This window comes from Anomalospiza imberbis, chromosome 22, assembly GCF_031753505.1.
Source record: "Anomalospiza imberbis isolate Cuckoo-Finch-1a 21T00152 chromosome 22, ASM3175350v1, whole genome shotgun sequence".
NCBI lineage: Eukaryota > Metazoa > Chordata > Aves > Passeriformes > Viduidae > Anomalospiza > Anomalospiza imberbis.
In genome coordinates this window covers 8,491,901-8,765,834 of record NC_089702.1, presented here as the reverse complement: position 1 = coordinate 8,765,834, position 273,934 = coordinate 8,491,901, and the positions used below count along the sequence as shown (strand labels likewise).

The window sequence follows — 273,934 nt, the reverse complement described above, 5'->3', positions numbered from 1 at the left end:
GGGAAGGGACCTCAAACCCCACCCAGTCCCACCCCTGCCGTGGGCTGGGACACCTCCCACTGTCCCATGCTACTCCAAGCCCCGTCCGACTTGGCCTTGAGCACTTCCACACATCCAGGGACAGCCACAGCTGCTCTGGGAATTCCATTCCAGGGCCTCCCCAACCTCACAGGGATGAATTCCTTCTCATCTCCATCACTTGCTTCTCACATCCCTTTCTCGTGGCTGCATCACTCCAGACCCTCCAAACCCCTCCCCCTCTGCCCTCTCAGGACCTGGTCATGGTCCTCAGCCTGGCCAAGGAATTTGGGTTGGTCTTTGGGTGAACTTTGCCCTTTCAGCCATTGATTTAACCCCATTTCACTTGCTCTGCCCCAAGTTCTCCATTCCCAGAGTGAATCCCAGCAGTGTTTCCAGCATTGCCCCACCAGTGTCAGCCCCAGCAGGATTTCCCTGGAAAGGCTGTTGTGGGAATATTCAATGAGATTGGGCCCAATTCCAAACCATAAGGGATGATTTATGGATCATTCTGGATCATTTCCAGAATGGAAATTTCCATTCCCCTGTTCTGACAGGACACCCCCCACCAAAGGATGCTCTTCACTCTGCTCCACTGGCACCATCCCCTTCTCCCATCAGATCCATCCTTTCCTTCCTCCCCGTGCTCTTCCTCAGATGCTGCAGTGGCTGTTGCTGGAGGGGTGAGGAGGGAGCCCAGCTTTGATCTGGCCCAGACCAGGTGTTTACCCACAGCCAACCCATGCAAATACCCCCAGAGGGCTTTGCCAAGGCACTTCCAGACCTGGTTTGATCCTCCCAAAAACAGGGATTCTGCTTCCCTTTGCTCCTTGATGGTGAATTTGAATTTTAGCTCAGAAGAGGCTTCTCAAAAATTCCCTCTGTTCTCAGCAATGGCAATAAAATAATGTTTTAAATCAATCCCACTGTCAAAATTGTATTTCTGTTAGCGAATCTCACTTTTAAAAATCATATGGGGTGCTTGATGCTTTTTAAAGGAAAATTAATCCATGTTTGTGTGCAGGAAAATCCCAGCAGATTTTTACAGAATTCACCCTGGGCATGTTCTGCGGTAGAAAAAGCCACAGCTGAATTCAGTTATTTATTTAAATTAATGTTGGTGTGTTCAATGTCTCTTCTCCAGATCGAAGCATTTCATTTATTATTTACCCTGACAATGTTTAAGTCTCACAGGGCCTGAACCTGAGGTTTAATGTCTGATAATGCCTCTCCTCTTTCCCATGAAGTGCTTTAAATTCCTTTTTTCCGCCTGAATTCAGACACAGGGATCAAATACTGACATATTTATGGAAAACACTGACACATTTATGGTAAATAATAGATATAAAGTCACCTCCCAGAGCCCAGACTCCTCAGGCAGGTGGCTGAAGCAGCCCCAGTCTTCCCAGGAGTACAAATTCACCTTCCCCGTGGAGCTGTGTCACTTCCCAAACTTGCCCTGTCAGGAAAACACCCAGACATTCCAGACTGCACCAGGGGAGCTGGAATTGGAGGGCAGGATCAGGAGCCTGGAGCTGCCACGGACCGACCATAATCCTCCCTAAACTGGCAACGCTTGGGATGTCAGAGCCAGGATTTGAAGCATTCCCGTGTCCTTCCACCCACAAGATCACTAGGTTTTCCCCTTCTCCCACCTTGGGGTCAGGGGTGCCTCAGCTTTGGGCTGATCCTTCTGCAGAGCTGTAAAAATGCCAGAGCATTTTGCACACACCCACGTCCCCTTCCTTGTCCTTGCTGCTTGGCTGCCACTTTCCTGGAACCATGGAGTTGTTTAGGCCTTGAAGACCATTCAGCCCAAGCGTCTCCCCACCCCTGACCATGTCCCCAAGTGCCACAGCTCTGAAATCCCCCCAGGGATGGGACCCCACCCCTGCCCTGAGCAGCTGTCCCTGGTCTGGAAAACCCCTTCCATTGAGGAAATTTCCCCAAAATCCAACTAAACCTCCCCTGGCACAGCCTGAGGCCGTTTCCCTTGTCCTGTTGTTCCCTGGGAGCAGAGCCCAACACCCCCCGGCTGTCCCCTCCTGTCAGGGAGCTGTGCAGAGCCACAAGGTCCCCCCTGAGCCTCCTGTTCTCCAGGCTCAGCCCCCCAGGTCCCTCAGGAGTTCTCCAGACCCTTCCCTGGTGCTCCAGACCTTTCCCAGCTCCATTCCCATCCCTGGACATGCTCCAGCCCCTCAGGGTCCCTCTTGGCAGGGGGGCCCAAGGGGGCCCCAGGATTTGAGGGGCCTCAGCAGAGCCCAGCCCAGGGGCCGTGCCCTGGTCCTGCTCCTCACAACTTCTGACACTATTTGCAGTTAATCCCAAGGAATTCCCTCTTTGCTCATTCCAGCTCCAGGATGGATCTTTGCCACACCCACCCACTGATCCCTTACCTCTTGTAGGGACCTGGGAGCATCCAAATCCCTGCTCAAGGAATCTGGGAGAACCTGGGAGCACCAACCTTGATCCCAGTGCCTGAAGGTAAGTGGGGAAATGACTGGGAGAACATGGAAGTAAAATCATGGCCTGGAGAAGCCCAAACCCAGCTGTACCTTGGAAATCCCAGCACAGGACAAACCCCTTCAGCCTCTGGTCACACCTGTGGGACAGGGAGGACAGAGATCAGCCCAGGGTTACCTCGGGGGAGCAGGGGCAGAGCTGAGTTCTCTGCTTGGGATTTCTTGGCCTGACCTTTCCAAATCTTCCCAGTCCCAATCCCAGAGGCTGCATGAGCCTCCAGCAGTCACTTCCCTGCAAGGCCGTGACCTACCTGGGATCAGGTATATCATTATTTTACATCATTATTTTTATGGATCTGTTTGTAGATGGAGAAATATTTCCGGAGTGTCTTTTCCTTGAGGAGCCAGGAGGGCAAGAGGAGGAGGCAGGGCCAGGTGTAGGAAATGACCACAGAGCATCCCAGAAGGCGCTGGTGCTCCAGGGGGAAGACAAACATCCCAACATTCTTCTATTCCCAGGGCTCTGCCAAAGGATCTGCTGGAGAGAATGGGGACTCTGCTTCAATTTTTATCCAAACTTCCCAGGAATCAAAACAATCAAAAGAAAAAGCCCACATTTCCAGACACCCCTCAGTGCAGGAACCTTCAGCTTCAGATCTGATGGCACAAGGAATTTTCCCAGTATGGGTCTCTTTAACTCCCCAGTGAAGATTTTTAAAGCTGAGAAATTCCTTGGTGTATTTGCTCTGAGTTTCAGAGGCAGAACGGGGTGAAAATGGATTTTCCCATTTCCTGGCTATCCATGTGTTGTCCCCAATGTTCTCTGTGAAACCCTGGGCACTTGGAGCCAGGGGACTGTGTGAAAATCTTGGCTTTTCATAGAACCATGGGAGGGTTTGAGTGGGAAGGAACCTTAAAGCTCATCCTATCCCACCACTGCCATGGGCAGGGATATCTCCCACTGTCCCAGGTTCCTCCAAGCCCTGTCTAGCCTGGCCTTGGGCACTGCCAGGGACCCAGGGCAGCCACAGCTGCTCTGGGCAATCCATTCCAGGGCTTCACCACCCTCACAGGGAGAATTCTCTCCCAATCTCCCATCCATCCCTGCCCTCTGCAGTGGGAAGCCATTCCCTGTGTCCTGGCACTCCAGACCCTTGGAAATTGTCTCCTTTCATCTTTTCTGCTCCTTCCTTTGGGCACTGGAAGGCCACAATGAGGTCACCCCAGAGCCTTCTCTTCTCCAGGCTAGATAATTCTAATTGTCCTGGCCTTTCCTCCCAGCAGAGCTGCTCCATCCCTCTGCTCATCCTGGTGCCTCCTCTGGGCTCTCTCCAGCAGCTCCAGGTCCTGCCTGTGCTGGGCCCCAGGGCTGGAGCAGCTCTGCAGGTGGGGTCTCACCTGAGCACAGGGGCTCGGGGGGGCTCAGCCCAGGCTCGGGGGTCTCTGGGTCCTGTCCAGCTCTCACTCCTCAGAATGTTTTTAGGAGTTTCCAGATTCCCACAATGATATCAAGACCTCATTAATTTCTTTATGATGTTTTTCGGGCAATTCAGAGCCTGGTTGTGATTTCAGCCCCCTCTGCCTTGGTGCAGCTGAAGCTCCTCCAGGCCAGGTAGGACAGCAGTGCCAAGGGGAGGGGGAAAATCACCTTCCATGGGACATTTCCCACCCCAGATCCTTTCCATTTATTCCCAAGTGTGCTCCTTGTAAACCAAGGAAGGACTGCACAGGTGAAGACTTTCCACGGCAAACACCTTTCCAGAGGAAAAACACCACTGGCCCCAACTCTGAATCCCGAGGAAACAACAAACGGCCCATAAGAATTCCAAGTGAGCAGAAAGGGGGCCTTGGGATGTCCCTGGTGCTGGTGGCTTTGCTGGAAAGGGTTGGACTTGAAAATCAGGACACCGGGGGTTCATCCCACCTTTCCCACTGTGTGATTTGGTTTTCCAGCCGGGCTTTGCTTTCCCTGACACTCATTATCCCATGGGACAATTTCAATGCAAATGAACTCCTGAGGGGGCAGAGCAGCCCCAGAGCTGCCTCGAGACCAGCAGGAGTTACTGAGCAAAGAGCAGCGCTGTCATTAAGCTTTGTCACCAGTCAGCACTGAAGAGCGTTCAGGTGGCATCTGAGCTTCCAGAGCACAGGTTACCAGGTCACGGTTTCCCCCGGCGGCCACGGTGGGCTGCAGCAGCAGGGACAGCAGCAGGGGATGTGAGGACAGCCCCAAAACTAAATGTCACAGCGTTCTGGCTCTGAAGCCAGCACTAAAGGAAGCCAAAGCCTCGTTGCTGCAGGGCAAGAGAAAGTGGAAACGCCACCAGCCCCAGGCCAGCAGCGTCATCCCTCAGCTTCAAAGAGAGGGCAGCAGATGGGGGTCAGATAAGAGGGATCCTTGAAATCCCCATCTGAAACACCTGCACAGGGGCATCCCAAAGCAGCAGCAAACCCTTCCCTGCAGCCCTCGAACTGAGGATCACGAGGGCAAAGTTTGCTGCTTCTGCTCTGTGATATTTCAGTTTTTCCTTATCAATCATTCATTGCAAAATCCTGGAGCTGAGCCAGCAAGAAACACCTTTTCTCTTGAAAAACTGAACCAAACTTTCTCCTCTGATGTCATCCCAGCCAAGGTCTTTGGGTCATCTAATCCCAGCTCATGACTTTAGGTCGTGGGTTGGATTTGAAGATCTCAGAGGTCTCTTCCAGCTCAATTAATTGTGTGTTTCTGACCCCAGTTCCAGCAGAATTGGCATCTCCTGTTCAGGACATCTTGTCACTGTTATTATTCCTGCCTCTATTACTGGGCCAGTTTTAAGGTCCTTGGCTGAGGTACGGAGCCAGGTGAGGAGGAAATCCCAAACCCTGGCTCAGCAGTATTTGTAACCTGAATTTGGAGCAGCCTCTGCCAGGCCCCGAGGTGCAGCACAGAGCTGAACTCACCAGAAAAAGCAAAGAAATGCAAATTAACAACAGCAAATTAATGACAGCAAATGCACAAGAGCCCTGCACAGGCTCCAACAACAAGCTGGGTGACAGCAGGGACTGCCAGGGGCTGGCACAGGGTGGCCTCAATGACACACAGCCTCCCTGGGCGAGGCAGAGCCCGGGGCAGCCCCAGGTGAGGATGAGGCTGCAGTTGCCTCCCTCCCACCCCCTCCCCACTTTGGGGTCCCTCTCCTGAGTGGTAGACTGGGGCAGGTTTTGGTTGTGTTGTTTGTCTGCCGATGCTAGCGAGGAGGAGGAGGAGAATGAGGAGGAGGAGGATGAGGAGGAGGAGGAAGGAGGCAGCCAAACCTGCCCTTGCTGCCAAAAGCCTCCTTGTGTTGTCTCCTGCAGGGTGGGTGAGGCGAGGCATGTGTGACCCCTCCACGTGGGTGTCTGTCTGTCAGCACCGGCCTGCCCCAGGCCTGCAGCACCTTGCCCAATTCCATTAAACCTGACTTATCAAAGCACTTTCAGTTCAGCCAAGCTCCTTGGGTGGCACGGAGCCACGGAGAGGACAGGGAGCCTTCCAAATGCCAGGGCTGGCGTCGGAGGAGCCAAGCAGGAATGCCCGGGTGAGAAAAGGTTCCCAAAGTGCCTCAGGAACAAAGGCTTTGCACGGTGTGTTTTCCGGAAGTTTCCCTGTCATTCCCAGCCCTATTTGATTATATCTCCTAGTCAGCTGCAGGATTTTGCTTGTTATTATCCACACTTGGGAGGCTAGAAGAGCATATTTTTTCTTTTCAGCTGAAGCAAGGAGTGTGCTGGAGGACAGCAAAATGCAGCTGCCACCAAGGGAGATCCAGGATGGGGACATCGAGGGAGGGTTCGAAGGATGGGAACGGGGAGCATTTTATCCAGCTGGAGCCACAGACAGGGCTGAAGGGAAGTGGCAAGTAATTACAGCAGCTGGAATCCGGCCAGGGTGTCATGAAATACCAGCTTGCAAAACTTTCACCAAAACACGCCAACGGACCAGGTGTTTCGAGGATAACAGATCTGGGCTTTGACTCTGCAATCAGCCCCAGGATCAGCAGATCCAGGAGAAAACCATTATCAGGAATTAAGGCTGTAATAGATCCTCAATCCCTCGAGGCCCTCCAGGTCTGTTTTGCACAGGATTTTGGGTACAAAGGAAGAGAAAAGCTCATTTATTTCCAGTTCTGGACAAGAAGTCCCCTCTCCGTGCTCTGGACAGGAGTCCTCCAGGTGTTTGACCCCCCCCAGGTCTGTCAGCCTCCTCAGAAGGCAGCAGTGAATCCAACGTTTTTGGATTTAGGGAAGATTTTACCAATGTCCTGCCTGCAGAGCTTTGCTCCCTGAGTGCTGCAGCATGGCTGCCCCTGCAGAGGGACCTGGCCAGGGATAAAACCAGCCTGGGCATCATTTGGGAAAGGAAAAGGGGATCAACCGAGCAAGGAGAGCAGGTCTGGCACCCAAACCCATCTGAAAAAATATCCTGGCACAAGGCTGCAAGGGCTATAAGAGAACCAAGAATTCTTTGTTAAGTGTCACCCGAGACCTTTTCCGCCCCAAAGCCTCCGTCCCCACCAGCTCCATGTGCACAGCCCCAAGAGCCTGCCCTGCCCCTCCCTGCCAGCCAAGCATCTGCCAGTGGATGGGTTTGGGATGGAGGGCAGCGCCCCAGAAACATGAAAGGAGATGTGTAAACAGCCTGTGTCCATGTGGCTTGGTGCTGGCATTGCCAGGAGCAAAATCACTGCTCATTGAGCAAGAGGTGGAAAGGCAGAAAGAAAAGGAAAGGGCACAGGGTGACAGGGAGGAGACACCATTCCCAGCTGCACACCCCAATTCCAGCAATTGCTCCAGTGCTCTGGAAGGAGCAGCAGAACGGAAAGGAAGCAGGGGTTCCCAGCCAGGCTCTGCACCAGGAGCCCTCTCCATGCCATTACTCTATCCACGCACCTCAGGGAAGCTCCAGCTCATCTACAGCTCCCCAGATGGACAAAGTTTCCCCAAAACTCTCCCCTGCTCCCTGGACAACCACAAACCACTTGTTTCGTGGAGCTGAGCTCTCTTGACAGCCTGGGAGAAGCTCCAGGTGTTTGATTTTCCTTTCCATTTCAAGGTTCCATGGAAATCAAACGCACCCAGAGCCCAGCCCCAGCAGAGCTCCTCCAGCCCAACAAGGGTTTTCCAGCAGGAGGAGTATGCAAGCACAGGGAAGGAAGGGAGGGAGCAAATATTAACTACACCTGTGCTAGTGAAACACCCAGGACCTGGCCTGGCGAGAGGCAGTAAAAGCAGAAAGCAGAGGAGGGAGCTCAGCCTCGTTATGCAACCTCGTTATTTAACGACCACAGAGACACCCTATAGGGGCTCTTTGTTTGCAGAGGGAAAGGAGAGAAATACCACCAGTATCTGAGTCACAGGTTCACCAAGAGGCTCCAAACACATTTTCAGGTGGAAACTTTTGCAGGTTCACATGGTAATTGGGGAGGACTGGCTAATCCCCTGGCTCCACCCACCACCCTGTAACACAGCTCCTGCTGCTCTTGCATATATAGATAGGCATGGCCCTACACCCGGCTGCACACATCAGAGACCGGACACAGAGCAATCCTAAACTTTCTTCCTCCCTGCCTGCTCTCCACCTGCTCCCACCATGAAGAAGGAAATACTAACCCTGGCCTTTGCTCGAGCCGTCTTTGTGGAGTTCCTCTGCACGCTCATCTTCGTCTTCATTGGGCTGGGCTCGGCACTGAAGTGGCCGTCGGCGCTGCCCAGCATCCTGCAGATCGCGCTGGCCTTCGGGCTGGCCATCGGCACCTTGGTGCAGGCCTTCGGCCACATCAGTGGCGCCCACATCAACCCCGCTGTGACCATCGCTTTCTTCGTCGGCAACCAGATCTCCCTGCTCCGCACGCTGCTCTACGTCGTGGCCCAGCTGGTCGGGGCCATCGCCGGCGCTGGGATCCTCTACGGCGTCACCCCTGCCAACACCCGCGGCAACCTGGCCATCAACGCGGTGAGTCCCTGCCCGGGGGTGCTCCCCTCTTCCTTTGCCTTTCCTTTGGCATGGACACGGGGAGGAGGATCCGTGAGGAGGGATCCTCAGCGCTCTGTCCTGCACGCACAGCGGGCTGGGAATGGGATGGGAGTGCAGCCGAGCTCTGACATGACGGCTTTATTGTACGAGTGACGAGTGGGATGTTTTTCCCTCCTTTAATGAGAGCTTCCTCTGTCCTGAGGGCCCCGTGAGTCACCCGCACCATTGAGATGTTCCCGAGCGCAGCCTCTCCACCTGGAGATTAGCGCGGGACAGGAGCCGTGCCAGCAGCAGGAGGAAGGGAGGGAGCAGAGCCCAGTCAGACCAGTACGGGCAGGGGGAGCGGGAGCCCACTGGAACCAGTGCGCTGGGGGAGCTGGGAACAAAGGCGGATGGGGAGAGTGGTGGGGAAGAGCTGGAGAAGGAGCGAGGGGCAGGACAGTGTCAAGGGGCTGCGAGCAGCCAGGGCTGCTCCCAGGGGAGGAGGGAGGACAGCGGGACCCTCTGAGATAAGCAGGAATGAAGCACGGCCTGAAACCCTCGGGGCAGTGCGGGAGGACATCTGAAATGAGAGCAGTGGAGCTGCCGCTCCAGCCACGGACAGCCTGGACCCCTGGGGGCAGCACAGACGTTGCAGAGGGATCGGTCACTGGGATGAGGAGCTCCAATGCCTCTCATTCCATAGGTTCCACATCCCAAACAAGCCAGATTTAGATAAAAAATGAGCTGTGATGCATTAGGTCATGTTGTCCTTTCCATGTCCAGCGGGGTCGAGTTCCCCTGAGAGTCCCCAGGGCTTTGTGCAGCGTCACTGGGACACAACAGCCCATCCCAGCCCATGACCTTCATGCCAGCCCTCTCCCTCCACCCCATCTCAGATGCTCCTCATCCTGCTGGGCAGGTGCTCCACAAAGTACAGGGCACAAGTCAGGGCACAAGAGCCTGCAAGGATCAAAGGAATGCAGGAAAAAAGGGATTTGGTAGGAAAGCACTCACTGTTGTGGAGACAGGGATGTGGAGAGAGATGTGGAGAGCCCGGGAAAGGGACAGGCTCAGGGGAGACACAGATTTTGGAGAATTGCAAAGAAAGATTGAACATTTCTTTCCTTTCAGAGAAGGAGTAGGGAGATCAAGAAGGGGCTGGGCAGGGGCCCTGGGGGGCTTCTTCTCCAACTTCACCCTCCCAAACCTACCAGCAAAGCACCTGGGAGCCCTCCCGGCAATGCCAAGCCCCTGGGAGGGTTAATTATTGTCACTCTCGTGGTTCCAGCTCAACAACAACATAACCCCAGGCCAGGCCCTGGTGGTGGAGATCATCCTCACCTTCCAGCTGGCCGCCTGCATCTTCGCATCCACAGACAACCGGCGCAGCGGCGTCGGCTCCCCCGCACTGTCCATCGGCCTCTCCGTCACCGTGGGCCACCTGGTGGGGGTGAGTCCAGGGGGAGGGTCCTGTGAGCACAGAGCTTCCCAAAATGCCCTCATGCAGTCAGTCCTGAGGGAGCTGCTCAGGACGAGCAAACACAGGAGATCTTGGGGTCTTCCGTGGTGAGGAGTCGTCTCCAGCTCTCTGGAACAGAGACACTGTTCCAGGAACAGGGGCCACTTCAGTCCCTGCTCCCAAAGGGTGGCTCCGATCTGCTCCTTAACCCAGGGTTCTTTCCACACCTCCAGATTTACTTCACCGGCTGCTCCATGAACCCTGCACGCTCCTTCGGGCCCGCCGTCGTCACCAGGAGGTTCAGCCCCGTGCACTGGGTGGGTGTTGGTGGCACTGGGGACAGGGACAGGTGGGGGCCACGTGGGGACAGGGCATGGGAATGGCAGGGCTGGGGGGTTTCAGAGCCCACCACAGGCAGGAAGGATTAAAAGGGGCTGGAGAACAAGGGAGGTTTTGCCCAGGGACTGCCATGGGAATGGCAGGGCTGGGGGGGGTTCAGAGCCCACCACAGGCAGGAAGGATTAAAAGGGGCTGGAGAACAAGGGAGGTTTTGCCCCTTGATGCATCGGGAGCAGTTAATGCCCTGGCACAGAGCCAGCCAGGGACAGAAATTAACCCATCCCAGGGTAGGTTGGGTGGGAACAGCTTAAAAACTCATCCAGTTCCACCCCATGCCATGGGCAGGGATACTTTCCACCGGCCCAGCTTGCTCCAAGCCCCATCCAACTTGGCCTTGGACACTTCCAGGCACAGAAATCAGCCGTGGTGCCCTCTGAGCACCATTGGTGCATCATCTGAGGGGAAGGAAGCCCATGGAGGAGCCCAGCTTGGTCTTTCCCTCACCCAGCACTTCCAGCAAGCTCAGCTCCAGGCTTACAGAGCAGGTTTGGCCCTCAGTGAGCGCAGGCTGAGGGGGTTTCAGCCCAGGAAGTCTCTTGAATAGGTATTTTCCTCTCTCCGCGTGGCAGGAGATGTGGATCAGGGATGGATGGTGGTGCCATCAGTGGAGCTGGAGCAGCAGCCCAGGGAGCTGCTCTCACCACATCCCTGTTGCTTTCCAGGTGTTCTGGGTCGGGCCCATCCTCGGGGCTTGCTTGGCCTCCCTGCTCTACTTCTACATCCTGGTGCCCTACTGCATGAACATGTCTGACAGGGTGGCCATCATCAAGGGCACCTACGAGTCCGAGGAGGAGTGGGAGGAGCAGCGGGAGGAGAGGAAGAAGTCCATGGAGCTGACCCCGCCGTAAGAGCAGCTGACAAAGCCAAGCCGAGGGAGGGGAGGAAGGCCCACACGTGGGCTCATGTGTGCCCCAAAGCCAGGCAACCACCACACCCAGCTGCAGCTGCTGATTCTTCATCCACAGCCTTCCCATCCAGGCCCCCGTGGGGTGCCGGAAGGCCGGGGGCTCTGTGTCTGTGTAAAGAACCCCTGCATGAGCTCTAGAACCTCTCCAGCTTCCCCCCAGCCACAAAGCCCCTCGGCCAGGCCCTGGCACGCTCGGCTCCATCCCTGCCCTCCCCGTGCAGCTCTGCACCGTGGCAGGGGCCCACACCCCACACTGGGGCACCTGCAGGACCTCACCTGGCCCAGGTATGGGAACACCTGGGGGCCCCTGGGGGAAGGGGAACAACTGCTTAGGGCAGGGGGGTGCAGCTACCCCCAGCCCAGGGGCTGCTCGTAGATGCTCTTTCACCTTTCCTGGTGCTGGGAGTCCTTTTTATTCCCAAAGAATGAGACTTTTTGGATTCTGTGTTGAGATCTTTGTATTATAGTTTATTATTTATTGCAAATAAAGGAAAGTTAAAAAAAAAAATCCTGGGTGCAAATCAGCTCAAGTCTCAAAGTTTAGGAGGGAGAACGGATCGAGCTGGACACAAACTCATCCCAAAGGGTGAGGGAAATAGAAAGGGCTCAGACCCCGAATCCTGTGGGAACTGGTGGGTTGTGAGGGGAAAACATCAATCCTGAGACAGATAAGTGGGCACTTGTGCTGGGGCGGGGAGAAGCAGCAGGTGCAGCTGGGAGTCCATCCCAGGGCTGGAAGGAGCAGGAGCGATCCTTCCAATGCTTCCAACCCTTCCCACACGGCCAGTTTCACTCCGGCCGTACCAGTTCTCCCAGACAGCTCCACGGGTGCCCTCAAAAAGTGACCCACAACTCCCCAGCCCCTCACCTGTGCCAAACCCACACCTTCACCTGACCTTCTGCTCTGGCCCTGCTCTTCCAGTTCTACCACAACCCTCTGCCAGAGCAGCTCCCGGCCAAGGCACAGGCACAGGGACACCGGCACAGGGACATTGGGGCACAGGGACACCCACCCTGGCCCCACTCCCCAGATCCAGCCCCTGCTCTGCTGCCAAGGGAGGTCCCCACCACGGACCCCCAGGGAGGTGGGAGACTCTTCCCTGGGAGTTCCCCCATCCCAGCCCGGAGGGTCCTGCAGCCTTGGCCAGGGGGGATGGGCAGCCTCACCTGCATTTTGGCCCTCCTTGACCTGCAGTCCCGGCTGAGCCTGGGGAGCAGCACCTTCACTCCCCCAGCTGTCCCCAGAAGGGGTTGGGGACATGTAGGAGGACAAAGGGAGGTAGAAGACCCCCTTGGGTCAGCAGCAAGGCCAGGAAATTAAACCCTGCAACCCACCCCCAACTGTCTTCAGGGATGGGCTGAGGACCCCCCACACCTCAGTTTCCCCTGCTGAGGGATATTGGGCCACCTTCCCATGGGGGATGGGAAAAACACCGGCCCTGGGGAGATGAAAGCAGATCCCAGAGACCCCCTCTCAGGGGCTGGGGCAGGGCAGCCCCACCAAAACCTGCACCCCACAGTGGGCTTCCCCTGTGCCCCAGGACCCTGAGGATGCACCCAAAGGGTGCATTCAGCCCCCCCAGATTGGGAATCTTGGCCATCCCCCTGATTCTGGAGCTCTGAACCCCGACCATCCCCACACCAGAGCAGGGATGGGGGAGCCCCAGTGGGAACTGGGGACCACCACAGCCTCCCCCAGATGTGCCCAGCCCCCCCAGTCCCTCCAGGTGATCAACAGCAGGGGAAGGAGCCCGGGCTGGGTGTGAGCCCTCCCAGGATGAATCAGAGGCTCCTCCAGCTCCAGCTCTGTGTCAGCACAAAAACCACCCAGGGCCCAGCCCTGAGCCCAGCTTGGACACTGCCAGGGGGATTTGGGGTGAGTGGGACCCCAAGGCAGGGCATGTGCAGCTGAGCCCAGCAGGACCCCTCAGGAACAGAGCCCAGAGCTCCTTCCCTACCCAGCTTCCCTGGGCCTGAGGATTTGATCCAAGCAGGGAGGTGAATTTAATCCAGACTGAATTTTGACATCCAGCAAACCCCGTGACCTCACCTGGCCAAGGCAGGGCCCAGGGCAGGGCTGGGAAAGGACTGAGGGCCTCCCACCTGTCCTCACCTGTCCAGGAATGGCAACAGCAGCACTTGAAAACCAATGGAGAACTTATTATTATTGTTTCTTTAACATTCCAGCTTCTTCAGACTAATTTTAATTAGATTGGAAGGCTGGGAGGCAGCAGTGCCCCACTCACTCCCTGAGCAGAAATTGACTTTTCACGGAAAAATCCACCTTTATTTCAGCAGAAACAGCAAGGCCAGGTACAAACCCGTGTGTTCACACTGACTTGCCTGCAGTGCTGCGCTGGTTTTCCTGCTTCTCCCTAAAACAGGAGTTCCCATCCCATCCCACACCCTTCCCTAAGCCACACAGCTCCACCATCGTTTGGGGTATAAAAAGGTGAATTACACTTTATTACCAGCTTTTTTTACCCTAATTTAAATGTTTCTCGCTAGGTGAAACCACTCCAAAGGCACCTCATTACCGTTCCTGGGTGGTTTTGCTCTAATTAAGGGTTATTCCCTGAACATGCCCACGAGCAGCTGCTCTGCTCTAAGAAGATTTCACAGATAATTCCTCTCTCCTGAGTACCTTTTCCATCCTCAGGTAATCACTGCTCAGCTTTAAAAATTGGATTTTTTTTTTTCTGGAGGGAGGGCAAGCCCAATGATTTTCACAGGTTGAAACAGTCTGGAAACTTCACATCTTTTATAGATCTAAGGGCTTTCAGGTCTATTTAAGTCTAATTAAGAAAGATCTCCACCAGATAATTTAAATTTCCTGAATTCCAGGTTTTCTGGACAGGGAAAGGAACCAGGGCCATGAGAAGATGCAAAATTCAGTGGAAATGGCCCAGTTAAGGATTCTTCTGTGGGATGCAGGAGCTTCTTTGGTTTTGCTTCTTGCAGAGGGTGAGGAGGCTCAGTTCAGGAGGGAGCAGGGACAGAGCTCCACATCTGAGGCACATCCCTTCCACCCTGCTCCCTGCTCCCAACTATTTTGCATCCCTGAATGCTTTGCTTGAATCCTTGGGTCCTGGAGAACAGAGCCTGGTTTCACCTGGGAGCTCAGCCCACCTTGCTGGAAAGATGAGGAGAAAACAACCCGGGAAATCGCAGAGAGGGAGAAAAGCATCGCAGAGGGGCTTGAATCCCAGCTGGGAAATCCCAGCAGCCCAGGAAGCACCTCCCTGCTCCAGGAGGAATTCCAGGACTGCTCTGGAGAGCCCCGAGCAAGCAGAGAGAAGCTCAGGAGCACCACGAAGGAGCTGAGCCAGAGGAGAGAACTGACGACACGGAACAGAGAACGAAACCCAGAATACGGAACAGAACCCAGAACAAAGAACCCAGAACAGAGCTCGAGGCTCCACACCAGGAAATTTTATGCCTGCAAATACTGACATTTCCAGAGCATTTCCAGAGCATTTCCAGGGTTGAAATGCCCCCAGAGAGGAGCAAGCTGTGCCCCAGGAGGAGAGCCCAGCCTGGGTGTTGGCATTAGTCATGGCACAGGCTGTGCCAGCACCCACCTCCTCCAGAGCCTTCCTCCTCCTACTCAGCCTCTACCCAGCCTGTTGTGCCATGAGATCCCTTGTTAGGAGCCAGGAAACAGCTCCCAGGCCACCAAGGGACAACAGCCACCCTTCCTGTTGTCACCCCAGCCAGGAACGCTGCCTCTGCCTGAGCAGCACCTCCTGGAATTTGTGTTTGGCTCCCTGGCTCAGTTCACAGGGATTTGGGGGTCAGGTTGGGCACTCCCCCAGTGCTGCCAGTGCCACCAGTGCCCTGCCTGGTCCCCACAGTGCACTGAGACCCCAGTGTGTGCATGGCAGCACCATAATTCATGGAAATGTGAGAGTTGCCCAAAAAACACCCAGGACATTGAGGAGGCGAAGGGCCGGAGATGTCCAGAGAGCAGGGAGGGCAAGAGGAGACCCAAAGGTGCTTCTGTTCCCACTAAACACCTCTCACAGCCCCCCAAATGTCTCTTTAATAACTCCCAACTTTAATAAGTCCCAACTCTTACAGCCCAAAAACTGCCTCTTTAATAAATCCCAACAACTTTAATGACTCCCAACTTAGCTTTTAATAAGTCCCAACTCAACTCTAGTAAGTTCTAACTCCTTCAGCCTCAAAACAACCTATTTCAAGCCAGAACAGCTGGGAGTTTTTAGCAGATGTCCCAAGGTGGGGACCAGGAGGGGACAGGTGTCCCCCTGCCCTGGTCCAAGCCCTGGCTCCTCTGGAGCAGCACCCCTGGGGAGCGAAGGGTGCCGAGGGCATCTCCTGCTGCCCTCTGCTGGGATTGTCCACGGGTGGCCAGGAAAACCGTCCCCAAAACAGCTCCACCTGAGGGAAAACCCCTCTCCCGTTTCCATCCACCCTCCCCAAAGCTCAGGCTCAGCACCCCATGGAAATGGAGGTTCCTCCCTGCTTCCCTGGCCTCTGGGGACTCCAGTTCAGCGCTGGCGGCGTCGCGGCTCTTCCCGCTGCCAAGTTTCCTCTTGCTCAAGGTTTTGCCTTGGCTTTCCAGGATCTGTTTGTTCTTAATCACCCTCCAAACAAAGTCCAGGCGGCTCCTCTGAGGGCTGCTGGTGATGGCATCAATAAAAATCAAGAGTAATAAGAAGGGAAGATAAAGGTGCCCTGCAGGCCTGAGCTTGGCCTAACAAAGGGGCTTTGTTGGGAAAGGTCAGCTCCAGAGCTGTGAGGATTTCCCAGGCTGGAGAAAGCAAGAACCCAGCAGGCAAGGAGGGGATTAAACTCAGCTTTGTTAAACCGCAGCCCTGGGGTGAGGAGTCGGAGCTGCCCCAGCTCCTCCAGCCAAGCTTTGGGCTGAGTTCCTCCAAAACAAGAGCTCTTCAAGCTCGGTGCCTCCATCCAGCCCCAGGATGTGCAGGAAAAGGAGAACAACACCTCAAGGGCCCTCTCCATGCACAGAACCACTCAGGAGAACTGGGACCTGATCCATGGCAGAAAAAACCCCTGAAAAATCACCACAAACCAGCAAAATAAACCAAATAAATCCCCTGGCACGAGGCCTCCAGGATCCAGGCCCGGCTCTGCCACTTGACATTAATCCTGCTTGGCAAAGGCCACGGGAGCTCCTGTGCCCAAGAGCAAGGTGCAGCTGCAGGTTGGGATAAAGCCCTCTTGTGCAGCCAGGATTAAAAATGGAGATGAAAACAAACTTAAATGTCTGGCACAGTCAGCCTTTTCTAAAAAGTCAGAAAGAAAAAAAAAAAAAATCAATTCCTCTTTCCCAACAAATCTTTCAGCTTTTACCAGAGGGGATTTTTCCCTCCTTCCCAGGAGCTGGTTTCTCTGGGGAAAGGGCAGTTGGTTTCCTGCCATGCAGCCAAAGAAAATGAGCCCTTTCTCCATTCTTTTTTTTTTTTAATTCCTTATTTTTTAAGCTACTTATCCCAACAGCCAATTGTTTCCTCACCCCCCATTTGGAGACCAGAGTCCACAGGAATTCTGAATTTCTGTTATCACCCTCACAGGGAAGGGATATAAAACTGAGCTTGTTTTCTTATCTCTTGGAACAGAAAGCACTCGTGTGTTTCGCAAAGGAGCCCTGTAGGAGCAGTTAATCAGTGGATAAAAGCGTGTTGGGTGTGCAAACACAACCTTATCCCACTGCTGACATCAGGGCTCGCATCTCCACAGCTTTGTCCTGGATTTCTGCCACATTGTGTTTGGATTTTGAGCTCAACTCCCTCTCTGCAGCAGCAGAGCCCTGCTGTGGTTTGCTCATCCCTCCTGCACCATCCAACCCCCAAATGCTCCTTTCTTTCCATGGAAACAGCCGTGTACCTGAGAACTCTCCTCTGTGCAGCAGCCACCCTGATCTCCCAGGCTTTGCAGCAGAACAAGGGCTTGGTGTGGTTAACCAGAGCCTTGCCAGGGCAGGGAACACCCCCCAACCCCGGGCACGACCCCAGACCATCCCTGCATGAGCCAGCCTGCAGCACCAGGATCAGCAGGAGCAAAATCCGGCAGCAAATCCAGCACTGGGCTCCTTCAGCTGGGGCCGATGCTATTTAGGACCAGTTCTAGGCTAACCAGCCCAGATGGCACAAATCAGGCACTGCCAGGGGTGTGTCTGGTGGAGGCAGCTCCTGCCCCAGCTGGGGGTCCCAAATCCTCCTGCCCGATGTCTGAGGATGGTCAGGATAAATCCTGCAGCCTGTGCTGGGCCAGGGCCACATCTGAAATCTGGGCTCAGACTGGGGCCAGAAGAAAGACCCCGAGGGGGTGGAACGAGTCTAGAGCCAGGAATGGAGCCGGGGAAGGGCTGGAGCACCAGGGGAGGGCCTGGAGAACTCCTGAGGGACCTAGGAAGCTGAGCCTGGAGAAGAGCAGGCTCAGGAGGGACCCTGTGGCTCTGCACAACTCCCTGACAGGAGGGGACAGCCAGGGCAGGCTGAGGCTCTGCTCCCAGGGAACGGGGACAAGAATAAAGTGCCTGGGGAAGTTTAGGTTGGATACTGGGAAATTTCCTCAGTGGAAAAAGTTGTCCAGCCCTGGCGCCGGGGCAGCGGTGGAGTCATCACCCCTGGAAGTGTCCATAAACCACGGGAATGTGGCCCTTGGGGACCTGGGTTAATGCTGCTGATGCTCTTGGAGGTTTTCTCCCAGCCTGGATGATTTCTATGACTGGGAAAAGGAGGGCTCAGACAATCCAAGGCAGCCAAAGAGCTGAACTTCCCAGCTCCAGGCAAAGGAGCCGAGGCCGAAGGCTCCTCACAGTGCAGCTGCAGCTCCCGGGGTTCATCGCACTGTCCCGGGGAAGAGCAGGAGCCGCAGCTAAGCCTCGGCGGCTGAGCAAACACGGGCGGCTTCTGTCCAAGCAGGCAAGTGAATCTGGAGGCTCAATTTGTCATCTAATTGCAGCCACACCCCCCAGGATTAATTGCTGCATTTGAATTCAAAGCAGGGCAGATTTATGGCCCCATCGGGTTTCATCAGCCGTTACTGGTGATTGATGTCCAACTAAAAGCACTGCAAACAGCCAAAAAAGGGCCCTAATTGGGTTTTTTTTCAGACTTAGGAGTATTTGGGTTGTTTAATCATCCCCAAGCCTGCAGGAGGGGGAAATTAAAACCTTGGCCACATTTGTTCCAGACTCCACTGCAGGTTTTTGGCTCATGCACGAGTGGAAGTTGCCTTGGGAGGGTATCTAAAATTTCCACAGAATTATGGGCAGGAAGAAGAATTAGGGAAACAAAACCCTGATGTTTTGCCACATTCAAAGCCAGAGGGACATTTTGCAGAAATAAACCTTTAACCAGGATAAACCATTAACTATCATCTGCCTCTGTCTCAGATAAAGAGGGGAAATTAACCCCACCCTGCCCCAAGATCAGCGGTTGTGAGGCTGCAGGTGTGTAACCACCGAGGTGCTGGGTCAAAACCATCCCCCAGCTTCCCAAACCATCCCCCAGCCTCCCGAAACCATCCCACAGCCTCCCGAAACCATCCCACAGCCTCCCAAAAACATCCCCCAGCCTCCCAAACCACCCCACAGCCCTCCAAAACCATCCCCCAGCCCTCCAAAACCAGTGCTCACAGCTGGTGATGCCCAGAGCTGCCCCAGTTCAGCTCCTGTGGGGTCCCAGTATGAACCAGCAATCACTGGTGCTGGGCCCTGAGGGTCTGAGGCTGCTCAGAGCACCCAAGGATTCCCCAAAAACATCTGATAGTACCCAAGAAAATCTTTCCTCCATAAAGGAAATGGAAACCACCTTTCAATGTAGGGAATTGTGCTGGGAGCACACGGAGAGTGAAGTAGCACCCCGGAGAGTCAGGGAGCAGGAGGGACCACCAAGGAGGATGGGAAGAACAGTCAGGGAGGGCCAGGGAGAAGCAGGGGTCACTGAGGAGCTCCAGGGAGCAGGAGGGAACACCAAGGAGGGCCAGGGATCAGAAGGAGCAGCCAAGGCTCGGACCCCAGGTGTTTTAGGCTCAGCCGGGTGTGTCCCATGGCCTGCTCCACCCACCAAGGCCAAGGAGTGGGTTCAGCCAGAAGAGGTGAAATGCACCAGTTCACCCAGGTGAGAAGACTGAGCCTCCAGCCTGACCTCCAGGTGACCCCAAAGACCAGCTCCCAGCAATGAGGAGGAGCAGGGACACCACCAGAGGTGTCTCCATGGCTGGGGACCCACAGGTGTCCAGATCCCAGGGGTGAGAGCCCTGTGCTCAACCCCAAAGAGTTTCACCTGCAAATCCCATTTTCTCAGCCATCTCCCAACAGGCTCAAACTGGTTTCTGCTCCAACCCCCACTGATGAAACCACTTCCACTCTCCAGGCTCACATCCAAGTTTCCCATGGGCAAAGCCTGTCCTTGGCCCCCAGTGGCTCCGTGTCCAGTGCCCAGGGATCATGGACATTGAGAGCTCAGGGAAGGTGCCTGGGGACAGAAGAGTGCTGGCAGCTGGGGACGAGAGGGACCTCACCCAGTTTGTCACCAGCAATGTGAGAAGAGTCATAAATCCATCAGAAATGGGGATCCACCACAGGGATCAGCCTGAGCTGGGTTTTGGGAAGGGCCCAATTTTTGACTTCTCACAGCTCAACCCATCAAGTCCCACTCTTGGCACCAGCTCAGCTTCCCACCCCACTGCTCCTCCCTAGCACCAAGCCTGTGGGACATCAACTCCGAGATGTTTCCTGCCAAAACACCAGGCACAAAGGGGAGAGGAAATAATCCCCAGCCCTTCAGAGCTGTGAAAATACCTGGTGAGAACACAGAGTTTCGCTCTGCAGTGGCCCCTCCCTTGGCTCTTCAACACCTGCAAAGCAAAACAGAAAAAACGAGCCCAAAAAATGCTGAGACCAAGCCCAGGCATTCAGCGTCACTGGGGAGGTTCCAGGTGGAACCAGTGACCTAAAGAGGTTTTTCTTCACCAGATTTGCCTTGGCCACTGTGGCACCTCCAGCTGTGGTGGGGAGGAGGAGGCCACAAACTCCTTCACGAGGAAAACAGGAGTGAAAAGCGCTGATTCCCAGGGCCCCGAGCACAGAACCACAGCTGGGGGACAGATGGGGACGTTCTCTGGTCCCTGCCCTGGGTTAGAGCCTGGGCTGGGCTCTGTGGGCAGCAAAGGCCTCTCAGAGGAGCAAGGTGAGCCTTCATTCTTCCCTATTAGCCGTAAATCCCCTCAAAATGAAGCATCCCCTGGTTTGACCCCACTTCAGCAATCTGGGTTAAATTTAAGAGCAGGTTTAAACATAAACTTCCCTGCCCATGGCAGGGACGTGGAACTGGATTTATGGTCCCTTCTAACCCAAATAATCTGTGATTCCATGACAAACTCATCATGTTCCCAGCCTGATTCTAGGCAGTCCCAGCAGGACCATGTCCCACCATCCCCATGGGAGCAGCCTTGGCTCCTCCTGCCTCTCCCCATTCCTGGAGATCAGTTCATCCTCATGAGAGCTCCTGCAGAAAAATAGGAAAAGGGCTGGATGGGGAATGGATGAGCTTCTCCAGAGTCGATGGATGTGGAGTCTGGACATGCTCCAGTTCTCCCTCCAGCTTTTTTGGTTCCTGTTCCATCAGAGCAGGATGCTCTGGTAGCCTCAAAGCTGCTTCTCCAGGGACGCTCCCAGAGCCAGAGTTTGACCCCAAACCATCCCAATTCGGCTGTGATGCCACTCTGATGGCACTGTGATGTCACCGACAGCATCCCCAGCCTGGGGCCTCCCACCCTCAAAAAGAGGGACTCACCACAGTCCTTGGAGGGGAGTTCTGGGAGCCTCGGACAAGGGAGGAGGAGGGGGCAAGGATGATGAAGGGCAGGGGAGGAAGGATGGGGAGAGGAAGGATGGGCAGGGAAGGACAGACAGACAAACGCTGCCACCTGCTGTCCATAAAAACCTCTCAAAGTCCTGAACTGGGATGAATTCAGCTCTGCAGGATGCCAAAGTTCAGGATCCTGCCTGTTGGGCTCCTCCAGCCCGGGAGAGCCACCGGCAACTCCATCCAGCTGGGAAAGGGAGCATGACCGGGTGTGCTTGGAATGGGGAAGCACCACGTCCCAAAGGGCTGCAGAAAATCACCCGGGGGCTGTGGGGAAAGGGCCCCAAGGGACATTTCCAGCACTGGGAGCCACACGAGGAAACCGAGGAGCCACACGAGGAGCATCAGCTGAGCTGAATCTCCCCTCCCTGAGCTGCCACCTCCGCAGGCAGCACCGTGGCCTCCCGGGCCGGAGGGACATTGCAAACGGTGACATCGTGAGCTAATTTGGTGGCATTAATAACAAACATCCTGCCCGAGTGATGGGCAGGAGAGTTGGCTCTCTCCTCCCGAGATTCAGTTAATTAATGTCCCCCTCCCTCGGGTGATGTCAGGCTCCCTTGAAAGGCCATGAGTGGCCCTCATTAAAGGCTCCTCAGGATGAGTGTCCCCCGAACACCGACCTTATTTTGACAGTGGCAGTAATTACAGAATTCTCTGTGGTGGAATGACAATAATTACCCAGGCACGAGCAGAAAGGCCCCGGGGAGAGAGCACAGAAAGCAGCAGAGAAATCTGCACCTGGAGCCCCCGTCTCTCCTGGTGGGAGAGACAAGGCCCAGCTCCCCAAGACTGGCTCTTGCCTGGGAGAAAAGGCACATTCAGACCCCCCAAACACCAAACCCTAGATGTTCTTCCTTGGCTGGAAATGCCCCAGAGATCTCAAACCTGCCCTGGAAACACCTCCTGCCATCCTCACTGGGAATGCAGAGCCCCAGGAGCCCACCTGACCCCCAGGTGGGGAGAAGCTCTTCAGGGAGCTGAGGGCTCTGCCCTGGACCCACCTAGGAGCCCCCACCCTCCTCCAGGCCCAGATCCAGCTCTTTGGGGTTGCCCTCAGTTTTCCTCTTCTCCCTTTTCCTTTTTCCTTCGCGGGATTCAAGGAATTGAAACAAACAAGCCCCGTTCTTATGGGGCACCCTGGAAAACTCTGAACAATGAGTTCCAGGTGTTGCCAGGGCTCCTGGGCCGAGCCTAGATGTCTCACGGGGATCCAGAACTGCAGCCCCTCATGGGGCCTCATTTCACCCCCAAATCCCATAAATCACAGGGAACATCCCCAGTTTCAGGTCTGGACTCGGGGAACCACACCAGGCTGGGATCACAAGTGGATCTGCCTGGCTGAGGAGCTGCAGCAGGAATTTCACACAGCAGGAAGTGTTTGGAGACACAAATCACTGGTTTATGCCTTTGCTCTTTTTCCTTCTTGTTTCTTATCCCCAGTGAAGGTGCTGGAAAGGGGAGCCCGTGGGCAGAGCAATCCATATGCAGGACACACTGTGCCAGCAAAGAGGCCACCTCACCTGAGAGGAGGAAACCCACAGGTCACTGCTTTGGTCCAAAAAGTAGGGGGGGGGGGGGGGGGGGAAGGGAAGCAAATATAAGAAAAACAGCAACAACAATTAAAAAAAAAAACCTTCATTGAAGGCGTCAACTGGAAAATCCACCAGTAACAATATTGTCTGCAGCAGCCCCACTCCAGAAAAGCTGTAATGATTCACAGTGACCCATCCAAGGAAAAGCAGGATACCTGTGACCCACCTGTCAGCTCTGGGCATCCTCCAGACGAGCTTAAAAGCACCAGAGAAGAGAAGAGTTCAGCCAGAACCGGCTCGAAGGAGGAAAATCAGATCTGGTGTGGAGGGAGCAGCTCAATCCCCAAGGTAGGTGACTCTTCCTCCCTTCATTCTCTCAATCTCCGAAGGAATCTAACCAGGTGAAGAAAGCATTTGGTGATGGGCAACAGAAGTCTGATTTTTGGCAAATAAAGGGTGAGAGGTGGCATTTTATTCCTGCAGAATTTCTGAGGTGTCCAGCAAAAATAAAGAATGTAAAATATGAATAAACCTGCTCATCTGGAAGGTGCTTTTCTGAGCAGTGGGAAAGTTCTCCAGCACTGTGGTGATATTTCCAGGATAGAAATGTCACCCCCAGATAGAAAAGGGAGGTTTGGGATAAAGTTCATTGCAATTTTATCTTTGGGTGTCATTCTGCATGCCTGCACTGGAAATGTGCCCACAGGGAAGGGTGAGGATGGGGTTTGCCACACGCACCCATCCCAATCCTGCCCACACCCCTGGAAGGGGCTGTTCCATGTGGAGCAGCCCCGGGCTGTGCTGCCAGGGCATCCTGCAGGGCTTGGGGGCTCGGTGGGAATTGCAGCCAGGAAATTCCCTGGATTTCTGCCTCCCCAGGAGCTCAGATGGTGTGGTGGCTGTACCTGTCGGGGCTGGTGTTCGCCATGCTCATCCCGGCCGGATGGCAGGTGGCTCCCAAGGACTTGGAGGACTTGTCCAGGTACGGGGCTGGGTGGAGCAGGGCTGTGGGAGCAGCTTATCCCTCCCCATTCCTGTGGCTGTCCCAGCTCTCCCTATTCCAGTGTTCCCATTTATTTTGTATGGATCCAAACAAACTCCCTCCTGGCTCCCCACAGCCCAGGAAGGGACATTCCCTGTAGGGAATCCTGGGATTTCCTGCCTGGGCCAGAGCAGAGACACCCTGCCCCAGGTCAGCCAGGCTGGGGCTGAGCCCCATCTGGGCTGGTGCTCCCATGGCACAAAGTCCTTTGTGGTGAATCCCAAAATCACCCTGGAGCTGCAGGAGGATGATCCAAACCTCGGATCAGTGCCGCGTTCCTGCTCTGATGTGGTTAGCAGGGACCAGGGTGGAGGTTGGGATCCACTGAGCAGGAAAGAGGGAAATTATTTGGGACAGGACACTGGATTTATTGAATGCCAGGAAAACCCAGGCCAGGCTTGGCAAATCTCCAGAAACTGAAACAAAAATTGTGTGTTTGATTTGTAGGAATCATATTAAATATTCCAGATTTATTCCTCTGTACTATTCCATCTTTTCTGGGGGATGATCCGCACAGGGACAGAGTTTGGAGGGCACAGCCCTGCCCTGGGCATCACCTGAGGGAGGATCCTGCTGGGGTGTCCATTAAACCCCATTTTCCTCCCTTCTCCTCCCATCCCAAGCAGATGGAAGTTGTTCGGACCCCAGAACTCCCAGAGCTTCCTGTCCCACATCAAGCGACACTCGGAGGGGACCTTCACAAGCGACTTCACGCGGTACCTGGACAGGATGAAGGCCAAGGACTTCGTGCACTGGCTCATCAACACAAAGAGGTGCCGGGAGCAGGGAGAGGGGCGGGATTGTGCTGGGAAACAACTGCCCACCACCCCAGTTCCGATCCTGATGGAGAGCTGGAGAGGGACCTGGAACAGTGCCAGGACACAGGGAATGGCTCCCACTGCAGAGGGCAGGGATGGATGGGGTATTGGGAAGGAATTCATCCCTGTGAGGGTGGGGAGGCCCTGGAATGGATTTCCCAGAGCAGCTGGAGCTGCCCCATCTCTCGAAGTGTCGAGGGCCAGGTTGGAGAACCCTGGGATGTGGAAGGTGTCCTCCCTTGGCAATGGGTGGAATGAGATGAGCTTTGAGGTCCCTCCCAACCCAAACCATGAAATCCATGGATCTGGTGCCAAGGCAGGGTTGGACTCCCTTTTCCTGATGCCCAGCAGCTCCTGGGGATTCTCTGGTCTCTTGTAATAAGGTCAGGAGAATGGAGGCATTTATGGTGGGATTGGAACTCTGGGATGGGGAGGGGCTGTTTTGTCCTCCTCGTGATTTGTCCCCACATTTTCCTCCTCATTCCAGCCTTACCCTCCTGGGATCGCTGGCATTTCTGTTCCAGCCATTCCCAAGGGGTGGCTCCTCCCTGAGCAAGGGAACCCTCCCTGCCCTTTCCCACCTCCTGATTTTAGCAGGAGTTTCCATCCCCTGAAGCTCTTTGGCGTTTGTTTTTAAGGTACAATTAACAGCAAATCCAAGCAGCAGCTTTCCAGCTGCGGCCACGCGGGAAGGTTGGGCCTCTCCTCCCCCGCTGGGATCGGAGCTCCACGGGAAGGATTCACCTATCACCCGCAGCTCCCGGACCCAGCCCGTGGTCCCTGGGAGCTCCACGGGAAGGATCCACAGCTCCCGGACCCAGCCCGTGGTCCCTGGGAGCTCCATGGGAAGGATCCACAGCTCCCAGACCCAGCCCGTGGTCCCTGGGAGCTCCACGGGAAGGATTCACCTATCACCCGCAGCTCCCGGACCCAGCCCGTGGTCCCTGGGAGCTCCACGGGAAGGATCCACAGCTCCCGGACCCAGCCCGTGGTCCCTGGGAGCTCCACGGGAAGGATCCACAGCTCCCGGACCCAGCCCGTGGTCCCTGGGAGCTCCTCCTGAAATCTGCCCCCATGCATCAGCCGTCCTTCCAACCTGGATTTCTCTCTGGCTTCCTTCTCCCCGCAGTTTTCCCTAAATGCCAATAAAACCTTTGCTCAATCCTGCAGCTGGTTCCTGACATCTCCAACCTTTCCAAGCGTCCCACTGGGATCCCACAAAGATCCTGGGGATTTTGAGCCTCTGACTCCCCACTTGGTGCCTCATTTTTCCCTCAATGCCTCAAGTTTTGGATAAAAGATAACCAGGATGTGCCCACCTAACCCCACAGACCAGGGCCAAAAGAAATTGGAGAGAAATTGAGGTAAACCCCTGCAGTAATACCCTTCTTGGTGTTAAATTATTCCAATTTAACCTGGATCCACAGAACCTCTTTGGAGTTAATTTAATTCTAATTAATTACAGGGCAAGTGGGCCCAGAAAAAGCTCAGAAAGGCAGCAGAGACAACAGCTCTGGATGGGGAATTTCACCTCTCCAGGGCATTCCTGGAGTCCCAGCACAGCCAGGGCTGGCACAGGGGACACATGTGACACAGCTACTCCCACTGAGAAATAAATTAAATTAAATTTTTAAATATAGAATTAAAAAACAATTTTTTAATTTAATCTTTTTAAGATAAAATAATTTGGAAGAAATATAATAATATTAGAAAATAATTTTAAAATAGAGTAGTTTAAAAATTAATAATTTTAAATAATGCAAAAAGTAAAATAATTTTAAAATAAAATAGTTTTTAAATTAAAGATATATTAATTTTAGAATAATTCTAAAAATAAAATAATTTTTTTTAAATTTAAAATTCCCCCCTTGTTTTTTTTACCAGCCCAGAGCGTTCCCAAACTCCCTTGGGATAAAATAAATAAAATTATTTCCACCTCTTAGAAAGAGAAACAACTCCCGAATTTTCACAGAGAGCACAAAAACAACACAAAGAAAGTGTCAGTACCTCGTTTATTCCCTGTTTGATTTATTCCCTGTTTACAGCCTTTGTCGTCCCCATTCCCATGGATTTCCTTTTGGGAATAGTCTGGAAGGCCCTGGGGGAAGTGGGAGGGGATTGATGTCAGATTTCACTTTCTGGGTCATTCCAAAAATATTTTAGGTTTATCCCTAAAGCAGCTCCAGGAACCATTCCTGGAAGGTTTTCTCTCCATGTTATTTTCTCCTGCACAAGGAAATATTAAATCCTCCCAAAATATGGAGCCCTCCCTTCCTCCCTTCCTTCCCTCCCTTCCTCCCTCCCTTCCCTGGAAGCTGAGCCCAGCCCTGTCTCTCTACTTCCAGAGAGAAAAAGAAAACAGGAAAACCAAGCTTTTCCAAGTGTAGGATCCCACCCATCCCAACTTGCCCTTTCTCCAGAATTTACTTAATTTTTCAGCCTCCTCTCCTTCCTGAAGGCCCAAGGCAGCTTTTCCTGCTTTGCCACTGCCCATCCCAGGCTGGCAGGAGTGAAACTCCACTTCCCAAATCCCCATCCATCAAATCTGATGGAGTTTTCCCCTGCCTGGGGAGGTGGCACCTCCATCCTTACAGAGCAATTCCACATCTTCTTTTCCCCAACCTTTGTCCTTTTGGGGTGGTTCCATGCTGGAAAAGGCTCCCGGATGGATGGGATGAGCTGATGGCAGGAGTTGTCATGCTCCTGTCCCATTCCAAGAGGCTGGAGCATGTTCCAAGCCTCCTGAGGGCTGTGGGAGCACCTTTTTCTCTGTAATGTCCTCCCTTCCCAGCTCCACGGCCCCAAGCCTCAGCCACACATTCCAGGGGGACACCAGAGCCCCCACAAGCCCCCAAAATGTGGAGAGAGCTTCAGGAGCTTCGCTGCTTCCCAGCCTCTCCCTGTGAAACGGCAGGGAAAAGGAAAAGGCACTTCCCAGTTCCCCGCCGGCCCAGAAGAGGCACTCCGGCCCAGAAGAGGCACTTTGGGGGCACAAGCCCCCAAAATGTGGAGAGAGCTTCAGGAGCTTCGCTGCTTCCCAGCCTCTCCCTGTGAAACAGCAGGGAAAAGGAAAAGGCACTTCCCAGTTCCCCGCCGGCTCTGCAAGGACAGGGGTGAAGGAAACACCAGAGTCCAGGGAGGTGACAGGAAGAGAAGTGGAGGAACAAGGGCCAGGATTCTGGGGGTGCAGAGCTCCACATCTCACCTGGCTGCTCCCACCATCAAAATCCAGGGATTTTATTTTTAAGCTTCCCTTATGGTCATTTTAGAGCTGACTAAAAAGGGACACTTCTGGATTTTACTGCTTTCAGGCTGGTGGCAGAGCCCAAAAAGAACCCTCAAAAAAGATGGGAAAATGGAGCATAGGGAGCAAATGTTTTTCCTTTGTGTTATCCCGCGTGCTCAGGAGTGGTTCATCCCAATTTCTGAGATACTCCCAATGCTGTGCCACCATGGAGAGCATTCCTCTTGTACCAGTAAGAGACAGAAGTTATCCAAAGGAGGATCCCAATCCAGACCAAAACCCCAGCTGTGAGGAAGGAGAAGGCGCCAGATCGAGCAGGGAATGGTTTTGTACATTCAGAGTTTATATTTGGGAAAAAAAAAAAAAAAAAAAAAAAAAAAAAAAAAAAAAAAAAAAAAAAAAAAAAAAAAAAGAGGAAGGAGAGGAGGAATTCGAGATTAAAAAAATAGAACTGATGGGAAGCGGTAGCGGTGCCTCCACCACTGCACAACACACGCACACGAGGACACACGAGGCTGGACAACACGGATCCCCGGGACGCAGCAGCCCAGGGAACAGGAAACTCTGCATGGCTTTATGGGACCCCTCGGGTGGGAAACGAGCCGCTCCTCCGTGTCTGCCTTGGCACATCCCTGAGTCACATTCCTGCTCCTCGACGGCGGCGTCGAGGCGCCTAAACGTGGGGGTGGGGGGAAAAGAGGGAAGGGGGGAGTAATCATCAGTGGAAGACCCAGAATCAGAGATCCGTGGAATTGTTCAGGTTGGAAAAGGTGTTTAAGATCATCAAATCCAACCGTCGACCACCATGTTCATGTCCCCAGGTGCCACATCCAAGTTTACGAAACTCTTCCAGGGATGACGGCTCCCCCCCTGCCCCGGGCAGCTGTGCCAGGGCTTGGACAACCTTTCCATGAAGGAATTTTCCCCAGTATCCAACCTGAACCTTCCCTGGTCAACCTGAGGCCGTTCCTTCCCCTCCTGTCCCTGTTCTGGGAGCAGATCCCGAACCCCCCAGCTGTCCCCTCCTCTCAGGGAGTTGGGAAGAGCCACATGGTGCCCCCTGAGCCTCCTTCTCTCCAGGCTGAGCCCCTTTCCAGCTACCTCAGGAGCTCTCCAGACCCTTCCCCTGCTGCTCCAGCCCTTCTCCAGCTCCACTCCTAGCTCTGGAGATGCCCCCAGCCCCTCAAAGCCTCTCTGAGTGTAGGGTCCCAGTCTGATCCCAGGATTCCAGGTGTAGCTCCCACACTTCCCTGCAGAGAGGAGCCGGTGGCCGTGGTCCTGCTGCCTGTTCCAGGAACGTGCCCCTTGCTCAGCAGCACTGGCCAGAGCGCAGGGAGGCCGTGGGCACGTGCTGTCCCCCACAAGGCCACGCCACAGCTGAGCCTTTACCTCCTTCCTCCCAACTTCAGAGCGTTTCTGTGTTCATGGTCAGAGCCTTCCACACCGTGGTCTTGGACATCTCATCCGAAATGTTGATCTCAGAAGGATCAGCCCTGCAAGGAATATTCCACACGGTTTTCCATGAGGATGGGTCTGATCCCACCAGGAGCATTGGCAGCAGCCAGAGGAACAGGAGGGCCTGGAAAACCAGAGCTCAGCTGCTGAGGATGGTTTGGCTGGATGATGAATTTTGGGAATCAAGCCCCGGAGCTGCAGACCCACAGCTGGTGTTTCCCCCTGTGACCTCTCAGGTGGGAGCAGGAAGGTCTCCAGATCCCAGAAAGCCACTGGTGAGGTAGTTTTGGGATAAAACAGGAATTATGCAGCCACTGTGTGGGGTCAGAGCTCTGCCATTATCTCCTAAATTGCCAGTAAATTGGGATTTTCCCACTTAGATGACTGGGGATAAATCTGCAAGTGGAGAAACCTGAGCCAAACACTTCCCATTGATCCTGCCAGGGGTCCTGACCTGGTGGATCTTTACCTGTCACTGCTGGGCTTTGGGGTGTCCACCCTGCTGGTCTTGCCCAGCTTTAGCTGAACAGAATTCGCAGCAGCTGCTTCCATCATTTTCTGGGACTCCTGAAAAAGAGATGAGTCGAGTTCTCTCTCCTTGATCCAAGAGGGGATAAATGAAATTCCAGTAAAAACCTGGCATGCTGCCCGCTCCTCTGAGCAGCCCTCTCCCCTGTGGGTGTGTTTGGGGTTAGTAACACTGCTGGGAGCAAACTCTCACAGAAATATAATAATTATTTTTATTATAAGGGTCATTTAAAAATGATAACGATGTCTCTGTTCCAGTGTGAAACTCTCAAAATTTAGGGAAAAAAGTTCAGAATGTGGGATCCGGGCTATGAGATCTGTTTGATTCAGTTCTGATGTTCCCCAACAGCTGCTGCCCAGAGGAGATGTGGATTCCCCATCCCTTCCCCAGCCTGGCAGTGCCCAAGGCCAGGCTGGACAAGCTTGAAGCATCCTGGGACAGTGGGAGATGTCCATGCCCACAGCAGGGGTGGCACTGGGTGGACTTTAATGCCTATTCTCACCCAACCCATTCCATTGTGCCACATATCCATGATCTAAGGATGAGCTGTGACAGGAACAGGGAATCTCACAGCCCAGAGGAGATTCCCAGCCCCTGGCATTACCTCTTCTTCTTTGGCTTCATTTTTGGCATCGTCCAACTTCTTCTTCTTGCTTTCTGGCATGAGGTCATCCAGGAAGCTGAGCTCCCGCTTGGAGAAGCAGAAATCCATCACTTTCCGGACAAAAACGAGAGCCAAAACCTTCAGGAAGGAAAGGGAAGATGAGTGAGGCTGGAGATGGTGCTTGCCATCCCTCCAGAGCTGCAAGCACAGGGAGCACCAAGGGGTGCTGGGAGCACCAGGAATACTGGGAACGCCGGGAATACTGGGAACACAGTGTCCTGGATTGCAAGTGTGTGTTCTATTTGCCATCTGTTAGAGGTGTGGCAGTTATCTCCCGTTAATTGGGCAGTTATCTTCTGTTAATTGGGGAGTTTTTCTTTATCTCTTCCCCAATCAATCCTCCCTCCAGGAGATATCTCCTGTTATTGGGCCATTAATTATTAATTATCTTCTGCTCATGGCCAGTGAGTGTCCCTGCATGGCTGAGAAAATTCCATCATCCCACTGGGAGATGCTCTGCCCAGGGGAGGAGCCGAGCATTCCTACCTGGATACAATCTGACTTTTTGGGACACCACAGCAGCCTTTGCCCACTGCATTCCCAGAGGAGCAGCTTTCTTCCCCACTGCATTCCCAGAGCGAGCCCAGGCCCATCCCCACCAGCCCTGGAGCTTCAGAGGAAAACTCCCCCCTTGTGCAGGATCCCTGCTCCAGCAGAAGCACAGCTGGCACTGCAGGAGGGCTGGGCCACCACGGGATGGGACTGCTGCCACCACCCTGACCCACAGCGGGTCACGGCTGCTCTGACTCTGGCAGAATGTATTGTTTTGCTTTTTAAAATTTTATTATTATTTTCCTCCCTAATAAAGAACTGTTATTCTGGGAGCCTGAGAGCCCCTTAATTTCAAAATTATAACAAATCAGAGGGAGGGGGTTTGCATTTTCCATTTCAGGGGAGGCTCCTGCCTTCCTCAGCAGACACCTGGCTTTCCAAACCCAGACAACCAGAAATACTGGGAACACCGGGGATACTGAGAACACTGTCTCCACCGTCTCTCACCATCATGGGGAAGATGATGGCAGCACGGGAAGCTTTGATGGCCCAGAGCAGCACGAGGCAGAGCAGCTGGATGAGGGTGAAGAGGTGCACCTTGCGCAGGGGCACATGGCGCAGGTAGATGAAATCGGGCTGGTGTTTGGCCGGCATCCAGAACAGCTTCAGGCGGTCAAAGAACTGCAGGGGAAAGGGAGCACTGCCACAGCTCCTGCAGCTGCTGAGATGTGGAGATTTTAGGAGCAAGGAGAAATCCGGGATCCCCTTCTGTTCCTCCTGGGAGCAGCACCTGTTTTCCCTTCGCTCCATGCAAAAAACCACGTGGCTCCTGGCTTTGCCCACCAAATTCAGAATTATTCCAGGGTTTTCTCTTGTCAGCATCTCCTGGCCCTGGGAATCCCCCAGCAAGGATTCCCAGTGGAATTTCCTTCCCTTCACACTGAATTCTGCCAATTTCCCATCACCAAACACCAACCTGTCCTAAAGCCTGAAACAGAGAGCACTGAACTGGCCCCTCCCAGTGCTGAACTGGCCCCTCCCAGCCCTAAAATCTTCCTGAGCCTCTGTCCACCAGTCCCTCACAAAAATCATTTGAATTTCCTGCTCTCAGAGACATTTTTTCCCATCCCAAGGCCTTCAGGGAGAGGACATTCCCTGGAGCAGCCGTACCTGGATTCCTCGGAGTGACGAGACTCCCATGTACAGAAAGACCCCGTAAAGCACTGGCATCGGGATAAACTGGGAGGAAAAATGCAATCGTTAATGGCTTTAAATTTCATTAGCAGTATTGCTACTCTCTCTCACCACTTCTTTCTCAGGTACTGCCTGAAGATTCCCAGCTTTCCCACGCTGGATTTTATCCAGCACGGATTTTGTTCTCTGTGTCAAGCTGATCTTTTGAATCATTTCATCAGCATAATCTCCTTTTCTAGAGAGGGTGGAGACAAGGAGGGGATTTCATCCATCAGGACCACATTTCATCTATCTGAGACCTCCTGTGGGGGTAAAAATGATCTCGAAAAATTCTTGTGGGAATGCATGGAAGTGACGTCTGCTTTGAGCCTGGAGATGGCTCAGAGATGGGTCTGCTTTGAGCCTGGAGCTGGGATTGAGTGTCTCCTTTGAGCCTGGAGCTGGGATTGTTTGGCGGAAAGAACAGGCAGGAAAGCCTGTGGGGGGAACTCTGAGGGTTCAGCTCCTGGGAATGGCTCTTAAGAGGCTCTTGGGGGAGTGAATTGCAGCCAATAAAGTCCTGCTTGTCTGAAAATGCTAAATTCTAACCCAAAGCGAGGGTGGATGTGTAGAGTTTGCGTGGCCATGTTTGGGGAGGAGGGATGGCCTCCGTGAGAAGCTGCTGGAAGTTTCTTCCATGTCTGGCAGAGCCAGCTCCAGCTGGCTCCAGGATGCACCTGCTGCTGGCCAAGGTCGGAGCCAGGGCCCACGCTGGAGCAGTTTGTGGAGAGCTGTCTCCTATGGGATGGACTCAGGGTGGAGAAATTCTGGAGAAGATTGGAGAAGTTCCTGGAGAACTGTCTCCCCTGGGAGGGACCGATGCGAAAGGGCTTTGGCTCCTCTCCCTGAGGAGCAGCCAGAACAACCTGGGATGACCTGACTGAAACCCCCATTCCTGTCTCCCTATGCAGAAGGGAAGGTAAGTTTTTGTGATTTTGTCAGTAATAAATTCAATTAATAGCCCTAATTCCAGCCTGTTTTCCCGTTATCATGATTGATGAGGGATCTGTCCCTGTCCTTATCTCAAGCCATGAACCTTTGGTCTATTCTCTCTCCAATCCACCTGGGAAGGGCGGGGATGGACCAGCTTTGGTGGAATCCAGCCAGGATCCCTCTCATTTCAGAGGTTCTGGAGGACACCTGAGAATTAAGGGATTTGTCTTGTTTGCTTGGCTTGAGCACCCAAGCTGGGTCTGAAGGGCTGGAAAGTCACTGAGGCTGGTTCCCACCCTGCCTTTGGCATCACCTCCTTGGGGAGAGAGGCTCGAATTTTACATCCCCTCCCAAACTCCTGTGGGTCACCAGGGGCTTTCCATCCCGCTCTCACCTTGAGCACGGAGGTGAAGAAAACGGAGCAGCCCATGAGCACAAAGATCATCAGGCCAGTGACTCTCTGCTCCCGGATCCCCAGGAACTTGGGCTGCTCGCCCGGCGCGGAGCAGTCGGACTCCACTTTGAGGCTGTTGACGTGGGTGATGGAAAGGACCGTGGCGGCCACGAACCAGGGCAGCCCCATCACCGAGCACACCCCGAGCATCACGGCCACCATGAACAGGTCCAGGTGATACCCGCAGCCTTTCTGGGGAGCAAAAATGGAACAGGAGCACCCCTCAGGGACCAGGACAACACCACGGGTGGGGCTCAAACCCTGCTCAAGCACAAGTCAGCTTCTGGAAAATTTAAATAAGGTTTGAAATAAGAACTAGAACCAAACGTGGATTTGACGTCTTGCACAAAAATCCAGCAAGATCAGATAAAGTGGGTCTGGAGGGTTTGTACCATCTCTGCTTCTCAGAAATAATTTTAAAATTATTTTTTCATTCATAAAGATATTCCCACCACTTGCAGATAGGACATAGCTCTGAGTGATCCCTGGAGCTCATTGAGATCCCTTCTCAGCTGCCACTGATATTTGAAAAAAAACACCTTTCTATATCCAATATTCACTTGCTGCTCCCAAAAGTTGCCATCCCCTCCCTGTGTCGAGGAGAGCTCCTGCCACACAGCCTGGTGTTATCCCAAACCTTCACAAAGCGTTTGGGACAGGAGCTTGTCCCAGCCCCACAGCCCGAGCGGGGTGAGGAGGGGGTGACGCCCTGCAGCCCCTCACCTTGAGCCTGTGCTCCTTCCTGTTGACGATGACGGCCGTGATCTGCTGGTCCATGAAGATGAGGATGGTGCAGAGCAGGGCCGGGATGAGTGCGGCCAACACCGTCCACCACGGGTTGGGCCCAATGGGGTTGATGAGCCACCCACGGTCATCCCTGGTGGGCTGAAACACAGGGGGGATCAGCTCCCAGCCCAAACCCTTGCCTGGCCTCCGTTCCCCTCCATCCCTGTGTGCAAGCATTTCCCAGCCCTGGCTTCGTCTCCCAGGGCACTTTGCAGTGCCAGTGTTGTCTGTCCCAGAGTCCCCTCTCCCCTGTTTTTGGGGCTGTCTTCCCAAAAGACAAGAAGGAATTGATGCATTTGGATGTGGCAGAGGAGATGCTCACATCACCAGCAACTCCTCCAGCCCAGCCCTGTCCTCTCCAGTGTCTGGTTTTGGGGCTGTACCCTGATTTCCATGGGGAATCTAGAGATGGTTCCACCACCAGCAGCTCCTCCAGCCCTGCCCTGACCTGCCCGGACATCACCTGGTGGCAGCTGAGGTGCCAAAAGCCTTCTCCACCAATCCCCAACCCCGTTACCTTGAACATATGGGGGACGTGGAGCTTGGGGGACGGGATCCCGATCCCAAGGTCGATGAGCACCATGATGACAATGGTGAGGAACACAGCAAAGTCGCTCACTGTGGATCGGACCTGGGGCAAGAAACCAGGGCTGAGAGGGGCCAGGAAACCTGGGGATATCCACAGTGTTTGGACTGGTTAATCCCTAAAATCCCTCCACTCCGAGGACATGCAGCCAACTCCCTTGGGTGGATGTTGCTGCCATGTTGGAGATCTGAGGATCTGGTGTGGGACAGTAGAAAGAGTTCAATTAGGGGGAAAATTCACATTTTAATTCAGACATTAACAAAAGTACTAAAAATAAGGAAAGGTACCACACTTCTGGGTAAAATGGGAATAAGTCACAGAGGCATCATTGATTCCTGTTTTTCCAAGGCAACACCTCATTCGAATGCCCCTCCAGAAAATGATGCTCAGAAGGGGAAAAGAAATAAATAACTTTGGAAGAGCTGATTTCCAACTGCCTGAGCCAAAAAACATCACTCTGAAACAGGTTGTGAGGCAGGAGGGGAATGCTACAACCTCTCTGCACTCATGGAAACGAGGGAGGGACATCCAAGGTCAGCATTTCCCAGCCTGACTGAGAAGTGGCCAACCCTTCAGTGCTCCAGGAACAGCATTTTGGGAAAGGAGCATGGAATCTGTCCCGGGCCACCACCTTCTACCTACTCTGGTTGGGAAGTAACGGCTGGTTTTGAACTTCTTCAACAAACTCGACAGGACAAAGGTGGAGAAGAAGAGGATGCAGCACCAGAAGAGGACATTGGGTGCGTAGGGGCCGTTGCGTCCACAGGCAGGTCCGTGGAACTCCCCATGCAAAGAGCGACATTCCTGGAGAAACAGAGCATCAGGACATGGAGGAAAACCAGGATAAAGGGGGGGTTGAGGGTCTTGGTGCAAGATCTGTGACCCTGCAGCTGCCATAGAAGTTATAAATATGAATATATCAATAGACTATAAATATATCCATCTATTATAAATATGTAAATATTTATATATATAAATAAATAGAAATAAATAAATATATTACTGTATTATAATATATTAATATAAATGTGTGGGTGTTTTATATATAAATATAAATATTCATATATTTATATAATGTAAATATGGGCAGCAGCAGCTGAACAAGTGACACATGGAGCTGGAATTACACAGAGGGGAGCAGAAGCAGGATGTGGTGGGACACCACGGACCTACAGCACGTCCTCCGCTCCACCAGGGCTGAGGAAAACACTGGAGGGGAAGGAAAAGCTGGAAATTTGAGGATAAAGAGGGACCAGGGAAGGAGGGCTGGGACAACTATGGGGGAAAAAGAGACAAATCATCCCTTTACAGTCGGGGCTCTCAGGACAAGGCCAAAAGGGGCTGGAGATGTCCCAGAGAGCTCCAGTCCCACACCTGGGCTCTGCTTCCAGGGACAATCCCTGTTGGGGCTGCTCTGACATGCAGATTTATACAAGACCCTACAGACAGCAGGGCCTGGAGTCATCAGGAACCAATTAAGGGAGCCAATCATTGCCTTCAGGCAGGACGCGCCGTCCTTCAAATGCTCCAGGAATCAAAGCACTCCCTTAACCTTGATCGAGGTCCCACAGCCTGGCTGAGGGCGACAGTTCTTATCCCCGAGGTGGGGACAAAGTGAGCTGGAGCAGGTGAGCTGGACCGGGGTGGGGCTGGGCACCCCTGGACTCTCCTTCCCAGGTCCAAACAGTTTAAAAGTACTCATGAGATTTAAGCAGGGACTTCTCAGAGCTCTTTGAAGCCCTAAGTCACCTGAAGATGGTGGCTTTGGCACCTGTGAACACCCCCAGCCTCCCTGAGGAAGTGGTGGCCCAGGGCACTTACGGTCACTGTGAGGTTTCCCCAGGTGATTCCCGACACATTGATCCCATTGCTCCGCCAGAACCGCAGGGTCTCATTGCTGGGATGAGCCGGGGGCTCACACTTACAGCTGGAGGAGGGAAACCAGGACAGGGCTGAAGGAACAGTGCCGGGACAAGCCCGGAGGCACCTGCTGGGGGGGGAGGAGGAGAACACCCACTAATAGATGGTGAGGAGGTCCAGCTTGCTGTGCATGTGCACGGGGAAAGTCTCCCGCAGGTGGCTCAGCTTCTCCAGGGCCTCGTAGATGAAGATGATGCAGATGAGGGAGGCGAAGGCCTCCTCAGTGAAGCGGGTGATGTAGCACACCAGGCAGCTGGCGTCCGTAGCCACCAGCACCACGCAGAAGAACGCGGTCCAGAGCCCAATGCACGTCCGCAGGGAGAGATAGGAGAGCGTGTATTCCCTGGCAAACCACAAAAATTCCTGGGGGAAAGGCCAGCACAGGCCTCTGAGCCGAGCCTTTCTCCAGAGAAAATTAGGAGCCATGGTGGAGGGTGTGGAGGTTGCAGGTGGTATTTGAGGTTTCCATCTCCTTGAGGTTGCAGGATGTGGGTGGAGAAGCCAAGTGTTTAATTAGCATTAATTAATGTTGTCTTAATGCCTTGAAGGCTGATTGAGGTTGTGGAAAGTTCTCCCATGTCCCTGAGAGCCCTGACACCAAAACCAGCTGGGTTTGCCCCGGTCACCTACAGTCAGCTTGGGGGTGAATGAGAAGTTTAATTCTGGTGAGAGGGGTTCATCCCACACCAAAGTCACCAAGATGAAAGGACTGTCATAGAAAAGAGCTATTTCCCAGGAAAAGTTCACATTTGTTCAATAAAACCCCCAAAACTCAAAATATTCCAATTGAACTACATGGATATTTGGGCAAAATCTCTTTCTTCTTCCAGCAAAAACCAGGTTTAAAAGTTTTGTACTCAGTGGAAAACAAACCCTCTGTCATTCCCAAACCAGAGTCATTTGTCTCACCTTCCTTGGGCATCCATCCAGAGCCTCTGTTCCTCCTCCTCCCACTGCTTCATTTTAACCCTAAAATCCCGAAATTACCCCAAGCCAAAAACCCCAAACGACCCGCAAGCCCAAGGACTCTCACCCTTCCTGCACGACAGCAGCAGCAGGAGACCTCTGTGACCCAGCAAACAGCTTAAATCTGACAATTCCCACCAAGAAAATGAGAAGAGAAACATCTTCTCTCTGCCCAAAAAAAGAAAAAAAAATTTTCCCCAAAAGAATAGAAGACAAACATCTCACTTGCAGAATTTGTAGAGAATCTTCTCAAAGACCAGGACGGGTCCAGTGCTGCCGAGGATGGTGAGGGGTTGGCCAGCAAAGAGAGAATAAACTACGCCTGTCATGGATGCTCCCAGCAGTGACTCCATGGCACTCTGGCAGGGAAGAGAGGGAGCAGGGAGTAAATAAATCATTAGGGATAAAAGCCCCCCAAAAAACCCAAAGGAAGTTCACAGCAGCAAAGAGATTTCAAAGGTCATGGAGCGGATTGGGTTGGAAGGGACCAATGGGTTGGGTTGGTAGGGGCTGGTTTGGGCTCCAAACACTCCCCACGAGCAGGGACACTTCCCACCAGTCCAGGGGGGTTCATTTGGAGTGCTTCCCCCTCCCCACTCTCCCTGCAGAGAGCGGAGCTCACAATGTGGCCGTGGGTTGCCTCCCCCAGCAGTCCCCCGAAGGTGATGACGGGGGACATGCAGGCACAGTAAAGGAACAGGAAGGACGCCAGGCACTGCAGGCTCAGACCGTCCCGGAAGTCACTCCAGAACCACGGCGCCTTGCGCTTCACGTCCAGGACCAGACCTCCAAAGAGCCTGCAGGGAGGGAGGGAAAACCAGGCTGTTCTCTTGGGAGAGCACGTTTGGTTTCCTTTGGGCAGAAAGTGCTTCCGCCTGGAGGTGTTTCCAGACCTGCCCTGCCCCAAAGGGAGGAAACCCGAGTGTGTTGATGCTGGGGCACGGCCCACCTGCCCAGGTGTTCCCCCTGCCCAGATGTCTCCCCTGCCCAGCCCAGGGGACCAAGGTGGCAACATGCAGCCCTTTCAGTGAACCAGGTGACCCCAAAAGCTGCTGGAAGAGAAGGTCCCTGCTCAGATTTTGGGGGCAAATCAGAAGAAGGCCCCAAACCAGGAAAGCTCCCACCTCCCAGTCCGCTCCAGTTCAGGACCACTGTGTTTCTCCGGTTTGCTGTGGGAAGAACTCTCATCCAGAGCTCCCGGCATCTTCCTCTTTTCCTGTGAACACGGAATTCAGCTCAAAACAGGTATTTTTCAGGTATTTTATCAACCACCTGCTTGTTGTGCTCCTGGCCTGGGTGTGACTCTGCCAAACTGGGAATTCCAAGTTTACCAGAATTTGGGGTGTTGTGCTGCCCATCCCCCATGCAGCACCCACCTGGGAGGGGACGTTTTTGGGGGGCTCGATTCGGATGGATGGGTCCCACTCTCCTGGCGGCAACACCGTGACCTGATCCAGGAACTCGTCTATGCCAGCCACGAGGTCAGCCCGGTCCTTGGCTTTGTAGGCAACATCGTGGAAAACCTGCCCAGAGGAGACCCCCAGGTGAGAGCACAACCCACCCCAGGTGTCCTCACCTGGGCAGCTCCCCTTTGGCTATGGCAGGATCATCTTTCCCAAATCTCCTGCTGGAAATGGCAGCTGGAAATGTTCCCCCAACAGGAAAAATCTGGGCATTGTGGTGCTTGTAATCATCTCCTCCATGAGGTCACTGTCCCTCATGGCTTTGAGGAGAAGTTTTACCACCCTGGCAATGCCACCCCTGGGATGGTGCCAGCCCTGGATGTGGGGAGGATGAGGTACAGGATGAATCCCGGGTGGGATTTCAGCCCTGCCCCTCTTGGCCACACTGGAGGTGTTGGCATAAAGGGGAGAAGTTCTTCTGGCCCAGGCGATGCCACCACTGGGGACAATGTCCTGGGTACCCCGTAGGGAAGGATGAGGTGTAGGATGTACCCAGAGGGGATTTCATCCCCCAGGATTTGGGGTGATGTAAATCTGCCTGGTTTGGGGTGTGAATAAAGGGCTGGGAGAGAAAATCATCTTCCTCACTGCTCGAGGGACAGGGAATGGTCAAGAACCCCAAAAGTGACCCAGAGGTCCCCCTTATCTCATCACACCTCATCTGTCATGGTGGTGGCCATGGACCTGCCAATCTCGTGGTACTGATGGGCTTTTCCTCCTGGCCCCAGCAGAACAAAAAGGAACCTGGACAAGGAAAACCAAACTGAGAGAGTGGAACGTGGCTTCACTCCAAGAGCACCCAGGGAAATCCCTGGGTCCTCAAGGGGAAACATGTTGGTTCCCCACCTCCACTATGGGTTGAATTGCTCACCAAAACCAATCACAAATCTCATTTTGGGGCCAATTCCATTGAAATTAATTCGTAGGTTTCAAAGATCCAGCAGGGAAGGGAGGAAGGTGAGGAGCAGTGTGGGAGAAACACACAGCTCCCACTTGCTCCCTTGGGCCCCAAACTGTGGGGCAATTTCAGGTGGGTTTGGGGTTTTTTAAATAAAAACTTTGTGCTTCTCCTCCATACCTTGTTGGGATGGGAACTTCTGTCATTCCCGACAGGAGCACGGCCGGGGTCAGGCGGACAAAGGCCACGAGGGGCTGGTGGAGGAAATCCAGCTCTCCCACCAGCACATTGGACGCCTCCGCTCCACTGGGAATCTTCTTCATGAAGTGTAGCTCCGCCTGGGCAGGACCAGCCATCCTCAGGCAACCCCCCAAAAACGAAGCCCTCAGGGGCCCCCAGAGTCTCTCTCATCCCCCTGGAGGAGTGGGAGAGGTGCAGGGGTCTCACCTTGCTCAGGTCCATGGCACTGGTCTCAGGGGTCACCCCATTTTTAGCTTCTGCAGTGGTGGGAGATGGGTGAGGGGTGAGGGTTTGGGCTGGGAGGAAAGAGAAAGAAACTCAGAAAGGGAGGAAAGGAGGAGTTGGGGTGTTTGTTATTTGCCAGAACAAGTCTAATGGGGACAAAGTCACCCAGGAACCCCCATCTGGTGCCAAAGCCTGGAGAAACCCTCACCTGCTGTCAAATCCCTGGAGAAACCTTCATCTCAGGCCAAAGACAGGCAGAAGACCTCACCTGGTGCTAAAGCCCTGGGAGAAAACTTCACCCAGTGCAAATTCCTGGAGAAAACATCATTTGGTACCAAATCCTGATAGAAACCTTCAGCTGGTGCCAAATCTGACAGAAACCTTCACCCAGTGACAATCTCCTCCAGAAACCCTCACCTGGTGCTGAAAACTGGCAGGAACCCTCAGCTGGTGGCAAATCCCTGGAGAAACCTTCACCTTGTGGTGAATCCTGGCAGAAACCTCCAGCTGGTGCTAAAACCTGGCAAAAACCTCATCAGGCCCTAAGCCCTGAAGGACCCTTACCTGGCTCCAAACCACACAGAGCCTCACCTGGTTCCATACCTCGCACATTCTCACCTGGTTCCATACCTCGCACAATCTCACCTGGCCCCAAAACACACAGAACCTCACCTGGCCCCAAAACACACAGAACCTCACCTGGTTCCATACCTCGCACAATGTTACCTGGCTCCAAACCACACAGAGCCTCACCTGGATCCAAACCACACAGAGTCTCACCTGGCTCCAAACCACACAGAACCTCACCTGGATCCGTACCCTCTGGAACCTCACCTGGATCCAAACCCCACAGAACCTCACCTGGCTCCAAACCACACAGAGCCTCACCTGGATCCAAACCACACAGAACCTCACCTGGATCCATACCCTCTGGAACCTCACCTGGCTCCAAACTCCACAGACCCTCACCTGGATCCAAACTCCACAGAACCTCACCTGGATCCAAACCACACAGAACCTCACCTGGATCCGTACCCTCTCAAACCTCACCTGGCTCCAAACCCCACAGACCCTCACCTGAGTCCAAGCCCTGCAGCACCTCACCTGGTTCCATACCTCGCAGAACCTCACCTGGTTCCATGCCCACAGAACCTCACCTGGCCCCAAATCACACAGAACTTCACCTGGATCCATACCCTCTGGAACCTCACCTGGCCCCAAACCCCACAGAGCCTCACCTGGCTTCTCAAGCAGGTGCAGGTCCTGTTTCTTGCTGACATCAGCAAAGGAGCGCACGATGGGCAGGAGGTTGTTCCTTTTCCTCTCGTTCTGGTGGTGGTGCTTCTTCAGCAGCACCTCCCGAACCTTGGCCCGCGTGCGCTCGTCGAACTCCGGTGATGGCTCCTGCTGGGCCAGGATCAGGTCTGGGTGGGACAGGGACACGAGGTCAGAGCATGGACCTGCCCTGCCAGGGCCACTCTGCCTTCAAAGTCCTGAACCCCGGCATGTGGAGGGAAAATGAAACCAATGTAATGTGATGAATGGCTTGGAATGAGTCGTTATTGAACGAGGGTCAGCTCTTAGAGAGAGCCGAAGAGCCAGGTCCTGAAATACTCAAAAACATGCAGGACGTTTTCCTTCTTTGCTGCAGAACATTCTCCCTTTTACTGCAGAATATTCTCCTTTTTACTGCAGAATATTCTCCTTTTTATTGCAGAATATTTTCCCTTTTACTGCACGATATTCTCCCTTTTACTGCAGAACATTTGTTTTGCTGCAGAATATTTTCCTTTTTGCTGCAGAATATTCTCTTTTTTGCTGTAGAATATTCTCCCTGCCAAATATTCTCTTTTTTTGCTGCAGAACTTTGCTCCAGTCGCTCTCGAACCCAAAAATCACTTTCCAAAGGACCACACATTGCCAGCAAGAGCTGCACACCTGAACCCCACTGACATCCCAGAACCGCCACCAGGACAGCTGGGAACCCCGATCCCTAGGGCAGGATTTCCCGGGAGCGAGCGCCCACGGTACCGGCGATGTCCTCGATGCTGGTGGCGCGCACGTCCAGCAGCACCGTCCCGTTGATGATGCAGCTGCGCAGCTCGAAGAGGCTGTGCAGGGACAGCGTGGCCACGTAGGGTTTGCTCCAGCGCTCGCCCCCATCCTCCACGTCCTCCTCAAACTTCAGCCACCTGTGGATTTGGGGTGGGATCAGCCAGAGAAAAAACGGCTCCAGCCTTGCAGCCCCTCGGATGAAACCACAGAGCAGCTGGAGGAGGTTCCTGCTGCTGGGAAAGTTCCGTATCCCAGGGAACAGGGACTCCTCTGCCACCGCAGCTGGCAGCAGGGATCACAGAATCCTGGAATATCCTCAGCTGGAAGGGACCCACAAGGATCGCAGAGTGCAACCCCTGGCCCTGTGCAGGACACCCCAACAATCCCACTTAGAGCTGTCCCTGACCTCTGGAAACATGGAACCATGGAATATCCAGAGGTGGAAGGGACCTATGAGGATCACAGGACCATGGAAACTCTGGAATTAGAAGGGACCCACAGGGACCATCAAGTCCAACTTCTGGCCCAGGATAACCCCAAAAATCCCACTAATCCCCAAACCCTAATGTTCCAGCATTCCCTGACCTCTAGAACCATGGAATCTCCTAAGTGGGAAGAGACCCACAAAGATAATCAAGTCCAATCCCTGGCCCTGCCCAGGCACCCCAAAATCTCACCCTGTCCCAGAGAGCTTTGCCCAAACACTCCTGGAGCTCTGGCAGCCTTGGGGCTGTGACCATTCCCTGGGGAGCTGTTCCAGTAGGGGAAGATCCTTTTCCCAGTATCCAACCTAAACTCCTCCTGCCACAGCTTCCGGCCATTCCCAAATCCCAGGGATTTATTTACCGGGCCGTCTCCTTCCACTCGGCATCTTCCCCCTCCTTCACACAGATCTCGTCCAGCTCCGTGAACAAGTCATGGGGGACGTGCTGCTCATCCTCCTCCGTGCCCAGGATGAACTGGACCCGCTGGGATGGTGTGTCTGGGGACAGGAGGAGATTCCCCATCCCATCAGTGAGCCTGGATCCATCCTGGCATGCTCACATTCCAGTGGCATCACACTGGGACCAGTCCAGCCATAAATGCTGGGCTGGCCCCTCTCCCACGGCTCTCTCTGGGCTCTCACAGAACCACAGAGAAGGTGGAGCCCCCATCCCATGCTCCATAAGGATGGGCTGCTTTCCTTCCTTCCCCACACCTCCAGTTTTACACCAGAATCCCTAAATCCATTATGGATTTAACTCCAAAACCAGAGAAAAGTTTGGGAAAAGGGGAATCTTGCTAAAAAAAAAAAAAAAGCCACTTTTCCCCAGTAAAACAGCCACACAAAGCATCCACAGGGACCTGGCTGGGAAGTGCCGTGGTGGCCACCCCAGCAGGACTTACAGTGGTATCCCTGCTCCGCTGGGACCGGCTCCTTCTCCCGCTCCCGTTTCCGGTGTTTCTGGCTGTGGGCGCGGTGGTGCCGGTGGCTCTGGCGCACCAGCGGCATCCGCACGCCCACGTACAGGGTCCGGTGGCCTGGGAAAACGGGGATGGTGGCAATGATTGGTGGCTCAGCCAGTGCAGCCACCTCAGGAGGAAGCCACAGAGTCAGGGATGCTCCTCAGTGGGAAGGGACCTGCAAGATTCATCAAGGCCCCACACAGGACACCCCAAAAATCCCACAGCGACTTCCCTTCATGTAAATTTCAGTGGATCCCTGACTTTCCCAGACTTGTCCTTTTTTCCAAGCCCGTTTTACTCAAGCTTCACACAAAGGGATGGTTTGGGGGTCACCGAAATGTGCCCTGAAAGCACCAAAACCCTTCTCAAATTCCAGCTGCCAACACCACCAACACTCAGATTTGCTCATTAAGCAGGAGATAATACAATAGTTATAGATTTTAAATCTTTTTATGGCAGAGGGTGACAAGGAAAGATCAAAGGAGCCCCATGACAATGAACTCCAGGAGGAAAAGAGGGAATCTGCACCACATCAGATGATTCTCCTGCCCTCTCCAAGCCGGGAGCAGCTGCTGTGGGAAAAGCAGATGGGAATTATCCAACCCTATGAACACATTTCACAGCAGGGCCTCCACCAGGGCTTTAAAAGCCATCACATTAAAAAAGAAATCAATAATTTGTTGTTTAATCAAGAACCACAACAAGTTTTGCTGCTCTTGGTGTGACACCAGGCAAGGGACATTGCAGGGACTTTTGCCCAGGGCCTGGTGGCCCCTCCAGCAGGATCCCAGCAGGATCTCACCTTCCAGCTCCTCCTTCTCATAGTGGATGTTGACCACATTGCTCGTCCTGCCCTGGTCAATCACGGCCTCCTCGTCGTGTCTCTAATGAGGAGGAGAAGTGAAAATTCGGGGATGGGTCTGTGGAGCTCCCTCCACCCTCCCTGTCCCTCCACCATTCCATGAGGATCACAACTTCTCCTCCAGGCACAGCCCAAAAAACCAGGACTTGTGGAAGGTTCTTTTCCCAATCCCAAATAAACCCATCCGTGTTGTACACGATGGGAGTCTGGAAGGGTTACTGTGGGGGGAGAGGGACTTCAGACCCAAATTTGGGCATTTCAGACCTAAAAAATACTCAACCACCTGCTTTGGTTTTGTGGTTCATTTCTTAAAAAAGAAAAAATACACAGGGATTTCCAAGCTGGGGGAAAAGAGCCGCTCTTGGTCTCAGGGTGGTTCCTGCAGGACTCCCTGGGTGGCTCTTGGCCACAAGACATGGCCACCAATGACCTCCAAAAGCCTTCAAGGTCCTGCAGAGGCCCAGGCTCCCCTTGGTGCGAGTTCTCCATGGAAAACAGCATTTCCCATCTTTTAATTGAGATTTCTGAGCAGCCTGGGCTTCTGGGAAGTATCCCTGTCCATGGAAGAGGGGTGGAGCAGGATAGTCCAATGATTTTCCAACCCAAAAAATTCCATGATTCTTTTATGCGTCAAATACTAAAGGAACATCACCAGTGCTCACCTTCCCCTTCCCTGTGCCCCCAGACAATCCAAGAAAACCAAAATCCCATCATCTGTGCAAAAAAAGACCCTGCAATGCCCAACAACCCATATTTTCTATCAGTTTCCCAATTATTCCTCATTTAAAGGCTCAAGGGGAAGGTTTGGGATGATTGAGTGGATGAGGTTCATCCTCGCCTTGATGCCATCCTGGCGACCAAAAACGATTCAAACAACAAAAACCACACCCAAATTTTGATTCCCGAAACTGAGGGTGGAAAAGGAGCAAAATCCTGAGGGAACTGAGGGAACTGGTGGGGCTGCGGGATGAAATTCCAGGAGCAAGAGCTCCCCTTGCCTGGGGAACCAGCTCAGAGCAACCACAGCTGGAATTTGTAAGGAAAGTTCCCAACGCCATCGGGCAGACGCTGCCCTTGTATTGCTAATGATGCCATGAGGTTATTGGAAAATGGAGAATAAAGAATGAATTATGATTTCAGCTGGGACTACTCTCAGGGAATCTGCTCCCCCAAATTCCCGCTTTAACCAGCGGATGGGAAACCTTTGGGTCCCAGGCACTGGTGAGTGTGATGAGGAAGAGGAACAAACATTCCTGCTGGGGATGAGTTGCTGGTCCCTGAGCTCCAATTCCAGAGTTCACTGTCGCTCCCTCTGCCTGCTCCTGGACTTGCCCACGTTGCCCAGCAGCCAGATTTTCCTGCACCAGTGGCTCTTCTGTCCTCGCTCCAGTGACATCCATCACCACCCTCCTGCCCTTCCCAGCACCCTGCTCCCTCCAGAGCTGCCAAAAGGGACTAAACCCCAACCCTGCAAAAGGCACAGGGTGAAAGGGCTCAATGAATCGCAATTTAAAATGGGAATTTTAATAAAATGGCAAATTTGAGCACACCTGTGGCAGTGGGAGTGAACAGGGATTTGGGAGTGGCAGATTCAAACCTCTCGTTGGCGACACAGGCAGCCTCTTTCTCCCCAAAAACACATTTTGTCAAACCTCCCCTCCTGCAATCCAGGGAAGCTCCAGCAGGATCTGGGGGAGTTTTCCCTCCATCGGGGGGATGCACAGCCCCCAGCAGAACCCCGGGATTCTCTCAGAAAGGGTCACGTTGTCACTGCTGTGACCTTGTGGGTCCCTTCCCATTCAGGCTGTTCCTTCATCCTCGTGTCAGTCCCCAGTTTTGGGGGACACCAGATGGATCAGGGGGTCAGATTCCCTCAGGACAAGGTGGCACCTTGTGTCCCTCAGCTCCAGAGACAAAAAGGGATGGGATCAGAATCCAGAGTGCCAACCCAGGGATTATTTATACTCCCCAGAACTCTGCCCACCTTGGAAAACACAGTGGAGGGGAAGAATCCAGCTCTGGTTTATGGAAAATTCTGTGGAATGGGGTGAAAAACACCACATCCTGCCAGGGGAAGGACATCAGCATTCGGGTGGATTTTAAACCCAAATTCCCAAAGAACAAGTGAGGTACAAACTGTCAGGAAAAGAAACATCATGGGCAGGGCTGATTTCCATCCAAATTTCCTGCAGAAAGTCAGGGAATTCCTGGAAGGTCTTGCTTTGGCACAAGCCCCATCCCTTGGGAATCTTCATCAGCCAGAGCCAGTCCTGCCATGGGACAAAGGCTCCGGACAAGCCCCATTTTTCCTCTCCTCCCTCTCCAGCTCTGCCTGACTTCCCGAGCTGAGCTAATCGGGCTTCTCCATCCTCCAGACTCGTTTGCTTTAATGAGCTCCCTCCCCGGCGCCGCCGGACTCAAAGGTCACCTGCCCGGAAAGGTGACCCGGCTGTAAAATGACCCGGCCGGGGAAGGTGACACCGAGGGCTGGGCAGGGAAAATCCCGCCGGTACCCAAGCTCGGAGCCCCACTGTGGGTTATTAACCAGGATTGAGGCTCCAGGAGCTTTAGGAGGGGCAGGTGGTCACCTGGGGTCCGAGGATGCTCTGACATCCCATCGCCCTTCCCTGGACACGTGCCCAAAATCACACCGAGGGGAATGCTCTCCCTCCAAACTGCCCCAGTCCCCGCCCGGCCACCCAGATGGGCTGGGAGGGGTTGTTCCCCCGAGGACATTCGGGGGGATTTAAGGACTTTGTGGCCGTGGAGCCGTGGGTTTGGGATGGGATGGGATGGAGCAGGAAGGGGGAGAGCTCCAAAGCACGAGTTATCCCAGGATACCTGGATGGATACCAGCCTTCCCTCTCCAACCTCCTCCACTGCCAACAGCCTGGGAACCATTAAATCATCCAAACTGGGCTGGAAAGGGGATGCCGAGCTTGGCATCACTCACCCTGGAGTTTCAGAGCAGCCAGAGTTGTTTCAATTTGCTGTTTTCTAAGGAAAAGGCTCAATTTGGCTGCCTGGAAGTTGTTTTCTGGGGAGACTGAAAGGAATTATTGCTGCTAGGAATGAAATCGGGAATGGCTGGAGCAAGGCAGGAAAACCCATTTCCATCCCCCTTCATGTTACGAGCTCAGTGTGTCCTGTCCCCCTCTCCAAATTCATATTTTGTTGGGATTTTGTGTCCCCCAGAGAGATCTTTGGGGTTTCTGCCTCAGTTTCCCTGACTCCCTGCAACTCCTGAGGTTAGGAAAGAAAAGCTCCTGCTCTGGGGATGTTTTGGGGTAACTGAGGATGAGGAAAAGCCCCAAGCAGAGACTCAGGACCAGCCCTGAGCCCCCTTGGTCCCCAGCCCAGGGCACACCAGGAACGGCCACCAGCAGCACTGGGAGGATTGATGTCACACACCTCACCCGAGGTGTGATTAATAATTAATTAATAACTGACCCACTGTTCTGATGGGATGAGGGTAGCAGGGGGCACCCGGGGGCTGCTGAGGTGGCAGAGAGACCCCCCCACACACCCCTCTCCATCTCCCTCCTGCTGGACAAAGCCCTGGGGTCCCTTGGGCTGTGTGACCCCCAGGGACCCCTCTGGCTCCTGGGCCGGGATCTGAGCTGGGACTGGGGGAGGGGACAAAATGGGACCCCCAAAATGGGGCTGGGGAGGGACCCGCTGGTCACAGCCGAGCGTCCCCAGGACACGATGGTCACCAGTGCCGGGGGAACAGAATCTCCGTTCACACTGTAATTGCCGGGCAGATTAATTAATTAATTCCCAACCTCTCATTAATTAATTCCCCGCCTGTCGTGGTCACCCAGAGCAGCTCCGGCCGGTCCTGTGGGTGCGGGGCAGGGGAGGACAGGGACAAGGAGACGCTGAAAGGGAGGAACAACCCAGGTGCCCCCTGCCCCGCTCCTGCTCGGGCACGGGGCAAGCCCTGAGCCCCAGACGGCAGAGCTGTGGTGGGGGGACGGTGAGGGGGGGACAGCGACGGGGGGACCTGGGGCCCTGCGGGGACAGTGGCCTTTGTCTCCTCTCCAAAGGGCCGATCGGGGGAGGAGGGGGCAGGAGGGAGGGGAGGCACATCCAGATGCAGAGGAGGAGCCGGGGGCCCCGGTGAGGACCCCCCCAGCAGGCCCCATGCAGGTGCCCTTTCCCCCTCTTCCCCTCCCTCCTGCGCCCACCTTGAGCGCCTCTCACCCCCCCCTTTCAGAGGTCGGGCTCCCACGCCCCCGGCACCCCAATTCACAGACACCTCCCCCCCCGCCGATGTCCTCCAGCCCCTTCCGCACGCCCCTTGCCCCCCTCCCTTGCAGATTCCTCCCCTCCCGCCCCCCCCGCTCCCCTTCCCCCCCCCTCGGTCGGAAATGCCGCAGTGAAGCAGCCACGGAGCATCCTCCGGCCGCCCCGGGGGCACCGGGCATCCCCCCACGGCCCCACCTGGTAACTGAGGATCCCATCGGGCTCATTGCTGCCGGCGGGCATGGCTGGGCCCGGGCACCCCCCCGGGGTGGGGGCCAGGGGGGGCCGCCGCCGGCTGCAGCGCCGGTGCCGCTCACACCGGCTCCAGCATCGCCCGGTGCCGGGGCCAAACCCCGCCCAGGCCGGCGGAGGGTGGGGGGAGGAGGAGGAGGAGGAGGAGGAGGAGGAGGAGGAGGAGGCGGCAGGGCCGGGAGGGGCGATGCCCGGCGGGTTTCCTGCGGCCGCGCTTCGGCAGCCCCCCCGGCCCCCAGCCCCGATTCCCTCCAGCATCGCTCTGAGCCCTCCGCCTTCGAAACGTCCCCAGCATCACCCCCGTCTTCCCTCCCGCACCTGCCCTCGGCTGACCCCCAGCCCCCCCGGCCACCCCCAATCCACCCCCCAATCCCTTCAGCATTCAGTGCCCCCCTCCGGAACTGCCCCCTCCCAGGATCCTCCTGATCGCCCCCGGTGTCACCCCGATTCCCCTCTCACCCAAGCATCACCCCGGGCCCTCTGGCATTTTAGTGTACCCCCCCTACAGAGCCATCGCCCACCCTCGGTGCCCCCCGGCACCGTCCTGATCCCCTCAGCACTGTCCTGACCCCCCAGACACCATCCTGACCCCCCCCCAAGACCATTCTGGTACCCCCCCAGCATCACCCCACCTCTGCTTCTCACTGTCCCTTGATCCCCTCAAGCTTCCCCCTCAGATCCTCTCCAGCGTCACCCCCAAATCCCCTCAGACCCCCCAACCCCTCCCCCCCAACTCCCCTCCATCATCCCTCCCACGCATCACCTTCAACACCATCCTGACCCCCCCAGGATCATCCTGACCCCCCCAGACCCATCTTGTTCCTCCCCAGCACCATCCTGCTCCCTCCAGCTCACTCCCATCCCCTCGGGAATCTTCCAGACCCCATCACCTCCCCCTCAGCCCCCCATGTCTCTCCTGGCCTCCTCCAGCATCTCCCACCTCCCTCTCCCCCCAGCTGAGGCCAAACCCGGCCCTTTGCTCCCCAAAAATCCTCTTATCCCAGCAGGAAAGGTTCAGAAATTTGGAAGGGTTGAGCTGTCACCTACAACTCTTCCAAAAACACCCCTTGGAAGTCTCTGACTTCCTTGGAAATGCACTTTTTAAATCTCATTTTCCAGACTCTGCCTCCTCCAGCTCGTGTCCAAACACAGCAGGATCACGGAACATTTCCCTTCCCTTAATGAGGGATGAAAATCGAGGGGCAGTTATTAATTAACAGAGGCATTAATGACTTCCCATCCTTGCTGGTGGCACAGATGAGCTCCTGCTGCAGACGGGGGGAGAGATGATCCCCCCATCCCTCATTTCCAGGGGCAGCTCCCAGAAGATTTGGGACAACCGCAGCAGTCAGAAAGTTTTTCCTTAGAGAAATGCTGTTCCTGGGCAGGAAATTTCCCTTTTTCCTCACTCTCCCATTAGAGGGATGAAATCCCAGTCTGCCTCACCCTCATTTCTTTTATCCCCTCTAAAAATGTGGCCCCAGAGGAGTTGGATGTTGGAATTTGGGGGTGTTTGGGCACAGATTAGTGCCCAGGGCTCGGTGTCAGGACATCCCCAGCACCTGGGCAGCCCCTTCCCCCTTCCACAGCCCAGACCCTGAATTAGAAACCCTCAAAAATGAGTATTTTCCACCCAAAATCCCATTTCCAGCTGCATTTTTGCTGCCGTGGTTTCCCCAGGAGCACCATCACCATCTCCATCCCTGCTTGGAGAACAAGAGTGGGGCACCCTCAGCCCCAGTTCTCCTGGCCAGGCTTCACCCACTCCTGATTTTCCAACTTCTCCTGACGGGAATCTGCCCTCACCCAGCTCCTGCCTTTCCCAAAACAACTCCCACCCACCTGGAGCCCAGCCTGGCCCCAACACCACAGCCCACCCACGGGCCCCACCAGCACCCTGCAATTAAAGTTATTTCGGAGCCACAGCCACCTTCCTGCCCTGGAGAGGGCTGGATCCAAAAGGGAAGCTCCGGCTCCCTGGGGACCATCTGGGGGGGATGAATCACCCCCACACTAAAAATGTCCTCGAGAGAGGCCGGGTTGGAGGAGCTTCCACCTCTGTCCCTCCCGGCTCACCGGGCATGGAGGAGCAGCTCAAAATTCCCTCGTGGCTCGCCCCGAAGGCTCCCAGAGGGATTTTCCACGGCATTTTGGGCATTGCAGAGCTGCACCAGCCCCACACCAGGGGGTTTGACTCTGATAAAAACCATCTGTGCTCCTGCTTTGGGAATTCCGTTTCCCAGGCAAGGAGAGCCCAGATGGATCCCTCCCCCTGGCCAGCCCCAGTCATTTGGGGCCAATCCATGGGAATAAATTGATGGGGTCCTTGCTCCAGCTTTGGGGCTGCAGCTTCCAGGAATTCGCCTGGGAAATGAAGGGTTTTCCCCTAAGAAGAGCATAAAACCCTCAAATAATTATCAAATAATCCAAATTAATTTGAGGAGCCACAGGATGAAACTTGGAGCAGGAGATGGTGGTGGGAAAGTTCATTGTGGTGTGGAGAAAAGCTGGAGAAAATCCCAAGAAAACCCTGAGAAAATCCTGAGAAAACCCCAAGAAAACTCATTTTCAGTGAAATAAAGACCCTACCCAGGGCTGGAAGCAGATCCAACATCCACATGGATGGAGAATCCAAGGTCAAAGATGCTGAAGCAAAGAAAGAAATTGTGGGATTTGTCTTGGGAAATGGTTCCAGGGACCCTGGGGACACACAGACATTTGTCATGAGTAAATCCATTAACGTGGCTCTGTTCTGGGGAAGAAACTTCACTCCTGACTTTTCCGTGCTGCCAAAGAGGAGACGTTGGAGCTGGAGATCCCAATTCTTCCTGATCCCTGGAATTAGAGAACTTGGCTCTTCATTTCAACACAAGTTTCCTCAAACAGGAGATGCCAAATCCACTCTGGGAGAAACTCGCAAAATAGAAAAGCCTGAGACGAGATTTTTCCAAAAGAAAAGAAAGATTTGGAGCTGATGCTTTGTGCCTCAGTTTCCCCACTTCGGGAAACACATTGGATACCACTGATGGAAATGCTGCAAACACTCGAATTACTGTTAATGAATTAAAACAATTCTTAGTGACCCCAAAAACCTTGAGATTCTCCCACCCAACCTTCCAAACTCCCAGAAAAGGCCGACGTGCCTTCCCAAACATCCCTAACTGTTTATGGAAGATTCATTTCCACTCAGTCAAAGGCAAATTTTGAGGAATTCCCTTTTCCCAGGAGCTGCAGCTCCCCCTCTCTCTCCTCCAGACCCCAGGATGGGATCAACTTCAATATCCACAGGGATCAGTAACCCAAAACACACCTGGGGTGATCCAAAGCTGGGACCACATTCCCAGGAGAATGGAGAAGGACGAGGAATGTGGAAACTGCTCCCACTCCAAACCGGCAGCAGGATCCCAGAATCCTCATCAGCCACAGATCCCCAGGGCTGGAGGAACCCCCTGAGGCCATCGAGACCAACTCAGGAATGTCCAGAGTCTGTCCCGTGGGTCAAGGTGCAAATCCATGGGTTTACCATTGGGAAGACGAGTCCTACTCCAGATGGAGCAAAACGTGGTTCAGATATTCCGCGTGTCCCGCTGCGTCCGAGGGGAGAATCTCCTGGCACAGCTCACAGGCCGGAGCAGCCTCACCGCTGGCGCCGCTCCCCTCCTCCAGCACCCAGCCCGGAGTCCAGCAGGTCTGCGAGGAAAAGAGGGGTTTGGGGACAGAGAGACCCCAAGGAGTGCCCTGGGCCAGCCCCGAAACCCTGGCCCTGTGCTAATCACATTTCCTCTGAACAGAGGGAGAGATGGCTTTCCCAGGATTTCCCTGGGAAGCTGTGAGAAAGCTCAGAGAAAAGAAGGAGAAACAATTCTTATCTTCACTTGCTGCGCCTGGTGCTGTGCACATGTGGAATGTGCCATGGAGATTCGTTTACCAAAGGGCGATTCCTTAATTGGCCAAGGGTGATGGTGTTTGGATTTCAATTAACGCAGCTGGTCTGACTGTATGGGACTGTCCATGAGGGTGAGGTGGGGTATAGTACAGCACAGTATGAGACAATGAAGCGATGGATCAGCCTTCTGCAATCATGGAGTCGATGCTAATTATAACCCGGCGGGCAGCCCTGCTACGATATGCCCCCACCCAAAAAGGGCTGGGCTGGAGCCTGGGGGAGCTCGAGCTGCCCCTCACCCCAACCTCCATAAATCCCACTGGACAATCCCATGTCCCTGTGGCTCCTGAGCCTCCCCCAGCGTCTCCCGTGGGCCAAATCAGGAGGAAAAATGGCTTTGAGCAGCAAACTGGAGCACATTTGTCACCTGTCCCTGTACAATTGTCATTTGAGTGCTGATAGGGCCCCCTGGGGCCTCCCCTGACAGACACAGCCCCACTTCCCCCTTGTCCTTTAAAAACTCCCTCCCAAATACAGCCCAAAATCAGGAGTTGTCCCCAGGAATACCCAGGCCCTGAAGCCATTAAATAATTTTTAAGGGTTTCCTTTAGGAAAAGGAATGAAAGGAAATAGGTTTGGTATCCCAGGGACCCTGGGTGGGAAGGGCAGGACTGGGGTGAAGGTTCACCAGGAGGCCTGAGGGGCCAGAGCTCAGGGAGGTCTGTAAAAATCCTTTCAGAATGACAGGAACCATTTGGAATTATTTGGAAATGTGTTTTGGGGTGTGGAGATCAGAGAGAATGAAGGAAATACTTTAGAGCAGTTTAACTGGAAGGTTCAAAGGAGGTTGAGAGAACTTTTTCCCCAGCTGACTCCTCCAAGGGATCCTCAAAGCCTCCTTGAGGATCACAGGAGGGATGTCCTGGCTGGGCAGCTGGACCTCAGGGGCTTGCCCGTACCCAATTCCCCTGGGAACCAGAAAATTGGCTGCCCAGAGACTTTTTAAGGAAATAACCCCACTCTGCCACACTTCCCATGTGTCCAGGGCTGATGGAGAGGAGGGTGAAGCATCCCTGATGCCATGGACCGAATTCCCCACCAGCCTCCCCAGTTACCTTCACAGGCCCTCGGATGTCCACCAGCGCCACATCCCCAGGAGCATCTTCCCTCTCAAGCGCTTCTGGGGCTTCGTAGAGATCCTGAAGATTTGGGAAGGAGCCCCCAGCCCCTGGATTTCGTGTCTCCAGCTCCCGAGGGCTGCAGGGAGATCTCCTTCCTTCCCAGGGGATGGGGAGGATCCAGGCTCTCCTCCGGGTGGGCACTTCCCCCTTCTCCCCCTCGGTGCTGCCAAAAGCCGCGGCTCCTGCGGCCCCGGCGCCGTGCCCAGGGCTCGGGGGGAAGCTGTTGGTGGCCCGGGGCTGTCCCATGGGATAAGCAGAGCCCTCCAGGTGGGATGTGGAGGATATCAGAGCTCCTGGCTGGTTTTGGTGGCTCTCAGGTGACCTTTGCCCGTCCCCTGTCACCACATCCTCCGTGCACTGGACAGGCAGCGACACCGGGATGTCTTTGGGAGAGAGGGAGGCAGAGGGGTCACTCCCGGGAATTCAAAGGGGTTTTCCTCTTTCCACTGCTCCGTTTCCCTGTTGGGCTTGGGGAAGCCCTGGGCTGGCAGAGCTCACTGTCCCCTCTGGAGCCTGGGCCACCAGAGAAAGGACACTGGGGACAGCCAGGTAGGGCTGAGGGATGGGGGACCATCAGCTCCCTCAGGAGACCGGGACATCCCCGTGTCCCCAAACTCCAGGTTATTCCCAGGAAAGGCTTTGGTTTGAGTCCTGAAAGGACACAGGTGGGAAGGAGGGAGCCCCAGGGAAGGGAGGCTGCAGTTTCCCAGCCCAGCTTTGTCCAAACCGATCCCTCCTGGCCACAAAATTCCTGCTTTAGGGTTGGGAAAATGGTGGCAGACCCCATGGGGGTGCTGTGAGTGTTTGGGGCAGAGAGGAGAGTACGGAGAGGGGGAATCCTTGGAAAACCAGAGGGTTCCTGGGTGTTTTCTGGGCTGTAGGTCCTCCCCCACCCTCTCCAGGTGATGGTCCCAGGACCAGGAGTGTCCCTGAGCAGTGACACCCAAAGCCACGATGGGCTCAGGGCACTTTCCTGCTCGAAGCCCCTCCACCCCACCAGAGGAACTTCCTGGGGATAAAAGTGGGAATGACCCTGCCAGGACCGAGGTGGGAATGACCCAAATGTGCAGCCTGGGGACCCCGCAGGTCCCACTCACCCAGGACCGCTCCTTTCCTGGCCCTCAGCCTCTGGAGGAGCCTCCCCTGCTCCGAGCACAGCTCCTGCAGCCTGGCCACCTCCTCCCAGAGCTGCAGGAAAACCTCCTCCATCTCCATCACACCTGGGCAGGGGACAGGAGAGGGAACAACCACCTGGTAATAGCAATAATAATCACGTTCATATTCCTCCACTGGTAACTGGTGTTATCCAAGGGCAGGACGAGCTGCCAGGGTCATCCCGAGCTGGTGGGGTGGGGAGGATCAGGTGCTGCAGATACCTCAAGATGCCGGGTGCTGCAAAGAGAAGCTTTCCCTGTTCTCTCATAGTTTAGAGAAAAAAAAAGAAAAGGGAAGAGGTTCTTCCTAAGAGGAGCCGAGCTGGGCTTTTCCATCTCTCCCCCACAGCTTCCACGAGCTCCAAACAGCACAAAAAATCCCATGTAGTAAAAAAAATCTACCTGGAAAAAGTTGTGTTTCCAACTCAGTATCAAAGGATCAATTTTTTTGGACATGAGAGCAAAAAAACGCCCAACAAAGCCATCCAAGGAATGGTGTCCATGGGTGGGGACACAATTCCCTTTTTTGTGCTGCTCAGCCCCTTCTCCTCCCAAAAATACCCCAGGAAGCAGCACCCAGCATCAATTAACCAGATATTGGCATTATGGAGGAAAATTGCGTTCCCCACATTTGTCCCCTCTTCAACAGCTGTATTATGGATTAAACTTCCCAGTTTTCCCATCTTGCGCCAATTATTACCGGGCGAAAAGATAATAAATAAACCCAAAGCTGGGCACAAATCTGCAAACCATCTGCAAAGGGGATCTGAAAGGTTCGTGCGATCGTAATTAGCATAAATATGCAAATCGGCCTGGCTTCCTGTCAGCTCCTCCAGGTTTGCTGCCGCTCAGCGCTACAAGTTTCAGCTCGGCGTTAAATTTAAGCTGTGGCTCAAATTAGGGGCTTGGTTGGAGGGTTGGATGGAGCCGCCTCCGACGCTGTGCATTCCCCGGGAGGGATGAAGGGCAGAAATCCCGAAGGAAATGCACTTGGAGCGAGGAAAACCTCAGAGGCAATGGTAAGGTTTGCTCCCAGCGCAGGGAATTGCGGTGCTCACCCCACACCGAGAGGTAACTTCACCCCAGTTTTGGCTCTTTGGGTTCTTCTGCTCCTGAAAACCTTAAAAGTAAACATTTTTCGCTCCTCAAGGCAGCCAACTCCACCTCTAATTCAAGTTTTGTTTTGCCTGAGAGTTGTCTATGAAGACGCCAATTAATTATTAATTGGAGTGTGACACCGAGCCGCCACTCCCTAACAAGCCTGGGAAGATTTTTTTTTATGGATTTCATTCCATCTCTGCAAGGGTTCTTCGGGTCTCGACTCCTTCTCATTTCCCCCAGACTGGTGCCACCAGGACGAAGCTGCAGGAGAGTTTTTATGTCCCAAAAAAGCCTCTCCCTTACTGCAATTAAAGGCAGCAGTTTGGGAGCACGAGGCTCCCGTTTGCGGGGTTGGCAGAGCCCGGCGGGGCGGGTTCAGGACACCCAAAATCCCATCCCCACCATCCAGCCCGGCGCGGACCCCAAAACCCTTCTCTTTCCCCCAGAAGTGACTTACCGTGGTGGGGCCCGTCCTGGCCCTGCCCGGTGGCCGCGGTGACGCCGAGCTGAGAGCGGCGGGTCCTGGAAGTCGAGCAGCAGCAAATTTGGGGGTGGGAATTTCCCCTTCGGGCTTTGAGCGAAGAGCGAAACCTCCGAAGCAGGAAACGAAAGGGGCGAGAGCGACGGCTTCGAAGCGAACTCGGAAAAGCCCCGGGGAGGGCGATGGAGGCCCCGGGGGGGCTCGTGGGGACCGAGGGTTGGCTCCAACCGGTGCCTCAGTTTCCCCTCACACCTTAATCCAGCTTATTAGCTCTTTAATTTGGGGCTAAAGGGGTGTTTGTGCCCCGGAGACCTCATCCCCTGTAAACCAGTTAATATTCCAGCTAATATCCCAGTAATCCCGATTAATCCTCGCTCTACTCCAGCTCAAATCTCCCAAATCCTTCACTCAGCGCCGGAGCCAAAGGAAAATTCTGGGCTGGGTGAAGGATCCCGCCCGGGCCCGTCCCCCCGGGGCTTTCCCCGTGGCCATCCTGCTTCTCCCAGCACGCCCAGTGCCAAGCGCTTACTGGTCCCAGCACACCTGGAGCCATGACCATAAATCCCTGCGGTCCCCAGCATGCCCAGTGCCAGTCCCTTACTGGTCCCCAGTACACGCGGGGTCCTACCCATGCAGCTCCCAGTGTCCCCAGTGCCAGTCCCTTACTGGTCCCAGCACAGCACCCCATTTCAGGCGCGGGGCCGGCCGGTATCTCCAGGGACGGGGGGGCTTTAGGACCCAGCGTTTTTCCCGGGCCGGGCGGCTTTAGGACCGCGGCGGCCCCGCCCGTGCACCTGCCCGGCAGGCGGGGACAGGTAGCGCAGGTGGCCCCGCCCCACCCGGACGCACCTGCGGCCCCGCAGCCGCTGTGGAGCCGGTGAGAAGGGAGGGGACGAGACGAGACGGGACGGGGGTCCCGCTGCTGAGCTCCCCTCTGCTGTAAGGGGGTCCCAGTGCCGGGCTCCTGCCGGGGGAAAGGGGTCCCTGGGTCCCCGTGGGCAGCCCTCGCCCCAGGGAAAGGAGGTCCGGTGGTCCCGGGGGTCGTGGTGCGGCGCCCCTCTCTGCGGTAAGGGGGTCTGGGGTCCTGCTGTGAAGTCGTTGCCCCGGGGGAAGAGGTCTGGGGATCCCGGTGGTCTCGGTGCGGAGCCCCCCACCACGGCAAGGGAGACAGGAGGTTCTCGGTGAGGAGGAGCTCTCGGCCCGGGGGAAGCGAGAGCAGGGTGGTCCTGGTGAGGGGCGCTCCTGGGGGTTGGGTGCTCGGGGGTCCCGGCGCAGAGGCCCCTCCGTGCAAGGGGGCTCAGGTGGTCCTGGAATGGAGCCCCCCGGCGCGGGGAGTCCGGATAGAGCCCCCGGAGCAGCCCAGCGGCTCCAGGGGCTGTGGCAGTTCTGGGCAGGGCACTGGGAGGATCCGGCCCCTATCACCCCCACGGGGCACCCCAGGGCCCCCGGCGGGGCAGAGACCCTCACACAGCCCCCATCTCCCGGCGCTCCCATCCCACACCCCGGGAGCGGCTCCAGGACCCCCTGGGCTCATCCCGAGGGATGGGGGCAGCTCGACAGGACCGTGCTTCCTGTGAGCTCCCAGCCCTCGCACTCCCCAGCACATCCAGTTCCTCACACTGGAACTGAATCCCTCCGGGAGCAATCCTGCTGCACCCCACTTCCCGCTCTTGACTGTTCCCCGTCCCTGCCCCTCCCGATGTCATCGTGGCTCGCTGCCACGTGGAGCTGGTGGCCACCTCACCTGCGGCAGTGTCGGTGTCAATTCACTTGTATTTTATTTATTTTCCTTCTTTTCCTCCACGAGAATATCTCCGTTTCCGCCTCTTCCCACCATCCCTCCCTCCCACATCACGGGGCATGCTCCTGGAATTCCCACCGAACCCCTTTTCCCCCATTTCTGACCCCAGTAGGCTCCACTGGGTGATTTTGATGTTGTTTTTCCAGGGTGCAGGGCCAGCCCCGTGGCAACACGGGATTTTCGGGATGGGTTGGATGGGATGGAGCAGAATCCACCTGGGAGTTTGCAGGGCAGGTAGCGGAGGGTGCAGGTACACCAGGAGCTCACGTGGAGCTCTATGCCAAATCCATCCCAGTCTTTTGAAGGGGAAATTTTTGTTTGTATTTGGCTTTTTGGCCCTTTTTGGGAAGGGACTGAGGAGGGGGTTGGGGTTAGGGCCCCCCCGGGAGCGGCAGCTCTTGTTGGGCACAACCTGTGCCCCTCCCCCTGCACGCCTGAGTGTCCCTCTGGGGTTAATTAGCACCGACACCTAACGAGCTTCATTAGCAACGTGGCAGGAAGGAAGCTGAGAGAGTTGTGGGGTTGATGGAAACAGAGTTTTTTCCCCCAAATCCGCTGCTTTTCCCTCCCCCTTGTTGTACGGCAGCGCCGTGCGATGAAAACCTCGGAGCTCGGGGGCACGAGCAGAGTGGGGGCACCTTCGCTCAGCTTCGGGCAGAAATTCCGAGGAAATGGCAGGGAACACGAGGGGATTGATGGTTTTCCCCCAGTTCTACTTTTCCGCGCTGGATGGGGCCGGGTGCTCTTGGCAGTGAAGCGTGGTCCAGCTTTGATCCCGCGGCGCTCAAAGCGGGGACCCCGGGACCTTCCTCCTCCTCCTTCTCCCCAGCCCAAACTTCCTCGCCCTTGAAGTTGTGGCAGGTGCCCTTCCCCGCCCCATTCCCAAGAGAATGAAAAGAAAAGGGGAAAAAGGAATCAAGGGAAAGGGGGGGGACCCCGAAGTGGAGGAGGAGGAGATGGCGGTGAATGGATCCCGCCGGGCTCGTCCATGCTCCGGCGGCCGCGGCTCACAAAGAGGAGCCGCGGGAAGTTTGGGGGTGGTGGAAAGCTCAGAGGCTCCGACGGATGCCGGGGCAAATTCGGGAGCTGGCGCCGAGCTCCCGGTGGCCGTGGCACCGGACACGGCACCGGACACCGAACCTGCTGCTCCAACTCCGCCGAACCCGGAGCACTGCATGGTCTGCTCGAGTTTCCCTTCGCAGGCAGGAAAATGCCCAGGGAAAGGCTTTTTCTCAGCGGCCAAAAAAATTATGGCAATTTTTGCCTCTATTTTAACTTCGGCGTGCGAGGGGCGGTGGCGGGGGGAGGCTGCAGCCTCTGGATCAGGCCCAGAACAAACTTTTTTTGGGGGGGGAGGGAGGGGTGGTGGCACATACTCCGGCCTTTAATAACCCGCACTTTTCCTGGTGTTTTAATTTCGGGATGGATTTAGGGGCTGGAAGTCTTGGGGGGGAATGCATTTTACAGGTGCCACTTGTGCCAAACCTTATATTAACATATTGCTAATATAATATTGCCATATTAATATATTACTAACATTGTATTGTAATATTGATATGTTAATATGTTACTAATGTTATAATTCTATGCCAATATATTAGTGTATTATGTTGCTATTGTGTTATTATGTTATTTGTTATTAACCTGGTCTAGCGGGAGGTTCTCTGCCCGTGGCAGGTGGTTGGACTGGATGATGTTTAAGGTCCTTAACAAAACTATTGCATGAGTTGATCATATTTATAGATTCTATTTTAGGTACACTATAACCTATATTGAATACAGTGTATTAAATCTTTATTTTGACATCAAGGGGATGCCCCCGGGGCACATCCTGCCCGGGAATTCACCGCAGGTGTTTCTCCTTCCCCCAGGTCGCTGGAGCAAAGCAGGACACCGTGATGCGCCCCGAGCCCCCACACTCCTGAATCCCCCAGCCCAGCCCGGACAACCCTCCAAAAACGCCCCAAAACCCCAAAATGAGGCTGTTCCGCCGCCGCTACAGCACCTTGAAGGTGGCCTTGGCGGGCGCCGTCTTCGTCCTCTTCCTCTTCATCCTCCAGAAGGACGTGGGGAGCAAGGACCCGGGCGAGGAGCCGTGGCTGCGGAACATCGTGCAGGGCAAGGACCAGGTGCTGGACTTGATGCTGGGCGCCGTGCGGGACCTGCGGGACTCGATGCCGCGGCTGCAGATCGGGGCCCCGGAGCCGCCGCCGGAGCCGCTGCCCAGCGCCCGCTCCTGCCTGCCCGGCGTCTACACCGCGGCCGAGCTGCGGCCGCTCATGGAGAGGCCCCCCCAGGACCCCGCCAGCCCCGGGGCCGACGGAAAAGCCTTCAAGAAGGATCGCTGGACGCCCGAGGAGACGAAGGAGAAGGAGCGGGGCTACGAGAAGCATTGCTTCAACGCCTTCGCCAGCGACCGCATCTCCCTGCAGCGTGCGCTGGGCCCCGACAGCCGCCCCCCCGAGTGAGCGCCGGGCCCAAACCCCCCTGGGGCCGCTTACTCGCTTTCAAATGGCCACTTACTCCCTTAAATTGTAGAGGAAATTAAAGCAGATTGTGGCCAAGATGTCACCCAGCACTGGCAGAGGACTGAGTGGAGACAGAGCTTTAAAAAAAAGGATTTATGTATTATTATTTCTCCCTATTTTTGGCCCCTTGGGGGCGGGTTTAATGGCAACAAGCTCTTTGTGTCTCCCTGTACCTGCTTGGTGGCTCCGGCACCTCCCCGCCTTTCCCTCCTCTCCCTCCTTTATTCCAGCGGCTCCAGCGGTCAGACTTTTTCTTTTCTTAGCCGAGTGGAACAGCCCCGGACCCCGCTGGGGTGGGGGGGGAGGGAAACTGGGAAACTCCAGAGATTTCCCCGCCTAGCCTCGGCCAGGGGCTGCCGGATTAAAGCGGGGCCCGCGGGGAGGGGTGGGATGGGGGAGACATGGGGGGAATTTGGGATGGAAAAAGCCTTGAAAGGGATGGAGGAATCCAGCCCCCCCACGCCGGCAGGCGATTATCCGTGCTTAGCAGGTGTAGCGGTGACAAAGGGGGGACACGGAGGCCGGGAATGGGACTCACTCAACCAAAATCAATGGGAATCAAAGCAGGGACGAGTCCAGAGGGGCCAGAGCTGGTCCCCTGCAGCTGTGGGGTTTAGTGGGGGGGGTGGATATCGGGGGGTCACTCCAGTCATGCCTCCCTCTTCATCACCCCCATTCTATCCCCCAGGTGCATCGACCAGAAGTTCAAGCGCTGCCCTCCCCTCCCCACCACCAGCGTGGTCATCGTGTTCCACAACGAGGCCTGGTCCACCCTGCTCCGGACAGTCTACAGCGTCCTGCACTCGTCCCCGGCTCGGCTGCTCCGGGAGGTCATCCTGGTGGACGATGCCAGCACCGACGGTGGGTGGGGACCACGGGGACACAGGGGCCAGAGGGGTGCAGAGAGCATGGGGAGGATGTGGGGCCAGAGGGGTGCAGGGAACATGGGAGGATGTGGGGCCAGAGGGGTGCAGGGAGCATGGGAGGATGTGGGGCCAGAGGGGTGCAGGGAGCATGGGAGGATGTGGGGCCAGAGGGGTGCAGGAGTTGTGATGGGATGTGGGATCAAGAGGGATGCTGGAGCCACGTGGGATGTGGATGCCAGAGGGAGGTAGGACAAGCTGTGGTGGGATGGGGGAGTGACAGGGATGCAGGAGCCACAGGGAGCTGTGAGGGAGCAGTGGGGGGATTCGGGGGCCAGAGGGAGGCAGGATCCATGGCAGGATGTGGGATCAGCAGGATGCAGGGGATGCCAAGCCCCTTGCCAAGCCTGGAAGCAGCAGCTCTGAGCCTCTCGGAGCAGCGGCTCACGCTCCCAGCATCCCGGGATCTCCCAGCAGGTGCTCCCTGTTTCACATCCACCCTGGAGCGGCCCTGGGATTTTCCCTTCCCCAGCACTACTGTTAACCCTGCCCTGGGGACAAACCAGGTGCCCCACAAACCTCCATCTTCAGCCAGCTGTAATCCTCGTTAATTAGCACGCAGAGCTCATTAACGCGAGGTTCAGTGTCAGGGCGCAGGGAGGAGCGGACTCTGCCCTTGTTCCAGATAAATTTTCCCTTTCCACCCACGGGCTCCCGAGGAGCAGGAACCTCACAGTGCCTCAGGTCCAGAGCTCGACTCCCACTGTGGCTAGACGTGGGTTGGACTCGGGTCCCCTTCCCAGGACGCTTTTTCTCGGGGTCCCAGCTCCCACTTGGCCGTTTCCAGGTCCTGGCTTGGCTGCATCTGCCAAGAAATCCCGGGTTCCTCTGGTGACCCCGCATCCGCTGTCCCTTCCCTCAGTAACAGCTCGGTCCTGGTGACACTTCAAACGCAGGGATGTGACCTCCTCACCCTGTCAACCCCCAGTCCCTCTCCAGAGAGGGATTAGACAGGAGGGGGGATTAGACCCTTATAAAACTCATTTTCTTTAGCCAAAAATACACTTGGGACTGGGGCAAAGGCTCAGGTGTTCCTGAACCCAAACCCAGCTGCAGGGTCTGATGGGATGGGATGGGATGGGATGGGATGGGATGGGATGGGATGGGATGGGATGGGATGGGATGGGATGGGGCGGGGAAGCAGGATGGGCTGGTGGGATGCAGGGACTGACACCTTCCTCTCTGATGGGTCCGGATGCTCTTCCCACCCGCAGAGTACCTGAAGGAGGAGCTGGATCGCTACGTGGAGCAGCTGCAGATCGTGCGCGTGGTGCGGCAGCGGGAGCGCAAGGGGCTCATCACGGCGCGGCTGCTGGGGGCCAGCGTGGCCAGCGGGGAGGTGCTGACCTTCCTGGATGCCCACTGTGAGTGTCCGCCCCGTGACACCCTGTGACACTGTGAGTGTCCAGCCTCCGGGCGCTGTGAGTGGCGCTGTCCCCGCTCCAGCCCTGCCCCGTGTCCCAGGCGAGTGTTTCCACGGGTGGCTGGAGCCGCTCCTGTCCCGCATCGCCGAGGAGCCCACGGCCGTCGTGAGCCCCGACATCGCCACCATTGACCTCAACACCTTCGAGTTCTCCAAGCCCGTCCAGAACGGGAAGCAGCACAGCCGGGGCAATTTCGACTGGAGCCTGACTTTCGGCTGGGAGGTCGTTCCCGCGCGGGAGAGGCAGCGCAGGAAGGATGAGACATTCCCCATCAAGTAAGCCCAGCACGGGACTTTTTATCCAGCTGGATTTGCTCTGTTTTCCAACAAATTGGTGTTTTCCTTGGTTTTGGTGCCTCCGGACGGGCGGTGCTGCCCCTTCCCAGCGGGGTTCTCCCGTGGGATTTTGGCGTGGGAGATGGCAGGGAGTTCGTGTCAGAGCTGGGGGGGATGGTGGAGGACAAACCTCCCTTGGGGCTTGGGGAACGCGGGGCCAAAACGGACCTTGGAATCTCCTCCAGCCGCCTCTCGCTCCGGCAGAGCCGCCCATTGAGGATTTAATTGCTGTCTGTACCTTCTCGCCCTCGGATGCCCAGGTGCCCCCGCACAGAACCGGTCCCCTGTGGATCGGGCTGCACCAAAACCCCTCTTCTTATCCCTCTGTTTTACATGCAGACAGAGCCGGAGTGGTTTTCCCTGGTGCCCCCACTGGGAGACACCGGACACCCCGCCCGGGCCCGGCCCCACCCCGGCCGCGGGGCTGGCTTAGTGCACGGGTCACCTGGGCGACGCTCCTGTCCCAATAAAGGCCCCTTTCACCTCCAGCCGGGCACCTGGCTCCCGGCGGTGCCTCGTCTCCAGCAGCTCAGCGAATCCTTGGGGTTTATTATTTTTCCTGAATAAAAGCGAGGTTCTGTTCCAGCCTCAGATGGAAAAGATTAGAGAAGCGGGAGGAGGGGTTGGGGCACCAAGCTCTGACCTCCTCCTCTTTTTGGCGACAGGGTTTTGATAACAATATCCTCTTTTCACTTTGAATCCAGCTGGCAGCGAGGCCCCTTCGTGTCACGCTGTCACCTCTGTCCCCTCCCAGCAGCCAGGCCCAGCCTGTCCACCAAAGCCACCACAGCTGGATGGAGGGGGACTCTGATTTTGGGGCTGTGATGTCCCAAAACTCAGATTTCTGCTCTTTTATTTGTGTTTTACCCCTTCTTTTCCCCTTGCAGGTCCCCGACCTTTGCAGGTGGCCTCTTTGCCATCTCCAGGTCCTACTTCGAGCACATTGGCTCCTACGATGACCAGATGGAGATTTGGGGGGGTGAGAACGTGGAAATGTCCTTCAGGGTAAGGACGGGGGCTCACCTTCCAGGGGCACCTCCAGGGAGCTCCCTGTTGGGGGGCCCGGGGGCTGGACCCCCCCACCTCAGGTGTGGCTTCCCCGCAGGTGTGGCAGTGCGGGGGACAGGTGGAGATCATCCCCTGCTCCGTCGTGGGCCACGTGTTCCGCTCCAAGAGCCCCCACACCTTCCCCAAGGGCACCCAGGTGATCTCCCGGAACCAGGTGCGCCTGGCCGAGGTCTGGATGGACGACTACAAGGAGATCTTCTACCGCCGGAACCAGCAGGCCTCCCAGATGGCCAGAGAGGTACTGGACACACTGGGGGCTGCGGCTTCTACTGGGAGGGCTGGTCCTGCTGGGAGCTCTGCCTGAGCAGCAGGAGCGGGCGGGAAACCAGACAGGTGGACAAAAGTAGCCAAAAGCCTTTTTTTTTTTTTTTTTTTTTTTTTTCCTTTCTCCCTCTGGCCAGAATGTTCCGTAGTAGGAAAACATTGGTGTTTATGAATTTTTTGTTTAATTAATTTTTTTTTCAACACCAAAACTTCTTATTCTTCACCAAAATATCTCCGAGCTCTTGGGGGAGCCTGTGGGTACCTGCCAGGTGACCCCCCCTAACTTGTCTTGGTGCTGGTCACACCATGAGGGATGATGGCAAAGCTGGGGTGACTCCCAGCTCTGAGCCCCAACCTGGAAAGGGTTTTTTTGGGGGATTTTCCCTACTGTTTTCTGAAGTGAATTTAATTTTCGCCTGTGACTTTGTCGACAGAAGACGTTTGGCGACATCACAGAGCGGCGCAGGCTGCGGGAGCGGCTGCACTGCAGGAACTTCACCTGGTACCTGCAGAACGTGTACCCCGAGATGTTCGTGCCCGACCTGACCCCGACGTTCTACGGAGCAGTGAGTGCCGGGATGGCCGGAGCACGCCGGGGCTCGGCCCTGCGCTGGGAACCGCCGGGGGGACTGCCCGAGGGTTGGGTTTGGGGCCATTGCGTTAAACCGGGGAGGGGGAGCTGGTGCTGCCACATCTGTCACCGCTCACTGCGTCTGTCCCCGTGTCTGTCACCGCTCGCTGTGTTTGTCACCTCATCTGTCACCGCCTGGCGGGGCCGGTTTGGACTCCGGCTAAGCTGGAATCCGGCAGAGCTGGTTTGGGCTGAGTCCCAGGGTGGGGAACCCGTGGGGATGTGGATTTGGGTTGAACTCGGGGGAAGAGCTGAAAACTTCCTTGAGCCCCAGACACCATCCTGGCACAGGGAGGGCTGGAAAAACTGAGCTGGGGATGGGATGTGGAACTCCATCTCCATCCCGAGGGAATCTGGGGACGGGTGGGAGGCAGGACCCCACCTCCAGCCACCCATCCACAGGGAAGTGGAGGCAGGCAGGATGTGGAGGGTTGGCTCCGTCCCTGAGGGAGCTGGGGACAGCAGGACACGGAGCTCTGGCTGCATCCCCAAGGAACTGAGGACAGGCAGGATGAGGGGTTCCAGCTCCACCCCTGACGATGGGATTCCCCTGAGGCTGGAAAAGCCCTTTCCCTCAAGCTGGGTGTTGGATCCTGAGTCTGTCCCTCCTCAGCCAGGGCGATGTGACAGCAGCCGGCCCAGTGACAGCCGGGTGCTGGGTGCTGGCTCTCATCCAGCTTTTAATTCACCTTTATTTCCTGAAACCTCAGCCCGGGTGCCTTTCCCTTTGCTCCGTGTGCCGGAGGCGTTGGCTCGGGCGTTCCTCATGTCCTGGAAAGGACACGGGACCCGGAGTGTGCCGGGATCGTGTTTGCACGGCGATAACCCAGAGCCCTGCACAGCCAAACCCGAGCCGGTCCTACCCCGGCTCCTCTGAGCCCTTCGTTCCTCCACTCTCCCGGCGTCTTTTTCCTCACTCCTGCCCCTTTTTCCGCCTACCCCGTCTTTTTTTCTCTCTTTCCCCCCTTTCCTCCCCTCCTCACCCCCGTTCCCATCGCCTTTCCCCGCCCTTTTTCTCCCATCTTTTTCCCCCTCTTTCCCTCTCTCTCCCTCGTTTTTCTCCCCGCTCTTTTCCCCACAACCACCTCTTTTCCCCTCCCAACTCCTCTCTTTCCCCTCACGCCACAGATAAAAAACGAGGGCACCAAGAGCTGCCTGGACGTTGGGGAGAACAACCACGGTGGGAAACCTCTCATCATGTACCCTTGCCACGGGCTGGGGGGCAACCAGGTGGGCCCCCCAAAGCATCCCCATCATTTCCCCCTCTGCCGCCCCCCCGTTTTCCCCCGGGGGTCAGCTCCCGGGGCGCGGCAGTGACGGCCCCGTTGGCTCTTCCTGCAGTACTTTGAGTACACGAGCCAGCGGGAGCTGCGCCACAACATCGGCAAGGAGCTGTGCCTGCGCGGGGGCGCGGGCACGGCCGAGCTGGGCGAGTGCCAGTTCCGAGGGAAGCCCGGCCGGGTGCCCGCCAGCGAGGAGTGGGACCTGGCGCAGGTGAGGAGACCCCCTCCGTCCCGGGAATCGCCCCTGGGCACGGCGGCACCGTGCCCGCCACGGCGCTGCTCCTCCGGGGCTGTTTCCCCTCGCTCACATCCCGTGCTCGCCCCGTGGTCGCTCACTGATCGCTTGGGTTGTTTCTCGGCAGAACCGGCTGATCAAGAACTTGGCCTCGGGGATGTGTCTGACGGCGCGGGGGAAGCACCCGGCGCTGGTTCCCTGCGACCTCACGGACCCGCACCAGCTCTGGTCCTTCACCTAAAAGGGAGCGGAGCCCCCGGCCGCGCCGGCCACGCTCAGGAAACCAGGATCCAAAAAACTTCCTTGTTTGCTTTAATTTAAGACGTGAAAGCCTTAAATATGCTGCATTTCGTGGTTGCCTTGAACTGAATCCCGTGCTTTTGGGAGCCGGGCTCTGCCGGGGGCGCCCCACGGACCCCGAAACGCAGCGGGCGTGGCGGGGACGCTCCTGCGGATGCTCCTCGGAAGCCGCCGCTCGTCCTCCCCACCCCGGCTGCAGCCAGAGACTCTTCAGTTCAGATCCGGCATTAAAAACGCGGATGCGCCTCCCCAGATGTGGAATCTGGGCGGGAAAATCCGGCGAGGAGGACGATGGTGACCGTGGGGCTCCTCCAGTCGAGGGAGGGGATCGGGGCTTGCGGTGGCTCCTGGCGGGCAATGGGAGAAGCTGGGATCTGTGCCTTAGGAATCACGTTGGATTTCGAGGAAGGAGGCGGGGGGGGGGGGAGGGAAGTTCGATTTTTAGTTTTATTACTGTTGTTATTAAATGATGATGATTCCTGGGTGCGATTCTCCTTGGGCTGAGGAGGAGGAGTTTTCTCTGAATGGCACTACAGAGTCCTTCTAAACAGGATTCCGAGTGCCACATCTCCTCTGTTCCAAATTTTTTTTGTCTATCCCAACTTCTGTAGCTGCCACTTTTGTTGCCATTTCATTATAGTGGGGGAAAAATCCTCCTGAACAAGGCAGGAGGGGGAAGAACCTGTCCTAGACACTCAGCCTCAAATAAAGAGATGATTTATTTTACACAAATCCTGTCTCCAGCCATTCTGAGCTCCCCACACTCGTCTGGCCTTATATCCTCCAGTCTTCCTGTTCTAGAAACTCCCTGTTTAGCCCAAAAATGAGTTTACAGCCCTTTGTGCCACAGCTGGGGGATCAGCTTTGCATTGGGGTGTCCCTGTGTGGGGCAGAGCCGTTGTTGCTGTCCCTCGCCGCGTGCCCTTGGTGCTGATAGAACAAACATGGGGTTACGTGGAAATGGTGTTCCTGGGAAATCTTGTGTTTTCCTTGGAGATAAAGGCAGAACTGCAGCAGGTGCTTTTTATTGCCTTCACTTTTTCTGACCTGGCGGACCCCACGACCCCCGTGATCCCAAATGCCAGTGCCTGTGCCTCCAGGGCCAACGTTCCCCCCAAAACAATCTCAGTTTGGAGTTCAAGGGGGAAAAATGGCACCGTTTTGGCCCAAACTCCAGGGTTTATTTCAAACCACATCGCTGCTTCGTTCTGCCCCAACCTCAGGCCCCAGGGAGGCCGAGCCCCGGCCCTGCTCAGCGCTGGCTGTGCTGGGGGCTTGGGGAGGGGCTGACGGTCGTGCTCTGGTTGTGCCTCGATTTCCCCATCCCGGCGCCGATGCGGCTCCATTCAGGTGTTGGATCAACCCCTGGGAACCATCCCCCAAAGCCAGGCCGCGGAGAGCTGCAGCCAAGGCCCCCGTCGGGCTGAGAGCGGGCCACCGCGGTGACAGCGCTCCGGGCCACGGGGACAGGAGGCGGCAGCGCAGGGCAGCGTCTCCCTGCGACCCAGCGCCGAGGGGCGCTCGGGCTGGCCCTGGGGTGCCCGGGCGCCGTGTCAGCTTTGGCAGAGGGGCCAAGGCCGCTCGGGGGGGCCGCGGGCACCTGCTTCCCTTCCCGCGCCTCCTCCCGCGGCCCCGTTAAAGCGCCCGCGGGGCAGCCCCTCGGAGCCGCCGCGGACGCCGCTCCACGATGATGCTGCAGCTCGTGCTCCTCGCCGCGCTCGCCCTGTGCGGTGAGTCCCGCCCGGAGCCTTCGGCCTCGGCACCTCCCGAAGGCCCCCTTGACCCACCCCCCCGGGGGGGACTCACGCCGTCCCTCCGTCCCCAGGGCGCTGCTCCGAGCTGGATCTCGATGGCATGCAGCGGGTGGTCGGCGGCACCGAGGCGCGCTCGCACGCCTGGCCCTACCAGGTGGGTCCTGCCGGCGTCCCGCGGCCAGGCCCGGGGCTCTCCCCGCGCCGGGACCCCGCGCTGAGCCCCGGCCCGTGTCTCGCCCCTCCCCAGATCTCCCTGCAGTATTACTCCGGCGGCGGCTGGTACCACACCTGCGGAGGCTCCCTCATCCAGAGGAACTGGGTGATGACCGCCGCCCACTGCGTCAACAAGTGAGCGGGCCGGGGACCCCTCCTTCCTCTCGCCAAAGCTCCTTTCCCCCGAAAACCTTTCCAAGGAGAAATTCTGGCTGCCCCAAGCACCAGAGCAGCCGCCCTTGGAGGCTTTTGGGCTCCTCAGGCAGGGGCTCCACGGGGCTCCTCTGGCAGCGTCCTCTTCCCGCTCCGAGCCTCCCGGATCAGCTCACGCTCGGGATGAGCGGAGCTCGGGGCTGACGGAGTGGTTTTGCACCTTGCCGGCAGAAACTTGAACTATCGTGTGGTGGCCGGCGAGCACAACCTCAACGTCAACGAGGGCAGCGAGCAGGTCTTCAGCGTCAGCAAGATCGTCGTCCACCCCTACTGGAACAGCAACAACGTGGGGCGCGGGGTAAGGCCGGCGGGAGGGGGACTTGGGCGGAGCGCGGCAGGGATTTGGGGAGGGTCCTCGTAACCTCCTCTCCCTTTCCCCCGGCAGCTACGACATCGCCCTGTTTCCGCCTGAGCAGCTACGCCACCCTGAACAGCGCCGTGCAGCTGGCGGTGCTGCCCCAGGAGGGCACCATCCTGCCCAACAACTACCCCTGCTACATCACGGGCTGGGGCATGACCCGCAGTGAGTGACCGGCTCCCCCCGCGCCCAATTCCCCCGGCACCGGGCAACGCCGGCAGCCGCGGCAGCGCTCGGAGCCCTCGACGGCCCCAGGAGGCTCCGCTCGGGGCTTTGCTCGGGGCACGCCGGTGCCCGGCGCCGGGTGGGGCCGTGCCGAGCCCTGGGGGGACGGGCGGGGCCGGAGGGGCTCGGCGGGGGGCGCGGGCTCTGCTTTGCTTGCGGCGTCCGGCGGCTCCGAGGCGGCGCTGACCGGCGCCGGCTCCGCGCAGGCAACGGGCAGCTGTCCAGCGTCCTGCTCCAGGCCTACCTGCCCGTCGTGGACTACCAGATCTGCTCCAGCCCGTCCTACTGGGGCTCCATGGTCAAGAACACCATGGTGTGCGCCGGCGGCGACGGCGTGCGCTCCGGCTGCCAGGTCCGGCCGCGGCCCCCGCGCTGCCCCCGCGCTGCCCCCCGCCACCCCCGGCGCCCCCCGCAGCCCCGGCTCACGCCGCTCCTCGCTCCGCAGGGCGATTCCGGCGGTCCCCTGCACTGCGCCGTCAACGGGCAGTACCAGGTGCACGGCGTCACCAGCTTCGTGTCCAGCCAGGGCTGCAACGTCGTCCGCAAACCCACCGTGTTCACCCGCGTCTCCGCCTACATCTCCTGGATCAACAGCGTAAGGCGGCCGGGCCGGCCGGGGCTCAGCCCCAGCGCTCTCGGGGCACCGCTGCGCCGGCCCCGGCCCCGGCCCCGCGCGGCTCAGCCCGGCCCTTCCTCCCTTCCAGGTGATCGCCCAGAACTGAGCCGAGCCGGACAAGCGCTCGCCGCCCCTCGCCCACGGCCATCCCCTGACTGCCCCGCGCTGCGCTCCGGGCTTCTCGCACACGAGCCGGCCTCAATAAAATCTCTCCTCCCGTCTCTGTGCCTCCGCGCTGCCTTGTCCGCGCCCGCCCATCCTTCCTCCTCCGGCCCGCCATCCTCGTCCCCGCCCAGCTCCCGCACCAGCCCTTCCCCGCCTCCTCCTCCTCCTCCTCCTCCTCCTCACTCCTCAGGAAGAGCCTTGGGGAGCAGGAGCTGACTCCGAGCTCTCGGGGCAGCCGAACGTCTGTGGGATGCTGGGAAAGGGCGAAATGCTGCTGCAAAGCCCCTTCCGGGGCAGCGAGGCCATTGCCCCTTGGCAGTACGGGGGCAGGCAGAGGATTCGGGGCCATCCCATCGGATTTCCCCTGCCGCTTGCTCCATTTGCCTTCCCAAAATTTCCTCCTTGGCCACGAGAGGTGTCGGATTCGGGGACTGCCACCTCCTCGTCCCTCAGCTGCATCCTGGCCCTGTGCCACCACCCCCCAGCCTGGGGACAAAGCACCAGCACCAACGTGCCCCAAACAGCCAGTTTACACCCAACCCAGACACTGCTGGGTGGATCCAGCGCCCTGCTGCGAGTTCCTCTCACCCCTTGGCCGTGTCCTGCTGAACAAACACCCAAGAACGACAAGATGGCTCTGCCAGCCCTGGGGTGGCCACGGGAGCAGTGGCTGTGCCTGGCACTGCTGAAGCCCCCGAGGGCTGTGTCCAGTTCTGCCCCTCCCAACAAGAAAAACACCGAGGCGCTGGAGCATGTTCAGAGAAGGGAACGGAGCTGGGGAAGGGGCTGGAGCAGCTGAGGGAGCTGGGGAGGCTCAGCCTGGAGAAAAGGAGGCTCAGGGGGGACCTTCTGGCTCTCCACGACTCCCTGACAGGAGGGGACACATGGCGGGGGGGGGGGGTCGGGTCAGGTTCTGCTCCCAGGGAAATGGGAGGAGAGGGAGGGGAGGGCAGAGTCTCAGGCTGTGCCAGGAGAGGCTCAGGTTGGACATCCGGAGGAATTTCTTTATCGTGCCTTGGTTTGAAAAGCCAGGTGTCTGCTAAAGAAGGCAGGGGCATCTCTGAAATAGAAAATGTAAACTCCCTCCTTCCAAATTATTATAATTTCGAAATTAAGGGGCCTCTCAGGCAAAGATATTGAAGTAGCAATAACAGTTCTTTATTAGGAAATTAAAAAAAAAAAAAAAAAAAAACTAATACAATACAGCTCTGCCAGAGCCAGAGCAGCCCTGACCCGCTGTGGGTCAGGGTGGTGGCAGCAGTCCCATCCCATGGTGGCTCAGCCCTCCTGCAGTGCCAGCTGTGCTTCTGCTGGAGCAGGGATCCTGCACAAGGGGGGAGTTTTCCTCTGAAGCTCCAGGGCTGGTGTGGATGGGCCTGGGCTCGCTCTGGAATGCAGTGGGGAAGAAAGCTGCTCCCCTGGGAATGCAGTGGGCAAAGGTGCTGCTGTGGTGTCCCAAAAAGTCAGATTGTATCCAGGTAGGAATGCTCGGCTCCTCCCCTGGGCAGAGCATCTCCAGTGGGATGATGGAATTTTCTCAGCCATGCAGGGACACTCACTGGCCATGAACAGAAGATAATGAATAATTAATGGCCCATGAACAGAAGAGATCTGGAGGGAGATTGGTTGTGGAAGAGCTAAAGAAAAACTGCCCAAAGAGCAGATGATAACTGCCCCACCCCTAACAGATGGCAGCAGAATACACCCCCCAGCCACATCTTGCAACCTAAGACACATGGGCAGGGTGGGTGCCCATTGGCGGGGGCTGCCCAGCGAGGAGGTGGAGTCCCTCTCCATGGAGGTGTCCAAGGAAGGACTGGATGTGGCACTCAGTGCTCTGGGCTGGTGATAAGGTGGGGATTGGGCACAGCTGGGTCTCGATGGTCTGGCAGGGCTTTTCTCACCTCAGGGAGTCTGGGATTCTGTGCTTGGTGTGCTGAGGAATGCAGCGGGTGAGAGAGCTCAGTCTGTGGTTGAGATGAAGGTTGTGCTCTGGGTGGTACAAGAGGCCGTGAACTGCTGACCTTTGCTGACCCTTTGTAGAGCAGTGGCACAGCCAAGTGGGTGGACACTGGGAGAGACGGGAGGAGCCAAAGATTTGTTAGGAAGAGCGGAACTTGCACTCTTGGACTGTGAGGGATAAACCCGAGGAGTTTCTCCTCAGAGGCACCAGCTGGGGCTGTGCCGGCGTCACTGCACCGTGAATCAATGGCTTTGTGGAACAGGACATTTTGGACTGGCGTGGGAAACCAAGGCTGGAGCCGCAGCTGGCCAAGGAGGGGATTGTGCCGATCTCCTGATGTCCATCCAACCTGAGCCTCTCCTGGCACAGCCTGAGACTCTGCCCTCCCCTCCTGTCCCGTTTCCCTGGGAGCAGAACCTGACCCGACCCCCCCCCCCCGCCATGTGTCCCCTCCTGTCAGGGAGTCGTGGAGAGCCAGAAGGTCCCCCCTGAGCCTCCTTTTCTCCAGGCTGAGCCTCCCCAGCTCCCTCAGCTGCTCAGCCCCTTCCCCAGCTCCGTTCCCTTCTCTGAACATGCTCCAGCGCCTCGTGTTTTTCTTGTTGGGAGGGGCAGAACTGGACACAGCCCTCGGGGCTTCAGCAGTGCCAGGCACAGCCACTGCTCCCGTGGCCACCCCAGGGCTGGCAGAGCCATCTTGTCGTTCTTGGGTGTTTTGTTCAGCAGGACACGGCCAAGGGGTGAGAGGAACTCGCAGCGGGCGCTGGATCCACCCAGCAGTGTCTGGGTTGGGTGTAAACTGGCTGTTTGGGGCACGTGGTGCTGGTGCTTTGTCCCCAGGCTTGGGGGGTGGTGGCACAGGGCCAGGATGCAGCTGAGGACGAGGAGGTGGCAGTCGTGGCCAAGGAGGAAATTTTGGGAAGGCAAATGGAGCAAGCGGCAGGGGAAATCCCGATGGGATGGCCCCGAATCCTCTGCGTGCCCCCGTACTGCCAAGGGGCAATGGCCTCGCTGCCCCGGAAGGGGCTTTGCAGCAGCATTTCGCCCTTTCCCAGCATCCCACAGACGTTCGGGCTGCCCCGAGAGCTCGGAGCCAGCTCCTGCTCCCCAGGGCTCTTCCCTGAGGAGTGAGGAGGAGGAGGAGGAGGAGGAGGAGGCGGGGAAGGGCTGGTGCGGGAGCTGGGCGGGGACGAGGATGGCGGGCCGGAGGAGGAAGGATGGGCGGGCGCGGGACAAGGCAGCGCGGAGGCACAGAGACGGGAGGAGAGATTTTATTGAGGCCGGCTCGTGTGCGAGAAGCCCGGAGCGCGGCGCGGGGCAGTCAGGGGATGGCCGTGGGCGAGGGGCGGCGAGCGCTTGTCCGGCTCGGCTCAGTTCTGGGCGATCACCTGGAAGGGAGGAAGGGCCGGGCTGAGCCGCGCGGGGCCGGGGCCGGGGCCGGCGCAGCGGTGCCCCGAGAGCGCTGGGGCTGAGCCCCGGCCGGCCCGGCCGCCTTACGCTGTTGATCCAGGAGATGTAGGCGGAGACGCGGGTGAACACGGTGGGTTTGCGGACGACGTTGCAGCCCTGGCTGGACACGAAGCTGGTGACGCCGTGCACCTGGTACTGCCCGTTGACGGCGCAGTGCAGGGGACCGCCGGAATCGCCCTGCGGAGCGAGGAGCGGCGTGAGCCGGGGCTGCGGGGGGCGCCGGGGGTGGCGGGGGCAGCGCGGGGGCAGCGCGGGGGCCGCGGCCGGACCTGGCAGCCGGAGCGCACGCCGTCGCCGCCGGCGCACACCATGGTGTTCTTGACCATGGAGCCCCAGTAGGACGGGCTGGAGCAGATCTGGTAGTCCACGACGGGCAGGTAGGCCTGGAGCAGGACGCTGGACAGCTGCCCGTTGCCTGCGCGGAGCCGGCGCCGGTCAGCGCCGCCTCGGAGCCGCCGGACGCCGCAAGCAAAGCAGAGCCCGCGCCCCCCGCCGAGCCCCTCCGGCCCCGCCCGTCCCCCCAGGGCTCGGCACGGCCCCACCCGGCGCCGGGCACCGGCGTGCCCCGAGCAAAGCCCCGAGCGGAGCCTCCTGGGGCCGTCGAGGGCTCCGAGCGCTGCCGCGGCTGCCGGCGTTGCCCGGTGCCGGGGGAATTGGGCGCGGGGGGAGCCGGTCACTCACTGCGGGTCATGCCCCAGCCCGTGATGTAGCAGGGGTAGTTGTTGGGCAGGATGGTGCCCTCCTGGGGCAGCACCGCCAGCTGCACGGCGCTGTTCAGGGTGGCGTAGCTGCTCAGGCGGAACAGGGCGATGTCGTAGCTGCCGGGGGAAAGGGAGAGGAGGTTACGAGGACCCTCCCCAAATCCCTGCCGCGCTCCGCCCAAGTCCCCCTCCCGCCGGCCTTACCCCGCGCCCACGTTGTTGCTGTTCCAGTAGGGGTGGACGACGATCTTGCTGACGCTGAAGACCTGCTCGCTGCCCTCGTTGACGTTGAGGTTGTGCTCGCCGGCCACCACACGGTAGTTCAAGTTTCTGCCGGCAAGGTGCAAAACCACTCCGTCAGCCCCGAGCTCCGCTCATCCCGAGCGTGAGCTGATCCGGGAGGCTCCGAGCGGGAAGAGGACGCTGCCAGAGGAGCCCCGTGGAGCCCCTGCCTGAGGAGCCCAAAAGCCTCCAAGGGCGGCTGCTCTGGTGCTTGGGGCAGCCAGAATTTCTCCTTGGAAAGGTTTTCGGGGGAAAGGAGCTTTGGCGAGAGGAAGGAGGGGTCCCCGGCCCGCTCACTTGTTGACGCAGTGGGCGGCGGTCATCACCCAGTTCCTCTGGATGAGGGAGCCTCCGCAGGTGTGGTACCAGCCGCCGCCGGAGTAATACTGCAGGGAGATCTGGGGAGGGGCGAGACACGGGCCGGGGCTCAGCGCGGGGTCCCGGCGCGGGGAGAGCCCCGGGCCTGGCCGCGGGACGCCGGCAGGACCCACCTGGTAGGGCCAGGCGTGCGAGCGCGCCTCGGTGCCGCCGACCACCCGCTGCATGCCATCGAGATCCAGCTCGGAGCAGCGCCCTGGGGACGGAGGGACGGCGTGAGTCCCCCCCGGGGGGGTGGGTCAAGGGGGCCTTCGGGAGGTGCCGAGGCCGAAGGCTCCGGGCGGGACTCACCGCACAGGGCGAGCGCGGCGAGGAGCACGAGCTGCAGCATCATCGTGGAGCGGCGTCCGCGGCGGGCTCCGAGGGGCTGCCCCGCGGGCGCTTTAACGGGGCCGCGGGAGGAGGCGCGGGAAGGGAAGCAGGTGCCGCGGCCCCCCCGAGCGGCCTTGGCCCCTCTGCCAAAGCTGACACGGCGCCCGGGCACCCCAGGGCCAGCCCGAGCGCCCCTCGGCGCTGGGTCGCAGGGAGACGCTGCCCTGCGCTGCCGCCTCCTGTCCCCGTGGCCCGGAGCGCTGTCACCGCGGTGGCCCGCTCTCAGCCCGACGGGGCCTTGGCTGCAGCTCTCCGCGGCCTGGCTTTGGGGGATGGTTCCCAGGGGTTGATCCAACACCTGAATGGAGCCGCATCGGCGCCGGGATGGGGAAATCGAGGCACAACCAGGGCACGACCGTCAGCCCCTCCCCAAGCCCCCAGCACAGCCAGCGCTGGAGCAGGGCCGGGGCTCGGCCTCCCTGGGGCCTGAGGTTGGGGCAGAACGAAGCAGCGATGTGGTTTGAAATAAACCCTGGAGTTTGGGCCAAAACGGTGCCATTTTTCCCCCTTGAACTCCAAACTGAGATTGTTTACGGGGGAACGTTGGCCCTGGAGGCACAGGCACTGGCATTTGGGATCACGGGGGTCGTGGGGTCTGCCAGGTCAGAAAAAGTGAAGGCAATAAAAAGCACCTGCTGCAGTTCTGCCTTTATCTCCAAGGAAAACACAAGATTTCCCAGGAACACCATTTCCACGTAACCCCATGTTTGTTCTATCAGCACCAAGGGCACGCGGCGAGGGACAGCAACAACGGCTCTGCCCCACACAGGGACACCCCAATGCAAAGCTGATCCCCCAGCTGTGGCACAAAGGGCTGTAAACTCATTTTTGGGCTAAACAGGGAGTTTCTAGAACAGGAAGCCTGGAGGATATAAGGCCAGACGAGTGTGGGGAGCTCAGAATGGCTGGAGACAGGATTTGTGTAAAATAAATCATCTCTTTATTTGAGGCTGAGTGTCTAGGACAGGTTCTTCCCCCTCCTGCCTTGTCCAGGAGGATTTTTCCCCCACTGTAATGAAATGGCAACAAAAGTGGCAGCTACAGAAGTTGGGATAGACAAAAAAAATTGGAACAGAGGAGATGTGGCACTCGGAATCCTGTTTAGAAGGACTCTGTAGTGCCATCCAGAGAAAACTCCTCCTCCTCAGCCCAAGGAGAATCGCACCCAGGAATCATCATCATTTAATAACAACAGTAATAAAACATCGGATTTCTGCATTACTGAGGTTTTTGGGATTGTCCTGTGCAGGGACAAGCATTGGACACACAACTTGTGTCCTATCCAACTTAGGATGTTCCACAATTTTTTGTTCCCAGTGTGTCTCTTCCAAATCAGGATGTCCATGATTCCTCGAGTCTGGACATCAGGGAACACTCAGACAACACTCTTGGATTTTGGGGGTCTTTGGTATTGTCCTTTGCAGAACCAACAGGTGACTTTTGTGGGTCCCTTCCTCTTCTGGCTTTTCCACGATCCGAGAGGTCAGGGACCTTTTTGACAACAGCCAGTCCATTGGGGTTTTGTCTGTGCAGGGCCAGGAGCTGCCTCGATGATCCTTGAGGGTCGCTCCCAGCGCTGGCTCCTCCATGGCCCCCCAGCCCTGTGGCCTGGCCCTGTTCCAGGAGAGCCTTTTGGGGGTTCCGGGGTGCGCAGCGGATGCTGCCTGGCCTCGCCTCCAACTTCCTCCATCAAAACCCTCCAACGGCAGCTGCAGGGCCACGGGCGGGGCCGGGCCGGGGCCATGGCCGAGGGCAGGAGCGGCAGCGCCGGGCTCTTCGCCAGGCAGGTCCAGAAGCACTTCAGCCGCGCCCAGGAGAAGGTACGGAGGTGCCACCCACCCCCAAATCCCAGCTTTGACTGGATTTGTCCTTCCTTCCCACCACAGTGCTCCCAGGGCGGCCCAAACGGCACCTTTGGGTGCTCCCAGGGTGGGAGTTTGGGGGTTTCTGGGTCAATGTCACCGTTGCTCCAAGGCTCTGAAGGATGGCATCGCCCAGAGCTCCCCGAGATACTTTGGCTTCTCTAATGGTTGGGGGTTTTCCACCCAAAACGCCTTGCAGAGGTTATGGGGGGCTGTGGGATGGTGGCACAGGGTCCCTGGGCTGGCTGATGCTGAGGGTGCCCAGCAGGACCCAGCGTGGCCGGTGGTCCCAAGAATGCTGGTGAGATCGGCAGGGGCCCACAGGAAGCGAGGGGGAAGGGCTGCGGAAGTGGCACGAGCGGGGCAATTCTCAGCAGCTTTGGGGCACTTTGGGGGGCCTCTTTCCATTCCTCCCCCCAAAAAAGTAGCTGTGACTCCAGTTTATGGGGTGACACAAAAACCCCTCTCAAACCCTCACCCTCCCGGGCTTCCTGGCCGGGGCTTGGTGCTAAATTTGGCTTTCCCACGGCTCAATCGTCCCGGGCCAGGCTCTGGCTGCTTCCTGCACACAGCAAATCTCCCTCCCAGCCGGTCCTGGCCTCTTCCCAGGGGGCCCAACCTCTTCCTGGATGTCCCAAATCTCCCTCTGACCCAGCCCCAACCTCTTCCTGGACACTCCAAAGCTCCCTGCTCCCAGCCCTGGCCTCTTCCTGTGGGGGTCAAGCTGTTTGGGGACACCTGAAAAGTCCCAGCCTCTTCCTGGGGGATTCAGCCTCTTCCTGGACACCTTGAATTTCCTCCCATCTGGCTTCAGTCATTTTCCAGAGGGTCACCCTCTTCCTGGGCACCCCAAAACTCCTTCATGCCTGGCCCCAGCCTCTTCCCAGGGGAGCTCCATCTCTTCCTGGACACGCCAAAGCTGCCCCAGTCCAGACTCAGCCTCTTCCCAGGAGGAAGGAGCCTGGACACCCCAAATCTCCCCCACCCAGCACAGCCGCTCAGCTCTCCTTCAGCCTCAGACCCTCCTCATCCTCCTCGTGGTGTCCCCTGTGCCCCACAGTTGGAGCTCAGGGTGTTTTGGGGTGCACAGGACTGCACCCGCAGGGTTTAGGGTGGGAGGTATATTGGCACCCAAAAATTCACCATTTTCCTGGGAAAAAAAAAAAGCACCGAGTGGGTGCAGTGAAATTTTGCATTTCCACGCAAAGCCTGCCCTGCCGGATCCTCGGCAGCCCCTCAGGGGGGTCTGGGGGGCCCGGGGGGCACAGCCCGGTGACCTCGGGGTGTGGCGGGGGGCTCTTCCCCTCTCTCTCCATCACAGGTTTTGCAAAAATTGGGCAAAACGGTGGAAACCAAAGACGAGCGGTTCGAGCAGAGCGCCTACAACTTCCAGCTGCAGCAGGTGACAGGGGGACACTGGGGACACCCCGACCCACCCCCGGGGGTCCCTGTCCTCCCCCCCCCAGCCCCGCGGACAGCCCTGACCCCCCCTCGCCGCCGTGTTTTGCAGAACGAGGGTCACAAACTCTACAAGGAGCTCAAGGGGTTCGTGGGAGCCGTGAGAGGTGCGGAACCGGCCCGGAATGTCTCAGGGAAACCCGGGAACAGGGAGGGACTCGGAGCAGAGCCAGGATAATAAATAAGGAATAGCAGAGGAAATAAATCGTGCTTATAAGAAATAGATCGTTAATAAAAAAATAGGTATTAAATAAAAAAAAAAGAATAAATAGAAACAAAAAATGAGAATAAATAGATTGTAAGCTACGAATGGATAGTACAGAGAAAATAATAATAATAATAACAATAATAATAATTTTAATCGTGGGATAATATATAATATATATGAGATATATATTATATATCTTACATATATAACATATGCAATATTTATTTTTATATCACACTATGTATTAAATACATATGGGATAATAAAGAGATAAAAATAATAGATGATGAAGATATAAAAATAATAGATATTAAATATATATTAGAGATAAAATAATAATATAAATACTGTATGTGGGATAATAGATAATAAATACATATAGGATATATATAATATATAATAAATAGAAAAACAGATAATACATGTTATCTATCGGATATATACGCCATATATGGGATAATAGAGACAATAAATAATTTAAAATAACACACCTGGGCCAATAAACAACAACAGACAGCAGTGAATAAATTAATAACGATCAGGAATAAATGACAATGACAATGACAATGACAATGACAATGACCACGCCGCATGTCTGTGCCCCCAGTGATGCACGAGAGCTCCCGCAGAGTGGCCGAGACGCTGCAGGAGATTTACAGCCCTGAGTGGGACGGGCACGAGGAGCTCCGGGCCATCGCCGACGTGAGCCCTGGGTGTCCCCAAGGGTCCCCTTGAAGCCTGGGGGGGTTGAGGGTCCCGGGTGTCACTGCTGTCCCTGTCCCTGTCCCCCCCAGAGCAATGACCTCCTGTGGGATGACTACGAGGCGAAGTTGGCCGACCAAGCCCTGCGGCTCGTGGAGAATTACCTGGCTCAGTTCGGGGATTTTAAGGTGCCCCCTGCGCGGTCTGGCGGGGTTGGGGGCAGGGGGAGCACGGGGGGGTCCTGGCTCACCTGTCCCCCTCCGCAGGAGCGCATCGCCAAGCGGGGCCGAAAGCTCGTGGACTACGACAGCGCCCGGCACCACCTGGAGGCTCTGCAGAGCGCCAAGAAAAAGGACGAGGCCAAAATCGCCAAGGTTGGGACTCCCAGGGACGCCTCGGCACAGGGCCCGTGTGGGGACAGTCCCCCGGCCGTGGGGACAAAGCCACGGACCCCCCATCCCTCCCCGCAGGCCGAGGAGGAGTTCAATAAAGCCCAGGCGGTGTTTGAGGACCTGAACAGGGAGCTGCGGGAGGAGCTGCCGGTCCTGTACGGCAGGTACGGGGCTGTCACAGGCCTGGGGACATCGCGGGGGCTCGGGGACATGCAGGGGGCTGAGGGACACTGCAGGGATTTGGGGACATCATGGGGCTGGAAGTCGCCGTGGGGGTTGTCAGGCTGGGGATGTCATCGGGCTGGGAGACACCACAAGGGCTTGGGGACATCAAGGACCAGGGGCGTGGGGGACATAGTGATGCTGGGGGACATCGTGGGACTGGGGGACATGGCAGGGACAGAGGGACACCGTGGGGCTGGGGGACATGGCAGGGACAGAGGGACACCGTGGGGCTGGGGGACATGGGTGCCATCGGGTGGGTGAGGTCCCCCCATGCAGGGAAGAACTTGCGTGGGTCTCTCCTAGTCAAAGTCCACTCTAGGGACACATCGGGGGTCCTGGGGGCCATCAGCCACGGGGGCCTGTGACGGTGGGAGGTGGCAGCTCCGCGGCATCCATGGGGTGGCCCTGAGGGGGACATTCCCCTTCCGTGCGGGGCCCACGGAGCTGGGGACTCAGCGGGTGGGAGGTGGCTGAGCACCCCCAAACACCTCCGGTGTCCCCTCCATGGGACATCGTGGGGCACGCCCAGACCCCTCTGGTGTCCCCTCCGTGGGACATCGTGGGGCACGCCCAGATCCCTCCCTGTCCCCCGCAGCCGCATCGCCTGTTACATCACCGTGTTCCAGAACATCTCCAACCTCCGCGACGTCTTCTACAAGGAGATGAGCAAGGTGGGGAAGGCACCCCAAAACACCTCCCCCACCCCCCGGTAGTACCAGGTGTCCCCAGGTGTCCCCAGGTGTCCTCAGGCATCCCCAGGTGTCTACACTGGTGCTGCTCCCCGCCCCTCCAGAGTCCTTGCTCTTCATTTCGCTCATTCATTCAGAGCAGCCCGAGGGTGTTCGGGCTGTCCCCAAGTGTTGGGGGCCCTGCTGAACCCCCGGGTGGATGGGGGTACCTGGGGGGCCCCCTGAAGTGTTTCTGTGTCCCCTCTCCCCAGCTCAACCGGGACCTGTACGAGGTGATGAGCAAACTGGAGAAGCAGCACTCGAGCAAGGTGTTCATCATCAAAGGTGTCCCCAGGTAACAGCCGGGGGAGATGAGGGGACAGCGGAGGTAGAGGGGACAGTTCGCCCCCCCAGCCCCCACAGATGTGATGGAGACTCCGGTCCCAAAGTCCTGGGGCGGGCGGGCGTCTGCCAAAGATGGGCTGAAGGTGCTTTTGGTGGACTGGGGAGTTATCGGGATCCTGCTGGATGGGGAAGCGTCACCTGCGGGTTGGGACGGTGACACCCCAAGGATGCTCGGGGACACCCCGAGCTGAACCCCCCTGTCTCCCACTCCCAGCAACCGCCGCTCTCTGGTCATCTCCGCGCCCGTGAGCCCCCCGGCCGTGTTCCCCTGCCCGGACAAGGCGCCCGTGGTGGACGCGGAGGTGACACCGGAGTCCCCCGGCGGGCGCAGCGCCGCCACCAACGCGGAGCTGGGCGCTGTTTCCCCCCGGGCCCCCCCCGGCTTCGCCCGCCAGCGGGGCCTCCCTGGACACGGAGTCGGTGTCCAGCGAGGAGACCCCGGAGCCCGGCCCCGGCCACGACAACGAGCCCCCGGAGCAGGCGACATCGGTGACAGGGTCGGTGTCCAGCGAGGAGACCCCGGAGCCCGGCCCCAACCCCGACTCTCTGTGCCCTGGTCAGGAGCCATCGGCGACAGCCGCGGAGCCGGGGGGTGACAGCGGGGCGCGGGGGGGGGCCGAGGGCATCGCCACCTCCCTGGCCTCACTGATTTTATCCGAGGCCATTGCCCAGGCCGCTGGCACCTTGGCGCCAGAGCCGGGGAAAGCCGCGGACACGGCAGGGGACAGCACGGCCACCAGCGCTGAGGGCCGGGCACGGCCCGCGGTGCCGCCGTCCCCCGCCGCCGCTGTCCCCTGCCGTGTCCTCGGTCCCGCGGCGGCGGCACCGGCGTGTCCCCGGGAGCCGTGCCAGCTCGGCGGTGAGCGGGGACAGCGCGGTGACACCGAGGACAGCGCGGAGGCGGCGGATGTCGAGCCAGAGGTGCGCAAAACTCAGGTGGGAAAGTTCTGGGAGACGCAGGGGTGGCAGCGAGGAACGCACACAGGGGGATTCCTGGCTGGGGGACACCCGGGCGGGATGTGGGGACACGGGGCCGGCCCGGGGGACAAAGCCAGCCCGTGGGACACCCTCTGCCGCAGGCGGGGCCGGGCCTGCCCCTCCCCGCGGCGCCAGGCCGGTGCCCCCCTGGATCCCCAGCCCAGGCGGGTGCAACGGGCAGGGGGCTCGGTCCCTTTTGGTGGGATTTAACGGAATCACGAGGTGCCAGTGTCACCCCCGTGTCTCTCCCAGGGCTGTCCCGGGACACCGGAGCAGGACACGAGCCAGCACACGAGCCGGGACCCCTCGGGTGCTGCAGACCCCCCCCAGGATCCCCCCGAGTCTCTCAGCACCCTGTGATCCCACGGGAAATGCGGCGTCTTCCCCAAATTCGTTTCCCAGAAAGTATTTCCCAGCCCCCGTCCCGTCCGAAATAAAGATGGTAAAGGGGGCAAAATCCCAAATCTCCATCTGGGATTGTAGAGGGGTCCGGGGAAGTTCCCCACCGGTGGATTTGGGGTGGCTGAAGAGTGTGAGAGAGGGAGGTTGGGGGTTGTCACTCTCTCCCCCCGCTCCAAAACCCATGACTCAGGGCAAAGGCGTCGAGCCTGTTCCACCAGCTCCCGGAAAATGCGCTGTCATGCAAAAAAAACCCCAAAACACCCCAATTTTCCCCTCTCGTGATCCAGAATTCCCCCATTCCCGCACAAAGCCCCATTCCCAGTCTCCGGGATGATGGGTTTGCCCTGCAGCCAGCGAGGGGTTAACGGGGGAGGGATCCGGGGGGGTTGATCCTCATTCCAGCCGAACTGGAAAGGTGAGGTAGGAAAAGGGCAACGCCCTCACCTGGGCAACGCCTTCACCTGGAGCCGCACATGGTGCCGGCAGGTAAGAGCTGCAGGAGTGGGACCTGGATCCCGGGATGCCCCCCCGAAATTCCCGATCCTTGGGGGGCTTCAGGGGGTGTCTACGCAAAACCCCCAGGCACGTGGATCTGGACACGGCGGCACCGGAGCCCTGCAATGAGGGACGGGGGGCGCGGCTGGTCTGGGGTGAAGCCGGAATGTCGGGGCTCGGCCGGGCATTTTCCAGCTGGATTTGGGGTGGGAGGGGAGGAAAAGGCCGGATCCTGCCACAGGGAGAGGCTGAAAGCAGGAAATCCGGCAGGAAAGCTGAGGGGGAAACAGGGGGAGCAAAGTGCTGGTCCCAGGGGATCATCCCAAGGTGAAGATACCAGGGCGAGCAGCAAATCCCGCCCTCCACCCGCTGATGAGGGGAAGGAGAGGCTCTAAAGGGGCTGCGGAGCACCCCCAAAGAAGCCTGGGGGGATGGTTTGGTGATGCCATCCTCCACCGGCCGGGAATGGGAATGGAAGTAGGATGAGAATGGAGGGGCTGTAAAGGCACTGCCCAGCACCCCTAACAAATCGCTGTAGGGTTGGTTTGCTCCTCCAGGCACCGGGAACGGGCACGGGAATGGGGATGGGAATGCAGGGGCTGCATCCCCGGTGCTCCTGGAAGGAGTTTTTGGGATCAGAGCAGCCGAGCTGGGCAGGGTTTCCCTTGGGAAGGGCTCTGGAGCCACTCGGCCGGAGCGCAGGAATGAGGAAGATGAGGGTTTTTCACAACCCCGCTTTAAAAACACACGGCAATCCATCAGGATGCAGCGGGCTGGGAATGATTCACTCCCGCTGCCAGCCCCCCTCTTCCGGCCTGGATCCCGGCCTGGCACTGCCAGAAATCCCGAGGGTTTCCATGTTGGGAAGCACCGGAGCCTTCCCGCTGGCTTTGGGTGAGTTCCTTCCCACGATGGGAGGGGATCCATGGGAGCATCCCTGCCCCGGGAGAGAGCAGGAGGAGCTGCCCTTCCATGACCACGGGTGGCTTGATGGAAATCAAACCTTCCCCTCCGATAAAACTCGGGTTAAAGCTTTGGTGAGTGCCAGCATTCCAATTCTCAGGCGCTGTGGGTCCCAGCATTGCGGGTTTTTGGTGCTGGCGCACAGAACTGGTGTGTGTTTCTCACTGGCAATGCCAGACTCTTCCCAAGAAACCCTCCCCAAGGCTTGGACCAGCTCCCGTTCCACCCAGCAGCGCCTTTTCATCTTCTTCTCTTAAATCCCAGTCTCTTTTGGGGAAATCCGACCTAGTTTTCGCTCTGAAGCCACCCGGGAGCAGCAGCTGCTCCATGGGAAGGTCGTGGTTGGCTTTGGGAAAGGCCCAGAGCCCGGAGAGCGCTGCTGGGGGAACTTCACAGCAAAGCTGGGTTCAATGAAGGGCTGGATTAAAGAAAAACTGGATTTAAAACAAAACTGTTTAAAGCAAAACTTGGTTTAATTCAAAGTTAGCTTTAAAGCAAAACCGAGTTTAAAACAAAGCTGGGATTAAAGCAACTCCGGATGTAATGCAAATCTGTGTTTAAAGCAAAATCATGTCTAAAGCAAACTCGGTTTAAAGGAAAGCTGGTTTTAAGGCAAAATCAGGTTTAATTCAAAACTGGGTTTAATGAAAAGCTGGACTTAAAGTGAAGTTGTGTTTAAAGCAAAACTAAGTTTAAAGAAAAGCTGGGTTTAACATAGAACTGGACTAAAGTAAAATCAGGCTTAAAGCAAAATTGTGCTGGAAATAAAATTGGGTCTAATGCAAAGCTGGGTTTAAAGCAAAATCGGGTTTAAAACTAAGTTGGGATTAAAGCAGAGTTTGGTTTCAAGCAAAGCTGAGTTTAAAGCAAAACAAAGTTTAAAGTGAAACAGACTTAAAGCAAGCTTTCATGCAGGACTAATTTTAAAGCAGAACTCGTCTTACAGCAAAACCAGGTTTAAAGCAAAGCTGGGTTTAAAGTACAACTGGGTTTAAAGCAGAGCTGATTTTAAGTAAAACTGAGTTTAACGAGCGGGTGGCTGCTGCCGGCCCGAGCCAGGCATTGCCTGCTCGGGGTCCCTGTCCCCCCTGTGGGGAGGGGAACATTCCCAGCCCCAATTCCCGGGGCTCCCCCAGCCCCAATTCCCGGCTCCCCTCCCTTGCCCCAATTCCCGGCTCCCCCCCACCCCAAATTCCCGGTTTTCCCCCATCCCCAATTCCCACCTCTCCCTCCAGCCCCAATTCCTACCTCTCCCCCGGCCCCAATTCCCGGGGCTCCCCCAGCCCCAATTCCCACCTCTCCCCCAGCCCCAATTCCCGGGGCTCCCCCAGCCCCAATTCCTACCTCTCCCCCGGCCCCAATTCCCGGGGCTCCCCCAGCCCCAATTCCTACCTCTCCCTGCAGCCCCAATTCCCGGGGCTCCCCCAGCCCCAATTCCCGGAGCTCCCCCAGCCCCAATTCCCACCTCTCCCCCAGCCCCAATTCCCACCTCTCCCTCCAGCCCCCATTCCCGGGGCTCCCTCCAGCCCCAATTCCTACCTCTCCCCCCAGCCCCAATTCCCGGGGCTCCCCCAGCCCCAATTCCCGCTCGGGCCCGGCCATGGCCCCGCCCCGCTCCTGCCCCGCTCCCGCCGCTCGATTTCCTCTTTTTTTAAAAACCCCAAACAAATGGGATTTGATTCGCTCCCGGCCGCGCTGAGTCACGGAATCCCCGCGCCCCGGAGCCACCCGGCCCCGAGCGCCGGAGCCACCGCCGGGGACACTTTGGGGACCCCGGGGGTCCCCATCGGGCACAGCCAAGGTGGGTCGGGCAATTCCGCGTCCCGGCTGCGACACCGACCTCCGGCCCCGGATTTGGGGCATTTTCCAGGACTTTCAGGCACTTTGAAGCTCTCCAAATCTGGGAGTGAATCCAATCAGGCGCTGGTTCTTCCCCGCCCCGGCTCCGACCCCCAGCCTCAGGAATACCAGTGCGTTACTGGTGCTGCACCCCCCACCTGGTGCGGAGCCTTTCGGGGCGGTTTGTGGGAAATCGCTACTTTTATCCCTATTTTTGGCAGCTCCGAAGGAACCCGGAGCCTCACCTGGAAGGAGCCACAGGAAGGAGGGATCTCAGCCCCACCTGAGCACAGGTGATGGGGCATTGAGTGGGAATTCACCGCTTTCACCGCTGTTTTTGGCAGCTCTGAAGGACCCCAAACCTTTCCCTGGAAGGAGCCGATGAGATGGAGGGAGATCAGCCCCACCTGAGCTCAGGTGAGCACCGGGAGCCGCTTCTCTGGCCTCTTCCCACGTTCTCCACCGGGCTCAGGCCCTCCCTGACCTCCCTCTCTCCCTGTCCCGAGGAAGACCTGACGACCCCGTACCTGAGGAAGGCTCCCACCCCCCCTGGCCATGAGGACGCCGACACCGCCGTCATCGCAGGTGAGGCCGCGGCTCCGCTGGGCGCCGGGGCCGCTGCCGGCGCTCCGGGCTGACCCCTGTGCTATCCCCGCAGTGGTGATCACCCTGGTGTTCCTCACCTTGCTGACGGTGCTGGTGGTGATCGGGATTTACCTGTACCGGAACCAGGGCTCCTACCGCACCTACGAGCAGCCGGAGCCGGACACGGCCCCGCGGGAGGAGCCTCCGGCCAAGGAGAAGGAGGAATATTTTATCTAAGGACGAGCCTGGGATCCACACGGGTCCCGAAATTCCCTGGAGTTGGGGGTCTACATAAGTTTTCAGGAGTTAGGACGCTGCCTGAATTCCCTGGCGTCAGGGATCTGCCCAATTTTCCTGGAGTTGGGGATCCACGGAAATATCCCGGAGCTGAGGATCTGCTGAAATTTCTTGGAGGTGGGGGATCTTCCTAAGTTGGGAATCTGCCTAAATCCCCTGGAGCTGGGGCTCTACCTGAATTTCCTGGCTTTGGGGCTCTAAATTCCCTGGATTCAGGGATCCACCTAAATTGGAAACCTGCCTAAATTCCCTGGGGTTGAGGTTGTGCCGAAATATCCTGGAGCTGGGATCTGCCTGAATCTCCTGGAGCTTGTGATCTCCATAAATTCCCTGGAGCTAGGGTTCTGCCTAAAGCTGAGGATCTACAGGCTGATTTTGGTTTTGTTTCGGTTTTTTTTTCCTTAATTTATGAAGCCAACCATGGCAGGAATATGTGGGTGCCCGAGGGTAGGAAAAACCCCAAATACCCCCCAAAAAACAGTAAGAGGAAGTTTCCAATGCAGCAGGAAAAAGGAAAGAAGGGAGGAAACCCCTGGCTGGCAGCAGCCGAAGGGGTTTTCAGAGGCCCAGAGAAATTTGTTACTTCATTTAAATTTTCAAAATAATCTTTATTTTATTTTTGGTTTTTAGTATAAAAACTCCACAAGTTCAGTGCAGCACAGAGAGTCCGAGAGCTGAGCTCGGGAACAGTCAGGGATGGTCACACACACACAGAGAACACAGATTCCGATTAAAGTGAAATATTAAGATAAAGTAGAGTCGAATCTGAGCTCTTTCTTCATCAAGTAACAACCGAAAAGAAGAAAAACACCCGGTTGAGGATCCCTGAAGCGTTCCTGCCAAGCTTGTGGAGGTTTGGTTATCAATGCAGGCATGAGTCACTGATAAACACACCGATAAACCCATTTACACCCCATTTCCAACCCATTTACAAGCACCCCATTCATAAAAATCCACCTACAAACATCCCATTCACGAAACTCCTGCTAAACCCACCAATGAACCCCTCACTGATAACCCCCCAAACCATCCCGAGCCTCAAGAGGGAATCCAAGGGATTTTTGTGTTCACTGACAGTTCCCACACCCGGACAGATGGAAACAGCCTCTCGGATTTAAGGAATTCGGGTGCAAAAACACCAGGTTTGAGTTAAAATCAAGCGTCTGCTAATTAAGCATCAATTAAACCTGGTTCTAGCTGGAATGGGAGGATCCCACAGGAGCTGCAGCACGGCCCTGGCACCGGTCATGGCTTTGATTAGAGCTGAAGTGCAAACAATCCAAGATTACTCGGAGTGGGTTAAAAAAAATCCCAGGACAGAGGTTTCTGGAGAAGAAACGGGGGAGAGGGTGAGGGGGCGCCTCGAGTGAGGCCAGGAAGGGCTCAGGTGTCCTTCCCACTGCTGGGAAGCAGATTTTTGCCCCTGGGAAGGGAATTTTGCCTCTGGGGAGGAGACTTTTGTCTGTTTTCTACCCAAAATCCACCTTTCCCAAAAAGAGGGGAAACCCGGATGGGTCCAGCAGAGGGATGAGGGCGGCTGAAGGGGAAACCCCTCCCCAGGGCATAATTAGGCCATTAATTAATTAGAGCTGCGTGTAAATGAGGAAGGGGCGGGGCTGAGCTCACCTCCATTTGTGAACGACCCCCCCCCCAGCTGACCAAACCCCTCCCCTGTCACCACTCGTGTCACCTGCGGGGGTGGGTGTCCCTCCCCGGCCTTTGGGGCTCCCCAGGCCCGGGGCAGGTACCTGGGGGGAGGTGCTGACGGGCGGGGGTCCCCCCAAACCCGGCCCCCCCCCCCTCACCAGAGGCTGAAGCCGCCCCCAGCCCCCCCCGGGAAGCCCCCCTTGCGCGGGGGCAGCAGGACGGCGGCTCCGGGCAGGACGGGCACCGGAGGGGCAGCCGGGGGGCACCCGGCGGGCGGCGGCTGCAAGACACAAACGGAGGGACGGGTCACTGTCACGACAGGGGACAGCCGAGGTCACTGTCACGACAGGGGACAGCCGAGGTCACTGTCACGACAGGAGCGGGGACAAGGCCGTGTGACAGGGGAGACACGAGGTCACTGTCACAGGAGGGGACAGCCGAGGGCGGTGTCACACCCAGAGCGGGCGTGAAGCCCCCGCGGGCTGTGGGGACACAGCAGTGTCCCCAACCCCTGCTGAGGCACAGCGGCTGGGACACGGGTCCTCAGCCCTGACCCACCCCTGAGGCCTGTGGCACCTGGGCCAGGTGGGGGACACCTGTCCCCTGTGCTGCCACCTGGGGGACACGCTCTCCGGCTGTCCCCAAGCTACAGGTGGGAATTCCAGGGGAGCAGGAACCTCTCAGGCTCCGGGAAAGGCGAGCCAAGGGGGCCTGGGGAAGCAGGGCCCAGGTGAGCCGAGCCTCCCCCAGCTCGCAGGCAGTGCCAGGCCCAGCTGTGGGGACAGGTAAGGTCAGGTGGCCAGAGCCCCCCTTGCCCTGCTCCCCCCAGGCCAGATTTGGGCAGCGGCAGCCACGCCCAGCCCGGCTGTGAACCAGAAACACCTGTGACCCCTGATCCCACCTGGAAGCGCCCGAGGCCGGGCGGGATGGGGCTGGGACTCCCCTGGGCCAGGGCCAGGTGATTTTCTGGTCCCTCCCCACCCAAATCCCCCAGTTCTGTGGATCCACCTGCGCTGGCTGCTGGCAGTGCCACCTGTCCCAAACCTCCCCATCCCAAAAGTCACAGATCCCCCTGCACTCACGGGGAGGCTGGCAGTGCCACCTGCCCCAAACCTCCCCACCCCATCCCAAAAGCCACAGATCCCCCTGCACTCACCGGGAGGCTGGCAGTGCCACCTGTCCCAAACCTCCCCACCCCATCCCAAAAGCCACAGATCCCCCTGCACTCACCGGGAGGCTGGCAGTGCCACCGGTCCCCAGCCTGGCTGCGGTGTCAAAGCCCCCTTCCAGCAGCACGGTGGAGCCCGGGGGGTACACCTGTCCCAGGGGGAAATAGGCCACGGGGGAGCCCAGAGCCCCCACGGGCGGCGGCGGGGCCAGGGGCAGGTACAGGGACGCACCGGGGTACGCTGGGGACACGGGGGGGATGCCAGCAGCGCCCAGGGGGACGAAGCTGAGACGGTAGAGCTGGAAAAACACGGAGTCGGCGAGGTCAGACAGGGGTCATCCCCCACCCAGGTGTGCATCCAGCACCCGGGGGACTCTCACCTGCCTGCGGGAGCAGGGAGCCACCTGGAGTTCACCCCTGGGCTTTAAAGGGGCTTTGGGAAGGAGGGTCCCTGTCCAAGGGAAGCAGGTGAGCTCCAGGGCGCCCCTGGGCCACGGACAGGAGGGGTCCCAGGGAAATGCCCCCACCTACCTCGGGGTACGCAGGTGCAGGCTCAAGGTAGGGGGGCGGCTGCAGCAGGGGCAGAGTCTGGGGGTACCCGGGGGGGGCCGGGCCGGGCAACAAGGGCTGGCCTGGAAACGGCCCTGGGGGAGAGAAACGGGTCAGGAGAGCCGGGAGCCAGGGCTGCGGGACCGCCAGGAAACGGCATCGCCCCTGTGCCCCCCAGGGCATCAGCCCCATCACCGCCCCCCCCGGGGGAGCTCCCCCAGTGCCCCCATGGCACCAGCCCGGCCTCAGTGTCCCCCCAGCGCTGGCACCCCCCTGCCCCCCCCAACAGCATCGCCCCCCACTCCCCCTAAAGGCTCCAGACCCCCCCCACCACGGTATCTCCCCCCAAAGCCTCACCCCCTCCCGTGCCCCCCCAATGGTATCTCCCCCCAAAGCCTCACCCCCCCGTGCCCCCCCAATGGTATCTCCCCCCAAAGCCTCACCCCTCCCCCCCCGTGCCCCCCCAATGGTATCTCCCCCCAAAGCCTCACCCCTCCCCCCCCGTGCCCCCCAATGATATCTCCCCCCAAATCCTCACCCCCCCCCCCCGTGCCCCCCCAATGGTATCTCCCCCCAAAGCCTCACCCCCCCCGTGCCCCCCAATGGTATCTCCCCCAAAGCCTCACCCCTCCCCCCCCGTGCCCCCCCAATGGTATCTCCCCCCAAAGTCTCACCCCCCTCCATGCCCCCCCCAATGGTATCTCCCCCCAAAGCCTCACCCCTCCCCCCCCGTGCCCCCCAATGGTATCTCCCCCCAAAGTCTCACCCCCCCCGTGCCCCCCCCAATGGTATCTCCCCCCAAAGCCTCACCCCTCCCCCCCCGTGCCCCCCAATGGTATCTCCCCCCAAAGCCTCACCCCCCCCCGTGCCCCCCCAATGGTATCTCCTCCCCCCCCGTGCCCCCCAATGGTATCTCCCCCAAATTCTCACCCCCCTCCATGCCCCCCCCATGGTATCTCCCCCCACCCCCGGCCCCAGCCCCGCCTCCCGGGTCAAAGCGAGGCTGAGCACGCGTCTCCATGGCAACCCTGGCCCCGCCCCCCGCCCCGCCCCCTCGGCCTCGCCCGGCCCGCGCCCTCACGCGCCCTTAAAGGCGCCGCGCGCCCGGGGCGGCGCTCCCGGCTGGGGGCGGGGGCTCCGGTAAAAGGCACCGAGGGCCCCGCCCCGGCCTTGCCTTTGCCGTTCATGGCGGCGGCGGCTCCCGCGGTCACGGCGGGGGCAGGAGGAGGAGGAGGAGGAGGAGGAGGAGGCGGGGGCGACCCGCGGGGGAGGGTGAGGGACGGGGCAGGAAGCGGGACGGGAAGCGAACGGCGTGACGTCATCGCGCTGGGGGCGGGGCCACGCGCTCTTAAAGGGGCCGCGGGAAACGGTGGGGGGGGGGGGTGAGGGAGGGTCGCGATGGGGGCGGGGTCACGGGGGGGGCCCTAAATGGGGTCTGGGGTCCCTAAATGGGGTCTGGGGTCCCTAAGTGGGGTCGGGGGGTCCCTAAATGGGGTCTGGGGGCCCTAAATGGGGTCTGGGGGCCCTAAGTGGGGTCTGGGGTCCCTAAATGGGGTCGGGGGGTCCCTAAGTGGGGTCTGGGGGCCCTAAATGGGGTCTGGGGGCCCTAAATGGGGTCTGGGGTCACTAAGTGGGGTCTGGGGTCCCTAAATGGGATCTGGGGTCCCTAAATGGGATCTGGGGGCCCTAAATGGGGTCTGGGGTCCCTAAGTGGGGTCTGGGGGCCCTAAGTGGGGTCGGGGGGTCACTTAATGGGGTCTGGGGCCCCTAAATGGAGTCTGGGGGCCCTAAGTGGGGTCTGGGGTCCCTAAATGGGGTCTGGGGGCCCTAAATGGGGTCTGGGGTCCCTAAGTGGGGTCTGGGGGCCCTAAATGGGGTCGGGGGGTCCCTAAGTGGGGTCTGGGGGCCCTAAATGGGGTCTGGGGGCCCTAAGTGGGGTCTGGGGGCCCTAAATGGGGTCGGGGGGTCCCTAAATGGGGTCTGGGGGCCCTAAATGGGGTCTGGGGTCCCTAAGTGGGGTCTGGGGTCCCTAAATGGGGTCTGGGGTCCCTAAATGGGGTCTGGGGCCCCTAAATGGGGTCTGGGGTCCCTAAGTGGGGTCTGGGGGCCCTAAATGGGGTCTGGGGGCCCTAAATGGGGTCTGGGGTCCCTAAGTGGGGTCTGGGGGCCCTAAATGGGGTCTGGGGTCCCTAAGTGGGGTCTGGGGTCCCTAAGTGGGGTCTGGGGTCCCTAAGTGGGCTCTGGGGGCTGTGAGGGACTCACCTGGTCCAGGTGCAGGGGGAGGCGGGGCTGGGCACGGAGCGCGGGGCGAAAATATAGTTTAAAAACGAAATAGATCTCAAATATCGACAGTAATCGGAGATCCTGGTGATGAAATAACGGCGTTCTGTGTTTGCGCATTAAGAAGAATGGGAATTTAATAAGAATTTATCATAAGTCATATATTTGCTAATATATATTTTATATAGTATATTAATATAATATATACTTTATATATTACATTAATATAATGCATATATACTATATTTTATCAATATAATAATTTATATATTATATTAATATATATTAATATTTTATATTAATTATATATTATATTAATATATAATAATATATTAATTATATGTATATATAATATATAATATAAATATATAATATAAATATATAATATAAATATATAATATAAATATATAATATATATAATATATATTATATATATTATAATATATAATAATATATAATAATATATAATAATTTTATTAATATATAATATTAATGAAATTATTATATATTACATTAATATATGATATCTATTACATCATATATTAATTTAATATATATATATATTATATTTTAAATTATATATTTAATCTAAAGAACATAACATTAGAATTTAATATACAGTACAGTTAAAATTAATATTTATTAAGTATTTATAAAATAGCTATAAAATCTTTTGAGGTATATAATACATAGTAGAATAATACATACATCTAATCGATAATATTAAAAATATTGGTACAGCAGTGTTGTGTATAATACATAGGAATAAATAAAGGATTAATAAATAAAACATTATATTAATTAATAGAATATATTAGTACAAAAATAATATAATTTTGCATTAATATATAAATATATAGTATAACATGAATGTACGCCGATAAATATTTCTATAAAGGCACAATATCTAGCACAATAGTATAATATATTTTTAAAAAACCAACAAATACTGATAAACCAAGAGCATAAAATATTATATAACGAGTGTCACATATATAAAGTTATATATAAACCGTCCATACATCTCTAGATCATCCAAGGTTGTAAAACGCCCCCTGAAAGTCTAAAATTCCCGGTTTTGGGGTGCTTTTCCCGCTCCCTGTCCCTTCATTTCGCCCACATTTTCCTTTTCCCCCGCGGTTTTCCTCCGGCGCCGTCCCAAATGCGAGCGCGCCGCTCATGAATAATGCAGCGAGTGCTCATGAATATGCAAATGAGCCTCCCGGCCGCGCGGGGGGTGTGCTCATGAATAATTCATGAGGGGCGATGTGCCTCGCTTGCAGAACGCGCAGAGAAGGGAAAAAAAAATCGCTTTATCCTTCGCGGTGGGACCAGCCCGGCCCGGGGGGCCCGGAGCTGCCCCCGGGGCTCCGGCCGTGCCCTCAGGGCTGGCCGCGACCCCCGGGACCCCCGGGACCCCCGGGACCCCCGGGACCCCCTCTGCTCTGCTCTGCAGACCCCCGGGACCCCCGGGACCCCCCGGGACCCCCTCTGCTCTGCTCTGCTCTGCTCTGCAGACCCCCGGGACCCCCGGGACCCCCGGGACCCCCTCTGCTCTGCTCTGCTCTGCTCTGCAGACCCCCGGGACCCCCGGGACCCCCCGGGACCCCCCGGGACCCCCTCTGCTCTGCTCTGCAGACCCCCGGGACCCCCGGGACCCCCCGGGACCCCCTCTGCTCTGCTCTGCAGACCCCGGGACCCCCCGGGACCCCCCGGGACCCCCGCTGCTCTGCTCTGCAGACCCCCGGGACCCCCGGGACCCCCCGGGACCCCCCGGGACCCCCTCTGCTCTGCTCTGCTCTGCTCTGCAGACCCCCGGGACCCCCGGGACCCCCCGGGACCCCCTCTGCTCTGCTCTGCTCTGCTCTGCAGACCCCCGGGACCCCCCGGGACCCCCTCTGCTCTGCTCTGCTCTGCAGACCCCCGGGACCCCCCCGGGACCCCCGGGACCCCCTCTGCTCTGCTCTGCTCTGCTCTGCTCTGCAGACCCCCGGGACCCCCGGGACCCCCCGGGACCCCCCGGGACCCCCTCTGCTCTGCTCTGCAGACCCCCGGGACCCCCGGGACCCCCCGGGACCCCCTCTGCTCTGCTCTGCAGACCCCGGGACCCCCCGGGACCCCCCGGGACCCCCGCTGCTCTGCTCTGCAGACCCCCGGGACCCCCGGGACCCCCCGGGACCCCCCGGGACCCCCTCTGCTCTGCTCTGCTCTGCTCTGCAGACCCCCGGGACCCCCGGGACCCCCCGGGACCCCCTCTGCTCTGCTCTGCTCTGCTCTGCAGACCCCCGGGACCCCCCGGGACCCCCTCTGCTCTGCTCTGCTCTGCAGACCCCCGGGACCCCCCCGGGACCCCCGGGACCCCCTCTGCTCTGCTCTGCTCTGCTCTGCAGACCCCCGGGACCCCCGGGACCCCCCCGGACCCCCTCTGCTCTGCTCTGCTCTGCTCTGCAGACCCCCGGGACCCCCCGGGACCCCCCCGGACCCCCTCTGCTCTGCTCTGCTCTGCTCTGCTCTGCAGACCCCCGGGACCCTCGGGCCCTTTAGGGACCCCGCCCAGGGACCCCAGACCCCGCTTAGGGACCCCCGACCCCGCTTAGGGACCCCCGACCCTGCTTAGGGACCCCCGACCCCGCTTAGGGACCCCAGACTCTGCTTAGGGACCCCCGATCCCGCTTAGGGACCTCCAGACCCCACTTTGGGACCCAAGACCCCGCCCAGGGACCCCCGCTTAGGGACCCCCCGACCCCACTTAGGGACTCCAGACTCCCCTTAGGGACCCCCAGACCCCGATTAGCGACCCCCAGACCCCGCTTAGGGACCCCCAGACTCCTCTTAGGGACCCCAGACCCCACTTTGGGACCCCCAGACCCCGCCCAGGGACCCCCGCTTAGGGACCCCCTGACCCCACTTAGGGACTTCAGACTTCGCTTAGAGAACCCCCGACCCCGCTTAGGGACCCCCTGACCCCACTTAGGGACTCCCAGACCCCACTTAGGGACCCCAGACCCCGCCCAGGGACCCCCAGACTCCTCTTAGGGACCCCAGACCCCAATTAGGGACCTCCAGACCCCACTTTGGGACCCAAGACCCCGCCGAGGGACCCCCGCTTAGGGACCCCCAGACCCCACTTAGGGACTCCAGACCCCAATTAGGGACCCCAGACTCCACTTAGGGACCCCCCGACCCCACTTAGGGACCCCAGACTCCTCTTAGGGACCCCCAGACCCCGATTAGGGACCCCCCGACCCTACTTAGGGACCCCCAGACCCACTTAACGACCTCCCTCTATCCCCAGACCCCGCTTAGGGACCCCTCTCGCCCCCCCCAGACCCGTTTAGGGACCCTCAGACCCACTTAGGGACCCCCCAGACCCATTTATGGACCCCCAGACCCACTTAGGGACCCCCAGACCCATTCAGGGACGCCCCTCCCTCCACCCCCCCCGCCCCCCACGGCCCCCCTCAGCCGAGTCTTTGTTAATTAAAATCCGCCCCCCCACCCGAGCTGTTTTCCTTTCCCCGTATGTAAACTATTAGCTCTATGCAAATGTATGCAAATGAGCATGGGATTTAACTAGCTGTAGGTATTTAACGATTTGTATTAAATATTCATAATCACGGCAGCGCGTATGCAAATGAAGCCGGCAGAACTGGGCCGCGGCTGCCAATAACAGGTGCACCTGGGCTAATTAGAATATTAATGAATATTAATGATTATTAATGAGGAGGCTCTGGGGTCATTAATATTTGGTCCTGTCCCCCCCCCTTGTCCTCTTTGTCCCCTCTCGTCTGGGGGGGTCCTGACACTCCGGGGGGTTGGGGGTCCAGGGTTTTGGGGGGGTCCTGGATGGGGGATCCGGGGTTTTGGGGGTCCTGGATGGGGGATCCGGGGTTTTGGGGGTCCTGGCACTCCGGGGTCTGGGGGGTCCTGGATGGGGGATCCGGGATTTTGGGGGTCCTGGCACCCCGGGGTCCGGGGTTTTGGGGGTCCTGGATGGGGGATCCGGGGTTTTGGGGGTCCTGGCACTCCGGGGTCTGGGGCTGGAGGTGGTTCTAGTGCCGGGGAGGGTCTCTGGTTTTGGGGTTCCAGGGCTGAGGAGGCCTCTGCAGCTCGGGGGGTCTCTGGTTTCGGGGGGGTTCTGGTTCTGGGGATGTCCCTGGTGCCTTAGACCCCGGGGGGCTCTGGGGTGTCCCTCTGTTGTGGGGGGCTCTCTGGCTCTGCGGGTCTTTTGCCCCCACCTGGGGCATCTCGGGACCCTCTGGCTTTTAGGGGGTTCCCGGAGGGGGTCTCTGGTCCCCGGGGTGTCTGGCTGGGGGGTTTCCAGGGCGTGTCCCGGGGGGTCCCGGGGTTCTCTGTCCCAGCGGGGGGGTCTCTGGATGGTCTCGGGGGTCTCTCTCCCAGGGGTCCCGGCCTCTCTATCCCGGGAGTCTCCGTCTCGGGGACCCTGTCCCGGGGGGCTCCCTGGGTTCCTCTCCCGGGGTCTCTCTCCTGGGGTCCATCTCCCGGGGTTCCCGGGGTCTCTCTCCCGGGCTCTGTGTCCCGGGGTTCCTCTCCCGGGGGTCCCTGGGCTCTGTGTCCCGGGGTCTCTCTCTCCCGGGGTTCCCGGGGTCTCTCTCTCACGGGGTCTCTCTCTCCCGGGGTTCCCGAGTCTCTCTCTGTCCAGGGGTCTCTCTGTCTCGGGGTTCCTGGAGTCTCTCGGTCCCGGGGTCTCTCGGTCCCGGGGTCTCTCTCTCCCGGGGTCTCCCTCTCCCGGGGTCTCTCTCTCCCGGGGTTCCCGGGGTCTCTCTCTCCCGGGGTTCCCGGGGTCTCGCTCTCCCGGGGTCTCTCTCTCCCGGGGTCTCTCTCTCCCGGGGGTCCCGGGGTCTCTCTCTCACGGGGTCCCGGGGTCTCTCTCTCTGTCCCGGGGTCTCTCTCTCCCGGGGTTCCCGGGGTCTCTCTCTCCCGGGGTTCCCGGGGTCTCTCTCTCCCGGGGTCCCGGGGTCTCTCTCTCTGTCCCGGGGTCTCTCTCTCCCGGGGTCTCTCTCTCCCGGGGTTCCCGGGGTCTCTCTCTCCCGGGGGTCCCGGGGGTCGCGGGCTCTCTGCGGCGGCGCTCGCAGCGCCCCCAGCGGCGGCGGGCGGGATCGCCCCTGCGGCAGCGGCCTGCGCATAAATTATGTTCATGACGCAGCAGCCCCGAAACCCCGGGAAGCGCCGAAAATCCCCTCCCGGGACCCCCGCGGCACCGAGCCCCCCGTGACCGCCCCCCGCCGCTCCCGCCGGCGGCCCGGGCCCGGCCTGGGGTCCCGGGGCCGCTCCGCCGCCGCCGCCCCCCGCCCCTTTGTGCCGCCGCCGCCGTCGCGACCGCGGCGATCGCGGGAGCGGCGCGAGCGGCGGGGACCCCCCGGGCCCCCCCGGCCCCCCCGGGGCCCCCCCGGACCCCCGACCCCCGGCTCGGTGAGTGCGGGGCCGGGGCGGGCGGGGGGCGGCGGGCCCGGCGCGGTGAATATGCAATGGCGTAATTAGCATAATTTATATATTTATGATAAAGAGCGGTGGGGGGGGGCGGGGAGGGGAGAAAACGGCGGAAAACGGGGGACAGCGGGGGGGGGCAGCGGGATTTGGGGGGGAAAGGGAGGCCAGGGGAGGTTTGGGGGGGCAGAGGGGCTCGGAGCGGGGCGGGGGGGCCGGGGAGAGAACTGGGGAGAACTGGGAGGAACTGGGGAGAAACGCGCAGGCACTGGGGGGGGGCGGAGGGGACGAGGGGGACTGGGGGGGACCGGGGGGGGTCAGGGGGGACCCCGGCTTAGGGGACACCCCTGGGGGAACCCCAGAGTGGGGGGGGGGGGGCAGGGAAGAGGGGCTGGAGAACCCCGGGTCAGGGAAAGGGGGGGGATGTCCGGGGTGGATGGGGGGGCAGGGGGATTTGGGGGTGCGGGCGGTGAGGTTTGGGGTGCAGGAGAGGAGACACAGGGCGGGCGGTGGGGACAGTTTTGGGGTCCTGGGAGGGCAAAGACACCCAGCGGGATTTGGGGGGCAAAGGCGGTTGGGGGGGGGGGGAGCAGAAGGGCTCGAGGGGGAATTGGGGAGAACTGGGGGGACACGAACGCTCTGAGGGGGGGCAGGTGGGAGCGGGGGGCACCAGAATGGGAGCTGAGGGTTGGCGGGTGATGGGGGCACCTCGCACAAGTGGGGTCCCTGGGGGCACCCCGCAACTGGGGGGGTCCGTGAAGCGGGGGACTGGGGGGCTGGGGGGCAGGGAACGGGGGTGACCGCCCTGAGGGGGGCATGAGGAATTCGGGGGGGCGGGGGATGGATTTGGGGGTGTAGGAAAGGAGAAGGTGTGCTGAGGGGCACAGGACATGGTGGGGGTCCTGCCGGGACCCCCGGAGGGAGTCCAAGGGGGGAAGGGGGATTTTGGGGGGGCCTGTGGGGCACAGTGGCCTGGAGGCAGGCGCTGGGTTTGTAGGGGAAATTGGGGGGACACCACGTGTTGTGGGGCACAGAAATTGGGGTTGGGGGTGCCAGGAGGACCTCGGCTAAGGGGGTCCCCGGGAACAGCCGTCAATTTTGGGATCCAGGAAGGGGGAAGAAGGGCTGGAGAGCCCCGGGGCAGGAAAAGGAGGAAGTGGGGGGGGGGGGGGGGCAGGAGGAATTGGGGGTGCGGGTGGTGGGCTCAGGGTGCAGGGAAGGAGACACAGGGCGGGAGGTGGGGACAGTTTTGGGGTCCTGCCCGGGAGGGGCCACCGGGATTTGGGGGGCAAAGGCAGTTTTGGGGAGGGCAGGGGGTGAGAGAGGCTGGGGGGCTCTGGGGAGAATGGGGGGGACACGAAGGCTCTGAGTGGGGGCAGAGGGGGTGGTGAGGATTTAGGGGGGCCTTTGGGTAAGTGAGGGTCCCTGGGTCACCCCGGAACTGGGGGGGGTCAGGAAAATGGTAGGAGGGAGCTGGAGAGCCCCAGGGCAGGGAAGGGGGGTGACTGCCCAGGGTGGGGGTAGCAGGAGGATTTGGGGGATGAGTTTTGGGGTGCAGGAGAAGAGAAGCAGGGCAGAGGGGGGCAGGTCCTGTTGGGATCCCCAGAGGCGAGACAGTGGGATTTGAGGGAAAGGCAGGGCAGGGGAATTTCAGGGGGGTACCGAGGTTTGAGGGGCAAAGGAAGACTGGGGAGGGGGGGTCAAGGACATTTTGGGGTGCTGCAGAACAGCGGGGGGGGCTGTGGGGGTTTGGGGGGACTGAGCACCCCATAGAGGGGGGAATTGCCCCCACAGCCACCCTGAGCCCCTCCTTTGGCAGTTTTGGGGTGAGGGGACTTTCCCTGGGAGCTGCACAGGGATGGGGGCCACGGGGGGTCCTCATTTTGGGGGGAAGGAAGGGGATGGGGCTGTGTTGTCCCATGTCCCCCCAGATCTGTCCTCAGCCCCTCCATCCATGGCCATCCCGGGGTAACTCTTGTTCTTCAACCCTGCAACCCACGTGAACCGCCCAAAGGAGCAGTGGGGGCACAGCACTGCCCCCCCATCCCATCCCACCCCACCCCACCCCATCCCATCCCATCCCATCCCATCCCACCCCACCCCACCCCACCCCATCCCATCCCATCCCATCCCACCCCACCCCATCCCATCTCATCCCATCCCATCCCATCCCATCCCACCCCACCCCATCCCATCCCATCTCATCCCATCCCATCCCATCCCATCCCATCCCACCCCACCCCATCCCATCCCATCCCATCCCATCCCATCCCATCCCATCCCATCCCATCCCACCCCACCCCACCCCATCCCATCCCATCCCATCCCATCCCATCCCATCCCATCCCATCCCACCCCACCCCATCCCATCCCATCCCATCCCATCCCACCCCACCCCATCCCATCCCATCCCATCCCATCCCATCAATCCTGTTGATCCTATTGATTCCATTCCACCGATCCCATTGATAGCATACCATTGACCCCATCCCATCCCATCCCATGCAATCCCATTGATCTCATCCCATTGATGCCATTGATCCCATCCCATCGATCCTGTTGATGTTATTGATCCAATCCCATTGTTCCCATTGATCCCATCCCATCGTTCCCATTGATCCCATCCCATTGATCCTGTTGATGTTATTGATCCAATCCCATTGTTCCCATTGATCCCATCCCATTGATCCTGTTGATCCTATTAATCCCATCCCATTGATCCTGTTGATCCTGTTGATCTCATTGATCCCATTGATCCCATCCCATCCCATCGATCCCACTGATCCCACTGATCCCACTGATCCCATTGATCCCACTGATCCCATTGATCCCACTGATCCCATCCCATTGATCCCATTGATCCCATCGATCCCACTGATCACATCGATCCCACTGATCCCATCCCACTGATCCCATCGATCCCACTGATCCCATCGATCCCATCCCATCCCATCCCATCGATCCCACTGATCCCATTGATCCCACTGATCCCACTGATCCCATCCCATTGATCCTATTGATCCCATCGATCCCATCAATCCCACTGATCCCACTGCTCCCACTGATTCCATCCCACTGATCCCATTGATCCCACTGATTCCATCCCACTGATCCCATCAATCCCATCCCATTGATCCCATTGATCCCATCAATCCCACTGATCCCACTGATCCCATCCCACTGATCCCATCGATCCCACTGATCCCACCCCATTGATCCCACTGATCCCACTGATCCCATTGATCCCACTGATCCCATCCCATTGATCCCACTGATCCCATTGATCCCATCGATCCCATCAATCCCATCCCATTGATCCCATTGATCCCATCAATCCCGTTGATCCCACTGATCCCATCCCACTGATCCCATCAATCCCACTGATCCCATCCCACTGATTCCATCGATCCCATCCCATCGATCCCACTGATCCCATTGATCCCACTGATCCCATCCCATTGATCCCATTGATCCCACTGATCCCATTGATCCCATCAATCCCACTGATCCCATTGATCCCAATGATCTCATCCCATTGATCCCACTGATCCCACTGATCCCATCCCACTGATCCCATTGATCCCACTGATCCCATTGATCCCACTGATTCCATCCCACTGATCCCATTGATCCCACTGATTCCATCCCACTGATCCCATCCCATTGATCTCATTAATAGCATCCCATTGATCCCATCCCATCAATCCTGTTGATGTTATTGATCCAATCCCATTGTTCCCATTGATCCTATTAATCCCATACCATTGATCCTGTTGATCCTGTTGATCTCATTGATCCCATTGATCCCACTGATCCCATCGATCCCACTGATCCCATTGATCCCACTGATCCCATCGATCCCACTGATCCCATCGATCCCACTGATCCCATCGATCCCATCCCATCCCATCGATCCCACTGATCCCATTGATCCCACTGATCCCACTGATCCCACTGATCCCATCCCATTGATCCCACTAATCCCACTGATTCCATCCCACTGATCCCATTGATCCCACTGATTCCATCCCACTGATCCCATCAATCCCATCCCATTGATCCCACTGATCCCACTGATCCCATCCCATCAATCCCATCGATCCCACTGATCCCATCAATCCCACTGATCCCACTGATCCCACTGATCCCATGGGATGCAGGTGCAGGGGGGTCCCGTGCCCCCAAGCCCCCTGTGCTGCCGCTCCAGGCTGTCGTGTGTCCTCGGGGGCACTTCAGGACATGGCATCCATCTCCAGCTTCTATTTCTGGGGGACCAAACTCTGCTCTGGCCTTGGCAGGGGATTGTAATCCCAGGAATAAAAATTCCTGGGAAGTCACTGCGAGCTGATCCCACTGCTCCCGGTGCCAGGGGCTCCAGGAATGCTGGAGCTTTGATTTGGGGTCGGGATTCTGCCCCCAAACACACTGGGAAGGTGGGAAGGAAATCAGGGATTGAGGAATTGCACCTTGGCCACGTGGCCCGGAGCCAGGTGCTGCTCCCTGCATCTCACTGGGGAAAACATGGCAAAAACCAGGGAAAATTGTTCCTTTTTAGTGGTGCAAAAAGGAGTTCAACTGGCAGAAAACCTGTGGCCAAGTGGTTTGGGGTTTTCCCTGGTTCCCAGCAGGTTTGGGGTCCCTCCTCAGGGCATTTCATCTCTGATGGCTTATTATTATTATTATTATTATTATTATCATCATCATCATCATCATCATCATCATCATCATTATTTTGTTGTTTTGTATTATTATCATTATTATTTGGGTTTTTCTTTATCATTATTATTGTTATAATATTTATTTATTTTTTTATTTTTATTTTTTATTGTTATTCCCTGGATTTTGGGGGGTCGGGGTGCTGGCACCCCGTGGCCACACACCTGGCTCAACAATTTTCCTTAATTATGTCATTCCCCCCAACCCCCAAACTCCCCTTTTTCAGGGCTGCCCCTTTTGCCCTGGAAGATTTTGGGGCAGTAAATGAGTTTTCCCAGATTTTCCTTTGGAATTTGGCTGCCCCGGCCCCCATATGGGGCTTTCCAGATGTGACCCTTGTTGGAGGTGGGTGGATTTGGGGTATTTTGGGGGTGACATCTCATCCCCTGCCTCAGCTTGTCCATCTGTGAATGCTATTAAACATTAAAAGACATCAAATTTAGAGGGAAGGAAGGATTTTGGGGGAATTATTCCCTCCAGGATAGCAGCAGTGAGGAGTTTGACTCATTCTTGGGGGTTCTCACCTGGGCAAACCCAGTTTTCCACCCATTTTGGGTCCATCTCTGCCTCATCAACACTTAATTAACATGGAAGCTAAATCCACATGGAGATTGGCAGCATCCTAAATATCCTTCTCTCACCTTTTTTCCCCCTTTCTTTATTTTTAAATATTTTTATTATTATTTTATGCATTTTATGCTTTCCCTCCATCTGTTGCTCTGTGGCTGCTCCTCCCTGCCTGCCCTCACCACCATCTGCATAAATTATTTGTCACATTAAATGCCAAAAAATACCCCAAAAAGTGTGAAAAACGGGATCTGTGATAGGGAAAGGATCCCGCTCCCAGATCCAGAGCTGGATGCCCACCTGCATCCAGCCTGGAATCACAAATGTCTGATTAATTGGCTCATTAATTAGCCCTTCCCCACCCCCTTCCCTCCCGGGTTATTTGTGGCTCCTCCCAGCAGCAGCAGGGAGAGAAATCCAAGGATTTGGGGGCTCCTGTGCCCTGCTCAGCCTTTTGCTGCTCCAGTGGAGCTGGAATAAATCCAGTTTGGCTGCTTGGCTCGGACTGGGCTGGCTGGGGATGGGTAACGGGGAGGTTCTGGTGTCCCTCAGAACCCCACACATCCAGGGACTTTCCTGTTTCTCCTGATTGAGTTGCCTTTTCCCAAAACCCCTCCATCTTTAGGGGGGGAAGCGGGGGATCCTGGGGCTCCCAGGTTTTTGGGGAGTGTGGGAGCAGCCAGAGCTCAGCACGGGAACAGCTCCAATGTTTTGTGTCCCTCCAGGTCAAACCCAGGCACCCCAAAACTTGGAGGAGCCCCAAAACCAGGAGTGGCAGAACGCTGGAGAGCCAGAGCCCAGAGACCCCAAAACCTGCAGAGCCGGAGCCCAGAGACCCCAAAACCCAGAGAATCAGAGCCCAGACACCCCAAAACCTGCAGAGCCGGAGCCCAGAGACCCCAAAACCTGCAGAGCCGGAGCCCAGAGACCCCAAAACCCAGAGAATCAGAGCCCAGACACCCCAAAACCTGCAGAGCCAGAGCCCAGAGACCCCAAAACCTGCAGAGCCGGAGCCCAGAGACCCCAAAACCCAGAGAATCAGAGCCCAGAGACCCCAAAACCTGCAGAGCTGGAGCCCAGAGACCCCAAAACCCAGAGATCCGGAGCCCAGAGACCCCAAAACCACGAGAACAGGAGCCCAGAGACCCCAAAACCACGAGAACAGGAGCCCAGAGACCCCAAAACTTGCAGAGCCGGAGCCCAGAATTCCTGAGAGCTGCAGCCAGGACAGCAGAGACCCGGAGCCCTGAAAGCCGGAGAGATCCCAGAACCCCGGGAGCCCCCAGCCTGTCCCGGGGGACAGGACCCACATCCAGCCCCAAGTTCAGCCGGGAGGGTCCCTCACCCCAGAACAAACAGTGGGTGAGTACCTGGGACCCCCAAAAGCCATGGAATTCCTTTCCTTTCCCCGTTCCCCCTTTGCCCTTCCCTGTCTGACAGGTGTGGGGGCAGGGGAAGGGATGGTCCCACCTGGGCAAGGTAGCAGCAGAAGCTTTCCCACCTTTTCCAGCCTCGGGTGGAGGAAGAAGCTGCCACAGGACTTTGGGGTGTCACTTGGGTTCCCCCAGATCCCTGGCAGCTCTCTGGGGCAGGTGAACCCACCTTGGGGGATGAATCCTGAGCCCTCAGGAAGCACCAGGGGCGTGGGAGGGCAGCCAGGTGTCACCAGGAGATTTGGGGACCCTCTTTGGGCTCCAGAGAGGTGCCATCACCTGGCCCATCCCTGGTTTTTAGGGTTTCAAAGGGGCTGAGAGGGGGTGAGAGGAACCCCAGACACCAAATCCCCCCGGGGATCCCCAGGCCCTCGCCCCGTTGGTGACAGCCCCTCCTTGTCCCCTCTTGCAGCATGTGGCAGGTGTGACCCTCCCCACCTGTGCCAGGTCACCATGGAGCCGTGCCCGGGGCAGCCCCAGGAGGCCCTGCTGACAGTCAACGAGCAGGTATGGGGACCCCAAAACCGGGCCAGGGTGGGACCCCAAAACCAGACTGGGGGTGGGACCCCAAAACCGGGCTGGGAGTGGGACCCCAAAACCGGGCTGGGAGTGGGATCCCAAAACCAGGCTGGGAGTGGGATCCCAAAACCGGGCTGGGAGTGGGATCCCAAAACCAGGCTGGGAGTGGGACCCCAAAACCGGGCTGGGGATGGGACCCCAAAACCAGGCTGGGAGTGGGATCCCAAAACCGGGCCAGGGGTGAGACCCCAAAACCAGGCTGGGAGTGGGACCCCAAAACCAGGCTGGGAGTGGGACCCCAAAACCGGGCTGGGGATGGGATCCCCACCCCAAAACCAGGCCAGGGGTGAGACCCCAAAACCAGGCCGGAGGTGGGAACCCAAAACCAGGCCAGGGGTGGGACCCCCCTGTGTGCCCTGGGATGGGCTGGAACACCTGCAGGAGATTTGAGGGGCTCACCTGGCCCTGCACCAGGTGAGGCTCGAGGGGACACTCTGCAGGTGTGGGGTGCTGTGGATGTGGGGGTGCTGCAGGTGGGGGGGGTCCTGCTGCAGGTTTTGGGGTAGCAGCTCGATGGGTTAATACAGGCTCAGGTGGAACAGGCAGGTTTGATTACCCATTAATTAATCCTCCCTCGGGGGGCGTTTTACCCCCTCTGATGTAACACCGGGGTCACCCCCAGTCTTCAGGGGAGGGCCCAGAAATGAGTCTGGGGGCGCTCTGAGGGCTCTGCTGGATGCTGGCCCTGCTGGGACCCCACACTCCCTCTGAGGGGCTGAGCCAGTGGGAACACCCCTGGGGACTGGGAATGTCCTGTGGGAGTGGGAACGTCCCTCCTTGAACCCCTTTACTCTTCCACCACCCTGAAGAGGGTCCCACAGAGAGCCAGCCGGAGTAATGACACTCAAACCAATATGGCTAGATGTCATCCTCCTTTATTGTCTAATTTATTCATGTTTTATACCTTTATTGCCTTACATAATGCAATAGCTAATTAACATTCATTGGCTAATGTAATATAATTACATACACAAGTCACTTCTAGATTGGCTGTTACACTACAAGCCTCTGATCAAGTTCTAGTACGTGACAGTGTTCAGCGTCCAGCATTGACTGTTGTGTTTGTACAAACCTTATTGTCTTTTCAAGGATGTCCTAAATACTTTAAAGTAACTCTGTAATCTGCAGGCCAGGGGTGTCCAGTTCCTGCAAAGAAATACCATCAAGGATATCATGCCCTTGTTCCATGAGAAATTCCTCTACACCACCCCATTTTCCACTTATGGCCCCGTTTACCCCTCGGGACATCATTTACCATTTCAGAACCCCATTTGCTCTTTTAGGGGCACATTTGTGCTTCAGGAACCCATTTACCCTTCCAGGACCCCATTTATTCCCTGAAGATCCTCTTTCTCTTCCAAGACCCCATTTACCCCTTCAGGGCCACACTCAGGAATGGGAATGGCCCAACACCTCCAGGGTGGGTCTGGGGCGGTTTGCAGTTGTGAGAGGCAGGACCTGCCTGATAAAAACCCAGTTCCCAGGGATTAGAACCCAAATCAATCCCCAGGGGTCAGAATCCCAATCAATCCTCGGGGATCAGAACCCCAAACCATCCCCAGGGATCAGAACCCCAGTCCCTGGGGATCTGGAGCACAATCCCTGGGGTTCAGCCCCTTAACCCCTGGGGATCAGAACCCCAATCAATCCCCAGGGATCAGAACTCCAATCCCTGGGGATCAGAACCCCAGTCCCTGGGGATTAGAATCCAAATCAATCCCCAAGGTTCAGCACCCAAATTCCCAGGGATGAGAACCCAAATCCCTGGGGATCAGGAGCCCAATCCCTGGGGTTCAGCACCTTAATCCCTGGGGATCAGAATCCCAATCCATCCCCAGGGATCAGAACCCAAATCAATCCCCAGGGGTCAGAACCCCAATCAATCCCCAGGGGTCAGAACCCCAAACCCTGGGGATCAGAACCCAATCAATCCTCGGGGATCAGAACCCAAATCAATCCCTGGGGATCAAAACCCCAATTCCTGGGGATTAGAATCCAAATCAATCCCCAGGGGTCAGAACCCCAATTCCCAGGGATGAGAACCCAAATCCCTGGGGATCAAGAGCCCAATTCCCAGGGGTCAGCACCTTAGTCCCCAGGGATCAGAATCCAAATCCATCCCCAGGGGTCAGAACCCCAATCCCTAGAGATCAGAACCCCAATTCCCAAGGATCAGAACCCAATCAATCCTCGGGGGTCAGAACCCAAATCAGTCCTCGGGGATCAGAACCCCAATCTATTCCCAGGGATCAGAACTGCAACCCATCCCTGGGGGTCAGAAGCCCAATCAGTTCCCAGGGATCAGAATCCCAATCCATCCCCAGGGGTCAGAACCCCAGTTCCCGGGGATCAGAACCCCAATCCATCCCCAGGGATCAGAACCCCAATCCATCCCCAGGGATCAGAACCCAAATCTATCCCCGGGGGTCAGAACCCCAATTCCCAAGGATCAGAACCCCAATCTATCCCCAGGGGTCAGAACCCCAATTCCCGGGGATCAGAACCCAAATCAATCTCCAGGGATTAGAACCCCAATTCCCAGGGATGAGAATCCCCACCCCATCCCCAGGGGTCAGAACCCCAATTCTCAGGGATCAGAATCCCAATCCATCCCCAGGGATCAGAACCCAAATCAATCCTCTCCTCCCCTCTCTGGCTCCAGCCCCAGCTCAGACCCGTCCCCTCCTCCCCGGCTGGGCAGGGGTGCAAACCATTAACCCTGAACATTCCCCAGTGTCCCACCGCCACTCAAAACAGCCAAATCTTCCTGGGTGGGGCTGATTTCACCGAAGGGAGAGGAAGAGGAAAGAGAGGAGGGAGGGCAGGGGAGGGCAGGAGATGCCCCAGAGCTGCAGCAGTCTTCAAAAACACCAAACCAGGGAGAAATGTGTGAAAAACACGGTCACACTCATGTGAAAATGTAAAAAGTTTTAGAAAGGGCAGTAGAGCAAAGGACCACAGAGCAAAGGTTGTGTGAAAAACACGGTCACTCTCGTGTGAAAATGTAAAAATTTTAGAAAGGGCAATAGAGCAAAGGACCACAGAGCAAAGGTTGTGTGAAAAACACGGTCACTCTCGTGTGAAAATGTAAAAATTTTAGAAAGGGCAATAGAGCAAAGGACCACAGAGCAAAGGTTGTGTGAAAAACACGGTCACTCTCGTGTGAAAATGTAAAAAGTTCAATAAAGGACAACAGGGGACGAGGACCACAGAGCAAAGGTGGTTATGGCACTCAGCCAACAGCAGACCTTCACCTTTGGGGATACCCCTTAAATACCTTTCCAATTACAGTATGTTTTGCATATTCATAGACCCTTATGCATATGCATAAACTACTTTACATATTCCAGGAGCTATTTTACATGGCCCCTCCTCGGGGCCGCCTTTTTAGAGCATGCGTGTTTCCTGGCTGTGGTTCTGGCTCCTTCTCTTTATCACCTCCAGTGTTTGGGCCCTGGCCACACTGTGTTCAGTGGGTGAGTGCTGATAGTTGTACAGGTGTCCTCACCCCGTGTTCGTGGGATGTTATCCCATCCCAGCAGGCGTTTTAACACACGCAGACTTCTATCAGCTATTGCACTGAGCTTAATTAGCAACAGAAATACAAACTGTATATTTACAACAAAGTTACTTTAACGCCACGCATATAAATTGCATTTGAATATTTGCGAAAAGCCAATATTATAATGTGTACCTATAACACTGGGTGGGGCTGATTTTCAGCGAGGGGAGAGAAGGAGGAAGGAGAGGAGGGAGGGAAGAGGACGGGAGGTGCTGCAGAGCTGCAGAAGTCTAAAAACACAAACCAGGAAGAAATGACAATTCCATTCCCACTCACCAGCGAGGCCCAAAGACAGGAAAGCGGGAGCCTGGGCTCCATCCTTGGAACCTTGCTCTGCTTGGAACATTAATAATCATTTTAATAATAATAATTTTGCTGAAAATGAAGGATGAACAACTTTTAAACTGCTTCAGCTTGCTTGCTCTGCACATACTTATTGTATTGATACAATTTTTAAATTAGTATTAAAGTTTTTCACCAGAATCGCTAATACAATACCTGCAGTTTTTGGCCCAGTTATTTTAGTAGTTTGAAGTTTAGACAGGTCTGTAAGATGTCCTCTAGAATTCAGGAGCCTCAGAAAATTGGAAGATGAAGGAAACCACAGCCTAAACATTTCTTAATACTGTTCATCAGCTTTTGTGGCCTTAGGTTTCTATCAAATGGGACAATAGCTTTTCTACTTGTGAAATTCTCCTTTGGAGATACTCAAAACCTGCCTGGACACCTGCTCTAGGTGATGCTGCCTTAGCAGGGGGTTGGACTATGTGATCTCCAGAGGTCCCCACCCATCCTGTGATTCTGTGAGGAGAAGTAGGGACAACAAACCTTTGTGGGAGGGAGAGAGATTTCAACCTGTAGTAGGGAACTTTGATCGTGCTGGACAGCTCAAAACGTTGGAGTGCTGACCGATCAATTAGTGATTCCCAGGAACTTTGCTCACCCTCTTTCCAGCCTTTCTGTACTGCTCTGCTCTGCCCAGGGATCTGCTGCTCCCTCTGCAGGGCTGCTGGCCTTTCCAATGAAATGTGGTGAAAAATCAAGAGCCCACAATTCCAATAGGGATTTGTAGGTAACGGTATGATTTTTATTACAGTGCTGGGCACACGCAGGGATTTCCCTGCAAAGGACATGCGCGCCCCTGAGAACTCCTGATCCTTTTTTTATTACTCTAGCTAATTTACATATTCATAGAACTTCACAATAGGCTCATGCATATTCATTCTTCTGATTTCGAATTACACCTACAGCCAGTTACACTTGTACTCAGTTTTTGTCAGAAAGCACAGAGAGAACTCCTGGGTCACGCTGTGGTGTTCCAAGGTCCAAGGAGTCTTTCTTATCTCTTATCTCTTTAGCTTGGAAATTCGCATTTTTTCTCCTCAGCTGGGGCAGTTGTGCTAATGCTGCAGTCACCAGACTAAACAGCGTATTTTACTTAGGTTAGCAAGCTCAAAGCGGCGCATTTCACCTAAATCCAAATGGATTTTCTACCCCGTTAAATTTTCACTCTGTCTCGCCCTGGTGCCACAGCACTGCCCTGCAGCCCCATCTAACTCCCCGCACACTCCAGGCTCTTTCTACAGCAGATCCAGAGCAAGCTGGGTGTGCAGGGCCAGGTCTGGGAGCTGCTGGGCCTGGGCTTTCATTCCCCCAAGGCACAGCTCAGTGTTTTGAGACCAACACAGAGCAGGTGATGTTTTCCAGAATAAATCTCCCAAGGGTAAATGTGTTCTCCAGCACTGGAGACACTTCCAATGCTGGAGAACTTCCAGACACTTCCAGCTCCCACCTGGCAGGATTTCTGGGATTCCATCCACAGCCCATTGAGATCCATCCCTCCCCTGCCCCTCCTGTTCCGTGCTGAGGAGAAATAAAGTCACAAACCCTGCCAGGACACCTGCTGGGAACCCCAACACTCCGTTGGATCCAGCCCCATCACACGTGGACAGCTAGGAAGGAATTTTCCATGGCTGCTCCTCCCTGCCTGCCCTCACCACCATCTGCATAAATTATTTGTCACATTAAATGCCAAAAAACACCCCAAAAAGTGTGAAAAATGGGATCTGTGATAGGGAAAGGATCCCGCTCCCAGATCCAGAGCTGGATGCCCACCTGCATCCAGCCTGGAATCACAAATGTCTGATTAATTGGCTCATTAATTAGCCCTTCCCCACCCCCTTCCCTCCCGGGTTATTTGTGGCTCCTCCCAGCAGCAGCAGGGAGAGAAATCCAAGGATTTGGGGACTCCTGTGCCCTGCTCAGCCTTTTGCTGCTCCAGTGGAGCTGGAATAAATCCAGTTTGGCTGCTTGGCTCGGATTGGGCTGGCTGGGGATGGGTAACGGGGAGGTTCTGGTGTCCCCAGAGTCCCACAAAACCCCATCTGGACGTGCCCAGACTCCTCCTCATGGAATATTTGGCTGGGGAGGGATCCAGGTCACCTCAGGCAGCTTCCTATGCCTTTTCCCTGGAGTTCCATGCTCTGGGGGATGGGAATGGCTCAGGACAGCCCCATCAGGTGTAACCTCTGCAGACATCCCTGGCTGGGATAACCCAACGTGTTCTGGATAAAAGTCCTTGGACTGGGATGGGCTAGCGTGTCCTAGATAAGAGTTTGTCTGGGTTTGGAAAGCCAGGTATCTGCTGAGGAAGGCAGGAGCCTCCCCTGAAATGGAAAATGTAAATCCCCTCCCTCTGAATTGTTATAATTTTGAAATTAAGGGGCTTTCAGGCAAAGATACCGGAGCAGGAATAACAGTTCTCTACTAGGGAAGAAAATAAAAATAAAATTTAAAAAAGCAGTAATACAAAACAACCCTGCCAGAGCCAGAGCAGCCGTGACCCGCTGTGGGTCAGGGTGGTGGCAGCAGTCCCATCCCATGGTGGCTCAGCCCTCCTGCAGTGCCAGCTGTGCTTCTGCTGGAGCAGGGATCCTGCACAAGGGGGGAGTTTTCCTCTGAAGCTCCAGGGCTGGTGTGGATGAGCCTGGGCTTGCACTGGGAATGCAGTGGGGAAGAAAGCTGCTCCTCTGGGAATGCAGAGGGCAAAGGCTGCTGTGGTGTCCCAAAAAGTCAGATTGTATCCAGGTAGGAATGCTTGGCTCCTCCCCTGGGCGGAGCATCTCCCAGTGGGATGATGGAATTTTCTCAGCCATGCAGGGACACTCACTGGCCATGAGCAGAAGATAATGAATAATTAATGGCCCATGAGCAGAAGAGATCTGGAGGGAGATTGGTTGTGGAAGAGATAAAGAAAAACTGCTCAATGAACAGAAGAAAACTGCCCCGCCTCTAACAGATGGCAGCAGAATACACCCCTCCATTTCCAGCCTGAGACACAGTTCCCAGCTCCAAGATATTCCAGGTTTCTGTGGGCTCAGTTCACCTTCTCCTACTGCCAAAATATATGATAAACCAAACTCTAACACCATTTTTAGTCAGAGAAAACAGCACAGCTTTATTCACTCCCCAAACTCACCACACACTTCTAAAGCTTTTCACTATTTCTACATTTTAGCAAACAAATTCATGCCAATTGGCTATAAATTACAGAATTGTCATTAATTGGAAGTTTATCCTTTACTGGTTATTGATTTATCTTCTAGTGCTGGTTCATCCCAATTTTCAGTCTCTTTATTGCCTTTTTCCCAGCTAGGGAGACTTCCAGTACAGTTGTGGGCTGTCCGTGTCTCTTCTTTATCTCTGGGTTCTGCAGAATGTCCTTGTGCTCTATAAATGCTGCATTCCTCACGTCCAATCCCAGCAAAAACATCTCCCTCTCCCAGGCTTTGTTTATTGAAAAGTGTCGAGGTTGGTTCAGCACAACTCCCAGTCTCAGCCATTTTCCCCAACTGGGCTCCCAAAATAGCAGGTGGTGACAAACCTTGCTAAGTGCTGGCAGCACTGCTGGTGATTCATGAAAGCCATTAATTAGAAAATTTAATTAAAACAATTAATTAGAACAGTTATTCGGAAAGTTATATCGTTTCCAATGCAGAGGCACAGAGTTTGTGAGTGGTTCAGTGTGAGAAATAGGCACTCACTTTTCATAAATTTAGAAAGGTTTATTAAATCTTATAAAAAATATAGAAGACTGAATAGAGAAAATGTTCTGGTGCTGGTAGCAGAGGATTTCTCCCACCATGTGCTCATCCACACCATGGAGGTTTTGCCTTTTAACCCTTTAGCCCCCCCAAAAAAGTTCTGTCCATCGACTCCAGCGGTGGAGTTTACTTCCTTAAATCTTAATTAGAGGTCAGCTGTTGTCATAGTAACAAGCCAACCCTGCCAAATGTCCCAAACCCAGGCTGTCCCCTGATAACGACTCAGGGAGTAAAAAAAAAAACAAAAAACTTTTCTTAACATGATATTTGTCTGTTAATTGTGAGAGTCAATCGTCACATTACTCATCTGTCACATTCAGGACGGGTTGGGTGTGTCAGGAAAATGAATCCACAAACACCTGAGGTTTATGACCAAAAAGGAGACAGAGGAGTCCTTTTATTTTATTTGAATAAAGGGAGAGGCCATGGGGCATTCCCCTGGGGTCTCTCTAATTTTTGGAGGACGCAGCCTCCTTTTTATCCCAATTTCCCTCTCTCCTTCCCGATTTCTGAGGTACTTGAGAGGTTCAGACCTCCCAGAATGCCTGACCCCGAAGATTCCCCTCTGATGTATAACTCTCTTAATTTTTAATTCTTATGGAATTCAGGGTTTTCCCGCATAGTTTCTTTCATTTTTCAATGTCCAATTTCATTTATCAGCAAACCTAAAGTTTATTTGTAAAAGCAAATATCTTTTTCCATTCGTCAATCAGTGGAATCCTTGCCATTGTTTCTTTTATCTCTCAGTGCTGCTTTTATCTGCCAGCAGACCCACAGCTTGTTTGGAAAGACAAATCCCTCATTCCTCTCAGGTGGGAGCTGGGAAGAGATTCCCTTGTGTTTGGTCCCTGTTGCCTCTGCAGTCCTGTCCCTCCTCCTGCTCTGGGCTGGGCTCTTGGGACATTTTCTTCTGTTTTGTCAAGGTCATTTCATTCCCTTGTTCATATCTCTGAAAAATTCAGCCAAATCATCCCAAATCGAAAGCCTTCCAGGGCAAAACTGATACAAATTCCTTCAACTGGATGATTCCAAACATTTATTAATGTACCAGCTCCCAGGCTTAATTTGGTTCAGTTCCCCAGTTTTCAATTAGTTGAGACAAATTTATTCATAAGATAAATGTACATTTCACCTAAGAGAAAAATAAAAGCTTTTCCCACACCATTCTTTTTTTCCAGTAAAAAAAGATAAGATCAACTTGGCAAAAAATCAAACTGACAGCACATGAAATAGTCTGCTTTAGACAATCCCAGTAATATTTGGCTGCCCAACAAGCTGCTCACGATAAAAATCACTAAAATTATTAAATTGATAATACAGGCAGTTATTTTGGGGACAGTTAAAAGTCTCATTGGTCCCACACACGCTCGATCAGGTCCTAGAAAAAGGGAAAATTCAACCCAGGTTGCTGAAAAGCAGGAAAAGTCCACTGAGGGTGGATTCAATTCCCAGCTCATTTCCTCCTCTGGCAGCTGCAGGGTGAAACTCTGGCACTGATGGAGTGGGAACCACCCCAAATCCTGGGATCACCTGGGAGCCTTCCCTGCAAACCCAGTGCCCTCGCCACTCGGGACTGGTCAAACTGGTCAGCTCCTGTGGGAGCTGGGAGGGTGAGACCCCCCCCCCTCCAGTGGAAATCTCGTCCTTTCCCTCCAGGAATTCTGTTTTTCCCTCTTTTTCTGCTGCCCACCCCCAGCATCCACCCCCCTCGGCACTGCCCTCCCTGTGCCAGGTCTGTCCTGCAGGAATCGCAATTCCACCACGCCGGGAGGGTCGGGAATTGTCAGAGCCCAGCTCAGAGCCAGAGGAGAAAAATGACCATTGGTCACAGGGGACAGTGACCACAGAGTGACCCTCAGGGGTGCCACCCTCCGTCACCCACCGAGGGTCAGTGTCCTGCTGCCCATGGACGCTCCCTGAGGGTCAGCTGGGCTTTGTGCCAGAGGAAACCTCACAGAGACCTGGGTCACACCAGGAGCCCCAACGCCAGCACTGACCTCACTGACCAATGCACCCCACCCGAGGGACCCTCACTGACCACTGCACCCCACCTGAGGAACCCTCACTGACCACTGCACCCCACCCGAGGGACCCTCACTGACCACTGCACCCCACCCGAGGAACCCTCACTGACCTCACTGACCACTGCACCCCACCCGAGGGACCCTCACTGACCACTGCACCCCACCTGAGGAACCCTCACTGACCTCACTGACCACTGCACCCCACCCGAGGAACCCTCACTGACCACTGCACCCCACCTGAGGAACCCTCAGTGACCACTGCACCCCACCCGAGGAACCCTCACTGACCAATGCACCCCACCTGAGGAACCCTCACTGACCAATGCACCCCACCTGAGGAACCCTCACTGACTTCACTGACCACTGCACCCCACCCGAGGGACCCTCACTGACCACTGCACCCCACCTGAGGAACCCTCACTGACCACTGCACCCCACCCAAGAAACCCTCACTGACCACTGCACCCCACCCGAGGGATCCTCACTGACCTCACTGACCACTGCATCCCACCTGAGGGACCCTCACTGACCACTGCACCCCACCCAAGAAACCCTCACTGACCTCACTGACCACTGCACCCCACCCGAGGAACCCTCACTGACCACTGCACCCCACCCGAGGAACCCTCACTGACCACTGCACCCCACCCGAGGGACCCTCAGTGACCACTGCATCCCACCCGAGGGATCCTCACTGACCAATGCACCCCACCTGAGGAACCCTCACTGACCACTGCACCCCACCCGAGGAACCCTCACTGACCACTGCACCCCACCCGAGGGACCCTCACTGACCTCACTGACCACTGCACCCCACCTGAGGAACCCTCAGTGACCACTGCACCCCACCCGAGGAACCCTCAGTGACCACTGCACCCCACCTGAGGAACCCTCACTGACCACTGCACCCCACCTGAGGAACCCTCAGTGACCACTGCACCCCACCCGAGGGACCCTCACTGACCACTGACCACTGCACCCGACCCAAAGGGATCCTGGCATTTCCCAGCTGGCTCAGCAGGTTTAGGAGAGAGCTGGATTTGCTCTGGTTTAGGGGAGGGTTGGATTTGCTCTAGTTTAGGAGAGAGCTGGATTTGCTCTGGTTTAGGAGAGAGCTGGATTTGCTCTGGTTTAGGAGAGGGCTGGATTTGCTCTGGTTTAGGAGAGGGCTGGATTTGCTCTGGTTTAGGAGAGGGCTGGATTTGCTCTGGTTTAGGGGAGGGTTGGATTTGCTCTGGTTTAGGAGAGAGCTGGATTTGCTCTGGTTTAGGAGAGGGCTGGATTTGCTCTGGTCCTTGCAGGGGAAAGCCACATTCTCAGGAGGTTCAGGAACAGTGCTGGACCCTCTGGAGGAGTGTTTTTGTCCCCATTAACCCTCTGAGGTGTGTTTTTGTCCCCATTAACCCTCTGAGGTGTGTTTTTGTCCCCATTAACCCTCTGAGGTGTTTTTGTCCCCATTAACCCTCTGAGGTGTGTTTTTGTCCCCATTAACCCTCTGAGGTGTGTTTTTGTCTCCATTAGCCCTCTGAGGTGTGTTTTTGTCTCCATTAGCCCTCTGAGGTGTGTTTTTGTCCCCATTAACCCTCTGAGGTGTTTTTGTCCCCATTAACCCTCTGAGGGCCAGCTGGGCTTTCTCAGGGAGAAAACCTCAGGGAGCTCTGGGGCACCAGAGAACCTCGGTGGGACTGACGTGCCCAGGTCACACCGAGAGGAGAGCGGCTGGGGCAGTGGGGGGCAGTGAAGATCAGACCCCCCCAGCTGCCAGGACCTTCTGCTGGGGATTTCTGTCACCTCCCCCTTATCCAACCCTCTGGCTGCCCTTATCTCGTGGGAAAACCCCTGGATTCTCAGAGTGATCCTGTCCCTGGCACCAATAAAAGGTTCCAGCCACCCCTGAATCAAGGCTAACCCAGGGTGTTGTTAATGGAGCCCCTGGGGTGAATTAAAGGACATTGAAAGATCTGGGTTTACTGATATGTAAAAATATATAAACATGTGGAGGATGGGGTTTAGAACAATTTGGTTGCAGTGGGGAGGAGGTTTGGAGCTGTCTGGGTTGTTCTCATCTATAGTAATATGGAAACTGAAATAACACGGGAAAAGGGAAAAAGGGAAAAAGGGAAAAAGGGAGGGAGGAAGGGAAGAAAGGAAAGGAAGGAAAGGAGGGAAAGGAGGGAAAGGAAGGAAAGGAAGGAAAGGAGGGAAAGGAGGGAAAGGAGGGAAAGGAGGGAAAGGAGGGAAAGAAAGGAAAGGAAGGAAGGAAGGGTTGATTGTTGCAAATTCGATGTGCCTTGCTTGAAGGAGAAACACAAAGCTCAGGGGCTCGAATGCACCTTTAGGCTCAGGTGAACACCCAGGAACCTCCTGGGGGGATTTTTACCCCTCTGATGTAATGCTGGGGTGTGAAAAACACCATTCACTTCTATTAGAATTGTAGAAGTTTAATACTAATGAAAATAATAATGAAAATTAGGACAATAAGAGACAATAAAAAGCAAAGAATTACGGACATCCAGGTGCCAGGATTACCCCTTAAAAGCAATAGGCTATTGCATATTCATTTATCTCATACATGGTTCAAACATTCCTTTCACACTAGGATGTTTCTGTTTAATTTTAGCTTCCCCCCCATCTTGTAAATCAACCTTCTTGGTTCCTCGAAGTCTGAGCTTTCCAGATAAGGAGGCAGTAATTCTTTTCTTGAACCTTGGTGTCTGTTGCTGTTATCTCTATTCAGATAAGATAATGCAAAGAATTTCTTGATTATGCTTTCCATTCTTTGAGCTAGTTACAAAAAGTATCTTACACCACGTAGTTTCTATTTTCTATTTTTAGAAATTTCTATATTTCTACATTTCTATAATTTCTATATTTCTAGTTTCTAATATTATGCCATAGCTAAAAACTATATTTACCACACTGCTTAAAAGAGATTACTACAGCATAACTCTCCAACATAACACATACAGCATTCATTTTAATATTTGCGAAGAGCCAATCATACAATATGCATTTTCCACAGGGGTCACCCCCAGTCCTCGGGGGGAAGGCCCAGAAATGAGTCTGGGGGCACTTCAGGGGCTCTGCTGGTTCCTGGCCCTGCTGGGACCCCCGTGCTCCGAATGAGGGGCTGAGCCAGCTCTGCCCCAGCAGGAGTGGGAACGTCCTCGGGATTGGGGATGTCTTTTGGGACTGGGAACGTCCTTGGGACTGGGAATGTCCTCGGGATTGGGGATGTCTTTTGGGACTGGGAACGTCCTTGGGACTGGGAATGTCCTCGGGATTGGGGATGTCTTTTGGGACTGGGAACATCCTTGGGATTGGGGATGTCTTTTGGGACTGGGAACGTCCTCAGGACTGGGAATGTCTTTTGGGACTGGGAACATCCTTGGGACTGGGAATGTCTTTTGGGACTGGGAACGTCCTTGGGACTGGGAATGTCCTCGGGATTGGGGATGTCTTTTGGGACTGGGAACATCCTTGGGACTGGGAATGTCCTCTGGGACTGGGAACGTCCTTGGGATTGGGGATGTCCTTTGGGACTGGGAATGTCCTCTGGGACTGGGAACGTCCTTGGGATTGGGGATGTCCTTTGGGACTGGGAATGTCCTCTGGGACTGGGAATGTCCTCTGGGACTGGGAACGTCCTTGGGATTGGGAACATCCTTGGGACTGGGAATGTCCTCTGGGACTGGGAACGTCCTCAGGAATAGGAATGTCCCTTGGGACTGGGGTTGTCCTCAGAAATGGGGATGTCCTTTGGGACTGGGAATGTCCTTCAGGACTGGGAATGTCCTCAGGATTGGGGATGTCCTCGGGACTGGGGATGTCCCATCCCTGCGGGGTGGGTCTGGGGTTGTGTTGCCGTTGTGAGGGGCAGGACCTGCCTGATAACAGCTCTGTCCGGGCGGGATAAGGAGCCCGATCCCTCCCCTCCCGGGCTGCTCTTCTCTGCCGTGTCCCTTCCCCTCCTCCCCGGGCCGGGCGGGGGCACGGAGCGGCCCGGCCATGGCAGCGGGGTTTGGGTCACTCACCGTGTACGTTCCTGTCCCCGCCACGCTCCTGCAGGTACGGGGGGAGCGGCTCCCTTTGGGGGCACCGGGGGTGCTGCAGGTGTGCGCAGTTCTGCAGGTTTGGGGTGCTTTAGGTTTGGGGGTGCCGGCTCTGTTTGGGGGTGCCGGCTCTGTTTTTGGGGGGTGCAGCATCTGTGGAGTTTTGCTGTAGGTTTCAGGGTGCTTTAGGTTTGGGAGTGCTTTAGGTTTGGAGGTGCCGGTTCTGTTTTGGGGGGTTCTGGTTCTGTTTTGGGGGTGCCGGCTCTGTTTTGGGGGGTGCTGCAGCTGTGGAGGTTTTGCTGTAGGTTTGGGGGTGCTGCAGGTAAGGGCGTGCTTTAGGTTTGGGGGTGCTGTGAATTTGGGGTGCTGCGACCACTGGCAGCGTTTCACCTGCCCAAGGTGTCAGCCGGGGGTGCCCCTGGAGTTGGGGTGCGGACAGCAGAGCACTGAGGTGTTTGGGGGCTGGGACTCCCCCACGCGTTCCTCCCTCCTCCGGGGTCCAAGTGGACTCTGCACCCCAAAACAGGCCCGGTGAGGCGAGGGGAGCCCCTGGGGGACACGGCCGCGGGGTGACGTACCTGGAGCTAATTTTGGGGTCCGTTTGCAGGTTATTGTCATGTCCAGCCATGAGACCATCCGGGTGCTGGAGGTGGGGGTGGATGGGGACCCCAAAACGGCCGGGGAGGGAGCGGGGGGGTCCCCGGCACAGGGGGGCCCCCCAAGTGTTGAGGACGCTCCCGCCAGCACCCCGAGCTCGTCCGGCGGGGAGGCGGCAGGTGAGAGACCCCCCCTTCCCGGCATCGTTCCCAGCAGTTCCCCCGGGTCTCTCCCTCCCGGGATCCTTCCCGGTGCCCCCCGGGTCTCTCCCTCCCGGGATCCCTCCCGGTGCCCCCCGGGTCTCTCCATCCCCTGATCCTTCCCTGTGCCCCCCGGGTCTCTCCCTCCCGGGATCGTTCCCGGCAGTTCCCCCGGGTCTCTCCCTCCCCGGATCGTTCCCAGCAGTTCCCCCGGGTCTCTCCCTCCCGGGATCCTTCCCGGTGCCCCCCGGGTCTCTCCCTCCCGGGATCGTTCCCAGCAGTGCCCCCCGGGTCTCTCCCTCCCGGGATCGTTCCCAGCAGTTCCCCCGGGTCTCTCCCTCCCGGGATCCCTCCCGGTGCCCCCCGGGTCTCTCCATCCCCTGATCCTTCCCTGTGCCCCCCGGGTCTCTCCCTCCCGGGATCGTTCCCGGTGCCCCCCGGGTCTCTCTCTCCCCGGATCGTTCCCAGCAGTTCCTGCGGGTCTCTCCCTCCCGGGATCGTTCCCGGTGCCCCCCGGGTCTCTCCCTCCCGGGATCGTTCCCGGTGCCCCCCGGGTCTCTCCTTCCCGGGATCGTTCCCGGTGCTCCCCGGGTCTCTCCCTCCCGGGATCGTTCCCAGCAGTTCCCCCGGGTCTCTCCCTCCCGGGATCCTTCCCGGTGCCCCCCGGGTCTCTCCCTCCCGGGATCGTTCCCAGCAGTTCCCCCGGGTCTCTCCCTCCCGGGATCCTTCCCAGCAGTTCTCCCCGGGTCTCTCCCTCCCGGGATCCTTCCCGGTGCCCCCCGGGTCTCTCCCTCCCTGTGCCCCCCGGGTCTCTCCCTCCCGGGATCCTTCCCGGTGCTCCCCCGGGTCTCTCCCTCCCTCCCGGGATCGTTCCCAGCAGTTCCCCCCGGTTCTCTCCCTCCCGGGATCGTTCCCAGCAGTTCCCCCGGGTCTCTCCCTCCCGGGATCGTTCCCGGTGCTCCCCGGGTCTCGCCCTCCCGGGATCGTTCCCAGCAGTGCCCCCCGGGTCTCTCCCTCCCGGCATCGTTCCCAGCAGTTCCCCCGGGTCTCTCCCTCCTTCCCGGGATCGTTCCCGGTGCTCCCCGGGTCTCTCCCTCCCGGGATCGTTCCCGGTGCTCCCCGGTTCTCTCCCTCCCCGGATCGTTCCCAGCAGTTCCCCCGGGTCTCTCCCTCCCCGGATCCCTCCCGGTGCCCCCCGGGTCTCTCCCTCCCGGGATCCTTCCCGGTGCCCCCCGGGTCTCTCCCTCCTTCCCGGGATCGTTCCCGGTGCCCCCCGTGTCTCTCCCTCTCGGGATCGTTCCCGGTGCCCCCCGGGTCTCTCCATCCCGGGATCCTTCCCTGTGGCACCCGGGTCTCTCCCTCCCGGGATCGTTCCCGGTGCCCCCCGGGTCTCTCCCTCCCGGGATCCTTCTCTGTGCCCCCCGGGTCTCTCCATCCCGGGATTGTTCCCAGCAGTGCCCCCCGGGTCTCTCCCTCCCGGGATCGTTCCCGGTGCCCCCGGGTCTCTCCCTCCCGGTGCCCCCCGGGTCTCTCCCTCCTTCCCGGGATCGTTCCCGGTGCCCCCGGGTCTCTCCCTCCCGGTGCCCCCCGGGTCTCTCCCTCCCGGGATCCTTCCCTGTGGCACCCGGGTCTCTCCCTCCCGGGATCCTTCCCTGCGCCCCCCGGGTCTCTCCCTCCCGGAATCGTTGCCAGGTCCATCCCTGGGAGCCAAGGGGGTGTCTGGGTTGTGTCACCTGGGCTGCTCCGCGGTCCTGCTGCAGGTCCTCCCCCACCCTCCCCCCAGCAACTCACGTTTTGGGGTGATCCCACTTTATTCCTCACTGGTTTCCGGCCAGCGCCCCAAATCCGGCAGGGCACGCGCCTGCCTCCTGTCCCATCGCCCATGCTCTGTCCTGCCGGGGGGAGGAGGAGGCCACACCTGGGGGTGGTGGGTGGTCACCGCACTGGTCACTCTGCGGCTGACCCAGGTCACTGCCCCTCCTGCGTCCCCTCCCCGGGCTCTGACCGCACCTGAGGACACCTGGGGGAGGGTGTCCGCTGCCTGGCTCTGCGGAATTTGGGTGTCTCCCTCTCAGCCGCACCCGTTTCTCTCCCCCAGGTAAAACCAAAGCAGCGTCGCCCACCCCGCTCCCCTCGAGCCCCGCCCCGAGCCAGCCCGGCGTGACGCACCTGGCCGTGCAGGCCACCCCACAGGTAACTGTCCCCCGGGGCTGGGGGCCAGGGGGGACCCCGGGGGAGGTGTCCGCAGAGAGGGGGTGGCCAGGTGAGGGGGACCCCTTTTGTCCCCCCACGCAGACCTGGGGGGGGGGGGGGGGTGGGAAGGGAGGCCCCAGGTGCCCCTTGTCTCCCTATGGAGAAGGGGTTCTGTGTTAGGGGGGACCCCGAGGTAAAGGGGATCCCCTCTCTGCCCCCATCCCAACAGAGCGGGGTCAGCAGTAAGGGGGGACCCCCCTTTATCCCCTCCAGAGAGGCACCTCCACAGCCCCCCAGTGCTCCCCACTTCACAGAGCTTCCCCCCATCTCCCCACGGAGAGGGGTTCACACTTCAGGGGGGCTCCCCCTTTGCCCTTCCCCCCCCTCCCAGAGGGATTCACCAGCGAGCCCCCCGGATCCCCCTTCCCCCAGGGGCTCACCAGGCAGGGGGGCTCCCCCTTTGCCCCCCCCCCAAGAGGGATTCACCGGGGAGTTCCCCCTTTGCCCCCTCCCCAGAGGGGTGTCCCAGGCCGGGCGGGGGGGCCCTGTGGGGGTTTCCCTGATGCTGAGCAGGGCGTTGATTTGTGTTTCTCTTTCAAATCTCATTTATCTCCGCAGGTGTTGGCTCAGGAAAGCTTAGCCACAGGTGTGACAGGAGTAATGGTTCCGGCAGGGACAGTTACTCAACCTCTTCTTATCCCCATCAGTATTGCAGGTCAGGTGACAGGCCAGCAGGCGCTGGCCCTGGTGACAATTCCCACAGCAACGCTCGCCGCGCTCCCGGGACTGACGCCGGCGGCACCCGCGGGGGCGATTTTCAAACCGCCCGTAGCCAATCTCACAGGTAACCGCAGGTAACCGCGCCTGCCCCACACCTGGGAGCGGCTCCGGGCTGCGACCGGGGAGTCTGAGTGGAAAAGGTGCACATTTGGGGCTCCAGCTGCAGCTTCAGGAGTCGTCTGAAATGGGCTTGAATTTGGGGCATTTGAGTACCAAAGCAGTAGCTCTGAGGCTCCAGGTGTGGCACCCGGTGTAGATTTGGGGATCCAGGTGTGGCTGCAGGAGGACTCTGAAATGGGCCTGAATTTGGGGCATTTGAGTATAAACGGTGTAGTTCTGAGGCTCCAGGTGTGGCACCTGGTGTAGATTTGGGGCTCCAGGTGTGGCACCTGGTGTAGATTTTGGGCTGCAGGTGTGGCTGCAGGATGGCTCTGAAATGGGCTTGAATTTGGGGCATTTGAGTACCAAAGCAGTAGTTCTGAGGCTCCACACGTGGCACGCTGTGTAGATTTGGGGATCCAGGTGTGGCACCTGGTGTAGATTTGGGGATCCAGGTGTGGCACCCGGTGTAGATTTGGGGATCCAGGTGTGGCTGCAGGAGGACTCTGAAATGGGCCTGAATTTGGGGCATTTGAGTATAAACGGTGTAGTTCTGAGGCTCCAGGTGTGGCACCTGGTGTAGATTTGGGGCTCCAGGTGTGGCACCTGGTGTAGATTTTGGGCTGCAGGTGTGGCTGCAGGATGGCTCTGAAATGGGCTTGAATTTGGGGCATTTGAGTACCAAAGCAGTAGTTCTGAGGCTCCACACGTGGCACGCTGTGTAGATTTGGGGATCCAGGTGTGGCACCTGGTGTAGATTTGGGGATCCAGGTGTGGCACCCGGTGTAGATTTGGGGATCCAGGTGTGGCACTTGCTGTAGATTTGGGGCTGCAGGTGTGGCTGCAGGAAGGCTCTGAAATGGGCTTGAATTTGGGGCATTTGAGTACCAAAGCAGTAGTTCTGAGGCTCCACACGTGGCACGCTGTGTAGATTTGGGGCTGCAGGTGTGGCTGCAGGAGGACTCTGAAATGGGCTTGAATTTGGGGCATTTGAGTATAAACGTTGTAGTTCTGAGGCTCCACACGTGGCACCCGGTGTAGATTTGGGGCTGCAGGTGTAGCACCCGGTGTAGATTTGGGGATCCAGGTGTAGCACCCGGTGTAGATTTGAGGATCCAGGTGTGGCACCCGGTGTAGATTTGGGGCTGCAGGTGTGGCACCCGGTGTAGATTTGGGGATCCAGGTGTGGCACCCGGTGTAGATTTGGGGCTCCAGGTGTGGCACTTGGTGTAGATTTGGGGCTCCAGGTGTGGCTGCAGGAAGGCTCTGAAATGGGCTTGAATTTGGGGCATTTGAGTACCAAAGGTATAGCTCTGAGGCTCCAGGTGTGGCACCCGGTGTAGATTTGAGGCTCCAGGTGTGGCACCCGGTGTAGATTTGGGGCTCCAGGTGTGGCACCCGGTGTAGATTTGAGGCTCCAGGTGTGGCAACCGGTGTAGATTTGGGGCTCCAGGTGTGGCACCTGGTGTAGATTTGGGGATCCAGGTGTGGCACTTGCTGTAGATTTGGGGCTGCAGGTGTGGCTGCAGGAAGGCTCTGAAATGGGCTTGAATTTGGGGCATTTGAGTACAAAAGGAGTAGCTCTGAGGCTCCAGGTGTGGCACCCGGTGTAGATTTGGGGCTCCACACGTGGCACCCGGTGTAGATTTGGGGCTGCAGGTGTAGCACCCGGTGTAGATTTGGGGATCCAGGTGTAGCACCCGGTGTAGATTTGAGGATCCAGGTGTGGCACCCGGTGTAGATTTGGGGCTGCAGGTGTGGCACCCGGTGTAGATTTGGGGATCCAGGTGTGGCACCCGGTGTAGATTTGGGGCTCCAGGTGTGGCACCTGGTGTAGCTCTGACGCTCCACACGTGGCACCTGCTGTAGATTTGGGGCTCCAGGTGTGGCTGCAGGAAGGCTCTGAAATGGGCTTGAATTTGGGGCATTTGAGTATCAAACAAGGTGTAGATTTGGGGCCCCATGTGTGGCACCTGGCTGCAGCACGGGAGGTTGGAGTTCCCTTTGCCCCCTCCCCAAAATCCCAAATCCAGCCAGTCCCACCCACCTGGGATCTGAAATGCGTTTCAGTTGGGTAATTGGAGTAAAAAACGTGTAGATTTGGGGCTGCAGATGTGGCTGCAGGAGGGCTCTGAAATGGGCTTGAATTTGGGGCATTTGAGTATAAAAGGTGAAGAGCTGAGGTTCCAGGTGTGACACCTGGCTGAAACTGTGGAGGTTAGAGCTCTGTTTGCCCCCTCCCCAACTCATCCTTAGCCCAAAATCCAGCCCAAATCCAGCCCATCACATCCACAGGCTTCAGGGTGAGGGGTTTCAGTATAAAAGGTGCAGATTTCGGATTGCAGGTGTGGTGGCACCTGCTGCAGGAGGGTTCTGAAATACAATTTGGGAGATTTGAGACCAAAATATGCAACATTTTGAGCTCCAGGTGTGGTACCTGCTGAAAGAAGTGACCTTGATGCTCTCTTTGTCCCCTCCTTAATTCATGCTCCCAGTCCCAGCTCAGCCCCAGTCCAGGTTGTGTTCGCCTGCAGGGTCTGAATTTGGGGAATTGAAGTTAATTTGGGAGATTGGAGGTGCAGATTTGGGGCTCCAGGTGCAGATTTGGGGCTCCAGGTGTGGCTCCAGGTGCGGATTTGTGGCTCCAGGTGCAGATTTGGGGCTCCAGGAGTGTCTCCAGGTGCAGATTTGGGTCTCCAGGTGTGGCTCCAGGTGCAGATTTGGGGCTCCAGGTGTGGCTCCAGGTGCAGATTTGGGGCTCCAGGTGTGGCTCCAGGTGCAGATTTGGGGCTCCAGGTGCAGATTTGGGTCTTCAGGAGTGGCTCCAGGTGCAGATTTGGGTCTCCAGGTGCAGATTTGGGGCTCCAGGAGTGTCTCCAGGTGCAGATTTGGGTCTCCAGGTGTTGCTCCAGGTGCAGATTTGGGGCTCCAGGTGCAGATTTGGGGCTCCAGGTGTGGCTCCAGGTGCGGATTTGTGGCTCCAGGTGCAGATTTGGGGCTCCAGGCATGGCTCCAGGTGCAGATTTGGGGCTCCTGGAGTGTCTCCAGGTGCAGATTTGGGGCTCCAGGTGCAGATTTGGGGCTCCAGGAGTGGCTCCAGGTGCAGATTTGTGGCTCCAGGTGCAGATTTGTGGCTCCAGGTGTGGCTTCAGGTGCAGATTTGTGGCTCCAGGTGTGGCTCCAGGTGCAGATTTGGGGTTCAAGGAGTGGCTCCAGGTGCAGATTTGTGGCTCCAGATGCAGATTTGTGGCTCCAGGTGCAGATTTGTGGCTCCAGGTGTGGCTCCAGGTGCAGATTTGGAGCTCCAGGTGCAGATTTGTGGCTCCAGGTGTGGCTCCAGGTGCAGATTTGGAGCTCCGGGTGCAGATTTGTGGCTCCAGGTGCAGATTTGGTGCTCCAGGTGCAGATTTGGGGCTCCAGGCATGGCTCCAGGTGTAGATTTGTGTCTCCAGGTGCAGACTTGGGGCTCCAGGAGTGACTCCAGGTGCAGATTTGGAGCTCCAGGTGCAGATTTGGGGCTCCAGGTGTGGCACCCCCTGCAGCAGGCGAGGGGGGAGACCTGCAGGTGGGAAAGGTGGGGATCGACCCCAACCCGGGGGGGCTCGTAGGGACCCTGCACGTGTGCCAGGTGTGTCCGGGGAGATTCTGGGTTCCCCCAGGCGCCCCCCGCTCTGTGCTGCAGCAGCAGCACCTGGGGTAGGTGACACCCCGGTGACGGGAGGGGACAGTCGGGCGGGGCGGGGGGGGACACGGGCGCAGCGTCCCCGGTGCCAGCCCACTCACGGTGTCTCCGTCTCTCCGCAGCCGCCGCCGTGCTCAGCCCCGCCATCCCGGCCGTCCCGGCGGTCCCGGCGCCGCGGCCGCCCCCGCCGCCCCCGGGGCAGCCCCCGCTGCTGCCCCAGCCCCCCCCGGCGCCCACCCCCCCAAAGGACCCCCCGATGTCCGTCCAGCCCCAGATCACCGGACTGGCCTTTAACCCCGGCATAGTAAGGATTGATCCCAGCCCATCCCGGGGTCCGGGGGCCGCGGGGAGCCCCGGGAATTCCAGGGCCGCGTCCCGGCCTCAGTTTCCCCAGGCAGGATTCCAGCCCCCGTGTCCCAGAACAGGATCCCAGCCTCAGTTTCCCCAGGCAGGATCGCACTCTCAGTTTCCACACGGGAGATTGTGACCTCAGTGTCCCTGGAGAGGATCCCTGCCTCAGTTTCCCAGGACAAGATCCCAGTCCGTTTCCCAGGTGGGATCCCTGCCTCAGTTTCCCTGTGCAGGATCCCAGCCTGGTTTTATGTGCAAGATCCTGGCCTCAGTTTCTCTGAGCAAGATCCCTGCCTCAGTTTCCCCGTGCAGGATGCAAGCCTCAGTTTCCCCGAACTCAATCCCAGCCTCAGTTTCCCCACCCCAAGAAGCTGCAGCTCTGCTTTGGGCAGCTCCCAGCAGGTGGTTGTATGGATTTAGGGATTTAGGAACACCCAGGGACCCCGGGGACTGGGAGGGGGGGACTATCCCAGGGGGTCCCAGTGGCCCCCACTGGCCCAGCTCTGACCCCGTTTCCGTCCCACAGCTCACGGCGGCTCTGGGGGCGCAGCCGCAGATCCTGGGGTCCCTCAGTGCCCCCCCCGTGATCGCCAACCCCCTCCCCAGCGTCCAGGGGATCCCGGGGCAGCTCCTGACCAACACCCAGGGCCAGGTACCGCGGGGGTCCCCTGCCCCCCCACGGGGTTGTGTCACCTGGGGAGGGGGTCCCAGCTGCTCCCGGGGCTTTGTGCCCCCCGCGGGGGGGGTGTTTCCGGGTCCCCCAGCACTGTGTCCCCCCCCAGGTGATCGGGACCCTGCCGTGGGTCGTGGCCCCCCCCGGGGTGGCCGCGGCCGTCCCCGCGCCGGCCCCGGCCAGCCTGCAGGTGACACCGGTGACACCGCAGCTGCTGCTCAACGCGCAGGGCCAGGTCATCGCCACGCTGGCCACGGGGGCCACGCTGGCCACGGGGGCCACGCTGACCGCGGGGGCCACGCTGGCCACCGCCCCCCCCGCTCCGGCCCCCGGCAAGAAAAACGGGCCAGCCGAGCCCCCCATCAAGAGCGAGGTGAGGCCACACCCCGAGACCCCCTGAGCCCCCCGAGTCACCCCGAGACTCCCCCCGAGTCACCCCGAGACCCCCTGAGCCCCCCGAGTCACCCCGAGACCCCCTGATAACCCCGAGTCACCCCGAGACCCCCCCCGAGTCACCCCGAGACCCCCTGAGCTCCCCCGAGTCACCCCAAAACCCCCTGAGCCCCCCGAGTCACCCCGAGAGACCCCGAGACCCCCTGAGCCCCCCGAGTCACCCCGAGAGACCCCGAGACCCCCTGAGCCCCCCGAGTCACCCTGAGACCCCCTGAGCTCCCCCGAGTCACCCCGAGACCCCCTGAGACCCCCCGAGTCACCCCGAGAGACCCCGAGACCCCCTGATTACCCCGAGTCACCCTGAGACCCCCTGAGGCCCCCCGAGTCACCCCAAGACCCCCTGAGCCCCCCGAGTCACCCTGAGCCCCCCGAGTCATCCCGAGACCCCCTGAGACCCCCGAGTCACCCTGAGACCCCCTGAGCTCCCCCGAGTCACCCCGAGAGATCCCGAGACCCCCTGAGACCCCCGAGTCACCCCGAGAGACCCTGAGACCCCCTGATAACCCCCGAGTCACCCTGAGACCCCCGAGTCACCCCGAGAGACCCCGAGACCCCCTGAGACCCCCGAGACCCCCTGAGCCCCCCGAGTCACCCCAAGACCCCCTGAGCCCCCCGAGTCACCCTGAGCCCCCCGAGTCACCCCGAGACCCCCTGAGACCCCCGAGTCACCCCGAGAGACCCCGAGACCCCCTGAGACCCCCTGAGCCCCCCGAGTCACCCCGAGAGACCCCGAGTCACCCCGAGACCCCCTGAGACCCCCCGAGTCACCCCGAGAGACCCCGAGACCCCCTGATAACCCCGAGTCACCCCGAGACCCCCTGAGACTCCCGAGTCACCCCGAGAGACCCCGAGACCCCCTGAGACCCCCTGAGACCCCCGAGACCCCCTGAGACCCCCTGGTCACCCCGAGAGACCCCGAGTCACCCCGAGACCCCCTGAGACCCCCCGAGTCACCCCGAGAGACCCCGAGACCCCCTGATAACCCCCGAGTCACCCCGAGACCCCCTGAGACCCCCGAGTCACCCCGAGAGACCCCGAGACCCCCTGAGACCCCCTGAGACCCCCGAGACCCCCTGAGACCCCCTGAGCCCCCCGAGTCACCCTGAGCCCCCCGAGTCACCCCGAGACCCCCTGAGCCCCCCGAGTCACCCTGAGCCCCCCGAGTCATCCCGAGACCCCCTGAGCCCCACAAGCCCCCCCTCACCAGCGAGGTGGGTCACGGCTGGGGGACCATGGCAGTGTGGCCAAAGGGTGGCAGCGTCCCCAGCCAAGGGGCTTTGGGACCCTCCCCGTGCCTTTGGGACCCTCCCCGTGCCTTTGGGACCCTCCCCGTGCCTTTGGGACCCAGCCACACGACCTTGGGGGAGACAGAAGTGCCTTTGGGATGTGGCCAGACGGTTTTGGGACACCATGACCGCTCCTGGGACCTGGCCATGTGGTTTGGGGGGGATGTGAGCCCCTTTGGGACCTGGCCATGTTGCTTTGGGGGACACTCCTGGGACCCGGCTTTGGGATCCCGTGAGCACCTTTGGGCTGTGGCCACGGGGCTTTGGGACCCAGACAGGTGGGTTTAGGAGCCCATGAGCTGTGTGGCTGTGGGGACACATGAGTACCTTGGGGTCCTGGCCATGTGGCTTTGGGACTCCAGGAGCACCCCCAGGCCGTGCCCCCTCCTGCCCCAGCGCTGTCCCGTGGTCACCCGTCCCCCTCCTGGTGCCACCAGCTCTCCCAGTGGGACGTGTCCCACGGGGAGCAGAGCTGCTGGTCCCCCCCAGGCCACCCCTGGGTCCCCCAGGCCACCAGGTCACCCCCGGGTCCCCCCCAGGTCCAGCCCATCCAGCCGGCCCCGGCCGGGGTGGGGACGAGCCCCACGCCCGTGGCCAAGGTGTCGCCATCCCCGGTGCCCATCACCTGCTCCGAGACCCCCACCGTGAGCCAGCTGGTGTCCAGTGAGTCACTGGGAGCACTGGGAGAGGGATGATGGGCTGTGGGGGGAATAGTGGGGTCTGGGATCCGCTGGGAAGGGCCATGGCAGGAACTGGGATCGTGTGGGAAGAGGGATAACAGAGTCTGGGGTCCCCTGGTAATAATGGGGTCTGGAAAGTGTTGGGAAGAGAGATACCAGAGTCTGGGATCCCTGGGAAGAGAAGCCTGGGAAGAGATAAGAACTGGGGGATAATGGGGTCTGGGATCCAGAGCAGAGGAATAATGGGAAGAGAAGAGATAAGAGGGACTGTGGGAAAAAGGGATAAGGGGGGGTCTGGGATCCCTGAGCAGAGGAATAATGGGAACTAGGAAAAGGAATAACAGGAACTGGGGTCCCCTGGTAATAATGGGGTCTGGAAAGGGTTGGGAAGAGAGATATCAGAGTCTGGGATCCCTGGGAAGAGAAATAAAGTGTGGGATCCCTGGAAGGAGATAAGAGGGACTGTGGGAAAAAGGGATAAGGGGGGTCTGGGATCCCTGGGCAGAGGAATAACAGGAACTGGGAAGAGGGGCCCGAGGTCTGGGATTAACAGAGTCAGGGAACCGCTGGAAAGGGGGAGCGCTGTGTCTGGGGTCCTGGGAAAAGGGCTAACAGGGACTGGGGTCCCTGGGCCCGGGGCTCACAGCCCCCCCTGCCCCCCCAGAGCCCCCCGCCCCGCCCAGCGCGGAGGAGGACGGGATCAACCTGGAGGAAATCCGGGAATTCGCCAAGAACTTCAAACTGCGGCGCCTCTCGCTGGGGCTGACCCAGACCCAGGTGGGGCAGGCCCTGACGGCCACCGAGGGCCCTGCCTACAGCCAGTCGGCCATCTGCAGGTAATGTCACCTGGGGACAGGTGTGGGGACAGGGACAGGGCCATCTGCAGGTAATGTCACCTGGGGACAGGTGTGGGGACAGGGACAGGGCCATCTGCAGGTAATGTCACCTGGGGACAGGTGTGGGGACAGGGACAGGGCCATCTGCAGGTAATGTCACCTGGGGACAGGTGTGGGGACAGGGACAGGGCCATCTGCAGGTAATGTCACCTGGGGACAGGTGTGGGGACAGGGACAGGGCCATCTGCAGGTAATGTCACCTGGGGACAGGTGTGGGGACAGGGACAGGGCCATCTGCAGGTAATGTCACCTGGGGACAGGGACAGGGCCATCTGCAGGTAATGTCACCCTGGGGACAGGGACAGGGCCATCTGCAGGTAATGTCACCCTGGGGACAGGTGTGGGGACAGGGACAGGGCCATCTGCAGGTAATGTCACCCTGGGGACAGGTGTGGGGACAGGGACAGGGCCATCTGCAGGTAATGTCACCTGGGGACAGGGACAGGGCCATCTGCAGGTAATGTCACCTGGAGACAGGTGTGGGGACAGGGACAGGGCCATCTGCAGGTAATGTCACCTGGGGACAGGTGTGGGGACAGGGACAGGGCCATCTGCAGGTAATGTCACCTGGGGACAGGTGTGGGGACAGGGACAGGGCCATCTGCAGGTAATGTCACCTTGGGGACAGGGACAGGGCCATCTGCAGGTAATGTCACCCTGGGGACAGGGACAGGGCCATCTGCAGGTAATGTCACCTTGGGGACAGGGACAGGGCCACCTGTACAGACAGGGACAGGGACAGGGTCACCTGCCGGTGAGGGGACAGGACAATCACAGGGGCCGGGTATTGGGCAGGCCCAGGGGCAGGGACAGGAGGAGGAAAGGGGAAAAGATGGAAAATTTGGGGAAGGGAGAAGTGGAGAATGGGAGGAAAACAGGAGGGAAGGAAGGAAATTGGAGAGGAGAAAACTCTGGGAAAGGAGGAAAAGCTGAGAATGGGAGGAAAGCGGGGCAAAGGAAAGTTGGGGAAAGGGAAGAGAGGTGGAGGGAGGGGAACTGGAGCAAAAGGAAAATGGGCAAAGCTGGAAAATGGGGCAGAGGAGGAAACTGAGGAAGGGAAGGGAATGGGGCCAAGGAGGAAACTGAGGAAGGGAAGGGAATGGGGCCAAGGAGGAAACTGAGGAAGGGAAGGGAATGGGGCCAAGGAGGAAACTGAGGAAGGGAGGGGAATGGGGCCAAGGAGGAAACTGAGGAAGGGAGGGGAATGGGGCCAAGGAGGAAACTGAGGAAGGGAAGGGAAGGGAATGGGGCCAAGGAGGAAACTGAGGAAGGGAGGTTAATGGGGCCAAGGAGGAAACTGAGGAAGGGAGGTTAATGGGGCCAAGGAGGAAACTGAGGAAGGGAGGTTAATGGGGCCAAGGAGGAAACTGAGGAAGGGAGGGGAATGGGGCCAAGGAGGAAACTGAGGAAGGGAAGGGAATGGGGCCAAGGAGGAAACTGAGGAAGGGAAGGGAATGGGGCCAAGGAGGAAACTGAGGAAGGGAAGGGAATGGGGCCAAGGAGGAAACTGAGGAAGGGAAGGGAATGGGGCCAAGGAGGAAACTGAGGAAGGGAAGGGAATGGGGCCAAGGAGGAAACTGAGGAAGGGAAGGGAATGGGGCCAAGGAGGAAACTGAGGAAGGGAAGGGAATGGGGCCAAGGAGGAAACTGAGGAAGGGAAGGGAATGGGGCCAAGGAGGAAACTGAGGAAGGGAGGGGAATGGGGCCAAGGAGGAAACTGAGGAAGGGAAGGGAATGGGGCCAAGGAGGAAACTGAGGAAGGGAGGGGAATGGGGCCAAGGAGGAAACTGAGGAAGGGAGGGGAATGGGGCTAAGGAGGAAACTGAGGAAGGGAGGGGAATGGGGCTAAGGAGGGTGTTGGTCGTTGCTCCCCCCTCACTGTCACCCCCAGTCCCAGCCTGCTGTCCCCTTGTCCCCCATCCCTGAGGGTCTCCCATGTCCTCCACATCCCCTCAGGTTCGACAAGCTGCAGATCAGCCCCAAACATCCCCGCCCAGTGTCCCCTGCGTCCCCCCTGAGTGTCCCCAGAGTGTCCCCCCGAGTGTTCCCAGTGTCCTCTGAGTGTCCCCGTGTCCCTGTGTCCCCAGCTACGAGAAGCTGGACATCCCCCCTGAGTGTCCTGTGTCCCCTGACTGTCCCCTGTGTTGCTCCTGACTGTCCTCTGAGTGTCCCTGTGTCCCCAAGTTCGAGAAGCTGGGCATCCCCCCTGAGTGTCCCCATGTGTCCCCAGGTTCAAGACACTGGACATCCCCCCGAGTGTCCCCATGTGTCCCCAGGTTCGAGAAGCTGCACATCCCCCCTGAGTGTCCCCATGTGTCCCCTTGTGTCCCCAGGTTCGAGAAGCTGCACATCCCCCCTGAGTGTCCCCATGTGTCCCCAGGTTCGAGAAGCTGCACATCCCCCTGAGTGTCCCCATGTGTCCCCAGGTTCGAGAAGCTGCACATCCCCCTGAGTGTCCCCATGTGTCCCCGTGTGTCCCCAGGTTCAAGACACTGGACATCCCCCTGAGTGTCCCCATGTGTCCCCATGTGTCCCCAGGTTCAAGACACTGGACATCCCCCTGAGTGTCCCCATGTGTCCCCGTGTGTCCCCAGGTTCAAGACACTGGACATCCCCCTGAGTGTCCCCATGTGTCCCCGTGTGTCCCCAGGTTCAAGACACTGGACATCCCCCTGAGTGTCCCCATGTGTCCCCGTGTGTCCCCAGGTTCGAGAAGCTGGACATCACGCCCAAGAGCGCGCAGAAGCTGAAGCCGGTGCTGGAGAAGTGGCTGCGGGAGGCGGAGCAGCGGCAGCGCGAGGGGCAGCAGCACCTGCTGGAGTTCGTGGGGGGCGAGCCGGGCAAGAAGCGCAAGCGGCGCACGTCCTTCACCCCGCAGGCGCTGGAGGCGCTCAACGCGCACTTCGAGCGCAACGCGCTGCCCACGGGCGCCGAGATCACGCGCATCGCGCAGGAGCTGCGCTACGAGCGCGAGGTGGTGCGGGTGTGGTTCTGCAACCGCCGCCAGACCCTCAAGAACACCAGCAAGCTCAACGTCTTCCACGTGCCCTGACGGGCAGCGCCCCGGCCGCCGCCGGCCTCCCGGGTCTGTCCCTCCGCCGCCACGCCCGGACCTGTGTCCGCCTCCAGCGTCGCTCAGCGCCCCGGACTGGGAGCGCTGGGAGCGCCCCCGTGTCCCCCCGGCCTCCAGCCATCAGCACTTTGGGCACTGCTTCTGTCCCTCTGCCACCCGGTTCCACCACCACACCTGAGCCTGTGTGCACCACGCCGGTGCCTGCGTCCAGCACACCTGTACCCGTGTCCAGCACACCTGTACCCGTGTCCAGCACACCTGTACCTGTGTCCACCATGGCCGTACCTGTGTCCAGCACACCTTTACCTGTGTCCAGCACACCTGTACCTGTGTCCAGCACACCTGTACCCGTGTCCAGCACACCTGTACCTGTGTCCAGCACACCTTTACCTGTGTCCAGCACACCTGTACCTGTGTCCAGCACACCTGTACCCGTGTCCAGCACACCTGTACCTGTGTCCAGCACACCTGTACCCGTGTCCAGCACACCTTTACCTGTGTCCACCATGGCCGTACCTGTGTCCAGCACACCTGTACCTGCGTCCAGCACACCTGTACCCGTGTCCAGCACACCTGTACCTGTGTCCAGCACACCATTACCTGTGTCCAGCACACCTGTACCTGTGTCCAGCACACCTTTACCCGTGTCCAGCACACCTGTACCTGTGTCCAGCACACCATTACCTGTGTCCAGCACACCTGTACCTGTGTCCAGCACACCTTTACCCGTGTCCAGCACACCTGTACCTGTGTCCAGCACACCTGTACCTGTGTCCAGCACACCTTTACCTGTATCCAGCACACCTGTACCCGTGTCCAGCACACCTTTACCCGTGTCCAGCACACCTGTACCTGTGTCCAGCACACCTGTACCCGTGTCCAGCACACCTTTACCTGTGTCCAGCACACCTGTACCCGTGTCCAGCACACCTTTACCTGTATCCAGCACACCTGTACCCGCGTCCAGCACACCTGTACCTGTATCCACCACACCCGTACCTGCATCCAGCACACCTGTACCCATGTCCAGCACACCTTTACCTGTGTCCAGCACACCTGTACCTGTGTGCACCACGCCGGTGCCTGTATCCAGCACACCTGTACCCGTGTCCAGCACACCTGTACCCGTGTCCAGCACACCTTTACCTGTATCCAGCACACCTGTACCCGTGTCCAGCACACCTGTACCCGTGTCCACCACACCTGTACCTGTGTCCAGCACACCTGTACCCGTGTCCAGCACACCTGTACCTGTGTCCAGCACACCTGTACCCGTGTCCAGCACACCTGTACCTGTGTCCAGCACACCTGTACCCGTGTCCAGCACACCTGTACCTGTGTCCACCACACCCGTACCCGTGTCCAGCACACCTGTACCCGTGTCCACCTCACCTGTACCCGTGTCCAGCACACCTGTACCCGTGTCCAGCACACCTTTACCTGTATCCAGCACACCTGTACCTGTGTCCAGCACACCTGTACCTGTGTCCAGCACACCTTTACCTGTGTCCAGCACACCTGTACCTGTATCCACCACACCCGTACCTGTGTCCAGCACACCTGTACCCGTGTCCAGCACACCTGTACCTGTGTCCAGCACACCTTTACGTGTGTCCAGCACACCTTTACCTGTGTGCACCACGCCGGTGCCTGTGTCCAGCACACCTGTACCCGTGTCCAGCACACCTGTGCCTGCGTCCAGCACACCCGTACCTGTGTCCAGCACACCTGTACCCGTGTCCAGCACACCTGTACCTGTGTCCAGCACACCTGTACCTGTGTCCAGCACACCTGTACCCGTGTCCAGCACACCTGTACCTGTGTCCAGCACACCTTTACGTGTGTCCACCATACCTGTGCCTGTGTCCACCATGCCCGTACCTGTGTCCACCACCTCTGTACCTGTGTCCACCACACCTTTACCTGTGTTCAGCACCTCTGTACCTGTGTCCACCACACCTGTACCTGTGTCCACCACACCTGCGCCTGTGTCCAGCACCCCTGTACCCGTGTCCGACATCCAACGTCTTCCACACATTCTCAACTGGGAGCACTGGGAACATCCCAGTTCCCGGTCACAGTCCCACATGACCACCTGCCATCAGCACTTCGGCCACTGATTTTGTCCCTTTGGCCACTGATTTTGTCCCTTTGGCCACCCCTTTGTCCCTCCAGCCCCGTGCCCGTACCTGTGCCCACCCCGCTGTGCCCTTCAGCACACTGAACTGGGAGCACTGGGAATCCCCTCTGTGTGTCCCACCAGTCACAGCCCCTTGACCTCCAGCCATCAGCACTTTGGCCACTGGTTTTGTCCCTTTGGCCACGGATTTTGTCCCTCTGCCCCCGTGCCTGTACCTGTGCCCACCTGTGCCTGTGTGTGTCCCCCGTTCCCTCCTCTCACACACGACCCGAGGGTGTCGATGTCACCTCTCCCCACCTGTGACACACGTGGTGACAGACCCCCCCTGAGTCTCACACACCCACCCAAAGTCAGCGAGTTCCATTTTTCTGGGTTTTGCTCTTTTTGCTGTGTTACTGAGGCGATGTTACGGCTCACCAGGGGTGACCCCAAATTTACGTCACCCCCACGCTGGTTTTGCGGGTCCCCCACCTCGTGAGGGGCTTCTGGGGGTGATCCCCCACCGTGGGGAGGTCCCGTGGGTGGATTTTGGGGACATCACCCCGGGTTTGGGGGGCGTGAACCCCAAAGCAGAGGCAGCGCCCCTTCCCCACCTCCCCCTGCCCGGAGCCCGGGGGGCTCCAGCCCGCCGGGGAGCGATGGGAGGGGAGCTTTGGGGGGGACGCGGGGGCGCCCGCTGGGGCCGCGGCAGACTGATGCACTTGATGTAGTGGTGTGAAATAAACAGTATTTTTCTTTTTTCTTTTCCTTTCCCCTTTTTTCAGGATTTGAGGGGGGCGCGGGGTCCTTCATCCTGCTCGGCCCTCGCCGGCGGCCGGCGCAGGGGCAGGAGCGGGACTCGAACCCGCGGCCCCGCGGGAGGCGCCGCGCACAGCCCGGCGCCGCACGCCGCCACGGCCGCGCCCCCCAGCCAATCCCCGAGCGGCCTGCCCGGCGCGAAGCTCTCTATTGGTTGCTTTCGCCGGCCGTCACGCGGCACCTCCCGGTCCCATTGGCTGAGCGCGGCGGAGGGGCGGGGCCGCCCTCCCAGCGGCGGGGGTGGGGCCTCCGCCTCCATCTTGGCGGAGCGGCGCGTTTGGGGGTCCCGGCCCGGAGCGGGGGCGGGCCCGGACTGGGGGTCCCGGCCCGGACTGGGGGGTCCCGGCTTGGATCAGGGGGTCCCGGCCCGGATTGGGGGTCCCGGCTTGGATTGGGGGTCCCGGCCCGGATTGGGGGTCCCGGCTTGGATTGGGGGTCCCGGCCCGGATTGGGGGTCCCGGCCTGGATTGGGGGTCCCGGCCCGGATTGGGGGTCCCGGCTCGGACTGGGGGTCCCGGCCTGGATTGGGGGGTCCCGGCCTGGATTGGGGGTCCCCGCTCGGATCGGGGGGTCCCGGCCCGGATTGGGGGTCCCGGCCCGGATTGGGGGTCCCGGCCCGGACTGGGGGGTCCCGGCTTGGATTGGGGGTCCCGGCTCGGATCAGAGGGTCCCGGCCCGGATTGGGGGTCCCGGTTCGGATCGGGGGGTCCCGGCCCGGATTGGGGGTCCCGGCTCGGATTGAGGGTCCCGGCCCGGACTGGGGGGTCCTGGCCTGGATTGGGGCGGTCCCCGCGGGTGCAGCCCCTGAAGGGCAGTGCAGGATTTTGGGGTCCCTTTGGGTGCATCCCCTGCAGGGGAGTGCAGGATTTTGGGGTCCCTTTGGGTGCAGCCCCTGGAGGGGAGTGCAGGATTTTGGGGTCCCTTTGGGTGCAGCCCCTGGAGGGGAGTGCAGGATTTTGGGGTCCCTTTGGGTGCAGCCCCTGGAGGGGAGTGCAGGATTTTGGGGTCCCTTTGGGTGCAGCCCCTGAAGGGCAGTGCAGCATTTTGGGGTCCCTTTGGGTGCATCCCCTGCAGGGGAGTGCAGGATTTTGGGGTCCCCTTGGGTGCAGCCCCTGAAGGGGAGTGCAGGATTTTGGGGTCCCTTTGGGTGCAGCCCCTGAAGGGCAGTGTAGGATTTTGGGGTCCCCTTGGGTGCAGCCCCTGCAGTGGAGTGCAGGATTTTGGGGTCCCCCTGGTGCAGCCCTTGGGGTTGGTCTGTAGAGCTCGGGGCCCCCCGGCGGTGCCGCCTCTCAGGGGTTTTGGGGTCCCCCGAGGTGTCCCTTTGAGGCGCTCCAAGGGCGGGGTGCAGCCTCGGGGGTGTCACTGGGTTTTGGGGTTCATTCGCCTGTGGTAGCGGGGTTTGGGGGTCCCCAAATCAGTCACTTCAAGAGACGGTCCTCAAGAGCTTTGGGGGGCTTTGGTACCCCCAGAAATCAGGGGGAGGTGTTGGGGTGCCCCGAGGAGCCCCTGGGTTGTGCGTGACTCTGAGGAACCCCATTTTTGGGGTGACACTGAAGACTGTTTTGGGGTGACCCTGAGGCCCATCGGTTTGGGGGTGACCCCAAGACCCCCTGGTTTTGGAGGAACCCCTGCAAGCCCCTTTTTGGGGCGACCCCAAGGACCCGCACGTTTGGGGGTGCCCCATACCCCCGCTTTTGCCGTGTTCCCAAGACACCCCCACTTCTGAGTAGCCCCTGACTCCCCCATTTTTGGGGTGTCCCAAAGACCCCCTGTTTTTGGAGCGACCACGACGACCCCCTTTTCTGGGGGGTGACCCTGAGGACCCCCCGTCTTTGGGGGTGACCCGGCAGCCGTTTTTGGGGTGCCTCGGGGCCATGGCGTGGGCGCTGAAGCTGCCGCTGGCGGACGAGGTGATCGAGTCGGGGCTGGTGCAGGATTTCGACGCCAGCCTCTCGGGCATCGGGCAGGAGCTCGGCGCCGGCGCCTACAGCATGAGGTACCGGGGACCCCAAAACTCACAGGGCACCCCAAAACATCCCGGGGAAGGCAGGGGCCGTGCAGGGAGTGGGGGAGCCCCAAAATGAGCTGGAGGTTGAAGACGTCGGGTAGCGCCTCAGCACCGGCACCCGAAGCAGGAGGGGACCCCGGAATAGCCAGAGGCACCCCAAAATCTCCGTGGATCCCCAGAACCCCCAAGGGAAACCCCAAAATCTCCAGGAGTCCCCAGAATCTCCAAGGGAAACCCCAAAATCTCCAGGGGTCCCCAGAATCCCGCGGGTTCCCCAGGATCTCCATGAGGGATCTCAAATCCCCGGTGGCGATTCCAAAATCTCTGGGGGTCCCCAGAATATCTGGGGGATCCCAAAATCTCCAGGGGTCCCCAGAATCTCGGGGGCATCCCAAACTCTCAGGAGGTCCCCAGAATATCTGGGGGAATCCCAGAATCTCCAGGAGTCCCCAGAATCTCCAAGGGAAACCCCAAAATCTCCAGGGGTCCCCAGAATCCTGCGGGTTCCCCAGGATCTCCATGAGGGATCTCAAATCCCCAGTGGCGATTCCAAAATCTCTGGGGGGATCCCAAAATCTCCAGGGGTCCCCAGAATATCTGGGAGAATCCCAAAATCTCCGGGGGTCCCCGGAACGGCAGGGGGTGCCAGGGGCATGGGGATCCCTGAACTGCGCCGAAGTTGGGGCACCAAGGGGGGAACTGGGGGCGTTGGGGTGGAATTGGGGTTGGGGCTGGGGGAGAGTTGGAATTGGAATTACGGCTGAAGTAATGCCCCGAGCTGCATTTGGGGTTGGGATGGGTTCGGGATGCAGCAGAGACGGATTTGGGATGGATTCGGGATGGATTTGGGATGGATTCGGGATGGATTTGGAATGCAGTAGGGATGGATTCGGGATGCAGTAGGGATGGATTTGGGATGGATTCTGGATGGATTTGGAATGGATTCGAGATGCACTTGGGATAAAGCTGGGATGGATTCGGGATGCAGTAGGGATGGATTTGGGATGGATTTGGGATGGATTCGGGATGGATTCAGGATGCATTTGGGATGGATTCGGGATGCAGTTGGGCTGGAGCTGGGATGGATTTGGAATGGATTCGAGATGCAGTTGGGATAAAGCTGGGATGGATTCGGGATGCAGTTGGGATAAAGCTGGGATGGATTCGGGATGGATTTGGGATGCAGTAGGGATGGATTCGGGATGGATTTGGGATGCAGTAGGGATGGATTTGGGATGGATTCAGGATGGATTTGGGATGCAGTAGGGATGGATTCAGGATGGATTCGGGATGGATTTGGGATGGATTCAGGATGGATTCGGGATGGATTCAGGATGTATTTGGGATGGATTCAGGATGGATTCGGGATGGATTCAGGATGTATTTGGGATGGATTCAGGATGGATTCGGGATGGATTCAGGATGTATTTGGGATGGATTCGGGATGGATTCAGGATGGATTCAGGATGGGTTCGGGATGGATTCAGGATGTATTTGGGATGGATTCAGGATGGATTCGGGATGGATTCAGGATGTATTTGGGATGGATTCGGGATGGATTTGGGATGCAGTAGGGATGGATTTGGGTTGGATTCGGGATGCAGTAGGGATGGATTCAGGATGGATTTGGGATGCAGTAGGGATGGATTTGGGATGGATTCGGGATGGATTCAGGATGCATTTGGGATGGATTCGGGATGCAGTTGGGCTGGAGCTGGGATGGATTTGGAATGGATTCGAGATGCAGTTGGGATAAAGCTGGGATGGATTCGGGATGCAGTTGGGATAAAGCTGGGATGGATTCGGGATGGATTTGGGATGCAGTAGGGATGGATTCGGGATGGATTTGGGATGCAGTAGGGATGGATTTGGGATGGATTCAGGATGGATTTGGGATGCAGTAGGGATGGATTCAGGATGGATTCGGGATGGATTTGGGATGGATTCAGGATGGATTCGGGATGGATTCAGGATGTATTTGGGATGGATTCAGGATGGATTCGGGATGGATTCAGGATGTATTTGGGATGGATTCAGGATGGATTCGGGATGGATTCAGGATGTATTTGGGATGGATTCGGGATGGATTCAGGATGGATTCAGGATGGGTTCGGGATGGATTCAGGATGTATTTGGGATGGATTCAGGATGGATTCGGGATGGATTCAGGATGTATTTGGGATGGATTCGGGATGGATTTGGGATGCAGTAGGGATGGATTTGGGTTGGATTCGGGATGCAGTAGGGATGGATTCAGGATGGATTTGGGATGCAGTAGGGATGGATTTGGGATGCAGTAGGGATGGATTCAGGATGGATTCGGGATGCAGTAGGGATGGATTCAGGATGGATTTGGGATGGATTTGGGATGGATTTGGGATGCAGTTGGGCCGGAGCTCTGGTTGGAGTAGGGAAGGAGCAGGCCTGGAGTTACAGCTGGAATTGTGGTTGTTGTAGTGGCTGGAGGCAGGATTAGGAGTGCTTGCGGGGGTACCCCAGGTGCTGGCAGGTGTGTTCAGATGGCCACAGGTGTATTTCAGGTGAGCACCTGAGGCCAGATGTTCAGGGCACACCTGGAGCCCTGGGCTCAGGCAGGGTCCAGAGGCAGAGCCAGGTTTCTGGTGGGGCTCTTCCTCCAGGTGCCAAGGCCCAGGTTGGACGGAAGGATTCCCTGACCTCCCCCAGCTCACCTGTCTCAGGTGACTCTCTCCCCGTCTCCGCAGCGACGTCCTGGCTCTGCCCATCTTCAAGCAGGAGGAGTCCAGCTTGCCCCCGGAGAACCAGGACAAGCTGCTGCCCTTCCAGTACGTGCTGTGCGCCGCCACCTCCCCCGCCGTCAAGCTGCACGACGAGACCCTCACCTACCTCAACCAAGGTGAGGCCACACCTGCCCTGCACAGGTACCTCTGGGAAGCACCTGAGCAGGAGCGTTCAGCCTGTGGAAGTTGTCATTTCCCAGGGGAAATTGCTGATTTTTGGGAGGTGGCAGTGCCTGCACCTGGCTGTGCTCTGCCCAGGTGGAGCAGGAGTCACCTGGGGGGTTCACCAGGTTAAAGGTGGTAACAGGTGTGTGCAGGGTGGATACAGGTGTGTGTAAGGTGTATCTATACAGGTGTGTGCAGGGTGGTTGCAGGTTGTGTAAGATGTATCTGTACAGGTGGGTGCAGAGGATTACAGGTGTGTGTAAGGTGTATCTGTACAGGTGTGAGGTGTATCTGTACAGGTGTGTGTAAGGTGTGTATCTAAATGTGTGTGCAGGGTGGTTACAGGTGTGTGTAAGATGTATCTGTATAGGTGTGTGCAGAGGATTACAGGTGTGTTTAAGGTGTATCTGTACAGGTGTGAGGTGTATCTGTACAGGTGTGTGTAAGGTGTGTATCTAAATGTGTGTGCAGGGTGGTTACAGGTGTGTGTAAGATGTATCTGTATAGGTGTGTGCAGAGGATTACAGGTGTGTTTAAGGTGTATCTGTACAGGTGTGAGGTGTATCTGTACAGGTGTGTGCAGAGAATGACAAGTGTGTGTAAGGTGTATCTGTAGAGGTGTGGGTAGGGTGGATGCAGGTGTACAAGGTGATTACAGGTGTGTGTAAGGTATATCTGTACAGGTATGTGTAAGGTGTGTCTGTACAGGTGTGTGGAGGGTGGTTGCAGGTGTGTGTAAGGTGTGTCTGTACAGGTGTGAGGTGTATCTGTACAGGTATGTGTAAGGTGTGTCTGTACAGGTGTGTGCAGGGTGGTTACAGGTGTGTGTAAGGTGTATCTGTACAGGTGTGAGGTGTATCTGTACAGGTGTGTGTAAGGTGTGTCTCTAAAGGTGTGTGCAGGGTGGTTACAGGTGTGTGTAAGGTGTATCTGTACCGGTGTGGGTAGGGTGGATGCAAGTGTACAAGGTGGTTACAGGTGTGTGTAAGGTATATCTGTACAGGTGTATGTAAGGTGTATCTGTACAGCTGTGTGCAGGGTGGTTACAGGTGTATGTAAGGTATATCTGTACAGGTGTGTCTGTACAGGTGTGTGCAGGGTGGTTACAGGTGTGTGTAAGGTGTATTTGTACAGCTGTGAGGTGTATCTGTACAGCTGTGAGGTGTATCTGTACAGGTGTGTGCAGAGGATTACAGGTGTGTGTAAGGTGTATCTGTACAGGTGTGATGCATATCTGTACAGGTATGTGTAAGATGTATCTGTATAGATGTGTGGAGGGTGGTTACAGGTGTGTGTAAGGTGTGTCTGTACAGGTGTGAGGTGTATCTGTACCAGTGCGTGTAAGGTGTATCTGTACAGGTGTGTGCAGGGTGGTTACAGGTGTGTGTAAGGTGTGTCTGTACAGGTGTGAGGTGTATCTGTACCGGTGCGTGTAAGGTGTATCTGTACAGGTGTGTGCAGGGTGGTTACAGGTGTGTGTGAGGTGTATCTGTACAGGTGTGAGGTGTATCTGTACAGGTATGTGTAAGATGTATCTGTATAGATGTGTGGAGGGTGGTTACAGGTGTGTGTGAGGTGTATCTGTACAGGTGTGAGGTGTATCTGTACAGGTATGTGTAAGGTGTGTCTGTACAGGTGTGTGCAGAGGATTACAGGTGTGTGTGAGGTGTATCTGTACAGGTGTGAGGTGTATCTGTACAGGTGTGTGTAAGGTGTGTCTGTACAGGTGTGTGCAGGGTGGTTACAGGTGTGTGTAAGGTGTATCTGTACAGGTGTGGGTAGGGTGGATGCAAGTGTACAAGGTGGTTACAGGTGTGTGTAAGGTATATCTGTACAGGTGTGGGTAGGGTGGATGCAAGTGTACAAGGTGGTTACAGGTGTGTGTAAGGTATATCTGTACAGGTGTATGTAAGGTGTATCTGTACAGCTGTGTGCAGGGAGGTTACAGGTGTGTGTAAGGTATATCTGTACAGGTGTGTCTGTACAGGTGTGTGCAGGGTGGTTACAGGTGTGTGTAAGGTGTATCTGTACAGGTGTGAGGTGTATCTGTACAGGTGTGTGCAGAGGATTACAGGTGTGTGTAAGGTGTATCTGTACAGGTGTGATGCATATCTGTACAGGTATGTGTAAGATGTATCTGTATAGATGTGTGGAGGGTGGTTACAGGTGTGTGTAAGGTGTGTCTGTACAGGTGTGAGGTGTATCTGTACCGGTGCGTGTAAGGTGTATCTGTACAGGTGTGTGCAGAGGATTACAGGTGTGTGTGAGGTGTATCTGTACAGGTGTGAGGTGTATCTGTACAGGTATGTGTAAGGTGTATCTGTACAGGTGTGTGCAGAGGATTACAGGTGTGTGTGAGGTGTATCTGTACAGGTGTGAGGTGTATCTGTACAGGTGTGTGTAAGGTGTGTCTCTAAAGGTGTGTGCAGGGTGGTTACAGGTGTGTGTAAGGTGTATCTGTACAGGTGTGAGGTGTATCTGTACCGGTGTGTGTAAGGTGTATCTGTACAGGTGTGTGCAGGGTGGTTACAGGTGTGTGTAAGGTGTGTCTGTACAGGTGTAAGGTGTATCTGTACAGGTGTGTGTAGGGTGGTTACAGGTGTGTGTAAGGTGTATCTGTATGTGTAAGGTGTATCTGTACAGGTGTGAGGTGTATCTGTACAGGTGTGTGGAGGGTGGTTACAGGTGTGTGTAAGGTGTGTCTGTACAGGTGTGAGGTGTATCTGTACCGGTGTGTGTAAGGTGTATCTGTACAGGTGTGTGCAGGGTGGTTACAGGTGTGTGTAAGGTGTATCTGTATGTGTAAGGTGTATCTGTACAGCTGTGAGGTGTATCTGTACAGGTGTGTGCTGGGCAGCACTGCGGGATGGCAGTTACAGGTTCAGGCTATACCTGCTGCTTTCAGGTACAACTGGAAGGTCTGGGTTGGTGGGACCCCAAATGAAAAGGAGCTCAGGTGACAGATACGGGTGACAGAAAAACCTCAGGTGCCCTCCTGCCCCCAGGTCAGTCCTACGAGATCCGGATGTTGGACAACAGGAAACTCGGGGAGCTGCCCGAGATCAACGGGAAGCTGGTCAAGGTGAGCAGAGAGCACAGGTGCCCCTGGCCAGGTGTGCCCATGCCAGCCAGGTGCCCTCCGGGGCCCTGCAGCTGGGTGGGGCTGGGAGATATACCTGCTTGGAGGAGGAGGGTGGTTCCCTTTGCCCCTTTTTGGCCCAGGGAAGGGCTGCACATCTGGCCAGGTGTGCCAGGGCAGCTCCAGGTGATGTTTCCCCCTTCCCCAGAGCATCTTCCGGGTGGTTTTCCATGACCGGCGGCTGCAGTACACGGAGCACCAGCAGCTGGAGGGCTGGAGGTGGAACAGACCTGGCGACAGGATCCTGGACATAGGTGAGTCGCACCTGGCTGGGGCAGCTGGGAGGTCCCAGGTGGGCCTCACCTGTTCCCCCCACAGATATCCCGATGTCCGTGGGGATCATCGACCCCCGCGCGAACCCGACGCAGCTGAACACCGTGGAATTCCTGTGGGATCCGTCCAAGAGGACGTCAGTCTTCATCCAGGTGAGGACAGGTGGGCTCTGTCCCTCATCCAGGTGAGGACAAGGTGGGTTCTGTCCCTCATCCAGGTGAGGACAGGTGGGCAGTGCCTCACAGCCAGGTGAGGGACAGGTGGGCAGTGCCTCACAGCCAGGTGGGGGAAAGGTGGGCTCTGTTCTTCATCCAGGTGAGGACAGGTGGGCTCTGTCCCACACCCAGGTGAGGACAAGGTGGGCTCTGTCTCACATCCAGGTGAGGACAGGTGGTCAGTGCCTCACAGCCAGGTGAGGGACAGGTGGGCAGTGCCTCACAGCCAGGTGAGGGAAAGGTGGGCTCTGTTCTTCATCCAGGTGAGGACAGGTGGGCTCTGTCCCACATCCAGGTGAGGGACAGGTGGGCTCTGTCCCACAGGAAGCTCACCTGTCCCCAGGTGCACTGCATCAGCACGGAGTTCACGCTGCGCAAGCACGGCGGGGAGAAGGGCGTTCCCTTCCGCGTGCAGATCGACACCTTCAGGGAGAACGAGAGCGGGGAGTACACGGAGCACCTGCACTCCGCCAGCTGCCAGATCAAGGTGTTCAAGGTACCTGCTGGCCCCTCCCACCTGGGCTCACCTGAGGGTCTGTCCCAGTTTGTACTGGGGGCTGCTGGTGCCTCCAAAACCTCCCACCTTTAGGAATAACAGCCCCAGCCTGGTGGCGCAGGTGGTGCAGGTGCAGGGAGGGGTCGTTCCCACTGTGGTCACACCTCGGGGTGCCCGTGACTCCATCCCACCTGCAACACCCCCAGAACCTCAGCGCGGCTCCTCTTTTCTCACCTGTTCACCTCAGGGGGGTCGGTGGGGTTTGGGGACCTGCTCTGCCCTCCCCTGGTCTACCTGGGCCAAATTCCTTCACCTGTGAGTGCAGGTACAGCCAAGTTTAAGGGAATTTCTTCAGGGATCTGCCAAGGAGAACACCTGGATACCTGTGGAGGTTCCACGTCTGTGCTTCCCATGGGATTTGAGTGGAAACTCCTCCATTTTGGGTGGAGAAGGGGCCCAGGTGTTCAAGGTGTGGCAAAGTCAAGGCCAACCCTGTGACCTCGTGTCCAGGTGCAGTTTGTCCCCCAAAATGCCATCTCCTACGTGGGTGATGCAGAAGACACAACTCAGGTGTGTTCAGGGGGTTACACGTGTATTCAGGTGGTTACAGGTGTCTCCAGGTGGTTACAGGTGTATTCAGGTGGTTACAAATGTCTCCAGGGGATTACAGGTATGTTCAGGTGTTACAGGTATCTCCAGGAGGTTACAGGTGTCTCCAGTTGGTTACAGGTGTCTCCAGGTGGTTACAGTTGTGTTCAGGTGTTACAGGTGTCTCCAGGTGGTTACAGGTATGTTCAGGTGGTTACAGGTGTCTCCAGGTGGTTACAGTTGTGTTCAGGTGTTACAGGTGTCTCCAGGTGGTTACAGGTATGTTCAGGTGTTACAGATGTGTTCAAGTGGTTACAGGTATGTTCAGGTGTTACAGGTGTCTCCAGGGGGTTACAGATGTATTCAGATGGTTACAATTATGTTCAGGTGGATACAGGTGTATTCAAGTGGTTACAGGTGTGTTCAGGTGTTACAGGTGTCTCCAGGGGGTTACAGGTGTGTTCAGGTGTTACAGGTGTCTCCAGGTGGTTACAGGTGTGTTCAGGTGCTACAGGTGTCTCCAGGGGGTTACACCTATGTTCAGGTGGTTACAGGTGTGTTCAGGTGTTACAGGTGTCTCCAGGTGGTTACAGGTGTCTCCAGGTGGTTACAGGTGTGTTCAGGTGTTACAGGTGTCTCCAGGGGGTTACAGGTGTGTTCAGGTGTTACAGGTGTGTCCAGGTGGTTACAAGTGTGTCCAGGTGTTATAGGTGTTACAGGTGGTCACACCCCTGTCCCTGCAGACGAGTCCCTCAGGTCAAGCTTCTCCCCAGACTCTTTTTCCTTCTGCCAAGCACCAAGAGGGCTGAGTCACCTGTGCCACCTGAGTCCCCACACACCTGTCCTGGCTTGTCCCCTTTCCAGCCCAAAGGAGCCGACCGGAAGCAGAAGACGGATCGGGAGAAGATGGAGAAGCGAACGCCCCACGAGAAGGAGAAGTACCAGCCCTCCTACGAGACCACCATCCTCACCGAGGTGAGCTCACCTGCCTCACCTGGCTGCCAGGGAGCAGGGCTGTGCTGCTCTGAGAGCTTGGCTCAAGGTGTTCATACCTGCCAGGCAAAAGAGAAGGTGCTTTTGTACCAGAAAAAGGGCTTTGAGGACATCATTGACCTGAGCTGGGCAGGTGTGTGCAGGGCCAGGTGTGTGGGGTTGGAGGTATGAGTGGGTCCAGATGTGTGTGTGCAGTGCAGCTGTGTGCAGGTACAGTCCCAGGTATGTACAGGTATAGTCCCAGGTCGGTGTGTGAGGGTGTGTGTGTATGTGTGCAGTGCAGGTGTGTACAGGTACAGGTGTGTACAAGTACAGACCAGGTGTGTGCAGGTGTGTGTGTGCAGGTGCAGTCCCAGGTGTGTACAGGTACAGACCAGGTGTGTGTGTGCAGTGCAGGTGTGTGCAGGTGCAGTCCCAGGTGTGTACAGGTGTGTGTGTGCAGTGCAGGTGTGTGCAGGTGCAGCCAAGGTGTGTGCAGTGCAGATGTGTGCAGGTGTAGTCCCAGGTGTGTACAGGTACAGACCAGGTGTGTGTGTGCAGTGCAGATGTGTGCAGGTGCAGTCCCAGGTGTGTACAGGTACAGACCAGGTGTGTGTGTGCAGCCCAGGTGTGTGCAGGTACAGAACAGGTGTGTACAAGTACAGACCAGGTGTGTGCAGGTGTGTGTGTGCAGTGCAGGTGTGTGCAGGTGCAGTCCCAGGTGTGTACAGGTACAGACCAGGTGTGTGTGTGCAGTGCAGGTGTGTGCAGGGGCAGTCCCAGGTGTGTACAGGTGTGTGTGTGCAGTGCAGGTGTGTGCAGGTGCAGCCCAGGTGTGTGCAGGTGTGTGTGAGCAGTGCAGGTGTGTGTGTGGGTCCAGGTGTGTGCAGGTGTGTGTGTGCAGTGCAGGTGTGTGCAGGTACAGAACAGGTGTGTACAAGTACAGACCAGGTGTGTGCAGGTGTGTGTGTGCAGTGCAGGTGTGTGCAGGTGTAGTCCCAGGTGTGTACAGGTACAGACCAGTTGTGTGTGTGCAGTTCAGGTGTGTACAGATGCAGTCCCAGGTGTGTGTGTGGTTCCAGGTATGTGCAGTGCAGGTACAGTCCCAGGTGCGTGCATGATTCTAGCTGTGTGCAGGTGTGTGCAGCTGTGTACAGGTGTGTGCAGGTGTGTACAGGTGTGTGCAGGTGTGTACAGGTGTGTGCAGCTGAGTGCAGCTGTGTTCAGGTGTGTGCAGGTGTGTTCAGCTGTGTGCAGGTGTGTACAGGTGTGTACAGGTGTGTGCAGGTGTGTGCAGCTGTGTGGAGCTGTGTACAGGTGTGTGCAGGTGTGTTCAGCTGTGTGCAGGTGTGTACAGCTGTGTTCAGCTGTGTACAGGTGTGTACAGCTGTGTGCAGGTGTGTGCAGGTGTGTTCAGCTGTGTGCAGGTGTGTTCAGCTGTGGTCAGCTGTGTTCAGCTGTGTTCAGGTGTGTGCAGGTGTGTACAGCTGTGTGCAGCTGTGTGCAGGTGTGTTCAGCTGTGTTCAGCTGTGTGCAGGTGTGTTCAGCTGTGTACAGGTGTGTGCAGGTGTGTTCAGCTGTGTTCAGCTGTGTTCAGCTGTGTGCAGGTGTGTACAGCTGTGTTCAGGTGTGTGCAGGTGTGTTCAGCTGTGTGCAGGTGTGTACAGCTGTGTTCAGGTGTGTGCAGGTGTGTTCAGCTGTGTGCAGGTGTGTACAGCTGTGTACAGGTGTGTTCAGCTGTGTACAGGTGTGTTCAGCTGTGTTCAGGTGTGTGCAGGTGTGTTCAGCTGTGTTCAGCTGTGTACAGGTGTGTGCAGCTGTGTTCAGCTGTGAGCAGGTGTGTACAGGTGTGTTCAGGTGTGTGCAGGTGTGTTCAGCTGTGTTCAGCTGTGTGCAGGTGTGTTCAGCTGTGTTCAGCTGTGTGCTGGTGTGTACAGGTGTGTTCAGGTGTGTACAGGTGTGTTCAGCTGTGTACAGGTGTGTGCAGGTGTGTTCAGCTGTGTTCAGCTGTGTGTAGGTGTGTACAGCTGTGTACAGGTGTGTGCAGGTGTGTACAGGTGTGTGCAGCTGTGTTCAGGTGTGTGCAGGTGTGTTCAGCTGTGTTCAGCTGTGTACAGGTGTGTGCAGCTGCGTGCAGGTGTGTACAGCTGTGTACAGGTGTGTGCAGGTGTGTACAGCTGTGTACAGGTGTGTGCAGCTGTGTACAGCTGTGTACAGGTGTGTGCAGCTGTGTACAGGTGTGTTCAGCTGTGTACAGCTGTGTGCAGCTGTGTACAGCTGTGTACAGGTGTGTGCAGCTGTGTTCAGCTTTGTGCAGGTGTGTGCAGCTGTGTTCAGCTGTGTACAGGTGTGTGCAGGTGTGTTCAGCTGTGTGCAGGTGTGTACAGCTGTGTACAGGTGTGTGCAGGTGTGTACAGGTGTGTACAGCTGTGTTCAGCTGTGTGCAGGTGTGTACAGGTGTGTGCAGCTGCGTGCAGGTGTGTACAGGTGTGTGCAGCTGTGTACAGGTGTGTGCAGGTGTGTACAGCTGTGTTCAGCTGTGTTCAGCTGTGTGCAGGTGTGTACAGGTGTGTGCAGGTGTGTACAGCTGTGTGGAGCTGTGTACAGGTGTGTGCAGGTGTGTTCAGCTGTGTGCAGGTGTGTGCAGGTGTGTTCAGCTGTGTTCAGCTATGTGCAGGTGTGTACAGCTGTGTGCAGGTGTGTGCAGGTGTGTTCAGCTGTGTTCAGCTGTGTTCAGCTGTGTACAGGTGTGTACAGGTGTGTTCAGCTGTGTACAGGTGTGTGCAGGTGTGTTCAGCTGTGTACAGCTGTGTGCAGCTGTGTACAGCTGTGTACAGGTGTGTGCAGCTGTGTTCAGCTTTGTGCAGGTGTGTGCAGCTGTGTTCAGCTGTGTTCAGCTGTGTACAGGTGTGTGCAGGTGTGTTCAGCTGTGTGCAGGTGTGTACAGCTGTGTACAGGTGTGTGCAGGTGTGTACAGGTGTGTACAGCTGTGTTCAGCTGTGTGCAGGTGTGTACAGGTGTGTGCAGCTGCGTGCAGGTGTGTGCAGGTGTGTTCAGCTGCGTGCAGGTGTGTGCAGGTGTGTTCAGCTGCGTGCAGGTGTGTACAGGTGTGTTCAGCTGTGTTCAGCTGTGTACAGGTGTGTTCAGCTGTGTGCAGGTGTGTGCAGGTGTGTACAGGTGTGTGCAGGTGTGTGCAGGTGTGTACAGGTGTGTGCAGGTGTGTGCAGGTGTGTGCAGGTGTGTGCAGGTGCAGCCCAGGCACCCCTGAGCTCACCTGGCGTGCCCGCAGTGCTCGCCCTGGCCCGAGGTCACCTACGTGCCCAACGCGCCGTCCCCCGGCTTCAACAGCTCCCACAGCAGCTTCTCCATCGGGGACGGGTGAGTGCCGGGAAACTGGGAGTACTGGGACTGGGGGGTGGTGGCACCAGTGCCATCCCAGTGCCACCCCAGTGCCACCCCAGTGACACCAGTGACACCCCAGTGCCACCCCAGTGCCACCAGTGACACCCCAGTGCCATCCCAGTGCCATCCCAGTGCCACCCCAGTGCCACCCCAGTGACACCAGTGCCATCCCAGTGCCACCAGTGACACCCCAGTGCCATCCCAGTGACACCAGTGACACCCCAGTGCCATCCCAGTGACACCAGTGCCATCCCAGTGCCACCCCAGTGACACCCCAGTGCCACCACTGCCATCCCAGTGCCATCCCAGTGCCACCCCAGTGCTACCAGTGACATCCCAGTGCCATCCCAGTGCCACCAGTGACACCCCAGTGCCATCCTAGTTCCACCAGTGACACCCCAGTGCCACCCCAGTGACACCAGTGACACCCCAGTGCCATCCCAGTGCCACCCCAGTGACACCAGTGCCACCCCAGTGACCCAGTGCCATCCTGATGCCATCCCAGTGACCCCAGTGCCACCCCAGTGACCCCAGTATCACCCCAGTATCATCTCACTGTTATCCCAGTAACCACAGTGCCATCCCAGTGACCCCAGTGACACCCCAGTGCCATCCAGTGACAATGGCACCAGTGTCCCACTGGGACAGTGACCCCAGTACCCCAGTGACCCCAGTACCTGCTGGGACAGGTGTCCCAGTCTGACAGGTATCCCAGTATGACAGTGATCCCAATGTCCAGTGATCCCAGTGCCCAGTTACAGTGCCCCCAGTGTCCCCAGTGTCCCAGTGTCCCCAGTGTCCCAGTGTCCCGTGTCCCAGTGTCCCGTGTCCCAGTGTCCCAGTGTCCCCAGTATCCCGGGGACCCATGTCCCAGTATCCCAGTGTCCCCAGTGACCCATGTCCCCAGTATCCCATGTCCCAGTGACCTGTGTCCCAGTGTCCCCAGTATCCCAGTGACCCGTGTCCCAGTGTCCCCACTATCCCAGTATCCCAGTGTCCCAGTGTCCCCAGTATCCCAGTGACCCATGTCCCAGTGTCCCCAGTATCCCAGTGACCCGTGTCCCAGTGTCCCCAGTATCCCAGTGACCCGTGTCCCAGTGTCCCCAGTGTCCCCAGTATCCCAGTGACCCGTGTCCCAGTGTCCCCAGTATCCCAGTGACCCGTGTCCCAGTGTCCCCAGTATCCCAGTGTCCCCAGTATCCCAGTGACCCATGTCCCAGTGTCCCCAGTATCCCAGTGACCCGTGTCCCAGTGTCCCCAGTATCCCAGTGTCCCAGTGTCCCCAGTGTCCCCACTATCCCAGTGACCCATGTCCCAGTGTCCCCAGTATCCCAGTGACCCATGTCCCAGTATCCCAGTATCCCAGTGTCACAGTGTCCCCAGTATCCCAGTGACCCATGTCCCAGTGTCCCCAGTATCCCAGTGACCCATGTCCCAGTGTCCCCAGTATCCCAGTATCCCAGTGTCCCAGTGTCCCCAGTATCCCAGTGACCCGTGTCCCAGTGTCCCCAGTATCCCAGTGTCCCAGTGTCCCCAGTGTCCCCACTATCCCAGTGACCCATGTCCCAGTGTCCCCAGTATCCCAGTGACCCATGTCCCAGTGTCCCCAGTATCCCAGTATCCCAGTGTCCCCAGTATCCCAGTGTCACAGTGTCCCCAGTATCCCAGTGACCCATGTCCCAGTATCCCCAGTATCCCACTGACCTGTGTCCCAGTGTCCCCAGTATCCCAGTATCCCAGTATCACAGTGTCCCCAGTATCCCAGTGTCCCAGTGTCCCCAGTATCCCAGTGACCCGTGTCCCAGTGTCCCCAGTATCCCAGTGACCCATGACCCAGTATCCCAGTATCCCAGTGACCCGTGTCCCCAGTATCCCAGTGACCTGTGTCCCAGTGTCCCCAGTATCCCAGTATCCCAGTGTCCCCAGTATCCCAGTGTCCCAGTGTCCCCAGTATCCCAGTGACCCGTGTCCCAGTGTCCCCAGTATCCCAGTGATCCGTGTCCCAGTGTCCCCAGTATCCCAGTATCACAGTGTCCCCAGTATCCCAGTGACCCGTGTCCCAGTGTCCCCAGTATCCCAGTGACCCGTGTCCCTCTGTCCCCAGTATCCCAGTGACCCATGTCCCAGTATCCTAGTGATCCGTGTCCCAGTGTCCCCAGTATCCCAGTATCACAGTGTCCCCAGTATCCCAGTGACCCGTGTCCCTCTGTCCCCAGCAGTGGGTCCCCGAGCCACCAGCCCGACCCCCCCGCGCCCCTGGCTGACGTAAGTACCTGCCCAGGTAACACCTGGGGGGGTTCCACAAACCCTTTGGGTCGTCTGCAAACACCTGGAGGCCACGCCCCGCTGTGCCCACCTGGGGGGGAATTCCCACCTTGCTGACCCACCCTGAGCTCACCTGTGCCTCAGCAGAAACACTTCCACATCACCTGGAAACACTTCCAGGTCACCTCTGAGGTCGTCACCTCATCCCACCTGCTCAGGACTTCAATTCCCACCTGTGCTGACCCACCCTGAGCTCACCTGAGCTCACCTGTGCCCCCCTGCCTGACTGCAAACACCTGACCTGGTCAGCCAGGTCACCTGGCGGCACCCGTGTCCCCCCATGTCCCCCCAGACGCTGCTGCCCACCTGGACCCCACAGGAGGCGCAGCAGTGGCTGCACCGCAACCGCTTCTCCACCTTCTCACGGCTCTTCAGGAACTTCTCAGGTGAGTTCTGCCCTCACCTGGGCCAGGTCACCTCCTCTCACCTGAGCCAGGTCACCTCACCTGGGCCAGGTCACCTCACCTGGGCTGGGTCACCTCCCCTCACCTGGGCCAGGTCACCTGCCCTCACCTGGGCCACGTCACCTGCCCTTACCCTGGCTGGGTCACCTGCCCTCACCTGGGTTCGGTCACGTCCCCCCTCACCTGGATTCGGTCACCTTCCCTCACCTGGGCTGGATCATCTCTCCTCACCTGGGCCAGGTCACCTCACCTGGGCTGGGTCACCTGCCCTCACCTGGGCCAGGTCACCTTCCCCCACCTGGGCTGGGTCACCTGCCCTCACCTGGGTTCGGTCACGTCACCTCACCTGGGCCAGGTCACATCCTCTCACCTGGGTCAGGTCACCTCACCTGGGTTCGGTCACGTCCCCTCACCTGGGCCAGGTCACCTGCCCTCACCTGGGCCAGGTCACCTGCCCTCACCTGGGCCAGAGCACCTTTCCTCACCTGGGCTGGGTCACCTCTCCTCACCTGGGTTCGGTCACATCCCCTCACCTGGCCAGGTCACCTCCTCTCACCTGGCCAGGTCACCTCCTCTCACCTGGCCAGGTCACCTCACCTGGGCTGGATCACCTTCCCTCACCTGGGCTGGGTCACCTCTCCTCACCTGGGCTGGGTCACCTTTCCTCACCTGGGCCAGGTCACCTTCCCCCACCTGGGCTGGGTCACCTGCCCTCACCTGGCCAGGTCACCTCACCTGGGCCAGGTCACCTCTCCTCACCTGGGCCAGGTCACCTTCCCCCACCTGGGCCAGGTCACCTTCCCCCACCTGGGCTGGGTCACCTGCCCTCACCTGGGTTCGGTCACATCTCCTCACCTGGCCAGGTCACCTCACCTGGCCAGGTCACCTCCTCTCACCTGGCCAGGTCACCTCACCTGGGCTGGATCACCTTCCCTCACCTGGGCTGGGTCACCTTTCCTCACCTGGGCTGGGTCACCTCTCCTCACCTGGGCTGGGTCACCTTTCCTCACCTGGGCTGGGTCACCTCTCCTCACCTGGGTTCGGTCACATCCCCTCACCTGGCCAGGTCACCTCACCTGGGCTGGATCACCTTCCCTCACCTGGGCCAGGTCACCTCACCTGGGCTGGATCACCTTCCCTCACCTGGGCCAGGTCATCTCTCCTCACCTGGGCCAGGTCACCTCCTCTCACCTGGGCCAGGTGACCTCCCCTCCCCTCCCCTGGCCAGGTGAGCGTTCCCAAATCCCTGCTTTTCTAACCCAATCTAACATCTCACCTGGCACCACCTCCCCCGGCTCACCTGGCACAGGTGACACCAGAGGGGCTGATTTTGGGGAAAACAGAGCTGGAAAAAGCCACTTTTGGGAAAAGGAGGTGAAAATGGCTGGTCTGGGGACAACGAAACTGAAAAATGGGAATTTGGGGGAAAAGCTGATTTAGGGCAAAACAGCTGAAAAGGCCAAGAAAACAAACTTAAAATGCCAATTTGGGGGAAAATAGACGTAAAAAATCTTGAATTCAGGCACAAATGGGCAGGAAAATGCTGATTTTAGGAACAATGAAAATGGCAATTATGGCAAAATGAAGGTGAAAACCTCATTTTGTGGAAAACGGAGGTGAAAAAATGCTGATTTTGGGGAAAGCAAACTTGGAAAATGGCGATTTTGGGGAAGACTGAGCTGGAAAATGCCAAATTGGGGAAAAAATAAAGCCAAAAATTGCTGATCTGGGGGAAAACAAAGCTGGAAAATGCTGGGTTTGGGTTACCAAGCTGAAAATTGCAGATGTAGGGGAAAACGGGGGGAAAATGTTGAATTTGGGGGAAATAGGGCTGAAAAATGATGATTTGGGGGAAAATGAAGCTGAAAAAAATGTTGATTTAGGGGGAAAAAAGGGTGAAAAGTGATGATTTTGGGGAAAAGTGAGCTGGAAAATAGGGACTTTGAGAAAACTGAGCTAGAAAATAGGGATTTTGTGAAAACCAAAGTGGAAAACTCTGCTTTTAGGAAAAATGAAGTTGAAAAAACACTGGTTTGGGGAAAACAAAGCCAAAAATGATAATTTGAGGGAAAGCAAAGCTGGAAAAGGCTGGCTTTGAGGAAAAGCGGGTGAACAATTCCAGTTCTGGGCAAACAGAGGAGGAGTTGGGGTGAATCTGGGGGGAATCTGGGGGGAAATTGGGATGAATCCAGGGAGAATTTGGGGTGGATTTGGGGAGAATCTGGGGTGAATTTGGGGAGAATTTGGGGTGAATCCGGGGAGAATTTGGGGTGAATTTGGGTTGAATCCGGGGAGAATTTGGGGTGAATCCGGGGAGAATTTGGGGTGAATCGGGGGAGGATTTGGAGTGAATCTGGAGTGGACTTGGGGTGAATCCAGGGTGAATCTGGAGTGAATTTGATGTGAATCTGGGGTGAATTTGGGGTGAATCTGGGGAGAATTTGGGGTGAATCTGGTGTGAATCCAGGAATCCAGGGAGAATTTGGAGTGAATCTGGGGTGGACTTGGGGTGAATCTGGGGTGGACTTGGGGTGAATCCAGGGTGAATCTGGTGTGAATTTGGGGTGAATATGGGGACAATTAGGGGTGAATCTGGTGTGAATCTGGGGAGAATTTGGGGTGAATCCGGGGAGAATTTGGAGTGAATCTGGAGTGGACTTGGGGTGAATTTGGGGTGAATCTGGAGTGAATTTGGTGTGAATCTGGGGAGAATTTGGGGTGAATCCGGGGAGAATTTGGGGAGAATTTGGGGTGAATCCGGGGCTTTGGCAGGAGCAGATCTGCTGAAGCTGACGCGGGAGGACGTGATCCAGATCTGCGGCCCCGCCGACGGCATCCGGCTCTTCAACGCCCTCAAGGGCAGGTGGGACCTACCTGGGGGGCTGGGACACACCTGGGGGGGGCAGGATTCACCTGGGGGGGCTGGGACTCACCTGGGGGGGGTTAGGACTCATTTTGGGGGGGCTGGGACTCACCTGGCCCAGCCTTTTCCCATCCGAGTCAGGAATTTAGAGGAACTTTGGGGAAGGAGGTCCAGGTAGGGGAGAGGAATTGGGAATTAGGGATTGGGAACTGGGAATTGAGAATTGGGAATTAGGGATTGGGAATTAGGAATTAGGGATTAGGGATTGAGAATTGAGAATTGGGAATTGGGAATTGAGAATTGGGAATTAGGAATTAGGGATTAAGGATTAGGAATTGGGAATTCTTTGAGAATCCAGGACTGGAGCCCCAAGCCAGGAGATCCTGGTGGTCCAGGAGCTGTCTGCACCTGTGACCTGCCCAAAAAGTTCCCAAAAAGGGGAAGTTCCTCACAGCTTGCCCTAAAAAGCAGGGGTTGCCCTGGGGTTTAACGCACCTGAAGCACTTTGGGAGGCTGGGAGGGACAGAGTGTCCAGGTGGGAATGCCTGGGAAGCATCACCACATACCTGACAGGGACAGGGGAGGCCGCTCCAGGTGGGAATTCCAGGGAATGCTGACCAGGATCGCCGAGGGGACACCTGGGGCTCAGCCAGGTGGAGGCAGCCACAGGGGCTCTGCTCTGGGATGGGCTCATCCAGCTCCTCCTGGAGACACCTGGCAGGGGAGGGCTGGGCAGGGTGGGAACGCCAGGTGACCCTCACCTGTCCCAGGATGGTGCGGCCCCGCCTGACCATCTACGTGTGCCAGGAGTCCCAGCAGGTGAGGGACCCCCAGCACGAGCACCGAGGACGGCGACGGCAGCAGCGGCACCTTCTTTGGTGAGGGGGACAGGGAGCTCACCTGGGGGAGCAGGGACCACACCTGGGGGGATTGGGAACCTGGGACCACACCTGGGGAGCAGGGACCACACCTGGGGAGCAGGCGCCTCACCTGGGGGAGCAGGGACCACACCTGGGGGGATTGGGAACCTGGGACCACACCTGGGGAGCAGTGATCACACCTGGGGGAGCAGGGATCACACCTGGGGGAGCAGGGATCACACTGGGGGGATTGGGAACCTGGGACACACCTGGGGGAGCAGTGATCACACCTGGGGGAGCAGGGATCACACCTGGGGAGCAGGGATTTCACCTGGGGGAGCAGGAGTCACACTGGGAGCAGGGACCACACCTGGGGGAACAGGGAGCTCACTTGGGGTAGCAGGGACTACACCTGAGGAGCAGGGACCACACCTGGGGGAGCAGGGACCACACCTGGGGGAGCAGGGATCACACCTGGGGAGCAGGGACCACACCTGGGGAGCAGGAATCACACCTGGGGGAGCAGGGACCACACCTGGGGGAGCAGGGACCACACCTGGGGAGCAGGGATCACACCTGGGGGAGCAGGGATCACACCTGGGGAGCAGGGACCACACCTGGGGGAGCAGAAGTCACACCTGGGGAGCAGGGATCACACCTGGGGGAGCAGGGACCACACCTGGGGGGATTTGGAACCTGGGACCACACCTGGGGGAGCAGTGATCACACCTGGGGAGCAGGGGCCTCACCTGGGGGAGCAGGGATCACACCTGGGGAGCAGGGATCACACCTGGGGGAGCAGGGATCACACCTGGGGGTTGAGGAAACAGGGATGTGCTGGCAGCCATTTCCAGGAGAGCACCTGCCCACAGGTGCTCAGCACCCAATGGCCCCATCCCTCCCCCCCTCCTGAGATCACCTGTGCCCTCACAGGAGCCCCTCCCCTCCCTGATCCCTCCTCACCTGTACCCTGGCCTGTGGCACAGAGCTCACCTGGGCCCTCTGTACACCTGGGGGTGCCTGCTCCCCTCAGGCCAAGGTGCCAAAAAGTGCCACCCCCCCAGCAGAGTTCCCTCTGTGCCACCACACAGGTGTTGGCATCTCACCTGTGCCGAGCCGGAATTGGGAACACCTGGCTGCTTCCCCCAGTACCTGGGGAGGGCTGGGAGGGGCTGCTTTGTCAGCATTCCCATCCTGCTGGGCACCAAACCCACCTGCAAGAGTCCAGGTGCTGCTGCTCAGGTGACCCTGGGAGGTTTTTGGGGCCAGGTGTGGAAATGGCAGGCAGGACACAGGTGCCAGGCAGGACACGGTGCCAGGCAGGACACGGGTGCCAGGCAGGACACGGTGCCAGGCAGGTCCCTGGGTGCCCAGGCTGGGCCCAGCCCTGGCTGGCTGTGGGGGCACACCTGGGCAGGTGTGAGGCCGTGCTCCCCTGCAGTTTACCACGCCGTTTACCTGGAGGAGCTGACGGCGGCTGAGCTGACGGAGAAGCTGGCGCAGCTGTTCCGGGTGCCCGCCCAGCAGATCCAGCAGATCTACAAACAGGGACCCACGGGCATCCACGTGCTGGTCAGCGACGAGGTAACGCCCACCTGCCCCAGGACACACCTGGGAGGGTCACCTGGGGGACACGATCACCAGGGGTCACCTGGGCAGGTGTTGGGAAGGGCCCAGGGAGGGAATAAAATATTTTTGGCTGCTGCTTCCAAAGCTCAACCCAAACTCCCACCTCCAGCCCTTTGGAACCCAATTCTTCCCAAAAAGCCCGAAATTTTTGTTGTTTGGGGTTTTTTTCAGATGATCCAGAACTTCCAGGATGAATCCTGCTTCGTCCTGGACACCATGAAAGGTGTGTGAGTACCTGGGGCTCTGTTTGGGCCACACCTGGGTCAGATCACCCCACCCCACCTTCCCTCACCTGTTGTGGGGTGACCTTGGCTTCCTTTGCAGCCGAAACCAACGACAGCTACCACATCATCCTGAAATAGGGGGCCAGGTGAGGGACAGGTGAGGAGCACCTGCAGCCTCTCAGCGCACCTGGACACCCTCCACTCCCAGCACGAGGACACGAGCAGAGATCTGGGCACCCCCAGGTGTTGTTACCTGGCCACCCCCCTCGCAGGGAACACCTGGAAACCCTCTGGAGAGCCGGCAGGTGTGGTCACCTGGCAGCCCGTGCCACAGGTGACCCGTGGCATGGACAGGATGCTCCATTGCTGGAGCTCTGAGGCACCAGGTGCTCACCCACCTGGCACAGGTGTTGCCTCCAGGTGTGTGCAGGTGCGACGTGGTCTCATAAGGTCATCAAGAATTCCAGATCCAGATTTAATTATGGAAAATTGGAGGATAAAGGAATGACTCGGGGTGGGGGGGAGGGGAGGGGACGTTGCTGCGTGTTTTGGGGAGAAAAGCAAAGATTTGGCTATTTCTGCTGAATATGTGAAGTGATTGAAGCGGCTCCGGGCAGGTGTCCAGGTGAGGGATCTGCCCAGGTGTGGGAGGTTGATCCCCAGATCCCTCAGGCTTGGATGCTCCAGGTAATACCAGCCTCAGCCCATCAGGTGTTTCAGGCAAAAAAAAAAAAAAAACAGGAAAAAGACAATAAAACCCAAGGATTTGATTTAAATAAAGCCAGGGTGGGGTCCAGGTGAGGCAGGTCCTGGCTCAGGTGACAACTGCGACAGTCTGGCCAGTGCAGGGGGTCAGCATCACCCCAGAACTTCCCAGGACTGAGTAGCACCTCTAAAATCACCCCAGACATCTCCCCAAAACCACCCCAAAATCACCTCCAAAAATCTGCCAAATCACCTCAAGAGGGCCCCAAAATCACCTTGAAATATCCCTGAATCTTCCCCCTAAATTACCCCGTCACCACGCAAAATCATCCCCAAATCACCTCGAATTCATCCTCAAATCACCCCAAATCACCTCGAATTCATCCTCAAATCCCCCCAGATCTCCCAAATCACCTCGAATTCATCCTCAAACCCCCCAAATCACCTCGAATTCATCCTCAAATTCATCTCAAATCCCCCCAGATCCCCCAAATCACCTCGAATTCATCCTCAAATCCCCCCAGATCTCCCAAATCACCTCGAATTCATCCTCAAACCCCCCAAATCACCTCAAATTCATCCTCAAATCCCCCCAAATCACCTCGAATTCATCCTCAAATCCCCCCACATCACCTTGAATTCATCCTCAAATCCCCCAAATCGTCTCGAATTCATCCCCAAGTCCCCCCAAATCACCTCAAATTCCTCCCCAAATCCCCCATGCCCCGGGGGGGTCAGGGCTGGAGCACCCCACGGTTGATCCTGGCTCAGGAGTGCCCAGGTGGACACACCTGGAGGAGGGGGAGCACCCTCATTTGCGGGTTGTACCTGGGATTTCACCTGGAAAAGGTGAGGGTGGGGACACAGGGGGTCTTTGACCCTTTAATTCCCCTTTCCTTGGTCAGTGACTCCAAGATGTGTCCTCAGTTCGGCGCCCCCAGACTCCGAACCTGGCCCAGCTTGGAGGAAAGAAGAATTTAAACAAATGGGAACAGCAACGGTACAGAAAGACCTCGGGGTCCTGGCAGAAATTAACCCTGTCCTGGCCACAACCAGGACATTCCCCACCCCTTACTGCACACCATCCACACCATTCCTTACCCACACCCTGCTCTGATCCTTTATCCTGCACCATCCACACCATTCCTTACCCACACCCTGCTCTGATCCTTTATCCTGCACCATCCACACCATTCCTTACCCACACCCTGCTCTGATCCTTTTTTCTGCACCATCCACACCATTCCTTACCCACACCCTGCTCTGATCCTTTATCCTGCACCATCCACATCATTCCTTACCCACACCCTGCTCTGATCCTTTATCCTGCACCATCCACACCATTCCTTATCCCACACCTTGCTCTGATCCTTTATCCTGCACCATCCACACCATTCCCTATCCCACACCTTGCTCTGATCCTTTATTCTGCACCATCCACACCATTCCTTATCCTACAACTTGCCCTGATCCTTTATCCTGCACCATCCACACCATTCCTTACCCACACCTTGCGCTCACCCTTTTTTCTGCACCATCCACACCATTCCTTACCCACACCCTGCTCTGATCCTTTATCCTGCACCATCCACACCATTCCCTATCCCACACCCTGCTCTGATCCTTTATTCTGCACCATCCACACCATTCCCTATCCCACACCCTGCTCTGATCCTTTATTCTGCACCATCCACACCATTCCCTATCCCACACCCTGCTCTGATCCTTTATCCTGCACCATCCACACCATTCCTTATCCCACACCTTGCTCTGATCCTTTATTCTGCACCATCCACACCATTCCTTACCCACACCCTGCTCTGATCCTTTATTCTGCACCATCCACACCATTCCTTATCCCACACCTTGCTCTGATCCTTTATCCTGCACCATCCACACCATTCCTTACCCACACCCTGCTCTGATCCTTTATCCTGCACCATCCACACCATTCCTTATCCCACACCCTGCTCTGATCCTTTATCCTACACCATCCACACCATTCCTTATCCCACACCTTGCCCTGATCCTTTATTCTGCACCATCCACACCATTCCCTATCCCACACCCTGCTCTGATCCTTTTTTCTGGACCATCCACGCCCCAGGTTCCCCCGCGTTCCACTGTACCTGTATTTATACACACACAGCAGCAGTTTCATCTCCGCAGGCCCTGGCTGTGCCAGGTGTGTGCTGAGGTTAGTCAGTCCTGGCTGTCCGTGTGTCCATCCTGGATCTCTCCCGAGGGCTGCTGTGCTGTCAGCTGCTGGCTGTGCCCAGAGCTCCCAGCTGGAGCAGCCCATCCTGTCAGGCAGAGATGTGGGAGCAGGAATGACAGTTCCTGACTAGGAAAACTAAAAATACAAATGCAATAGTACAAACAAACAAAACAAACCAGTGCCAGAGCCAGAGCAGCCGTGACCCGCTGTGGGTCAGGGTGGTGGCAGCAGTCCCATCCCATGGTGGCTCAGCCCTCCTGCAGTGCCAGCTGTGCTTCTGCTGGAGCAGGGATCCTGCACAAGGGGGGAGTTTTCCTCTGAAGCTCCAGGGCTGGTGTGGATGGGCCTGGGCTTGCTCTGGGAATGCAGTGGGGAAGAAAGCTGCTCCTCTGGGAATGCAGTGGGCAAAGGCTGCTGTGGTGTCCCAAAAAGTCAGATTGTATCCAGGTAGGAATGCTCGGCTCCTCCCCTGGGCGGAGCATCTCCCAGTGGGATGATGGAATTTTCTCAGCCATGCAGGGACACTCACTGGCCATGAACAGAAGATAATGAATAATTAATGGCCCATGAACAGAAGAGATCTCATGGAGAGGAGGATTGGTTGTGGAAGAGATGAAGAAAAACTGCCCAAAGAGCAGAAGATAGCTGCCCAATTAGCAGAAGAAAATTGCCCAATGAACAGAGGATAGCTGCCACACCTCTAACAGGTGGCCGTTGAATACACACCCAGCTAAACCTGAGACACTTCCGTAAACACCAGCTGGAGGTGCCAGTGCCTCCAGTCCTCTCTGTCATGCAGGTAAAACCACAGGTGACCTCGTGGGCTGTCCCCTCTCTCTCCAGCTGCTCCTGATAGCAGAGACTGGTCCACACTGGTGGCACAGGGAACATTTCCTAATTTGCATGAGTCTCTTGACTCTGCCCAAGGTCTTGGACCATCCTCCCACAGCCGAGGTCAGTGGGGAGGAATAAGGATGGTCTCCATCGTGCCCAGGTCAGGGACTCACCTGAGGCACTGTTTGTTCTGCTGCTTCCGTTGGCATCGCTGCCAGGGAGCTGGGGCACGGCGACGGCACTCCAGAGAAACTTCCAGAGCCTGGATGCTGGCCTCCACCCAGGGAAGTGCTCCAGAGGAACTTCCAGAGCCTGGATCATGTGCTGGGCTCCACCCAGGGAAGTGCTCCAGAGGAACTTCCAGAGCCTGGATCATGTGCTGGGCTCCACCCAGGGAAGTGCTCCAGAGGAACTTCCAGAGCCTGGATCTTGTGCTGGGCTCCACCAAGGGAAGTGCTCCAGAGGAACTTCCAGAGCCTGGATCATGTGCTGGGCTCCACCCAGGGAAGTGCTCCAGAGGAACTTCCAGAGCCTGGATCATGTGCTGGGCTCCACCCAGCCCTGCAGGAGCTGCTCACTGCTGGAACCCCATGGATTCCCTCCAGCACAGCCAATTCCCTCAGGTGCTGGGTACCTTTCTCCATGGTGCTGCAGCTTCCTGCGGTCACTCTTAGACAATCCTTGAGGGAACACCTTTCCCTCACACCTGACAGGAGTCTCTGCAGGGGCTGGGGGTCTCTGTCCTCTTCCCAGCCCCCTTGGCGGTGCCCACATCCCAGGACAGGATCCAAGTTCCTTGGCTTCACTCTGTCCAGTTCCATATCCACGAAACCCCAGCACTGGAGCAGCCAGGCCACCGGGCCTGAAAGCTTTTCCTGATCCCACAGGACTCCTGGGAACAGGGATCGGGGCAGTTCTCTCTGGCTCTGCCTCTTCCTTGGCTTGGAAGGTCCCTGCTTCCTCTTCATCCCCCACCGAGCGAACTGCTCTGGGCTTGGATTTCTTCTGCTGCATCGCGGTTGCTGCTCCTGGCACGGGTTCTTCCTCTGGCTCAGCTGCCCTTGGAGTGGCCACGGTGCCTCTGGCTCTGCTCTCCTCCTCCTCCTCCTCCTCCCCGGTGTCCCGTGACCAGCAGAGTCCAGTTACCCACAGCCAGGGCCCAGCACACTGCAGGGAGTTGCTGACAAAGCATTTTTCCCTCACATATTTTATCACTTTATCACTGCAGTTCTTCAGGGCTGAACTTCCAAACCACTGGAGCAGAGAATTTCCCCAAATCCTGGCCTGTTTTCTCCCGCATTCCACACTGCCATGATTCTCCACCCTTGGGCCTCCTTGGAAATCTCCTTCTTGACTCCCAACATGGTGTGATCTGGCAGAACCAGCAACAGGAACAGGCTTTCCCCAACATCCAAAGGGAATCCTGGATTCTCCAAAGCTGCTGTAACAGGCCCAAAGGAGGCAAAGGGGGTGCAAGGCTGGGGAGAATCCTCCTGCCCTGTTTCTCCCGCTAAGATGGGCATGGTTATTGAGGAATTGCCAAGGCCAGGGCAGGAGAGCAGCACTGAACACGCCTCCCAAACGCCCCTGATTGCCCTGGATGTTCTCATGCCATGAACTGAAATCCCACAGTGCAGCAGCAGCGTGACCCCGATCCCTCTCCCTGCTCTGACAGGGATTATGAGAACGTGGAAACGTCCAGGACACCCCCGTGAGCACGGCCAGCCTTGTGCCCCTGGGCCAAACACACAAATCTTGGCTCAGGGCTGTTTCCAACCTGCTCTGGGCAGGTCTGTGGTTGTCTCAACCCTTCCTGCCCCACTTTGGGCTCCGGTAAAGGCTGCTGTGCTTTAGGAATGGTGGTCCCAGTTTAGAGACTCCAAACCGGACACTGCTCCCCCTCCTGCTCCAGCTGGAGGCACAGAAGGCAAAGATCCCTGGGGGAGACAAGGACAATTTACTGGAAACAGCAACGAGAGAAGAGAAGGAACAGGAACAGCTCCAATAGTAATAATCAAAGGTATAAGAAAAGAAATTATTCACACGGGCAAACATCCCTGGCAATAAACAAGCTCCAGGTGGTTCCCTCATCCCACTGACTCCATGGAAGGAGCCCCTTGGCCCTGGTGGGGGCTGAGGTGGGACCGAACCACCCCCGGCCCCAGCCAAGCCCCTCCCAAAGGCTGTGAAACCCCACCCTGCCCCACAGAACCAGCGGTGGTTGAGCCGTGACCCCCAGGTGAATGTGGGGGCCTCTGGGAGGGGGGGAGTCCACCAGGACTCAGGTGCTCCAGGCCTCTCCCCACAGCCTCGAGCCCAGCCCAGCTCTGGTCCAGCCACGCTCCCTGCTGGGCTCTGCAGAAACGGGCTGGGGTGGGAAATGCCCTGGATCCCCCATCCCCTGTAGCCCCCGGTATCCCATATAGCTCATCCATATCCCCTATAGACCCCATATCCCCTATAGCCCATCCATATCCCCTATAGCCCCCCCATATCCCCTGTAGCCCCCCCATATCCCCTATAGCCCATCCATATCCCCTATAGCCCCCCCATATCCCCTATAGCTCATCCATATCCCCTATAGCCCCCCATATCCCCTATAGCCCATCCATATCCCCTATAGCCCCCCCATATCCCCTATAGCCCATCCATATCCCCTATAGCCCATCCATATCCCCTATAGCTCATCCATATCCCCTATAGCCCCCATATCCCTATAGCCCATCCATATCCCTATAGCCCCCCCATATCCCTATAGCCCCCCCATATCCCCTATAGCCCATCCATATCCCCTATAGCCCATCCATATCCCATATAGCTCATCCATATCCCCTATAGCCCCCCATATCCCCTATAGCCCATCCATATCCCCTATAGCTCCCCCATATCCCCTATAGCTCCCCCATATCCCCTATAGACCCCCATATCCCCTATAGCCCATCCATATCCCCTATAGACCCCCATATCCCCTATAGCCCATCCATATCCCCTATAGCTCATCCATATCCCCTATAGCCCCCCATATCCCCTATAGCCCATCCATATCCCCTATAGCTCCCCCATATCCCCTATAGCCCATCCATATCCCCTATAGCTCCCCCATATCCCCAATAGACCCCATATCCCCTATAGCCCATCCATATCCCCTATAGCCCATCCATATCCCCTATAGCCCATCCATATCCCCTATAGCTCATCCATATCCCCTAGAGCTCATCCATATCCCCTAGAGCCCATCCATATCCCCTATAGACCCCTCATCCCCTCCATAACCCCCAGATCCCCTATAACCCCAATATCCCCTACAGCTCTCCCATATCCCCTATAACCCCCCATATCCCCTATAGCCCCCGTATCTCCTATAAACCCCATATCCCCTATAACCCCGATATCCCCTATAAGCCCCCATATCCCCTATAACCCTGATATCCCCCACAGCTCCCCCATATCCCCTATAGACCTCCATATCCCCTATAGCTCCCCCATATCCCCTATAACCCCGATATCCTCTATAAACCCCATATCCCCTATAACCCCGATATCCCCCACAGCTCCCCCATATCCCCTATAGCCCCCCCATATCCCCTATAGCTCCCCCATATCCCCTATAGACCTCCATATCCCCTATAGCTCCCCCATATCCCCTATAGCTCCCCTATATCCCCTATAACCCCGATATCCCCTATAACCCCGATATCCCCCACAGCTCCCCCATATCCCCTATAGCTCCCCCATATCCCCTATAACCCTGATATCCCCCACAGCTCCCCCATATCCCCTATAGACCTCCATATCCCCTATAGCTCCCCCATATCCCCTATAACCCCGATATCCCCTATAAGCCCCCATATCCCCTATAACCCCGATATCCCCCACAGCTCCCCCATATCCCCTATAGCTCCCCCATATCCCCTATAGCCCCCGTATCTCCTATAACCCCGATATCCTCTATAAACCTCATATCCCCTATAACCCCGATATCCCCCACAGCTCCCCCATATCCCCTATAGCCCCCCCATATCCCCTATAGCCCCCCCATATCCCCTATAGCTCCCCCATATCCCCTATAACCCCGATATCCCCTATAAACCCCATATCCCCTATAACCCCGATATCCCCCACAGCTCCCCCATATCCCCTATAGCTCCCCCATATCCCCCACAGCTCCCCCATATCCCCTATAGCTCCCCTATATCCCCTATAACCCCGATATCCCCCACAGCTCCCCCATATCCCCTATAGACCTCCATATCCCCTATAGCCCCCGTATCTCCTATAACCCTGTGAAAAACGCCAGTCGCTAGGGTTTTTAAAATTTTCAAAGTTTAATAAAGGTAAAATGGTTATAAAGATAGCAATCCAATTAGAGTAATGAGATTTAGAGTTGGGACAGTCGCGAGCCAATAAAAAGCGAAGAATTGCGGGGGTCCGGGTGCTCTCGGGCGCTGCGCCACGACAAGCGTGGTTTGTGAGCACAGGAATCCCCCGGACAGCCTGGGGCAGGCTCACACATCTCACACACGATGCATCAGTTCCTGGTGTTATAAATGAAAAATGATCCAGCCAAATTAAAAAAAAAAATAATAATAAATAAAAGGAATTTATTTTAGCAGTAGAGATCTAACTTAGCCAGCCACACGGAAAAGGACAGTGCCGAGCCCGGGATCGGCGCTGGGTGCAAGACACAGAGATCAGCCTCAGCAGAGGTTTCACTCTATGCCCCCACACCACCATCCTGGTACAAGCCATTTTTATAGGGAAAATTTTGCCTGAGGCCAGGATTTCGGCATTCAGTCCTTTGTTTCATTCAAAGTCCCATAAGTTGATGAGATTTCCTTCTCTGCGACAAGGCAGAGAAATTCAAAGTCTGGTGTCTGGAAACTCTTGATGAAATTTACGGGTACAGAGTATTCACATGTATCGGCCCGGGGGGGTTGTTCCTGATGGGGATCAGCCCCTGGGTGTCTCCATATCGCCTCAGATAAGGAGATAAGGCCCATCTCCTGGCGAGCCACATCCCCTTGTTTGTAAATCAGGTTTCAGCACACACTCAGTTTTGCCTGAGAAGGGGGGGGCTTCTAATGCCAAAGGGTACATCCTAACAATTATTTAATATTATATATATCATGCAAAAAAATGGCGCGAATTATACCTGTTACATATAACCGTGGCAAATTGAGAGCTTTTCTGGTTTCTGTCAGCTCCTTCCTTAATCCTGGCGGCTCCACAAAGACGGAGAGGTGGAAGGATGTTTGTCTTTTCTGATAAGGAGGCTGTAACTCTTTGTGTGCCCTCTCGCTGCTATCTCTGCGCGAAGAGTTTCTTGTTGGTCTCACCTCTTTCTGGAGCTAATCAAAAAGCATCTGACATAGCCCAGTTTCCATTCCAGCATTGTGTTATAACCTAAAAGTACATTCAACACACTACCTAAGAGAACTGACACAGCGTCACTTTCTAACATTGCACATAGAATATTTAATATCTGCGAAAAGCCAGTCGTAAAAGATGCATTTTTCACAACCCCATCCCCTTGTAGCCCCCACCCGTGTGGCCCTGGCGGGCCGGGAGGTTCCTCTGGACTGGAAGGGGAACGCTGTCCCCGTTTGTGGGAGGGGTGGGAGGAGGATCCTGGCCCCGCTCACAGGATGGATCCTCCCGGGAGCTGGGAGGGGATTTGGGATCCCCAGCTCGGCCTGGCCATGGCCAGGTCCTAAGAGAGTGACCCCGTCAGGACACGGGCAGCGACAGGGATGGCTTTTCTCTGGATTCCCGGGAAACCTTTGGCACAACTCCCAACATGCAAACTGGGGAGATGGTCATGGGGCTGGACTGGGGAGAGGGACACTGGGATTGGACTGGGGAGATGGACACTGGGGTTGGACTGGGGAGATGGACACTGGGATTGGACTGGGGAGATGGACACTGGGGTCAGGGGAGATGGACGCTGGGGTTGGACTGGGGAGATGGACACTGGGATTGGACTGGGGAGATGGACATTGGGGTTGGACTGGGGAGATGGACACTGGGGTCAGACTGGGGAGATGGACACTGGGGTTGGACTGGGGTGATGGACACTGGGGTTGGACTGGGGTGATGGACACTGGGGTCAGACTGGGGAGAGGGACACTGGGGTCAGACTGGGGAGATGGACACTGGGGTTGGACTGGGGTGATGGACACTGGGGTCAGACTGGGGAGAGGGACACTGGGATTGGACTGGGGAGATGGACACTGGGATTGGACTGGGGAGATGGACACTGGGGTTGGACTGGGGAGATGGACACTGGGGTCGGACTGGGGAGATGGACACTGGGATTGGACTGGGGAGATGGACACTGGGATTGGACTGGGGTGATGGACACTGGGGTTGGACTGGGGAGATGGACATGGGGATTGGACTGGGGAGATGGATACTGGGTCAGACTGGGGAGATGGACACTGGGCTGGACTGGGGAGAGGGACACTGGGTCAGACTGGGGAGATAGACACTGGGATTGGACTGGGGAGAGGGACACTGGGATTGGACTGGGGAGATGGACACTGGGGTCGGACTGGGGAGATGGACACTGGGCTGGACTGGGGAGATGGACACTGGGGTCAGACTGGGGAGATGGACACTGGGATTGGACTGGGGAGATGGATACTGGGTCAGACTGGGGAGATGGATACTGGGATTGGACTGGGGAGATGGACACTGGGATTGGACTGGGGAGAGGGACACTGGGATTGGACTGTGGGGATGGACACTGGGATTGGACTGGGGAGATGGACACTGGGATTGGACTGGGGAGATGGACACTGGGGTTGGACTGGGGAGAGGGACACTGGGGTCAGACTGGGGAGAGGGACACGAGGCTGGACTGGGGAGATGGACACTGAGATTGGACTGTGGGCATGGACACTGGGGTTAGATTGGGGGAATGGACACTGGGATTGGACTGTGGGGATGGATGCTGGGGCTGGACTGGGGAGAGGGACACTGGGATTGGACTGTGGGGATGGACACTGAGGTCAGACTGGGGGGATGGACACTGGGGTCAGACTGGGGAGATGGACATGGGGATTGGACTGGGGAGATGGATACTGGGTCAGACTGGGGAGATGGACATGGGGATTGGACTGGGGAGATGGACACTGGGCTGGACTGGGGAGATGGACACTGGGCTGGACTGGGGAGATGGATACTGGGATTGGACTGGGGAGAGGGATACTGGGGTTGGACTGGGGAGATGGACACTGGGGTTGGACTGGGGAGATGGACACTGGGATTGGACTGGGGAGATGGACACTGGGGTTGGACTGGGGAGATGGACATGGGGATTGGACTGGGGAGATGGATACTGGGTCAGACTGGGGAGATGGACACTGGGCTGGACTGGGGAGATGGACACTGGGATTGGACTGGGGAGATGGACACTGGGGTTGGACTGGGGAGATGGACACTGGGATTGGACTGGGGAGATGGACACTGGGGTCAGACTGGGGAGATGGACACTGGGGTCAGACTGGGGAGATGGATACTGGGGTTGGACTGGGGTGATGGACACTGGGGTTGGACTGGGGAGAGGGACACTGGGTCAGACTGGGGAGATGGACACGAGGCTGGACTGGGGAGATGGACACTGGGATTGGACTGGGGAGAGGGACACTGGGTCAGACTGGGGAGATGGACACGAGGCTGGACTGGGGAGATGGACACTGGGATTGGACTGTGGGGATGGACACTGGGGTTGGATTGGGGGAATGGACACTGGGATTGGACTGGGGAGATGGACATGGGGATTGGACTGAGGAGATGGACACTGGGATTGGACTGTGGGGATGGATGCTGGGATTGGACTGAGGAGATGGACACTGGGATTGGACTGGGGAGATGGACACTGGGGTTGGACTGGGGAGAGGGACACTGGGATTGGACAGGGGAGATGGACACTGGGGTCAGACAGGGGAGATGGACACTGGGGTTGGACTGGGGAGATGGACACTGGGATTGGACTGGGGAGATGGACACTGGGATTGGACTGGGGAGATGGACACTGGGGTTGGACTGGGGAGAGGGGCACTGGGATTGGACTGGGGAGATGGACACTGGGGTTGGACTGGGGAGATGGACACTGGGATTGGACTGGGGAGATGGACACTGGGGTTGGACTGGGGAGAGGGGCACTGGGATTGGACTGGGGAGATGGACACTGGGGTCAGACTGGGGGGATGGACACTGGGGTCAGACTGGGGAGATGGATGCTGGGGCTGGACTGGGGAGATGGACACTGGGGTTGGATTGGGGGGATGGACACTGGAGTCAGACTGGGGAGATGGATGCTGGGGCTGGACTGGGGAGTATTGCCGTGGGTGGTGAGGGAAGACAAGCACACAACCAATATGATTGATAAGCAAGCTCCCGTTCATTCAGAGATCCTGTCAGTTTATACAGTCTTTCACAAGCAATGTCAGCAACAAGCTCTCACTGGTCAATTCATAAAGGTGCATTGTTTTATGTTCTTCCACGTGCAGTTTCAGCTGTAGCTAAGTGTTTAATCTGCTGGCTTTTTACTTTGCTAGGTACATTTTGTTTTACATCCTGTTCTCGTACAGCTCATATCTCAAGGATATTCTGCCTTTTGCTATCTGTACATGCACAGTGTACTGTTCACAGGCCAGTGCTGTTCCCAGGCCAGTTTCCCAGGCCAGAGCTCCTCCCGGGCACAGAGCTCAGGTCTGGGCTCTCAAACAGAGGATTGATGGAATAACTGTTCCATCGATCCATGACCCTGTTCCTGCAGCCATTCCCCAACAATTCCCCCGTTTTTCTTCTGTGCAAGCATTGTTTGATTGGTAACAGATGAAGCAACTTAATGCATGACTCTCTGCAGGCAAGAACAAATACATGGCAATAAACACACAAACAGCAAAATCACTAAACCGAGCATAATCAACTATTGAATGATAGAACGAAACCATGGTCCCAGACCCAATGATTTTAGCCAGTTGTCTAATCCAAATCCATCTGCTTGTTGTAACTGAGTAGTAAGCCTATGCAATTCACTGATTTGCTTTTGTATTGACTTTGAATGATCAGCCAAATTCATGCAACACATACCTTCAAAATCTTCACAACCATGTCCCTGGGCCAATAGTAAAAAATCAATAGCAGCACGATTTTGTAAAGAAGCGTGCCTAACAGAGTCAACATCCAGCAAAAGATTAGACAGTGCAGCAGATGTAGCATTAGTCTGTTTGGCAAGCCAGCAACCTAATCTGTTCAGTGTAGCTTGTGCCTTTGCTGCTGCAGCGCTAGAAACAAAAATCGAAGCAGTTACAATTGCTCCTGGGGACCAAAACTGTATATCATCTCTACAATCACTCTGAAATGCATGGGTCAACCTTGTTTGTCTATGATGTCGGGATACTTTTAATATCATAGACGTATTTGGTGTCAATAAAGACAGTCGTCCAGTAGTGCAGGGACCTCCTTTAAGTCTAGAAGGGATACCAGGCCTAGCATGATCTCCACAAATGAGGAAATACCCAGTAGGTAGCTGCAGTGGAGATGCAGAGGAAACTGAGGCATGTGGTGAAGTGCAAATACACCAATAAGAGGAATTTCTATATATTGGAAGGCTGGAATTTGCTGAAATCGAATACCTGCTGTTGAGATTCTGTTGCTGTACACTAGTCCAATTAAAAATAATGCATGCATCAGCCTTCACTGATCCCAAAAGCTCTAACTCCTGTGGCTCAAGAGGAGCAAGAGGAAGGTAAGGAACCCAAGAATCCCAGTTATCCACATTATATTGAGGCTGTCTTACCTTGCACGTTGATGTCTTCTGAGGGCAAGGCCAATTTTCGACAGGTACCCCTACTAGACAGGTAGAAAATGGATTTCCAGGTGAGGATAAAGACAGACAGATAGTACTCTGGTTTGTCAAATTAGCCAAAGTGACCCATATGTTTGTTTTTGGTTGTGCAGGAGCCCAAGCATCAGCATACAGCAAAATTAACAGTAGCAAAATCAAAGGTATCATTCTATCTAGAAATAGTGTCCTCCTTCTAGGTTATGTTTAGAACATAAGCGTTTATATTGACAAGACTCTAGTTTAGTTCGCACAAATAATTTTGCCAAGCGAAGCAATCTAATCAATCTAAATGCCAAATAGGCTAATTCTTTTTCTTCTAGATTTTCCCACAGAGCATACAGTTGTGCTTGTGTAGCACCAGGCAGATTTAGCCACTGCTGAAGGGCTCTAACTGGGTTATCACGATGCAGAGGTGTCCAGCATTCTATACACCCTTGAAGTATACGGAAATCTCCTCTACCTTGAACTATTCTATTGCAACCTCCACATGTAATTACAAGTGATGTACAACCCCCCGAGCACCCACAAGTTACATCTGTTATCAATTTTGTTCTCTGTCGCCAAAGGTAATTTAATTCTGAGGCTATCAAAGTTGTATCAGGGTTAGTCCAATGAATATTAGTCTTTAAAACATCATTTAGTTCCTGACAAATAGGCTCAAGCCGTAGTCGTCGTCGGTGGAGCCTTCGTTCATCGGTGGAGGTGTCAGCGGTGGCTGTGGAGGTGCTGGCGGTGGCCGTGTTGTAGCTGGACGTGTCCACTTGCTCGGAACCCGCAAGGGACCTGTAGGTGTGGATGCACACATATGACCTCTACCCATAAAATTTACAGGTGCTGGTCCTGACCAAATCCCTGTAGCAGGATGCCTATACATTACAGGTATTGATTTTTCTGCATCATTTTGTTTTGCAAGTGTCCCATGTACAAATGCAGGGGGCATATCATGAACACCAAATATACAAAGATGATTTAAAGGGAATAGTGCTTTTGCCAATCTCTCCTGCGGATCAGTAATTGTTTTAAATTTTGCATGGTATTGTTTTAAAGTTTGGTTTGCCCCTTCTACAATGGCTTGACCTGTAAGGGAGTGTGGTATACCTGTAACATGCTTAACATCCCATAATTGCAAAAAGCGAGTAACTTTCTTTCCTACATATGCAGGTCCATTATCTGTTTTGATAACTCCAGGTACCCCTAAAATAGCAAAACACAGTGTTGAATGCCGGATGACATGAACTGCTTTTTCTCCAGCTTGTGGAGAAGCCCCAATGAAATGACTGTAAGTGTCAATAACTACATGGACATAACTAAGCGCCCAAATTCAGCTACATGAGTCACATCCATTTGCCACAGTTCATTAGGGCCTAAACCTCGAGGATTTACCCCCAGGCCGAGACCCGGTCCATTGTGATGACTGCAGTCTGGACATGCTCTGACAATTCCTCGGGCTTCTTCCATTGCAATATCAAAGCAACGCTGTAGCCCTTTTGCATTTGGATGAAACGAGGCATGGGCATTGCGTGCTTTTGTGAAATTGTCCATGGGCACAGTTATTGACACCAGTCTATCAGCACGAGCATTACCTTCCCCTAATCCTTCCACCCACTTATGACTCCTGATGTGAAAAATAGCATATGGAGCAGATCTTTGTCGTATTGCAGACTGCAACTGTGCGAAAAGTGCATTCAAGCGCTGATTTTGCACTTCTCGTAACAGAGCATCCTCAATACGCTGCGTTACCCCAACTGCATACAAAGAATCAGACACAACATTTATAGGATCACGCATCCATCGACAAAATGCACACACAATTGCTGAAAGTTCCAATGTCTGTAGAGTATCTGATTCTTGTCCTTTTATTATGACATGATTCCATTGCCCCTGTTCATTCCAGGTGAGAGCAGCTTTTCGAGATTTGCGACCTGCATCTCTAAACACAGTAACAGCATTAATCAACGGTGTTTCACCGTATTTTGGCCGTAACAGCAAATTTTGTGAGGAGACCCAACGTAAAATAGGTGAAGACAGCGGTGACAATTGAATTTCAGCATTAAAGTCTAAAATGCTAGCTTGTAATACAGAAGAGTGTTGTAAAAACCAGTCTAAATCAGGCTGTTTTATCGGAACAAAAATTCTTTGTGGCTCTTCCCCTGTAATCTGTACCACCCGTTTCTGGCCTTTCCGAATCAAGAGTGCGAGTGCCTCCACGCGTGGTTGAATAGAATTACAAGGCTGTAAAGGTCCAAACACCCATTCTACCTTTGTATCCTCCTGTTTTCCTCCTTTGTTTTTTAACTGCTGAGTGAGAGCACCCATAAGGTGTTTTGGATGAGACAGAATAGTAATGTCTATAGGTAAGTCAGGATTTCTACGATCAACAGCTCTCTGGGCCACAGTATCAGCAATATTTGCCACAACTGCACGCTGCCTGTCAGTCAATTGAATAGGTGCAGTGGGATCTGTACCTTTTAGCAATGGTCTTAATTCATCAAGTTCATCATTTGAAATACCAACAACTGGACAGAGCCACTGAATGTCTCCCATGAATCGCTGCATATCATGCAGAGTGTGCAAATCGAGTTGCAGGGCAACCTTTTGTGGCTGAATGTGCATATCAGAAATTACCCAGCCCAAATATTTCCAGGGTGCAGAACGTTGAATTTTCTCTGGGGCAACACATAAATTGTGATTATGCAGCTGTGTGAAAATAAAGGCTTCTTGCTGAGCAGTAAATGGAGCTTCCTGTGCAAACAAAATATCATCCATATAATGGTATATCATCATATCAGGACAAGCAGTTCGAATGGGCAGTAAGGCAGCATCCACAAACAATTGACACAGTGTAGAACTGTTGTGCATCCCTTGAGGAAGGGTCACCCATTCATACCGACTTGCAGGTGCCTCACAACTCAGGGAAGGTAATGGAAATGCAAATCGTTTAGTATCATTTGGATGGATGCTAATTGTAAAGAAACAGTCCTTTAAATCAATGATAAGGAGGTTCCAGCCCTCAGGCAGCATGGCTGGACTGGGGAGGCCTGGCTGTAGTGCCCCCATTGCCACCATTTGGGCATTGACTGAACGTAAATCATGAAGCAAATGAAATTTACCAGATTTCTTTTTGATTACAAATATTGGAGTGTTCCGTGGACTAGTAGAGGGTTTAATGTGCCCCTGATTCAATTGTTCACTAACTAGGTCGTGTGCTTGTTGCAGGCTTTCTCTTTTTAGCGGCCACTGCTCGATCCATTCTGGATCATCAGATTTCCAGGTTAGGGGGATTGGGAAAGCCCAAGTAGTGACCACTACTAAAAATGATCTTTTGTAACCAGGCGAGCTCCTAATTGCATAAGAATATCTCAGCCAATTAATGCTTCAACTTTGGGTGGTAATGGCACAACAGTAACAAATTGCACACAAGTGCGACCATCCAGTAATAAACAAATTTTGTCCTTACTGCGGCAAACTGAAGCAGACCCCCCTGCCCCCTCAACTCCAGCAATCATAGGAGAAAGTGACCAAGAGGTAGGCCAACAGTCCTTGCTGATGATAGTGATGTCTGCTCCAGTATTGAGGAGTGCCATTAGCTGCAGCTTTTGATGGCCATTCTCCAAAATAACAGGAGCTTTGGGCCGCTCCTCCATGGGAAGACAAAGAAGTGCCATACCTCCTGTAGATCCAAATCCTGCCGACCCCCGTTGTTGCTGTATGGTGGTCGAGGCAGCTTCTGTCAACTGTAATGTAGGCACTAGCTGCCTACATTTTACTGCCCTTAGAAATAAACAAAGGAGGATAAAATGTCATAGCAACAATAAGAATTTCACCTGTAAAATCAGCATCAATAACACCAGGTAACACAAAAAGACCCTTCAAACCAGCAGATGATCGACCTAAAAGAAGAGCACCACAAGGTTTATCTTTGTGCATTACCGGTCCTTTGATCCCAGTAGAGATCTTTACAGGCTTTTGATCAATCAGGGTAATGTTTATTGTGGTTGCCAGGTCCAGGCCGAGGCTCTCTCTTGTGGCTGGCCGGAGAGAGCTGGCTGGTTGCAGTTTTCTGGAGCATTCCATACGGGAGCCGCCGTTAGGATCCTCGTGCTGCGGCCCTTTGCGCTCTGTGTTTCCTGATCGCCTACAAACTTCAGTGGAATGAGAGTTCACAGAACACTTGTTACACCATACTGTCCCTTCACTGCAGTTGCGACGAAAATGCCCCATTTTCCCACACCAGTAACACTTTATATGAGGTTGTTGCTTAAACTTACTTGTTGGCTGCAACGGAGTCAGAGCAGCAAAGGCTTGTGTTTGGGCTTACACCAAATCTTTCTCTACATCCTGGAGTGCTTCTACTAACATTGCCTGAGGACCTGCAGGAACCCTCGACATTCTTTCTAGCATTTCCTCCACTGTTGCATCAATGCTCGTTGTGTTAAGAATACTTCTAGTAGAGGCATTACGATTCTCTAAAACACGCTGTCTTGATAGGGCTCCCTTCATAAAGTCCTGTACATCAGCTAAATTGATAGCCTCAGTCACCCGATCCACAAAGGAAGTAAAAAGCTCATCTCTGCCTTGCTTAATAGACATATAAGAAGGAGATACTGGTTTTGTCTTAACCCTGGAGACTGCTTCTCTAGCCAAACACATAGCAGCCTTTAATACTTCAGCCCCTACCTGTGCCTGCATTTCAGTCGTAGTGAACTGCCCAACATTTATTAATTGCTCAACAGTTACCTCAAATAAGGGGTCATTCTGCAGTCGTGGAGTCTCAGCAAAAACGATTACATAACTCATGCCAGTGGGCTTGCCACAGCATCAACTGAGACTGTGTCATAATCGTTCTCATGATATCTTTAATATCTTCTGGAAGAAGCAAACCTAAGCCCCATATGGAATTAAGCATTTGCTTTGGGTTCCCCATGTAGCCCACATTCATTAACTGTGGCTCTCAATTGCGAAAGCAATTTCCAATCCACAGGATGATAATTGGCTGTCAGTCCCCCTCCTGCATTCGGTGTACAAACAACAGGAAAAGCTTGGCAATCTATGTCAGAAATAGCAGAACACGTCATAATCTTTATTACTTATTGCTTCTTTTTGGATACTTAACCAATCTATTCTGTGTATTGCTGGTAACTTCTTAGGATGTTCTTGCTTAAAAGAATCACCAGCAGATGTCATTAAAACTCTTTTGTGGCTGTTCTGAACAGTTTCATCCTGTAGCTGCTTTCTTTCACCTTCTGGAATTCTTTCACTATTTATTACTGATTGTTCATTCCCAGGGAGGGGATCTGTGGCTGACTGGGCAGGATTAAAGGCAGGATTAAGAGCAGGGGGAGCAGTAACCTGTTTATCACTCTGTCTGCTCTTAATCTCAATAATATTTCCTACTGGAGGAATAGGATTGTAATCAACCCCTAAAGAATGCATTCCTGGTTTAACCCCTTCTAGAGTGGCAGTAGCAACAGCAGCAACTTTCTTTTCTGCCTGATACCTCTGCAAACAATTTATGACCGAGGGCCATGACCTCATTAACTTTTGAGCAACCTTGTCATCATCAATCACCTTAAACCAAAGAATGTTCCCTAATTCACATCACTATTTCTCATCAAAGAGATCCCCCGAGGCTTTAAATAAGCCCTGAGCCCAACCGTAGGTGTTACAAAGCCGGCGGATCTTTATCTAAATCTATATCAGCTAAATCACGTTTCTTTAAGAAATTAGTAAATAATTGAAGAGCTACTTCACTTTCCATAATCTGACCCTTAAGTGCAGCCTTTGTACCTCAGCAGCTCTTCCCGGACAGCGAGTCTTGTCCTGACTCCTCGGACGGCGAGTCTTGCTCTGACCCAGGCTCGAGACGACTCCTTATGCCAGCATCGAGTCCAACTTTTAGCCCTCCGAACGCTGCTTATTCGGTGCTACCGGTCCCACCGTCCTGGTCCCCGAGGCACCGGGACCCCTGAGGGTCGCAAGGGTCCCTGTTCCGGGCACCAAATAATGCCACAGGCGGTGAGGGAAGACAAGCATGAAATCAATATGATTGATAAGCAAGCTCCAGTTTATTCAAAGATCCAGTCAGTTTATACAGTCTTTCACAAACAATGTCAGCAACAAGCTCTCACTGGTCAATTCATAAAGGTTCATTGTTTTATGTTCTTCCACGTGCAGTTTCAGCTGTAGCTAAGTTTTTCATCTGCTGGCTTTTTACTTTGCTAAGTACATCTTGTTTTGCATCCTGTTCTTGTACAACTCATATCTCAAGGATATTCTGCCTTTTGCTATCTGTACATGCACATTGTACTGTTCACAGGCCAGTGCTGTTTCCCAGGCCAGTTTCCCAGGCCAGAGCTCCTCCCGGGCACAGAGCTCAGGTCTGGGCTCTCAAACAGAGGATTGATGGAATAACTGTTCCATCAATCCATTACCCTGTTCCTGCAGCCATTCCCCAACAGGAGATGGACACTGGGTCAGGCTGGGGAGATGGACACGGGGCTGGACTGGGGTGGGTGTGGAACTGGCTGCCAGTCACAGCCAGAGGGCCGTGGGCAGGGGCTCCTAGCCCCAGGGGACAGCAGTGACCAGCGGTGCCCTCGGGGGTCCACACTGGGACCGGTGTCACTGAGTGTTTGTGTCACTTCATCTGTGACACGGGCAGAGGGACCGAGGGCAGCTGGACAGGTGACACCGAGCTCGGGGTCGGTGACAGCCCTGAAGGACGGGGCCATCCCGAGGGACCTGGACAGGCTGGAGCAGCGTCCTGTGGGAATCTGCTGAGGTTTAACAAGGCCAAGGGCAGGAGCTGCCCCTGGGTCAGGGCGACCCCCAGGATGGACCCAGGGGGATGAGCAGATGGAGCAGCCCTGGGAGAAGGACCTGGGGGTGCCAGGGGGTGAGAGCTGGGCAGGACCCAGAGACCCCCGAGCCTGGGCTGGGCCCCAGCGTGGGCAGAGGGAGGGGGGCTCTGCCCCTCTGCCCCTGTGCCCAGGTGAGACCCCACCTGCAGAGCTGCTCCAGCCCTGGGGGCCCGCACAGGGAGGATGAGGAGCTGCTGGAGAGAGCCCAGAGGAGGCCACGGAGCTGCTCCAGGGCTGGAGCCCCTCTGGGGCCGGGCTGGGAGAGCTGGGGGTGCTCCCCTCACTTCAGGGAGAGCTCAGAGCCCCTTGCAGGGCCTAAAGGGGCTCCAGGAGAGCTGGAGAGGGACTGGGGACAAGGCATGGAGGCACAGGACACAGGGAAAGGATTGCTATACCAGAGGGCAGGGATGGATGGGATGTTGGGAATTGGGAATTGTTCCCTGTGAGGGTGATGAGGCCCTGGGATGGATTTCCCAGAGCAGCTGGGGCTGCCCCTGGATCCCTGGCAGTGCCCAAGGCCAGGCTGGACAGGGCTTGGAGGAACCTGGGACAGTGGGAGGTGTCCCTGCCATGGCAGGGGTGGGAACAGATGGGTTTTATGCTCCCTCCTAACCCAGTCCACTCCATGATTCTGTGTTGTCCCACCCCAAAATCCCCCTGACCTCAGGGTCCAGCCCAGTGCCCACACCCCAGAATCCCAGTGTTTTCATCCCGATTTCCCAGACCGGTGTCCCAGCCTGGTCTCTCATCCCACTGTGCCCAGCTCAGGTCCCATCCCGGCATCCCAAGGGCTCATCCAAGTGTCCCACCCCAAAGTCCCACGCACACAGCCCCAGGTCATCGTGCCCTCATGCTGTCCCATGCCCATGACCCCAGCCCAGTGTTTCCATCCTGCTGCCCCAGGCCAATGTCCCCATGTCCATCCCATTGTCCTGATGGATGTCCATCCCGATGTCCTCATCCCAACACCCCATCTCCATGCCCCATCCCACAATCCCATCTCTCCTGTCCCCAGCCCTGTCCCCCCACCCAGAACTGCCCCGACCCCGTGACTCCCAGAGCTCATGGTGCCCCCCCCTCCACTGCCCCAGGAGTGCAGGGAGCCCCCCCCGGCACCCCTCAATCCATTGCATATTTTTATTGGATCAAAGTTACAGACCTGGGGGGGAAATAAAAAATAAATAACCCCCCCCGAGGGTGGGACCCCCCCGGGGCTTGGGTGGCAGGGATCCCCCTGTCTGTCCTGGGGGTCAGGGGTATGTACAGGGGTCCGTCTGTCCGTGCTGCGGGGGCTGGGTGGCACCAGCCCCCCTGGGGGGGCCTGGCCCCCTCCTTGTGCCCCCCACTGCCAGCCAGGGGGGCTGGGGGGGCCCCCCTGCTCAGGGGTGTATGGGGGGATCCCCCCGCATGGGGGGTCCCATTGAATGGGGGATCCCTCTGCCCAGGGGGGTGCTCCTCCTGCCCCGGGGGGTCCCATTGTGTGGGGGGATCCCCCTGCACGGGGGTCCCGCTGTCTGGGGAGGTCCCGCTGCCCAGGGAGGGTCCGGGGGGGGTCCTTGCTGCCCGGGGTGATCCTGGGGGGGTCCCGGTGCATGGGGGGATCCCCCTGCCCGGGAGGGGTCCCTGTCCCCCCGCTCAGTCCTCGGTGATGCCCTTGGCCCGCAGCTCCTCCTGCACCCGGGCGAGGTACGTGGGGTCGGGGTACCCGAACCTGGGGGCAGAGGGGGGAGTGAGTCAGGCCGTGCCCTTCCCGCCCGGTGCTCTCCCCTCCACCATCCTCCCTCCCCCCCACATCCCAGGTGCTCCCCCAGTGCCCTCGGGTCCCCCTCCCCCCACAGCTGGTGCTGGATGTGGTCGATGTTGCTCCCCAACCCCTCAGGTGCCCTCCCAGGTGCCCCCCTCTATGTCCATGGGTGCCCATCGCCCCCCCAGGTGCCCCCAAATCCCCCCCGGCACAGCTGGCTGCAGTCAGTCTCGTGGTGGATGTTGTCCCCCAACCCCTCAGACGCCCCCCGGCTGCTCCCCAGGCATTCCCAGGTGCCCCCCAGGTGCCCCCCAGGTGCCCCCCGCACAGCTGGGGCCCGCCGGTGCAGTTGGTCTTGTGGTGGATGTCGTTCCAGGTGATGACGTTGGCACGGCCGGTGGTCAGCGAGGTGCCCACGGTGAAGGTGAGGCGCTGGGCGAAGGCCTTGCGGAACAGCCCCAGCACCTTGTTCCCCTCGGGGCAGTCGGGCAGGTACGCCACGCGCGTGGTGCCCGGGTACCGCACCCCCGGGTTCGGGTGCTCCACCTGCACGGGGGCAGGGACAGGGCACAGGTGTCAGTGCCCTTGTGCTGCCAGGGTACTGCACCCCTGCACGGGGTGGGGGACGGGTGAGGGTGGCAGGGAAGTGACAGGGGCACAGGTGTCGGTGCCCAAGTGGTGCCAGGGTACTGCACCCCTGCACGGGGTGGGGGACGGGTGAGGGTGGCAGGGAAGTGACAGGGGCACAGGTGTCAGTGCCCAAGTGGTGCCAGGGTACTGCACCCCTGCACGGGGTGGGGGACAGGGAACAGGGGCACCGGTGTGAGGATACCCCAGGTTCGGGTGCTCCACCTGTACAGGGTGGGGGACAGGTGAGGGGGGCACAGGTATGGGGGCAGCCCGGGTTCGGGTTCCAGCCGTGGGGGGTCAGAGGTAAGGGGGGCAGTGACGGGGGCAGGGGGGCACAGATGCCAGGCTCTGTTTGGCCCCGGGGGGCTGCAGCCCCAGGTTCAGGTACAGGGGGCACAGCTGCGGGGGAGGAGAGAGGGGCAGCACACAGGACAGGTGCCACTGCCCAGGTGGTGCCCAGGCACTGCACCGCGGGGTTTGGGGGATGGAGGGGACACACGGCAGGTAAGGGTGGGGCAAGGGACAGGGCGACAAGGGGACAGGGGGACAGGGGGACAGGAGGACAGGAGAAAAGGGGAACAGGGCGACAAGGGGACAGGGGGACAGCGGGACAAGGGGACAGGGGAACAGGGGGACAGCGGGACAAGGGGACAGGGGGACAGGGGGACAAGGGGACAGCGGGACAAGGGGACAGGGGGACAAGGGGACAGGGGGACAGCAGGACAGCAGGACAGCAGGACAGCAGGACGGGGGGATAGGGGGACAAGGGGCCAGAGGGACAGAGGGACAAGGGGACAGGGGAACAGGGCGACAAGGGGATAGGAGGATGGGGGACAGGGGGACAAAGGGACAGGGGGACAAGGGGACAGGGGGACAAGGGAACAAGGGGACAGGGGGACAGGGGGACAGCGGGACAAGGGGACAGCAGGACAGGAGGACAGGGGGACAAGGGGACAGAGGGACAGGGGAACAAGGGGACAGGGGGACAGGGGGACAGCGGGACAAGGGGACAGCAGGACAGAAGGACAGGGGGACAAGGGGACAGAGGGACAGGGGAACAGGGCGACAAGGGGATAGGAGGACGGGGGACAGGGGGACAAGGGGACAGGGGGACAGGGGAAAGGGCTGGGGAGACTTCACCTGCCATGGGGGTCAGGGGCAAGGGATGGGGGGACAGGAGGGATGGGGATCAGGGCTAGGGGCACCGACTGGGGGCACCCAGCAGAGTTTGGGGTACCCAGGGGTGTTGGGAGCAGCCAGGGGTGTTAGGGACACAGGGGCATTTGGGGACACCAGGGGTGTCAGCAACACCCAAAAGGATTTGGGAACACCCGGGGACACCTGCCAGGGCGTGTGGGGTAGCCCAGGGATGGTGGGTACACCCAGCAGGGTTTGGGGGCACCCAGGGGCATGGGGGCACAGAGCTGGGTCAGGGGTATTTGGGGACACCCAGGGCCATCCATCAGGACTTGAGGGTGCTGGGGACACAGAACCGTGCCAGGCCACCCAACAGGATTTGGGGGCACCCAGGGGTGCTGGGGACACAGAGGTGAACTAGGAGCATTTGGGGCACTGGGGGCACAGGATTTGGGGTTTTGGAGCACCCAGGGATGCTGGGGACACTCAGCAGGATTTGGGGACAAGCAGGGGCACTGAGCTGAACCTGGGGCATTCCGGGCACCGTCGGGGCGCTGGGGGCACGGGGCTGGGCCAGGGCCATCCGACGGGATTTGGGATCACCCAGCACCACGGGAGACCCCTCCCCCGTACCCCGCCCGGCCCGTGGCCGCACTCACCCCCTGCACGCCGGGCGGGAAGACGTACTGGATGATGATGGTGCCGAAGGCCTCGTAGCCGGGCAGGGGCAGCGCGGCGTCGCGGGTGACCAGCATGCGCCCGTCGGGGGGCTGGTTGCCCACCAGCTGCCCGTAGAAGCGGCCGCAGACGGGGCAGGCGGAGCGCACCTGCAGCGCCCGCGCGATGCACTCCCCGCAGAACGAGTGCCGGCAGCGCTCCAGCGTGCGCGGGCCCCGCATCTCGCCCAGGCAGATCGGGCACTGCCGCTCCGGCTCCTCGTCCCGCGCCGGGCCGGCGCCGGGGGAGCCGGCGGCGCCCGCGGGGGGCTCCGGGCGAGCCCCCAGCACCTCCCCGTGCCGCTGGCTGCGCTTCTTCAGCTCCTTCTCCGTCTCCTTGAGCAGCGCCTTGAGCGCCTTGCGGGCCGGGCAGAGCCCCGCGCCGCCGGGGGGGCCCGGGGGGGTCGCGCAGAGCTGCAGCACGTACAGCTCGGGGGTCTCGCCGTCCACCAGGATCCGCACCCGCGCCTCCTGCGCCAGCAGCGCCAGGCGCGCCGCGCGCTCCCGCGTCACGAACTCCCACACGCGCTTTGGCACCGTCACCCGGCTCTTGGCGGGGCCCCCGCACCCCGACATCCTCGAGAGCACGAACGACACTGCGGGGACCCCCCGGCGGCGTCAGGGCCGGGCACGGGCCCCCGAGCGCCAGGGGCTGGGCACGGACACCCCAGAACACCCGTGGGCACCCCAAAACAGCCGGGGCTGGGCACGGACACCCCAGAACAACCGTGGGCACCCCAAAACACCCGGGGCTGGGCACGGACACCCCAGAACACCCGTGGGCACCCCAAAACAGCCGGGGCTGGGCACGGACACCCCAGAACACGCGTGGGCACCCCAAAACATCAGGAGATTGCACACAGACCCCAAAACACCCATGGGCACCCCAGAACACCCGGGGCTGGGCACGGACACCCCAGAACACCCATGGACACCCAAAACACCCGGGGCTGGGCACGGACAACCTAAAACACCCGTGGGCACCCCAAAACACCCGGGGCTGGGCATGGACACCCCAAAACACCCATGGGCACCCTAAAACACCCGGGGCTGGGCACGGACCCCAAAAAACCCACGGGCACCCCAAATTATCTGGGGCTGGGCACGGACCCCAAAACACCCATGGACACCCCAAAACATCAGGAGCTTGGCACAGACCCTAAAACATCCGGGGCTGGGCACAGACCCCAAAACACCTGGGGCTAAGCATGGACACCCCAAAACATCAGGAGTTGGGCACAGACCCCAAAACACTCACGGACACCCCAGAACATCCATGGACACCCCAAAACAGCCGGAGCTGGGCACGGACACCCCAGAACACCCGTGGGCACCCCAAAACACCCGGAGCTGGGCACGGACACCCCAGAACACCCATGGGCACCCCAAAACATCAGGAGATTGCACACAGACCCCAAAACACCCATGGGCACCCCAAAACATCAGGAGCTGGGCATGGACACCCCAGAACACCCGTGGGCACCCCAAAACACCCGGGGCTGGGCATGGACACCCCAAAACACCCATGGGCACCCTAAAACACCCGGGGCTGGGCACGGACACCCCAAAACACCCATGGACACCCCAAAACATCAGGAGATTGCACACAGACCCCAAAACACTCATGGGCACCCCAAAACACCCGGGGCTGGGCACGGACACCCCAGAACACCCGTGGGCACCCCAAAACACCCGGGGCTGGGCATGGACACCCCAAAACACCCATGGGCACCCTAAAACACCCGGGGCTGGGCACGGACACCCCAAAACACCCGTGGGCACCCCAAAACATCACGAGATTGCACACAGACCCCAAAACACTCATGGGCAACCCAAAACACCCGGGGCTGGGCACGGACCCCAAAAAACCCACGGGCACCCCAAATTATCAGGGGCTGGGCACGGACCCCAAAACACCCATGGGCACCCCAAAACATCAGGAGCTTGCACACAGACCCTAAAACATCCGGGGCTGGGCACAGACCCCAAAACACCTGGGGCTAAGCATGGACACCCCAAAACATCAGGAGTTGGGCACAGACCCCAAAACACTCACGGACACCCCAGAACATCCATGGACACCCCAAAACACCCGGAGCTGGGCACGGACACCCCAGAACACCCGTGGACACCCCAAAACACCCGGGGCTGGGCACGGACATCCCAGAACACCCATGGGCACCCCAAAACATCAGGAGATTGCACACAGACCCCAAAACACCCATGGGCACCCCAAAACACCCGGAGCTGGGCATGGACACCCCAAAACACCCATGGACACCCAAAACACCCGGGGCTGGGCACGGACACCCCAAAACACCCATGGACACCCAAAACACCCGGGGCTGGGCACGGACACCCCAAAACACCCATGGGCACCCTAAAACACCCGGGGCTGGGCACGGACACCCCAGAACACCCGTGGGCACCCCAAAACACCCGGGGCTGGGCACGGACACCCCAGAACAACCGTGGGCACCCCAAAACATCACGAGATTGCACACAGACCCCAAAACACTCATGGGCAACCCAAAACACCTGGGGCTGGGCACGGACACCCCAGAACACCCATGGACACCCCAAAACACCCGGAGCTAGGCACGGACACCCTAAAACACCCATTGGCACCCCAAAACACCGGGGCTGGGCACGGACACCCCAAAACACCCATGGACACCCCAAAACATCAGGAGATTGCACACAGACCCCAAAACACTCATGGGCACCCCAGAACACCCGGGGCTGGGCACGGACACCCCAAAACACCCGTGGGCACCCCAAAACATCAGAAGATTGCACACAGACCCCAAAACACTCATGGGCACCCCAGAACACCCGGGGCTGGGCACGGACCCCAAAACACCCATGGACACCCCAAAACATCAGGAGATTGCACACAGACCCCAAAACACCCATGAGCACCCCAAAACACCCGGAGCTGGGCATGGACACCCCAAAACACCCATGGACACCCCAAAACACCCGGGGCTGGGCACGGACACCCCAAAACACCCAGGGACACCCCAAACCAGCAGGGGATGGAGATGGACCCCCCAAAACCTTCTGAGCCTGGACTCCACCATCACCATCACCTGGCTCTTGGTGGCCCCCCTGCACCCCGAAATCCCCGACAGCATGAATGACACTGGGGGACCCCAAAACCCTTAGGGACTGGGCACGGGACCCCCAAAACCCCCAGGGACTGGACCCCCACTGGCACCATCACCTGGTGGCCCCCAGACACCCCAACATCCTTGACAGGACAAACACAGAGGGGACACCCCAAAAGCATCAAGGGCTGGCCGTGGGACACTTCGAACCCCAAAATCTGGGCATGGCATTTTCATAGCCTGAGACTCGGCATGGACCCCCAAAATCTCTCAGAGCCTGGGCATGGACCCCCAAAATCCTCTGAGACTGGGCATGGACCCCAAAAAACTCCCAGAGACTGAGCACGGACCCCCAAAACTTCTGACACTGGGCATGGACCCCCAAAACCTCTCAGAGCCTGAGCATGGACACCCCCAAACCCCTCTGAGACTGGGCATGGACCCCCAAAACCTCTCAGAGCCTGAGCACAGACATCCCCAAACCCCTCTGAGACTAGACATGGACCCCCAAAACCTCTCAGAGAGTGGGCATGGACCCCCAAAATCCTCTGAGAATGGGCATGGACCCCCCCCAAACCCCTCTGAGACTAGACATGGACCCCCAAAACCTCTCAGAGCCTGAGCATGGACACCCCCAAACCCCTCTGAGACTAGACATGGACCCCCAAAACCTCTCAGAGCCTGAGCATGGACATCCCCAAACCCCTCTGAGACTGGGCATGGACCCCCAAAACCTCTCAGAGAGTGAGCATGGACCCCCAAAATCCTCTGAAAATGGGCATGGACCCCCCCAAACCCCTCTGAGACTGGGCATGGACCCCCAAAATCTCTCAGAGCCTGGGCATGGACCCCCAAAATCCTCTGAGACTGGGCATGGACCCCAAAAAACTCCCAGAGACTGAGCACGGACCCCCAAAACTTCTGACACTGGGCATGGACCCCCAAAACCTCTCAGAGCCTGAGCATGGACACCCCCAAACCCCTCTGAGACTGGGCATGGACCCCCAAAACCTCTCAGAGAGTGGGCATGGACCCCCAAAATCCTCTGAGAATGGGCATGGACCCCCCCCAAACCCCTCTGAGACTAGACATGGACCCCCAAAACCTCTCAGAGAGTGGGCATGGACCCCCAAAATCCTCTGAGAATGGGCATGGACCCCCCCCAAACCCCTCTGAGACTAGACATGGACCCCCAAAACCTCTCAGAGCCTGAGCATGGACACCCCCAAACCCCTCTGAGACTAGACATGGACCCCCAAAACCTCTCAGAGCCTGAGCATGGACATCCCCAAACCCCTCTGAGACTGGGCATGGACCCCCAAAACCTCTCAGAGAGTGGGCATGGACCCCCAAACCCCTCTGAGACTGGGCATGGACCCCCAAAATCCTCTGAGACTAGACATGGACCCCCAAAACCTCCCAGAGCCTGAGCATGGACATCCCCAAACCCCCCTGAGACTGGGCATGGACCCCCAAAACCTCTCAGAGAGTGAGCATGGACCCCCAAACCCCTCTGAGACTGGGCATGGACCCCCAAACCCCTCAGAGAGTGGGCATGGACCCCCAAACCCCTCTGAGACTGGGCATGGACCCCCAAAACCTCTCAGAGAGTGGGCATGGACCCCCAAAACCTCTCAGAGAGTGGGCATGGACCCCCAAAATCCTCTGAGACTGGGCATGGACCCCCCCAAACCCCTCTGAAAGTGGGCATGGACCCCCAAACCCCTTTGTGACTGGGCATGGACCCCCAAAACCTCTAAGAGCCTGAGCATGGACCCCCCCAAACCTCTCTGAGCCTGGGCATGGACCCCCAAAATCCTCTGACACTGGGCATGGACACTTCCAAGACCCCAGAGCCTGGGGACTTGAGGGTCACCCCAAAACCCAGCAAAATCTGAACAGGATCCCCCCAAACCCCTCCGAGTCTGGGCACTTGGGGACCCCCCCAGACTGCCCAGAGCCCGGGGGGTTCTGAGGGGGTCACAGTGCCCCCCCGGGGGGGGCGTTCACCCACCCAAGGCGACACCTCAAGGGTTAAACCTGTCCCCGTCCCCCGAATCTGGGACACCCCTGCGGGGTGGGGGCGAGGCTTGGGGTGTCCCCAGCACCCGGGGTGGGGGGGGGGGGTCCCAGGGATGAAGGGGGAGCTGCTCCAAGGGGGGGGGTCCAAAGGGGGTCCCCCGAGCCAGGGCCCGGGCACGAGGGGGGGGGGGTCAGAGGCTCCGGGGGGGGTCCCCAGAGCGGGGTGCCCCCCACACCCACCTGGTGAGCCCATGGGGGACACGAGCGGAGGTGCGGCGATCAGCAGAGCCACGAGCCCGGGGCTGGGGGCACACGGGGGACAAGGGGGGGTTACACACGGCCCCCACCACCCCCAGACCCAGTCTGGGGGGCTCCTCAACCACCCCCCCCCCCCGCAGGGGTGACCCTACAATAACAGCACCGTCACCCCCGCCGTGTCCCCAGGGGACCCCACGACACCCCCAGCCCCCGCCAGCCCTTCTGGGGGGGGCAGCAGCTCCTGGGGGTCCCCGGCCCCCCCAGACCCACCCAGCGCCCCCGGAGCGGCCTCGGGGGCTGTTCTCCAGCCACCGCTCCGTGGGGAGGGGCCCCGCGGATCGGGGGGGCTGAACGCGCCGCTGGCCCCCCGGTGTCCCCCCGGTGTCCCCCGGTGTCCCCCATCCCCCCGAGGGCTCCACGGGGGGGGCGGGGGGGGATGGGGCCCGGAATGGGGCGGACAGGCCTGGGGGAGCCGGGGGGTCCCGAGGAGGCCCGGGGAGGGCGGGACAGGCCCGGGGGTCCCGAGGAGGCCCGGGCGGACGGACGGGCCCGGCGGTGACAGCACGGGCGCGGGGGTCCCGCTGAGGCTCGGGGCGGGGACACGACAGGCCCGGGGAGGGGCCGGGGGGGTCGCGATGAGACCCGAGGTGGGGGCCGGTGAGTCCCGATACGGCCCGGGGGGGGGTTCGGGGGGTTCCGCTGAGGCCCGAGCGGAACGGACAGGCCCGGGGAGGGGCCCGGGGGGGGTCGCTGCGGTGCAGGCAGCAGCAGGCCCGGGGCGGGGACGCGGGCAGAGCGGGCTGCCGGGGGGCGCGGCGGGGAAGGCCGGGGCGGTGCCGGGGGTCGCGGGGGTCGCGGGGGTCCCGCACCCACCGGGCCCGGGCGGGCGCAGCATCGCGGGCGCGTCCGGCGGCGGGGGGCGCCCTGCGCGCGGCCGCTCACGTGACCGCGCGGGGCGGGGCCGCCATGGCAACGGGGGGAGGGGCGGGGCCATGGCAACGGCGCGCGGGGAGGGCGTCGCCATGGCAACGCGCCTGGGGGCGGGGCCGTGACAGCCGAAGCGGAGCCTGGGCGGGGGCGGGGCCTGGGCGGCGGGGGCGGGGCCTGGGCGGGGCCTGGAGCCGGGAATTCGGGGGTCCCCGGGAAAGGGGGAGCCGGTTGAGGGGCGCAGGGGGCTCCGAGGGGCCCAGGGAACGGGGCAGACTCAGGGCCGGTTCAATAATTTATTTCTCGGTACAGAGCGGGGGAAGGAGCCCCACAAATGGGGCGGGGCGGGGGGGGGGGGACACGACACACCCACAAATGGGGGACAGGGGTGTCAGCCCGGCAGGCCCCGCCCCCACGGGGGTCCCACCGGGCCGGGGTCCTCCCCTGCCAAGGAGGGGGAGCTGTGGAGCCCCCCGGGTCCCACACGGAGGGGGGCAGGGAGTGCCCCCCAGCCTCACTGGGAGGAGGGGTGGGGGCTGCACCCCGGGAGGTCATGAAGGGGGGGGGGCCCCTTTCACCCCCCCTCTCTGGGGCAAGTAGTGTTTGACCCCCTCCCAGCTTTGGGAAGGGGCAGAAGGGTCCCAGAGCCCCTTGTGCAGGGGGGGGCACCCCAGACCCCCCCAGTGCTGGGGCCAGAGCCCCCCAGGACCCCCTTACATAAAGTTAAGGCACTTGAGTAGTGAAAGCCCCCTGGGGGGGGGCCGCGGGCGTGGGGGGGCAGCGCGCCCTGCGGGGTGTTGGTCCCGGGAGGGGCTGGGTCCCTTCAGGCGAAGATGTTGGTGATGAAGTCGAGGAAGCGCTTGGCGTACTGCTCGGGGTGCACCGTGGAGATCTCGGCTCCGGCCTGGGGGGCACCGGCTCAGAGCCCACGGACACCCCAGGAACAGAGCCCTGGCCCACATACCCCGGGAACGACCCCCCAGCCCCTCCTGACACCCCCCACAGCAGCCCTGGGAACTGAGCCCTCCCCCAAACCCCTGCCTGGGCACCCCCTCCAGCTTCACCTGACACCCCCGCAGCCACCCCAGCCTCCCCACACCCCCACCCCTCCTGCCCCCCAGACCCTGCCAGGGGCTTAACCCCCCTCAAAGCCTCCTCTGAAGGCTTGATCCATGTCCCCCCAGCCCTTCCCTCTCCCAGCTCCAGCACTCCAATAAACCCCCTCCCCAAACAACCAAAGGGGAGCCAGCCCTGCCACCCCCAGCTGGGAAATGCCACCCCGCCAGTTCAGGGTGCCCTCCCTCCCAGTTTGGGGTGCCCTGCCCCAATTCAGAATTGCCCCCCAGTTTGGGGTAGCCTGTCCAAGTTCAGAATTGCCCCCCAGTTCGGGGTGCCCTCCACCCCAGTTCGGGGTGCCCCCCCAGTTTGGGGTGCCCCCTCACCCCGTGTTTGACGGTCTTGGCCGCGTGCGCCGCCTTCTTGCGGGCGTCGTACTGGGTGAGGACATCGATGAGCCCCATGAAATAAACCTCGCGCCGGGGGGCTCCTGGGGGGCACAGCGAGGGGGGCTCAGTGCTCCCTGCACCCCCAAACCCCCCCGGGACCCCCCGAGCCCTCCCCAGCTCACCCTCGGCCCCGCGCAGGGCGTACACGTCCACGCAGGGGTCGAACTCCCCGGGCCCCAGGGGCCGGTAGGAGTTGAGGAGCCCCCCCAGCCCCTCCGGGGAGGTGCCATAGGGGCCCCCCAGCCCCCCCTCATCGCCCCCCCCAGGCTCCTCTTCCTCCAGCTCCTCCTCCTCCTCCTGCTCGCCCCGGTCCACCTCGTGGATGCCCAGGAGCAGGCTGTAGTCCATCAGCTTCTGCTGCACCAGGAACTGAGGGGACATGGCAGGAATTGGGGGAGGTCAAGCCAGAACCCTCGGGGGCTTCACCCCAAAACCCCCAGAGCCTGGACGCTGAGGAAGGGACCCCCACAGCCGTCAAATACTGGACACGGTCCCCAAAAACCCCCTGGAATCTCAGGGCTGGGGGGACAACCAAGGAGTCATTAGGGGTGGGGGACACTCATGGCTGCAGGGAGAGCCCCCCAAACCCTCACAGCCAGGGCACAGGGGAGCCTCGCCCCCAAACCCTCAGAGCCTGGGCACTGGGAGGCCAAACAAAAGGTCACTTGGGGTGGGGAGACAGCCCCCCTCAATCCCCTCGGATCCCCTGGGGGTGCAGCCCCACTGTTCCCACCTCCACATCCCTCTTGAGCTTGTCCATGAACTCGCGCTGCTGCTCCTCCTCCACAAACACCTTCTCGTTCTTGTTGAGGAAATCCACGTCCTTCAGGGTGGGCAGCTCCTTGCCCTGGGGAGGGACAGTGGGGGGGACACCCCTGAGCTGGAGGGGACACGCCAGAGCTGCGGGACCCCCCCAGGCCGTGTCCCTGGGGGTCACGGGCCAGCCCCTCCTGAGAGAAACCAGCCCTTGTGGGGGGAAGGGGGGCAGACAATGAGCTGTCATCACTGGGGAGGAGGGAAAACGAAGCCTGGAGCCCCCCCCTAAATTTGGGGGGTTCACAGCATCCTGCTGCAGTACCTTCTCCTTGTCACTGGCCTCTCTGTCCACGAGGGAGCCCTGGAGAGCAGGAACAGAGGTGACGGGCGGGTTTTCGGGGTGGGGAGGCTGCCCCATCACAGGACTCAGAGGGGCTCGGGGGACACCCCAATACCTTGAGGTCGTACTTCCTGTGCACGGGCAGGCGGTGGCTGAAGAGGTTCCTCATGACCAGCAGGTAGGTGTCCTCGCTGTCCACGCTCACCCGGTACATGCCCAGGAACCGCGGCAGCAGCGTCTGCCCGTGGCACTGCACCACGTACTGCGGGGGACGCGGGTGACACGGCCGCCCCCGGGGCCCGCCCCCGCGCCCCACGGGCCCCCCGTACCTGGTGGTAGTGGGACAGCAGCCCGTGCACGTCGGCCACGTCCTCGCTCGACAGCTCCTTCAGCACCAGCGTCCGGTCGGCCGAGAGCAGCAGCCGGTGGCCGCTGCCCGCCCAGCGCGGGGGGCTCCGCGCCAGGGACACCTGCGGGGCACACGGGTGGCCGGGAGCCCGGGGGGGAGCCCGGGGGTGCCCCCCAGAAGCGGCCCCCGGCCTCACCTGGTAGTCCTGGTCGTCGACGCCGAAGCGCTCGCGCAGGTTGCGGAACACCTGGGGACAGTACTCCTTGAACTTGAAGTGGCTGGGCAGGTTCTCCCTGAGTTCGGGGGGGTTCACGTGAGGTTTTGGGTGTCCCCCGCTGCGGGACGCTGCCCCCGCGCCGCCCCGCGCCGCTCACCTGTTGAACAGGTGGTTGTTGACCTTGATTTTGGAGCTGGCTTTGAAGTCGTCGGGCAGCAGCATCACGGGCAGCGGCACCTGGCTCAGCTCGTTGATCTGGGGAGGGCGCGTTGGGACCCCCAGGAACCGGCCCCAGGCACCCCCCGGGGCCGGTGAGACCACCCCAAGGCCCGGGGACCCCCGGGTGTGGGGACGGGGGCAATGGGGGTCCCGGGGGGATGGAGCCGAGGGATGGGGGACAATGGGGATCCCGGGCAGGGGAGACGTGAGAGCTCCGGGGGAAACGACGGTCCCAGGGGAGGGACACGGTGGGGACTGCGGGGATGCCGGGAACGCCCGCGGGGGTCCCGGAGGGAGGGGCACGGATATCCCGGGCGGGGGGCTGGGACCGGCGCTGCGGACCGGGGATCCCAAGGGCCGCGGGGTCCCGCAGAGGGGACACGGGGGTACCGGGGGCGGGGCGAGGGTCCCGGGGCAAAGAGACGCGGGGTCCCGCGGGGGTCCCGGTGCCGGCTCCTGACCTGGTGCGTGACCCCCCAGGCCAGCACGGCCAGCAGCGGGTCCGCGGCCCGCGGCAGCTTCACGCGCTGCGGCACGAAGCGCTTCTGCTTCTTCTTGGTGCGGGCGGCGCCGGGGCCGGGCCCGGGGCCAGGGCCGGGACAGGGACCCGCCGCCGCCGCCGCCGCCGCCGCCATGGCCGCCGCTTCCGCCGCCGCTTCCGCCCGGCCCCGGCGCGGCGCCGGAAGCCGGAAGTGACGCCAGGAGCTGGGCGGGGCTGGTCCCGCGGGGCGCGGGAAACCGACAGGGGGCGCGCGACACCCCGGGGAGCACGTGACAGGGACACGTGACAGGGACACGTGACAGGGACAGGCGTGACCCCATGGGGACAGGTGTGACCCCACAGGGACAGGTGTGGCCCTGCAGGGACAGGTGTGACCCCATGGGACAGGTGTGACCCCATGGGGACAGGTGTGACCCCATGGGACAGGTGTGACCCCATGGGACAGGTGTGACCCCACAGGGACAGGTGTGACCCTACAGGGACAGGTGTGACCCCATGGGACAGGTGTGACCCCACAGGGACAGGTGTGGCCCTGCAGGGACAGGTGTGACCCCCATGGGGACAGGTGTGACCCCATGGGGACAGGTGTGACCCTACAGGGACAGGTGTGACCCCACAGGGACAGGTGTGACCCTACAGGGACAGGTGTGACCCATGGGACAGGTGTGACCCCATGGGGACAGGTGTGACCCCATGGGACAGGTGTGACCCCCATGGGACAGGTGTGACCCCATGGGGACAGGTGTGACCCTACAGGGACAGGTGTGACCCATGGGACAGGTGTGACCCTACAGGGACAGGTGTGACCCATGGGACAGGTGTGACCCTACAGGGACAGGTGTGACCCATGGGACAGGTGTGACCCTACAGGGACAGGTGTGACCCCATGGGACAGGTGTGACCCCGCAGGGACAGGTGTGACCCATGGGACAGGTGTGACCCATGGGACAGGTGTGACTCCATGGGACAGGTGTGACCCCACAGGGACAGGTGTGACCCCCATGGGACAGGTGTGACCCCATGGGGACAGGTGTGACCCATGGGACAGGTGTGACCCCACAGGGACAGGTGTGACCCCCATGGGACAGGTGTGACCCCATGGGGACAGGTGTGACCCCATGGGGACAGGTGTGACCCATGGGACAGGTGTGACCCCATGGGACAGGTGTGACCCCATGGGGACAGGTGTGACCCCCATGGGACAGGTGTGACCCATGGGACAGGTGTGACCCTACAGGGACAGGTGTGGCCCTGCAGGGACAGGTGTGACCCCATGGGGACAGGTGTGACCCCATGGGACAGGTGTGACCATGGGACAGGTGTGACCCTACAGGGACAGGTGTGACCCCATGGGACAGCTGTGACCCATGGGACAGGTGTGACCCCATGGGACAGGTGTGACCCCACAGGGACAGGTGTGACCCGATGGGGACAGGTGTGACCCCATGGGGACAGGTGTGACCCTACAGGGACAGGTGTGACCCGATGGGGACAGGTGTGACCCATGGGACAGGTGTGACCCATGGGACAGGTGTGACCCTACAGGGACAGGTGTGACCCCATGGGACAGGTGTGACCCCATGGGACAGGTGTGACCCCACAGGGACAGGTGTGACCCATGGGACAGGTGTGACCCCATGGGACAGGTGTGACCCCACAGGGACAGGTGTGACCCGATGGGGACAGGTGTGACCCCATGGGGACAGGTGTGACCCTACAGGGACAGGTGTGACCCGATGGGGACAGGTGTGACCCATGGGACAGGTGTGACCCATGGGACAGGTGTGACCCTACAGGGACAGGTGTGACCCCATGGGACAGGTGTGACCCTACAGGGACAGGTGTGGCCCTGCAGGGACAGGTGTGACCCTACAGGGACAGGTGTGACCCGATGGGGACAGGTGTGACCCCATGGGACAGGTGTGACCCTACAGGGACAGGTGTGGCCCTGCAGGGACAGGTGTGACCCGATGGGGACAGGTGTGACCCGATGGGGACAGGTGTGACCCCATGGGGACAGGTGTGACCCGATGGGGACAGGTGTGACCCATGGGACAGGTGTGACCCCATGGGACAGGTGTGACCCCATGGGACAGGTGTGACCCATGGGACAGGTGTGACCCCATGGGGACAGGTGTGACTCCATGGGACAGGTGTGACCCATGGGACAGGTGTGACCCATGGGACAGGTGTGACCCTACAGGGACAGGTGTGGCCCTGCAGGGACAGGTGTGACCCGATGGGGACAGGTGTGACCCCATGGGACAGGTGTGACCATGGGACAGGTGTGACCCCATGGGGACAGGTGTGACCCATGGGACAGGTGTGACTCCATGGGACAGGTGTGACCCATGGGACAGGTGTGACTCCATGGGACAGGTGTGACCCATGGGACAGGTGTGACCCTACAGGGACAGGTGTGGCCCTGCAGGGACAGGTGTGACCCATGGGACAGGTGTGACCCATGGGACAGGTGTGACCCTACAGGGACAGGTGTGACCCCATGGGACAGGTGTGACCCCATGGGACAGGTGTGACCCTACAGGGACAGGTGTGATCTCTGTAGGGGACAGGTGTGACCCCATGGGACAGGTGTGACCCCATGGGGACAGGTGTGACCCCATGGGACAGGTGTGACCCCATGGGACAGGTGTGACCCATGGGACAGGTCTGGAGCGCGGCCGCGGGCTCTCCAGGTGTGCCCTGCTGGCTCCAGGTGTGCTCCGAGCTGTTCGGATGGGACAGGGCGAGCGGGAGGAGTGACAAAGGGACAGCGCCGGTCACCGTGAAGGTGACAGTGATGACAGTCGTGAAGGCGACAGAGACGGGGACGCTGATGAGGGTGACGATGAAGGTGACGATGAAGATGAGGAAAGTGACAATGAAGATGATGAGGAAGGTGATGATGATGAAGGTGACAATGAAGATGAAGAGGAAGGTGACGATGAAGATGATGAGGAAGGTGATGATGATGAAGGTGACAATGAAGATGATGAGGAAGGTGACGATGAAGATGATGAGGAAGGTGATGATGATGAAGGTGACGATGAAGAGGAAGGTGATGATGATGATGAGGAAGGTGATGATGATGAAGGTGACGATGAAGAGGAAGGTGATGATGGTGAAGGTGACAATGAAGATGAAGAGGAAGGTGATGATGAAGATGATGAGGAAGGTGATGATGATGAAGGTGACGATGAAGAGGAAGGTGACGATGATGAACGTGACAATGAAGATGATGAGGAAGGTGACGATGAAGATGATGAGGAAGGTGATGATGATGAAGGTGACGATGAAGAGGAAGGTGATGATGATGAACGTGACAATGAAGATGAAGAGGAAGGTGACGATGAAGATGATGAGGAAGGTGATGATGATGAAGGTGACGATGAAGAGGAAGGTGATGATGATGATGAGGAAGGTGATGATGATGAAGGTGACAATGAAGATGAAGAGGAAGGTGATGATGATGATGAGGAAGGTGTTGATGATGAAGGTGACGATGAAGATGATGAGGAAGGTGATGATGATTCAGGTGATGATGAAGAGGAAGGTAATGATGATGATGAGGAAGGTGACGATGATGAACGTGACAATGAAGATGATGAGGAAGGTGACAATGAAGATGATGAGGAAGGTGATGATGATGAAGGTGACAATGAAGATGATGAGGAAGGTGACGATGAAGATGATGAGGAAGGTGATGATGATGAAGGTGACGATGAAGAGGAAGGTGATGATGATGATGAGGAAGGTGATGATGATGAAGGTGACGATGAAGAGGAAGGTGATGATGGTGAAGGTGACAATGAAGATGAAGAGGAAGGTGATGATGAAGATGATGAGGAAGGTGATGATGATGAAGGTGACGATGAAGAGGAAGGTGACGATGATGAACGTGACAATGAAGATGATGAGGAAGGTGACGATGAAGATGATGAGGAAGGTGATGATGATGAAGGTGACGATGAAGAGGAAGGTGACGATGATGAACGTGACAATGAAGATGATGAGGAAGGTGACGATGAAGATGATGAGGAAGGTGATGATGATGAAGGTGACGATGAAGAGGAAGGTGACGATGATGAACGTGACAATGAAGATGAAGAGGAAGGTGACGATGATGATGATGAGGAAGGTGATGATGATGAAGGTAACGATGAAGAGGAAGAGGAAGGTGATGATGATGATGAGGAAGGTGATGATGAAGGTGACAATGAAGTGGAAGGTGATGATGATGAAGGTGACAATGAAGATGAAGAGGAAGGTGATGATGATGATGAGGAAGGTGATGATGATTCAGGTGACGATGAAGATGATGAGGAAGGTGATGATGATTCAGGTGATGATGAAGAGGAAGGTAATGATGATGATGAGGAAGGTGACGATGATGAACGTGACAATGAAGATGAAGAGGAAGGTGACGATGATGATGATGAGGAAGGTGATGATGATGAAGGTGACGATGAAGAGGAAGGTGATGATGATGAAGGTGACAATGAAGATGAAGAGGAAGGTGATGATGATGATGAGGAAGGTGATGATGAAGGTGACAATGAAGAGGAAGGTGATTATGATGAAGGTGACAATGAATGAAGAGGAAGGTGATGATGATGATGAGGAAGGTGATGATGATTCAGGTGATGATGAAGATGATGAGGAAGGTGATGATGATTCAGGTGATGATGAAGAGGAAGGTAATGATGATGATGAGGAAGGTGACGATGATGAACGTGACAATGAAGATGAAGAGGAAGGTGACGATGAAGATGATGAGGAAGGTGATGATGAGGAAGGTTATGAGGAAGGTGATGAGGAAGGCACAGGGCCGGGTGCCCGTGGGTGTGGCCAGGGGCAGGTCAGCAGCCCAGGGCCCCATCCAGGTGAGGGGTGGAGCCGTCCTGCAGAACTCACCTGCCCAGGTGCCAGCTGGGCACGGAGCCGGCCCGGGAGCCCCCAGCGCGAGAGCAGCTGTGGCACAGCTGGGCTGGGCCGGGCAGATGTGGCACAGCTGGGCTGGGCAGATGTGGCACAGCTGGAGCGGGGCTGGGCAGATGTGGCACAGCTGGAGCTGGGCTGGGCAGGGCAGATGTGGCACAGCCAGGCTGGGCTGGGCAGATGTGGCACAGCTGGGCTGGGCAGATGTGGCACAGCCAGGCTGGGCTGGGCAGATGTGGCACAGCTGGGCTGGGCAGATGTGGCACAGCTGGGCTGGGCTGGGCAGATGTGGCACAGCTGGGCTGGGCTGGGCTGGGCAGATGTGGCACAGCTGGAGCTGGGGTGGGCACATGTGGCACAGCTGGAGCTGGGCTGGGCAGATGTGGCACAGCCGGGCTGAGCTGGGCTGGGCAGATGTGGCACAGCTGGGCTGGGCTGGGCTGGGCTGGGCAGATGTGGCCGCAGCGGCCACGGTGAGCGGGCAGCGCCGTGGGGACAGAGTGACCAGGAGACGTTGGAGTTTTCCATGAGGGAAGGAGGGAGCCCAGAGCTGCTCCCCCGGAGCTGCAGCGGGCTGAGCCCGGCCTGGACAGGACACGGGGGACACTGGGGACACTGGGGACAGGCAGGTCCTGCTTCCCCAGCCTGGTGCCCTCCTGTGACCGAGGGACCGCTCAGCAGGGAGGGGAAGGCTGGGGCTGCGTCTCCCTGCACTCAGGCCAAATGTGTCCCTGCTCCTCAGGACCGTTCTGGACATGTCCCTGCTCTTCAGGACAGCTCTGGATGTGTCTCCCTGCTCTTCAGGAAGGTTCTGGATGTGTTCCCACACTTTAGGACGGCTCTGGACGTGTCCCTGCTCCTCAGCAAGGTTCTGGATGTGTCCCTGCTCTTCAGGACAGCTCTGGATGTGTCTCCCTGCTCTTTGGGAAGGTTCTGGATGTGTCCCCATACTGTAGGACAGCTCTGGATGTGTCCCTGCTCTTCAGGACAGCTCTGGATGTGTCCCTGCTCCTCAGGAAGGTTCTGGATGTGTTCCCACACTTCAGGACAGCTCTGGATGTGTCCCTGCTCCTCAGGAAGGTTCTGGATGTGTCCCCGCACTTTAGGACAGCTCTGGATGTGTCCCTGCTCTTCAGGACAGCTTTGGATGTGTCCCTGCTCTTCAGGACAGCTCTGGATGTGTCCCTGCTCCTCAGGACAGCTCTGGATGTGTCCCTGCTCTTCAGGACAGTTCTGGATGTGTCCCTGCTGTTCAGGACAGTTCTGGATGTGTCCCTGCTGTTCAGGACAGTTCTGGATGTGTCCCTGCTCCTCAGGAAGGTTCTGGATGTGTTCCCACACTTTAGGACGGCTGTGGACATGTCCCTGCTCCTCAGGAAGGTTCTGGACATGTCTCTGCTCCTCAGGAAGGTTCTGGATGTGTCCCTGCTCCTCAGGAAGGTTCTGGATGTGTCCCCACACTTTAGGACAGCTCTGGATGTGGCCCTGCTCTTCACGAAGGTCCTGGACATGTTCCTGCTCTTCAGGAAGGTTCTGGATATGTCCCTGCTCTTCAGGACAGCTCTGGATGTGTCTCCCTGCTCTTTGGGAAGGTTCTGGATGTGTCCCCATACTGTAGGACAGCTCTGGATGTGTCCCTGCTCTTCAGAAAGGTTCTGGACATGCCCTTGCTCTTCAGGACAGTTCTGGATGTGTCCCTGCTCCTCAGGAAGGTTCTGCATGTGTTCCCACACTTTAGGACAGCTCTGGATGTGTCCCTGCTCCTCAGGACAGTTCTGGACGTGTCCCTGCTCCTCAGGAAGGTTCTGCATCTGTCCCTGCACTTTAGGACAGCTCTGGACGTGTCCCTGCTCCTCAGGAAGGTTCTGGACATGTCCCTGCTCCTCAGGAAGGTTCTGGATGTGTCCCTGCTCCTCAGGACAGCTCTGGATGTGCCCTTGCTCTTCAGGAAAGTTCTGGATGTGTCCCTACTCTTCACGAAGTTTCTGAACATGTCCCTGCTCTTCAGGACAGCTCTGGATCTGTCTCCCTGCAATCTGGAAAGCTCTGGATGTGTCCCTGCTCTTCAGGACAGCTCTGGACGTGTCCCTGCTGCTCAGGAAGGTTCTGGATGTGTTCCCACACTTTAGGACAGCTCTGGATGTGTACCTGCTGCTCAGGAAGGTCCTGGCACTGTCTCCTGCAGCAATGTCTGCCCATGCCCTGGGTGGGTGGATCTTCATGGGGACAATCCCAGCTGCTGGCCCAGGGGCTGGTGGGGAACGGAACCAAACCCGGGGTGGGGGCAGGACCGGTGGGGGTGCCCAGAGCCGCTGCTGGGGCTGCTGCTGGTTCACACCTTCACTGGTGACCACGGGGAGCCCGAGCTGGGCGGGAGCGCCCGGCAGAGGGGTCAGGACAGACGGGACCCATGGCTGGGGATGGAACCAGCAGGGTGGGGGTCACCCAGCAGGGTGGGGGTCCCGAGGGTGGGGGTCACCCAGCAGGGCGGGGGTCACCAAGGCCAAGGGCTGCAGCTGGGTCACAACGTCCCCATGGAATGTTCCAGGCTGGGCAGGAGAGGCCGCAGGGCTGGGAAAGGCCCTGGGGGCTGGGACAGGGCTGGACGTGAGCCCAGCCGTGCCCACGGGGCAGTGCCACCTGGGCTGGGCCAGCAGGAGTGGCCAGCAGGACCAGGGCCGTGCCTGCCCCCTGTTCTGGGCGCTGCTCAGGCCACCCCTCTGGGGCTGTGCCCGGCTCTGGGCCCCTCATTTCAGAGGGCTTGGAGGGGCTGGAGGTGTCCAGAGAAGGGAGCAAAGCTCAGGAAAGGGCTGGAAAACGTCTGGGGAGGGAGCTGGGGGTGAGGGAGAGGAGGGGGCTCGGGGGGCACCCCATGGCTCTCTCTCCACTGTCCCTGACGGGGGGTGGCACTGAGGAGGGGCTGGGCCCCCCTGCCTTGTCCCGAGGGAACCCGGATTCCATCAGAAAGTGTCTGACTGCGGGGGTGGGGCCGGGTGGGGATGTGGGGTGTGCCCGGGGGGTTCAAGAGGTGACACCTGCAGGGTTATGTGTGACACCTGCAGGGACGGGTGTGACACCGGTGGGGACGGGTGTGATCAGCACTGGGACAGGTGTGACACCGGTGGGGACGGGTGTGATCAGCACTGGGACAGGTGTGACACCGGTGGGGACGGGTGTGATCACTGCTGGGACAGGTGTGACACCGGTGGGACAGGTGTGATCACTGCTGGGACAGGTGTGACACTGGTGGGGACGGGTGTGATCACTGCTGGGACAGGTGTGATCACTGCTGGGACAGGTGTGACACCGGTGGGACAGGTGTGATCAGCACTGGGACAGGTGTGACACCGGTGGGGACGGGTGTGATCACTGCTGGGACAGGTGTGATCACTGCTGGGACAGGTGTGACACCGGTGGGACAGGTGTGATCAGCACTGGGACAGGTGTGACACCGGTGGGACAGGTGTGACACTGGTGGGACAGGTGTGACACTGGTGGGACAGGTGTGATCAGCACTGGGACAGGTGTGACACCGGTGGGGATGGGTGTGATCAGCACTGGGACAGGTGTGATCACTGCTGGGACAGGTGTGATCAGCACTGGGACAGGTGTGATCACTGCTGGGACAGGTGTGATCAGCACTGGGACAGGTGTGATCACTGCTGGGACAGGTGTGATCAGCACTGGGACAGGTGTGATCACTGCTGGGACAGGTGTGACACCTGTGGGGACGGGTGTGATCACTGCTGGGACAGGTGTGATCACTGCTGGGACAGGTGTGACACCGGTGGGACAGGTGTGATCAGCACTGGGACAGGTGTGACACTGGTGGGACAGGTGTGATCAGCACTGGGACAGGTGTGACACCGGTGGGGATGGGTGTGATCAGCACTGGGACAGGTGTGACACCTGTGGGACAGGTGTGACACCGGTGGGACAGGTGTGACACCTGTGGGACAGGTGTGATCAGCACTGGGACAGGTGTGACACCGGTGGGGATGGGTGTGATCAGCACTGGGACAGGTGTGACACCGGTGGGACGGGTGTGATCACTGCTGGGACAGGTGTGACACCGGTGGGGACGGGTGTGATCACTGCTGGGGACGGGTGTGACACCGGTGGGACAGGTGTGATCACTGCTGGGACAGGTGTGACACCGGTGGGACAGGTGTGATCACTGCTGGGACAGGTGTGACACCTGTGGGACAGGTGTGATCACTGCTGGGGACAGGTGTGACACCGGTGGGACAGGTGTGATCAGCACTGGGACAGGTGTGACACCGGTGGGGACGGGTGTGATCAGCACTGGGACAGGTGTGACACCTGCAGGGATAGGAGTGATCCCCATAGGGACATGTGTGACATCTGCAGGAACACGTGTGACACCTGCGGGGACACGTGCGACACCGCTAGGGGACAGGTGCAATCCCTGCATGGGGTGTGGGAAACCAATAGCGGGCGCCCCTTCCCTACAGGGACAGGTGTGACCCCATAGGGCAGGTGTGACCCCATAGGACAGGTGTGACCCCACTGGGACAGGTGTGACCCCATACAGACAGGTGTGACCCCATAGGGCAGGTGTGACCCCATAGGGACACATGTGACTCCATAGGGACACATGTGACCCCATAGGGACAGATGTGATTGCTATAGGGACACATGTGACCCCATACGGACAGGTGTGACCCCATAGGGCAGGTGTGACCCCACTGGGACAGGTGTGACCCCATAGGGACACATGTGACCCCATAGGGACAAATGTGATTGCTATAGGGACACATGTGACCCCATAGGGCAGGTGTGACCCCATAGGACAGGTGTGACCCCACTGGGACAGGTGTGACCCCATAGGGACAGATGTGATTGCTATAGGGACATGTGTGACCCCATAGGGCAGGTGTGACCCCACTGGGACAGGTGTGACCCCATAGGGCTGGTGTGACCCCATAGGGACAGATGTGATTGCTATAGGGACACGTGTGACCCCATACGGACAGGTGTGACCCCATAGGACAGATGTGACCCCATAGGGCAGGTGTGACCCCATAAGGACAGATGTGATTGCTATAGGGACACGTGTGACCCCACTGGGACAGGTGTGACGCCATAGGGACAGATGTGACCCCATAGGGCAGGTGTGACCCCATAGGGACACGTGTGACCCCACTGGGACAGGTGTGACCCCATAGGGACAGATGTGACCCCATAGGGACAGATGTGACCCCATAGGGCAGGTGTGACCCACTGGGACAGGTGTGACCCCATAGGGACAGATGTGATTGCTATAGGGACACGTGTGACCCCATAGGGACACGTGTGACCCCACTGGGACAGGTGTGGCACCTGTGGATCGCCCTGTGCAGGTCGGGGTCCCACTCCCCCCTCCCCAGACCCCGTGTCCTTCCTGCTCCCCTGAACGCCCGCTGTGACCCCATCTCTGGAATGAGCGCTCCCCCAAATCCCCCGTGTGCCCCACTTCCCCCAGTGCCCCACTCCCCAAATCCCCCAGTGTGCCCCACTCCCCAAATCCCCCGTGTGCCCTATTGCCCCAAATCCCCCAGTGTGACCCCACTCCCCAAATCCCCTGCGTGACCCACTCCCAAAATCCCCTGCATGACTCCACTCCCCAAATCCCCCAGTGTGCCCTATTGCCCCAAATCCCCTGTGTGCCCCCCTCCCCAAATCCCCTGTGTGCCCCACTCCCCAAATCCCCCAGTGTGACCCTGCTCCCCCCAGTGTGCCCCACTCCCCAAATCCCCTGTGTGCCCCACTCCCCAAATCCCCCAGTGTGCCCCACTCCCCAAATCCCCAGTGTGCCCCACTCCCCAAATCCCCCAGTGTGACCCTGCTCCCCCCAGTGTGCCCCACTCCCCAAATCCCCCAGTGTGCCCCACTCCCCAAATCCCCCAGTGTGCCCCACTCCCCAAATCTCCCACTGGGCCCCACTCCCCAAATCCCCCAGTGTGACCCTGCTCCCCCCAGTGCCCGTGCTGTAACCCAGCCCCCCCAGCCCCCCGGCCCCCCCAGGCTCCTCCCAGCCCCCCGGCCCCCCCAGGCTCCTCCCAGCCCCCCGGCCCCCCCAGGCTCCTCCCAGCCCCCCCGGCCCCCCCAGGCTCCTCTCAGCATCTCCAGCCTTTATTGAGCCTCCGGCCGCGCTGAGCGGGACATGCAGCGCTGGGGGGGGCGGGGGGCACGGGGACCCCCCCGCCAGAACGGCCCGGACGGTCCTGTGGGGGAGGGGGGGCACAGCCGAGATGCCAAGCGAGGGGACCCGGGGGGTGCAGGGCTGGGGGGGGCTGCCCCCCACTTGTGGGGCCGGGCCGGGGGGGGCGACATTCTCCAGGTCCGCGTTAAGGCAGCTCGGGCGGCCCCCGGCACCGCCCCCACCCCGGCCCAAGCCCCGGGACTGGGGGGTCCCGGGGGGGTCCTGGGGGAGGGGGGGCAGCCCCCCCCGCACGGGGCGAGCGTGGCACGAGCACAGGACACGGGTGACACCTGGACATGCGAGCGGAGCCGGGTCTGGCAGGACCTGGACAGGGGGGGACACGCGGGCTGGGGTGGGGGCAGAGCCACCCCGCGCGTCCCCCAAGGATGGGGGGGACCCCAAATCCTGCAGGGCTCGGAGGGGGACCCGAGGGGTGTGTGGGGGGGTCTGGGAGTAGTGCGGGGCAGGGATTTGGGGGGGCACAGGGAGGGAGGGCTGGGGGGCACCCAAAGAATGGGGGGGGATGTAGGGGTTGGGGTCACTCGAGGGACGATGGGGGAGATCCCCGGGGGTCCCTGAGAAAGGGGGGCGGGGGTCGCCGGGGGGTGTGAGGAATGAGGTGGGGGGGTCCCGCAGCGGGGGACATGCCGTACCTGGGGGGGCATTAACTGGCTGCTGTCTCCTGGCGCAGCGGGAAGAGCTTGGCCGCCTCCTCGGCCTCGCAGGCGCAGGACAGGTCACTCCTGGGGGGCACGGGGTGTCAGCCGGGCCCCCCCAAGCCGAGACCCCCCCAGCTCCGCCCCCCTCACCTGTTGTCATTGATGTCTGTCACGTTCCCTGCAAGCGAAGGAGGCAGCTCCAGTGGGGGCGTCTGGGGACACCCCACCCCCGCCGACGCCACCCCAACACTGGGGACACCCCCACGCCCCCAGGGCCCCCCCTCACCGTTATCCACGTTGAGCTGCTGGTAGGAGTCCGGGGGGCTGCTGGAGAGCGTGGGGGGGCCGCTGGCAAAGCTGGGGGGACACGGGGAGGGGGCACACGGGGGGACAGAGACCTTGAGACCCCCTGGGGGTACCCCGTGCCCTGCCCCCCCTTCAGCCCCTCCGAAAACTCTGCCTGCCCCCCCTTCCCAAGGAATCCCCCTGTGCCCCTGCACCCCCCTGGCTCGCACCAGCCCTCCCGCCAGGACCCCCCACCCCTGCACCCCTCCTGCCACCCCCGGGACCCTCCCACGCCCCCGCACCCCCAGTGCCTCCTTCCCCTCCCCCCAGGACCCCCCGCCCTCCCCCCACCGCCATGCCCCTGCACCCCCTGTGCCCCCTCTGCCCTCCCTTCGAGACCCCCCCCATTCCCCCCGCCCCCTCCCCACTCACAGGCCGTGGGGGCCGGGCAGGGGGCCCCCCCCGGGGTACCCCTGGAACAGGCTGTTGGTGTAGCTCAGCCCGGTGGGCGATGGCACCTGCCCCGGCCGCACCGGCTTGGCTGGGGGGGCACGGGGGGTGAGGGGCGCTGGCTGGCACCCGGCACCCCCAGGGAGCCCCCCCCCAGAGTGTGAGACACCCCCTGGGCCGGACCCTCTGCCCTTGTGCAGGGGGTGTCAGCCCCAGCACGCCCCACAGCCCAGAGTGTGCCAGGCTGGGTACCCACCCTGCACCTTGGTGCCCACCCCGCACCCCAGACCCAGTTCCACTCCCTCCTGTGCGCCCCATGTGCCCACCCCGCACCCCCCGCACCCCCTATGACCACCCTACATCTCCCACATCCCCTGCACCCCCCGCACCCCCCCTGCCCACCCCGCACCCCCCGCACCCTCTATGACCACCCTGCACCCCCACATCCCTCGCACCCCCCGTGCCCACCCTGGACTCCTGCACCTGTGCCCACCGTGCACCCCCCGCACCCCCCGCACCTCCTATGACCACCCTTCATCTCCCACATCCCCTGCACCCCCCGTGCCCACCCTGCACCCCCCACACCCCCTGCACCTGTGCCCACCGTGCACACCCCGCACCCCCTATGACCACCCTACATCTCCCGCACCCCCCGTGCCCACCCCGCACCCCCCGCACCCCCTATGACCACCCTACATCTCCCACATCTCCCGCACCCCCCGTGCCCACCCCGCATCCCCCGCACCCCCTATGACCACCCTACATCTCCCACATCCCCCGCACCCCCCCGTGCCCACCCTGCACCCCCCACACCCCCTGTACCTGTGCCCACCCTGCACCCCCCGCACCCCCTATGACCACCCTACAAATCCCGCACCCCCCGTGCCCACCCCGCATCCCCCGCACCCCCTATGACCACCCTACATCTCCCACATCCCCCGCACCCCCCCGTGCCCACCCTGCACCCCCCACACTCCCTGTACCTGTGCCCACCCTGCACCCCCCACACCCCCTGCACCTGTGCCCACCGTGCACACCCCGCACCCCCTATGACCACCCTCCATCTCCCGCACCCCCCGTGCCCACCCCGCATCCCCCGCACCCCCTATGACCGCCCTGCACCCCCACATCCCCCGCACCCCCCGTGCCCACCCTGCACCCCTGCACCTGTGCCCAGCCTGCACCCCCGCCCCCCCTGCACCCCGCGTGGCGCTGCCCGCCGTGCCGCCGTACCGATGTGGGCTCCGGGCCCCCGCCGCGCCCCCCGGGCCCGCACGGCCTCGCGGATCCGCTCCACCTCCTGCTGGTAGCGCCGCTTGTCCAGGCGCGCCCCCTCCTTGGCCGCCCTCAGCGCCCCTTCCAGGGCCTGCACTCGCCCAGCCGTAGCGCGCAGCCGCTTCTCCAGCTTCGGAAGCTCACAGCGCAGGTCTGCATTGTCACGGACCAGCTGTGCGACACGTCAGTACCGGCACCGGCACCGGCAGCCCCGCCCGGGCCCGCTGCCGCACCTGCCGTGGCACCCGAACCTGTTCCCGCACCTGCCCTGCCCGTGCCCTGTGCCCGCACCCGCCCGGCCCGGGGCTCGCGGCAGTACCGGCATCGACACCGGGACCCCACCGGGACCGGGACCCCACTGGGACCGGGACCCACTCCCAATATCACTCGTACCTGCCCCGGCACCGGCACCGACACCCGCACACAGCGGCACGCACCGGTACCGGCGCCGGCACATCCACAGCCATCCACAGCCGCCGGTACCGGTACCCACACCGGCACACACCCACACACACCGGTACCGGTACTAGCACATCCACAGCTATCCACAGCCGCCGGTACCAGTACCCACACCGGCACACACCCACACACACTGGTACCGGTACTGGCACATCCACAACCATCCACAGCCGCCAGTACCGGCACCGACACCCACACACACCGGTACCGGCACCGACACCCGCACACAGCGGCACGCACCGGTACCGGCGCCAGCACATCCACAGCCACCAGTACCGGTACTGGCACCGGCACACACCCACACACACCGGTACCGGCACCGGCACATCCACAGCCATCCACAGCCGCTGGTACTGGTACCGGCACCGGCACACACCCACACACACCGGTACCGGCACCGACACATCCACAGCCATCCACAGCCGCCGGTACTGGTACCGGCACCGGCACACACCCACACACACCGGTACCGGCACCGACACATCCACAGCCATCCACAGCCGCCGGTACTGGTACCGGCACCGGCACACACCCACACACACCGGTACCGGCACCGGCACATCCATCCACAGCCACCGGTACCAGCCCCGGCACCGACATCCGCACACAGCGGCACACACCGGCACCGGCACCCGCACACATCCACACACACCGGTATCAGCACTGGCACATCCACAGCCATCCACAGCCGCCGATACCGGTACCGGCACCGGCACACACTGGCACACAGCGGTACCAGCACTGACACCGACACCCGTGCACAGCGGCACCAACCAGCAGTGGCACCGGGCACCCAGCGGCTCAGCCCTGCAGCCCAGCCCCGCAGCGGCGGGGGCAGCTCCGGGGTGCCCCGCAGCCCCCCCGGCCCCAGCAGGGTCTCGGGGGTCTCCGTGCCCCAGTGGCACGTGGGGGGTCCCAGCCCTTCCAGCAGTGCCCCGGGGTGTCCCGGGGTGTCCCGGGTGTGCCACCCCCCAGCAGTGCCCCCATGGCCAGTGCAGCGGTGGGGCTGTGCCGGGGGGCAGTGAGGGGGGGCTGGGGGGCGCAGGGAGTGAGGGAGGGGCTCACAGCCGGGGGGGGGGGCAGGCAGGAAGGTGCCGGTCAGAACGGTGCCCCCCACCCCGCAGAACCGGGGGGCTTCCAGGGGGGCAGAGAGGACTGGGGGGGTCTATTGCCCTCCCTGGGTGCCAGGGGGGGCTCGGTACCTTGGACACCCAGAGATCCAGCTGGGGAGGAGGCAACGGGTGGGCAACAGAGCCGGCATCAGCGAGGGGCCAGGGTCACCCCGGGACGGGGTGGGGGCAGGATGGAGGGGGGGGGCACTCAGGAATGGGGAGCAGGAGGGAAAGGAGCTGCAGGGGGAACCAGGAAGGGGAGGGGAGGCTGCAGAACTGGAGGGGCCCTGGGGTGGGTACCCCCTGCCCACCCCGTGCCCCCCCCGCACACCTGTTTGTGAACCTTTGTAAGCTGCTCCAGGTTGTTCTCAAGAAAGGAAATCTTCTGCTTCTGGGAGTGGAGCCCCCCACTGTCCTCGGGTTCCAGCTCTGCGCTCTGGGGCGCAGGGACCCCCGTTGGAAGCAGATCCCCTTTTGGAAAACCCTTCCCTTCCCTTCCCTTCCCTTCCCTTCCCTTCCCTTCCCTTCCCTTCCCTTCCCTTCCCTTCCCTTCCCTTCCCTTCCCTTCCCTTCCCTTCCCTTCCCTTCCCTTCCCTTCCCTTCCCTTCCCTTCCCTTCCCTTCCCCTCCCCTCCCCTCCTCCCCTATCTCTGACCCCGCACTCTCCCTGTACCCCACTTTCAGCTCCCCATTTGTCCCCCCTCTCACCCCTTATCCCTCTTTTGCTCCTTCATTGCCCCCCATTTTGCCCCCTTTTCCCCCCTTTTCCCCCCTCACTTTCTTGACTCGAGTTGTGACGTCTTGAACAAACAGCTTGCGCAGGTTGTGGAGGGTCTGGAGTTCACGGGCCTGGGGGTGCAGAGGGTGAGGGGGTGCACGGGGACCCCCAGACCCCCCCACACTCCTCGGAGCCCCCCAGGCCCCCCCACATACCACGGTCTCCTCCAGCCCCTTGAGGTCCTGCTTGGACTGCTCATGGCGCTCGTAGAGGAGCCTGGGGGACAGGGACCCAAAATTAGGGGGGCTCAATCCAAGGGGAGGGCACCCCTGGGTTTGGGGGGGCAACCCGAGATTGGAGGGGTCAGTACAAGGAAGGGAGGGCACCCCGAAGTTGCGAGGGTCACTTCAAGCTTGAGGGGGGCACCCGAAGAATGGAGGTGTCCTTCCAAGGTTGGGGGGGGTCACCCCGATGGTGGGGAGCACTCCAAAGTTGGGGGAGTCACTTAAAGGTTGGGGGATGTCAGGAGGTCCTGGGGGACTCTGGGGGTCAAGTTTAGGGTCCCAAGGATGGGTCCTGGGGGCCCTGGGGTTTGGGGTTCCTGGTGTGTCAGCAGGGTTCTGGGGTTGGGGTCCCGAGGGGAATCCTGGGGAGCCCTGGGGGTTGGCCTGGGGTCCCGAGGGGAATCCTGGGGAGCCCTGGGGGTTGGGCTGGGGTCCCGAGGGGAACCCCAGAGGCCCCGGGTTGGGGTCCTGGGGGTCTCACGTGAGCTCCTGCAGCCGCGCCGCCTTGGCCCGCTCCTCCGCCCGCAGCGCCTCGTGCTCTGCCCGCAGCCGCTCCAGCTCCAGCTCCAGCTTCTGGTTCTGGCTGTGATGGACACACGGACACGGGTCAGGCATGGACGGACACAGGACAGGGATGGATGGATGGGAGGACATGGGAAAAGGCAGATGGATGAGGGAAAGATGGATGGACAGGACAAAAGTTGGGGTCAGGGGGTCAGAGCTGGACCAACGGATGGACACATGGATGAGGAGAGCAGGGGGCAGACGGGTGGATAGACAGGGGGCCATGGATGGACAGACACGGGGTCAGGGGATGGACAGACAGATGGACATGAGGTCAAGGGGCCTGAGGATGGATGGACAGCATTCAGGGGATGGATGGATGGATGGATGGATGGATGGATGGATGGATGGATGATGGATGGATGGATGATGGATGGGGGATGGATGGATGGATGAGGGATGGATGGATGGATGGATGGATGGATGATGGATGGATGATGGATGGATGATGGATGGATGATGGATGGATGATGGATGGATGATGGATGGGTGATGGATGGATGATGGATGGATGGATGGATGGAGATATCTCCACGAGGGGATTGTCCTTGCTTGCCCCCACTGTCCATCCCTCCAAGGATGAGTCAGGGAAGGGACAGGGCTGGGTGGAGGGAGGGGAACAGCCTGGACAGGGCTGAGATCAGAGTCAGGGCCAGGGCCAGGTCACAGCTGGGTCAGGGATGGGTCACAGTCAGGGTCTGGCCTGGGTTTGGAGGGGGCCAGGATTGGGGTCAGGTTTGGGGTCAGGTTTTGGGGTCAGGTTCTCATCAGGGTGGGGTCAGGGGTCAGGGCCGGGGTCGGGCTCCGGCCGGGGTCACTCACTCGCGCAGCTCATCGATGGTTTTCTGCCGCTCGTTGACCTCGTCCCGCAGCCGCGCCAGCTGCTTGTGCTGGGCCTCGCGCTGGCTCTCGAGCTGCAGCTCCAGCGCCGCCTGCGCCCACGCGGGGCCTCAGCTCGGGCACCCCGGGCTCCCCAGGACCCCAACAATTCCTGGGCACCCCAGCACCTCCCACCACAGCACCTCCCAGGGACAACATCGCCCAGGGACCCCCACCCCAACACCCCCTGGGACCCCACACCCCAAAACCCCCTGGGACCCCACACCCCTCCATCCACGGGGACCCCACACCCCAAAACCCCCCGGGACCCTACACCCTAACACCCCAGGGACCCCACACCCCTCCCTCCACGGGGACCCCACACCCCAGCATCTCCTGGGAACCTCAGCACGCCCACATTCCCAGCAAGTCCTTAGACCTGACATCTCCCAGGGATCCCCACACTCTACACCCAGCCTCACGGAGACCCCAACCTCCCCAGCACCCCTCCAACACCCCACAGACCCTCAGCACCCCCCGGCATCCCAGGGACCCTCACCCACCTCGAGCACATCTCACACACCGTAAGAACCCCCAGCTGTCCCCCCTGCCCAATCCCCGCACCCTTCAGGGACCCTGAGCCCCCCAGGGTTGCTGTGCCCCCCTGCACCCCTCACCTTGACCTCGTCCGTGTCCTGGGTCTCATCCTGCTCGCGCTGCTTCCGAGCTGCCCCCTGCGCAGCCTCTGTAGGGCCCGGCAGGAGAGGGACCCCTCAGCCCCCTCCCCCCGAGTCCTCCTGTGCACTCCCCAGCCCCCCAATCCCCTCCATGGCCCCCAGCCCCCCAAACTCAACCCAGCTCCCCGTGTCCCCCACCCCTGTGTCCCCCATCTCCCAGAGCCCTCTGTACCACCCCATACTCCCCCAGCCCCCTTGTTCCCCAGCCCCCGAATTCCCCTGCGCCACCCCATTCTCCCCCCATTCCCTCGAGCCCCTGTGCCCCCAGCCCCCCCAAACTCCCCCCACCCTCCCGCTCCTGCAGCCGCGCCAGACCCTGCTCCCCCCATGCCCTCAGACTCCCCCCGACCCCTAAGCCCCCCGCGACCCCGGGCCCCCCGTGGTGCTCCCGCACTGTCCCCAATGTCCCCGCGACCCCGGGCCCCCCGTGGTGCTCCCGCACTGTCCCCGATGTCCCCGTGCCCCCGGGCCCCCCGTGGTGCTCCCGCACTGTCCCCAATGTCCCCGCGACCCCGGGCCCCCCGTGGTGCTCCCGCACTGTCCCCAATGTCCCCGTGCCCCCGGGCCCCCCGTGGTGCTCCCGCACTGTCCCCAATGTCCCCGCGACCCCGGGCCCCCCGTGGTGCTCCCGCACTGTCCCCGATGTCCCCGCGCCCCCACCCTGCGCCTGCAGCCGCGCCAGCTCCTCCCCGAGCGCGTCGTGCGCCTCCTCCAGGTGCCGCTTGCGCAGCTCCAGGCTCTGCGCGTACTCGGTCAGCGAGCGGATCTTCGCCTCGTGCTGCACCGGCACCGGCACCGGCCTCAGCCTCCGCCCGGGGGACACCGGCACCCCCGGCACGCGCGGGGACCCAGCTCCCGGAGCCCACCCCGCACCATCCCCACAACACCCGCGGGGGCACCACCCTGGCAACCCCCAACCCCAGGAACATCCCCGACACCCCCAGGGGCACCTGACCCCGACAGCCCGGGAACGTCCCCACAACACCCCCAGGGCCACCCCCACTGGCACGGCCAGAGCCGCCAAGCCCCCGTCACAGGGGAGTCAAACCCCCAGGGCCACCAAACCCTTGGAACCATTAAGCTCCGGGCCCCCTGAACCCTGGGGTCACCAAATGCAGGGCCACCAAACCCTCGGACCAGTAAACTCTGGTGCCACCAAACCCAGGGCTAGGAAATCCAGGGCCACCACACCCCGGGCCACCAAACCCTAGGGAAACCAAACCCTGGGGCCACCAAACCTGGGTCACAGAACCCCCAGACCACCAAATTCTGGGGACACCAAAGCCTTCAGCTGCCAAACCTTGGAGCTGCCAAAGCCTGGTGTCACAAATCCCAGGGACACAAAACTCTGAGCCACTAAACCCTGTGCCACCAGACCCCAGGGCCACTAAACCTTGTGCCACCAGACCCCAGGGCCACTAAACCCTGTGCCACCAGACCCCAGGGCCACTAAACCCTGTGCCACCAAACCCCAGGGCCACTAAACCCTGTGCCACCAAACCCCAGAGTCACTAAACCCTGTGCCACCAGACCGCAGGGCCACTAAACCCTGTGCCACCAGACCCCAGGGCCACTAAACCCTGTGCCACCAGACCCCAGGGTCCCCGTGGCGGTGGCATCGCCCCGGCCCTGGCACACCTGGGAGATGAGGAGCTGGCAGGAGGACAGCTCGCGCCCCGTCACCTCCAGCTTGCGGTGGCACTCGACCTGCAGGTTCTCCAGCTGCCGGCAGCGCTTCACCACCGACTTCACCTCCGACTTGATCTTGCTGATGTAGAGCCGGGCAACCGCGAACTCCTCCTCGATGGCCCCGCTCACCTCCACGGGCTGGGAGGGCAGGGCAACGCAGGGCAGCGGGCACAGGAAGGGCACAGTGTGGGTATGGCATGGCATGGCATGGCACAGCACAGGAACGGCACAGTGTGGGTATGGCACAGTGTGGGTATGGCATGGCATGGCATGGCATGGCATGGCATGGCATGGCATGGCACAGAAATGGCACAGGAATGGCACAGTGTGGGCATGGCACGGCATGGCATGGCACAGCACAGGAAGGGCACAGTGTGGGCATGGCATGGCATGGTATGGCATGGCACAGGAATGGCACAGTGTGGGCATGGCACGGCATGGTATGGCATGGCACAGGAACGGCACAGTGTGGGTATGGCACAGTGTGGGTATGGCATGGCATGGCATGGCACAGGACTAGCACAGTGTGGGTATGGCACAGTGTGGGTATGGCATGGCACAGCACGGCATGGCACAGGACTGGCACAGTGTGGGTATAGCATGGCACAGCATGGCATGGCACAGGACTGGCACAGTGTGGGTATAGCATGGCACAGCATGGCATAGCATGGCATGGCACAGGAATGGCACAGTGTGGACATGGCATGGCATGGCATGGCACAGGAACGGCACAGTGTGGACATGGCATGGCATGGCATGGCACAGGAATGGCACAGGAATGGCACAGTGTGGGTATGGCACGGCATGGCATGGCACAGCACAGGAACGGCACAGTGTGGGTATGGCATGGCATGGCATGGCATGGCACAGGAAGGGCACAGTGTGGGCATGGCATGGCATGGCATGGCACAGGAATGGCACAGTGTGGGCATGGCATAGCATGGTATGGCATGGCACAGGAACGGCACAGTGTGGGTATGGCACAGTGTGGGTATGGCATGGCATGGCATGGCACAGGACTGGCACAGTGTGGGTATAGCATGGCACAGCATGGCATAGCATGGCATGGCACAGGAATGGCACAGTGTGGGTATGGCATGGCATGGCATGGCATGGCATGGCATGGCATGGCATGGCACAGGAACAGCACAGTGTGGGTATGGCATGGCATGGCATGGCATGGCACAGGAACGGCACAGTGTGGGTATGGCACAGTGTGGGTATAGCATGGCACAGCATGGCACAGTGTGGGTATGGCACAGCATGGCATGGCACAGCATGGCACAGTGTGGGTATGGCATGGCACAGCACGGCATGGCACAGGACTGGCACAGTGTGGGTATGGCACAGTGTGGGTATAGCATGGCACAGCATGGCACAGTGTGGGTATGGCACAGCATGGCATGGCACAGCATGGCACAGTGTGGGTATGGCATGGCACAGCACGGCATGGCACAGGACTGGCACAGTGTGGGTATGGCACAGTGTGGGTATAGCATGGCACAGCATGGCACAGTGTGGGTATGACATGGCACAGCATGGCATGGCACAGCATGGCACAGTGTGGGTATGGCATGGCACAGCACGGCATGGCACAGGACTGGCACAGTGTGGGTATGGCACAGTGTGGGTATAGCATGGCACAGCATGGCACAGGTGTGTACCACACGCAGGTACAGTGTGGCATGGCACAGCACACGGGTGTGGCACGGCATGGCACTGAAGGGTGCAGGCATGTCCCGGACACAGTGTGGCACAGGGATGGCACACATGGGGGATGGCATGGTCACCACACACACCTGGGCATGGTGTGGGCGTGGCGTGGGCATGGCACAGGCAGCACAGCCTGGCACGGGCTGGGTGTGACACTCACAGGGTGGCACGGGCATCACGGGGACACGGAATGGGCACGGAATGGACACAGAAGGGACACGGGATGGGCACGGCACAGCTGGGTGTGACATGGCACAGCTCTGCTGTGGGCACTGCATGGCACGGGCACATCAGGCGCAGAGCGGGCACAGCGTGGCACAGGGACACCTCGCACGTGGGAAGGGCACGGCAAGGGCACATCCCACATGGCACAGACCCCCCTGCCCCGTGCTCCCCGTGTCCCCCGTGCCCCGGTGCCCCCCGTCCCCCCCTGCCCCGTGCTCCCCGTGTCCCCCGTGCCCCGGTGCCCCCCGTCCCCCCCTGCTCTCCGTGCTCCCGTCCCCCCCCCTGCCCCCCGTGCCCCCGTCTCCCCCGTGCCCCTCACCAGTTTGATGTCGCCGCTGCCCACGAGGGCGCTGAGCTCGCTCAGGTCCCGCAGGAGCCCGTTGAGCACCTCGGCGGCGCGGCGGCGCTGCTGCCCCCCGAGCTCCCGCGCCCGCGACAGCTCCGACTCCAGCGACAGCGTGGTGGCCTGCGACACCGACAGGGCTGGGCTGGCACTGCGGACAGTGGCACCCGGCACCTCCCGGGGACCCCTGGGCCACCAGGGGACACCCGGGACATCCTGCAGCAGCACCTCCCGGGCACCCCCCGCACCTGAGAGCCCCAACACTCCCAGACACCCCACAGCACCCCGTGTGCCCCCCCGATAGCCCTGGCACCCCCGCGTGCCCTCACACCCAGCACACCCTGCCCAGCTGCCCCTGCCTGAACCCCTGCTGCCCGGGCATCCACACCAGGCACTCCCAGTACCGCCCAGTGCTGCCCAGTACCCCCATCCCGGCACCCCCAGCACCCCTCAGGGACCCTGGAGCCACCGCCGTGGCACCACCCCCTGCACCCCAAGATCCCACCCGCAGGGTGCCTCAGGAGCACCCAGCCTGGCATCCCAGTTTAAGGGCAGGGTTCCCCAGTTTGGGCACTGGTTTGAGGCAGGGGGGAATCCTCTCTTCTGGTCAGGGGAAATCTCTTTTTTGGAGTGTGGCTTGATGGCAGGGGGAGTCCCCTCTTTGGGGTCTAGTTTGGGGTTTAAGGGGCTCCTAAGTCTAAGGCTCCTGTTTTGGGAGCATCCCAGTTTGGGTTTGGGAGTCCCAGTTTGGGACTGGGAGAGGGGGCTTTGGGAGTTGCTGTGTCAGAAGGTGAGGGTCCCAATGGGCTCCACGCAGGTTTTCCAGTGGGGCTGAGGAGCCAGTATGGGGTTACCAGTGGAGTCTAGGGGGGATCTCAGCAGGGTTCTCAGTAGGATCCCAGTCTGACACCCTCGCGGGCTCCCAGTGTGACCTTGTGGAGCCCTCAGCAGGGATCCCCACTGGCCATGGGGATTCCCAGTAGGATCCTGCTGGGAATCCCTGTTGGGTGCCCATGGGGCTCTCAGTGGATTTCCCAGTGGACTCAGCCCATGAGCCATTTTGGGGCTCCCAGTGGGGGAGTCTCAGCGGGGATCCCAGCTGAGTCCCCATGGAGGTTCCCACTAGGACCCCACTGGGTTTCCTGTTGGGTTCCCAGCAGGACCCCATTGGAATTCCCAGTGCAGGGTGCCAGCAGGGTTCCCAGTTGGATTCCCAGTCGGATCCTGTTGGAAATCCCCACTGGGTTCCTGTGGGAATTCCCAGCAGGACCCCACTGTGAGTCCCAGTGGAGACCCCATGGAGGTTCCCAGCAGGACCCTGCTGAGTTTTGCCATGGTGTTTCCCTGTGGGATTCCCAGTAGCATCCCACTGGGTTCCCAGTTGTGTTCCCCATTGGTTTCCCCATTGGGTTTCCTGGTTGGTTTCCCTGCTGGGTTCCGCATTGATTTCCCTGTTGATTTCCTCATTGGATTCCCAGTTGTGTTCCCATTTGGGTTTCCCTGTTGTGTTCCCTGTTGGGTTTCCAGTTGGGTTTTCCAGTTGGGTTTCCCTGTTGGGTTCTCCATTGATTTCCCCACTGGGTTCCCAGTTAGTTTCCCAGTTGGTTTCCCTGTTGGTTTCCCCACTGGGTTCCCCACTGATTTCCCTACTGGCTTTTCCATTGGTTTCCCTGCTGGTTTTCCCTTGGTTTCCCTATGGGGTTCCCAGTTGTGTCCCCAGTTGGGTTTCCCCATTGATTTCCCCACTGATTTCCCTGTTGCATTCCCACTAGTTTCCCTGTTGGGTCCCCATTGATTTCCCCACTGATTTCCCTGTTGGTTTTCCCATTGGTTTCTCCATTGGCTTCCCAATTGGGTTTCCCTGTTGGTTTCCCTGTGGGGTTTCCCATTGGTTTCCCTGTGGGGTTTCCCATTGGTTTCCCTGTAGGGTTTCCCATTGGTTTCCCTGTAGAGTTTCCCATTGGGTTCTCTGTTGGTTTCCCATTGGTTTCCCCACTGACTTCCCCACTGATTTCCCCATTGATTTCCCCGTTGGTTTCCCTGTGGGGTTTCCCATTGGTTTCCCTGTAGGGTTCCCCATTGGGTTCCCAGTTGGTTTCCCATTGGTTTCCCTGTGGGGTTTCCCATTGGTTACCCCATTGGGTTTCCCCACTGATTTCCCCATTGGTTTCCCTGTAGAGTTTCCCATTGGGTTCTCTGTTGGTTTCCCATTGGTTTCCCCACTGACTTCCCCACTGATTTCCCCATTGATTTCCCCGTTGGTTTCCCTGTGGGGTTTCCCATTGGTTTCCCTGTAGGGTTCCCCATTGGGTTCCCAGTTGGTTTCCCATTGGTTTCCCTGTGGGGTTTCCCATTGGTTACCCCATTGGGTTTCCCCACTGATTTCCCCATTGGTTTCCCTGTAGGGTTTCCCACTGGGTTCACAGTTGGTTTCCCATTGGTTTCCCCACTGATTTCCCCACTGATTTCCCTGTGGGGTTTCCCATTTGTTTCCCATTGCTTTCCCTGTTGATTTCCCCATTGATTTCCCTGTTGGGTTCCCATTGGGTTCCCTCCCTGTAGGGTTCCCAGTTGGTTTCCCATTGGTTTCTCCACTGGGTTCCCAATTAGGTTTCCCTGTTGGTTTCCCTGTAGGGTTTCCCTGTTGGCTTCCCAGTTGGTTTCCCATTGATTTCCCTGTGGGGTTTCCCCATTGATTTCCCCATTAATATCCCCATTGATTTCTCCATTGGTTTCCCTGTTGAGTTTCCCCACTGATTTCCCTGTTGGCTTCCCAGTTGGTTTCCCATTGGTTTCCCCGTTGGTTTCCCATTGGTTTCCCTGTGGGGTTTCCCATTGATTTCCCTGTGGGGTTTCCCCACTGATTTCCCCATTAATTTCCCCATTGATTTCTCCATTGGTTTCCCTGTTGCGTTTCCCCACTGATTTCCCTGTTGGGTTCCCAGTTGGTTTCCCATTGGTTTCCCTGTAGGGTTTCCCCACTGATCTCCCTGTTGGCTTCCCAGTTGGTTTCCCATTGGTTTCCCTGTTGCATTTCCCCACTGATTTCCCTGTTGGCTTCCCAGTTGGTTTCCCATTGGTTTCCCAGTTGGTTTCCCATTGGTTTCCCTGTGGGGTTTCCCATTGGTTTCCCTGTAGGGTTTCCCCACTGATTTCCCTGTTGCGTTCCCAGTTGGTTTCCCATTGGTTTCCCAGTTGGTTTCCCATTGGTTCCCCTGTGGGGTTTCCCATTGGTTTCCCTGTAGGGTTTCCCCACTGATTTCCCTGTTGGCTTCCCAGTTGGTTTCCCATTGGTTTCCCTGCCAGGCTTCCCATTGTTTTTCCCACTCTGCTCCCATCCCAGCCCCACCGATGCCTCGTGGGCTGTCCCGGCTGTCCCGGTGGCCTCCCCACCTCGGTGCGGGCCAGCTCATCGGCGAGCCGGCGGTTGTGGCGCCCGGTGTCCTCGGCCTCCTGGGCCTTGCGGTCGTAGCTCCGCGCCAGCTCCTCCAGCGCCGCCAGCACCTCGGTGACCTCGGCCCGCGCCGCGCCGTGCTCGGCCCGCAGCGCCGCCAGCTCCCGGCGCGCCGCCTCGCCCCCACCCCGCGCCGCCGCCAGCACCTGCGGGAGGCACGGGGGCACGGGGGGCAGGGGGGCCCACGGGTCAGAGTGGAGATCCCAGGGGTCGGAGTGGGGTCCCAGTGGGTTGTGGTGGGGGTCCCAGGGGTCAGAGTGGGGACCCAGGGGTCGGAGTGGGGTCCCAGTGGGTCGTGGTGGGGGTCCCAGGGGTCAGAGTGGGGACCCAGGGGTCATGGTGGGGGTCCCAGGGGTCAGAGTGGGGGGTCCCAGGAGTCATGGTGGGGTCCCAGGGGTCATGGTGGGGGTCCCAGGGGTCGGAGTGGGGTCCCAGGGGTCATGGTGGGGGTCTCAGGGGTCAGAGTAGGGGGTCCCAGGGGTCATGGTGTGGGTCTCAGGGGTCAGAGTGGGGTTCCCAAGAGTCAGAGTGAGGTCCCAGGGGTCATGGTGGGGTCCCAGGGGTCATGGTGGGGGTCCCAGGGTTCAGAGTGGGGGTCCCAGGGGTCAGAGTGGGGGTCCCAGGGGTCATGGTGGGGTCCCAGGGGTCATGGTGGTGGTCCCAGGGGTCATGGTGGGGTCCCAGGGGTTAGAGTGGGGGTCCCACAGGAGACACAGAGGTCGAGTGGGAGGCTCGGGTTGAGAGGTCCTGGGGGGGTCCCATGGATCAGTCCGAAAGTGGCCTTGGCAGAGTCAGCCAGAGGTCACAACCAGGGGTCCCAGAAGGGTCCTCAAAGGTCCCTGGGGGGGTCTCAAAGGAGACCTGGGGGGTCCTGGTGATGCCACATTGAGGTCCCAGGGGTCAGGTTTTGGAGGGTCCCAGGCACTCAAGGTGAAGGGGCCCAGGGGTCCCAGAGGGGTCCCAGAGGGGTCCAAGTGGGACCCAGGGTTCTGGGAGGGGTCCGGGGGGTCAGGCAGACAGAGGGGGTGTCACAGGGTGGGGGGCAGGGCCCTCACCTCCTCCTGGTCCAGCATCTGCTGCTTGAGCTTCTCCATGATCTGGCTCTGCTGGTTGATCTCGTCATCCTGGGGGCACAGGAGGGTCCCCAGGGGTCACCCGAGGGGCTGCGGGGGTCGGGGACGGGGCAGGGGGTCCAGGGGGGAACTGGGAGCTGCCAGGGGGGACTGGGAGCTGCCAGGGTGTCCCAGGGTGCAAGGGTGTCCCAGTCCTGGCGTGCTGAGGGTCTGGGGGCTGCTGGGCAGACCGGGAGGTCCCCAGGTGTCCTGGGGCGCTCAGGGGTCCTGGGGGTCCCTGGCAGGTCCGGAGGAGTCTGGGGGATCCCCACCCGGCCGGGGGTCCCCACCTTGTCATCCAGCTGCTTGTAGAGCTTGCGGATCTCCTCCTCGTACTTGTGGCGCTCCTCGTCCGAGATGTGGATGACGATGGAGGAGCTGTTGTCGTTCAGGGGGGGCTCCTCGGGGGCCCCCCCTTGGCCCTCGCCCGGCGCCGTTCCCGTCTCGGCCTCGTTCAGCTGCTCCGTCTCGGGCACGGCCTCCCCTGGAGGGACCCGGCCTCACTTGCTCCATCCCAGCCTGGGGGTCCCCCGGATCTCGGGATCCCGGTCTCCACCGGGGGCCGGGGGCTGTTGGTGTCCCCTCCCCGCATCTGGGGTCCCCCCACATCTCGGGATGCCCCTCCCGGTACCGGGGTGCTCCTCACAGCCCGCCCTCCCTCTCCAGGGGACACACTGTGCCTCAGTGTCGCCACCGGGGCTGGGGGGGGGTGGTGGGGTGTGCCGGGGTCCCCCCCACATCTCGGGGTGCCCCTCACCGCTGCGCCAGCGGCTCAGCTCAGCCTCCAGCCGCGCCAGCGTCTCCCGCAGTGCTTTGTTCTTCTCCTTCTCCTTCTCGAACTTCTTCTTCCACTGCTCGGCCGTGAGCTCCAGGTTCACCGACGCCGTGTTCTTGATCGTCTTGGCCCTGGGGGGGCACCCCGAAACTGGGACCTCCTGCTCCCCCTCACCGGGGCCACTCCAGGGTCACTCCGGGGTCACCTGCCCTCCACTGCCCTCCCACCTCTGGGGACCCCAGCGCAGCCCCTGGGGTGCAGGGGGAACTTGGGGTGCACTGGGGGCAGTTGGGGTGCACTGATGGCACTTGGGGTGCACTGGGGGCAGCTGGGGTGTTCTGGGGACAGTTGGGGTGCACTGGGGACAGTTGGGGTGCACTGATGGCACTTGGGGTGCACTGGGGACAGTTGGGGTGCACTGATGGCACTTGGGGTGCACTGGGGACAGTTGGGGTGCACTGATGGCATTTGGGGTGCACTGGGTGCAGTTGGGGTGCACTGGAGGCAGCTGGGGTGCACTGGGGACAGTTGGGGTGCACTGGGGGCAGGTAGGGTGCACTGGGGGCAGCTGGGGTGCACTGATGGCATTTGGGGTGCACTGGGTGCAGTTGGGGTGCACTGGGGGCACTTGGGGTGCACTGGGTGCAGTTGGGGTGCACTGATGGCACTTGGGGTGCACTGGGGACAGTTGGGGTGCACTGGGCACAGTCGGGGCGCACCGCGGGCAGTCGGGGTGCACTGGGGACTGTTGGGGTGCAGTGTGAGCACTTGAGGTGCACTGGGGACAGTTGGGGTGTACTGGGGACAGTTGGGGTGCACTGATGGCACTTGGGGTACACTGGGGACAGTCGGGGTGCACTGGGGGCAGTCGGGGTGCACTGATGGCACTTGGGGTGCACTGGGGGCAGCTGGGGTGCACTGGGTGCACTTGGGGCATACTGCGGGAACTTGGGGTTCCATTGGGGGAGCTGGGGTGTGGCTGGGACCCCATGGGTGAAGTTGGGGTACAGCAGGCGCTGTTGGGGTGCGGCCTCGGGGGCACTCGGCATGGAGTGGGGGGCAACGAATCCATGGGGGCACGCGGGGCACAGCGCATGGGGGGAGGGGGGCGCAGCTGGGCACCCCCAGTCCCGGGTGGGCTCAGGGGGTGCAGGGGGGCGCGGGACGCCCCCAGCCCCCACCTCTGGCCGAACATGAGCGTGGATTTGGTCTCGGCGTCGTTGTAGCTGGACGGGGAGCAGCAGATGAACATGGTGGTGCGGCAGTTGCCGCCCAGCGAGTCCTGCAGGATCCGCGTCATTTTGCTGTCGCGATAGGGCACGTACGCCTTCTGCGGGGGGACGGGCGGCCTCAGCGGGGGGACCCCCGGGGGGACGGGGGGGGACACGCGGGAGTGGGACACGGGGGGACAGCGGGCTCAGGGGGACACACGGGGGACTGGGGGCTCGGGTTGGGGACATACGGGGGGCGGGGGGCTCGGGTCGGGGACACACGGGGGGCGGGGGACTCGGGTTGGGGACACACGGGGGACTGGGGGCTCGGGTTGGGGACACACGGGGGTCAGGGGGCTCGGGTTGGGGACACACGGGGGTCAGGGGGCTCGGGTTGGGGCCACACGGGGGTCAGGGGGCTCGGGTTGGGGACATACGGGGGACTGGGGGCTCGGGTTGGGGACACACGGGGGTCAGGGGGCTCGGGTTGGGGACACACGGGGGGCGGGGGGCTCGGGTTGGGGACACACGGGGGGCGGGGGGCTCGGGTTGGGGACACACGGGGGGCGGGGGGCTCGGGTTGGGGACACACGGGGGTCAGGGGGCTCGGGCTGGGGACACACGGGGGGCGGGGGGCTCGGGTTGGGGACACACGGGGGGCGGGGGGCTCAGGGGGACATATGGGGGTCAGGGGGCTCAGGGGGACACGCGGGGGACAGAGCGACACACGGGGGTCAGGGGGCTCGGGTTGGGGCCACACGGGGGTCAGGGGGCTCAGGGGGACACACACCGGGGGCTTGGGTGGCCACACGGGGGGCTCGGGCTGGGGACACATGGGGGGCAGGGGGCTCGGGGGGACAGGCGGGGGCCGGGGGGCTCGGGTTGGGGACACACGAGGGGCGGGGGGCTCGGGTTGGGGATACACGGGGGACTGCAGGCTCAGGGACACACACGGGGGGCTCAGAGGGACACGGGGGGCTCAGAGGGACACGGGGGGCTCAGAGGGACACGGGGGGCACAGCGACACACTCGGGGCAGGGGGCTCGGGTTGGGGACACGCAGGGGGCGCGGGCTCAGGGGGACACACACCGGGGGCTCGGGGGGCCACACGGGGGGCTCGGGCTGGGGACACGCAGCGCTCAGGGGGTGTCCCCCACCCCGGGACCCCCGAGGGGGCGCACGGGGGGAGGGGGCTCAGCAGGAGTGTCCCTTCCCCCGGACCCTGGGGGGACATGGGGGAAAGAGGAGGGGGCGAGGCGCACCCAGGACCCCCGGACTGGGGGACACCCTGGGGGGACACCCGGGGGGGCTCCGGGGACCGCAGGGGTCTCACCGTGCCCTCGGCCAGCGCCGAGATGACGTTGCCCAGCGCCGACAGGGACTTGTTGATGTTTTTGGCCTCGTCCAGCACGGCTCCCTCAGCCCCCGTCTTGCTCACCTGAGGGGGAGGGGATGGCTCAGGGACCCCCACGTGTGCCCCCCACCCCAGGGACCCCTCCCAGGGATAGTCCCAGACCCCAGCCCAAGCATGCCAACAGGCAGGAGACCCCCAGTCCAGACACCCTCCCCCCAGAGACCCCCACCCCAGCCTGACGGTCCTGAAACCTGATGGCCCCAAACCCCAATGGTCCCAAAAATGGCCCAAATGTCCCCGAAAATGTCCCAAATGTCCCCAAAAATGCCCCAAATGGCCCCAAAAACTCATTGACCCCCCCCCCCGAGACCCCCACCCTCCCAGTGTCCCACAGAGCGCCAAAGTCCCCCCAAAACCCCACACACTGCCCCAGGCCCCCCAAAACCCCATTATCCCCCCAGATTCCATGGACTCCCCCCAGTGCCCCCCCAAAATCTCATGAACGTCCCCAGGCCCCACCTTCCAGGGGGGACACCCTCCCCAGTGTCCCCCCAGTGCCCTCCCAGTGCCCCAGCCCATCCCCCCTTCCCCCCGGACCCCCAGCTCTGCAGTCCCACAGCTCCGGGGTGCCCCCACCCTCGGGGTGCCCCCACCTCTGGGGTCCCCCCACCTTCTCGCTGCCCGCCAGGTCCACCAGGTAGAGTTTCCCGCTGAGCTTCTGCTCCGTCTCCACGTTCTCCTGCTTGATGTGGATGAGGAAGATGCTGTGGCTGCGGGAGCTGTGCTCGTTCATGTCTGCGGGCAGGGGCACGCGTTGGGGGCACCCCGGGACGGGCAGCGCCCCCGCCGTGCCCCCGCCGCACCCCAAAAGGGCTCACGGAGCCCACAGTGCCCCCCAGCAGCGCTCAAGGACCCCCTGACTCCCCGGGACCCCGAGGCAGCCGTGGGGGTCCTACAGCAGCCTGCGGACCCCTGGAGAGCCCCGGGGACCCCCAAAACTCCTGCGGGGTGTCCCACGGCACCCCAGAGCCCGCGGGCACTCCAGGGACCCCCAGCAAGCTGTCCCCAACCCCCATCATCCCCCAGCCCCTCGTGTCCCCTCGTGTCCCTCACTGGTGACAGCCACGGATGTCCCAGCTCCACCCCGTGTCCCTCCCCCGTGTCCCCCATGCCCCCCATGTCCCCCGTGTCCCCCATGCCCCCCATGTCCCCATGCCCCCCGTGTCCCCCATGTCCCCCTCTGTCCCCCCGTGTCCCCCATGTCCCCATGCCCCCCATGTCCCCCGTGTCCCCCTCTGTCCCTCCGTGTCCCCATGCCCCCCATGCCCCCATGCCCCCCATGCCCCCCCGTGTCCTCATGTCCTCCCGTGTCCCCCATGTCCCCCATGTCCCCATGCCCTTTGTGTCCCCATGTCCCCCTCTGTCGCCCCGTGTCCCCATGCCCCCCATGCCCCCCGTGTCCCCATCCCCCATGTCCCCCTCTGTCGCCCCGTGTCCCCCATGCCCCCATGCCCCCCGTGTCCCCATGTCCCCGTGTCCCCCATGTCCCCACGCCCCCCGTGTCCCCATGTCCCCCTGTGTCCCATGTCCCCCTCTGTCCCCCCGTGTCCCCCATGCCCCCATGCCCCCCATGCCCCCCGTGTCCTCATGTCCTCCCGTGTCCCCCATGTCCCCCATGTCCCCATGCCCCCCGTGTCCCCCATGTCCCCTCTGTCGCCCCGTGTCCCCATGCCCCCCATGCCCCCCGTGTCCCCCATGTCCCCATGTCCCCCTCTGTCCCCCATGCCCCCCATGCCCCCATCCCCCTATGTCCCCATCCCCCGTGTCCCCCTCTATCCCCCCGTGTCCCCATGCCCCACATGTCCCCCATGCCCCCCATGTCCCCCTCTGTCCCCCATGCCCCCCATGCCCCATCCCCCTATGTCCCCATCCCCCGTGTCCCCCTCTATCCCCCCGTGTCCCCATGTCCCCCTGTGTCCCCCATGTCCCCATGCCCCCCATGCCCCCCGTGTCCCCGTGTCCCTCACTGGTGACAGCCACGTGCCGGTTGGATTTCCCCTCGTCGATGACATCCAGGATCTCCTCGGGGCTGGACACGAAGCGCTCGGTGCAGCCCTGGGGGGGGAGCGGCCACGGGGGCTCAGGGGGGCCCAGGCCCTCCCCCCCCGGGAGTGCCCCCCGGGACCCCCCGGCCCTCACCTTGACGTAGGGGACCCGGTTCTTGTCCTCGTGCACCGCCAGGTTGGTCTTGGTCACTGCGGGGGACAGGAGGGGGGCTGTGGCCTGCCACAGTGCTCCAGGAGCTCCCAGTGCCACCCAGTGCCTCCCAGTAACCACCCAGTGCCTCCCAGTAACCACCCAGTGCCTCCCAGTGCTCCCTTGTACCCTGCCACTGACCCCCAGTGCCTCCCAGTAACCACCCAGTGCCTCCCAGTAACCACCCAGTGCCTCCCATTAACCACCCAGTGCCTCCCAGTGCCTCCCAGTAACCACCCAGTGCCTTCCAGAGCTCCCCCATCCCCTTCCTTTGCCTTCCAGTTCCTCCCAGTAATGCCCCAGTCATTCCCAGTAACCACCCAGTGCTCCTCAGCTGGCCCCAAGAGCTTCCCAGTGCCTCCCAGAGCTTCCCAGTGCCCACCAGTATCCCCCAGTGCCGCCCCACTCACTGTCCAGCAGGTCCCGGATCTTGTCCAGGTAAATTTCAAAGTAGGACACCTGGGGGGGGTGGGGGGGGGAAGCATGGGGGTGTTGGGGGTGGGGGTTGGGTGCCAGCCAGGGCCGGCCTCCCAGTGCCCCCCCCGGGCTCCTCCCAGTGCTCCCAGTGCCCACCTTGATGTGGAACTCCAGGTTCTCGTCCATGGAGTAGATGTGGTTGAAGATGTCGCGGGCGATGCGGGGGATGATGCCCATCTGCTGGGGGTCGTGCAGCTTCCCCTGCGGGGTGGGTGGGGGGCAGTAATCCCCCGGGCAGTGCCAGGGCCCCCCCGGGACCCCCCCAGCCCCCTCGGGGCCCCCAGTGCCCCCTCACCTCCATGGTGTGGGTCTTGCCCGATGACGTCTGCCCGTAGGCGAAGATGGTACCGTTGTACCCGGCCAGCACATCTGGGGGTGCGAGAGGGGATTGACCCCCCCGGGACCCCCAAACGCCCCCCGGGACCCCCCAGGGACATCACAGACCACCCCAAACCCCAAGTGACCCCTCTGTGAATCCCAAATGTCCCTGACCCTCCCAGGTACCCGAGCTCACCTCAGCCCCTATGGGATACCCCAAGACAACCCAAAGGACCTCAGAGACACCCCAAACCCCCGGGGACTGCAGTGACCCTCCAAAGGACACCCCAAAACCCCCAGGGACTGCAGTGACCCTCCAAAGGACACCCCAAAACCCCCGGGGACTGCAGTGACCCTCCAAAGGACACCCCAAAACCCCCAGGGACTGCAGGGACCCTCCAAAGGACACCCCAAAACCGCCGGGGACTGCAGGGACCCCCCTCAAAGCCCTGCAGAGCTCCCAGGGCCTTCTGGACACCTCCAGACCCCCCTGCCCAGCGGTCCCTCGTGTCCCCAGGCTGTCCCGGGCTGTCCCCAGGCTGTCCCAGGCTGTCCCGGGCTGTTCCCAGTCTGTCCCGGGCTGTCCCCAGGCTGTCCCCAGGCTGTCCCGGGCTGTCCCTGGCTCTCCCCAGTCTGTCCCAGGCTGTCCCGGGCTGTCCCAGGCTGTCCCAGTCTGTCCCCGGACTGTTCCCAGTCTGTCCCCAGGCTATCCCCAGGCTGTCCCCAGGCTGTCCCAGTCTGTCCCCAGGTTGTCCCAGTCTGTCCCAGGCTGTCCCTGGCTCTCCCCAGGCTGTCCCCAGTCTGTCCCCAGGCTGTCCCGGGCTGTCCCCAGGCTGTCCCAGGATGTCGCAGGCTGTCCCAGGCTGTCCCAGTCTGTCCCCAGGCTGTCCCAGGCTGTCCCCAGGCTGTCCCCAGGCTGTCCCAGTCTGTCCCAGGCTGTCCCCAGTCTGTCCCAGGCTGTCCCCAGTCTGTCCCCAGTCTGTCCCCAGTCTGTCCCCAGGCTGTCCCAGGATGTCGCAGGCTGTCCCAGTCTGTCCCAGGCTGTCCCAGGCTGTCCCGGGCTGTCCCCAGGCTGTCCCAGTCTGTCCCCAGGTTGTCCCAGTCTGTCCCGGGCTGTCCCAGTCTGTCCCAGGCTGTCCCCAGGCTGTCCCGGGCTCTCCCCAGTCTGTCCCAGGCTGTCCCAGGCTGTCCCGGGCTGTCCCCAGGCTGTCCCCAGGCTGTCCCCTGGCTGTCCCCAGGCTGTCCCAGGCTGTCCCGGGCTGTCCCCAGGCTGTCCCCAGGCTGTCCCCCGGCTGTCCCCAGGCTGTCCCAGGCTGTCCCGGGCTGTCCCCAGGCTGTCCCCAGTCTGTCCCAGGCTGTCCCGGGCTGTCCCAGACTGTCCCTGGCTGTCCCGGGCTGTCCCCAATCTGTCCCCAGGCTGTCCCGGGCTGTCCCCAGGCTGTCCCTGGCTCTCCCCAGGCTGTCCCCAGGCTGTCCCCCGGCTGTCCCCAGGCTGTCCCGGGCTGTCCCGGGCTGTCGCAGGCTATCCCAGTCTGTCCCCAGGCTGTCCCCCGGCTGTCCCCAGTCTGTCCCCAGGCTATCCCAGGCTATCCCAGGCTGTCCCAGGCTGTCCCAGTCTGTCCCGGGCTGTCCCCAGGCTGTCCCCAGGCTGTCCCAGTCTGTCCCCAGGTTGTCCCAGTCTGTCCCAGGCTGTCCCTGGCTCTCCCCAGTCTGTCCCCGGGCTGTTCCCAGTCTGTCCCCAGGCTGTCCCCAGGCTATCCCAGGCTGTCCCAGTCTGTTCCCAGGCTGTCCCAGGCTGTCCCCAGGCTGTCCCCAGGCTGTCACAGGCTATCCCAGGCTGTCCCAGTCTGTCCCCGGGCTGTCCCCAGGCTGTCCCAGTCTGTCCCAGTCTGTCCCCGGCTGTCCCAGGCTGTCCCCAGGCTGTCCCGGGCTGTCCCCAGGCTGTCCCAGGCTGTCCCCAGTCTGTCCCCAGGCTGTCCCGGGCTGTCCCCAGGCTGTCCCAGGCTGTCCCCAGGCTGTCCCGGGCTGCCCCACGCTGTCCCAGGCTGTCCCCACGGGTCCCTCACCCTTGACGATCTGCATGGCACAGGCGTGGTACACCTGCTCCTGCGTGGTGTTCGGGGGGAACACGCGGTCGAAGACGTAGGGCTTGCCCTGGGGGGTGACAAAGGGACACTCACGGGGGTCACTGGCCAGAGAGACCCCCCCGAGGCGCTGGGCGCTGGGACAGGCTCAGGGCTCCACTGGCAGGGTCCACTCAGGTCCAGTGAGTCCCAGGAAGGGAGGTGGGAGGCTGTAGGGCCTCGCACACTCTGCACCCCTGACACCCACCCTGAACCCCGCTTACACCCCCGTTCATGGACCCAGCCCCCACTCACCCCAGGCCCCAGATATCCACACACACCCCACTCCCCATATCCTCTCGCAGACCCCCAGAACTCCCCAGACTTCCCCAGAACTCCCCACAGATCCCTGAGCCCCCCGCAGACCCCCAGAACTCACCAGATTTCCCCATGGATCCCCCACAGCCCCCTCACAGACCCCCCCCAACCCCACCCCCAAGGCTCCCAATCCCCCATAGACCCCCACAGACCCCTCAGCCTCCATACAGACAGCCATAGCCCCCCCAGCCCCCCCACAGACCCCCACAGACCCCCACAGGCACCCCAGTCACCCTACAGAGCCCCCCAGACCCCTGAGCTGCCCTGCGGACCCCCCATGGACTCTCACATCCCCCATAAAACCTGTGGTTTATAAGACTCCTCAGCTCCCTATAGGACCCTATAGACTCCCACAGACCCCACAGACCCCCACAGACCCCACAGACCCCACAGACCCCACTGACCCCACAGACCCCACAGACCCCCACAGACCCCACTGACCCCACTGCCCCCACTGCCCCCACTGACCCCACTGACCCCCACAGACCCCACTGACCCCACAGACCCCACAGATCCCCACAGACCCCATTGACCCCACAGAACCCACTGACTCCACTGACCCCACTGACCCCACAGACCCCCACAGACCCCACTGCCCCCACAGACCCCCACAGACCCCACTGACCCCACTGTCCCCACTGACCCCCACAGACCCCACAGACCCCACAGACCCCACAGACCCCACTGACCCCACTGACCCCACTGACCCCCACAGACCCCACTGACCCCACAGACCCCACAGATCCCCACAGACCCCATTGACCCCACAGACCCCACTGACCCCACAGACCCCCACAGACCCCACTGCCCCCACAGACCCCCACAGACCCCACTGACCCCACTGTCCCCACTGACCCCCACAGACCCCACAGACCCCACAGACCCCACAGACCCCACTGACCCCACTGACCCCACAGACCCCACTGACCCCCACAGACTCCACAGACCTCACTGACCCCACTGACCCCACTGACCCCACTGACGCCACAGACCCCACTGACCCCACGGACCCCCACAGACCCCACAGACCCCCACAGACCCCACTGACCCCACTGACCCCACAGACCCCACTGACCCCACAGACCTCACTGACCCCACAGACCCCCACAGACCCCACTGCCCCCACTGACCCCACAGACTCCACAGACCCCACAGACCCCACTGACCCCACTGACCCCACTGACCCCACAGACCCCACTGACCCCCACAGACCCCACTGACCCCACTGACCCCACTGACCCCACTGACCCCCACAGACCCCACTGACCCCACTGACCCCACTGACCCCACTGACCCCCACAGACCCCAAAGACCACCACAGACCCCACTGACCCCACTGACCCCCACAGACCCCACAGACCCCCACAGACCCCACTGACCCCACTGACCCCACAGACCCCACTGACCCCACTGTCCCCACTGACCCCCACAGACCCCACAGACCCCACAGACCCCACAGACCCCACTGACCCCACTGACCCCACAGACCCCACTGACCCCCACAGACTCCACAGACCTCACTGACCCCACAGACCTCACTGACCCCACAGACCCCCACTGCCCCCACTGACCCCACTGACCCCCACAGACCCCACTGACCCCACAGACCCCACAGATCCCCACAGACCCCATTGACCCCACAGACCCCACTGACTCCACTGACCCCACTGACCCCACAGACCCCCACAGACCCCACTGCCCCCACAGACCCCCACAGACCCCACTGACCCCACTGTCCCCACTGACCCCCACAGACTCCACAGACCCCACAGACCCCACAGACCCCACTGACCCCACTGACCCCACAGACCCCACAGACCCCCACAGACCCCACTGACCCCAGACCCCCCCAGACCCCACAGACCCCACTGACCCCACAGACCCCCACAGACCCCTCAGCCTGTCCCACCAGGGACCTCCATCCCTCATCCCCCCGAGAGACCCCAATAGACCCCCCTAGATCCCCAAGGACCCCCCCAGATCCCCCACAGAGCGCCCCCATAGACAGCCAGACACCCCCAGACCCCCCTACACGCCCAGAGACCCCCAGAGACTCCCCCAGCCCCACCGCACACCCCCACCCCGGGGAGCTGTCCAGGCCCCGGTGCTGAGCCGGGACACGGGGACACGGGGACACACGGACACGGGGACACACGGACATGGGGACAGCCGGTGACAGCAGCCCGCTCCCCCGCTCCCCCCGGCCCCCCCGCAGCCGCCGCAGCGCCGCGGCCCCGCCCGCCGCCGGTCACGCAACCTCCCCGAGCCCCCGCAGCCCCATCCAGCCGTGCCCCCGCGTCCCCCATCCCAGCGGCCGCCAGCCCTAACCCACCCCCCCAGCCCGCAACGCCACCCCCGCAGCTCCCCCCGCACCCGCAGCCCCGCTTCCCCCCGCATTGCGCCGCCACGGCCGCACCGCGACACCCCCGGCCAGGGACCCCCCATCCACGGACCCCCCATCCACGGACCCCCCATCCACGGACCCCCCCATGCACTGACACCCGATCCACGGACCCCCCATCCACGGACCCCCCCATGCACTGACCCCCCATCCACGGACCCCCCATCCACGGACCCCCCATCCACGGACCCCCCCAGGCACTGACACCCCATCCACGGACCCCCCCATGCACTGACACCCGATCCACGGACCCCCCATCCACGGACCCCCCCCATCCACGGACCCCCCCCATCCACGGACCCCCCATCCATGGACCCCCCCAGGCACTGACACCCCATCCACGGACCCCCCCATGCACTGACACCCCATCCACGGACCCCCCATCCACGGACCCCCCCATGCACTGACCCCCCATCCACGGACCCCCCCCATCCACGGACCCCTCCCCGCGCCCGCCGACCCCCCCGCGCCCACACCCCGCTCCCCCCCCGGGGACCGTCGCTTCCCCCCGGGCAAAGGGGGGCCCTTATGGAGAGGCGGGGGGTGGCGATATTTTGGGGGCCTCAGACGCCCCCCGGATGAGCCCCTAACAAAGGGCAGGGCCGCAGAACCATGGGGAGGGGGGGAGCTGCGGCAACCCCCCCCGGCGGCAGCTTTGGGGGCCGATCGTGCCCCCCCCGGGGGGGTCAGGGCGTTTCCTCTCATTGTAAACACCCCCCCCTCCCCCCCCCGGCACTGGGCAAACTGGGAGTGCCCGGAGCCTTGGAAAAGGGGGGAGGGGGCGGGGGGGCATGAGAAGAGTCCCGGGGGGCAGCGGCCACACCCAGCAGCGCTTCGCCCCCCAGAGCAGGATCTGCCCCCCAAGTGACAGCGCCCCCGCTGCGGGGGCCCCTTCCCGAAGTGGGGGTGCCTGCCCCCCACGCCCCCCACCCTGGGGGTCCCCCCGCTCCGACTCACCCCCACCACGACGCTGTCGTCCCCCTGGAACACGGGCAGGAACTTGTCCCCCCGCAGGATCTCGGCCTGGTTGAGGGGCCGGAAGCGGCACAGGACCTTGATGCTGCACTCGGAGCTGGGCTCGGCCATGGCGGGGGTCGGGGGGCGTCGAGACGGGGGGGCCACGGGAGCGGGGGGGTCACAGCCTAAGGGTCAGGTGGCACCGGGGTGCAGGATGGTACCCGGGGCTGCCGAGCGGTACCCGAGGGTGCAGGATGCTGATGCTGGCCGGGTGGTACCCAGGGATGCAGGATGCTGCTCAGGGATGCAGGATGCTGGCCGGGTGGTACCCAGGGATGCAGGATGCTGCTCAGGGATGCAGGATGCTGCTCAGCACTGCAGGGTGGTACCCAGCGCTGCGGGTGGTACGCGGGGATGCAGGATGCTGCCCGCGCTGCGGGATGCAGGATGCTGCTCAGGGATGCGGCTTGCGGGCTGCAGGATGCGGGAGGCGGCGCCGGGCGGGGCTGACGCTCCGCAGCTGCCGCTGTCGCCGCTCCTGTGACCGCTGCCGTCGCCACTGCAGCCCCGGGACCGGGGGGTGGGGGGGCCGCCCCCCCGCGCCCCCTCCCCCGCCTTAAGGTGGAGGCGCCCGCGTCTCTTAAGGTGGACGGAACTGGAGGGGGGGACGCAGCCCTGGGGATGGACCCCCCCCCCAAAGTGCTGATTCACGGCGGGGGGAGCAGGACGGGCCGGGGGACGGGACCCTGGCGCGGCTGGGGAGGGGGGAGCAGGGCCAGCCTCCCCCCGGCCGCCCTGCTCGGTGTCCCCCCCACCCCCCCGCGGGAAGGCAGCGGTCCTGACTCATCCCCCCCGGCACTCTGGGGACCCTGCCCGGCCCGGAGGTCCCCCGCCCCTCCGTGTGACCCCCCAAACACACCGGGGGGCGGTCCGGAGCTGACCCCGGGGGTCTCCCGCAGGTGAGAACTGCAGCCTCACCATGGGACGCAGCCCGGGACAGCCCCATGGGTGCCCCCCCAGTGACACCCAGCCTGTGCGTGCCCCCACCCCTGAGTCCGCCCCGCGTGTCCCCATCGTGTCCCCTCTCCCTGCGCTCTCCCATGTGCCCCTCATGTGTCCTCCCGTGTGTCCCCCGGGCGTGCCCCCACTGTGTGCCCCTGTGCCCCTCTGTGTTTCCCCCTGTGCCCCCCCCCGTGTTTCCCCCGCTGTCTCCCCCGTGTGCCCCCCATCTGTGTCCCCGTGGGTGTCCCCGTGTGCCCCCACCCGTGTCTCCCCATCTGTGTCGCCCCCTGTGTCTCCCCCCGTTCCCCGCCCCCTGTTCACCCGCCAGTGTGTCTCCCTTGTACCCCCGTGCCCCGCCCGTGGCCGCGCGTCCCCTGTCCCACCCCATTGTCCCCCCCCGTGTCCGTATGTCCCCCATTGTCCCCCCATTGTCCCCCCATTGCCCCCCCATTGTCCCCCATTGTCCCCCAGTGCCGCCCCCGCCCCGTCTGCTGGCTCAGGCCCCGCCCCCGGCCCCGCCCGGCCCCGCCCCATCCCTGCCAGGCCCCGCCCCTGCGCTCTCGCCTCTCGCACCGCCCCGCGCCGCTCTCGCGAGATTGGCCCCGCCCCGGCCCTGCGCGGCCATTCCGGCACCGGCCCCCGGCACCGGCCCCCAACACCGGCCCCCGGTACCGACCCCCGGTACCGACCCCCGGCACCGGCCCCCGGCACCGGCCCCCGTACCGACCCCCGGCACCGGCCCCCGGCACCGGCCCCCAGTACCGACCCCGGTACCGTCCCCCAACACCGGCCCCAGTACCGACCCCCGGTACCGGCCCCCAGTACCGACCCCCGGTACCGGCCCCCAGTACCGCCCCCCCTGTACCGCCCCCCCCCATGGCCGACCCCAAGTACGCCGACCTGCCCGGCATCGTGAGTGAGGGGCCGGGCCGGGGAGGAGCCGGGGGTCTGAGGGGGTGTAGGAGGCTTCGGGGGCTCTGAGGGGATCAGAGGCCTGGGGGTGCTGAGGGCTCTGAGGGGATCGGGGGAGTCAAGCGGGATAAGGGCTTTGGGGGACAATGAGGGAACTGCGGGGATCGGGGGTCTGAGGGGGCCGGGGGGACATGGAGGCACTGGGGAGGCCGGAGAAGGGCGGCCCTGAGGGGTCGGAGCGGGTCAGGGGATCTGAGGGTGCTGCGGGGTGTCTCAGGGCGCTGGGGGGATCCGGGGGATCTGCAGGGATTCCGGGATCTGCGGGCACTGGCGGGGGCTGGGGGTTCTGAGGGCTTTGGGGGGATCTGAGGGGATCGGGGGAATCAGGGGTCCTGAGGGGGCTGAGGCACTGCAGGGATCAAGTCAGTTTGGGGGGGGTCTGAGCTTGGAATGACTGACAGGGTCTGGGAACCAGGGGGATTTGGGAAATCTGAGGGGTTGTAGGTCTTGAGAAGATCTGGAGGTGAGCTGAGGGCTCAGTGGGGTGAGGGGGTTGGCAACATTTGGGGTGTCTGTGGGAATGGGAGGGGGCTGGGGAGGGGGCTTGGGGTGCCAGGGAGCTCTGGGTGAGGGAGGTGCCAGGAAGGACGCCTGTCTGTCTGTGGGTCTGTCCGTGGGGGGAACCCGGATCCCTGGGGGGTGGGAGCACCCCGAGCGTTTGGGGTGGCGGTGGGAATTGGGACGTGGAGCTGGGGGAGGTCAGGGGACAGGGGCAGTGAGTCGGGGTGTTGGGGGGACATTGGGGTGTCCAGAGAGACATGTGGCACGTCAGAGATGTCCGTGGGGATGAGGTGTGGGGGACGGGGCCAGGTGGGGGTCCCAGCACAGCTCCTGGTGCCACAGGCCCGGAACGAGCCCGACGTGTACGAGACCAGTGACCTGCCCGAGGATGACCAGGCCGAGTTCGAGGCGGTAAGGCCCGGCCTGTGGGGGGAGCAGCAGCTGGACCGGACCCCCGGGACCCCCCGGGACCCCCAGCACTGGCACCGTGGCAGGGAGCCAGCCCCCCACGCACCCAGCAGCACCACATCCTGCACAGTGACACATCACCCCACAGAGACAGTGTCCCCCCACAGTGACAGTGGCCCCCCACAGTGACAGTGTCCCCTCACAGTGACAGTGTCCCCCCCCAGTGACAGTGTCCCCCCACAGTGACAGTGCTCCCCACAGTGACAGTGTCCCCCCACAGTGACAGTGTCCCCCACAGTCCCAATGTCCCCTATAGTGACAGTGCTCCCCACAGTGACAGTGTCCCCCACAGTGACAGTGCTCCCCACAGTGACAGTGTCCCCCAAAGTGACAGTGTCCCCCCACAGTGACAGTGTCCCCCAAAGTGACAGTGTCCCCCAGTGACAGTGTCCCCCCCAGTCCCAATGTCCCCCACGGTGACAGTGTCCCCCACAGTGACAGTGTCCCCCACAGTCCCAATATGCCCCATGGTGACAGTGTCCCCCCACAGTGACAGTGTCCCCCCACAGTGACAGTGTCCCCCACAGTCCCAATGTCCCCCACGGTGACAGTGTCCCCCACGGTGACAGTGTCCCCCACAGTGACAGTGTCCCCCAGTGACAGTGTCCCCCACAGTGACAGTGTCCCCCCACAGTCCCAATGTCCCCCACAGTCCCAATGTCCCCAACAGTAACAGTGCTCCCCACAGTGACAGTGTCCCCCACAGTGACAGTGTCCCCCAAAGTGACAGTGTCCTCCAACAGTGACAGTGTCCCCCCACAGTAACAGTGTCCCCCCAAAGTCCCAATGTCCCCCACAGTGACAGTGCTCCCCACAGTGACCGTGTCCCCCACAGTGGCAGTGCTCCCCACAATCCAAATGTCCCCCACAATGACAGTGTCCCCCACAGTGACAGTGCTCCCCACAGTGACAGTGTACCCCACAATCCCAATGTCCCCCATAGTGACAGTGTCCCCCCACAGTGACAGTGTCCCCCACAGTCCCAATGTCCCCTACAGTGACAGTGCTCCCCACAGTGACAGTGCTCCCCACAGTGACAGTGTCCCCCAGCAGTGACCGTGTCCCCCCACAGTGACAGTGTCCCACAGTGACCGTGTCCCCCCACAGTGACAGTGTCCCACAGTGACAGTGCTCCCCACAGTGACAGTGTCCCCTCACAGTGACCGTGTCCCCCCACAGTGACAGTGTCCCCCACAGTCCCAATGTCCCCCACAGTGACAGTGCTCCCCACAGTGACAGTGTCCCCCAACAGTGACCGTGTCCCCCCACAGTGACAGTGTCCCACAGTGACAGTGTCCCCTCACAGTGACCGTGTCCCCCCACAGTGACAGTGTCCCCCAGTGACAGTGTCCCCCAGTGACCGTGTCCCCCCACAGTGACAGTGTCCCCCACAGTGACAGTGTCCCCCACAGTCCCAATGTCCCCAACAGTAACAGTGCTCCCCACAGTGACAGTGTCCCCCCACAGTAACAGTGTCCCCCCACAGTGACAGTGTTCCCCCACAGTGACAGTGCTCCCCACAGTGACAGTGTCCCCCCACAGTGACAGTGCCCCCCACAGTCCCAATGTCCCCCACGGTGACAGCGTCCCCCCACAGTGACAGTGTCCCCTCACAGTGACCGTGTCCCCCCACAGTGACAGTGTCCCCCACAGTCCCAATGTCCCCCACAGTGACAGTGCTCCCCACAGTGACAGTGTCCCCCCACAGTGACAGTGTCCCACAGTGACAGTGTCCCCCAGTGACAGTGTCCCCCCACAGTGACAGTGTCCCCCACAGTCCCAATATGCCCCACGGTGACAGTGTCCCCCCACAGTGACAGTGTCCCCTGCAATGTAGCCCCCCCATCCCCCTGTGGCACCCTGCCTGTGCTTTGGGGGCAGGAAGGGGAGAGCAGGACACAGCCTCTCCCACACGGGCTGGGGGTCCCTGTCCTTGTTGTCCTTGTCCCCAAGAGGAAGGGGGCTGCCAGTTCCCCAACCCCACCCTGAGGGGAACAAGGGGGACCCTCTAAACCTGCTCTGAATACTGGGGGATCCCCAGGCCTGGGCTAAGGCCATTCTTGGGGGGAGCTGCACAGGGAGTTCAGTGTGGAGTGACAGGGGGTCCAACCCTGTGGGGCTCAGGGGACCCCCAGAGTGTGGAGTGACACAGAGCTCCATCACTGAGGGGCCCAAAGGACCCCCAGGGGTGACACTGGGTTCTGTCCTCAAGGGGCATGAGGGACCCTCAGGGATGGGGCCACCTGGGGTCTGTCCTTGAGGCCACATGGCAGAGAGGACCCCCAGGGGTGTGGGGTGACCCCCAGATGTGCTGGGCAGGACGATGGGGGTTCAGGGGTCATGGCCCGAGAGGTGACTCGGTGCCAGTGAGCCAGTGAGGGGGTGCCAGGCCTTGGGGGTGCAGGGGGTGCAACCACCCTCTGCTGTTGGTGCCGTTGGTGTTTTTGGGGTCTGGGAGATTGGCACAGGTCCCTGGCATGGAGCAGGGGCCCACCAAGTACCCCCAAATCCTGAGGGGGTCAAAGAGCCCCCTCGCTGTGAGAGCCAGAGCAGCAAGGTGGGCTGAAACAGGGGTTTGAGCCCAAAGTGGACCCAAAGTCATGAGGTGACGTGTGGCCCCTACTGTGGCGGGAGGTCAAGGATGGGGGGTCCTAAGCCCCCCCTGCCTCAAGGAGCCCTTCACCAGCTCTGGTGTGTTGGGGGGTCCTTCCTCCCCCTCGGGGAGCCCCCCAAACTGACCAGGGCTCCCCCCGCTTCCCCCCCGCTCCCGCCTGGCCTGGACTCAGTTTGCACAAGTAAGCGCGGCCCTGCTTTGGGGTGCATGGGGGGGCACTGCTGCATGTGCATGGGGGTCCCAGCGCTGTCCCCTCAGGGGTCCCCCTGCTGCACTGGGGGTTTTGGGGTGCCCTGCACTGCCTCCCTGCTCTGCCTTCCCCTCTGCATCCTCTGCCTGCTGCCCACACTGCCCACCTGGCCTTGGGACCCCCAGGACCCCCCGGGACCCCTGGGCTGGGTCTCATTGCCCTGGAGACGCTGCCTGGGCATGTGGGTGCTGTGCTCAGCCCCCTTAGTGCTGCCAGCATTGCATGGGGCAGCTGCTGGGCTGGGGCAGCTCCTGGCCCTTCCGAGCCCCCCAGGCTCCCCGGGGGCCCTGGGGTCCCACTGAGTGTTGGGGTCCCGTGGGGGAGCACTTGGCTCCACTCGTGTTCCCCCCAGGTAAGAGCCAGAGCTCCTGAGGGGAGTTATGGGGTGATCCCCAAAACTCTGGCCACGTCCTGCTCCTCTCCAGGGCACAGCCCTGCTGCCCCGGGTCTGCCCCACTGACCCTTGTCCTGCAGGGGTACCCAGCCCTCGGGGGTCCCCATCCCGTGGGGTTCCCTGTCCCGCAGGGGTCCCCAGCCCTCGGGGGGCGGCGGGCGCGGGCCGGACCTTCTAACGCGGATTTTGTCTCTCTCTCCCCTCTCTAACCTTGCTCTGACTTTCTCACCTCTGGGAAACGCCAGGAGCTGGTAAGCGCCCGTCTCCCGGCCACTGTCACTGTCCCTCAGCCACTGTCACCCGCTGCCACCCACCGCAGCCCCCTAACGCTGCCAGCGCTGCTCCCGCCGCTCTCACTCCCCGCAGCAAACCAGGGGCCCTGAAACCACCCGGGCCAGAGCCGGGAGGGGCTGGAGAGGGGCACCTGGGGGTCCTTTGGGTCCCTCCAGAGCCCTGCTGAGCCAGGGACACCCTTGATGGCAGCAGGGGGTGAGGGGAGCCCGGACACACCGGCTGTGCCCACCCTGCCTGGCACAGGGCATGGCCCCCTGGTCTGGGGGGCCTACGCCCCCCACTGCCCCCCTGGGGGGGATCAGCCCGAAAGGCAGCCAGAGGGCAGTGACAGCCCCAGGGGGCCGGGGGTCACCCTGGGGAGGAGGTTGTCCTGCCAAAACGCAGCTGGGGGACAGTGACAGTCCCACAGGGACAGGGGTCACCCTGGAGGGACCAGCGATGGGTCCTGGTCCTGGCCAGGGGCTGCTGGAACGTTCCACAGTTCGTGATAGGCTGAACCTGAGCTGGGCCAGGCCAGGGGCCCAAGTCCCAACACATCTTTGGGGGGCCCCTGCCTGCTGGGCTGGGCCAGACCAGGGTCCAGTGTCACCACGCTGGGCCAAGCTGGGGTCTGATGTCCCCACACTGCGCCAGGGGTCCAACGTCCCCACTCCAGACTCTTGAGGGTACCTCCCCCTGGGCCAGGCCCGTCGGGGGCTGTGATGTCCCCACCCTGGACCCTTGGGGACGTGCCACATCACTGCCAGCAGAGCTCTCACTGGGCTGCACTGGGGGCCTGTGCCAGTGTGCTGGGGAGAACCAGGCCAGCACCCCCAACCCTGCCTATGCCATGTGCTGAGGGTGGTGGCAGCCCTGGGGCTCCCTTGTCCCTTGTCCCCTCCCTGTCCATGCTGGGGGAGGTGGTGGCAGTCTGGGGGCGCCATGTGCCTGTCCCTGTCCCTGTCCCTGACATGGCTCTGTGTGCAGGAGGAGCTGAGCAGCACCAGCGTGGAGCACCTGATCATCAACCCCAACGCTGCCTACGAGAAGTTCCGGGACAAGCGCCTGGGCACCGAGGGTGTGGGTGAGCTGGGGGGGCCAGGGGGGGCTGGGCAGGCTGGGGCTGAGCCAGGGGACCACCGAGGCACTGAGCCCCCCGTGCTGTGCTGGGTCACGCCCGGCTCTGCCTCTTCCAGATTTCTCTGACCGCATCGGCCGGACACGGACAACGGGTTACGAGGCTGGGGAGTATGAGATGGTGAGTGGGCAAGGGGCACCCCCTCCTCCCCACGCAGTGCTGGGGACACCCCTGTGTGCCACAGGTCCCATGGGACCCCCGGGGTCACCTGCTGCAGCCCCTGGCCATGCCTCACAGGAGCTGTGTGCCAGCTCTGCCGTGGCAGCACCGTGCTGCTCTCTGCCCAGTCCATCCCAGTCTGCCATGCTGGGAGCCCTGTCCCGACCACAGACCCCCGAGGGTGCCGAGGATAGCACTGGTCACCAAGTCCTGGATGGAGCTGGGGGTCCCAGGGTGGATCTGGGGATGGACCTGGGGGTCCCAGGATGATCCTGCCTGACTCATGTTCAAGCTGGGTGTCCCCCAGGACACCCGGGCCTTTCCTGGGTACCCCCTGCCATGTCCTGTGCTGGGGTCTGTTTGCCCTGCCTGTCCCCTCACTGACCCTGTGAAGTTCTGTCACCCCAATTCCCCAGGTTCCTCTGGTCCCTCCGGACCCTCACGGGGGGCTCAGGGTGGGCTGCAGTCCCTGTCACCCAGGGCCAAAGGGGAGAAGGTGGCTGAGGGTCACCTGGCTCCTTCTTGGCCTGCTCAGACAGGGGTGACATCTGCGTCCCCTGGCCTGGTCCCCAGCCCGTCAGGCTGGGCCATCACTTCCCACACTGGCCCAGCTCAGGTTTGCTCTGGAAACAGCTGGATTTGGGCAAAGATCAGGAAACCCTCACATTCCATGGGGGCCATGCCACCACCCAGAACCACCCCCACCGCTTTGGAGCTCCGGGTTAGGACGAGGCGGAGGAGGAAGAGGAGGAGCTCTGTGGGCACCAAGATGAGGAGATCCATGGGGGTGGTGATGAGGAGCTTTCATGTGGGTGAGGATGAGGAGTTCCATGAGGGTGAAGATGAGCTTCATGAGGATGAAGATGAGGAGCTGTGTGAGGATGAAGATGAGCTCCAATGCAGCCCTGTGGGTTCAGGACTCTCCTGGGCTGCTCCTGCCCTGCCCCACTGACCATGTCAGGTTCCCTATAGGTGCCACCTGAGGTTCTGTCACCTGAGGCTGCTCTGACCTGTCCCTGCAGGCCTCACCTGCTCCTTCTGCTTGGTGCCAGGTGCTGCCTGGCAGCACCTGTGAACCCCCTGAGCCCCCGTGAGACCCCTGACCCCTCTGAGCCCCCTGAACTCCATGAGACCCCTGACCCCCTGTGAGACCCCTGAACCACCATGACCCCTCCACCATCCCATGAGCTCCCCTGACTCTGTGTGAGCCCCCTGGCCCCCCGTGAGCCCCCCGACCCATTTCTCCCGCAGCTGGGTGAGGGTCTTGGTGCCAAGGAGACGCCGCAGCAGCGATTCCAGCGGTTGCAGCACGAGGTGCAGGAGCTGCTCCGGGACGTGGAGCAGATCCAGGTGAGCTCCCACCTGTCCTGGGGCAGGGCTCCGGGGTGACACAGCAGGTGTGTGCAGGTGAGCACCCACCTGCCCCAGGTGAGCCCCCACCTGTCCCAGGGTGTGTCCCGGGGGTGACACGGCCCCTGTGTGTCCCCCAGAGCTCAGTGAAGGAGTCGGGGGCTGAGGAGGAGCTCACTCCCATGGCCCTGGCCAGGCAGGTGGAAGTGCTGAAGCAGCAGCTGCTCAGCTCCCACCTGGAGAAGGTTCTGGGCCCTGGTGCCGCCGTCGACTTCGCTGATCCCGAGGGTGCCCTGGCCAAGTGAGTGGGAGACGCGACCCCAGGGGAGCATGGTAGTGTCCCCGTGGGGCTGGGACAGGGACCCTGCCCAGCTTGTCCCCTGCCCGCTTTGTCCCTGTGCCCACCTTGTCCCCTCCTGGCTGTCCCCAGGCGGCTGCTGCAGCAGCTGGAGGTGGCCAAGTGCAGCAAAGCCGCACCGGGGAAGGGCCCCGCGCGGGCCCCTCCCCCTGCCGGCGATGCTGTCACCTTCGAGCTCTACTGGAGGCCGGAGCAGGACCAGTTTGCCCAGTCTGCCAAGGTGAGTGGGGGGCTGCTGGCCCCACAGGGGCATCCTGGGGGGGGCCACCACACCTAGGACCCAGCCCGGCTCTGTGGTCCCCGCACCTCACCCCAAACCCCACAGGTGTCAGAGCTGGAGAAGCGTCTGGCACAGCTGGAGGCGGCCATGAGGTGTGAGCCTGACAGCCAGGTGAGTGCCCAGGTGAGGGGGGCTGCCCTGCCTCCCTCCTGCCGCTTTCCTACCCCTGTCCTTTATCTGCCCCCTCCTGCCCCACTGACACCATTTCTCCCCACAGAACCCACTGCTGGTGGGGCTGAAGGGCTCCAGTCTCATGGTGAGTCAAGCAAGGGGGCTTTGGGGGAACCCCTGTGCCCCCCCTGCCCCCAGTGCTTTGGGGCGCTGCTGTACCCCCCCTCACCTGCCCCCCCCGACCCCTCCCCAGGACACGGTGCAGGTGCTGCAGGCCAAGGTGAATGTTCTGGATGTGGCTGTGCTGGACCAGGTGGAGGCTCGGCTGCAGGTGAGGGGAGCTGGGGGGCACTGCTGAAATTGGGGGGCACTGCTGAAACTGGGAGACATTACTGGGTTTGGGGCCCTCTGCTGGATTTGGGGTTTCTTTCTCCCCCCGCACCAGAGTGTCCTGGGGAAGGTGAACGAGATCGCCAAGCACAAGGCCACGGTGCAGGACGCTGACACACAGAGCAAGGTATGGGCTGTGGGGCCCAGAGGCCATGAGGGGATCCAAAAACGCCCCCCCAGACTGCACTGACCCCCCCAAACTGCTGCCCCTCAGATCCACCAGCTGTACGAGACGCTGCAGAGCTGGGACGCTGTGGCCAGTGCCCTGCCCGACGTGGTGCAGCGCTTGGTGACCCTGAGGGACCTGCACGAGCAAGGTGAGGGCCAGAGGGGCTGGGGGGCACCAGGTGGGGGTCACTGCCCTCCCCAGCACTCAGGTGTGTCCCCCTCCAGCCACCCAGTTCGGGCAGGTGCTGGTGCACCTGGACACAACGCAGCAGGAGATCGCAGGGGCTCTCAAGGACAACGCGGTGCTGTTGGCCGAGGTGGGTGCCCCTGGCCCCACAGCGTCCCCCATCACCCCATCCCACTGTCCCCATCACCCCATCCCACTGTCCCCATCACCCCATCCCACTGTCCCCATCACCCCATCCCCAGTGCCCCCCATCTCCCCATTCCCACTGTCCCCATCTCCCCATCCCCAGTGTCCCCATCTCCCCATCCCACTGTCCCCATCACCCCATCCCACTGTCCCCCATCTCCCCATTCCCACTGTCCCCATCTCCCCATCCCACTGTCCCCATCACCCCATCCCCACTGTCCCCATCACCCCATCCCACTGTCCCCATCTCCCCATTCCCACTGTCCCCATCTCCCCATCCCCAGTGTCCCCATCTCCCCATCCCACTGTCCCCATCACCCCATCCCACTGTCCCCCATCTCCCCATTCCCACTGTCCCCATCTCCCCATCCCCAGTGTCCCCATCACCCCATCCCCACTGTCCCCATCTCCCCATCCCCACTGTCCCCCATCTCCCCATCCCACTGTCCCCATCTCCCCATCCCCAGTGTCCCCATCACCCCATCCCACTGTCCCCATCACCCCATCCCACTGTCCCCATCACCCCATCCCCAGTGTCCCCATCACCCCATCCCCACTGTCCCCCATCTCCCCATCCCCACTGTCCCCATCACCCCATCCCACTGTCCCCCATCTCCCCATCCCACTGTCCCCCATCACCTCATCCCACTGTCCCCATCACCCCATCCCACTGTCCCCATCTCCCCATCCCACTGTCCCCCATCTCCCCATCCCCACTGTCCCCATCTCCCCATTCCCACTGTCCCCATCTCCCCATCCCACTGTCCCCATCACCCCATCCCACTGTCCCCCATCTCCCCATTCCCACTGTCCCCATCTCCCCATCCCCACTGTCCCCATCACCCCATTCCCAGTGTCCCCATCTCCCCATTCCCACTGTCCCCCATCTCCCCATCCTCAGTGCCCCCCATCTCCCCATCCCACTGTCCCCATCACCCCATCCCACTGTCCCCCATCTCCCCATCCCACTGTCCCCATCTCCCCATCCCACTGTCCCCCATCTCCCCATCCCCACTGTCCCCATCACCCCATCCCACTGTCCCCCATCTCCCCATTCCCACTGTCCCCCATCTCCCCATCCCACTGTCCCCATCTCCCCATCCCACTGTCCCCATCACCCCATCCCACTGTCCCCCATCACCCCATCCCACTGTCCCCATCTCCCCATTCCCACTGTCCCCATCTCCCCATCCCCACTGTCCCCATCTCCCCATCCCCAGTGCCCCCCATCTCCCCATTCCCACTGTCCCCATCTCCCCATTCCCACTGTCCCCATCACCCCATCCCCAGTATCTCCCATCACCCCACCCTGCCTGCCCCCCCAGGTGCAGAAGACGATGAAGGACAACCTGGCCATCGTCGAGGACAACTTTGCCGACATCGATGCCCGCATCAAGCGCCTGCAGAAGTGACAAGACCCCGGGACACCCCCTGGGGCTCCCCTGAGGACGTCCCTGCGCCCCCCCGTGACCCCCTGGGCTCTGTGACCCCCCCGCAGATCCCAGCTGCTGCTTGTAAATACCCCGGCTCGGCCCCAGCACATCCCCTGTCCCCGTCCCCACAGGGGCCTCTGCACCCCTCAGTCCCCACGGGGGCTCCTCCCTGTGCCCCCTGCTCCATCCCCACCTGTGGGTGTCTGGTCCCCCCGTACCCCAATAAACAGCTCAGCTCCCAGTGCGTGTCGCCGTCTCGGATGGGGGCAGGATCTGGGCCCCCAGGACCCCGCTGGGGGTGGGCAGTGCTGGGACTGGGGGGGATACCAGGGGAGCCCCCACAAGGATGAGGGGCCGGTGTCCCGCAGACAGGGGAGGGGCCCAGGTGTGTCCCCAGCCCTGCTCCGCCAGGCCCCTCACACGGGTCCTGCAGCCCCCCACCCACAGCGCCGGAGCACCGCCATGGCGCCAGTTCTGCCCCCACAAGTGCCATCAGCTCCGCAGTTACCCCAGTGCCGCCGTCCCTCCCAGCTCCAGTGCCCCCAGGACCCTTCCCAGTTCCCCCCCACGTGCCATCAGGGTGAGGGGATGGCGGGGCCGAGAGCCCCGTCCCGCCCCTCCTCCCGTTAACCCCGGCGGGAGAAACGAGACCCGGTGGCACCGAGGCCCCGCTCGCTCCCTCTAATCCCCGCCCATTCCCGACAAGCCCCGCCCCTCGCCCCGCCCCGCCTGGGGGCGTGGTCCATTTCCCGCCATTGCATCATCCCCGCGTGACCCCCCCGCGCGCCCCTCCCTCGCGCTGGGCGCTGCCGCTCGTCCCGCCCCCGCCGCACTCCCATTGGCTGGCGCTGCCCTGCCAGTCACGGCCCTCGCGCGCCCATTGGCTGCCGCCGGCGCGAGCGTTGCGTCAGGCTCCGTTAAAGCGGCGCGGCGCGGGGGGCAGGGCGCAGCGCGGGACGATGCGGACGAGGATGAACCGGGGGCAGCGACCGGAGCGGGGCCGGGGGGAGCCGGGACCACCCAGAAAGGTGCGGGGTGGGCCCGGGGACAGCCCCGAGGGGCGCGGGGAGCGCTGGCGGAGGGTTTCCGCTCGGTTCCGGGAGAGGAACCGGAGCGCCCGGAGCCGTCTCCGCGGGACGGGGGCCCCGAGCCCCGGCGAGCTCCCCGGTCGGGGGTCACCGATGCTAACAGCACCCCCTCGTCCTTCCCCAGGCATCAAGGAGAAAGTGTGTCCTCGCCGACCACCACACCTGAGAGCAGGTAAGGGGACAGCCCCCACCACGCGCACACCGCCTTTGGGTCCCGGGGCCGGCCCGGGCACCGGGGGTCCCGCCCGGGTCACCCCTCGCTCCCTTCCCGTCCTTCCCTCCCTCCCGCAGCCCGCGCCGGGCCCAAGGTGACAATGGCGGCCGAAGGGCTGTGGGGGCCGGGCGGCCCCCCCGGCTGGGAGCTGGAGGGCTGGTACCAGGACCTGCAGGAGGTGCTGGCGGCGGAGCCCCCCGGGACCGGCCCCACCTGGGGAGCCGAGCAGGTGAGCGCGGGGCCGGCAGCGCCCCCGGGGCGGCGGGCGCGGGGCGGGGTCCCCCCTCCGTCACCGGTCCCGGTTCCGCTCTCTCCGCAGGTGGAGCCGGGCCCGGGGGGCTGCGGGCTGGACCTGGCTCTGGCCGAGGAGCTGCTGCAGCTGCTGGGCCCGGAGGAGGCGGCTCCGGCCGAACCCCCGGCCGCGGCCCCGGGCGGGAGCGGCCCGGCCCGGCCGGGCCCCGCCGAGGAGGCGGAGGAGGAAGAGGAGGAGAAGGCGCGGGGGGCGCGGAGGAAGCGGCGCGGCGGCCCCGGGGCCCCGCGGCAGCGGGACGGGGAGCGGCGGGTGCGGGAGCTGACGGCGCACAACGAGCGGCTCCGCGCCGAGATCCAGCGGCTCAGCGCCGAGGTGCAGCGCACCCGGGCCGCGCTCATCGACCGCATCGTCAACCTGCGCCAGGTGTAGCGGCGGGACCGGGACCGGGACACAGACCGACCGACCGCGGCGTCAGCGCTGCCCCGGAGCTGGGGACAAGGACTCTGCTGCCCCACGGACTGCGGGGGCAGCCCTATGGACAGATGGACACTGCGGACAGACAAGTGGATGCAGCTTCTCCACGCCATTGTACAGCTCTTGTCATTTATTACACACGTGTAACCACAACCGGCATGGCCCAGTGCGGTTACTGGGGGCACTGGGGCCGCTCCTCAGGGTGTCCCAGTCTGGCTACTGGGGCTACTTCTTCCGCTTGCCCTTGGGGACCTCGGGGCTCCGGCCTTCGGCCAGTGCCAGCTGCTGCTTCAGCTCCAGTAGTTTGGCCACCTGGGCATCCACCTGGGCTTTCTCCACCTGGGCAGCCTTCAGCTGCCTCACCAGGTTGCCCTGGACAGGTGGGAGGAAGGATTTGAGGGTGTAATGAGGATTTGGGGGGGGTTTAAAGGCATGATGGCGTGTGCCCCATGCCCTGTGCCACCCTCACCTGCTTGGCCACCTGCTCCGTCAGCTCCTGGATCAGTTTGGGGTCACCTGGAGCTGCAGAAGTGTTGGGGGCTGGAGGGGGGGCTGAGGCCGGGGGGGGCTGTTTGGCCTGTAAGAGGAAGAGATGGGGATAAGCCCCCTTGCTCCTCTTCCAGGCAGGTGCAGCTCACCTGGGGCAGCACCAAGAGTTACCTGGGGCTCTACAGCGACACCTTTGGACTGGGAATGGGGAGGGGTGGGGCTGCAGGTGCCCGAAATGGGGGAGCCGTGGGGGGCACCTGAGCCCCCACTCACCTGCCCTCCCCCGAAGCGCTGGCGCAGGGCTTCCACCTGCTCAGGCTCCAGCTTCTGGAACAGGGGGCTCACCTGGCACCAGCAGGGACAGAGGGGTCACACCTGTGGGGTCAGCACCTGCGGGCCCTGCCCTCCCTGGGGGCACAGACCGCCCTCCCCCCGGCCGTGCCGTACCGTGCCGACGCGGTGCCCGGCGGGCAGGGTGCAGGTGAGGCCGGGCCCGAGGCCGCAGCGCTCCGGGGGGATGCGGAGCTGGGCCTGGATGGCGGCGCTGACCCCGGGCACGAAGGGCTGGAGCAGCGCGGCCAGAGCGGCCGCCACGTTCACCGCGACGCCGGTCACCGTCCCTGCGCGCTGCCTGCGGCGGGGACACGCCCAGCGACACCTCTGAGACCCCTCCCTGCTCGGTACCCCCCCGTGTCCTTCACTGCCAAGGCCGTGTGCCTGTGTGCTGCCTGAGGGGACAACGCCTCAGTGCCCCTTGTGCCCCCTGTGTCCCACCTCACCCCCCTCCTGGTCGGTGCCCGTGGGAGGGGCCGTCAGGGACACCCCCGTGCCCTGCCACCTGGGACCTTCCAGTGTCCCCCCAGCTCCTGGCTTCACTCCATCCCTGCCCCGTGCCCCCCATCAGTGCCAGCCCCCACCCTGACAAGACCCAGGAGTGGGGACCCCTCCATGGCACCCCCTGTGCCCCCCAGTCGCCCTCTACCCCCTCAGATGGTGGCTGTGCCCCCCTCGAGTGCCCCCAGTCCCCACCTGTGAGCCCTCCCTGTCCCCCTGTGCCCCATCCCTCCCTACCTGTCCCTCTCGTCGCCCTTGATGCGCTTCCAAGGCTCGTTCACCTGGATGTACTGGTTGCCGTGGCGGGAAATGCTGAGCACGCACCTGAGCGCGTCGCGGATGCTGGGGGGGCACAGGTGGGGCTGAGCACCTGCAGGGCAGGCTCTGCCCCCTCCCCGGCGTTTGGGACCCCCAGGACCCACCGGACTTTCTCCATCAGCTGGTGGTACTGGCGCATCTCCAGGGTGACCCGGGCCAGGAGCCGCTGGTCCTCGGCTGTGAGCACCATGGCGGGCACGGCACCCGCAAAAAACTTGCACACGAACATGCCAGCCCTGGGGACAGGTTGGGGACAGGTGTGAACACAAGCTGGGGACAGGGGGTACAGGTGTGAACACAAGCTGGGGACAGGGGGTACAGGTGTGAACACAAGGTGAGGACAGGAGGTACAGGTGTGAACACAAGGTGAGGACAGGGGGTACAGGTGTGAGCACAGCCTGGGGACAGGGGGTACAGGTGTGAGCACAGCCTGGGGACCAGCCCTCCTTCCCCCAAAGCGTCCCCGCACCTGTTGATGAAGTTGCCCAGGTTGTTGAGCAGCTCCGAGTTGTTCTTGAGCAGGAGGTCAGCCCAGGAGAAGGCGCTGTCCTGGCCCTCGGGCCGCAGGTAGAGCAGGTAGAAGCGCCAGACGTCGGCCGGGATCCCGGTGTCCTTGGCCATGTCCCCGAACACGCCCACGCCCCGGCTCTTGGAGAACTTCCCATCCTCGTAGTTCAGGTACTCTGGGGACAGGTGAGCACCCACCGTGGGGAGCTGGCCCTTCCCAGGCAGGTAACGGCCCCAGGCACAGAGCAGGGGGAGCGTGGAGCCCCCACAGCTGGGGACCCCCCACAGCTGGGGTCCCCCAACACCTGGGGACCCCTCCCAGCTGGGGCTCCCACACCTGGGCCCATACCTGTGGCGATGAGGTGGTTCACCAGGGTGTAGTTGTCGTCCGCGCCCAGCAGCGAGCAGGGGAACACGACGCTGTGGAAGGGGACGTTGTCCTTGGCCATGAAGTTGTAGAGCTCCACCTGGCAGGTAACGGGGACGGGCGGAGACGTCAGCTGAGTGTCCCGCTCTGTCCCCACCTGCACCACCACCTGGTTCCTCCCACCTGCTGGGGGTTCTTCCACCACCGCTCCCACTGGTCCGTGTAGTTGGCCGTGATGGACAGGTACCCGATGGGAGCGTCGAACCACACGTAGAACACCTGGGGGAGGGCGACACCTGAGCAGGTGAGCCCAGCAGGGGCACCTGGGGCCAGGGGGGACCCACCTTGTCACGGAAGCCGTCGAGGGGCACCGGGGTGCCCCAGGTGAGGTCGCGGGTGATGCAGCGCGGCTTGAGCCCGTCGCGCAGCCAGGTGCGCGTGATGTGCCGCGCGTTGGCCGTCCAGTCACCTGCGGCCCAGGTGCGCTCCAGCCAGGCCTCCAGCCGCCCCTCCAGCTGCGGGAGACACAGGTGGGACACCTGGGCTACCTGGGGGGTCCCCGTCCCCACCTCACTGCTCCCCCAGGGGTGCAGCTCACCTTGGGCAGGTCCAGGAATAGGTGCTGGGTGGGCGTCACCACCGGGGTACCACGGCAGAGCTTGCACTGGGGGCTCTGAGGGAAAACGGGGGGTCCCCAGTGTGGGGGGGAGACCCCCAAAGGTGGAGTGGGGGGGCCCCTCAGGTGGGGCAAGGGGCGAAAGTGGGAGGGGAAGGCTCGGGGTGAGTTAGGGAGGTGCACAAAGGTGAGGAGAAGCGGGGGGTGCCCAGGGGCTGCTGCCCCACCTTGAGCTCCACGGCGTTGATGAGCTTCCCGCACTTGTCGCACTGGTCCCCGCGGGCCTCGGCGTAGCCACAGAAGGGGCAGGTGCCCTCCACGAAGCGGTCGGCCAGGTACCGCCCGCAGCTCTCACACCTGAGCTGCTCCAGCGTGTCCTGCAGCAAGAAGCCCCGGGCCAGCAGCCGCTGGAAGATGTCCTGGGCGATCCTGGGCAGGAAGGGGAGGCCACGTTAGCCACAGGTACCCACCAGCGCAGGTGGGGCTCACCTGGGCTGCAGGGGCTCACCTGGCCCGCAGGGAAAGGCTCACCTAGCCCAGAGGGGCTCACCTGGCCCGCAGGAAGGGACTCACCTGGACTGGAGGAGCTCACCTGGCCCACCGGGGCTCACCTGGTCTGCTGGGGCGTGGTGGTGCGGCCGAAGTGGTCGAAGGAGATGCGGAACCAGGCGTAGACGTCGGCGTGCACGGCGTGGTAGCGGTCACAGAGCTCCTGCGGGCTCAGCCCCTCCTCCAGCGCCCGCGTCTCCGTGGCCGTGCCGTACTCGTCCGTGCCGCACACGAACAGCGTGTTCCAGTTCCGCAGGCGGCAGTACCTGGGGCACACCTGGGCCTGAGCACCTGGCACACCTCCGGGGCACCTGGCACACCTGGCCATGGGCAGCTGTCACAGCTTTGGGGGCACCTGGGCATGGACACCTGGCACACCTGGCGGTGAGCACCTGTCACACCTGTGGGGCACCTGGCACACCTGGGCGTGGGCACCTGTGACACCTGTAGCACCTGGCCATGTGCAGCAGTAACACCTGCAGGGCACAGCCGTCACATCTCTGCAGACACGCCTGTCACACCTATGTCTGGGCGCCTGTCCCACCTGTGGGGACACCTGTCCCACCTGTGGGGCACCTGTAACACCTGGACACGGGCTCCTATCACACCTCTGTGTGGACATCTGTCACACCCGTGGGGACACCTGTCACACGTGGACATGGGGCAGGAGTGTGCACAGCTGCAAGGACAGCTGGGCATGGACATCTGTGACACCTGGGCAGGTGTGCAGGCAGCACACTCCTCCAAATGCACACGTGTAACACCTGTAACACCTGTGCAGCCAGCTCACCCCCCCAGGTGCACACCTGTAACACCCGGGTGGGTGTTTACACAGCTCACCCTCCCCGGGTGCACACCTGTAACACCTGTGTGGGTGTTTACACAGCTCACCCTCCCCAGGTGCACACCTGTAACACCCGGGTGGGTGTTTACACAGCTCACCCCCCCAGGTGCACACCTGTAACACCTGTGTGGGTGTTTACACAGCTCACCCCCCAGGTGCACACCTGTAACACCCTGGTGGGTGTTTACACAGCTCACCCCCCCCAGGTGCACACCTGTAACACCTGTGTGGGTGTTTACACAGCACAGCCCCCAGGTGCACACCTGTAACACCTGTGTGGGTGTTTACACAGCACAGCCCCCCAGGTGCACACCTGTAACACCTGTGTGGGTGTTACACAGCACAGCCCCCCAGGTGCACACCTGTAACACCGGGTGGGTGTTTACACAGCTCACCCCCCAGGTGCACACCTGTAACACCCGGGTGGGTGTTTACACAGCTCACCCCCCCCCAGGTGCACACCTGTAACACCTGTGTGGGTGTTTACACAGCTCACCCCCCCCGGGTGCACACCTGTAACACCCGGGTGGGTGTTTTACACAGCACAGTTCCCCAGGTGCACACCTGTAACACCTGGGTGGGTGTTTACACAGCTCACCCTCCCAGGTGCACACCTGTAACACCTGGATGGGTGTTTACACAGCTCAGCCCCCCAGGTGCACACCTGTAACACCTGTGTGGGTGTTTACACAGCTCACCCCCCGGGTGCACACCTGTAACACCTGGGTGGGTGTTTACACAGCTCAGCCCCCCAGGTGCACACCTGTAACACCTGTGTGGGTGTTTACACAGCTCACCCCCCCCAGGTGCACATCTGTAACACCTGTGTGGGTGTTTACACAGCTCACCCCCCCAGGTGCACACCTGTAACACCCTGGTGGGTGTTTACACAGCTCACTCCCCCCGGGTGCACACCTGTAACACCTGTGTGGGTGTTTACACAGCTCAGCCCCCCAGGTGCACACCTGTAACACCCTGGTGGGTGTTAACACAGCACAGGCCCCCAGGTGCACACCTGTAACACCTGTGTGGGTGTTTACACAGCTCAGCCCCCCAGGTGCACACCTGTAACACCCTGGTGGGTGTTAACACAGCACAGCCCCCCCAGGTGCACACCTGTAACACCTGGGTGGGTGTTTACACAGCTCACCCCCCGGGTGCACACCTGTAACACCTGTGTGGGTGTTTACACAGCTCAGCCCCCCCAGGTGCACACCTGTAACACCTGTGTGGGTGTTTACACAGCTCACCCCCCCCCGGTGCACACCTGTAACACCTGTGTGGGTGTTTACACAGCACAGTTCCCCAGGTGCACACCTGTAACACCTGTGTGGGTGTTTACACAGCACAGCCCCCCCCGGGTGCACACCTGTAACACGCGGGTGGGTGTTTACACAGCTCACCCCCCCAGGTGCACACCTGTAACACCTGGGTGGGTGTTTACACAGCTCAGCCCCCCCCAGGTGCACACCTGTAACACCTGTGTGGGTGTTACACAGCACAGCCCCCCAGGTGCACACCTGTAACACCTGGGTGGGTGTTTACACAGCACAGCCCCCCAGGTGCACACCTGTAACACCTGCACGGGTGTTTACACAGCTCACCCCCCCAGGTGCACACCTGTAACACCTGGGTGGGTGTTTACACAGCTCACCCCCCCAGGTGGGTGCACACCTGTAACACGCGGGTGGGTGTTACACAGCTCACCCCCCAGGTGCACACCTGTAACACCTGGGTGGGTGTTTACACAGCTCAGCCCCCCCAGGTGCACACCTGTAACACCTGGGTGGCTGTTTACACAGCACAGTTCCCCAGGTGCACACCTGTAACACTGTGTGGGTGTTTACACAGCTCACCCCCCCAGGTGCACACCTGTAACACCTGGGTGGGTGTTTACACAGCACAGCCCCCCAGGTGCACACCTGTAACACCTGTGTGGGTGTTTACACAGCACAGCCCCCAGGTGCACACCTGTAACACCTGTGTGGGTGTTTACACAGCTCACCCCCCCAGGTGCACACCTGTAACACCTGGGTGGGTGTTTACACAGCACAGCCCCCCAGGTGCACACCTGTAACACCTGTGAGGGTGTTTACACAGCTCACCCCCCAGGTGCACACCTGTAACACCTGCAGCACCGAGCAGCCAGCACAGCCCCCAGCCCCGGGGAGGTTCCCACGGCCTCACCTGGCGAAGGTGTCGGCGCTGAGGACGCAGCCGATGATGTTGCCCAGGTGAGGGACGTTGTTGACGTAGGGCAGCGCGCTGGTGATCAGGACGTTCCTCTCGCCCTCACAGGTAACCTGCCGAGGAGGGGGGGTCAGAGCAGCGTCCCCCCACTCCAGCCACACCCTGGGCGCCACCCGGGCACTCACACAGGTGTCGGTGGCTGCCGGGGCGGGGGCAGCGCCGCGGGGCCCCGCGCCCAGATGTCCACGGCGGCCGCGACGTCGTCGTCGGTCAGCATCCGCTCCGGCTCTCCTCGTCCTGCGGGCACCAGGTGAGGGGGGCTGCTCCCACCTGCCCCCCCACCGCCTCCCCCCCGGGGCCGGGGCCTCACCTGGGGCTGGGGGCCCAGCGGGGCCGGGGGGCGCTGGGCCAGCCGGGCCCGGAGCTCCGGCAGCGCCTCCGGCAGCAGCGCGGGCCGCGGCCCGGCACGGCTCCCACGCGGACACGGCCCGGAACCAGGAGCGCAGCACCTGCAGCTCACCTGGGCGGGGCACAGCGGGGTCAGCGCGGGCCGGCACGGCCCCTCCGCCCCCCCCCCGGCCCGCTCTTACTGGGCAGACTGGTCTCGTCCTGGAGCACTGGGAACAGGCTGCCCCACACCACCACGTCAGCCACCGAGGCAGCATCCTGGGGGACACAGGGACGTGGTGGGGACTGGGGACACTGGGAGGGCCTGGGAGTGTGAACTGGGGCACTGGGAGGGCCTGGGAGTGTGAACTGGGGACACTGGGAGGGACTGGTGAGTGTGAACTGGGGCACTGGGAGTGTGAACTGGGGCACTGGGAGGGACTGGGAGTGTGAACTGGGGACACTGGGAGGGACTGGAGTGTGAACTGGGGCACTGGGAGGACTGGGAATGTGTACCGGGGGCACTGGGAATGTGTACCGGGGGCACTGGGAGTGCCATGTAGGAGGAACAGAGACAAACTGGGGGCACTGGGAGGGACTGGGCGGTGGTGCCAGGTGAAGCCAGCACTGGGAGCTGCAGGGTGGCACTGGGGGCACTGGGAGGCACCGGGGGTGTTTCCACCCCGGGGTCAGCAGTGGCCCGCCCTGGGGACAGGGCTGGGGACACACCTGTCCCGCAGGTGGCGGCGAGCTCCCCCCGCCCCGCCAGGGCCCCCACTCACCCCGGCCAGGTGGGAGGAGCCGCTCCGGGCCAGGTGCTGCTCCAGGTGAGCCAGGAGGGGCTGCAGGACCCCGAGGGCGTCGGGACCCGCCCGGCCCTGCACCAGCCGCAGGTACAGCGCAGCGGCCACCGCCGGCTGGGGACACAGCGGGGGACAGCGGGGTCACAGCAGGGGACACAGCACGGTCACACCGGGGGACAACGGGGGGACAATGGGGGACACAGCACGGTCACACCGGGGGGACAACGGGGGACAGGAGGGTCACATCACGAGGGACAGCAGGGGACAGGGAGCACGGAGCGCCTCGGGGACACGGCGGTGTCACATCGCGGGGACAGGGCAGCACGGAGCCTCGGGGTCACACCGGGGGGGGGTCACACCGGGGGGACACGGAGCAGAGCCCCGGAGGCACAGGCGGGTCTACCGGGGGGGGTCACACCGGGGGGACACGGAGCAGAGCCCCGGAGGCACAGCGGTCACACCGGGGGGGTCACACCGGGGGGACAGGGAGCAGAGCCCCGGAGGCACAGCGGGTCACAGCGGGGGTCACACCGGGGGGACGCGGAGCAGAGCCCCGGAGGCACAGCGGGTCATACCGGGGGGGACGCGGAGCAGAGCCCCGGAGGCACAGCGGGTCACACCGGGGGGGTCACACCGGGGGACGCGGAGCAGAGCCCCGGGCTCACTCACCTGCAGCTCCGTGGCCTCCCATTCCAGCCACTGCGTGGTGAGGTCGGTGGGCTCCTCCCCGCGGCACAGGTAGAAGTACCTGGGGGCGGTCAGGGGAGTCGGGGCTTGGGCGCGCACGGCGGGGCCGGGGCAGGTTCGGGGCGCTCGGGGGAGGTCCCGGGGGGTTTGGGGCAGGGCTCGGGGCCGCCGCTCGGGGACCCCGCGCCGCCCGGACTCACTGGCAGATGGCGTTGGGAGAGAACAGGACGGTGCCGCTGTCCAGCTCCAGCTCCAGCTGCAGCTCCGGCCCGGGGGCCCGCGGGGCGCTCGGCCGCTCTGTGCGGAGGGACAGGCTCAGGCCCGCGCGGGGGGCGCGGGCCGGGACGGGGGTCAGGCCCGCGAGTGGCGGGGCCGGGGCCGTTGTGGCCGTGCCGGTCTCACCTGCGGGGCCGCTCAGGTGCGGCCCGGACGGGCGCGGGGGCGGCGCCGGCGGCCGCGAGCACCTTGAGCGCGGCGGGAGCGCCCGGCGGGACCCGGAGCCGCATGGCGGGAGGGGGCGGGGGCCGCATGGCGGGAGGGGGTGGAGCCTCATGGCGGGAGGGGGCGGAGCCTCATGGCGGGACCGGGCGGGGCCTCATGGCGGGAGGGGGCGGAGCCTCATGGCGGGAGGGGGCGGAGCCGCATGGCGGGAGGGGGCGGAGCCGCATGGCGGGAGGGGGCGGAGCCTCATGGCGGGAGGGGCGGAGCCTCATGGCGGGAGGGGGCGGAGCCTCATGGCGGGAGGGGGCGGGGCCGCGCGGGGCACGGCGGGCGTGGCCGCCGCCGGGAGGGGCGGGGCAGAGCGGTTCGCTCCGCCCCGGTCCCGCCCCTTTCGCTCCGCCCCAAGTCTCGCGAGAGCGCTGGCGGGAGGTTGCCATGGCAACGGGAAGGCGGCTGTGGGGCCGCCATGGCCGGGATGGGAACAGGAATGGGATAACAACGGGACAGGAACGCGATAACAACGGGACAGGAACAGGAATGGGATAACAACGGGACAGGAACGGGATAACAACGGGACAGGAACTGGAATGGGATAACAACGGGACAGGAACAGGAACGGGATAACAACGGGACAGGAACAGGAACGGGATAACAACGGGACAGGAACAGGACTGGGATAACAACGGGACAGAACAGGAACGGGATAACAACGGGACAGGAACGGGACTGGGATAACAACGGGACAGGAACAGGACTGGGATAACAACGGGACAGGAACGGGACTGGGATAACAACGGGACAGGAACAGGAATGGGATAACAACGGGACAGGAACGGGACTGGGATAACAACGGGACAGGAACAGGACTGGGATAACAACGGGACAGGAACAGGAATGGGATAACAACGGGACAGGAACAGGAACGGGATAACAACGGGACAGGAACAGGAACGGGATAACAACGGGACAGGAACAGGAACGGGATAACAACGGGACAGGAACAGGAATGGGATAACAACGGGACAGGAACAGGAACGGGATAACAACGGGACAGGAACTGGAACGGGATAACAACGGGACAGGAACGGGAATGGGATAACAACGGGACAGGAACAGGAACGGGATAACAACGGGACAGGAACTGGAATGGGATAACTGGGCAACAACAGGACAACAATGGGATGGGAACCGGGATGGGAACGGGGATGGGATAACGGGATGAGATAACGGGATAACAGGATAATGGGATGGGGCAACAGGATACCAATGCGCTAATAATGGGATAACAACGGGGATGGGAATAACGGGATAGCGGGATGGGAATGGGATAAAGGGATAACAATGGGATATGGGATAACGGGATCCATGGGATGGGATCTGGGATCGGAGATGGGATGGGATCCATGGGATAACAGGATAGCGGGATAATGGGGTGGGACAATGGGATGAGGGGGATGGTGGGATGATGGGGTGATGGGAATGGTGGGGATGATGGGGATGATGGGGATGGTGGGGATGATGAAGATGATGGGGATGGTGGGGATGATGGGGATAATGAAGATGAGGGGATGATGGGGATGATAGGATGGTGGGGATGATGAAGATGATGGGGATGATGAAGATGGTGGGGATGATGGGAATGATGGGGATGATGAAGATGATGGGGATGATGAAGATGATGGGGATGATGGGAATGATGAAGATGATGAAGATGATGGGGATGATGGGAATGATGAAGATGATGGGGATGGTGGGGATGATGAAGATGATGGGGATGGTGGGATGGTGGGGATGATGAAGATGATGGGGATGGTGGGGATGATGGGATGGTGGGGATGATGAAGATGATGGGGATGGTGGGGATGATGATGATGGGAATGGTGAGGATGATAAAGATGATGGGAATGATGGGATGATGAAGATGATGGGATGGTGGGATGATGGGAATGATGGGAATGATGATGATGGGGATAATGGGATGGGGGGATGATGAAGATGATGGGGATGATGAAGATGATGGGATGGTGGGATGGTGGGGATGATCGGAATGATGAAGATGATGGGAATGATGAAGATAATGGGGATGATGAAGATGATGGGGATGATGAAGATGATGAAGATGATGGGGATGGTGGGGATGATGAAGATGATGGGATGGTGGGATGGTGGGGATGATCGGAATGATGAAGATGATGGGAATGATGAAAATAATGGGGATGATGAAGATGATGGGGATGATGAAGATGATGAAGATGATGGGATGGTGGGGATGATGAAGATGATGGGGATGATGAAGATGATGGGGATGATGAAGATGATGAAGATGATGGGGATGGTGGGGATGATGAAGATGATGGGGATGATGAAGATGATGGGGATGGTGGGAATGATGGAAGATGATGGGGATGATGGGGATGAAGATGATGGGGATGGTGGGATGGTGGGGATGATGAAGATGATGGGGATGGTGGGGATGATGAAGATGATGGGGATGATGGAAAGGTGGGGATGATGAAGATGATGGGGATGATGGAAAGGTGGGGATGATGAAGATGATGGGGATGATGGGAATGATGAAGATGATGGAATGGTGGGTATGATGAAAATGATGGGGATGATGGAATGGTGGGGATGATGAAGATGATGAAGATGATGGGGATGGTGGGAGATGATGAAGATGATGGGGATGATGGCACAGGGCCCAGCCGGCTCCAGGGGGCTCCCGGGTGACCCCAAGCCCGTTCTGGACCCATCCAGTGCCAGGCTCTGAAGGAACTCAAGGCTGGAATTTTACCCCGGATCTTGTGAATTTACCCCCAACTTAGTGAACCTCACCCAAATCCCAGCGGATTTCACCCAAATTCCATTCGTTTAACCCAATTTTTGTTCTATTTAGGCCAGATTTCAGTGGTTTAACCCAAATTTTATTAATCTGCCCCTCTTTAAGCCACAACTCCCCGCCAAGTTTAACCACTTTTTATTTTTCCACTTAAATATTCTCTTTAAATACAGCATCATCCCGGGAAACTGCGGAAAAGCAGGAAAAACGAATAATAGTGGGGAGAAGCTTTGGATTCACTTGGTGGCATTAAATGTGGAGCTAAAATGGAAATTAAAAACCGAAAAATGACATAAAAAATTGAATAGAAAAAAGGAAAGCAAAAGAAAAAATAAAGGAAGTTAAAAAGGAAATAAAAAGGGAAATAAACTGAATTAAAAAAGAAAGAAGTGCAAGTAAAAATTCAATAAAGAATAAAAAGGCAATAAAAACATAGAAAGGAAATAAAAACAAAATTTTAAAAATTAAAATTAAATTTAAAAGGGAAGAAAAATGGAATTAAAAAATTAAAGGAATAAAAAAGAAATAGAAAAAAGGGAATAAAAAAACAAAAAAAGAAATCAAAACAACATTTAGAAAGTTCCGAAGCCGCTTTGGGAGCCCTGGGGGGGCAGTTTGGGGATCCCCCGGGGTTTTTGGGGGGCAGTAGCACCAGCAAGGGCCAGATCCATGAAATCCAGATTGGATCAAATCCAACGAGGTGAAAGGAAAAATCCCACCCGATCACACCGAGCCCGGTTTGGGGGAAAGGGGATAAACCCGGGAATTCCGGCGGGGTTTGGGGAGAAATGGGATAAACTCGGGAATTCCGGCGGGGTTGGGGGTGAAACGGGATAACCCCGGGAATTCCGGCAGGGTTTGGGGAGAAATGAGATAAACCCGGGAATTCCGGCAGGGTTTGGGGAGAAATGGGATAAACCCGGGAATTCCGGCAGGGTTTGGGGTGAAACGGGATAAACCCGGGAATTCCGGCAGGGTTTGGGGAGAAATGGGATAAACCCGGGAATTCCAGCGGGGTTGGGGGAGAAATGGGATAAACACAGGAATTCCGGCGGGGTTTGGGGTGAAACGGGATAAACCCGGGAATTCCAATGGGGTTTGGGGAGAAATGGGATAAACACAGGAATTCCGGCGGGGTTTGGGGAGAAATGGGATAAACCCGGGAATTCCGGCGCGGTTTGGGGAGAAATGAGATAAACCTGGGAATTCCGGTGGGGTTTGGGGTGAAACGGGATAACTCCGGGAATTCCGGCGGGGTTTGGGGGTGAAATGGGATAAACCCGGGAATTCCAGCGGGGTTTGGGGAGAAATGAGATAAACCCGGGAATTCCGGCGGGGTTTGGGGTGAAACGGGATAAACCCGGGAATTCCGGCGGGGTTTGGGGAGAAATGGGATAAACCTGGGAATTCCGGCGGGGTTTGGGGAGAAATGGGATAAACCTGGGAATTCCGGCGGGGTTTGGGGTGAAATGGGATAAATCCAGGAATCCCGTGGTTTGGGAAGCACCAGCTCGGGGGATCCAGGGCAGGATTTGGGGTCACCGGCCCCTCCTCCCTGACCTCAGGGGATGAAGCCGGGGTTGCGGCCGCTCCTGTGGGATTTGGGGGCTCCCCGGGGGGTTTGGGGGCCACTGAGGCCCCGGACTGGGGACCGGCCCCTCCCCACCCCAACCCCACTGAGACCCCTGGGAAATCCCCTGCTGACCCCCCAAAGCCACTCTGGACTCCCCTGAACCCCTTGGAACCCCCTTTAAAGCCCCCTGACCCCCTTCAACACCCTTTAAGTGCCCTTAAATGTTTTTAACCCCCTTTTGAACCCCAAAAATAACCCTTGGAACCCCCTTAAACCCCTCTGACTCTGCCAAACACCTTGAAATCTCTTTTGAAGTGCTAAAAAACCTCTGAACACCATTAAATCCCTCCCTGAACCCCTAAAAACCCCAATCTGAACCCCCAAACGCCCCTCTGAATCCCCTTTTTAACCCCTTACACCCCTCCTTTGAACCCCACTAAACAACTTTGAACCCATTTAAGGCCCCTGAATCCCCTTTTAAACCCCCTTAAATCTTCTGAACTCACTTCAACCCCTTTTAGAGCGCCTAAAAAAAGCCCTTTAAACCAACTTAAACCCCACCTGAGCCCCTTTAGACTCCTCTGAACCCCCCTAAAGCTCTTCTTAAACCCCCCTTAAACCTCTCTTCAAAAGCCTAAAAAAATCTTTTTGACACCCTTAAATCCCGTTGAACTCCCTTGAATCCCCTCAAACTCCTCTTAAAGCCCCTTAAACTGCTCTGAACCCCCTTGATCTCCTAAAAGACCCCTTAACTCTGTCTATAAACCCCTTTAGATCCAACTGAACCCCTTCTAGCCCCCTTAAACCTCTCGGAATGCCTAAAACCCATAAAAATCCCTCTGAACCCCTTTCAACCCCAAAAAAACCCTCAACGCCCCCATAATCCCTAAAAGCTCCAATTTGAATCTCCCTGAACCCCCCCAAAAAACCCCTCTGACTCCCCCTAAGCCCCTTTTTAAATTCTCCTGAACCCCTAAACCCCATAAAACCCACTCTGAACCCCTTTCAACCCCAAAAACCCCCATAACCCCTAAAAACCCCACTTTGAGCCCCCTTAAACCCCTTTTAAACCCCCCTTGGGGTACAGGTGACCCCCAGGAGCACCAGGGGACCCTCAACTCCCAAAACTGGGGCGGGGGGGGTGGGGGGTCAGACCCCAGTGTGGGAAAACTGCTGGAAAAGCCAATGGTGAAATCAAAAAGTCAGGAAAATAATGGGGTGGCAGCAGCTGGATTGGGGGATTTGGGTCCCTGTGACGCCGGGGTCTGGGAGCATCCAGGTGAGCAGATCCTGAAGGCACAGACCAGAGCAGGTGAGCAGGTCCAGGGGCACAGATCCCACAAGGTGAGCAGATCCAGGTGAGCAGATCCCACAGTCTGTAGGGTCCAGGTGAGCAGAATGCAGGATTTGGGGCACAGACCCAGTGCAGAACAGGCAGCCCCACCCTATATCCCAATTTCCCCCCACTCCTGCCTCTTCCCAGGCTGGAATTGCTCCTGGCCCAGGTTGATCTCGCCTGGCAGAAGCCAAAAAAGAGGGAAAAGCCCCAGAAATGAGAAGTTTCACCCCAAGACAGATCTCAGAGCTGCAGAAGGTCCGGAGCACAGGTGGGTTTTCCATGAATCCCAGTCCAAGGGCTGCAGGGACCAGGTGAGTCTGGAGAAGCCACACCTGGAGAACCTGAATCCATCCCAGTCTGACCAGTTTGATGCCAGTGGAGATGCCCGGAGCTAAAGGAGCACAGGTGAGCAGGAAGCACCTGAGGAGCAGCACAGGGAATTGCAGGGGCTCCAGGAAGTCAGGTTCACCAGGAACAGCACATCCATGGGACACCAGGAGCTGGACACCTGCGCACACCTGCAGGGTCCTGCTGGCATGGTGGGATGGATCCTGAGTGCTGGAATGGCAGGAACAGGTTCTTTGGGAATCACAGCCAGGTGGGGTCACCTGGATGGGTGGATGGAGCTCACCTGGGATGGGCAAGGAGCCAGCTGAGAGCTCAGGGATCAGGTAGGGCAGGGCCAGGTGACACTGCATCCATGGGGTAACAGGGACACCTGTGCACACCTGCAGCGCTCTGATCCTGCTGGAATTGGTCCAGGACCACCTGGATGCCCAGAGGCCACCTGCAATGGGCCAGGATCACAGGCAGGGACAAGGACACTCCTGCACCCTCGCATCCCAAATCCTGGTCCTTGGAGGGGCAGCTCCAACCCCTCAGCAGCTGCTGGAGGCACCTCCCAGCAGAGGAATGAACATCCCAGAAGATTCCCACAGGTACAGGTGATCAAATCCAGGTGATGGAGGAGCCAATGAGGAAGTGAAGTTGGTTCAACCCCCAAAATTTTCCAGGTGAGTTTGGGGACTCCAGTCTTGGGTCTCTTGTGCCAGTTCCAGGTGTTTCCCAATCCATCCCAGCTGCAGGTGAGTGGGAGCATCACCTGGATGAGGTGGGGTGGGAGGCAGCCCAGGAGAAACATTCATTAAACAAACAGGAATGAGGGAAAAAGGGCTTTTCCCTTAAAAACAAGGAAAGTGGAGGCAGCCAGGGGGGACAGAGCTGCCATGGGATCCAGGAGGCTCCAGCTCAGGTGAGTCCTTGCACAGGGGTGATTTCTGCCAGGTGGGATGGAGAACAGGAAGGATCCGAGAGGCTGCAGCTCAGGTGAGTCCTGGCACAGGTGACCCCTACCAGGTGAGTGAAGGACTCCTGGCCCTGGGCCAAGGAAATCCTCTGTCCAGAGCAGCCCCCACCAATTAAATAATCAATCCATGGAATAAATAATGGAGCCGGAGGGCCTGAGGCCACTCATATGGGCAGGTGGGGGTGCTCCAGGTGCTCTGGGAGATTTTCGGGTGCTCCTCCCTTGCTCACAGCAGCAGGGACAGGTGGGACGCCCAGCTCCTTCCCAGGGGGGCTGGAAGCTGGAGCTGGATGCTCCACGTGGCCACTCCCACCCTTGGCACCTGCCCGTGACTCCACCTGGCAGTAGAGCCCAGGTGCATCGGCCAGGTAAGGCTGGGAGCCCACCTGGGCCGGCTGCCCCGAGGGGTAGCACAGGACAGAAGATTCCAGCGGGAACTGGGCTGGGATGAGGATGGTGGAGCTGAGCCCGGGGCACGGGGGAGGCTTCACCTGCCACGTGTCATCCAGGTGCTCCCCCAGGACGCAGACCCCGCCCCCCTCTCCCCCAGAGCCGCTTCCAGAGTCTTCCTCAGCCTTCAGCCTCTCCAGCTCCTCAGCCGTCTGCAGGTGCAGCACCGCCCGCTCGTTCTCCGCCAGGTACTCCTGGAAGTCCTGAGTCTCGGGGGGCTGTGGGGGGGGCCAGGTGGGGCCAGGGAGGGCAGCAGCTCCCTCCTCTTCCTCCTCCTCCCGCCGGTTCTCCAGCTCCAGCTTCATCAAGGTGTGCAGGAAGTGGGTGCGGACGCGCAGGGGGTTGAACTCGATCCGCCCGGCCACGTTCCCGCAGCCGTCCCGGGAGCAGCCGCACGGGAACGACGTGCGATCCACCTGGGGCACAGGGGACACCTGTGGGACCCTGCAGGACCCCTCCAGGGCCCGAACCCCACCCCAAACATCACGGTGGGGTGTATCCCAGCCAGGTGTCTCCACTGGGAAGAGACGTGGACAGGTGGAGGATCCCACAGGATTCCCCCAGAGCCCGAATCCCACCCCAGAGTGATCCCAGATCCCACCCGGACAGCAGGAATTTGGCTCTGGGGTGGGGAGAGGAGTTTATACATTCCAGGTATGCCCAAAACACACCTGGAACTGTTCCTGCTCCTTCAAGGAACAAGAGCACTCCAGCACCTTTTAGACCACAAACCCCGGCTGCCTCACCTGGCACGCTCTGCTCCCTCAGGGAGCAAGGACATGGGCACACTGGGTGTGCCTCGAGGCCCACCTGTCCCCCCTTTTCCCAGGCCACTTGGCACTGGACGCCCTCACCTGGCACACCCGGCTCTCCCCACTCCTCAAGGGGCAAGAGCACAGAACAGGAAGCACACGAGGAGCAGCCTGACCTCCATCCCACCCGAAACCCCCACCCTGCAGCTCACCTGGCACACCTGGCTCTCCCCACTCCTCAAGGAGCATGAGGAGCACACGAGAAGCACCCTGGCCCATCCCACCTCAAACCCCCATCCTCTGGCTCACCGGGCACTGGATGCCCTCACCTGGCTCTCCCCACTCATCAAGGAGCAAGAGCACAAAACAGGAAGCACACGAGGAGCAGCCTGGCCTCCATCCCACCCGAAACCCCCACCCTGCAGCTCACCTGGCACACCTGGCTCTCCCCACTCCTCAAGGAGCATGAGGAGCACACGAGAAGCACCCTGGCCCATCCCACCTCAAACCCCTATCCTCTGGCTCACCGGGCACTGGATGCCCTCACCTGGCTCTCCCCACTCATCAAGGAGCAGCCTGGCCCCCATCCCACCCCAAAGCCCCATCCTCTGGCTCACCTGACACTGGATGCCCTCACCTGGCTCTCCTCACTCCTCAAGGGGCAAGAGCACAGAACAGGAAGCACACGAGGAGCAGCCTGGCCTCCATCCCACCCCAAAGCCCACCCTGCAGCTCACCTGGCACACCTGGCTCTCCCCACTCCTCAAGGAGCACAAGGAGCAGCCTGGCCCCCATCTCACCTCAAACCCCCATCCTCTGGCTCACCTGGCACTACTGGATGCCCTCACCTGGCACACCTGGCTCTCCCCACTCCTCAAGGAGCACGAGGAGCACACGAGGAGCAGCCTGGCCCCCATCTCACCTCAAACCCCCATCCTCTGGCTCACCTGGCACTACTGGATGCCCTCACCTGGCACACCTGGCTCTCCCCACTCCTCAAGGAGCACGAGGAGCACACGAGGAGCAGCCTGGCCCCCATCCCACCCCAAAGCCCCATCCTCTGGCTCACCTGGCACTACTGGATGCCCTCACCTGGCACACCTGGCTCTCCCCACTCCTCAAGGAGCACAAGCAGCAGCCTGGCCCCATCTCACCCCAAAGCCCCATCCTCTGGCTCACCTGGCACTGGATGCCGGCCTGGCTGCAGGCGCAGGTGCGCGGCTCGCAGGTGAGGCGGCAGAGGCAGCCGCACTGCTCGCGGGACAGGCGCAGCGCCCGCAGCTCCTGCCGCTCCTCGGCGTCGATCCTGCGCACGCCCGAGGCGCGCAGCAGCGCCCGGCGCCGCTTGGTGGGCAGCGGCTGCAGGTAGAAGTAATCGCCCACCTCCACCTGCCCCACGTCCAGGTCGTCGTCGGACACGTCGGCCAAGGTCAGCCCCGCGGCCTCGGCCGACGGCACCGTCCCGTTCTGGGTCAGCTGGGGATGGAGGGACGCGTGTGGGGATGTGGGACCGTGGGGTCACCTGGCCAGGTGTCCTTCCCTCCACCCAAACTGAGCCTCTCCTCGGCCCTCCCAAGGCTCGTCCAACCAAAGGAAAAGAGCTTCTTTTGTTGGGTTTTTTTTTTGGAAAGGCATTGCCACATTCACCCCTGGAATATCCTGATCACCCCCAGATGCCACCCAGATGTTTCCCATACAGATTTTGCCCTGTACCTCCTAAGATCCCCCAAAAGTGTTTCCCACCTGGATTCCCCTCATTTTGCCACTCTTCCAACCTCACCCAGGCATTTTGCACTTCCCTCCCTCAAATCCCTCCCCAAGGGCTTTCCCACCTGCCCACCACTAAACCCATCCACGTATTTCCCCCTGGATTCCCCCCTCCCAGTCCCAATACCTGGCTCCCCCCAAATCCAACCCCAGGTACTCCCCACCCAGATACTCTTTGTCACCCCAAATCCCCTCCAGTTATTATCCCCCACTGCTCCCCTCCAGGTATTTCCCACCTGGATTCTGCCCTCTCTCCCCAACTATTTCCCACCTGGATTCTGCCCTCCCTCCCCAGCTCTTTCCCACCTGGATTCTGCCCTCCTTCCCCAGCTATTTCCCACCTGGATTCTGCCCTCCTTCCCCAACTATTTCCCACCTGGATTCTGCCCTCTCCCCAGCTACTTCCCACCTGGATTCTGCCCTCCTTCCCCAGCTACTTCCCACCTGGATTCTGCCCTCCCTCTTCAGCTACTTTCCACCTGAATTCTGCCCTCTCCCCAACTATTTCCCACCTGGATTCTGCCCTCTCTCCCCATCTACTTCCCACCTGGATTCTGCCCTCCTTCCCCAGCTATTTCCCACCTGGATTCTGCCCTCTCTCCCCAGCTACTTCCCACCTGGATTCTGCCCTCTCTCCCCAGCTCTTTCCCACCTGGATTCTGCCCTCTCTCCCCAGCTACTTCCCACCTGGATTCTGCCCTCCCTCCCCAGCTATTTCCCACCTGGATTCTGCCCTCTCTCCCCAGCTCTTTCCCACCTGGATTCTGCCCTTCTTCCCCAGCTACTTCCCACCTGGATTCTGCCCTCCTTCCCCAGCTATTTCCCACCTGGATTCTGCCCTCTCTCCCCAACTATTTCCCACCTGGATTCTGCCCTCTCTCCCCAACTATTTCCCACCTGGATTCTGCCCTCCCTCCCCAGCTATTTCCCACCTAGATTCTGCCCTCTCTCCCCAGCTACTTCCCACCTGGATTCTGCCCTCCCTCCCCAGCTATTTCCCACCCGGATTCTGCCCTCCCTCTCCAGCTATTTCCCACCTGGATTCTGCCCTCCTTCCCCAGCTATTTCCCACCTGGATTCTGCCCTCTCCCCAGCTACTTCCCACCTGGATTCTGCCCTTCTTCCCCAACTATTTCCCACCTGGATTCTGCCCTCCCTCTCCAGCTATTTCCCACCTGGATTCTGTCCTCCCTCCCCAGCTCTTTCCCACCTGGATTCTGCCCTCTCTCCCCAGCTAGTTCCCACCTGGATTCTGCCCTCCCTCTCCAGCTATTTCCCACCTGGATTCTGCCCTCCCTCTCCAGCTACTTCCCACCTGGATTCTGCCCTCCTTCCCCAGCTACTTCCCACCTGGATTCTGCCCTCCCTCTTCAGCTACTTTCCACCTGGATTCTGCCCTCTCTCCCCAGCTCTTTCCCACCTGGATTCCCCCTCCCTCCCCGGGTACTCCCCACCCACTCCCCCCAATCCCTCCCCCATTTCCCCCCTCACCTCCCTCCTCCTGGCGCGCAGTTTCTCCCTGCGGAGGTGCTGCCGCAGGTGCTGCCGGTGGCTCACCTGGCGCAGGTGAGCGAACTGGCTGAGGCTGTACCTGCGGGCGCGGTGGTGCCGCGGGGCCATGCCCAGGGAGCTGCCGCCGGCGCTGGGCACGCAGGTGAAGCCCTGGCGCCGGGCGAAGTAGTAGACGGTGACCTGGGCGAAGCGCACGCGCTTCCCGCCCCGGCGCACCCGGGAACGCCGCAGGATGGACGGGGCTGCGGGCACAGCGTGGGTCAGGGCCGGCCAGCACAAAATCACCCCCAAAATTACATTAAATTCACCCATTTCCCCTGTATTTCCCTCCCAAAATTTAAAATTACCCATTATTTCCCTTTAATTCCTCCCCCCGGCAAATGCTCAGAATTCCTCTCCGGGTTCCCTACAAACTCCCCCCATCAAAACTCCCTCAAAATCCCTGAAATTGCCCCCCAGTTCCTCCAATGTTTCCCAAAATTCAAAGGAAATTCAAGCCCCGTGAACTCCCCAAATAATTGCCCATGGATGCCTCAATTCCCCAAACATTCAATAAATGCCAGGAATTCCCCCAGTCCCCCAAAAAATAAAAAATTTCCCCGAAATTAAAAAAAAAAAAATCTCAGTTGTCCCTCAAATTCTAAAAACTCAACAAAACTTTTAAAAAAAAACCCAAAATTCATCAAATTTTAAAATAATTCCCCAAACTCCCCAAAATTAAAAATCCCAAAACCCAATTAAAATCCCCAAACCCACAATTACTATTTCGTAAGACTCCCCCCGAAAACCCAAAAGTTCTCCCCGCAAAAATTTGCTACAAAATTCGCCCCCAACTCCAAAAAATTCCACAGCATTCCCCCCACTTTCCCTAACGCTCCCCGCCACGACCCAAATTCCTGAAACCCATGAAAAAAATCCAGAAGAATTCCCCTAAAGAATCCATTAAAAAAATCCAGAAGAATTCCCCTAAAGGAAGAAAACGCCTCCCCACATCCCGCCCACATCCCGCTCCCGGCTCACGCCCAGCGCTGCCCGAGCTGCCGCCGCTGTCGCAGCTGTCGCCGCTGTCGCTCGTGGCGATCTCGTCGTCCGAGGTGGTGCCGCTGGACGCGGCCGATCCCGCTCCTGATCCCGCATCCTCCGGCTTGCGCTTGATCCCGGCGCTCGGGACCGCGGCCATCGGGGCTCGGCTCGCATGGAGAGCCCGGCGGGGACGGGACCGGACGGGACCGGAGGAGCCTGCGGAGAGCACCGGGACGTTCCGGGATGCCCGCGGATCAGCAGCACGGTGCTCCCGGGCTGTTCTCCCGGATAAATCCCACCCAGCCCTGGGTGTTCATATTTCATGAGTCATGGCTGCACGGGATGGCCAGGAGGAGATGGCCTGGATTTTTTCCAAGAATCCTGGCTTCCCCATCCCGGAGGAATCCGGATCCCAACGGGAGCTCCCCGTGCCAGCCCATCACCGGGCACCAGGGATCTCCACACAAGCATTCAGCCCAGCTTCCTCTATCCCAGCTTCTCCATTCGGGATTGATTTGGGATGGAATTCACCCAAAACCAAAGGAAAAGCGCTTTTCTGGTTGGGTTTTTTTTTTTTTTTTTTGGAAAGGCACTGCCAGATTCACCCCCGGAACACCCTGATCACCCTCTAAAATTCCCTAAAGTTCAGAAAAACCACTGGGTGCTCCAAAAATTCCCAGTCCATCAGAGATATACCACACTGGGAATGAGCCTCCTTGGGACTTTCCTGCCCCACACCCCTTAATCCCAAAAAGCTCAAAAAATCCCAAATAACCCATGGCGATATTTGGGATTTGGGGAAATTTCCAGCTCCACGTTGGACAAGGGAATTTTTGGACCTGATTCCCATTGGGAAACTCCCAGGATGAATCTGGACGCTCTGGAGCCCTTCGGGGGTTGGGTTTCGGGTGGGATTTGCCACAGGAGGAGGGACTGGCGGATCTGGATCCAGCCCGGGGATCCTTCCCTGTCCCCTCCAGAAGGGAACATTGGGGTCCCAAAAGGTAGAATAGGAATTCCCAACCCATGCACCAGTTCACGTTGAAATCCAGGCTTTTTAGGGTTTTTTGGGAGGAAAAGTGGGGAATCCTGGTGGTAGAGGGGGGAAAAAGCAGGAAGGAAATGATCAATCCCAATTCCAGGAGGAGCAGAAGTGGAACCCCCCCCCCCCCACTTTCCCAGCTCCCTAAAATTGCTGAAAATCCTCAAATTATTCCCTAAAACCACATTTCTACAGAAAATTAGTGCTGGAGTCTGGGTGGGATCCCACCACCTGCACAAGGATCCTTCCCCAATGGATCTGTCAGGATGGGAGTCCTATTCCTCACATAAAAGCCCAAATCATTCCAAATTATCCTTTCTATGATGGAAAGAAATACCTGAAAGAGTCAGAATGAAGAGAAAAAAACAAAAAAATAACCAAGTAAGCAAAAAAAAAAATCAAGTTTCCATTTTTTCACATCTTTAAATTGGAAGAAATTTGAATTGAGGAACGAAAAAATGGTTTCAAAAGCTGAGGAATTGGGAATTGGGGAATTTCAATTATTAAACCTCATCAACAGGAGTTAAACTAAAAATATTTTTTTCCCCCATGTTTTGGAATCACTTTTGGAGCAGGGAAGGGACCAGGAGAGTTTGGGATTCCTGGAAGCACAGGAGCTGATCTGGAAAACCTCCGGGCTGAAAGGTGATCCGAGCAGGGTGGACAAGCTGGGATCCCGTGGAAGCCCCAGGAATTGTCCATGCCACCTGGTCAGGTGAGTGCCAAACCCTTTTATTTCCAGCTACACCAGGAAATTTGGAATGATTTTCCAAATTTTCCAATCCTCTGAGCATCCTGTGGATTCTGGGATGGCTCCCAAAATCCCACCCAGATCAAGGCCTCGAGGAATTGGGGGATTCTCACAAATTCCTGCTTGCATTCCCTAGCTGGCAGCACCCTTTTTCTGCTGAAGATAATAAGATTCCCATCAAAATCCAGAGCCAAAAATGGATTCTCTGTGTGGTTTTGAGGAATCAGACACATCAAAAGCAGGGATCCAGGATATTCCAGAGCCCACCCAGGAAGGCTCTGGGAGCACCAATGAACCCAGGTGTTATTCCAAGACAGGAATTAACCAAAAAAAAAGAGATTTTGGGACAATCACCAGGAAGATTTGGGCAGTATGGATCCGTAAGGAATGGGTAAAGTTTTCCAATGTTCCAATATTCCCAAGGATTTGGCTCAGTAGCTGAAAGGTCCATGGATGTCCCAGGGATCTGAGTCCATCCCAGGTCACTGCTCACATTCCCAACACTCAGCTTGGGGTTTTAAGATGAAAGGTGGAAAATTTGGGTTCCTCAGGGAAATCTGGGATACAGCTCCCACAGAGCTTCCAGCATTTCTGCAACATTTTGAAATGAGGAATGAAAACTGGGCTCAAATGCTGAGGGAGGAGTCATGGGAACTGGGGATTTTCAAGGATTAAACCTCACCAAAAGGAGTTAAACCAAAAATACATTTTTTTTTCCCTATGTTCTGGAATCACTTCTGGAGCAAGGAAGTGATCAGGAGAGTTTGGGATTCCTGGAAGCACAGGAGCTGATCTGCAAAACCTCCTAGCTGAAAGAGCCTGGGAGGTGTCCCCCCCTCAGGGGGACAGAAAGGTGACCCCAAAAAAACCTCCTCGGGCCCTGTGTCCATCACTGGAATTGGGAGATCAAGGTGGGTCCATGAACACCTGGATCCAGAGGCCCAGGAGGTGAAGGGGACCCTGGGGAGGGGGGCCAGGCTCCCCCCAAAGGTGATCCCACAGCTCCTCCCCCACCTCTGGGGACACCTGACCGCCCCAGGTGTCACCTCCCCATCATCATCATCATCACCAGCAGCTTCTCGAGGACCCCCCAGCACCACCCCCGTGCCCCCCATGAGGTCCCCAAGGCCACCCACAGGTGCCAAGGCCACTCCAAGGACCCCCAGGGCCCCCCCCACGGTACAGCAGAGGGGAGACCCCACCTGCCAGGACCCCCAAAAAGCCCCTCCCCAAATTTAGGGGGGAGCCCTACACAGCCCCTACAGCCCCCCCCAATGCAGGGGGAGCTGTAAGGACCCCCACATCCTCTAGAGGAGCCCATCCCCTACAGCCACCCCCTCCCCTATGTCCTCCCACATGTTTCAGCAGGGGCAGCCCCATATTTCATACAGCCCCCCCCATTTCCTACAGATCGCAGTCACAAGGACCCCCCCTCACCCCCTACACCCCCCCAGAGCCTCCCACATCCCCTACAAGCCCCCTGCCCCCACATCCCCCATGGCCCCCGCCCCGCTGTGAGGGGCCCCCTGCCCTATGGGCCCCCCCAGCATCTCCCCTGCGGCTGCCTCGCCTGTGCAGCCCCCAGACCCT

General features: G+C 59.4%; 20 protein-coding genes and 1 long non-coding RNA gene across 22 annotated transcripts; 11 read left to right on the top strand and 10 right to left on the bottom strand.

Moving 5' to 3' along the window:
* Window positions 1-7,163: 7,163 nt before the first annotated feature.
* Window positions 7,164-11,736, top strand: LOC137486701 (aquaporin-5-like). Its single transcript, XM_068212133.1, has 4 exons — window positions 7,164-8,454; window positions 9,746-9,907; window positions 10,150-10,233; window positions 10,978-11,736. Exons 1-4 carry the CDS (start codon window positions 8,092-8,094, stop codon window positions 11,161-11,163), a joined length of 795 nt encoding a protein of 264 aa, XP_068068234.1. The 5' UTR covers window positions 7,164-8,091; the 3' UTR covers window positions 11,164-11,736.
* Window positions 11,737-22,681: 10,945 nt separating this feature from the next.
* Window positions 22,682-25,646, top strand: LOC137486723 (pro-glucagon-like). The gene is made up of 4 exons (XM_068212186.1): window positions 22,682-22,965; window positions 23,497-23,599; window positions 24,286-24,432; window positions 25,116-25,646. The coding sequence occupies exons 2-4, from the start codon at window positions 23,505-23,507 to the stop codon at window positions 25,123-25,125; spliced, it is 252 nt and encodes an 83-aa protein (XP_068068287.1). The 5' UTR covers window positions 22,682-22,965; window positions 23,497-23,504; the 3' UTR covers window positions 25,126-25,646.
* A 2,454-nt stretch (window positions 25,647-28,100) lies between these two features.
* Window positions 28,101-49,548, bottom strand: SLC4A8 (solute carrier family 4 member 8). Its single transcript, XM_068212669.1, has 25 exons — window positions 49,375-49,548; window positions 44,869-44,950; window positions 44,007-44,141; window positions 43,467-43,602; window positions 42,597-42,757; window positions 41,804-41,989; window positions 40,548-40,636; window positions 40,281-40,438; window positions 39,859-39,946; window positions 39,116-39,262; window positions 38,864-38,955; window positions 38,362-38,536; window positions 37,965-38,098; window positions 36,871-37,116; window positions 36,675-36,780; window positions 35,496-35,657; window positions 34,785-34,898; window positions 34,205-34,366; window positions 33,422-33,673; window positions 32,032-32,100; window positions 31,369-31,542; window positions 30,310-30,447; window positions 29,646-29,743; window positions 29,111-29,214; window positions 28,101-28,394 (listed from the first exon to the last, which is right to left on the bottom strand). The coding sequence occupies exons 1-24, from the start codon at window positions 49,417-49,419 to the stop codon at window positions 29,127-29,129; spliced, it is 3,237 nt and encodes a 1,078-aa protein (XP_068068770.1). The 5' UTR covers window positions 49,420-49,548; the 3' UTR covers window positions 28,101-28,394; window positions 29,111-29,126.
* Window positions 49,549-52,968: 3,420 nt separating this feature from the next.
* LOC137487032 (uncharacterized) lies at window positions 52,969-55,867 on the bottom strand. Its single transcript, XM_068212679.1, has 3 exons — window positions 55,593-55,867; window positions 54,430-54,878; window positions 52,969-53,118 (listed from the first exon to the last, which is right to left on the bottom strand). Exons 1-3 carry the CDS (start codon window positions 55,708-55,710, stop codon window positions 52,969-52,971), a joined length of 717 nt encoding a protein of 238 aa, XP_068068780.1. The 5' UTR covers window positions 55,711-55,867.
* Window positions 55,868-57,973: 2,106 nt separating this feature from the next.
* Window positions 57,974-68,430, top strand: GALNT6 (polypeptide N-acetylgalactosaminyltransferase 6). Its single transcript, XM_068212671.1, has 11 exons — window positions 57,974-58,108; window positions 60,904-61,496; window positions 62,249-62,421; window positions 63,698-63,847; window positions 63,948-64,182; window positions 65,130-65,247; window positions 65,348-65,548; window positions 66,009-66,140; window positions 67,334-67,435; window positions 67,547-67,699; window positions 67,851-68,430. The coding sequence occupies exons 2-11, from the start codon at window positions 61,009-61,011 to the stop codon at window positions 67,962-67,964; spliced, it is 1,866 nt and encodes a 621-aa protein (XP_068068772.1). The 5' UTR covers window positions 57,974-58,108; window positions 60,904-61,008; the 3' UTR covers window positions 67,965-68,430.
* A 1,018-nt stretch (window positions 68,431-69,448) lies between these two features.
* Window positions 69,449-71,615, top strand: LOC137487034 (chymotrypsin-like elastase family member 1). Its single transcript, XM_068212681.1, is given in 9 exon segments — window positions 69,449-69,753; window positions 69,849-69,931; window positions 70,025-70,125; window positions 70,375-70,494; window positions 70,589-70,604; window positions 70,606-70,726; window positions 70,993-71,138; window positions 71,232-71,381; window positions 71,491-71,615. Coding segments are annotated over 9 exon segments (798 nt in total). The 5' UTR covers window positions 69,449-69,710; the 3' UTR covers window positions 71,509-71,615.
* A 3,167-nt stretch (window positions 71,616-74,782) lies between these two features.
* Window positions 74,783-76,991, bottom strand: LOC137487033 (chymotrypsin-like elastase family member 1). Its single transcript, XM_068212680.1, has 8 exons — window positions 76,650-76,991; window positions 76,472-76,554; window positions 76,278-76,378; window positions 75,903-76,028; window positions 75,679-75,815; window positions 75,267-75,412; window positions 75,025-75,174; window positions 74,783-74,915 (listed from the first exon to the last, which is right to left on the bottom strand). Exons 1-8 carry the CDS (start codon window positions 76,690-76,692, stop codon window positions 74,898-74,900), a joined length of 804 nt encoding a protein of 267 aa, XP_068068781.1. The 5' UTR covers window positions 76,693-76,991; the 3' UTR covers window positions 74,783-74,897.
* A 1,307-nt stretch (window positions 76,992-78,298) lies between these two features.
* BIN2 (bridging integrator 2) lies at window positions 78,299-84,085 on the top strand. The gene is given in 12 exon segments (XM_068212672.1): window positions 78,299-78,550; window positions 79,914-79,994; window positions 80,103-80,157; window positions 80,866-80,960; window positions 81,053-81,148; window positions 81,227-81,334; window positions 81,431-81,516; window positions 82,173-82,248; window positions 82,518-82,600; window positions 82,865-83,012; window positions 83,014-83,571; window positions 83,881-84,085. Coding segments are annotated over 12 exon segments (1,572 nt in total). The 5' UTR covers window positions 78,299-78,472; the 3' UTR covers window positions 83,989-84,085.
* Window positions 84,086-87,108: 3,023 nt separating this feature from the next.
* LOC137487035 (uncharacterized) lies at window positions 87,109-89,499 on the top strand. Its single transcript, XR_011005828.1, has 4 exons — window positions 87,109-87,289; window positions 87,672-87,744; window positions 87,838-87,912; window positions 88,060-89,499. It is a non-coding gene; the product is annotated as an uncharacterized lncRNA (long non-coding RNA).
* A 478-nt stretch (window positions 89,500-89,977) lies between these two features.
* DAZAP2 (DAZ associated protein 2) lies at window positions 89,978-92,895 on the bottom strand. Its single transcript, XM_068212753.1, has 4 exons — window positions 92,725-92,895; window positions 91,556-91,708; window positions 91,087-91,323; window positions 89,978-90,136 (listed from the first exon to the last, which is right to left on the bottom strand). The coding sequence occupies exons 1-4, from the start codon at window positions 92,893-92,895 to the stop codon at window positions 90,011-90,013; spliced, it is 687 nt and encodes a 228-aa protein (XP_068068854.1). The 3' UTR covers window positions 89,978-90,010.
* Window positions 92,896-105,859: 12,964 nt separating this feature from the next.
* On the top strand, window positions 105,860-135,303 carry POU6F1 (POU class 6 homeobox 1). 2 transcript variants are annotated; one of them, XM_068212673.1, is made up of 11 exons: window positions 105,860-105,946; window positions 106,430-106,524; window positions 120,945-121,113; window positions 123,233-123,327; window positions 123,946-124,171; window positions 128,011-128,192; window positions 128,766-128,891; window positions 129,022-129,285; window positions 131,191-131,314; window positions 131,996-132,167; window positions 134,934-135,303. In XM_068212673.1, exons 2-11 carry the CDS (start codon window positions 106,471-106,473, stop codon window positions 135,277-135,279), a joined length of 1,758 nt encoding a protein of 585 aa, XP_068068774.1. In that variant the 5' UTR covers window positions 105,860-105,946; window positions 106,430-106,470; the 3' UTR covers window positions 135,280-135,303. The 2 variants fall into 2 exon arrangements, with proteins under 2 accessions (XP_068068774.1, XP_068068776.1); XM_068212675.1 differs by lacking the exon at window positions 128,766-128,891.
* Window positions 135,304-139,978: 4,675 nt separating this feature from the next.
* LOC137487029 (transcription factor CP2-like) lies at window positions 139,979-161,279 on the top strand. Its single transcript, XM_068212676.1, is given in 16 exon segments — window positions 139,979-140,234; window positions 142,970-143,121; window positions 146,176-146,252; window positions 146,458-146,563; window positions 146,628-146,734; window positions 147,141-147,293; window positions 148,746-148,856; window positions 152,143-152,231; window positions 154,472-154,520; window positions 154,873-154,966; window positions 157,757-157,847; window positions 158,618-158,686; window positions 158,688-158,725; window positions 160,149-160,291; window positions 160,508-160,559; window positions 160,661-161,279. Coding segments are annotated over 16 exon segments (1,491 nt in total). The 5' UTR covers window positions 139,979-140,112; the 3' UTR covers window positions 160,699-161,279.
* Window positions 161,280-182,156: 20,877 nt separating this feature from the next.
* DTX3 (deltex E3 ubiquitin ligase 3) lies at window positions 182,157-191,636 on the bottom strand. The gene is made up of 5 exons (XM_068212678.1): window positions 191,524-191,636; window positions 190,633-190,694; window positions 185,204-185,856; window positions 183,106-183,323; window positions 182,157-182,744 (listed from the first exon to the last, which is right to left on the bottom strand). Exons 2-5 carry the CDS (start codon window positions 190,643-190,645, stop codon window positions 182,669-182,671), a joined length of 960 nt encoding a protein of 319 aa, XP_068068779.1. The 5' UTR covers window positions 190,646-190,694; window positions 191,524-191,636; the 3' UTR covers window positions 182,157-182,668.
* A 686-nt stretch (window positions 191,637-192,322) lies between these two features.
* Window positions 192,323-195,637, bottom strand: PIP4K2C (phosphatidylinositol-5-phosphate 4-kinase type 2 gamma). The gene is made up of 10 exons (XM_068212677.1): window positions 195,425-195,637; window positions 194,902-194,999; window positions 194,724-194,820; window positions 194,508-194,648; window positions 194,294-194,440; window positions 194,161-194,199; window positions 193,816-193,929; window positions 193,205-193,451; window positions 193,020-193,123; window positions 192,323-192,481 (listed from the first exon to the last, which is right to left on the bottom strand). Exons 1-10 carry the CDS (start codon window positions 195,596-195,598, stop codon window positions 192,401-192,403), a joined length of 1,242 nt encoding a protein of 413 aa, XP_068068778.1. The 5' UTR covers window positions 195,599-195,637; the 3' UTR covers window positions 192,323-192,400.
* A 2,067-nt stretch (window positions 195,638-197,704) lies between these two features.
* LOC137487115 (uncharacterized protein DDB_G0290685-like) lies at window positions 197,705-200,061 on the top strand. The gene is made up of 2 exons (XM_068212752.1): window positions 197,705-197,714; window positions 198,257-200,061. The coding sequence occupies exons 1-2, from the start codon at window positions 197,705-197,707 to the stop codon at window positions 200,059-200,061; spliced, it is 1,815 nt and encodes a 604-aa protein (XP_068068853.1).
* Window positions 200,062-206,813: 6,752 nt separating this feature from the next.
* On the bottom strand, window positions 206,814-234,871 carry KIF5A (kinesin family member 5A). The gene is made up of 29 exons (XM_068212670.1): window positions 234,696-234,871; window positions 230,963-231,050; window positions 228,874-228,947; window positions 228,675-228,779; window positions 228,512-228,560; window positions 228,045-228,100; window positions 227,873-227,960; window positions 226,516-226,640; window positions 225,825-225,929; window positions 224,462-224,610; window positions 223,263-223,411; window positions 222,796-222,989; window positions 222,449-222,517; window positions 221,333-221,539; window positions 217,916-218,062; window positions 215,608-215,796; window positions 214,630-214,747; window positions 213,910-213,977; window positions 213,236-213,345; window positions 212,331-212,432; window positions 211,781-211,841; window positions 211,625-211,696; window positions 211,180-211,284; window positions 209,236-209,449; window positions 207,985-208,093; window positions 207,554-207,624; window positions 207,418-207,445; window positions 207,253-207,351; window positions 206,814-206,922 (listed from the first exon to the last, which is right to left on the bottom strand). The coding sequence occupies exons 1-28, from the start codon at window positions 234,822-234,824 to the stop codon at window positions 207,273-207,275; spliced, it is 3,060 nt and encodes a 1,019-aa protein (XP_068068771.1). The 5' UTR covers window positions 234,825-234,871; the 3' UTR covers window positions 206,814-206,922; window positions 207,253-207,272.
* A 1,687-nt stretch (window positions 234,872-236,558) lies between these two features.
* Window positions 236,559-247,004, top strand: DCTN2 (dynactin subunit 2). Its single transcript, XM_068212053.1, has 14 exons — window positions 236,559-236,609; window positions 237,513-237,581; window positions 242,157-242,253; window positions 242,366-242,427; window positions 243,718-243,816; window positions 243,957-244,117; window positions 244,247-244,394; window positions 244,500-244,565; window positions 244,672-244,710; window positions 244,819-244,896; window positions 245,011-245,082; window positions 245,170-245,272; window positions 245,349-245,440; window positions 246,822-247,004. The coding sequence occupies exons 1-14, from the start codon at window positions 236,574-236,576 to the stop codon at window positions 246,906-246,908; spliced, it is 1,209 nt and encodes a 402-aa protein (XP_068068154.1). The 5' UTR covers window positions 236,559-236,573; the 3' UTR covers window positions 246,909-247,004.
* Window positions 247,005-247,964: 960 nt separating this feature from the next.
* Window positions 247,965-248,932, top strand: DDIT3 (DNA damage inducible transcript 3). The gene is made up of 3 exons (XM_068211747.1): window positions 247,965-248,189; window positions 248,309-248,460; window positions 248,551-248,932. Exons 1-3 carry the CDS (start codon window positions 248,111-248,113, stop codon window positions 248,911-248,913), a joined length of 594 nt encoding a protein of 197 aa, XP_068067848.1. The 5' UTR covers window positions 247,965-248,110; the 3' UTR covers window positions 248,914-248,932.
* Window positions 248,933-249,119: 187 nt separating this feature from the next.
* On the bottom strand, window positions 249,120-258,102 carry MARS1 (methionyl-tRNA synthetase 1). The gene is given in 21 exon segments (XM_068212751.1): window positions 249,120-249,330; window positions 249,428-249,535; window positions 249,721-249,792; window positions 249,895-250,078; window positions 250,519-250,623; window positions 250,704-250,835; window positions 251,069-251,282; window positions 251,456-251,573; window positions 251,657-251,752; window positions 251,818-251,988; window positions 252,072-252,146; window positions 252,317-252,518; window positions 252,701-252,904; window positions 255,670-255,785; window positions 255,854-255,960; window positions 256,015-256,123; window positions 256,125-256,192; window positions 256,263-256,338; window positions 256,842-256,976; window positions 257,532-257,610; window positions 257,750-258,102. Coding segments are annotated over 21 exon segments (2,871 nt in total). The 3' UTR covers window positions 249,120-249,183.
* A 19-nt stretch (window positions 258,103-258,121) lies between these two features.
* LOC137487113 (uncharacterized) lies at window positions 258,122-262,300 on the bottom strand (the record flags this gene model as incomplete). The annotated part of the gene is made up of 4 exons (XM_068212750.1): window positions 258,122-258,235; window positions 259,430-259,729; window positions 261,559-262,133; window positions 262,270-262,300. Coding segments are annotated over 4 exons (1,020 nt in total), but the record flags the coding sequence as incomplete, so codon positions are not given.
* A 2,894-nt stretch (window positions 262,301-265,194) lies between these two features.
* On the bottom strand, window positions 265,195-270,745 carry CSRNP2 (cysteine and serine rich nuclear protein 2). The gene is made up of 4 exons (XM_068211779.1): window positions 270,549-270,745; window positions 269,508-269,770; window positions 267,429-267,725; window positions 265,195-265,913 (listed from the first exon to the last, which is right to left on the bottom strand). The coding sequence occupies exons 1-4, from the start codon at window positions 270,706-270,708 to the stop codon at window positions 265,212-265,214; spliced, it is 1,422 nt and encodes a 473-aa protein (XP_068067880.1). The 5' UTR covers window positions 270,709-270,745; the 3' UTR covers window positions 265,195-265,211.
* Between the last annotated feature and the right edge of the window lie 3,189 nt (window positions 270,746-273,934).

Coding starts and splice junctions, on each gene's coding strand:
- PIP4K2C (XM_068212677.1), bottom strand. CDS start 195,598: ATGGCGGCGGCGGCGGCGGCGGCGGCGGGTCCCTGTCCCGGCCCTGGC. Junction 194,821..194,901: donor AACAACCACCTGTTCAACAG/GTGAGCGGCGCG, acceptor CCCCGAACTCAG/GGAGAACCTGCCCAGCCACT. Junction 193,124..193,204: donor CGCCCTGCGCGGGGCCGAGG/GTGAGCTGGGGA, acceptor TGTGCCCCCCAG/GAGCCCCCCGGCGCGAGGTT.
- GALNT6 (XM_068212671.1), top strand. CDS start 61,009: ATGAGGCTGTTCCGCCGCCGCTACAGCACCTTGAAGGTGGCCTTGGCG. Junction 66,141..67,333: donor CCCCGACGTTCTACGGAGCA/GTGAGTGCCGGG, acceptor CTCACGCCACAG/ATAAAAAACGAGGGCACCAA. Junction 67,700..67,850: donor AGGAGTGGGACCTGGCGCAG/GTGAGGAGACCC, acceptor GTTTCTCGGCAG/AACCGGCTGATCAAGAACTT.
- CSRNP2 (XM_068211779.1), bottom strand. CDS start 270,708: ATGGCCGCGGTCCCGAGCGCCGGGATCAAGCGCAAGCCGGAGGATGCG. Junction 269,771..270,548: donor CAGCTCGGGCAGCGCTGGGC/GTGAGCCGGGAG, acceptor CTGTGCCCGCAG/CCCCGTCCATCCTGCGGCGT. Junction 265,914..267,428: donor AGGCCGGCATCCAGTGCCAG/GTGAGCCAGAGG, acceptor CCTGTGCCCCAG/GTGGATCGCACGTCGTTCCC.
- DDIT3 (XM_068211747.1), top strand. CDS start 248,111: ATGCTAACAGCACCCCCTCGTCCTTCCCCAGGCATCAAGGAGAAAGTG. Junction 248,190..248,308: donor ACCACCACACCTGAGAGCAG/GTAAGGGGACAG, acceptor TCCCTCCCGCAG/CCCGCGCCGGGCCCAAGGTG. Junction 248,461..248,550: donor CCACCTGGGGAGCCGAGCAG/GTGAGCGCGGGG, acceptor CTCTCTCCGCAG/GTGGAGCCGGGCCCGGGGGG.
- KIF5A (XM_068212670.1), bottom strand. CDS start 234,824: ATGGCCGAGCCCAGCTCCGAGTGCAGCATCAAGGTCCTGTGCCGCTTC. Junction 231,051..234,695: donor ACGACAGCGTCGTGGTGGGG/GTGAGTCGGAGC, acceptor GTCACCCCCCAG/GGCAAGCCCTACGTCTTCGA. Junction 211,285..211,624: donor TCACAACTCGAGTCAAGAAA/GTGAGGGGGGAA, acceptor CCTGCGCCCCAG/AGCGCAGAGCTGGAACCCGA.
- LOC137486723 (XM_068212186.1), top strand. CDS start 23,505: ATGGTGTGGTGGCTGTACCTGTCGGGGCTGGTGTTCGCCATGCTCATC. Junction 23,600..24,285: donor GACTTGGAGGACTTGTCCAG/GTACGGGGCTGG, acceptor CATCCCAAGCAG/ATGGAAGTTGTTCGGACCCC.
- DAZAP2 (XM_068212753.1), bottom strand. CDS start 92,895: ATGACGTCACGCCGTTCGCTTCCCGTCCCGCTTCCTGCCCCGTCCCTC. Junction 91,324..91,555: donor CTGCACCTGCGTACCCCGAG/GTAGGTGGGGGC, acceptor GTGTTTTTCCAG/CTCTACCGTCTCAGCTTCGT. Junction 90,137..91,086: donor GTGGCACTGCCAGCCTCCCG/GTGAGTGCAGGG, acceptor TGTGTCTTGCAG/CCGCCGCCCGCCGGGTGCCC.
- DTX3 (XM_068212678.1), bottom strand. Junction 183,324..185,203: donor TCCCGCCCGGCGTGCAGGGG/GTGAGTGCGGCC, acceptor GCCCCCGTGCAG/GTGGAGCACCCGAACCCGGG. Junction 182,745..183,105: donor TGCACCGGCGGGCCCCAGCT/GTGCGGGGGGCA, acceptor CTCTGCCCCCAG/GTTCGGGTACCCCGACCCCA.
- LOC137487033 (XM_068212680.1), bottom strand. CDS start 76,692: ATGATGCTGCAGCTCGTGCTCCTCGCCGCGCTCGCCCTGTGCG. Junction 76,555..76,649: donor CGCCGCGCTCGCCCTGTGCG/GTGAGTCCCGCC, acceptor CTCCGTCCCCAG/GGCGCTGCTCCGAGCTGGAT. Junction 75,816..75,902: donor AGCAACAACGTGGGCGCGGG/GTAAGGCCGGCG, acceptor TTCCCCCGGCAG/CTACGACATCGCCCTGTTCC.
- SLC4A8 (XM_068212669.1), bottom strand. CDS start 49,419: ATGCCCGCCGGCAGCAATGAGCCCGATGGGATCCTCAGTTACCAG. Junction 39,947..40,280: donor GAAGTTCCCATCCCAACAAG/GTATGGAGGAGA, acceptor TTCCTTGTCCAG/GTTCCTTTTTGTTCTGCTGG. Junction 37,117..37,964: donor ATTCTCTACAAATTCTGCAA/GTGAGATGTTTG, acceptor GTGGTTTGCCAG/GGAATACACGCTCTCCTATC.
- POU6F1 (XM_068212673.1), top strand. CDS start 106,471: ATGGAGCCGTGCCCGGGGCAGCCCCAGGAGGCCCTGCTGACAGTCAAC. Junction 124,172..128,010: donor GCCCGTAGCCAATCTCACAG/GTAACCGCAGGT, acceptor GTCTCTCCGCAG/CCGCCGCCGTGCTCAGCCCC. Junction 129,286..131,190: donor AGCCCCCCATCAAGAGCGAG/GTGAGGCCACAC, acceptor GGTCCCCCCCAG/GTCCAGCCCATCCAGCCGGC.
- LOC137486701 (XM_068212133.1), top strand. CDS start 8,092: ATGAAGAAGGAAATACTAACCCTGGCCTTTGCTCGAGCCGTCTTTGTG. Junction 8,455..9,745: donor GCAACCTGGCCATCAACGCG/GTGAGTCCCTGC, acceptor TCGTGGTTCCAG/CTCAACAACAACATAACCCC. Junction 9,908..10,149: donor CCGTGGGCCACCTGGTGGGG/GTGAGTCCAGGG, acceptor CCACACCTCCAG/ATTTACTTCACCGGCTGCTC.
- LOC137487032 (XM_068212679.1), bottom strand. CDS start 55,710: ATGGAGATGGAGGAGGTTTTCCTGCAGCTCTGGGAGGAGGTGGCCAGG. Junction 54,879..55,592: donor CAGGAAAGGAGCGGTCCTGG/GTGAGTGGGACC, acceptor TCTCTCCCAAAG/ACATCCCGGTGTCGCTGCCT. Junction 53,119..54,429: donor ACATCCGAGGGCCTGTGAAG/GTAACTGGGGAG, acceptor TTTTCCTCGCAG/ACCTGCTGGACTCCGGGCTG.
- DCTN2 (XM_068212053.1), top strand. CDS start 236,574: ATGGCCGACCCCAAGTACGCCGACCTGCCCGGCATC. Junction 236,610..237,512: donor ACGCCGACCTGCCCGGCATC/GTGAGTGAGGGG, acceptor CTGGTGCCACAG/GCCCGGAACGAGCCCGACGT. Junction 242,428..243,717: donor AGGCTGGGGAGTATGAGATG/GTGAGTGGGCAA, acceptor TTTCTCCCGCAG/CTGGGTGAGGGTCTTGGTGC.